This window comes from Lagenorhynchus albirostris, chromosome 8 (genome assembly GCF_949774975.1).
Source record: "Lagenorhynchus albirostris chromosome 8, mLagAlb1.1, whole genome shotgun sequence".
Taxonomy (NCBI): Eukaryota; Metazoa; Chordata; class Mammalia; order Artiodactyla; family Delphinidae; genus Lagenorhynchus; species Lagenorhynchus albirostris.
The window spans coordinates 48,694,210-48,943,961 of record NC_083102.1 but is presented as its reverse complement, the minus strand read 5'-3'; the positions used below and the strand labels follow the sequence as shown (position 1 = coordinate 48,943,961).

The window sequence follows — 249,752 nt, the reverse complement described above, 5'->3', positions numbered from 1 at the left end:
CCCCAAATAGCTTAAAAATAAATCTTCTATTGAATCTCTTACTATACTGCATTAGACCACCTTTAATGACTGTAACTAGCTTTTAATATCTAGTGTGTAAATGGCAATCTGTTTTTGACCAAGAATAAATTATAGCAGAATATTAGGGAGGCTCTTGCTTCACTCCAAAAAAGACTCTCAAAAAACAAAAAGACAAAATTAGAAAAACTAGTATTTGTTTTAGATGAGAGATTTCTCAATATGTTTTGAAAGAGCAAAACCTCGTTTAGAGAGAAATATTTCTCTTAAGCAGTCTCAAACCAGATTAATGGATTAAAATTGCACACTTGAATAATTTGACTAAATTTAAAAGCTCTACGTGGCTCTCTTCCACTTATTTTTTGTCCTTCCATACTAATCTTTAATGTGTTGCTCTGATACGGTTTTCATATTTCCAAACTGAGCTAAAATGGAAATGACAGATTTTCAGTTACATAAAAATAGCAATGGAGTGCCAGGAAAAATACATGGTGAACAAAATAATCTTTAGGAAAGACATGAAAGGAGAATATTTTTTATAGCTTGATATGAATCCAATAATAGAAGCACATTCGGGGCAATTATATCAATTTTTAAAATTTAAAAACTGTTTAAAAATTAAGGTACTAAATGCTAAGCTATAATGTGTTTCCAGCCTTAGTATACCTCCACTAGAATTAAGTAGTAATCAATATAGAGTATTTATTGCTATGAACCACAGCACCAGAGGAGGCAAAGGATGGTATGTTTAGAACTCAAAATTCTCTCCTATCCTTTAGGAAGAGGGGGAAAAGAGGATTTCCCCGTCTTGATCTTTAATCAGTTACCACAGTATACTGTATTCCCAACTACTGCTTTCCTTTACCAAACGAGTATAGCAATGAAAATACATTATGAAAGCAATAATTTTCTAGTAAAGTTTAAGATGGTAAGAGAAACTTTTATTTTAGAAAACAAATAATAACAGGTACACAATATGACTATGTTTTTAAGTTGATGGAATTGATCAATGGCTCAAAATAATCAAGGACTCACATCACAGAGCACTATTTTAAAGAGACGTGCTAAAAATTAATTCTATACCATCATACCATAATGACGTTATCAAATACGTTACTGAAATTATATACAGCATAACATTACATATGATAATTGCTAGGCTAAATAATGGAATCTTCCATGACACTGTATGATAACAAATATATTTAATAATCTTAAATAAACTCAAACTTACCCTGATATCCACACTTCTAAGTAATTCAAGACATGAGAAATGAATTTTTAAAAAATCAGATCATGAAAGCCATTATTATTTGAAGGAATATGCTCAATTTTTTTAGATAATTTAAATTATTTAAGAGTGCTTTGCATTTTTATTAGCTTTGCCTCAAGTTATAACATTAAAGCATTAAGGTTACACCTAATGAGGTTCTGTTTGCCCTTATTTCGAAGTCCCGTATTTTCACAAACTACAAACAGAGATTAGTGCTAAATCACAAGGCTAATTCGATCAAATAAAATTGTCTCATTCTTAGATATGCATCTGAAGAAAATGTTTAACTACCAAGTGTGTTTTCACATGCAAACAATCACAGATACCCATCTGAAAGAAACAGTTCATAGAGGGAGCAGATAGTGGTCTGAAGGGAGCCTGTACAAACATTTTCCTTAAGGTGTCTGTTAAGGAAAAATTCTCTGCTAAGTCCAACCAACTACAAACAACACTTACTTAAAGCCTATCATTCAGATGGATGGTTTTAAAATACCAAAGGTTTATTTTGAAAATTTACGGACAGAAGTAACATCTCTGCTATTGAAACCTCCATTAACAGAAAGTGACCACAGCTTGGAAACCAACGGCTTGATTCAAAAATGTACTCAGGATTATAGAGGAATTTAATCCCAAACTCCTCTAGGATGTCTGACATTAATTCTCATTAGAAAATAACAAAACCAACAGCTTACTAACATTACTCCAAGCAGCATTACAGCTAGTGCTGAACATTAAAAAAATTTTCCCTTGCTTGCTTCTGGTGTGAAGGAGAAATTTTTATTTTGACCCATGTTTCATTTCAGTTCTCATATCCTCCAATGCAGAAAAGCCATATTTACACTTATTGGGCTTTTAAGGCTCCTTCAAATATAATCTCACTCAAGCATAACTACACCCTGTGAGATAGAGAGAAAAAGCCTACTGGTATTTTGCAGGCGAGGAAACTTATTCTAGGGCACAATGCATTATAGAACCGAAACTAGAATTTTGATTGACTCCAATTCCAGTGGTCTTCCTACTGCCTACTCTCAGCTGAACACCACTGGTACAGCTCTGTTCACAGTTTCCTAAAGGGCTAGGGGTCCTCCAGCTTCCAGAATTATGTTTTACCATAATTGGCAGCAACTCTGTAAAAAGATGTTCACATTACACACACAGCTCTTTGGTTCCCCTCACAATTCAGTAGCTACAAGCATTTCAGAAATTTTCTAAAAATCAATCTCTTCATCTGAACCAACACTGAAACGCTTGCCCCTGCCTTCCCCTCTGCACATTAAAAGACCCATATATGAGAAAGGATCCCCAGTTTGTTTCCTAGGTTCAGATGTAACAAAATCAGAGAACATTTTATGTCTCGGGACACTGCTAGTGATTGAACTTGCTAAGAATCGCACAAAGGGGAGGCTACCTGGGGCTGTTCCTTTCCTGAGTTGATGTCTTGTCTATTTCACTTAGACCATGAGTCGGCTTGGGAAAGACTGTGTTGAATTCTGTGTTTGAAATGCCCCTAGCACACTGTTGGCACTTAAATATAATTATTCAAAATGGAATCATTTAATTAGATAGGAAGAGAAATAGCAAGCCCCGAGATAATAAAGAATAAAGCAAATATGCTGACCGACTGAAGCAAAGCAACAGATAGATACCGATGCACACTCACAAGATAGCTCTTCCAGTTTTCCAATTCAGGGTGTGTGTAACGGGATAAACACATTGTTATATAGCTTGCTTCTGCTGGGTTCACAGAAAACACAGACCACGACTGATATCCATAACTTCGTAGAGGGATAAGAATTACCTGTCTCATGCCTCATATGACTTAACTCCTTGGGAGAGCTGGAGAAGGGGGAAAGTGGTGGAAGGTGATGGAAGAGGGAGTGACTAAGACTCCACAGACCACAAGTGCTTGACCAGGGAATTAGGAGTGAGTTGTGTATCCACCTGGATGGCACAGGTTATTTACACCAATGAAATCTACTTGGTGGGCAGCTGAAGACCGGGACAATGTGAAGTCATTCACTCCCTGTCCTCTAGAAGCATGATATTCTGAGTGCCAGGCATGGAATCCTACTCTACAGAATGAAATGCTCCTTGGAAATTGACCCTCAGTGTACCTTCTACTTTTGGGCTATAAAATGGCCAATACTTTCAGGGTGTACTTTAGACCATGAGAGGGCCCAATCTTACCCCTCCTCTGGCTAAATTCCAGAGCTCCCTAATGAATGTTAGTTCTTACTTATCTTCTGTTCCCAACACCCCCGACCCCTACCAGCCTCCAATCACTGAGGTACAAAACTTGAAAAAATTTTTTTGTTCAAGAAACACAACAGAAGACTTTCGTGTTAAGGAGACGTGTACAAGGCACCATTGTAGATGCCCAAGGAATAAGACCTCATACTCAGGGGCCAGATATTACAATAAAGTTTCTCCTTAAACAAATTCTTATCTCAACAAGCAAAAAAAGTCTTAGGTCAGACATTGCCATCACTCAGTTACAAAATTACATAAGTTTTATATTGAAGTTTGCTCACTGATTGTAAAGGGCTGACAATTTAAGAATACTCTTTTAAACTGGTTTTAAAAAAAACCTATCCATTAGATACCACCCCAAAAGGGGCTCCCCTGGTGGCGCAGTGGTTGAGAGTCCACCTGCCGATGCAGGGGACACGGGTTCGTGCCCCGGTCCGGGAGGATCCCACACGCCGCGGAGCGGCTGGGCCCGTGAGCCGTGGCCGCTGAGCCTGCGCGTCCGGAGCCTGTGCTCCGCAACGGGAGAGGCCACAACAGTGAGAGGTCCGCGTACCGCAAAAAAAATAAAATAAAATAAATAGATACCATCCCCAAAAAACAACGAATTGAAAACTCTTTGAAAAAAAGAAAACTCTTTGAGACAGAAGCAGCCAGCTTGGAAGTCCTCTCCAAGACTTCCTTGCCTGGTCAGTGTCCTTGGGCTTGACTTGAGGAGATCGCAAGAATAGAAAACGTTGTTCAGAAAGCGTCCCTTTGGCACCGTGTCCTCTCTCGACTCTCTGCTGCCTTGACTGAGTTTCTATTTTCAGCCAGAGTGGAAGTCCACAGAGAGAAATGTTTCAGCATCAAAGTTCCTTCTCCGTTGTGTATTAGCTGCTTTGGATTTGACAGTCACCGTGGTCTGCCTTACGACTACAGGAGGCAAATTCCAGCTGTCCTGGTGCCAATTCTTGAGCTATACTTTTCACAGGCTCCAGACTATTTTATAAGAATGGTGTCATCATCAGTGGTCGATAAGCTTTTATTGAGTGCCTACTATATGCAAAGATTAGAATTAAGTACTCGGTCTGAATTCGTTACAGTACTGGAAAGCAAAATGGTACTGAATTCAAGGAAGGGAGGCTAGGTAACATTACTCCTAGACCTTGGGACAAATTATTTAACCTCAGTTTCCTAATCAGGAAAATGGGAATAAACAAGAGAACTTACCTTATTATAGGGTTGTAGAAGGACTGAATGAAAAGTACACAGCATAACAAGTAGTAAACACTCGGTTAATATTAGTTATTGCTATTACTATCTTAAATTGTTATCATCATTTTGACATGATAGTGAAAGAACACAAGATTTTCTAAATGGTCTCCCATGGGAGCTGGGAAGGGGAGACAGCCTATGGGAATCTGCTTATTTGTGGAATTTTCTCCTCCTCTAAAGCAGTCACTTTTAATTGGCATTACATCGGTGGCATTAATTTTCTCCTTTGAGAGCACCTGTGTGACACTTTCCTCGAAAGAGCTGAGCTGCTGCTCAAGCCACGAAATGGCACCTGGTTTTACTCCAGCAGGAGTGATATTTTTATATTACAAAGTTGAGGTCAATAAACAGAAAACAGACAAGTGCTGTTCTATATTACCTCTTTGAGTAACGGATAATAAAAACGAAAACGGTTAAAACAGAAAGAGAGAAACCTGAGGAAACACTCTCCAAGGTTCCAACATTAAGAAAGACACTTACGAGATGGGCTTTTGGGGCAATTTGTATTTTCACACCTTTGCACATATTCACAAGACTGCTCAACCCCCAGCCCCTTTCCCAACCTTACAGACCTAAGCTGAGCACTGGTATGACTACTGCTACTTTCTGCACTTATGGTTCCTTTCATCTTGGGACTCAAAGCACTCAAGTTAACATAACCATACAACTTTAAAGAAATAGGAAATGAAAGTTTTAAAAAAGACAAAAATTGAATTATGGTTGGATTTAGCAACAACTGTGAAACTTTCCACTTTCAGATATTTCTTTTTGATCCATCCAAGGTGACAGCTAGAATGCTTCCAAGATCAGAAGGCGTCTCTGTTATTGCCCAGGTGGAACGCAGCACAACAGTGATTTGGGATGTACGGGGAGTATAACTAGATCACTGGCCACAAGCTGCCTGAGTCACCTTTGCCTTCTCTGAAAGAGTGACAACACTGCACTCAGGAAAGGAAGGGAGGAAACATCTAAAGAATGGCGGCCACATTCAACTTTCCTGTTATTCACAATCTCACTCAATTCTGTTACCAACAATCCAATCCACTTGTTGATGGTATTATGAGGACGATGAAACTGCTTTTAAAGACTCGGTAAAGTGGACTGATTTTTTTTTTTTTTTTGACTAAGAGAACACTGTCAGTCAGAAAGCTGATGAACTAAATGATAAAGGGATTTTCTCTACCAGGTATAGAGAAGTCAAACTCTTTTCTTCTTGAATCTCAGATACTGTAGGATGCCACATCAGTTAATTAATAAATATTTACTGGATACACACCATATACTCTGAAGTACCATGCTGGCAATAAATCATGTTTCTGATCAAGCAGCGATAGAGCAGATTCTACTAAGGAAAACAAGAAAAAGCCCCTGGAAAATAACATTAAGGAAATGTCATTCCATGTTACAAAATTACAAATAAAATAATTCTGTAAGTATTTATCTCATCACAAGCAAGATGTTACACTATTAGAGGTTCTAACAAATATTCCAGAAGAATTCAACTACAAGGCAGTGGATGGTAATATGGCGGAAGCTGAGGATGTCCAGAAATTTCTTGTTCCCAATCCAGAGGATCAATGGTTTAAGTTATGCATTTGAGTGTAGGTTAGGTTTGTAGAAAGATACTTTAATAATATACTACTTATTTGTTTCTCTGAATTTCAGAATACTCAGGATTTTACTAACAAACTATGCCATTTTAACAAATATTTTTATGTTACATATTAATTATATTCCTTCAAGCTCTGAGTGAATCAGTGTTCTCTATGGTATGATCATGTTTTAATCTCCACCATCTCTTTCTTTACCATATGGACTGCTTTTCAATATACTTGAGTTTATTGAACTCAAAAGAAGTAAAAGTGACCTCTATACAGTTTACAATTCCATTCAACAGTTGAAATATAAACATTGATTTATCTGAAATGTAGAAGTACTTTGCTTGATTTAAAAATTCTCACAATGCTTTACTCAGTCTCACTGATGAAGTTCAAGATTTTCAACTACATGTATGTTAGGGTAAGTTTTCTTATAGTGGCTGAAGTACAAATCTGGATCTCTAATATATAGCTCAGCTCTGGGTTCTGTTTTTAATTATGACCCTGGGGGGTACCAGACTCTATGAAGTGAGTAGCAATAGGTTAGACTGGAGAAATTATAGGAAAAGTGGAATCATAAGAACTAAGAGAGAGTCTTGAGTAGAAACATTTTAGAAACAACTGAATGGAATCTCTACTCTTTGTGAAAGGCTATATTCAACAGTAATAGCAAAAAACCTCCACATACAGAGATTGCACCTACAGATGGTTGAACAGTGATTTTCTAGGATCCCATAATACTTTACATAATCATCTGTAATTAAATTAGCACAAGATAAAAATAATCTACTTAAAATAATATAAAGTATTCAAAATAATCGCTAGGCTAAACAACATTCTTTTTCATGAAAGAAACTGTCATAGACAACCAAGTGGCAAAAACAGAATGGAGTGAGCTGTGGTTGAGTGTAAATCCTATAGCAATGAAAGTAATTTGTATTATCCTTACTTCTTTGAATAAATTCAGATGACAGCCCTATTTCATTTCTTCATTCGGTTTGGAGGCCAGATGGCGTTAGAATCATTTACTTCACCTTGTTGTGCTTAATTACTACAATAAACACACTATTTTCCAAATTAATCATAACAAAGTAATTTCATTAGTAACACAGCAGGCTGTTGAATTATTAGCATCATAACAGTTTGCAAACAATTAAACTTTATTTGAACCTTAAAAATTTGCAGAGTGGAACATTATTGTAACATCTAATGGCAATAGAGTACAAATTCAGTACAGAGCAAATAATCAAGCAAAACGCTCTGTAAAATATGACTTACAATCACCTTTGAAAAAAATTAGCTCTCTGTTCATAGAAAAACAAATAAAAGCTAAGCAAACATAATGAGAACATAGCAATTAGCATATTTTCTAACAAGCCATGTTGTTTAAATTCACATTAATGATTATTATTATGATCTCGAAGAGTGCGTGATATATTGTCAAGGGTGTAAAGAAAACTTTCCGCCTCCTAGTATACAGATGATTTCACCAAATGAATACAAAGTAGTCATGAGTTGAAAGTAATGATTGTTTTTTCCTGTCAGTCCAATTAAAAATGTTTTGTTTCCTTTCTCATCTCCCACCTATATTCAAGTGAAAAAGAACAAAGGCCAGAGGAGCTCTGGACAAAAGTTAACACTTTTTTTCTCTACTGTCACCATTCCAGAGACTATCTGGCATCAGTTGGCAAAGGACTCCCTCTCCTGGATTAACTGTAAAAACAGGCAATAATCTTCTAAATACTTTACGTTTGGAGTGAGTCTGTGCCTGAGTGGAGGAGGGGTTTCCAAGTGCGTTCCTATGCAATGAAAAGCTGCTGCCATCTACTGGCCCAAGCCTAAAATCTTCATTTAGGCCAGAAGCACAAAATCTGTGCCCACAAGGAAGTCTACATTTTCAGTGGAACCCACAGCTGCTTTCACTTTTCAATCTCTCAGGCTTTGAAAACCAATCCACTAAATTCATCACCAGTTGTCTCACTTCTGCCAAGATGATTTCAATCTATCCCAATGGCTCTATATTAGGAGAAGATTAACAAGTGCATAAATTAATTTCTGAAAGCTTTAACTTGACATGGTCTAATCTATATAAACTAGAATTCACCCACAATCCCCCAAATTAATATATATTTTTTACATGTGAAATCTGATAATCACAGTACAGAGGGGATAATAGTAAAACATAAACTCTGAAATATTGCTTGTAGATAGTTTTTATAAATAATGGAGGGTTTTAAACATCGGCTCGTTTGCATGGTTAGAATCTTTATCTTTAAAGCAAAGATCTGAAAACTCAACAAAAGTAGTACCTTCTAATCAAGGATTCAATATTAGCAGATTATATTTACTTCAAATAATTATCCAATCAGCAGTATATTTTGATATATATACCATAGTGGTACCTTGTAGACATTTAAAATACCTTTGATTTCAAACATACATGAAAAAGTAATAATATAACTCCACAAACCTTGCTCTGGATTACAACGCACACCTCCAATGTCCGACTAACACTACCCTTCCATTCACCTGTACCTGGGTACATGTTCCCACCGGATTTCTACACCCTCCTCTCTGAGCCTCCCTTCTCTTCTCATCGCTTTCAGAGGTGCAGAGCAGGCCCAAATCTGGACTTTCACTGTTTTGTGGTGGTACTTTAATATCACAGTAACAATCAGGCAGGGTAACAGTACTCAGTTATGCCTTCTGACTTTTGAGAATACATTGAGATTCTTTATGCCATTACGTTAGTGGCAGAATGGGACCTCTCACAAAATTTTTGTTTCATTAAATTTAAAGAAAACTACAGTAGAAAATGTTGGCAAGCCCATTATATAACCGGGGTATTTATTATTGGTAAAGGGCTTTGCACAAACCATGGTTCTGGTCTTCACGTGTGTTGCAGAGGGTGACAGCATACTCCCCATTTGCAATTCTATCGTTTTTCTTTCTTGTGGCTATATTTAACATAAAGTAAATTCCCCAATCAGTAAAAATTCTTTCATGAAAACATGTTACTATTGCTTGAAAAATAAATACTAAGATAACTCATCTACAAAGTTTTAACAAAGCTACATTCTTTAGATAGCATCTACCAAAAACTTTCATGATACATTCAATTGAAATTTTTATGAAATTCTATATTACATTCTAAAAAATAATTGATATCCAGTATTAAGAGAAATTACAACTCTTACTAGAAGTAGCAATGATTATGTGATACATATAAAATAGTGCTGAATTTTTCACACAAATCAGATGAGTAAATAAACCCATGATTATTTCTTTGAAAAACAGCAACAGGTATAACTTTACTGCTTGCATCTAATTTACATTAATATCCTTCATTTAATTTCACATCAGAGGAATATTATAATGAATGCATAAAACAACAAAGACAAACGATGCTCAACAAAACAAAGAAAGGTTATGAGCTGTCACTCATGCTTTCACGATGATTCTCAATCCAAAGCATTTGCACACTAGCAGAGGAATCTTCCTTTTCTGCAGGCAGAAAGGGAAAGTTGCATTTTAATTTTTTTCTTCAGGCAGAATGTTGATTTTCCCTGCTTAGAAAAATGTTACATTTTTAGCCAAGGAAAAAAATGAATGTTTACTCAATATTTTGTCAATTCAGCTCCTCAGAAAGGCCATAAAAGTGGTATTTTACTAAAGAGGAGGAGGTTTGGGAAAACAGCTGGTTATTATCAAAGGGATTTTTCTCTAAATAATCTATTTATTTCCAAAGTAAATTCTATGAAGTTATTTTTAAAACTAAACTAGATTTTTTTTTTTAAAGAAGAAGATGATTTGGGAGCATAATCTTTGTGCTATCAGAAAACTACAAAGACTTTTAAAAAGGCAAAGACTCATAACGCAGAGACCAAGAGAACATATGAGCTATTACAGAATATTGGATTAAAATGTACTTACCCAGGACTCTCAAATATCATACATCTCCATTATGTAGGCTTTCGGCACCAAGCCAATGGCTCCCTTCATTTCTCCTACCCACCAGCCATATCTATTGTATTCCTAATTGAAAACAATATGCAGTATTAACCTTCAGACTGGGTGTAAGTACAATGTTGTTTGTACGCAACTTCTTAGAAATGTTACTTCTTTTTATAAAGTTATAGGAGCTTGAGTTGCAAATTGAAACATTTTAATCTTTTTTTGTTTCTGAACACTTTAAAAATGCTGTTAGGCAAAGATCTAAATTAATGTGTAAGACAAAGCCTGTTTATTTCACAGTGTAGAACACAGAAACAGTCACTTAGGATAGAAACCTAGCAAATGAAACTACATAAGGAAGTCCGTTCTCTGGGCCCCTTTCCCTTCTCTCTCCCCCATCTCTCTCTCTTACACACACACACACACACACACACACACACACACACACACACACACACAGAGCCTGGGGGACACCTTTTAATATGCAAATACCAGTGTTAGAGGCTCCGAGGTCATAGCCAGGATCCTTAGGATACTATCTTTGCCTTCAAGGAGCTTTTCATCTAGCAAGGATAGACTTTTTTTTTTTCACAATAAACTACTTAATTCCTAGTTAAACTCATATGACCGAAAATGAATTAGGATGTAGAGGTATGCCCCTTCTTAGGAAAATCTAAAAATGAGTATAGACGTTTTAAACAGATAAATTAGAGAACAAGGAAACACTACTAATGCTTCCCCCAACTGGTTTTCCAAAATAATTCACAAAAGGGCTCCTTTTCAAAAGCTTCCCAAAGGCATTTATTGTTCCCCTGGATTGATCACAAACTACATTAGGTAAAGGATGAATGGAAGGAATTTAAAGGTGGTATTCGATTCACCCTTACGGGGGAAGATCAATAGAAAATAAAAGTATCTCAAATTATAAAGGCAAAATATTAATCTAGCTGTAAAAAAAGACTGATTGATGAGTCACTTTTGAGTTTATTTTGCAGTGTGAGCTAATCCTGTTCCTCCTTTTCTTCCCTTTGCTCCACTGACAGACACACCACTGCTCTAGGCATAGTGAACACTGTACCCGCTCTCATTTGTCTGCCAGATTGACTAATGTATTTTTATCTCAAATTTATTTATGTTTAGTGAGATACAAACAAAGTAAAATGAATTACAAGTTTCAAGAATAATATCTCCCAAAAGCAATACTCTGAAAAAGCACTGTAGGACCCAAATTTAATTTTTCATATAAGATAAATTTTTAAAATCAATCCCCAAAGTAATTCAATAGGCTATGATTTCCAACATCTGAGTCACAGATAAATGCGCATATGCATATCGAGTTACATGTGGGGAGGGAACGTTAATACCAGTACAGATTTAACATTTGTATTGATGACTAACCATGCTATTGACCATCAGAAAGGAAAATAATACAATTTTTCCATACAATGTAGCAACATTCCCAGGTGTGTATTGATATGTAGTCTATCAATAGAGAGATTACAAGATTAAAATCTATAAGTACTTTTTTAAACAATGGGATGTATCAGAATTAAGTTTTTCGTAAGAATAAGATGGAAGGAAAACGGGGGTGGTGGAGAAAGGCCTGATTCTAATGAGGGCACAGCTCTGGCTTATGAGGCAGTAGACTCAAGATTTTAAAAGTTTCCTGATAGTGTGAACTTAGTGGACAAAATTCTCTAAGCAATGAAAATAGTCTGATGCCCAGAACTCAGTGAAGATGACTATAATCTATGTAGAATATATTTGTCAGAAGAAAATACCAACTTACTGAAAGCTATGATTAGTAACCATTATATCCTAATAGGTACCTAATAAAACTGCCCTTTTCAATTTTTTAAGGCAATGCATACAATTAGAGCCTAATGCTTAACAAAACAAATGTATTTCACCTTGCAGAGGCCAAAGGCCCACAGTGTAAGATTTCAAAATGGATACTTAACAAAGTAAGTCTAAGTGTGAAAGCTCTTATCCAATGCCCATCTAAGATTTTATTCAGCTGATTATTTGGAAAGAGTAAAGGAACTAGGCCCCCAAAGGCTAGAAAAACAGAATACATTTAGTGAGAGGGCATATTATGACCCAAACCTGCTTTCAGAGAACAGCCTGCAATCTGGGTTTCAATGTTTAGATTCAAGTTACAAACCAGAAAGTTCACATTACTTTATAATATTCTGTTTTGAAATTATAATCTACACTCCAAATTAAGGGCATATTATTGTTCTCAAAAAGCTCATTCACATCCAAATTTAAGAAACTGATTTCCAACAAATCACTTCAACGAAGGACCAATGACACACTTCACACAAGAGAAATTTGCACGACGGCAACTGAGAAGATTCATTAAACAGAAAGTACAGTAATAAACAGCAGAGGAGTTTATTCAGCTGTACACAAATCCCTTAAAAGTAACATTCTAGGAAAAAATTAAGTTTTAGGCTAAAATAATCTTAAATGGTTCACTAAATTAATTTAAAAGAATTGAAAGGCATATGAAATACACAGCTCATAAAAGTACTCTAAGATATAACAGGTTTAAATCAGAAAAGAGTAAAAATAAAAAACCAGAATGTTTATTACTTTACATTTGTAAAGAATTCCATACAGCACTCCTGTGTGGAATTAAGAGGTAAGATAAAACATAGGGAGGTAAAAATCTAGTAGGCAAATTTACGGATTTACACTGCAGCCATTAGAGGATGTCAGCAAGGCTGCAAACACAGAAGCTTTTACTTTTATCATTACTATCCTCTGTATGAGCCTCCTGAGCAACATGAATCCCAATTAAACCATTTGCAGCCTATAAATTGGAATGAAGATGCATCTTGGAGTACGGTATTCTAAACGCCAGCCTGAAGATTCAATAGCATACACACTTTCCTTTGGAGGAAGAAAATCTGCCTTCCATTGCCTTTCCCTGTTTGCTGCCCCCAAGCAAATGTGATTATGAATGATGTATTACTTACAGTGGAAAATAATGCGATCCATACAATGTTGTCTCGCTGTCCACATACTAATTGTAGTATTGGTCTAAAAGTCACGGGTGGGTCATTAAAAAAAAAAAACAACCCTCACACCTTATCTTGTTAATAAACAAAAAATAAAGAGACAAAAGTCATATGAGGCTGCTATCTAAATCTCTGAAAGGTTAGGAAGCCTCGTGTCATCTTGATGACACACGAGATCTCAGGTACAAGAAGGTCTGCCATCTGGTATTCTTCACCCTACTCGGCTCTTAACATCAACTGAAATGCTAACATAGGCAAGTGACTGTACTTCAGGAGGACTGATAAAATAATGAAGAGTCCTTTAATCTACAGGAAACCATTCTAGTCAATTTATAAGAAATATTGCATCCCTTTGTAGGACGTGTAATTATTTTCTATTAATCATGTGCTATAAAGCTACATTATGCAGTTATTCTGTTATCACTAGAAAGAGGCCTGCAGTCAGCTTCTGACAATGTTAGGTAATTACTAACACAAAGCTTCTTTCTCCTCCCATAGTAATGCTATCAAGATCTAGAGGTGTAGTGATGCCTAGTGCATAAAAATAGTACTCAAAAGAAATTTAATATCTGCAAAATGGATGGCTTCAAGGCAAAATGTAATGTGGCAGTTAAAGAAGCAGGAAAGCTCAACTTGCCCAATAATTTGAGAAAATAATCATAAGGCAGCACTGACCGTTGTGGTCTAACTCCTCTGTTTTCAATTTTTACATCATTAAAATAGTTTTTGTTTTATTTTATAGTTAAAATTTTAGGCCTCAATTAATCATTATTAAGCAATAAATTAAAGTGATTATGTAAAAAGGCAGGAAAAAAAGGACTAGTTTTGATAAAGTGAAACAGAGACTTTATCCAACACAATAGCAAACGTATGTCTATGTTTACTTACTAAATCTTCTCTCTCTGCCAGTGTATTATTTTACACTTAAATAAGATGCCAACATTTACTTAAATCCTTTTCAGCACCACGATTCTCATTTCTCAAGTATGTTAATCCACTTTCTACAAACCATATGGTAAAAGAATGCTGCCTTAACAGAAACTTGAAACATTAGTAAGATTTTGTGATGTACCACCCCTTTCAGAAAGTAGTTACCAATCTGTTTGAAAGCAACAGGTGTTAGAAAGGTTAAAAGACTATATTACTTTCTCCAAACGTATATCTGTACTTCAAAACATACCAGCCTTGTGCAGAAATAAAGGTAATTTTATTCACAAAATATAAACTACATTGAGTTTCAGAACCAGTGGACTTTACCATTGTTTTCCAACTATTCACTGTTCAATTTTTCAAATTGTTCATAAACATTGTAGTAGCATGAAAACTAGATAACTATTTAAAATATGGAAATACTTTCTTCAAGGCTACCTCTTCAATCTCTTCCTTTTTACTATCTCCAATTAGAAACTTCGTAAGAATCGTTTCTTATACATCCATCATTTCAAAAGTTGTCTTAAAATGCACAACAGGTACTTGACAACTTCGTTTTTTACTATTATTATCTACACTTTAACTGCTTGAATCTTAGTCTCCTAACTCATTCCTTAAATGAGGAAATGGACACTAACAATTTCTAAGATCCTCCCTGATGTTTGAATACCACCATCACGAACCTGCTTTACCACACTAAGTCTCTTAGCATCTCATGGAAATCAACCTCACTACTTTATAATTTACTATGCAAGTGTGACTTTGAGTTACTCTAATTCAAAGAATTCCTATTTTTTTCCTCCGTGCACTGCGCACTCCATTTTTAAAGCGAGAGAGACAAAAGACGAGCAAGGAAGGTGATAGTAGGAACTTAATTCCTGTAACAAATTTTAGTTTATATTCCAAAGTCAAGATACATTTAATTCAAATCTCTACACAGTCAACATTTACAATGGCATAAAGTAAAAACTGACATGCAGACTGATGATTCTTAGGTATTGTTAGGCAAAGAAAGATCAAATCATGCTCAGTAGTGGGTGGCCTTGGTACTCAGTGTATTTCATGAACCAGTACATGATTGTTAACTGTTCTAGTTCAGACCTTCATCACCTCACCCTGGATCATTGCATCATCCACTCTGCCTCTCTGTACTTCCCGGAAACGGCCTTTGTCAGTTTACTCGGCTGCTCAGGAATGTACACTAGCCCCCCAACGCTTTAACTACAAACTCCTCTCACTGCTCTGGTCCCACAGCCCAACCTTCTGTGCTGCACTCATTGCTGCCTCTGTACGTGGCACTCCTTCCCCAAGGGGCATCTCCCCTCCCTCATCCAAAGCCTATCTAGTAACTAAGACTCGACTCAGGTTACCCAGCTTTCACGAATTTCTCTCTGAGTTATCTAATCCATACTTACATCTCCCATTTCAAGCTGAGTATTTATTCCCCAGCGGAGTTTATGTACTTCAGTTTTGTCCGTTCAACTAAAATAAAGTAGAAACTCACTGAGATCGCGGCAATGTCTTACACTCAAAACTGTATGCCCCACACTCCAGGATGTGTAAAAGATGTTCAATAAATATGTACTTCATGATGAAACAGACATACTTCTTCTTCATTTTGGATGACGCACCAGATGACCCTCCTAAATGTTTTCTTAAGAAGGGTAATTTCCAATAGGAATATATTTTCCATGTGTATATTGGACATACTTGAAGAATTTTAGTAATGACTAAACAAACATTTGTTCTGAAGTATGTCTAGCTTCACAATGTGAAGTGTGCTGTTCCTCGTCATGGCTGGCTGCGGCCCATCGCGTTTTCCCATGTGCTGTAGAGCATACCTTGTCTAAAGAGCCCAAATTCCACTTGCAGAAAGAAAGATACCTGTCCCCTGAAGAACTGGGACCAAATAATTCTAGTTCTTCGAAGAAATGGCTTCAGTTGAATTTACTGTAAGTATGGAAGAGGTTAAGACAGAACCCTGCAACAGCAGAAACAAGTGTGGCAGGTCTAGGGAAAAATCTGCTAGTTTTTCAGCTGCTGCTTCTTACTCTTGTGATTATTTTCTCAGAAGATTGAGGGTCTCCAGCTTGTTACTAACTAGGTATGTGACCTCGGGCAATCCCCAAGTTCTTTAGGGGTGATTTTCTTTTTTTACATTTATATCACTCTTTGAGACTCCATAATAATCCAGTTACGTACTTAACATAAATCAGTAAGTCTAATTATTATACATTTGGACCCTCACAGAATTACCTATATGAAATCTCTTGTTATATGTACTATAAATTTTTTGTTGTTGAGGGTAATATCTGCCACTGTTCTTATTATATAAAGTTGTTGAGGTCAGATAATCCGCGAAGATTCTAGAAATTCACGTGAGATTTTTTTTTCTTAAGTAGCCAGTGCTGGGAAAAGCCAAGCTTCCTCCTTCATGATTAAAAAGAATTATTAGCTCCTTGTCTCTCCCTTTTTCAGTGTGGCTGCCAAGAAGCTCAGGAAGTTCAAGCGTAGAAACTCCATTGTCTTTTAAGGTCTCCAGAGGCAGTCCTTTTTTCCATTAGCCTTTTATTTATTTTTCCCCAATTATGTGGAGCCTCAAGATCTTCTCACCATAAAGTGAAGAGCTAGCACTAAGGCTCCCCTACCTCTACGATTCTACCATTCTAAATTCCTTTAAGAAGTTCAGGATTATTTCCTTTTTTTTTTTAATGTAAATTTATTTATTTATTTTTGGCTGCTTTGGGTCTTCCTTACTGCGCACAGGCTTTCTCTGGTTGTTGCAGAACATGGGCTCTAGGCTCGCGGGCTTTAGTAGTTGCAGCACGCGGGCTCAGTACTTGTGGCTTGCAGGCTCTAGAGCGCAGGCTCAGTAGCTGTGGCGCCGGGATTAATTGCTCCACGGCATGTGGGATCTTCCCGGATCGGGGCTCAAACCCATGTCCCCTGCATTGGCAGGCGGATTCTAACCACTGCGCCACCAGGGAAGTCCTAATTATTTCTTATTTTTAACTATATTTTCATAAACATATATTAAACATCTATCTGCCATAATGTTAGATATTGGGGATTCAAAAATACTTAAGACACAGTGTCTACCTCAAGGAATTGAGACAGGGAAACGAATAATCCTGGTCATGGCCCACTTAGGTATAGCAAAATGGAAAGAGAAAACCCTTTAGGGTCAGATCTGCGTTGATTCCAGGAGAAGGTACTTCCTAGCTGGTATCCTCAGGTGATTTACATAATAAGCTTACTAAGCATCAGTTTTCTTACTTGCAAAATTATATTGATAGTACCATATCCTTTGTAGGGTTACCTTAAGAATCAGAGGAATGAAAGCACAATGAGTACCTAGAACAAGATACTGTAGGTATGCAATAAATACTTTTTCATCCCCTCCCTCTGCCTTCCCACTAACTGGTGTAGCAAAATACCAGGGCAACAAAAAAACAGAGCATTTTGGAGTGTACTATAAGGCAACCTGATTATTACGGGCTGTTCCAAAGGGAATCTGATCTTTAAAGAGATAAGAAAGGAGACATCTCAAAAGAGTGAGAATATGCCATATATACACTGAGGGAGCTCTTGATTTTTGGGGGGGTGGGGTGGGGGGAGAGCAGAAGGGCGTAAAAAAATCATGGATTTTTCAATTTAAGATTTTTTTTTTTTACTTACCAACATGGTGCTTTTCTTTAAGGTTGTTTTGGTTTGCTCCTGGAAAACCTCTGCTTACTCCATGCAGAATTAAACCATGTAGGTTCTGCAGCCATAGCAGCCCCTCCACTGCCACCTCTGTGTAACTTGCCTCTCTGACACTGCCTTCTGGTCTCTCCTTTACTTCTCAAGCCACTGCAGGGCCTCAGCCTGACAGCCTGTCTCCTGCAGGCACCTTCCCCTTTCATCTGTCAACATTTTCCTGGAATGCTCCCTCCAATTTATGTAAGAGAAAATCGGGAAGTACTAGAGCATGGTTTTTGCAACCAGGTAACAAGAGGAGTCCCATGAGTGGAATGAGAACATCTTCTGACGTAATGCTGTTTCCATACACTGCTTATCACCACCAGGGAGAGGTTATAAGCATAGCATAGGTCTGCCCACTATGCTTCACCGTGGGCATTTAGCATAGAAACTAAATGCCGTCAGACCCAAACAACCGCAGTGACAAGTACAAACACTCCTCCTCCTTCCCAAAAGACTACAAGATGTGATAACATTTAGGGAACTAGCGTAGTATCATCAAGGTATGTCCTATATTGAGGTGTCCTGGTTACTCTTCAGCAGGTGGTTTTGCTATATGTAGCACATGGGGTCAGATGGTCACAAAGGAAAAACTAAGAGCTGAAAAGGAACTCTGTATTTCCCTCTGCCAGTAGAGCTCAGCAAGACTTTCATTTTATTTGTTTTTCTGGTAAGTCTGAAGCCAAAAAAAGCCTTAGTAACAGAATCTTTACATTTTCACAATGAGAAGCAAATGATCAGTGACAGTTACATTTCACCAATCACTGGAAAAAGTCACAGCTACAAAGGGAAGCAATGCTTGAAACTCCAAATAACACCCACTAAAAAAATGCCCTTTTACTGTATATTAGTGAACACTGTCAACCCACATTTCCTGTTTTTGACTTAATAAAAAATGTCTCAAAAAGCTGCAAAGCCCAAGTCACATGTGTCCTAGACGAGATGAAATATTCCAGCGTTCTTAACTCTCTTATTTTTCTGTTAATAGCAGACAAGCAGCATGCCTCTTTCCTGCTGAAGCATAGCTCTTCTGTCATTAAGTCTCTAAAAATAATTTATTGCCTTAAAAGTAAGAATAGGAATGTGGTTAGCGATTTACTGGTGAGTACAGATTGAAAGATAAACTAATAGACAATGTAAATCCAGAGCAGCAAACAGAGTAAAATAGCCAAAGAGCTATGTGGGACTATAATATGCCTATAGCTATATAACCTGGATCCTGCCATGAAAATTATAAAACTCCATAAACACGGTTCTAGGACAATACTATTAACTATGATATTGTGTCCATGTTTAAGATGGTAATAAAATTGAAATGCAAACCAGTAAAAGAATTTAGCATGATTTTAAACAACCTGTTTCCTAAAAAATAAATAAATAAATAAAAACAAAAGATTTGCGATCTCAAATACGAATTTCCCCCATCAAATAAATCTGAAAGTAGGCCTTGTGTTTCATAATAACTTCACTAACAAGGCAGCGGTCATAAAAATCACATATTCCTGGAGACCTTCCTGGTGGCGCAGTGGTTAAGAATCCGCCTGCCAATGCAGGGGAACTCAGTTTCGAGCCCTTATCCGGGAAGATCCCACATGCCATGGAGCAACTAAGCCCATGCACTACAACTACTGAGCCTGCGCTCTAGAGCCCACGTGCCACAACTACTGAGCCTGCATGCCACAACTACTGAAGCCCGCACGCCTAGAGCCCATGCTCCGCCACAAGAGAAGCCCCTGCAATGAGAAGCCCGTGCACCACAATGAAGAGTAGCTCCTGCTGTCCACAACTAGAGAAAGTCCCTGTGCGGCAATGAAGACCCAACGCAGCCAAAAATAAATTAAAAAAAAAAAAAGGTAATTGTACCTTGCTTAAAAAAAGAAAAATCACATATTTCCCTTTCATCCATTCCTATCAATACCTTCCATCTTTGGGTGGGGGGCAGAATTTCTAAATCTCCACTGAACTATTGAAGTATATAAAATGTCTTAACACATAAAAAAACAGCAGCAATGTTATATGAAAAGACCTGTAAGCAAAAAGTTACAGGCTTGCATTTTTAGGCAAGTAGTATTTAGATTTATTAGTAGTAAGGTTCAAAGGTTAAAACTAAGAAAATGCCAGACACTTTGAAGGAGGGGCTAGCTCAGCCAGGGGTCACGTGGCAGCTGCTAATTGGAAAATGTTAACAAGCGAAGGGGAAGGGCAGGGTAGCTGCCTTCTCTTCCTTCTTTATTGTAACATTTGATTTTCACTAAAAAAGAAAAGAAAAGAAAAGAAAAGAAAAAAGTAAAGAAAGAAAGAAAAGCTAAGATCTGTATAACTCAAAAGAGGCTTAAATTAAATAAATCACCCCCAGGCAGACTGAGCACAGCTGACACCCTATCAAGGCTTCCTTGCAAAAATAGAAAAAAAAGACTGAATTTTAAAATCAAACTATATTTCTATAGTGAATTCTAATACAGAGAGCCTAATCATCAAACTAGCTAAATCTTTTTGTCATTATATTTACAAAATTAAAATATTCTTTATTATAGCACATGCCATTTTATTTCTTGATTTGTCTAAAGGTTTATTTATATTGAAAAGAATGTATCTCTTCTTAAACTATCTTGTGTTGCCTTTTTTTAAAAGGTTATTTTCAGAACTAACAAGCTTCTAGAAGGTAAGTCAAATCAACAATAAATACTGCAAACTATAGATCAGTTAATTATAAAAAGCAAGTTGTGTTTCTTTGAAACCTTTTAAATGGCATTTTTTATTAGAAAAGTTGTGGCACTAATTTTTTTTTTACTAAGTACACATTTTTTATGTCTCTATAAATACTGTTAGACTCCTTAAAATGCATTTTTCCTTAAGTATACAATTTTTACATTTAATTCAGAATGATGAAAAGAATTTTCATGATTAATGCTTATACTTCATTGACATGAGATAGGAAAGTAATAACCCATAGCTAAATTTAAAGTTGGATTTATGACATCATTTTGATTGTGCACATTAGCTGCAATTACCTGCACCACTCATTCTGAGCCACTAGATGGTGTAAAAAATAAATTTAAACGGTAAATTTTCATTCCAACACCATGGAATCTAAATATAACTCTGAGAAAGATTAAACAAATTTCTAGGCATATAACAAAGCTAGTGATTTCTATATCTATTGCACTTAAAAAAAAACAATCAATACATAGCATCAGCTCTACCTTGATCTAGAAACAAGTCCTTTTGAGCAATTCTTTGCTCTCTTCTTCTAAGGGCCTTGAGTTCTGAATTTATAATGATACTCATCATTCAAACTGCTGTCATCATTCACATATTAAATAAATTTATGATATTAACTTATGATCTATGTTTGCCGAAATTTTTATAAAAACTGTAAGACCAAGCAAATATAAAATTAAAGAATCACCAGAGGTTCCTATCTGAACTCACCCAAAGCCAAGGGGGGAAGTAAGAGTCTTCATAAATATATCCTGACCCCCAAAGCAACCTGACAACAAAGAGCCAAGATGCTCATCAACGGCCCAGAATTTGTCCAAATTCCGTCAAGAGAAAACTAACTGTCTTTCTTTCACCCTCACTAAGATCAACCTGGTTGATTGTACTAGGTCCGCAGCTGGGTAAATATGGGTATTTACTCATCCAGCAAATGGTGATAATGTGCTAACAAAGCCTTGTCTCTTCTTTTAAAAACCAAAATGAGCTCCAGATAAAATGCCCATCTCTAGAAGGCCTCTCATGAAATGCTGCCGGTGGAAATTTAAACCTTGTGAAAGGTTGATAAAGGAAGTATTTTCAGGCAGTCCATACCCAAATAACAGCATTTAGAAATTTTAGATAGGAGTATATTCTTTCTATGAGGTGGATTACCACCCTTAGCTCTATGACAGGCTTCACATAGAAAATTACAGTCATCAACAAAACAGGTTTGGGAGAAAAGGAATGACTTCCCCCAGAATCCTAGAAATATGATACACACCTATGATTGTACTTTCAATTTCATATTCACAGAAAATGATTTTCTGAGGCAATGGCAGAAATAAGACAAGCCTATGGGAACGCTGCTTGCACCACAGCCTGTCCCAGAGGCTGGTACTCTGAGGCTTTCAGCAACAAAGACAACTTGAGAAAAACAAAAAAACAAAGACAACTTGATTCATAAAGAAGGCTTCAAGAACAAACCCACATGGGCTTCGTAAGTGTCATATTTTACCATACAAACATACTGGCTACGTGCCATTTATCCCTATAGTCTGAAGTTCCAAGTGGAAGCTAATCAACCTTTTAATTTTATATGCAATTTTACACACAATTTAATTTTATGCAGCTAAATTGGTGAAAGAAACTGTGAGCTAAGTAAATTTGAGGAATGATTCCAAGAAAGTTTCTTTTCAAGAACTGAAACTAATCAGTTTGTTTTCTATATTAAGTAACTGACTCAAAAAGCTGTCATTTTAACACAGGACTATTGAATGCTCTGTAACAGGCTTAATCCAAGAGTTGTGATATGGCTATCTATAGCTTCCAAGAACTGAAAGTATCTTTCTAAAAAAAAAATACACTAGCGAGCAGAGGACTGAGAAATAAGGGACAAGTCTTATTTGGGCACTTCAACCAGCAATGATCACAGTTGGCTGTATTTACTTACTATTTTCCTCCAATCTACAAGGGCTTACATCTCTCTTTTTTTTTTTTTTTTTTTTGGATTCCTGGTGCCTAGAATGGGCCCCTGCACATTTTAGGCACTTTACGACAGTTACAAATTAAATACAAGTAAGGAAAGAAGGGGGAGGGGGGAAGAAGAGAGGGAAAAAGGAAGGAAGATAGATACAGGCATAAGAAAAAAATAGAGCAGAAAGCTCTGATCTGGGAGTCAAAACACCTTGTTAAGTACTGGCTCTGGCACTTTCTTGACCCAAATTCCCTTATCTGTAAAACCAAGGATAGACAGATGAGCCCTAAGATCTCTCACTCCAATGTTCTATGATTTTCTGTATATGATTTTATGCACCAGTCAACTAGTGTTTAAATTCAATTAAGTGACCTTATTTCCAAATTCTCTTCTGTATCTAATAAGTCATATTATCTTTCTGAATAAGTCATAATCTTTCCAAAATATCTCTCTAATCAACAAAGCACATTAAACTCCTAGACTTATGATTTATGTAACATTTCTTTACTTATATTTAAATAGTCTCCATACATCATTTGTTTCTAATGTGGCCTCATGAAGTAGACTGAGGGAGATATTTTTTAACCCCCATATTACAGTAGGCAAAGTTAAAATATGAAAGTTAAAGGAGCTCATGCATGTCATTAGAAGTAAAATCAATTAAGAATCTTGACTTTTAGATTTAAGGTCAGAAGCATTTTGAATAATCCAGTATCTTAAGAGGCAGAAACAATGATTTTGTATATCTAAGGATGAGTTCATAGCAATATACTTTGCTATTATGTTTACAAATACAATTATGTTAAACTTAAAAAAAATTACCTAAACCTGTCTGAATAGAAAAGTATTGCTTTTAAATTGCCGGAACACCCGATGTATTTACATAAAGATGAAAAACTTGTTCTATAAACACAGTGTTACCAGTAGTGAATGGCAGACAAAATCAGAATAAGCACACAGAAGAATAAAAAGGAAGAGGAAAGAAAAACATAATAAATAACCTAATACCTTACAATGTTAACTTTCACATAAGTATATTGTTTCTGGAGAAGGCAGTGTGTGGATGTGAGCCAAAGGCTGAAGTGATAGGTAAACACACTGTTAAGTTGAATCCTGTTATCTGATTGTGTTTAAAATTTGATTATATTTCACTTGACAAAATAATTATTGTGAACTCCCAATTGTTAACGAGGACCTAGAAGAATTCCAATTGGCATTTTTTCCCTAGTGTTGTAGATCCAAATGCATAAAAATGCAGCTTCGTATTCATGCTTTACAGCTGTCATTTTGGGGTATCTGCTTACCTTGCTAAGAATGTAAATCACATCACCACGTTTAAATGACAATTCATCAGAAAGAGCTCCTGTGCAGTCCCACAAACCCTGGTAAAAATTAGCATAATCGGTGCTTTTATCTCCTAGGAAGAAGAAAGAGAAAATAGTTAGAGCTTTCATGTAATGGGCCCTCACTTAAAAATGAACAAATAGCAATTAAAGGGCCACTCCAAACCACCAAAAAACAGTCGAAAAAAATTCTGTCCTCATTCAAAGAACACTTTATAACATCCACACAAGAATCCTACTTCTTACTCTCATCTAATTAAGGACCATTTCCAAAAAGATCTAATTTTGAATGTCTTTTCTTTCCTCTCTCCTTTTCTTGTTTTTACCTAAAACTTGTAATTGCAACATGTTTCTTCAAACCAGCACCTAAGTTACTTCCCACTTATTTTTCTATAACAAACCTAAGCCCACTTGCAACATGTTCTGAAGATGAGTCAGCCTCCCTGTATAACGAGCAATATCCATGAGATGTGATAAACACGTTGTGAAATAAGCACCGTACAGAATTTAGGACACATCATAAAAATAATAATAATAAAGGAGCTAAGGTACAAATACAACCAAACGAGGTAACAAAAAAACTTTTTGAAATTTAAACTTCAAAAAAAAAAAAAGCATCAATGGCATATATATATATATATTTTTTTTTTGATATGGACCATTTTATAGTCTTTATTGAATTTGTTACAATATTGCTTCTGCTTTTTTTATGTTTTGTTTTTCTGGTCACGAGGCATATGGGATCTTAGCTCCCCGGACCAGGGATCAAACCTGCACCCCCTGCATTGGAAGGCGAAGTCTTAACCCCTGGACCGCCAGGGAAGTCCCTAAATTTAAACTTTTTCAAAGCATAAAGCTGGTTAAAGGAAGAGAATAAAATGAAAGTAATCTAAAGGATAATTCCAGCTCTTATCATTAGGAACTTTTGTACCCAAAGCCTCTCAAAGTTATTTCTGAAATATTTTAGCAACTTTGAAACTGCCAGTGCTAAAGCTGCATTTTCCAAGATTTCTGTCAGCCCTAGTTTAGGACATTAGGCTCTGAATAAACATGCAACATACACTGCAGTTATCAGCTCATCCTTCTAACAGCATAAGCACAATGGATGTGATGTGTTCAAACTGCCATACAGACCATTAACTGATTGATTATTTAGCGCTCTCCGCTCTATAATACCACAATAAACCGGGTAATAAATGCTTTGTCACTTATACAATGTGGGTCGCCTGAAACACAGCACAGAGTTAAATACACTGGCTCTTTTGTTACACTGAGAACTGTTTCCTGTTTTTAATTTCATGATAATTGAGTTTTGATGAGTTAATGCAAAAAGAATGCAAGCAATATCAATAAGATGTCCCTGTATTCACTAACCAGGCAGAACATACACGTGCTGACAACTTCCATCATTGGAATGTCATCTTTGAATTCTGAGGGGATAACTGTGGAGACACATGCTGGATCAGGGTTGTCATCTTAGTTTTGTTATATGGCTCTCAAACAGCAGGCTCCTTGGCAGTTCTAACACAACCGGTCACATTAGCGTGTCAGGAGGGCGTTCATCTTATTACACATAGCTTGTGATTTACTCAAAGTGTTAGGTTTATTCGAAATTTTAAAAATTCTCTTTAGTATCTGAAACATTTTTTTAAAGCCAAAAAGAAAATCTGAATAATATGGAGTCTGACTATTTAAGAAGTAAGACGCAACTTTTCCATTATACTTTTAAGAAAATAAACAAGGACAATCCTCCTATTAAAGTTTTTCTGCTTGTTTTCTAAGAACTCAAAAAAAGAGGGGGGACGGGGGAAAGGAGGGATAGAAGGAGGGAGGGAGACAGAGAGACAGACACCTTATTGACTTTTCCGCTCTAGCATTTGAACACTCATCACAGAAGCTAGCAGGGATGTACACAAGCCTGGGAATCCAACCAAGAACTAACAATGCTTGTGGCCACCCTTCATTACATTTTCCCCTCAAAGCATATATTATGGAAATTCTATGAATGGACACTAGAGGGCACTCTGGCTGGACAGATTTCTCCAAACATTGTCAAATTTTTCTAAGAAAAAAATTACTTAATAATGAAGTGAATGATTTCCTTTAAAAACCACTTATTTAGACAAATAGGGATTTAGAAGTTGAAACATTCTAGTCAGATTAAATCAACTGCTAACTGGGTCAAATGTTGTGCCCCATGCAGTCCATCAGTGTCAGTTTAAAAGTCAAGGAATTAGAGCAAAGAGAGGATGACATCATTTCACACGCAAGGCCCTCCCCCATAGTCACTGGCCAGGAGGTAAAAGGATCTAAATAGCTGGTTTCCCCAGTCGAGGCTCCTGTGTGTTCCCCATGCTGCTCAGCCTTAGGCTTGATCCTAAAAGGCTGAAGAAAGAAAAGCTGGGTTAAAAACTAGAGAAGTTTTGGCTTAGCTGAAGCATCCCAGTGGGTTCTGCAGCTGTTCAGCCTCTGCCTGCTCTTTCCTTTTTCAGATTCTCTCACAATAGTTTTTCACTCAGTAGATTTTCAAACGCAGGGGAGAGGGAAGAAGGAAGAGGAAAGTATATGGTGATTTCTAACACATAATCCTTATCACTTTGGGGGTCTCTCCTCTCCTCGATGCGCTTAGTGAAACTCCCATTAACACTAATGGGAGTTACAGGAGCACAGGAGGGGAAGAGAGACCCCAACCGTGTGCAAGATGCATCTCTCCCTAGATGTGCATCATGGGCATTTCATTAAATCTCACTGCTGTAAAAAGTCAACAGAGCTAGTGATCTGGCAGTCCTGGGAACAAGATGCATTTTCTACTGTGCTTTCTGCAATCTTGATGATGATGTTACCCAAAGACCAACCTCATTCCTGTGTCCCATATGTGAGCCCTGTTAAAGAATAGTAAGTTGTTTATGTCACATGGCTACCTACCTGTACACACAAATTGACTATTCTATTTCAGCATGCAATATTAGTTATGATGTAGAACAGCGGTCCCCAAACTTTTTGGCACCAGGGACCGGTTTCATGGAGGACAATTTTTCCACGGACGGGGGGTGGTGGAGCGCGGGGTGGGGGGGATCGTGGGAATGGTTCAGGCGGTAACACGAGCGATGGGGAGGGGCACATGAAGCTTCGCTTGCTCGCCCACCGCTCACCTCCTGCTGTGCGGCCCGGTTCCTAACAAGCTGCGGACCGGTACCGGTCCGCGGCCCCCAGGGGTTAGAGACCCCTGATGTAGAAGAATCTCAATGGGGGAGAAAACCTGGCAGTCTATGCTCATTAGCCTTAGTCTCCTTCGGAAAGTAATGTCAAAATTCTTAAAATGAATTCCAGACATAAAAATTAAGAATTATCTTGTTCCTCAGAGAGCAGCAAGCTCCTCTGGTTTACTTTTCTAAATTTTAAGTGTGTCTAAACATACACAAAAAAATATGCATCGATATCCTTGGAAGCACTGTGGGTTCACAGAAGTTAACACTGTTCATTTATACACTGAAAAAATAATCCCTGTGAGATGTGTTTTTTAAAAACAACAACAACAAAAAAAATGGGATGGAGCATAATGTCATAAACCACCAATAAGCTTACATTCTGAATACAAATTAAATCGGTTTAGTTGTCTTTATTATATGAATTAATTTTCCTATTCTATCCACACCGTGATCCATGTTTTCAAAATTATCAAAAAAAAATCATCTCATTATGTTTCTTGTCCTAAGAAGCATATATGGTTAAAAAAGAAGGTAAAGAAACAAAGAAAATAACATTCTAAATTAGCTGGCTTGTGAAAGATTTAAACAATGTATTTGCTCTTGTAAGTTAAACATGCAAAAACAGATCACTGAGCAAGAAAAACAGAATTATTATGAAAGTACAAGCTAAACATTGGAGATATTGACTTTTGCAAAAATGAAAAGATTTTTAAAACATGATGACAATGGGTAAAATACAATAATAAGATAATGGAGAATCTCTCCTTGAGTAATGTTATAGGTGTAAAAACTATTTTAGAAAGGTAAGTATATTGTATAATGTTCAAAAAAATCAAATGGAATCTTTATTTTTTATATGCAAGCTACGTAAGCTTAAACATGAAATAACTTGTAAGAAATACATGCTTAATTTTGTTTCTGCTTATATATTTTACATTAGAGTAGTCTGAAAAAAGAATTTTTCCTTTAGTAAAATCAGTCAACGTGAAAAATATAACATTCTTGAGTAAGGTTAGAAGTTCACATCATGTGAAGCTCAGCAAGATAGTAATACCCTTGTCAACTCACTGCCCTGCACAGCAAACAAACTTCTAATGTTACATCTTTGACAGCCTGGGGAGAGCAAAGGTCACTGGTATGCAAAAGCATTAAAACTGTTGCTTGAAAAGAATTTCATGTCACTAAAGATAAGAATTATTGCAGTGCTTTATAGCAATTGCATGAAAAGGTAGATCTCCTTATTGCATTCCTTTGAGGAAAACCTGATTTGTCCTTCCTTCCCTCAAAGGCAAAAATTTGGGAGACACTTACTTTAAAAGGGTTTTGGAAAAACATAATTGTTTTAAGCCAAAACACTAATATTTGTGGAAAGAAGATTTGTATGTGTCCACCTTCTATACCTGCACAGAAATTACAAAAAAAAGAAAACGACATGCTTTTGGCAGAAGCTTTATGATAATAACAAAACGTTATGTACTTAAAACTGCCAGTGAACATTGTCCTCAAGGCTTTGCTCAGCCTTGGTGTTTATAGCTGCATCTAATGACTTGTTCCTCACTTCCCTTCTGAAAAAAGCAAACCCAAACCTTTTGCAGCAACCTGCTCCTGCTTTCCTGTCCAGGTCCGGAAATCAGGCCTCTGTTTCCTTTCTACATGCCACAGTAGGAAGGATTCGGGAAGCCTACTTCCTGAACACACACTGCTTGACCACCCTGCCCCTGACAGCTTGAAAGAGTGATGTATGGACATATCAGAGAGGGGAGGTGACCCCCAACTATAGCTCTTTGCAGAACATGGGATGATATGGCAGACCTTGCCCCAGCTGACATGTGGCTATGAAGAGGTGTAAAGTCCTGATAAGAAGGCAGTCCTTCTCTTCTTTCTGTGTAAAATAATTGCTGGTTTATCAAAACTAACCTCATGCTTGCACTACAGATAGGGTTTATCTCCTGCTATTTGGAAATAACAAGAAGCAAGAGAAGTTGCCTTTATCATGTGATTCCGTACACAGCACGTGCAATTATTTTTCCAGTCTTAGTCATAATTAGTACCTGGGGCCACGTGCCAAGTGGAAAGGGATAAGGGGAATATCCTTCCTAGCCTTCCAGGCCACCACTGTCCTTTTCCCATTTTTAAGCTGCTGTCACTGGACTCTGGCATTTCTTACCCAATTCATTTGCTTTCTGTGTTAATCATATGCAATGAAGATATGCATGGCCAACATTTAAACAGGCTGCAGATCAATTAGCGGTCTTAAGTTTATCTGATTTTTATCAAAGAAGACAGAGCTGTGGGTCGATTGTCAGAGCCTGTGTCAAGTTGACCTTTTCAGAGATGTCTACATTGCCAGTCCCCTGGGCAACTTGTTGTCCCCTGTTAGTCTCTGAATGGCAGAAGTCTGTTCTGCTCAAGCACAAAGTATACACAGATGTCTATATTACATTCTTATAGGTTTGACAGCAACTGCATGTTGTATCTATAAACTGTCCTTTAGCAGTGACACTTCCTCAATGATGATAAGCTAATTTATGCAACTAAATCTCCTTTGCGCAGAAATGAAAGCTAATTGAGTCGTTACAAAGTAATTCAGAAAGGAATACCTTGTATAAATTGGCTTACTTTATAAATCCTTCTCAAGTGGTTTTCATGCATCCTAAATGGGTCTAAGAAGCTTATCAGCCATAAGAGGTCCAGACCCAAGGAGACAACCTCGGGGAGATGAGGACACATCTTTAGAGCAGTAAGAAAGTGACGAAAAGGAAAGTGAACAAAACCAACATAAGCTTTCCCAGAAAGCTGCACAACTCATTACCTGTGGTGTGGTGAACACTGTCCTGACTCATCTTCCTTTGCCCCTCCACTTTCACCGGAGCTCCATTCTCTTCCTCTTCTGTAAATAAACAACATAAATGGGACACTGAAGGCTTTCCTCAGGGAGAAAGACACAGTACTCACCCCATCTTAAGAGCAAAACTAAAAGTGTATAACACATAAATATTCCTTTTCAAAGAATGAAAGCACTCAACATTCACATCCCCTTTTCAATAATCTAAAGCTGAACAAAGAAACCTCTACCTATTTCTAAATAGCAACCTGACCAGTTGGCTTGATAAAATTTAAGGTATGTACTAATGTTTCACATATTTTGTTTTAAATATTCACAGAAACTCATCTGGAATAATCTTAAATCCAGAAAAGCCCTAAAAATGCAGTAAGATGACACCCGGCATTATACGGATTGACCACATTATACTTGGCATGAGTACCACAGATAAAATCATGGTCCCTGAAACAACAGCAGAGCAAAGAGAAAATGTGTGATATAAAATACAGTTAACCTAGAAGTCATTTACTGAGCATCAGATACTTCATGTTTTCTCAATTGATCATCACAGGAAGATACTAGAAGCATCCTCACCCTTCAAGGTAAGACCCCCCCAAATTACACTGAGGAACTACTATGTGTCATACACTACAGCAGATGTTAAGACTTCATAGGTAAACCATTTTAAATCCTCCTTTTACAGAGAAATAAACTGAGACTCAAAAAGATAAAGAAACTTCCAATGTTTGCTATTCAAACTTAGGTTTATGATGACAAAATCCATGTTCTTTATCCTGCATATGTTCATATATATCTTCATGTTATTTCTACACTCTCCCATCACACTCCTTTCCCAAGTTATAGGAAGAAAAATGATGAGATTAAACAAGAAGGGTTTTTAAACAGAGTCAATAGGCTAGTTAATCCTTTTACATCAAAGAAATACTTACTACATGACCACTTGCCCCACCTAAGGATTAATATACAATTTAGAAATATTTAAGGCAGGACATACGAACAAAATGGCACGTCAAGGAAAAACTGGGATCAAAAAGAATCGTAATTCCAAGAAAATCAAAAACTTTAAAGAAAAATATGCAAATAAAACAAATACAGTCATTATGACTATTAAATAATTCAACTCATGAATCTTCATTGAGCATTAACTACCTGTAAGAGAGAGAGGTTCTACCAGAAAGGCAAGGGTAGTAGGAAGCTTCTGCCTTCAGGAAGTTACAGCCTAGAGGGGACAGAAGACAGAACCTAAAGGAAAGTGGGATAAGGGGCATAAAACCTGACCTGTGAGGTACAAGGTACTGAAGGAGTGCAGAGGAGAAACCACCCAACTGGGGCAATACCATAAAGGCTCTGAGGGATGGAGAGAATCTGAATAAGGAGAGATGGGAAGGAGGAAATTTCCAGACAAGGGAAGGCATGAACAAAAGAGCAAGGCATGAGCATATTCATTTTGGCTAAAGAATGTGGTTCTCTTGGGACTTCCCTGGCGGTCCAGTGGTTAAAACTTCACCTTCCAATGCAGGGGGTGCTGGTTCAATCCCTGGTCGGAGAGCTAAGATCCCACATGCCTCACAGCCAAAAAACCAAAACATAGAAAAATACCAGAAGCAATATTGTAATGAATTCAATAAAGACTTTAAAAATGGTCCATTTTTATCAAAAAAAATAATAATAATAAAGGCAGAGGCTGTTCTTGTAGAATAAGAGCAGGATGGGAGATAATGCTAGTCATTTGGGCAAACTGTTGAAGAGCCGTGAACATCCTGCTGTGGACTTCAGACTTTTACATGTTTGGTGAGGAATAAGAGTCCCCCCAAATTTCTGAGGCGAGGAAGGGCAGGACTGAAACTGCTTGAGGAATGGCTGTCACATCCCATTGTCCCAGACAGCCTAGATGAGGGGTGTGGGGAGAGAGACCATTCCTAGTCTAGCTAAAGGGAAGTCAGTCCTGAACTGAAGGGGCAGAGGAAATGGAACGGAGATGGTTATGAGAGGGAAAGGAACTAGAATAGACAAACTTTGCCTGACTGGATGTGGAGGGCTACGGGAAAAGAATGAGCAACCAAGGATGACTCAGGTTTTGATCTTAGTTAACTGAGAAATGGGAACATCATTACTAAAAAGAGAATAGCAAGATAAGCTACTCAAGGGGTTGTGTTTCTGACATGGGACATTTAATATACTGGTGGGGCAACCCAGAGGAAATGTCCAGGGGCAACTGCAAAGCTTGGTAGACAGGTCAAGAATGCAGGTGTAAATTTAGAAGTCCCATGCAAATTTTAAAGTGGTGATTAATAAAAACTAGCATTTAAATCAAGCTTGAGAGTTACTGTACTTACAAGATAATTATAACTGTTTCAAATTTTTGTAACTCAATTCAAACAAAAGAATGAAAGCTCCAATATAAGGAACAGCTGGAAATCATTGGCACTTTATACACATTAAGCTAAACATAATATTGGCGATTTAATATAGTTCAGTCAAATAGTAAAGAATACATAGAAGACCTAATAAAAAGTCTAATACTAAATGCTGTCTCTTTTCTCCTCAACAATTATCTCACTTATGTTAAACCTCAAGGACTAGTTATCATAAATGGGTCAATAGGGTGTTTTCATACAGATTTTAAAGGTATTAGGGACATTTACCATCATTTAGTCCAAGCTACTCATTTTACAAATCATTAATTTCTTTTGAGGTGAAGGAGAGAGCTTTCTTTACTTTTCATACTTTCTCTTTCCCCAGCACTCCCTCTCTTCCAATTTGGTCACAAATTCAATAGTAAGAAGTAAATTCAAAACTAGTTAAGGGCGCTTGTCCTGAAGTCAAAAGCTTTAACCACATTAATACAGAAAGCACTATTCCTGGCTCTTAAGAAGACACTATGGGATTTACTCTCACCACCCAAAGTCAGTGTCAAGATATCATAAAAACTATTAATAATTACAAGAGGGGCTTCCCTGGTGGCGCAGTGGTTGAGAGTCCGCCTGCCGATGCAGGGGACACGGGTTCGTGCCCCGGTCCGGGAAGATCCCACACGCCGCGGAGCGGCTGGGCCCGTGAGCCATGGCCGCTGGGCCTGCGCGTCTGGAGCCTGTGCTCCGCAACGGGAGAGGCCACAACAGTGAGAGGCCCACGTACCGCAAAAAAAAAAATAATAATAATTACAAGAATTAAGTGGGAAAAACTCCATTCTTGGCAAAGTTGTCAATGAATTTAGAATTTATTACTAAGAATTTATTATTTTATTAAAATTTAAGTACCTATTATATGCACAATGTATTCTTAAACTATCAGAATGATATTAAAAATATTTACTGTGAAGTATCCAAATTGAAATCCATGTGAGATGCTTAATAAGAAGTATTTTAGAGGATAAGATGCTCATTAAAAACACTTCCTTTCTCCTTTGCAAACCTAGAACTTCTATCTTTAGGTCAAAGCCTTCTGTGTTTCAAATATCAATTTTTTCTTAACAGTAAAACAACCCATTTTATCTTGGGCTAACGGTACAAACAGCTTCCATATAAAAGACAACAAAATCAAATCTGGTGTGTGCTTTTTTAATCTTAGGAAGAAAAGAACTCAGCCTGAATCTTGAATAGACTCTGGTACAAGGGAGATGTTCAATAAATACTAAGTGAACAAACGGATTCCAAAATCATGAAAATAAATCCTACTACTACATTCATTTACTAACAGAGCAAACCTCTCCACATCATTCAAAAAATATATAAGGACAAGTGACCAAAATTCTAGGCAATAATCACCTTCACAATATATTAGAAACATACAGATGTTGTTTTATTTAGGTTTATTATTAAACATATTTTATTTGGGGGTTGAGGCATGATGTCATTATACGATACTAATTAATACCTCAAATAGTCAGTATGTGTGGGTTAATATATTCCATTCAACATTTTAATAACAGTAAACAAAAACAGCTCAGCTATGCAATAAAATCCATCAAACCATACAGATGGTTATAAGGTTTTCATTATGTGGTTTCCATAGCAATCATATTGCAAATCTGGAAGCTTCTTGCAAACAAGCAGCTTGTATTTACATGCCTCTCAGCTGCAGCACAAAACTCTTCAACATGTGAAGTTATTATTCCATTCACACATTGTTAGGAGAATCACCGGGAGATTTTTTTTTTTTTGATCATAACAAGATGAAAATAACAATAAAGTGAACTAATTGCAGAAGATAACTCAAGCATAGTTATACATTTACTAAACTAACCAATGAGTATTAAAAATGTTCTTATAGTCATTGAAAGGTTTTTAACATTAAACCCTGTCAAAAATATGAGACCTCCAGGAATAACCAGACCCTAGAGAATCTAAAAGCTTGAATTCTACTTTCACTCTTTTTTGGATACATATTAAGCCTTTTTGCTGAGTTGAGCAAAGAGAAAAAGAATAGCAGAAAATTGAGTCTTCCCAGATTTTTTTAGAATGACTACCATTTGAGGAAATGCTTCCTGTAGGAAAAGTCAAGACCTTTCTTTTTCGCTGCTAGATTAATCAATTTAATTTACAAATTGATCCAGTTCCATAACAGATGGATTATTACCCTAATAAGGATCAAAGATCTGTCTAGCTATGCAGTTTTTACAAAATGGCTATTTCTGACTTACTAACATTCTTTTTTAAGGATAAATAACCGAAAAAACAAAAGTGATAAGCAACTGACATGTGCAGCTGACATTGCTTGGAAAAGGCTAAAGACAATTTGTTAGCACCAAAACAGGATGTGTGATGTTCACATCATGGCTGAGGACTGATATTATCATGTCTTCCAGGGAGAAGAGGACGACAACACAAGAAAATCCTTGACTCACACGATGATTACCTTTCTCACTAAACATCTTCAGAAAACAGCTCTCCTGAATTACAATGTAATTTTAAAAAGAATAAAACACAGAATCAAAAGTTATGCTCTGAAATAAATCTTGGGTTTAGATCTCTACCTGCCCAGGCTTCATCTGATTATGAGACTATATATTTATCTCAAGAAACATTAATATGTGTTGCTTCAATGTTCACACTATATGCATTTATATCCATTATGTAACTAAATCCTCATTAACAATTCTAAGAGGTAATAATAGGAACTCTTTTTTCCTCTTTATGGATGCAAAAGTGACATTTACAGAGCTTGAATAATTTGTCCAGGTTCACACAGCCAGTTAGAACAAGAGCTGGGATTTAAACTTTCACATCTTTCACTGAAGCCCCAGCTCTAAGCCATGGTGCCATTTCCTTGATTTTCGGTTTATAGATACAGTTTTTGCTAAAATTTCTCGTGAATATTGGCTGTTTGTGGACTTGGAAAACATTTTCACATAAGTGGGTAGGTTCTATCCTACCATAGCACTGTATTTGAGGTACATCTTAGGTTAAGCAATCCTTTCAGCGACGATTTAGAAACAGAATTTCACGTCTGGCTGTCCCAAATGTGCATCTTCTCCTTTCTCTTCTCCATCCTCCTTCCCCACCTTTAATGTTCTACACATTCAACTGCCCCTAAAGCCAGCACACAGTATTTGATAGTTTGTAAAGGTCTCTAATGCAACTCATAATTGAAAACAGATTTATTTCTGAGGCCAGTCAGCTTTACCTTCTCACTTTATTTCAATAAGGAAAACACAGCTAAATGGAGATGGTAAAGAGGAGCCTTTCTACACACAAAGATCTGAAAGAGGTTCACCTACATTTCAGAACAACAGGCTCTCCTGCACATTTCATCAAGGGTTCAGGCTTTCCTGCACATTTCATCAAGGGTTCAGGCTCCAGGGAGTTGCAAGCAAGATGCCCCTGAGTAGGAGGAGATGGAACAGATGGGATGGGGAACTGAAGACACCTCCAGCTAGTCCTAGCAGTAAGATGAAAAAGAGGCAGAAACACAGGGAGGATTTATACAAATGGAACCTCACCTCCTCTTCTCTCTCAACACCTGGGGCAAGCTCTGAAGCTGGTGGAAGGGTTAGAGAAGTGGAAGAGTAAAGTCGAAGGGATATGGGTGAGGGAATTCAAAATTATGACAATGAAGACAAGTGAGCTCCTTAAGGGCCTATAAATCCTGGACTACTGGGAACTTAAAATACGGCACTTCTAAAGGTTTCTTCTATCTATTTAATAGCCTGACATATAGTTTATAGCAATAAAAGATATATTTTTATAAAGATATAAGCATGTGCCTTTTAGTATTATGCTAACTTCAAAATGAAAAGAAAGATAAAGATGCCTGAAATGGCAGTCATGTTTACTCTCCTGGAAATTAGGCAAACTGAGTCCTACTGTTAAAGGTCTAGTTACTCATGCAACCTCGACACTGTTTCTAATTCTGTGTCTTCTCTGTAAAGCAGAAAGAATAACGTCTATCCCATAGCACTTTGAACAGGATTTGGAGAGGACAATGAGATAATCAGATTTCTCAAGGGGGAAAAAAAAAGCACAATTAGCATGCAGTATCAAGTTCACTACCTGAGGAGCTGGGTGTTTTGCAACAACTTATTAATTAAGCAACCGAGAAGGTTAATGTGATATAAAAGGCAATAAAATAAGCAATAGTTGTACAATCATAGAAGCTAATTTTCAACCTGGACATTCTATTCTTATAGGGTTTAATACGAAAAGGTTATCACTGCTAAAATAAATGCCTTTAGAGCACAGTGAATTTCTGTACTATAATATTAAAATTCATAATTTATACACAAACATGAAAATGCAAAAATAATGATTGTTCACAGACATTAAACTTGTTAACATCATGGTTGGGATGTTGGGAAAAAACTCAAATTCAAGCAAGGATCTCATTTGACAGAATTGGGAGAAATCTTAGAAGGGAAAGACACCTTAGCTATCATCCAGTTCAACTTCCTTCTTTCATTAAAGGGGAACTGAACTGGGGTGTTGGATGACTGGACCAAGGTCATGGCACTTCCACCCTGCTCTTCTCTCCCTGCACTGCCTTCTATGCAACACGCACTGCAGACATTCCTGCTGCTCTAGATGTACTTCTCTATTAAGTAGCAGGAGCAGTCTTACATACACTTGTTCATCTACAGGCAACGATGGCAGGCAAAGAAAGCACATAGGTTAAAAATAAGGTTTTACTAGGCCAGATTCCATCAGTCAGAAGTAACTGTGAGTCTGCAAATGATCCCACTCCTATAGAATACTAGACATGGGGAAATTATGAAATGCGACTCCACCTTGTCCCAGTGTATTCTAGTCGGTGTATGCTATAATATGACATTCTTCTAACTATTTCACAAAGCTCAAATTCTCAGCTTTTTAATTAAAGTGTATAATAAATTCTGTAATATTAAAATTTACATCCAAATTAAATTATTTCTCAGTTATAGTAACCTCTACCTGGCTCTGGATTTCTGGTACAATTATACTTTGCTACATGTAAGTCTTTTTTTAATTTAAATTGAACTTTTTTCTTATTATTCTTGTTACAAAAGCAGTATCTGTTCATTGCTAGAAGCCAGAAAATAGAGATAAGCAAAAAAAGAAAAAACATTTTCAGTCACAGAAGACCTATCCATAAACACTATTAACATCTCCTTCTAGACAACCCTTATTCAGTTTCTGGTTTTTCTTTATTCTCATTTTTAATAATAATATCTCAAATGTATATGTATTTCATTATAAACTGTTTTGAATCCATCCCATTTTTAGAAAGTAAAATATTTCATCTTAACTTAGATTTTAGTTTAAGTTTCATTCTGTAAAAAATACTATCTAATATACATAAGTTGGTGATAAGATCATTTAATTGTAACATGGCTGTTTTATAAGGAACTGTCTACCATAGCCTTAGGAAAAAGGCAGATCTACGAATGCAGAGCTCATTTGTTACAGGCTTTGACTCTGTTTCTGATGCCTGCTTATGCAAATACACTCAACCTCTTCATGTGCAGTGCACCTTAACCTCATTTTCAAGAGTCCAAGAAAGAAAAATCACAGGTCCCTCTAAGAGGAACCATCACCCATTTGACTTATTGGTTCTATAATCCCTTATACCAGCAGTGGTTTCCAAGACTCTTTTGGGGCATAGAGGGTCTATGAAGTCAAAACTATTTTCATAATAAAATTAAGATATTTGCCTTTTTCATTGTGTTAACATTTGCACTGATGCTGCAGAGCAATGACGGGTAAACTGCTGACACTTCAACGTAAACTAACACAGTGGCACCAAACTGTCACTGTATTCTTCACTGCCCTGCAGTAGCATTAACAACAAACAAGCCAGTTTTACCTAAGAGTGTCCTTGACGACAAATTATTATTTTCATTTAATCAATCTTGAATACCTGTCTCTTTAATATGCTGTGAGACAAAATCAGAAGAATGTATAAAACATAGCCACCGCAGCTCCAGGTGTGTGGGAGATTGAGTGGTAAACTGAACTAGCTGCTTTTTTCATGGAACACCATTTTTACTTGAAAGAATGACTGACAGGCTATGGTTACTCAGACTTAAGAATCTGGCAGACATTTTCTCAAAAATGAATTAAGTGAACTTGTTATTTTAACAAAAACAACTGACATTTATTGCCCATGATAAAATTTGAGCTTTCAAGCAAAAATTAGAATTTTAGAAACTTACATCTTAGGATATAAGCTTGATAACTCTTCAGCATTTAAGGACTTTTCTAATGAGATCAGTGGTGATATTAATGAATGTGATGTTTTAATTGTACCATAACTGTGTCAATATTTAGAAGTTCTGCATAATGTAATGAACCAATATTTTCCAACTGACCAATGCATGATGTTACAAAAGCACGCATGGGTAAAACATCCATTCAAAGTACAAGACGGTCTCCTGAATTTTGCTGTAATACTGTGTGGAAAGTTCACTGATATGGTTTTGGACTCCACATTGCAACTAGCCTTTAACGAACACTTGTCAAGTTTGGGTACAGTATCAAAGAAGAATACCCACCATTACCTGCAAGGCTTATTAAAATACTTCCTTTTCCTATTAGTACATATCTGTATGAGGCTGGATTTTCTTCACATGCTGACTATACTTAAATTAAACAACATATAACAACAGAGTAAAGGCAGAAGCAGATATGAGAGTCTAAATGTCTCCTATTAAGATACACATTCAAGAGATCTGCCACTCCTCACTCATATTTTGGGAAAATATATCTATTTTTCCAAAAACAATGTTATTTATGTTCACATGTAGTGGGCTTATCATATGACTTTTAAATTAATTAATATTTTTAATATTTCTCAGTTTTAATTTCTAACACACTAAGTATTAAGAGGCATAACCCACATAAACAAAAGAGTCCTCAATAACTCGGAGTCCTCAATAATTCTTAAGACTGAAAAGGCCTCCTGATTGCAGAGGGCCTGGGTTCGATCTCTGGTCAGGGAACTAAGATGCCACAGGCCGTGCGGGAGAGCCAAGAAACAAAAAAAACCACCACCACAACAAACAAACAAAAAACCCAGACAAACAGAAAAGACCTCCTGGGATTAAAAAGTGTAAGAATTGCTGCCCTGCACTTTCTAGGGTAGTTTTTTGTTTTTTCTGTGTGTGTGGTACGCAGGCGGGCCTCTCACTGCTGTTGCCTCTCCTGTTGCAGAGCACAGGCCCCGCAGCCATGGCTCACGGGCCTAGCCGCTCCGCTGCATGTGGGATCTTCCTGAACTGGGGCACGAACCCGTGTCCCCTGCATTGGCAGGCGGACTCTCAACCACTGCGCCACCAGGGAAGCCCTCTAGGGTAGTTTTAATTAAAAATCTAAATATTGTTGATCCACAACATGAAAAACCTGTTATCCTGCTAACCCAGAGCACTGCTTGATAATTCTTTTATACTCCCAAAACACACAGTCTGAGGATTGACTCAAATTACTGTTGACTCATATTAAGCTGTTGACCAAAATCCCGTGTCCTTCCCATTTTCTGTGGGGCAAAGTCTTTCCTTTCTCATACTTGGGCAACTAGATTTTTGGGGCAAGTGTGATATTCTATCATACTTCATCCTGTTAGATTTGACCCACGATTTTGGTCTATTGAGAGCATAGCCTGTATATATCTACCCAAGGCATTCATGAACATGGCAGTATGACAATTCTGAGAATTAAGCCCTAAGGTGGTCACAAAATCAATTGGTCAACACCCTTTGGGCACTGTTGTAGAGTCAGTTATCTAATGGTCTTTATATCCATAAATATTTCATAAGAATTCTGGCCAAATGCCTCACTGAAGGTATTGTCTTTGTTATATGTCTGTCATTTCCTTGAAGCCATGTTGGGTTCTACTCTAGAATCATTATTTCATCTTCTTTGTGGCATAAAAGGCTCTCTTGGACACCTTATTTTAGCAGTTTCTCTGGAGTCCACTTCAGAGTCTTATCTGGGTCAGAAGACAAATTAAATTCTACTCATCCTGAAGACAGGGCTCAAATGTCCCCCAACTTAGGATGCTTTTCCCAAATCCCTCCAGGCAGCTGGCCACTCCCCCCTTTCTGTTCTCACAGCCTTAGTTAGTACAGAGTATTATAAATATTTGTCTACTAGTCTACTTGCCTCCAAGTGTGAACTCCCCAAGGGTATATTTACATTACAGCAGCCTAACATGGGGGGGCTAGAACAAAAAACTGTTTTCCATGAACATGTGTTGAATAAAAACTAAACAGATTTCGGTTAGCTGGGTATTCTATTAGAATCTCTTTGCCCATGCTGGGCTTCTGTTACCTCTGACCAATCTTAGCAGTTGGAGGATAATTCTTGACAGAAGGGAGCAAATAAAATAAAAACTAAATTGTTTTCTTTGAATTACTGCCCCTAATAATTTCAAAAACAAACAAAACCAGAGAGCAATTATATACCTTTTATTGTCTTTAGCATAATTTATAAATTTCAGCTATTTTCATATTTTCTTTGGTTATTTGGCCATTTCAATGGCTAATATATGTCTCTTAAAAAGTTACATTCATTGGATAGATTCTACCACAATGATATATTTTAGTTTCTCTCCCTTTTTCTTCCCATTGACATCCTGTGATATTAAATGGCATTTTAAAACACTTGTCTGTAACACCATACATTGTGCCTATTCTTTCTCTGAGTTTTCTGAAATCTGCCTTCCTAAAGTCTAGGCAAACATCTCTGGCAGAGGCCGGTTTTTTCCTCACTGGCTATGATGGATTCTAAGATGACAACTGCTTTTGTCTAATTTTTTCCACAATTAAATCTGGGTATAGCAGCAGTTTCCCTATTTATTTCCTATGTCCTTCAGTCTCACTCATTTTTTAATATGCTACTTCCACACTTAAACTATATCAAATAGTAGAAAGAAAAAGAGGCAATGGTAATGACTGTTTATTGCTTTTCTGCCCTCTCCACATTCTCAGGGTCAGTTACTCTTAGTTGAATATTCCTTGTTGCTAAATACTAAAAAAACCCCTAACTATCCTGATCCCTGGCTCTGTGTGTCCCAGACATAAGGAGCTGAGAGGGTGGGAAGAGAGTCACTCTCAATCCCCCCGTCCTTTGTCTTCAAATATCACTTGCCTTTTAAACTTCTAAATATAGGCATACTTCCCTAAATAATACTAAATAATAATATAATTAATAAAATCAATCATAATGGAATCAGAAATTAATCCCATATTAATCCCAAAAGATACAATGGAACTATAGAAATGCAAATAAAATTCATATTCCTGAAGTTCACATTATCCTCCTTCACCAGCTGTATAAACTTAGACAAGCTAATTAAACTCTCTGAGCCTCAATTTTCAATCTGGAAAACAGAAATACAAAATTTACTTTAGATAATTATTGTGAGAATGAAAAAGTTGAATGTCCAGTGCACACAAGATTTTTAACAACAGTGATTATCATGATAATCTAAGAATGTACTGTGTGCCAAGCACCATGCTAGCCATGACACTATACAGTGAAATCTTACTCAATCCTCAAAACCCTATGAGGAAGGTATTGCTGTTATTCCCATTTTCAGATGCAAAAACACAGGCATAGAAACATTTAAGTAACTTGCTCAGCATAACACAGCTATAAGAAGTAGTGTCAGCATTTGAATCCAGGCAGTCTTCCTCCAGAGCCCAAGTTCAGAAGCACTACACTTTTTTTTTTTTTTTTTTTTTTTGGCTGTACGCGGGCCTCTCACTGTTGTGGCCTGTCCCGCTGCGGAGCACAGGCTCCGGACGCGCAGGCTCAGCGGCCATGGCTCACGGGCCCAGCTGCTCCACGGCACGTGGGATCTTCCCGGACCGGGGCACGAACCTGTGTCCCCCGCATTGGCAGGCGGACTCTCAACCACTGCGCCACCAGGGAAGCCCGCACTACACTTTTTCTTCTCATTCTATGTAAGACTTTGCATAGATCACTTATTTGTTAATTAAACAGCACTTTAACATATTACCATAACATTCAACTTATGAGAAAGTTAATATTCACGATGTCATATAGACATATATTCTTACTTTTAACACTCTTCAATGACAAAATAACTTGGCTAACTCTGACAGTCTAAAAAAAAAAAAAATAGTTCCCTTGAAAAATAGTGTACACTGCTGAAAAAGAGGAGAAGAGTCATGTTTGTAATGGCCACAGAAAGTGAAAAGCTTGGCTTTTGCCCCCTCCATCTTTCTTTCAGTTGGAAGGCAGCTTGCAAATGGAAAAATCATCTCCCATCACCTCCCTCTCAGAGACTGAATATGATGAGAAAACAGAATAAGGCCAAGCCCTGAAGCAAGCAGAGCTGAGAGCAGCTTCTGTCCTAGCCAGGAGCCCAAGAAGATTGATTAATCCTGAATAAAACAGCTATAGCTCCTCACTAGATCTGACTACGATAAGACATGAAAAATGCAGCAAATTAAAAACACTTTACATAGTATAAAAGAATGGCATTCTCAAAATACAAATGTCCACCTACCTATGAGGGACTATACATAGACTTTCAGAATTATGTTTCTAAAGCATTTTCAATTCTAAGGTGGGAGGTATTTTTTTGACACACAAATTTATGATAAAATATGTTACAGGGCCTAGAAAATGAGAGATCTTCTAAAACTAGAATATTTCTATAGAGAGGAGTTGCCAAAAGAAGCAAGGTAGAACCTGTAGGGGAAAGAAGGGGAGGTTAGGCACACAAAGTTCATCTGATGGAGCTCTCGATGTTCATTCCTGCCAAACACTACTTGATGTTCTTCAAAGTACATAAGAATAAAAATTTGAGCTTAAAAAAACAACACACTTGCTCTGTTTTGGGCCCCTAACAGTATGGATGAACTCTCATTTGCAAAGTGTCTCTTATTGAGATTGCAAACATAAGGCCAACATAAACGAAATGTCTGCTCTTGTGTATAAGAGCCAGGGTATTTTCAATGTACATGGTGGACAAACCAGATCTTACTTTTTTAAGGTCTCACGCAACAGCGTCCCAGGGTAGCAGATGGAATAACCTTATCCATTCTGGAAAGACAAATCCCTGTCACCTTAGGAGCCTAGAGTCCAGGCAGTGTCTGAACTCCAAGACTAATAACCCCTAGCCTATTTTCCAGTGTGACAAAGTATTCTTGTTTTCTCATCCCCAATCCACAACTATTCAGGTATTTCTTTAAAGTTAAATGACACTTTACAAACTTTTCCTGACAATTTTTAGTTAAGACTGATGTTATGCTATAATTGTATATATTAAGAATGCAATCTAGGGTTTATTTCTATCTAATTAAAAAACACAATCAAACATATAAATTTAATGGCATGCCCATCTATAGTACCTAAAGGGGCATTCAATGTCTATTTGTCCTTCCTTAGAGTAAATCACTGATTTAAAGAGAATACATGAAATGACAGGTGAACCTTCCAGAATGGTCTAATGAGGAGAATAATGTTAACTATCTGTAGTTTAACTGAATGACTTATTTATACCTACTCTAACTAAATAAAAGTAATTCTTGACCAGATATTATAGAATTCAGGTAGTTATAAACAGTTTTATCAGATGATCTGCCCCTAGCTTGGAAAATAATTTCTGAACTTAAAAAACTCAAGAAGAAAAATTATCTCAATACAGTTCACTTCAGTGAAGAAATACAATACACTACTTGGCATGTGTCCACAGGAAAAGTCTGGCTCCCAGATGCTTCTTGCCAGGCCACAGTGGATTCAACAATGTTTAAACAACTGACAATGTGCACTCATAGCACTGATGACACAGTGACCAAAAATTCAGCAAGAGCCTGTCTCATGGGTATATTTATATATTGAAAAGTAATATCAAAACGAAACAAACCGTAGACACACATCACAAACAAGAAAGATTCAACTCAATTCAGTTAGGCTTTTTAAAACTATATGTCACTAAAATTACATAAAAATTTACTAATAAGACTTTTTATGCCACTGCAAGAAACATAAATAAACATACCGATTTTTTTCATTGTATTAGTGTTCTTGAAAATGAGAAATATAAACTCTAATTTGCTTCCTATATCAAAAGTCCGACAACTCTTTCCAGCAATCAATTAGTTGTTTCCAAAGCTTATTCATTATAATCACACAATTTATATTAATATCCATGATTTCCTAAAGCCACGCCTGTTGATAACAACTGTTTCTATTAGTTTGTACCAAATGAAATTCCCAATAATTTACCACTTCTGATCTCCAAAAACAATAACTTGCTAGGATTCAAGGGTAAAATAAAACTTCAAAATTTTGACACCGAAGTGGTAGCCCAATTTTCTTAGATACATAACATCTATGGTCTTTATAACTGGCCTACAAGTGTATAATTTACTGGAATGAAACACTTTGTAAACAGGAAGGTTCTGAGTAAAATCTACATCCTACTGTAGCACATTCAAGCATAAACAAAATTCTGTTAGTATTTAATATGAAATCAGCTGTCACAAATGTAGCCAACAGTGAAAAAGCCATGATACAAACAAAATTACTTTGTGTGATTTTCCCTACTTCCAGATGACAAGTTTCTGTGAGGTGATATCCTCTCTCTCAGTAACAAACAACTTCTGTCACATAATGTTTATGTCATGTAAGTTTTGCAAATCAATAGTGCAAAAACTGCTTTGACTTTCTGGGAGAGAAAATGATTGATCGGCATAGGGAATAAAATACATTATTTAAATTAGAAGGACTTCATTTGGTTGAAATGCCAACTCCATTTTTAAGACATATTCTCATATAACCAAGTTAACCTCATCTGACATGACCTCAAATGCAAATACGTATCATTGTTAGCTTGTAAAACCGAAGTATACATTGGGATCTGGATAGATCTCTACTTTGAGTAATTCTCTACATATACAAATGTCATTTTTTCCCTAAATAGGAATAGAATCATTTACTTCATAAATTCAGCAGCCATTTAAGATCTCTTCTGTCATAAGTCAACAAAATTTCTTGTCAAGGAGTAATTAATATTGAGTATAAAGCCCATTAGTACTCAGAAGACAGGATATTAGACGCCCAGCATGGAATCTTGCCTATAGTATATACTCAAATTTTTGTTTATTTGACTTGAATTAGTTTATAAATCAAACACTTAAAATTAAGCTAAGTCTCTACTGCAGTGGTTTTGTAGTAACTGATTACTTATAACTAGGAATTCAACCTTTAACAATATGGGCAACCAGGCTGAAAACAGACCTGTCTCTCCCCACTTACTCAAAGGGGAATACCGACCATTTACAGGGTGAGGTTGAGGCTGGAGGATTACCATCTTCACAGATACAGGAGACATGGCCTTGGGCCCATCAGAAGCAAGGAGCTGGAAGCAAGAGCCCCACCAGCCTAGGGAAGCCACAAGGAAGCTTTCTGTCTTCCCAGCGCTCTGGATGGTGGTGGTCAGAGGGGGGAGGGGAAGGGTTTCCTGTGAGAAATCAAAACCCCATGCCTGTACAATGTGAGATCCAAATATATACTATCCTCAAGTGGTATTTTTCAAGCCAAGAAATTTAACATAAAAACTGTAAAACTCCTGGGGCTCTGGCAGAAGCAAATGCAAAACCATTGTGCAGGAGCATTTCCAGAACCCAGGGCACACAGCACTCCTGCAGGGGCAGGAAGAAAACCTGATAAACTCGCAATACTTGGAGCTAGCAGAAGAGACGCCCAAGTAAACAGGCAATCCCGGTGTTGCCAGCTCTAATACAAGTCAACACAGAGTGCTGTGAGAGCACAGAGGAGAGCTAAGAAATTAAGGAAAAGTTCAAGGAAAAGTAAATCTTTATTTTCCTAGCACTGCTAAGCTAGAGGTTCAAAACACAAATTGCACTGGTCTGGTTCCTTTGCTTTCACCCAGTGAAGGATTGATCCCACGTGAATATTTTCTGGGGCTTTGGACCATCTGGTTTTTAATGTCTCAAGCAATGGGGTTTCTTCCACCATTTCCTTTAGAAAGTCTTTTTTTGTTGTTGTTGGGGAAAAAAAAAAGAAGAAATAGGTTTAAATGCTGAGGGGACTTGGCAGTTGTTGTTAAAAGTCTTTCTTGTTAACTCTTTCTTAAATCCTTTCATGCATATAAATTCCCCTCTTTCCCCATGACATGAATATGTTATAATCTGGCCTCTTCCAAATATACCAAGTTACCTCATCTAAACATTTTTTAAGGGTCTTCGTTCAAGGTCTCCCTGACCTTAATCATTTTACTTTCATCTTCAGAATGCTCTTTAGGTGGTGTTCAGAACCACATTTTGCTCATTGAGTATGGGTAGCACTGAATGAAGGGGTCTTTTCAGATAACTCATCTACTGCCATAGACTTGGCTTTGATCTTTGTTTCTCATCAGTCTCTTTTTAGTCTCCAATTACTTTTCAAAACTATTCCTTATTGAGTATTTGTTATATTTTATACTTCTATTTAACAAACTCTGAGTTATATTGGTTAACCCTGCATTCCCCAGTGCCTAGCACAGTGCCTGACATATAATAGCCGCCTAATAAATATCTGTCTCATGAATAATTAATACTAACTGTTGCATGAATAATGAATTACTTACATAAAAGTTGGGGTTTTTTCTTTTTTCTCATTTCATGTTGCATTTGCTTCACCCTTTTCAGTTCATTTATTAAACGTTTAAATGACTGCTTCAGAATACCTTCAAATTAATGCTGGGCTCTCAGGAAATATTAAATAAACAACTAGGCTCAAAATGCACATATTTTAAAGTGCCTACACATGTATATCTACATGTTTGGGGGTTACTGTCTCTTACAGTTATGTCTTAAGCAATATAGGGAGAGATTATATTTTATTATGAGTATAGCTGACCTTCACCTTGACCCACTTAATCAAGCTAGGTTTCCAGGAAGAACTGAGATGTAAGGTAATTTGTGAAAGAAAACATAGGCTGCCCAGGGAGGTGAAATGAGGTTATCTGGTGTATGACAGAGCGTAATAGGCAATGTGAAATCGGGAGCAGGACATGTAAACAGTGGGCTGAGCAAAGGAGCTCGCTTAATTGAAGGAAAGGGTGTGGAGTGGAGAAGGAAACAAAGGGATAATGTAAGTCACAGCTGGGACTGGGAGTGAGCGGGCTGAATCTTGACCACAGCCTTCCTCTGTCCTAGACCCTGCAGTGACTCCTCCAATGCTCACTGAATCCAAGGAGTGGCTTGAAAGAGCATTTTTAAACACTTTCCCCAAGCATCTATGTAATCATTAATTCTTAACCTTTGTTTCACCGTCCTTTAAGCTGCTTGTGCAACTTTCCAGATCTGAGTTAAACATGAAGCTCATCATTTTCTTACCAGTTACTTTAAGTCCTCTGGTTTTTGTCCTTGCAGATGTCAGCTTTTAAAAAATCATAGTTATGATACTGTGCTCTTTAGACCTACTTTACCTGTGGTCTTTAATGAATGAGTGGAAGCAAAGGAGAATGTCATTTCCTGGGAAATGTCTTGCTTAAGATGACTAACCTACTATAGGGAATTGGTAGCTCAAGTTGGTCCTGTTGTTCACAGCAGATGATCTGTCTTTAATGGCACAGAAGACTGATGATATTAGAGCTTTTCATCACTCAATGTATTACATTTCACAAGTTTATTTACTTGAGATTATGCTCACTGGAAAAGTAATGTTAGATTTTAATGAGGTTTTGGAAGATCAGTCATACTTCAATATACCACTGATAGTATTCTGTTTAGTACAATCATTCTTTTAGGATTCTGTAGTAATTGGTATTATTAGGAAAAGAATCATCATAGAGAAAGGATTTCTCTGCCTTTAACTAACAGGCCCCTCTAACTAAAGATTACATTATTCAGGTATTATTTATTGACTTCGTATGAGGAAGGCACTTGTCTAAGTATTCTGGGAGTGCCAAGAAACACGAGGTTTGATCCCTGCCCTTGAGGAGCTTGTAAATATAATGAAGATAAGTTATAAAGATCCATCCGTTGGCTTGTTTGCTGAATAACTAATCCCATGAAAAGTAAAATATGAATATAAGATTTACAGAACAGTAGATAACAACATAAAAAATGTCACCAAGCTGTGTGTCATTAATTTTCAAATATATGGTGCTACAGAAGTTCAGAGAAGCAGAGGTCACTTCAGGCTGAGATGGGCAGAAGAGGCTTTCTGGGGAGATGGGATCTGATGTGGGCCTGGAAAGTGGGAAGGAACTGGTTAGGAACTGAACTGAGAGTACTCCATAGAGATGGAGTATATGAACAAAAATGTGAGGCTGGAAAAGTAGTGGGGAGAATGAAGAGTAAAAGTCAGTCTGTTGAAATTGGAGAGTTGGTGCAGTGTAATAGGGACTGAACTAGAATGTTTCAGTCAGCATGTAGAAGACCTTTGATGCCAAAGTATGGTGTTTGGTCTTTATCCTATAGGCAGTAGAGAGCTATTCAACTTCTGAATTCTGTTTTTCTTGAAAATATGTTCCCCGTTAAATGAAAAAGTATTAATCAGCTATACAGGAGGTTTTGAATTCTTTTATATATATATATATAGTCTCAACATCAGATGAGATATTCCTGATAAAAGTGATAACACTCAGAATGGTAGAGGACATGTTAATACTACACTGTGTTTAGTAATATACCATTCTATACCTATAAAAATACTGTACTGTGCCCAATAGATACACATAACCTTCAAGGGTATTTTAATTGTTTATAATGGAATAACCATAAATGATTCACCTAAACAGTTTTAGAGAAAACACTATTTAAACCAATACAATACAATGGTGTAAGGAATATACAGAATCAACAAAGGTATTTTCATTGTTCCTGATGGGTGACTATAAAGGTTCTACATAAGTGTGGATAGGGAAAATATGGACGAGGTATACAGTAATATTACTGGACTTTGGGATTGGTACGAGTGTGGGATAGATAGATGGATAGATAGATAGACAGATAGATAGATAATGTTGATAGATCTTTCTATCTATATATGTTTAGTTTGGGGTTTTTCTATAGTTAGATATTCATATACCCATTTCTCTGATTAAATTATAGCATATTTGAGGACAAGGGCTATTCATCATCTCAGTATCCACTCTGTATCTTGCAGATAATGCAATATATTAGAAAATATGTTAGAGCTGATTGTGAAATTTATGGATAGAAAAATGAAAAACTTAATCAACCAAAAGTTTTATCTATATGCTATTTGACCGAATTTTTGTCCTTTAATTACTCATTAGCTCAACATATTGATTTAGGCACCTAGTGCAATGTAAGTGAGGAAGGCACTGAGGCGAAGCACAGAGAAGGAATAAAGAGTGGTTAAGAGTTCAGTCTGTCTGGAGCATAAGCGGCACAAATGTGCCTGGAAAGGTAAATGTGAGTCAGATCATGGAAGGGGTTTGGCACTGACCAAACTCGGCAGTGGAGACCCATAAAGGTTATTGAGCAAGGGATGAATTTGACTATGCTGTGTTTTAGGAAGATCAATCTGCTGGCAGTGTGTAGAAGAGATTATTGGGTTGTTAGATGAGGGAGAGACACACACACAGGAAGTAGGCAGAGCACTTAGGAGCTCTCGTAACGTTGCAGGTAAGAAATCATCAAAGCCTGAGTGAGTAGAGAGCTGGCGATGGATGAGGTTTTAGAGGCAGAATCACTAGCGACTGAGTGAAGATGTTTTACTTTGCTCCAATCATATGCCTGTACATGTAATCATACTTGAAGGTACAAAGTTGCCCAGGGAGAAAGTGTAAAGAGAGAAAGAGCTTTCAAATCCAAATTTTTCATCACATAGGACCATTGAATAGCTTTTGATGTACATGGGCAACCTCACATAATTAAACACGTCAGCCTCACTTTAGTAACTCAGCACACATTTTTCAGGTGTCATTTATGCACACAAGACTGCATTAAACATCACTTCTGGCCTGCAGAGGTCCTGCTTGACCTGGCTTTTGCCTAGGTCCAATTTCATTCTAACCTCTCTCTGCATGGCTACCTTTGGCCCTCCTTTCTGGTTCCTGAACACCTCAGCATTCTCCAGCCTCAGGGCCTTGGCACTCGGTGTCCCCTGTGCCTAGAAGGTGCTTCATTTGGCTTTTTGCATTTATGTACCAGTTTTAGTCAAGAGGTTTCAGTTTAAATGTCACCTCTTCCTTGACCACAGAGTATAAAATAGTCGCTCTTTTCCCATCATCTACTTATCTTTGTAGCACTTACTATGATCTGTCCTTTTTACGCCTAAACTCCCAACAGCTAGAACAGAATCTATCATGTAATAGGTTTTCAAAAAATATTTTTTCAATCAATTAATTAGATGCATAATAATAAGAACATACAATGAGAAAATAAGAAAATATAACGTAGAAACCAAAAGCTCTACCATTAAAGAAATAAAGGGTAAATAGGAAAACAATCTGAAACAATCAGCAAGCATCAGGAAATGAAGAAATCTAAAACAGGGCCAAGATGCTTATTTATAAACATTACAACTATGTAACAACTAAAAATGGGAAAGGCCAAAGGAGACAGTTTCCAAAAGAAAGGGGTGTCCAGTAAAACAAAATTTCCAGTAATGAATTTGAGAATAGAGACTGACGACTGGGAGAGACTGGTGATTCTGAGGGAGCTGTTTTAGGTAAGGCATCAGGAGAGAAAATCAAATTGCCAGGGCTTAGGAGCGAGCTGGTGAAGAGAAAACAGAGACAGAGACCAAAGAGAGCTCTCCCAAGAATTTTTATGCAAAAGAGAAAGAAGCAAAGTTAAGCTGTGGCTCCTTGAACTGTGATCAGGAATGTGGAAAGAGGCCCAGACGAGGAGGCAGGAGATTTGGGATCTGGTTCCAATGAGAGCTCCAAAATACCACTCTGCAAATGAATTTTCTTATCCGTCTATGAGAAAAATTTTCCACCCCATCTCAACTCCTGTAATAGGGAACAAAGGGACTAACGGATAAGTAGGTATAAGGAGTTGTCATTTCTTCGTCAGGATTCTAAAGAAGTTCTAATAAAGAGCGACAAATCTATAGAAGAATGTTTTATTGGAAACAAAATCAAGGTCAAATTTCACTTGAGCTTAATTAAGTTGGACTGGATTTTTCCCCTCACTTTGGCTTTTCATTGCTCAGCTGCAGCACTTGCTGAGGCCAGATATGAAGAGTGCTTATATTTATCACTGACATTTTGTTGAACCTGTCCATTCTTATTAATCACTGCTTTAAACTAAGCAGCTTGAAGACTCTTAGGAAGCTAATATTCCCAGCTGACCTATCTGCAAAAATAGTGAAGCTTGATGCTCTCCTGCTGCAGACTGTCTCTATAGATGTATGTTCATGTAGGTAGACGCATGTGCGTGTGTGCGTGTGTGTGTGTGTGTGTGTGTGTGTGTGTGAGAGAGAGAGAGAGAGAGAGAGAGAGAGAGAGAGAGAGAGAGAGATTTGCAGGGGGGACCTAAAGAAGTAAATGACTTTCTGTGAAGCTACAACAAACTTTATCATATTCTATCTGATGAAAGCATAGAAGAATTAAAAACAAAAGCGGGCTCTGATCTGTTTATACTCTACATGGGAGGCAAATCATATCGGCAGAATGAAGACTCCAGTTAAAAAGTCTGATACAAAGGTGATGAGAAGCTATGCCTTGAAAATAATTATTGAGATTTCTCGATGTTAAAAGGTAAAGTACTCACTTATGTACAGACACAAAACCTATAGTGTGGACACCTGACCTTCTGGCACACTTTTAGGATTCTTCACCCAAGGTTCACAGAAAAATCTTAATAGCCCAGCTCCATTAGTGTGATTTTTCTCCTTGCTTTATAAATGCGAGCATTTTTTCTTGCTTTTTTTTTTTTTTTGGTACGCGGGCCTCTCACTGCTGTGGCCTCTCCCGTTGCGGAGCACAGGCTCCGGACGCGCAGACTCAGCGGCCACGGCTCACGGACCCAGTTGCTCTGCGGCATGTGGGATCTTCCCAGACCGGGGCACGAACCCGCATCCCCTGCATCGGCAGGCGGACTCTCAACCACTGCGCCACCAGGGAAGCCCTAAATGTTAGCATTTTAATATGACTAGAGTGGTTGACATTTGCTTACCTTCTGGTTCATAATTTTTAATACGTATTCTAATGGTTCCACAGGCAATGTAAACATAAATATGTGAGTCTGAAAATTTAGAATTTGGTGGTTAAATACTCCAAATCATCAATAATTTCTAGTGATTCTATTTGGTTCATTAAAAAAGAAATCTGGTCCTTTTTCCATAGGATCTTTTTCTCTTGTTAAAGCTTCTGTTCTTTCCTTTATCTTTTTAATCATTTAAACGTATTTATTTTATAGTCTTTTTTCAAATTGTTCTCTCATCTCAAGTTCATTAGGGATTAATTTTCTCATTTATCTTATTCCTCACCATATCTCTCTAGATATGGTTCAAAGTACCATGCCACAAGTTTTTATCTGTACTATTTTCATTGTCTTTCAGAACTACATATTTTGTAATTTCCTTTGTGATTTCTTCTTTTAACTCATGAGCTATTCAGAAATTTATTTTTTAGCTCCAAACAGGAGCTTGGGTATTTTAAACTATCTTTTTAGTGCTGGGTTCTAACTAAATTTCATTGTAGTTAAGGAACATAGTCTGTATGATATAGATTCATTGAAATTTGTTGATATTTCAATTATGAACTTATATACTATAGTCAATTTCCATGAATATTCTATGTGCACTGAAAAGAACATATATGTTTTTAGATAGATTAAATCAATTTTTAAAAATTTTTTGGTTCAAATCTTCCATATAGTTACTAATTTTTTGCCTCCTTGGTTTATCAGTTTCTAAAAGTGGTGTGTGAAAATCTCCCACAGTGATTGAGGATTTGTCAAACTTGTCTTATAAGTTTTTTCTTTATAGGCTTCAAAGTTATATAGTTAGATGCACTTAAACGTTATCTTCTTTTACTATTATTATATACTGACATTCTGTAGTCCTATTATGGCTTTATGCCTTACATTCTACATTATCTGATGTTAACACTGCTATAGTAGCTTTCTTTGAATAGGGTTGTCTGGTATATCTATTTTCATTCCCTTACTCTGAAAATTTCTATGTGGTTTAGTTTCAGGACTATCTCCTCTAAGAATGCTGCTAGATTTTTTTTAAAAACTCCAATGTGATAATTTCTATCTTTTAATAGATTATTTTAATCAAGTTACATTTACTGTAATTATTTTTATATTTGGGCTCTTTTAAAACTATATTTTCCCTTTGCTCCATTTCCTTTCTTCCTGTCTCCTTTTGGATTTAAAATTTTTTCTGTGATCATCTTTTATTTCCCTTCTGCTGCTTTGGGAACCCTAAGATTGCATTCCTACTTATTTAGTACTTACTCTGAAATTTTAACATGCATTTCCTAACAAAGACTACAATTACTCAGTATTTCTCTCCTCCTTCCTCCTGAATAAGACAACACTTGGCACACTGGCACTACCCCACATCTCCATCTTGCCCCAGCTAATTTTTAAAATTATAAGCTAAATTTAGTGTTAACTCTTTTTAAAATTAAAAAAAAAAGCTTGGGCTTCCCTGGTGGCGCGGTGATTGAGAGTCTGCCTGCCGATGCAGGGGACACGGGTTCGTGCCCTAGTCCGGGAAGATCCCACATGCCGCGGAGCGGCTGGGCCCATGAGCCATGGCCGCTGAGCCTGCGCGTCCGGAGCCTGTGCTCCGCAACGGGAGAGGCCACAACAGTGAGAGGCCGTGTACCGAAAAAAAAAAAAAGCTCATTGAAAAATAATCAATAATTAACATTACTGACATATTTTACCTATTTCTATGTTCACTATTGTTTCTTGGACTTTCCACCTTACCTCTGTGTTCACTTTTCTTTTGGCTAAAGTACATAGTGAGGAGCAGAACTGGGAGTCAAAGCAATGTGTGTTTGCCTCCAAAGTCCTTGCTCAACCACAACAATTTACTGGTTATGGATACAGAGAAAGGTATTCTGTGTGTATGGGTCAGGGCGAGGAGCCAGTAGATAAGAGACAGATGGAGAGGAAGAGGGGAAGTGGAGGATGCCTTGAGAGAAGGTGTCACGACAGTTTTGACACCGTCTGCCAGAAGACAGGATTCATGTATCAGAAAAGCAAAAACAACTAACTCATGTCATGAGACACGAATAATATATATATGTATATATACACATATATATGTATACGACATAAATAAACATGGGGAATTAAGGATGTAGTCATAAGTCAAGGGGCTTGGGCCAGAAAGGGAAGGTGTAGCTGCACCCATTTAAGGCCTGTGTAAGAATGCAGAGGGATTTCTAGCACCTAGGTACAATGCCTGCCACATAACAGGTGCTCAAGAATATTTGTGGAATGAAAGAAGTAAAAGCAAGGAAGAAAAGAAAGAATGGAAACGGAAAAGGGAAGGGAGGAAAATAACAGAATGAGAAAAGGAAGAAGGTAATAAGGAAGCAGGAAGAAAATGAAAGGAAAGAAATTAAAAGAAAAGGTAGAAGAAAGTAAATGAAAAGAAGGATCTCTTTTTTTATTAAGTATAAACATTGCATATTTGTAAATGGGCTAAAAAAAGACAAAAGATTTATATCAAACTGTTAACAATGCTTACTTAGAGTAGAAGGTGAATGACTTTCACTTATTAACTTTATGTCCATCAGCAATATTTAAGATTCTTCCAGTGAGCATCTATTGTTTGTTAGTAAAGATTTAAAAGTTAAGACTCAGAAACAGCAAAAGGGAAATGTGCAGAGAATAATACAGAACCACCTGATGTGGCATGGTGTGACGTACCCTCAGGTGAGTGCATCTTCACTGATCCCCCCAGTAGGGCCCCTCAGGGACTCCCTGTTGACCTTCAGGAGCAGAGACCATTTTTCCTGCCATCTCAGGCCCATTAATCTCCTCAAAATCCAGGCCCCAAAAGGAAGAGAAACCCCATTATTGGATTTCCTCTCCTCTTAAAGCCACCTGTCAAATTCCAGGTGGCCTTGGAATTGGTTGGCCCTGCATTCTCCCAGGTGGTCTGACTCCCTTTAAGAAGATCCAATCCTTCGTCCATAGGTCTTTCACTTCAGCCTGAAATGAACAACCCTATCAGAATAGGATAAGCCAAGTGTCTATACAAGAAAGACACATATTTACAATATTAAAAAAAGACTCTCCCTTCACAGATCGCACCTCATTAAAATAGAGAAAATGCTTCCCTCCTTTTTTTTTCTTTTTAATCTTTTTTTTTAAATCTTTCATGGGTTTCTCATTTCTCTAAGACTCCTCAGTCCCTTGAAGTAAACACTGACAGACAAGTCTAGCTGGTCCCTTATGACATAGAGCCATTCTATATTTTCCTAGCTTTACTTATATAAGAAAACCTATGTTTTGTCCATAAAAATAAACTCATACAAAGCATGGGTTATGGGTTTTTACAACTCAAGAGACACAGATAAAAAGGTGAGAAACCCTGGGCAATGTCTAAAGGCTTTTTTGGTTGTCACCTTATAGGGGTGCGACAAGCATCTAGTGGTGTAGACCAGGGATGCTGCTAAACATTTTACAATGCACAAGTCAGCCCCTACACAAAGAATTTTCTGGCCCAGAATGTCAACAGTGCTCAGGTTGAGAAACCCTGTGCTAAACCATCCTAATCACTCTCTAAAGGAAGAATTTTATCAGCCTCGTTATAGAGGAGGAAACTGAGAGCTGTAATGTCCCACAACCCAAGTCATATCGCCAGCATCTGGATCGGATCTGTTTCACTCCCTTAAACCCATGTATCTGCTATATTATCTTGAAGATGGAAATGACCTCCTCATTTCATAAATAAGGTAATTGAGGCTCAGATGCCAAGTGTCTTGCTCTGTATCTCACTGCTACTGGTGATTCTTTGTCCCTTCACAGTTCAAGGTCTGTGATAATGACTAATCACAAATGACTTCACCTCAAACCATGAAGCTGCCAACAAACGTCTCTTTCTCTTGTCCGTTAACCATTACACCCCTAGTAATTAACTTCTTGTTTCTGCTCCTTTAACACTGTAATCTAGTGGTTTTATTGCTCACATCTAATTCACTAGCTTAATCAATCATTATTCAGCTCCTTCTGTATGCTAAGCACTGTAAAGGTGCGGGATATAAATGGGTCAGAAGGCAAATGGAAGAGAACTGCAAGTTCAGGGGTTGGCAAACTATAGCTCAAAGAGTGCCTGTCTTTGTAAATAAAGTTTTATTGGAACACTCACACAAAAAAGGTGATAAACCAAAAGCCATCTATTATACCTCTATAACAGAGTTTCTCAATCTCGGCACTGCTGACATTTTGGGTCAGATAATTTTTTGTAGTGGTGGCCGTCCTGTGCTTTGTAGGATGTTTAGCAGCGTCCCTGGCACCTACCCACTAGATGCCTGCAACACACACACACACACACACACACACACACACACAACCAGCTGGGGCAACCAAAAATGCCTCCAGGAATTCAGTCATTAAATGTACCCTGGGGGCCAAAATCTCCCGTGGTTGAGAACCACAGAGGTAGCGCCAAGTTGCAAAAATAGGTTAGTTTATTTCTCTACAGTTAGAAATATATGTTTTGCACGCACACAGGTATTTCGGGTTTTAATATCTATTAAACCATCTCTTGTAATGAAGAGAATTTGTTTGCAATGCCAATGGCAAAGTAGAGAAAAGCAACATGACAAGCAAAATTATATCTCAAAGCTTCATGCTGTATTATGAAAGAGGCAACATTGAAGAACCCTAAAAAGATCACATTTATATTCAGCAAAGATAAAACTACAATTAGATGTGTGCGGTGACTCTAATTTATGGATGTTTTCCTTATATTGTATAACTTCAGATAACCTTCTGAGCAGAGTTCAGAGCTGAAACCATCCAAAAAATGATAATCTAGTTATCTATCGTACCATATAACAGGATACCATATCACCACACTTTTTAATTCAGTACCATAGTTTAAGGAAAAGGAATGCCAGCAGGCTGCCTAGACTAACAATATTAAAAGGCTGAATATGGGTGATTCTGTGAAAGTCAACTGGCATCTTTCCATTGCATTCCAAAGAAGGAATGTGAAAAAAAATTATTTGGTGAAATCAGGAATGATGTTAATACCAGAGACTCCAGGGTCTTCTATAATCTTGTTTAACTTGGTAATATGAGTGATAATTACTCAGCAAGAAAATAAAGCTAAAATGTATTTTGGGGGGGTTGTAACTATTTATTGATTAAGTTGGCTCTCATGTCATTTGCCGGAGATTGCTTCAAATTTAAGTACTCAAACACTGTTCTTTTTTATGGGTGTATATGTATATATATATATAATAGTTTCATGGAAAAAATTTATAGCTGCAATTTGCTTTATATGCCATTTTAGATGCAGATAGTTGGACTGAATAAATTTAAAATGTAATTGAATGACCAAAGAATAAAAACGTCCTTTTCTGGCTTGGAATAGTTCAATCTATCATTACAATATTAAAAAAAAAAAAAAGAATGAATTAACACTTAAAAAAATAGGTTAATGGGATTAGAAATTTATTGTACTATTTTATGCTACCCTCTCTCCTCCTGTCCACTTGCCAGAAGAATTTCAAATGCAATTCCCCTGAAATCTACAGATTTAATAGGCTGAACAGGCAGTTACCACTCTTGATACTAGGCCGATTTTATTGAGCCTACATCTTTAAAAATCTTTTTGTTGTGTTATTTCTGCAGAATTTCCTGACATTATAGAAAAAAATTACAGGTGACATGGTAACTAGAAGAGAAGAGCAAGCTAGGTTGGTTTCTGCAGCAATTTCCCAAGTATTGCTTTCCCCTTTCGAGATTCAAATTCAAACAAAAACCTTCTTCTGTATTTCTAATGAAAAAATGAGCAATAACTTCTGAAATTTGTGCTAAGCCAAATGAACTCATTACTGTGTTATGAAACAGTTTAACACACTTTGATCAAAATATTAGCTTTGCAAACATAAGTATGCAATAGTAATATCACCGCGTAATCAAACATGACTGGCCTATGCTAATAGGTACTAAGACATAAAAGGTGTCAAAGCATTAGGATATTTGAAGAAAAGTCAAATGTCTTTAATATTCCCCAGAAATGGCATTGTCTCAATTCTTCTCTACATATGTATAAATACCCTAAATGCAAAGAACCTTACAAATTTATTCCTATTCTTTTGTGAAGTTAGTTAAAATTTAATGAACAAGAAATTAAAGAGAAGCTGCTGTAATAGTTAGAATATTCTAACTGAAAAACAATGAAACTATTTACACTCTCATAAAATTATAAACATTTTTCAAGGGATATTTTATAATACAATTTTTAAACAATGTTTCCTTCTTATTATTCTTGAGACTTAAAACACTGCATGTTTATTTCGCATTTTAAAAATACATTTATTTGGACTTCCCTGGTGGCACAGTGGTTGGGAGTCCGCCTGCCGATGCAGGGGACACGAGTTAGTGCCCCGGTCCGGGAAGATCCCACATGCCGCGGAGTGGCTGGGCCCGTGAGCCATGGCCACTGAGCCTGCACGTCCGGAGCCTGTGCTCCGCAACGGGAGAGGCCACAGCAGTGAGAGGCCCGTGTACCGCAAAAACAAACAAACAAACAAAAAAACACATTTATTTAAGAGCTCTGCTTTCTCAGAAAAAGAACTTTGTGCTTTAAAGTAACATGTTGAATGCTTAGATTTTTCTTCAAACACATTTTATGCTTCATCTTTCAACTAAGAGGATTAATTTTCAACTACATGTAATGGACAGAAAATCGTGTTGAAATGATAGTATTAATTAATTCTGGGAGTTTAACCAGTAAGATTTCTGATATACACAGTTATTTGTACAGAACTGGAAAAATAACAACAGTTTATAAGTATGTTCACTGCTTTTCCACTGTTTTCACCTCCTCTCAAAATTATATTCATATTTCACAGAAGTGAAAGAAATTAGCTAAACTCTTCTCCTGAGAGACCATTTCTGAAAGAAAAAAAGTTGCTGTTCTAGTTTTAGATATTTAATCAAACAAAACCTCTAACTCTAAGAGCCAACTTCAGGGTTTTCACTAAAAAAAAAATCCCCTCTCTAATGGGTGGCTCAAACTCGACCACCCTGAACTGTGCAGACACTGAAGTGGCTCTCGGTTACACTGGGAAAGAAAGAAGAACTAGACATTCCACAGCTGCCTACACCAGCTTCCTTCCCAGGGGCACAGTTGCAGGCTCTATCAAACTCAATCACTTTGTACAGCAACTGGGATCCCAGGCAGGGGCAAGGAATACCAGAGCAGCTTAGATTTCTTCCAGTACCACAGAAAGAAGTAAGACTACTTCAAGAGTAACCAGTTATTTACAATGATTATGTGGCCCTAGGCCAAAAAAAGTGATGAAGAAGAACATCTGTAGTGAGAGAAAATAAAAGATGTTTCACATTTTTAAGATTTCAAGCTACTTACAGGCACTCTTCCTTAGATCTTTAGTATGAAAGTGCTATAAATATGTGCTCTTTATTTCTGACCAATTTTTTATTTGGGGGGACGGGGAGAGGATAAGCAAGTTGAAGAAACACAGAACTTAATTAACAGTCAATTCAGCAATTGTAATGTAACCCATTCACTGCAGTGTTTTAAAGGAATGAAGTGTATATTGCAGTAATATCATATTTAAAGGTACTACACTCTTCCATTTTACATCAGTATACTTTCTCACAAGCTCTTCTGAACATAAAGACTAAAATAACTGTATTAGTGGTATGGTGTGACTAAAGACAAGCAGTCAGAGAATATTCTTCCCTACTTGAGGATAACCAAGGCTATGGCAGGTGTCATTTCCTTGAGATAAATCAGAAAGGAAGGAGCTACAACCATATAGTTCTATTAAAATATAGAAATATACAGATTACCATTCCCCACAAAATCATGCTTTTATAGTAATCATCTTCTGGTAGGGCAGTAAAAGACAATATATAGATGCATATTTTGAGTAATTTTTATAATATCTTAGATTTATAATCCCATTACAATCATTAATTCTTACTTGGTCAGAAAACCATTATTATAACTCCATATAATCACTTGCAGAATTTACCAGATATAATAATGAAAATTATAATGATGATGTGACAATTTATTGTGGGTGTGCTATGATTCAATGGTGAAAAACTGAAACCATTTCCTCTAAAATCAGGAACAAGACAAGGATGCCCACTCTCACCACTATTATTCAACATAGTTTTGGAAGTTTTGGCCACAACAATCAAACAAGAAAAAGAAATAAAAGGAATCCAAATCGGAAAAGAAGAAGTAAAGCTGTCACTGTTTGCAGATGACATGATACTATACATAGAGAATCCTAAAGATGCGACCAGAAAACTACTAGAGCTAATCAATGAATGTGGTAAAGTAACAGGATACAAAATTAATGCACACAAATCTCTTGCATTCCTATACACTAATGATGAAAAATCTGAAAGAGAAATTAAGGAAACACTCCCATTTACCACTGCAACAAAAAGAATAAAATACCTAGGAATAAATCTACCTAAGGAGACAAAAGACCTGTATGCAGAAAACTATAAGACACTGATGAAAGAAATTAAAGATGATACAAACAGATGGAGAGATATACCATGTTCTTGGATTGGAAGAATCAACACTGTGAAAATGACTATACTATCCAAAGCAATCTACAGATGCAGTGCAATCCCTATCAAACTACCAATGGCATTTTTCACAGAACTAGAACAAAAAAATTTCACAATTTGTATGGAAACACAAAAGACCCCGAATAGCCAAAGCAATCTTGAGAAAGAAAAATGAAGCTGGAGGAGTGAGGCTCCCTGACTTCAGACTATACTACAAAGCTACAGTAATCAAGACAGTATGGTACTGGTACAAAAACAGAAATATAGGTCAATGGAACAGGATAGAAAGTCCAGAGATAAACCCATGCACATACAGTCAACTTATCTTTGATAAAGGAGGCAAGAATATACAGTGGAGAAAAGACAGCCTCTTCAATAAGTGGTGCTGGGAAAACTGGACAGCTACATGTAAAAGAATGAAATTAGAACACTCCCTAACACCATACACAAAAATAAACTCAAAATGGATTAAAGACCTAAATGTAAGGCCAGACACTCTTAAAACTCTTAGAGGAAAACACAGGAAGAACACTCTTTGACATAAATCACAGCAAGATCCTTTTTGACCCACCCCCTAGAGAAATGGAAATAAAAACAAAAATAAACAAATGGGACCTAATGAAACATCAAAGCTTTTGCACAGCAAAGGAAACCATAAACGACACAAAAAGACAACCCTCAGAATGGGAGAAAATATTTGCAAACAAAGCAACTGACAAAGGATTAATCTCCAAAATATACAAGCAGCTCATGAAGCTCAATATCAAAAAAACAAACAACCCAATCCAAAAATACGCAGAAGATTTAAATAGACATTTCTCCAAAGAAGATATACAGATTGCCAACAAACACATGAAAGGATGCTCAACATCACTAATCGTTAGAGAAATGCAAATCAAAAGTACAATAAGGTATCACCTCACACTAGTCAGAATGGCCATCATCAAAAAACCTACAAACAATAAATGCTGGAGGGGGTATGGAGAAAAGGGAACCCTCTTGCACTGTTGGTGGGAATGTAAATTGATACAGCCACTATGGAGAACAGTATGGAGGTTCCTTAAAAAACTACAAATAGGACTACCATACGACCCAGCAATCCCACTACTGGGCAGATACCCTGAGAAAACCATCATTCAAAAAGAGTCATGTACCACAATGTTCATTGAAGCACTATTTACAATAGCCAGGACATGGAAGCAACCTAAGTGCCCAAAGACAGATGAATGGATAAAGAAGATGTGGCACACATATACAATAGAACACTACTCAGCCATAAAAAGAAATGAAATTAAGTTATTTGTAGTGTGGTGGATGGACCTAGAGTCTGCCATACAGAGTGAAGTAAGTCAGAAGGAGAAAAACAAAATACCATATGCTAACACATATATATGGAATCTAAAAAAAAAAAAAAAGGTTCTGATGAACCTAGGGACAGGACAGGAATAAAGACGCAGACGTACAGAATGGACTTGAGGACACGGGGAGGGGGAAGGGTAAGCTGGGACGAAGTGAGAGAGTGGCATGGACATATATATACACTACCAAATGTAAAATAGATAGCTAGTGGGAAGCAGCCGCATAGCACAGGGAGATCAGCTTGGTGCTTTGTGACCACCTAGAGGGGTGGGATTAGGAGGGTTGGAGGGAGATGCAAAAGGGAGGAGATATGGGGATATATGTATATGTATAGCTGATTCACTTTGTTATATAGCAGAAACTAACACAACATTGTAAAACAATTATACTCCAATAAAGACGTTAAAAAAAAGAATATGTACATGCATATTTTGAGTAATTTTTTTAATATCTTGGATTTACAATCCCATTACAATCATTAATTCTTACTTGGTCAGAAAGCCATTATTATAACTCCATATAAGCATGTGTAGAATTTACCAGATATAATAATGAAAATAATAATGATGTGACAATTTAGTGTGGGTGTGCTATGACTCAAGCACTGTGCTGAGGGCTGTAGATCCATGATGTCATTTACTACCACCCCCCTTATGAAATTATCATTATTTTATAGATGACAAAATTGACTTTTAAGGTCACTGAGCTAGTAAATGGTATAGTCAGAATTTAAACTTTTTGACTCTAAAGTCCATGTGCTAGTTACTATGCTCTGCTTACTACACTGAACATCACATTTGTATGTTAATTTTGAACACTTTAGGTATTGTTAAATCATTTGTAAAGGTTTATACTGTTGTTAAATTGTTCTATTCAGAGAAAAATAGCCTTTCTATATGAGATGTCAGTTAAATATCACACATATTACTTATAATCCCTTTTCTTTCTCTAATGGCTGATTTTTTTAATAACCAGAAAAAGGTTCATTACAACCTAGAGTAGTAGTAACGTAATAATTCCCTAAATGTTCCTTCTGTTTTAGGTTGACCCTCAAAATTACAAGCCAAAGAGCTAATAGACAATTAAATTTATGTTACATAACAGATACTGAGGCATACAAACACTAAACCATGCCTGAAAATGTAGAATGATAAAATATCAAGTACGAAAACTTCAAGCCTCAAAAGACCTTTGTTTATAGTTCAACGATATTCCTCCAAGACAATGCAATACACTACAGAAGGAGGAATATATGAGGCAGAAGTTGTTGACATATGGGGTGTGCACAGAACTTCTGGTTAATGGAAGTTCCAAGATGTATAAATAAAAAATGATGTGTGAGTTGTTGGAAAAAACTGTAAGGCAAGTCAATTTTTTAATTAAAAAATTATGTAGCATAAACAATGTTAATGAGCCCAAAGTCCCATGAGATTAGGACTGTATCTGCTTCATTTTAACATTCCCTTCACTTTTCATGAAAGTATATCCACTCACTTGAAATACCTCAAGCAGAGTCCTTTTCGTAAAACAGTTTTGAAGATTTTCTTTGTCCTTGTTTTTAATAGCTCACCATTTTCTTCTCTTGATGATCTATGACATTAAAAAAAATCCCTAAAATCCTTAAGTGAATCACCATAAATAAATACCTGGAAGTTCTTCATAAATTTCATCGTCAATTGGCTGGCTGCTTGCTGGTGAACCGCTGATTGGTAGAGGATGATCAACATCATCATATAAGTCTCCTCTTTCATCCTCATCCTCAGGAATAACATCAGACCCCATATCTACAAAACATGTTTCAGGAGGCAGACTTTTCAAGAGTGCAAAAGAGGTTTTCAAAACCCTATTACCTAAATTAATGCAGCCCTACAAAGTCGCAATATTGTTATATGCTATATCCTTAACTTAAACATTTAAAAAAATTGATTGTGGTGTAAATATGTGAATTTCAAAGTTGCCATATGGTACTTGCAGAAAAGATGCTTTTATTAATCTGAAGTAGATGGTATGTATTAATACCAGTCATGTTCTTTTAGTCATTTCTCACAGAAGTCAATAAGTTTCTTTGTATGAAACTCCAACTTATTCAGTTATTCAGTACTTAAAGACTGTAATAACTTGTTCAATTGATTGCTGTTACCTTGTAAAACAAATTTCAGCTGCTGTACCCATTCTTCGGCATCTTTGGGAGAAGCTGCTGTGAACTAAAAGAAACAAACGATAGCAATAAAAATCACCACCGTAATGAAAGGTATATGTTGCATTCTTTCCATTTCTTTAAGACCATTAGTAATTCTCTTCATGTCTAGTACTACTTTCCTTGCAAGGATGCTTCTTATAATGTATAGCTAATTTTGACAAATTTACGTAATTGAAGCAGAGGATGATGGATTTGAAACTGTGATCAGCAGCTGGCAGCTGTGCAGGAAAAAAAGCTGCTTCTCTTCATCAATGTCAAAGACAGAACTGATGAACAAAATTTGCCCTTGACAATTAGAAGACACCCATGAATTTCTTTAGACTGCTGGGTACAGCTTTCTTAAAAATGTTCTTGTCCGATTCCAACACACTACCTGACAACTTAATTAACTGGCTTTCAACTGCAACCTCAGATATTTGAAACTTATTAAACATGCATTCCATATTGATGCTGGCTGATAGCTCTTGAATTGCAGAGCTGATGTGTGCCTTTGCCTTCCTTTTCTCCCACAAGCCTAAGCAATACAATATGCATGAACATTCTGATATTTTTCTTTTGATAATTTTATTCTTTCTGCCATGTAATCCTTTTAAGAAGTCACACAGTTCCATTAAAATAGACATAAAAAACGCAACATGTGAAGTAATTGATAAATTACATATCTCCTGTTCTCTCAAGAAGATATCACTTGAACTAATCTGGAATTTTTTAAAAACTTGATTTCCCCTTATACAAATGTTTAATGTATAAAACCCAGTATTTTTTATTATTATTAACATGTCAGAAAGAGTTGTTTGAACAAAATGTTAATGTCTTTAAAAATGAAATCAGGAAGTTTTATCAACTTAATTTCAAGGCATCATAAAAACTCCAACCTGATAGATACGTTTATCAGGAGCAGAGATTTCAAAACAGCAATCTTTCTTTCCATCCTTCCTAAGAGTGTTATTCATTCTGACATTGTAGCCTTCTATTGCAAATTCACCTTTCTGTTGTTTGTCTGTTGAAGATAAAACGCAAGTTAGAATTTCATTTACTATAGTGAATATAAATATCCAGTTGATTAGCTTTTATTTAGATTTTTTGGATAAATTTTTGGATAGAATATTTTTTGGTCATATAGCTTTCACAGTATAATATTTAAGTAACATTTCTAGGTATTACTTTTAATTCTAAAATTACAGAGTTACTTGGAATGGTTGGTTTTAAAAAGGACATCTAAGGGAACCAAAAGAAGAGGTCTGCAGATAAGGGTCTTATTCAGAAGGAAGTATGGAAATATGACAATTTCATGTAGGGAAAATCCAAGAATTGGAACTTAGAACTTGCTAGACAAACCCACTACAAATCCGTGGCTCTTTCAGGTTTGGTAAGCCAGTGGGAAAACCCATCTAGTTGAAAGCTTGCTGGGCTTTTATTTACCACTATCTCCTCTCATCACCACCCTCCAACCTCCCCACCCCGCAAAAGCCCCTAAAAGACAACTTTTTTTTTCTTTAAATCTCCTAAATTGGTACAAATCAAACTCTAAATTTAAAAAGCAAAGCAAAACAAAACTGCTAATTATAAAAAGATGTGAGGGGAAAACAAAGTATTTGAATGGAGAGGAGTGGTAAAGCAAGTACAGAAGCATTTCTTACCAAAACAAAACTGTTCACTAACCAGTCAGTGAACAGTTAAACTAGTAAAGCACATTTGAATCCCATATGATGAAAAGTCAAAAGAAAAGAAGACTTCAGTTTTAGTCAGATACTACTTTAAAAACAATAAAGTAGGAATAAAACAAAGGATTTAATACTGAAACTAAAAGTAAAATTAGTCGCCTTTCCTACTTTATCCAGTTATACAATTTTGAGAGAAAAGAGGCACTGCTATAGGTTTACTTCCTAGATTAACATACGATATTAAAATCATGAGTGAGGACAACTGTCTCTTTTACTGAGCTCAGGGGAAATATAGAAATGCTTCCACATCATGGGGTGCAGTGCTCTCTCAGCTTAGTGTGCCCGTAAAACATGTATCTCCTTTTCTTAAATGTACTAATTTAATGCCTGAAGTTACAGGCATTTTTAAAAGGTCATCAAGATCATATCTGGTTCAAAACATCAAAGGCAAACAATCTGAGTTAGTAATTTCTGACTTAAATCTGGACATTCTAATCATATTTAGTCATAATTTACAACTCTTTGGATGATTGAAAAAACAATTCAAATTCAAAATTTGAAGTTTGCTTTGTGGAAAACGTCTGCAATAAACTCTATGAGATGAAAACTATAAAAATCAGAGCAGCGTTTCCCAAAGTGTGTTTATGGGATATTAACAGGTTTCTATGATCAAATAAGTTTGGGAAATGTTGAATTAAACAAAGTTAAGCAGGTTTTGTTAGTCCAGCCTTCTTAAGGCCCTTAATATATTTGATCAAATTTCTATGAGAAAGATCTGGTGTGCAGCATTTCCCCAAATTATTTGTCGGTGGAACCCTTTTTTAACAGAATATTTTATGGAACTGGTACTCACATAACATATTTTGCAAAATACCTAACTAAAAAAATAATACTGGGGAAAAGGTATTAAAATAATAATGGTTAAGCACTGTTGGTTCTTCTAAAATTCTCAAAGAAAACTAATTCATTCATTCACTCATTCAACAAATTTATGCTGAGCACTTAAACAAAGGAGCATTATAGGTATGGTGAGACAAAAGCTAGTAACACTGTACCAGACCTTTCCCCCTTTGCCACTGAAACAGACACCCCACACACCTTCCCACACACCCAGTACAGATATAAGTGCTCCAGGAATATTAGTCAGTGATTCACTACACTGCAAAAGGATTTAATTTTCACAATAAAAAATGGAAGTAGTTGGAAGCAAATATCAAAGCCATACAGGATACTTTTGAGAGATTTCCTTAAACTTCTCAGGAAAAAAACAGGATATTCAAGGACCAGTTGGAGGAAAGAAAAATTCATAACTCTCAGTAGCTTTTGCAAATCCATAACCATAAAGTAGCCATATTTCCAATTAGCCAACGTGAGATAGGAAGTTCACGACACAAAATGGGCAGACATGGGTATGCTAAGACTCTGCTCTTCTCCACTTACATTAGCTTCTCTTCAAGGCCCAGAGGAAAGAGAAAACCTTAGCATCACATGGCAATCTATAGCAATTTACATATAGGCTAGTTTGACAGTGCTTTCTGGGGTAGTTTCAAAGACACTTGTTGACTTAAAAATAGGTACATGCCATGGGCTTCCCTGGTGGCGCAGTGGTTGAGAGTCCACCTGCTGATGCAGGGGACACGGGTTCGTGCCCCGGTCCGGGAAGATCCCACATGCCGCAGAGCGGCTGGGCCCGTGAGCCATGGCCGCTGAGCCTGCGCAGCCGAAGCCTATGCTCCGCAACGGGAGAGGCCACAACAGTGAGAGGCCCGCGTACCGCAAAAAAAAAAAAAAAAATAGTTACATGCCAATCAAATGGGAAGTAAGGTCATATAAGTTCATTTCTCCAGAACTATAGTAGACTAATAAAATAATTTATCTAAGTGAACTTCTCAAATCACAGAAGTTTATTTCTTTTAAGTGCCAAAACGCTCTAAAATGTTGGTTTTTATAACTGCAATCATTCTGAAATATATACTTCCCTGACTTTTCAAACAATTCTGTTAAACGTAATTTAACTTTTCCTTGATCGAGTAGTATTAATCTGAGTATTAGTTTTTATAGTATATTACAACACGTTGATACCCTCAGGATTTTTGAGGTATTTGTCCCTCTATTACATTTTCCTCAGCTTCTATTTCACACTTTAACCTTGCCTATATCAATGCTGTTAGATTTTAATGTCTACAGCACTGAAGGCTGCCAGGAGAAACTAGATAATGAAATCTATTTAAATCAGTAACTTAATTTTACACAATTCTAATTCAGTAGGTTTGAGGTAAAAAGCAGTTGGCTCTGATCTCTTACAAAACAAAATGTATGAGGTTAATGATGCTATTTCCTCCTACTTTTTCACTGGCTTTAGGTTTACAGCTGTGTTCTGGGGGTTTTAAGAGCCAAAAAGACAGATCTTTTTTTTTCTTTTTTAAAAAATGCAGAGCACCGGCTCTAGGTGCGTGGGCTTCAGTAGTTATGGCGCACCGACTTAGTTGCTCTGCAGCATGTGGGGTCTTCCTGGACCAGGGCTCGAACCCATGTGCCCTGCATTGGCAGGTGGATTCTTAACCACTGCACCACCAGGCAAGCCCAAAAAGACAGATCTTATTTGCTGAACTCCTTCTATATGCCAGAAATTTAATACAGCAATCTCATATATACCTTGTAATAATTCTAAGACAAAGAAGGTATTTATTATATCCCCAGCACTGATGGGGAAAAAGAAAACTTAAACAACTTGCTTACAGCCACACAACCAAAGTAGTAAAAGCCAGGACCCTAACGTAAGTCTGATTCTAAAACCTTGCTTTTTCAACCACTTCACATTGTCTCCTAGAAAGGTGTTTCTCAAAGTGGATTTCAAGAATCACCTGTTAGAATCATCTTGGATGCCTGTTAAAAACATAGAAAGGGCTGCCACTCTGAACTTGCTGTATAGGATTCCCCGGGGGTGAGTCCACAAAACTAAGCTTTTAGCAAACACCCCAGGTGATTTTGACACACACGAATGTTTGAAAAACCACTGTTTTAGAACATGTAATTTATGAAGTCTCAGTAGAGATGATAAGCGTTAGAGCTTGCATTTCCTCCTGCAACTTGGGCCCAACTTTCTCAGCTTGCTTTATGGGCTCCGGTACCTTTGCCTATCTCTTAAACAGCCATGATGGGTTATGTTCTAAATCCTGTTCTTTTCCTGCTGTACAGTTTTCACTGGGCAACGACATCCAATCCCAGGGATTAAATTCCTATCAATATGCTTGTGACTCATAGTTCCCTATTTTCAGTCCAGCTTCAGAACTTAATATCCATATCTGTTTTTTTTTGCAGTACGCGGCCCTCTCTCTCACTGTCATGGCCTCTCCCGCTGCGGAGCACAGGCTCCAGACGCGCAGGCTCAGTGGCCATGGCTCACAGGCCTAGCCGCTCCGCGGCATGTGGGATCTTCCCAGACCGGGACACGAACCCGTGTCCCCTGCATCGGCAGGCGGACTCTCAACCACTGTGCCACCAGGGAAGCCCAATATCCAAATCTTCACCTGCTCACTATACATGTTTCATCTCTTGAATGTCCTATAGGCACAATGAATATAACTTGCCCACAATGGAGATCATCTTATCCCCACTCCCACTCTACTTGTGATCTTTCTTGTCGTGTCCTCCTTCTCAATAAGCAGTACTTCCATTAATTGAAGCCCCCAAACCAGAAAATTGAGCATCATTCTTAATTTCTCCCTTTTCTTCATCAACTGACACCTCATTCTCTCCCTCCACCCTACTACCATCTTCCAAAACCCAGTCAGTCCTAGTTTCATTGCAAATATGCTGGCTTTTTCTCTTTTTTGCTGGCTCTCAGAAAATATGCTTAAAACACCAACCACTCTCTTATCATTTAAAATATAGTATAAATATAGCAACTAAATAATTCTAAATCATTTAGCATCCCTATGAGTTGTGAGCATTTGTCATTTGAGGATCCCCAGCATCTAAGTATCTTTCCTATTTTAGTCCTGAGATCATCAGGAGGCAGAGCCAACTTCCCGCCACAGAAGCTGGAGGGAGGTTTAGATTTTCCCTGTTCCAGATCAGTCAAGTGGATGCTCCAGCCTGGGACCTAAATCTGAACTGAATAACAAAAGAATCAGGGGGGAGCTCAGAATCCACTTCTGTTAGCAGTGGCATTCACTGATTGGTGGCAGTGCACAAAGGCAACATCACGAGTCCTGGCTTGGCAGGGCCGCCAGTGTGTCCCAGTCAGACTGTCCCTGGAGGTGTGGATTGGGCTGAAGTTCCAGCCACCTCACCTCCCTTAGTCCTTGACTGCTCTTCCAAGCCTGGTTGTTTAGCCTTCCCATCAACTCTGTCTGAGAGTTGATATTCTCCCAATAATTGCCTTTCCTGCATAAACAAAGTTGGTTTCTGTTGTTTATACCAATAATGCTAATTTGGTACACATGACTAGCAAACAGAAAGATATGAAATGTGTTCAGAAATTTTTGATAATATCTGCTTCTTATATTTAAAAAGGCCTTTCCCTCTTAGTGAATAACTCATGCTATTTCCATAAGTATTAATGCTCACTAGTAAGAAAGAGGGAAACATGCCCGTTAATACTAAACCTCCCACTAAACTTTATCCAGCTGATTAGTAAGTTGTTCTAAGCCCTCAGTTAAAGACATATGAATGTTTTCCTTGTTTATATAGCTCACAGAAATACAGCTGCCAATGCTAATTCTGTCACTTGAAATATACTTCCAGTGTTCCAAGTTATACCATGAGGAAATATCAAATTATTACTATTTTAAGTGAAAAATACTGTATGCCATATATATTTATTACTTAAGGGCCCCAAAGGGCTCTGAATAACAAACATAGGCAATATGTATGGGTCCAAAGGGAAGCACTTTAGTTAGAATTAAAAGTTTCGCTCATACAGTCTGGTGGCAGGAAATTTTAGGTATTTATAAAACTTTTTTTTTTTTTCCTTTAAAATAAAAGTACACTGCAAGTGGGAATTCCCTGGTGGTCCAGTGGTTAAGACTCCACACTTTCACTGTCAAAAGCCTGGGTTCAATCCCTGGTCAGGGAACTAAGATCCTGCAAAACACAGCAGCCAAAAAAAAAAAAAAAAAGTACACTGCAAGCATAAGAACCAAGTGGTTTTTGTATACCGCCACACACTTTCAACCATAGGAATAAACTTGATTTAAAAAACAGTGTAGAATGAGGTAGCTGTGAATGGAGAATAAATAAATTACAAGAAATTAAATTTCTCATAGACTGGAATTTAAAACCATGTTTCTCGTTTTTTTGGCTATACCTACTGTTTTCCTCCACAACTGAAATTCAGATAATAATTATGATATGGTCTATTAGACTATACATACAGCTATTGTTAAGATAAACATTATACGGGGCTTCCCTAGTGGCACAATGGTTAAGAATCTGCCTGCCAATGCAGGGGACACGGGTTCGAGCCCTGGTCCAGGAAGATCCCACATGCCGCGGAGCAACTAAGCCCGTGCACCACAACTACTAAGCCTGTGCTCTAGAGCCCGCGAGCCACAACTACTGAGCCCTGCGTGCCTAGAGCCTGTGCTGCACAACAAGAGAAGCCACCGCAATGAGATGCCCGCGCACCGCAACTAAGAGCAGCCCCCGCTCATCGCAACTAGAGAAGCCCGCATGCAGCAACAAAGACCCAATGCAGCCAAAAAATACATAAATAAAGTAAATAAATTTTTTTAAAAAGATAAACATTATACAGAGAATATCTTAATATCCTACACATGTTATCCTCTTAGGGCCTCCTACAATAATTACAGAATTAATGACACTGCTGCTACCCATGCAACGTCATGCAACGTGAGAATGGCTAAAAACATAACCTGCGGCTCCTTCATGCACTTAAGGTGCTAAACAACTCTCTGGATTCCCAGCCACTCTCAGTTTCAAAACACATCTTGCCTCCAGTCTGACAGCTGTCAACGTGATCTTTCCAACATCCAAAGTTTGTCATGCCATCTACTTACCTGCAATGCTTAGAAACATTAACTGCCCCTTAGACAAAAAAGGCCAAACTCCTGACCAGGGAATTCACCAGCTTGGCTCCTCCTCTTCCAGTCTCACCAGTCCTCACTCACCTACTGCCCCAGTGAGCCGGCTCCTGCATATCATACTGTTTCATGGGTCCTCTGTGCCCATTCCTCTGAGCCAGTGTGTGATACCACTTAGCACTAATAATACCTGGCACATAGATTTTCAAAGAATATTTACTGCTACAGATGTTGCTGTATCTATTACACACAGATAGGTACAGTATCATCTATATATCTGTGTACTTACAGCAGTGCAGATCTATTAAAAAGATATTACTTTCAATCTATCTATGTATACACACACACATCTCTTCAATCTATATACAGATGTATAGATATATTTTAAATCAAACTGTGTCCTGGTTTATTGCAAACCAACAGGACTCATCATCATGAGACCTTTAAACAGGACTTAGTTTGTACATGAATATTTCCCCATGTTGATGAAGTCCTTCTAAGTATCAGATGTACATTTTAACTTCTCTGTACTGCTACAGGGTAATAAAGGTCTTTTATTTAACATTCATTTTGATAGAGTTTAAAGTCAGTATTTGCATATCAGAATTATTTCATTTCTATCATGTCAAAATTATTTCTATTTCTTAAGGAATAACAAAGATATTATCCTTCTTTACACAAACAAAATTATAGTATGAATTTTTTTAATATCAGATTTAATTTACATATTTTGTATATATTCATGATATAATTATAAAATGCTGATGCCCTGACCCAGGAATTTGCCTCTATCAAATGAACCAGGAAAAAAGGTAAGCTTTTATGGCTGTAAGTAAAGTTGTTGTTATAAAACAACAGAACTTCTAATTATACAAACACTGTCACTTTAACAATAATTTTAAATATTAAAAGAGAACTATGATGCTATTTCAACATCAAAATACTTTATCATTGTCATCCACACTGAACAGCTATGTCCTATTTTTCCTATCAGTGGTGAAATAATGAGGGAAGTGAGAGAGCAGAGAGCTCAATTTCAATAAAAAATTTTACTTCCCCGCCAATGTAAAAGTTTTGTTAGTTTAAATTATCTGTATTAAGCCCAATTTTCTACTGACTTTTATTATACATTGAAAAGGTACTATACTACAACGAAAAAGTTACAACCACATGATATAATAAATAACTTTTGATATACATTTAGAATGACTCTTGGTAGGACCAAGGCTACTTGCAGCCGCCACATACTAGATGGCACTAGAATTTTCTTTAATTGGGGACTTGGGGTGGGGGCAGCAAAACTCCTTAAGTGGAAGAGATACTACAAACTACGCCCCCCTTAAAAGTGGGAGGAGATAAGTTTCATAATGCTGATTCAAGATCATATGGAGGTTAAACAGAAAAACAAAACCCTGAGGGCTTCCCTGGTGGCGCAGTGGTTGAGAGTCCGCCCGCCAATGCAGGGAACATGGGTTCGTGCCCCGGTCCGGGAACATCCCACATGCCGCGGAGTGGCTAGGCCCGTGAGCCATGGCCGCTGAGCCTGCGCATCCGGAGCCTGTGCTCCGCAACGGGAGAGGCCACAACAGTGAGAGGCCCGCGTACCGCAAAAAAAACAAAACAAAACAAAAAAAACGCTGAAAACATGAGTTTGGAACAGGTTCCTAAATGGGCCATCATTTACAGGTGTGTTGGAAGGGCTGCTAACTTCCAAGTTGTGGAAAGAACATGGCTTTGGAGCCGGAGGGGCCTGACTAAATCCTCCATGTGCCTCTCAGCTTCCTGTGATAACCTCTCTTGTGTAGACTAGTTCAGTGTCCCCCTAAATGATCCTGCTGACCCAGTTTCTAACCATTCCAATCCATGCCCCACAATATTATCACAATTACTTCCTAAAAACCAATTCTGGTCCTAGAGCCCTATGCTTAAAAGCCATATTCAAGATAAAATAGTTAGCAAGGACCTTATTCTCATAAGGCTCTTGTCAATCTGATCCTAACCCACTGTTTTAGCCTTTTATACACCCTCCCCTCATTCACTGTATGCTCTGCCTTGATTCCAATTCTGATCTCATCCAAGGCCTTTCAAAACTCAGAATCTTTGCCATTGTGCTGCCTGGAATGCCCATTTTACCCTTTTTCATCCAACAAACTCCTCATTTTTTAAGGCCCAATGAAGGGTCCTCTCCACTAGGAAGTATTCTTTAACTCCCTCAGGAAATTACCCACCCCCCCTTTGTGATCCAAAGATATTTTATTTAAATCACTTATTGTACCGCATTGAATTTACCTGCCCAGCCCCGAGTGATCCCATGACTTCCTCTCTTCTCTTACTGATACCCACACAACTCCACCTGAGAGTACCTGTAAGGCAGGATTATCTTTGGATCCCCCATGCCCAGGATCTATCAAGTGCCCAATAAATGTTTACCAAATTAAAAAATGAATAAATCAGTGAGTGAAGGACTACCTTAATGGCAGTCTGAGCATCTAGGACCCAAGAAGTTTGATAAATGAGATTCATGACAATGAGATTCAAATGAAGAGGAAACAGATGAAAGGAAGGATGTGATTTCAGAAAGTGATAAAGTATGTTTTGTTAAGATATATGGGTGTGTGTGTGTGTGTGTGTGTGTGTATAAAACTTAAAGTCCCCAAATGGCCATGAATAATAAATACAGATAATATTTAGGGGTACAAAGGTAAGAGTATTATTTACCCTACAGGCTGGAACTACTCTTTCTAAGCCATTATTATCTTGATGGGTCAAAATGTTTTTTGGCACATACTGTAAGTTAGAAAATGTGAACTATGTATCTGTCAAACAGTGACAAAGTACAATTTAACCTAGTAAGTGGTATCAACTCCTCTGTGCCTCTACAATCCATTTATCTAAATCCTAATTAGTTGGAGGATTATAGTTCTCATATATCTAAATAGCTCTTTCCAAAGTTTAGGTAAAGTGGTTCACATATACAGTATACAATGTACAAATCAGCTATCTGATTTCACAAAGAAAAAAATTTCATGTGACATGTACATTTTCTTGGAAAGAAAAGGACACAAAGGAAGGAAATTAAAATCATGCCAAACAAGCAGTTAAAAACTGTCTAAATATAGATTTTTCCCCCCCCAAGTCCCTAAAAGCAGAACTGGCCAAGAATTCCAAAGAACCACTAAAAACAGATCTGAAATCTCAATGGAAACAGGAGGCTTCATAGTGACAGATAGGGAAGAGTTTAAGGAAATATAAACCAGCTCCTCAAAGATCCACGTAAAAAGGGAATGCGAGAATAGTAACTTTTTAAAAGCTGTGGTGGTAGAGTGGCTAAATGGATCACAAAGTACTTAAAATACAAATTACAAAGAATGTTATTACCACAAGGCCTCATCAAGTAAGAATAGAAATGGGAATTTAACTAGTACCTCCCCCAAATAACTAGAATTTATTTATTAGCCTTTGAAATAAATATAAACATTCCCTAGATTTTGGGAAAACTCTTGCTAATCTTTGACCTAACTGTTGGTATATACCAGTTAGGACTAGGAGTGAAGGAAACAGACATACGTATTCATTGATTTTTAAAGACATTAGAAATGAGAAGACTAACTGAACCAAAGTCACAAGGATTTTAAACCTCCCTCCCCTGGTCTTATGAAATAGAAGACATTTCTTTATGAAAAAGCAAAATCTTGATCTCAATTCACAATACGGTACAAAATTTTATTTCTATAATAGTAACACATGTTTATGACCTATGATAATCATAATTGAACTTGGACTCTAAATTTTCTGATAAAATCACCTACTTAAGCCTTAGCAGAAGAAAGAAGGCTACCTGTTGATAGCTGTTTATAGTTTACACTTCACTGACTCCATTTCTACTTACGAACATATTGTAAATTAGTGACAGAATGCAAACTCGCCACTAAGTTAATTCTCAACTTGATAATCCCATTAACCAAAAGGTGAGACCAACTTCTAGCATCATGCATGTATTTAAAATTTATCTGAAATACAATAATCATATCTGCCTGATTTTATAATAAGGAAGAAAACCCTAAAAACTGCAAATAATGTCAAATGAAATATAAACTTCCAAACAACACTGATAAGAAACAACTTCATGGGAAAGCTTATATTCAGTGATATTGGACTTTTACATCTTTTTTTCTCCTTAAGTGTCCTTTCTGGAAATGAATGTCAGCTATTTATATACAACCCTTACTTTATAAAATTCAACTTCTGACCCACTTTTCCTAGATAAAAGCAAAACTAAGAAAGCTTATATTCTTTAAATTTCAGTATTTTATGGCTTTATTTGTTCAAACAATGAACTTAAAATTATGTGAACTATGAGTAAGTTATTAATTAGCAAGTGAAGTTACAAAATGTAACTGTTTCTAAATTAACATAGTGATAATAGTGGTTAAGAGCATGGACTCTAACCATTATGCCTCAGTTTAAACACCCAAACTGCCATTACCAGCTCTGTGACCTTGAACAAGTGACTTAACCTCCCTGTCCTCAGTTTTCCAAACAGTAAAATAAGTGGGACTAATGATGGTACCTACCTCACAAAGCTGTAGCTAACCAAGTTAATATAGCTAAACTGCTTAGACAGCTAAGGTGCTTAGAACAGTAACCTTGATAGATGTTTGCTGTTACTTAAATCCATAAAGGAAGCTGAGAAAGGTGTTGCACACGTTTCATTTTATCTAAATTTTTCTTTTAAAATATTTGAAGGAAAAAACATCCTTTCCTCCCTTCAAAACTCCCACAACCCTAAAGAAACTCTACAACTACCGCCTGGATGATAAATATCAATAATTGCTGAGGTAAAAGGCCACACTGATGAAAGTTATTTTTCTCTTTCCTAATTCAATAAAACACAATTGTGTTAACTTTTAGGGCATTCTGGAATTTGGAGCATTTGTCAAATAACAGAATTATTAATTACCCTTAGGCTATAATATTAAAATTTTTAGTTATTCTTTCTCCATTTGTCTTCAGCTTATTCTGCACCCTAAAGGTATGGGGGTGGAGTAAAATGCCCCCCCAAAAACCCTCATGCTGATATAACTGAAGGCCAATACTACCTTTATCACTTCCATAATAATAGAACACTGTTTTACTGAGAGCACACCACCGTTTCTGCCATTCAAATCCCAGAAAGCTGTGATCTACAATAAAGAGGGAAAAAGAACAGTTTAGATAATATGTATTACCTTTATAAATATAATGCAATTCCCTTATTGAAAGAGAAAAAGTTAGTTAATATGATTTCTAAGGCTCCTTTTAGCTGTAAAATTCTATGACTAAATAATTTGTATCTTCTTTTCCAAGAGACAAACAAAAAACAAAACAAAGCTAAAAGGAATACACTAGGAATGTAAATTGATACAGCCACTATGGAGAACAATATGGAGGTTCCGTAAAAAACTAAATTTAGAACTACTATACAACCCAGCAATCCCAATACTGGGCAGATACCCTGAGAAAACCATCATTCAAAAAGAGTCATGTACCACAATGTTCATTGCAGCTCTATTTACAATAGCCAGGACATGGAAGCAACCTAAGTGTCCATTGACAGATGAATGGATAAAGATGTGGCACATATATACAATGGAATATTACTCAGCCATAAAAAGAAACGAAATTGAGTTATTTGTAGTGAGGTGGATGGACCTAGAGTCTGTCATACAGAGTGAAGTAAGTCTGAAAGAGAAAAACAAATACCGTGTGCTAACACATATATATGGAATCTAAAAAAAATGGTCATGAAGAACCTAGGGGCAAGACGGAAATAAAGACGCAGACCTACTAGAGAATGGACTTGAGGATACGGGGAGGGGGAAGGGTAAGCTGGGACAAAGTGAGAGAGTGGCATGGACATATATACAATACCAAATGTAAAACAGATAGCTAGTGGGAAGCAGCCGCATAGCACAGGGAGATCAGCTCAGTGCTTTGTGACCACCTAGAGGGGTGGGATATGGAGGGTGGGAGGGAGGGAGACGCAAGAGGGAAGAGATATGGGGATATATGTATATGTATAACTGATTCACTTTGTTACAAAGCAGAAACTAACACACCATTGTAAAGCAATTATACTCCAATAAAGATGTTAAAAAAAAAAAAAAAAGGAATACACTGCAGCAGAGATGGGACGGCTACATTTATGGGATCAACTACATGGCTAACAAACTTTCCTGACAGGAAACAGTCAGAAAGGTATTTGACTATAAAGCCTTAAGATAATTGATTCATCAGGGTCTCATTTTCTCATCTGTCATAAAAAAGAGGGAGGAGGGGTTGACCTAGATTTCTATTATCTGTTTCAGCTTTAAAATTCAGCTAAGAAAGCTAAGAAAAGCAAATGGAATATAAATAGGAAGGCCCAAAGGGACTACCTGAGAGATAAGCAGAATGGTAATGAAGAGACTTTCCGCTTTTCATTTCCCGTATCATAACACCACCTCCATATTTCATTTTCATTATATATTGGGGTTGAAAGAGTGAGACCATATGGTCAACTCCCAATTATCTTAGCCAATGGAAAGGAACACTGAATGATTAACAGAAAATGGCAGACAGTATGCTAAGCTTGATCTGAACCGTAGCAAACATGGCGTATGCCAGGTCAGGTACAGATAACCCACTGCTCAGCTGGGTGGGATAAGTGTGAGAAATCCCATCCTTGAGAATACAGTCATGGCCAACAGCTCTCCTCCAAGAGGCAGGAAACAGCTTTAAAATCATCTACAAATAACCAAGGTTGACAACAAAAAACCTGACCAAATGTTTTATTTTGTTATTAAAAATTATTTAGAGCTAAAAGCTGTATTTTGTGGTTTGGATAATATCATCAGGTTTTCTTAGAGTCTTAGATTTTTAGGTTTTTCATTAGAATCATATGATTTACCTTTTCTGCGTTTTTCAAGGTAGCCAGCCTTTAACACAAAAGGAAGGTCCTGTGCTGCAACTGGAGGGAACTGGTTCCCTACGGAAAGTAAAGGGGAAAAAGCAGTGAGCAATCCATTTTAGAAAAATCAAGTATCAGATCTCATAGATTCAGTATACTTTTAATTACCCAAATTAATTAAATCCAAGTCTATTAGCTTTGTTTCAGATCCATTCCATAGATTAGTCCCTCTTCTCCTGTGAATCTCAAGAGCAAAATAATGTTCTGTATCGTTATATCTTAATATATTATGTTCCCAAATACACAGTAATATTATGTAACAGAATGAACTCTAAAGGGCAATATTTTTTGACCTACATTCTATAATGAATGGACTAGGAAACTGTTATAAATAAGTGCAATAAACCCCTGAAAGAGAAGTTAGGAATATCAAATAAATCATATAAGCTCTTTACATTGGATTAACTCTTCAAGAATTTTGATGCATATTAATTCTTGCCTACATAAGAATGCCTATCCCTATTTGTACCTAGTAAAACATAAAATGATTTTTCCCCCAAATCAAATGCTATAATTTGAGTACATAGCAAATATTCTCTCTTCCTGGTTATACTCACAGAGAAATCTTGTGAATGAGTATGCTTTAGGGTTTTCTAGGGCATTTGAGAGTCTAAAACTAGGTAGACAGATCTGATAGAACTATCATAAACAAATATTAGATACTTACAAAAATTTATAGATTAAGCCGAAAGCTAAGTCAATTAGAAATCATATATTCTGATCATGGATGGTAGGTTGCTCAATAATTTCAGAGTTCAATATTTTTACAGACTTCATTAGAAATATACTACAGTTGCCTCAGCATTTTACTAGAACTCCAACAAGTGAAAATAACCAATCTAATGAAAGTTTCTATGGAATACACCAACAGAAATAGTTTTCATATAGTTTATGATAAAAAGTATTTTGATAGGAAGTTTATTATATACAAATTCATCACAGAATTACCAACTGGGTTTTTTTTAAATATCCAGTAGTTATAAAATCATAGTTATTTTTCCTTAAGAAATAAAGCTTCAAATTAAAGCACTAATTTCAGTTCCGTGGTGGATCAATTTTGCTCAGTAAACACAAAACAATATCATTAAAATATATTTAAAATGGGGACTAATTTTGAAATACATATAAAATTTTAGGGAAAGCCAGTGTAAATGTTTGAATAGTTGTTCAATCAATGTATCCATTTGATCCATTGAAGGTAGAAGTTATATAGTATAAATTTTTTGTACATAAAATAAAAATTACATAAAGAAATCCATCTATGTGAACAAGTCCTAGTTAACCACTAAATTAAAGAGGGTGACTGTAGTTTGATTTGTTTTTTTAAAAGAAAAGAAAAACAATGATTAACAGGACTTTTTAAATTAAACTAGGTTACACTGACAAAAAATAAACATAGAAATAGTGTATCACATAGAAATATGAAATTTTAGCTAAAATAAAACCATTTGGGAAAGTTTTCTTTCTAAATAAGATTCCTGAAAACAAAGTATTTACTTCTTCAACTAAGCAATACCATAGTTTAGTTTCTGTGGAAGTATGCTTGTGCTCAGTCTTTTATATAACTGGCACGTAGAGTTCTTAAGTGAACTACACAAAATTTCTTTGTGAAAAGCATCATTTGCATGACATTTCAGAATGAGAAAGCAAACATATTAATTAAATACTATAACATGATTGTTGTATGTCATGAAAAAATTTCCAAGTGGTTTGTCCACAGTGGTAAAAATAAGAAGATTCACTGCAAACATCCTATAAATAATTTTGTATCTTTCAGATGATGGAAACAAACTCTTAAGCACTGTCCATTCTGGATGAAATTAAACTACACAAGGAAGAGGCAATTTTTCAGTCTTCAGGTCTGATGTAATTGGGCATGGGGAGGCATTAATTACCTTTATTTGACTAGATAAGACTCCTTGAGAAGAAGTCCCATGACCCTCTCATATCCATTGATGCATAATGAATGTTCTTACATATAAAATAAATGCTCTAAATCTTAAGAAGAAACTTTATATTCTGAAGAGAAATGGGTACCTTTAGCATAGTTTTCAACTTTAAAAAGTTACTGGTCAAAAGAAAAAAAAAAGGAGGGGGAGAAGTGGAAGAGGAGGAGCAGGAAAGGAATTAGAATTTACAAAGGTGAATATATACATAACCTGAAGCTTTTGCTTTAAGAAAAATGTTGATTAAATTTCTACCTGATAAATCAATAAAATCTGATGTCACAAGCAACACTTATTCTGAATTCTAAATTCATGTTTCTAATATAAAATCTTTTATTTGATTCCTAGAGGGAAAAAAGGCAAATTTTCAGACTGAAATTTCGTTTTTCTAAACCTCTTTTGCTATTTGTCCAACATCTAGGATTTGTTTAATATACATGTGAATTTTTTTTAAAAAGTGTATTAATAGTAATTCCTTTAGATACTTCAGATTTTAAGTTCTTAGAAGAACCATTTGACTTGTATAACACCATAAACATATAAACAATTAATACTTCTTGATAGAAGTTGAAAATTTGTAACAAGATATAAAAAGTAGTAAATTATCTTTAAAAAACATGAACTCTCACATCATTTAGACCTCATACCACTATGATGCCTACAATGATCAACAGTATGTCACCATTTAAGAATATTCACACTGATTCAAAGAATTAAGACTACAAATGCAGGTATAATAATACATGAAGAAAAGAAAGGTAAGGCTAATATAAACCTATCTGGAAGGCATCAACAAAGAGCTGCTGAACATTTGCCAAACACAATTGTATTATCTCACTATTTAGAACATTCCAACAAATTCACAATTATATTATCAGCTCTGTTTCACTATCAAAATTCACACCCTTGTCCCAAAAATAAGTTTAGCACTGAGCCTTAATCCTCTGCCACATAGTAGGCATTCAGTAAATGTTGGCTTTTATTAATTATAATTAAATATTATTATATTTAGTATAACTAAATATTAATTCAAATGAATGGATGCAAATGTAAGACTAATGTTGCTTAGGGAATTTTAATCAGAAAAATGGAAAAATGTATGATTTGGTAACTGCATGAGTTAAGCATTGTAGTTATTTTAAAAGCAGCTCAAAGATTTCCTTTTGGTTACATGAAAGTGGTTGATGAAGAAATTATATCCTAACTCAGAGGAGAAAAATTAACCTATAATCCAGGACAGCTTATTTATACTGCAGACAGTTACTGATACATGGCTTCCTTAAGTGGCCACAAATGTTCACTACCCTGAGGAAATAAACACATACTGAATAGACTAGTCTTCTTTTTATAAAATGAGCATGTATTTCTTATATAATAGTCCTACTTTTCTAAAGAAGATCAATATTAGACATTAAAACTAACATTCTACAAGAGCAGACAAGGAATGGGTCTTCTTCCAATTGGACATTTGGGAATCCGAAGTATACAAAATGGTAACAAGGTCACAAAAAATTCAAATAAACAAGTGTCACATACCTACTATATTCCTATTAACTCAGTAGGAGAAAGGAAGTAGTGGAGTCCAAATTTCTTATAGTTAGGTAGGTATTTTATTCACAAGACAACTGTTTTTAAAAGATAACTCAAGAATTCTAAACTGTGTCTGGAAACTTTTGCCTTAAAATCAAATTGTGTATATAATGGACATAGTCCACCAGCAAGCTAAAAGAATGGAGTCTAGAATCTGAAAAATGGAGAAGAGTTCCAAAGTATGAAAATAAAAAACAAATTACCTAAAACCTAAGTAAGGTATTACCCAATTTTAGCAATTTTATTAATCTATTGTTTTAACTTTTTCCCTTGAATCTAGGGTAAAAAATACTAGAATGTTTAAATATATCCAACGTATTTAAGAAATAAGTTTTATCTTTAAAAATGTTTTAAATATTAAAAATAATTATTTCAAAATGAAAAATAATTATTTCAACTTCAGAGAAAAATATAAACTGTCTTAGGCAAGAAGTATCTATCACTTAGGCTTATTTCAGATGTTAAGTCGGTTGGGTATAAAACCAATCTTGGCATTAACAAGGTATGCAGTTTCATTCCTATATGCAAGACAGGGAAAGGTGGAAAAATAGGTCCAGATCACAGAATGCTTTAGTTAGAAGAAAAGGCCTAGAACAGCATGGAAACCCCTTGAGTAAAAGAGGAAGTTAGGGTAGGGAAGAGAGAGAGTTAAGAGTTGGGGGAAGAAAGAATTAGAATTGAGGGGAGAAAGAGGTCCTATCATCCTTTCTTTTTTGTACCTCTTTTCTTAAAATAATCTAAAGAAATAAACTTTGTTTAATTCACAATTTTATCCAGCATTGGGTGTCTCAATGCCATATTCCTGAGCCTTCTCCAACATTGACATGTCTTCTAATCCACTTCTCCCCTGCCACACACACAAACCCATATTAACTGTATCCCACCCAGTCTGACACCTCTTTAAACACATTTATTTTTCTAAGACTTAGAGTGAGGCATCACTTCCAAAGTGCAACTTAAAAGTGAAGATTTTTTAAAAATCTGTACAAGTTTTAACTACCGAGTTCTGGAATTAACTTTTTATTCAGTTTCCTTTCTACCTACTTGGCTTTTAATGTGGGACTCTCAACAGGTGTCAAGGGAAGTGAGTGATTCAGAGACCTTTTCAAAATAGACATCTGTTTTTCATTATCCTTATTTTTTGATGTGCAACTTGGTGGTGACCAATTTAAATGCTCAATTTCTATGAAATCTAAAGCATCATTTTTACTATTTTAGCATTAAAATTATTATAATACTATGAGCTTCACTATATTAATATGGTCACGGTTTTATGGTTGTTCAATCTAGAATTTGTACAAAATCCTACTAGGTTTCTGAGTCTCATCTTTTACTGGCTTTTTCCTTCATTACTTGGCATTTGCATAGTTTTCAACATGAACATTAAATTTGCGATAAGTTTCCCTCCACCTTCACACAGCTGATGATTCCTTTTCCCTACTATTGGAAAAGAAAGGAGATACATATAAAAAAGATTGCTTTTGCTCATAAGAATTTTCACCCTGAATCAGGATCTTGGTCTAGTCAGTCAAATATTCTGCCTGTTACCACATGATATGACTGTTTTCCTTGAACTGCAAAAAGTTAAGGACAAGTCCCTCAACCATCTTTTCTCCCTCTCAATTCACATGAATAAAACATCCATGAGTTTATCTTTTTAAATTCTTCGTTTTCATCTGATAGCTGGGATACTGAGTTCCATAAATTGCCCAACTCTTGTGGGGAGGCAGTGCTTTCTTTTATCGTTTCTAAACTTATATGTGATCAATGTTTTAAAATGCCTTGTCTGGCATTCCTGAATTTGATAAATACACACTTTTTTTTTTTTTACAGTATTTACCCACTTAACGATTGCTTTATATTCAAAACACATATTAGCCTTCAATTTTCCAAGAAGAGTAATCATTTTAGTTTCTCATTTCATGCTGGCAATACTCTCTCCTACCCTGATCAACTCAATGGTTACTTTATTGGCTAGGGGGGACGAGGGGAAATGGCGGAAGAGTAAGACGCGGAGATCACCTTCCTCCCCACAGATACACCAGAAATACATCTACACGTGGAACAACTCCTACAGAACACCTACTTTATTGGCTAGGTTAACTGCTCCAGTTCAAACTCATTTTTCCTAAGAAAAATTCATTAGAATTTTATACTTCATTAGAATTGAAGTATATTTTCAAGTGTCAATATTTCATGCATTATAGTTTTGTATAAAGGTAGAAAAATGCTTTCTGTTTTGTTTCCTGTAACTTTCCAGATGATGTGTATCTTACACACATTTCCAGCTGAAGAGTACATTGGGTATTTAACTTCAGGAAACTGTCTATAAATGAGCTTTGTTTCCAGAGGTATTACTGACTCGGAACTCATTATTCTACAGGTGCAATTTAATTACACTTTACTTCACATTTGCACACACAAACTTAGATGACATGTTCCCTATTTCTATAAAATATATAATAGATACAAAGACACAGAGTTGCTGACAGTTTTTTAAATTAATCTAAAAGGTTTTAGAGTGCAAAAATTCACTAGTATACCTGCAAAACAAAACATAAAGACTATTCCCTAAAAGAGAGAGAAACCTAAACTCAACTTGGATACAAATATTAAATAAAATGGTTTTGTGGTATAGCAGATAACTAAAAGCTTAGTTAACCTATTCCATGTATAGGAATAGGTTAAGAGGTCTGTAACATGGAATAGGTTAAGAGGTCTGTAATGAAATCCCAGTTCTGCAAATTTGTGACCTTCAGCAGGTCCCCAAGCCTTTCTGTGTATCAGTTTCTTCACACCTAAAATATGGAAAAATGAAATTAGATTATCTCTAAGCCCTCCACCCCCATTCTAAGATTCCATGAGATATATCCACACTGACATTTTTCTTGCACTTTCAGTAACAAATGACCAAGGTTCAAGATGGATTCAACTTTTAAAAGTATCAAATGTGGAAACTGTTCACAACATAATTTTCATAGAGCAATGGATAACTTCCTTTAAATGTAGCATAGGATTGTTTTATGTCATTTCAAAGGTTTAATTTCTAGCTAGAATCTTGGCCTGGAATATCTTTGAAATATATATATATATATAAATTATTTTTTATAGTCTAATAACTCTCCCAATTCACATGGAAAATTTGGAATCTCAAATCTTTTTACCAGTTTTTTTAGTGGCAAAAAAAAAAATTTGTATGCAAAGGACACATCAAACAATAATAACCTTTAAGAAAATAAAAACTACAGTAACTAAAAGATTACTACTTATGTTTCTTTAGCATAGTCCTTCTACAGAGCCTATTTTCTCACTTACCACTATTACTCTCTTCAGAAAGGATTAACCAATGAACATACTAGTACTGGTAATCTCTAAGGCTATCATGATACTTTCTTTTTTTAAAAAAAAGGCTCATATTATGCTTAGACACAAAGATGGACAACTTCCAATTAGTAGGACCATAGAATCCCCAGGGGTGGTTAAGCCTTGGGTACAGGCTTTAAAGACTGATAAGGTCCATGTGATGACACCAGGGACAAAAATAGAGGTTGCAACTCACAGGTTTGCTACCTTCTAGTCTCTCTACCCACTCTGTAAAGTGGCAAGTCATTCTGAAAGCTACCCAGCAAAAACTGAATAACTATTAGGGTAATTCACATTTGCCTTTATTAACTCTGCTTCTTGATATGGAAATTCCAATAGCCTCATGAGAGTCTTCATTAGGTCTATCTGAAACCAAAGAAGACAATAACTCTTTTTTTTTTTTTGCGGTACGCCAGCCTCTCACCGTTGTGGCCTCTCCCATTGCGGAGCACAGGCTCCGGACGCGCAGACCCAGTGGCCATGGCTCACGGGCCCAGCCGCTCCGCGGCATGTGGGATCTTCCCAGACCGGGGCACGAACCCGCGTCCCCTACATCGGCAGGCGGACTCTCAACCACTGTGCCACCAGGGAAGCCCAGAAGACAATATCTCTTAATATTATAGCATATGCTTGCAGGAAATGCTTCATGAATATGATCCAAAAGATATATCAAGTGCCTGTTCAGAGTCCAATCAAAAGCTATTTTGTATCAAAAATATAAATACATATGTAATTGTGGCTGATACTAATTTTCATGCAAATCTATCAAAATATGTAAAATTCAAATGGCAATAATAGAATAATTAAGAATCAGAATTAAGAGAAATCTAAAATCACGTGGGTTCACCAATATCCACTAAAATAATAGTCAAAAAGCCATAGACTGAAAGTATGTGTGGATTATGTTATCCATAAAGTTATATTATCCTCATTCACTTAAAACTGCTTCTTTTACTTGAGAGTACTCTTAAGTGTATGACCAGGATTTGAACTATCTAATGACATATCTGAAGATTGTTTTTTTAGATATAGGACCACTGTCCTTAGCTCACAAATTAGATGTAAAAAATAATTCCTTTCAGATTTCTGATTTTGGTCCAGTGATAGACCACGAGGTAACACTTTTTTAATACCTTAAAATTATTCCTTATAGAATTAAAAAAATGCTCTTATCTAAAAATTCCAGATATACCAATTTGTGGAAACCCCTGTAAGACTCCTTCAATTATTTACAGGGATGAAAACATATCAATATACTGAATCAGTCATTTTAAAATAAGGTTTAATATGAGTAGTTTCACTCTACAAACAAGACTTCTATTTCATATATTTATAATATAGGGCATCTTTACACTTTTATATTTTGGTAAAAGCTACTTTTTAATAATTTATCATTAGATTTCACAGAAAGAATTTAAATCAAATTTCATCTCCGATATAGAGTTACGTCTCAGCTACTTTGTAGCTGACTAGATCTTTTTTCTCTTTTTTAGTGGCTTAAAACAACACAAATTTATTATCTTACGTTCTGGAGGTCAAAAGTTGAGAAAGTGTCTCACTGGGCTAAAAACAAGGTGTCAGCAGGACCGTGTTCCTTCTGGAGCCTGTAGGGGAGACTCTATATCCTTCCCTTTCCAGTCTCCAGAGGCTGACCTATTTCACTGTCTATTGGCACCCTTTCATCTTCAAAGCCAGGAATGGCCATTTGAGTCTTTGTCGCAATGCTTTCTCCCTGGTTCCGATTATTTTGCCTCCTTCTTCCCATCTAAAGATTCTTGTATTTACATCAGGCCCACCTAGATAATCTCCTTATTTTAAGGTCAGCTGATTAGCAACCTTACTCCACCTGTAAGCTTAATTCCCCTGTGCCATGTAACAACATATTCACAGGTTCCAAGGATTAGGATGTGGACTTCTTTTTTTTTTTTTTTTTTTGCGGCACGCGGGCCTCTCACTGTTGTGGCCTCTCCCGTTGCGGAACACAGGCTCCGGAAGCGCAGGCTCAGCGGTCATGGGTCACGGGCCCAGCCGCTCCGCAGCATGTGGGATCTTCCCGGACCGGGGCACGAACCCGTGTCGCCTGCATCGGCAGGCGGACTCTCAACCACTGCGCCCTCAGAAAGGCTTTTTTTGTATGCAGATTCCTCTAGCAAACTGCATTAAATAAGAAATGAATACAATTTAGACTGAATTCTTTAGCTCCCCTTCCATTCAACTATGTTTTACTTTCACATAGGCCAGAGAGCAATCTTTTATTTTATATTTTTGTAACTGATTTATGTTTTAAGGTTTAAGCTATAAATTTTTACAATTATTTTTAGAACATAAATAACATTTTTATAATTTATAATATTCTTTAAGTTCATTTTTGTTCAATTATTTTTCCTATTCTGTGTACAAAAAGTTTAGAGCCATTAATAACATAAGATCATATCTAAGTATCTGAAATAGGAATCCACAGTTAGAATGTCTTCTATATTGTATAATATAATAAAGTGTATATTTTTGGTTTTGCCTTGATGAAAGAACAGGTACATAAACAATTGTCACTCTATTCCCATCTCCCAAAAGAATCTTATTATTGAGGGGTAGTTAAAATAAATGAAAAATATTTAGTATGAAAACTATCAAATCTGAAATTATTTTATGATTAACTTCATACAAATAAACATTTCTGAATTAAGACTCTCTGCTTAGAGTCCTACTCTGATTACTTAATTACTAAATCAAATACATTCCCAAACAGTTCTTCATGCTTTAGTATTTATTATCTGTTTCTATTTAAGAAGACAATGCCCTAATTTTTATTTAAATCAAAAAGCCTTTGGCATTTCCCCTCTTCTGCCATTCAAAGTGTTACAAGGATCCTCTTAAAATGCATGCGTGCTGTCTGTCTCTCCTTTCTCTCTTTTTCTCCCTCTGTGTGTGTGTCTCTCTCTCACTCAGACACACAAACAGACACAGACACACACACACAATTTATCTTCCTTCCACCTGAAACAGGTTTTTCTATAGGTCTCTTTTTTCAACATAGGTATAGAATTAACACATCGTTACCTACTATTATTATTAATTTAGTAATACACTGCTTTATTCCTCCCAAAAAGCATTTCACAGGCATTTGTACAGATACGTTTGGTAAAGAAATTAAAAGCAAATAGGAGAAATTTGTGTGTATATATATAGAGAGAAAGCAGATACCTGTACAGGAAAATGTTAATATTAAGGGAATCTGAGTAAAGGGTATAATGGGAATTCTTTGTACGCTTCTTTCAACTTTTCTATAAATGACTATTTCAGATTAAAAAAATATATACGAAAGTAAAAAATTAAGACAAAACTAGGAGTGAGTGTAGAACACAAAACAAGTTGGAACGACAAAGCCACCACTTAACAGAAGTGGGCAAAAAATTCAGTTACAAGCTTTATAACAACCAACATGAAGCAAGAAATAATAAATCATGAGATTCACTGCCCATTAAGATAAATACAGATCATGGCTCAGGGAGGAACAAACGGCAACTATTCTTGGTTCCTTGCACTGAAATGAGAAAGAAATTTCTCCCATGGATTCTCGATATCCTGAATAACATTTTTACAGTAAGTACAATAAAAGTTTCACAGGGCTGCTTTGTATACCATCGCTCATATTGAGTCAACAGCATAATGCCAAAATGAGATTCAGTAAAAGCGGTTCTACGGAGTACAAAACCAGGTAGCCCAAGTATACAACTCCCAAACAGCTCTGTTAAACTTAAGGATAAAATCATAGCATGCCTATAGGAATAGACACCCTGCACATTTTTCAGACAATCCTTCCAAAATACTATTTGTTTTGATCAAACTTTTGGTAAACATTGAATCCCAGGCAGAAGATACGATCCCTGCAAGAAACTAACACAGCTCTTTTTTGTTATTGCTTAAGAGCCATATCCCTTAACAAGCAGCCAAACTGGGGGTAATGTTGATACATACTCTTATTTATAAATTTACAAAGTTTAATAGCTTTGCAGGGCCTAGATGAAGATCATCTTAACACAAAAACAAATCATCAGTTGCCCTTAAAGTTCTAACTCAGTGCCAGAATAATTCTAGCTTGCAAAAAGTTTAAGCACATGCCCACTACACATAAATAAAACATCCACAGAACATGTTACTGAGAATCATAATAAAAGCCCTGAGTCTACTCTTCAGTAGGAACTGGTAATTTTATATACACCTAGGTGACTAAAAGCATTAGACAGCATTGTTATTTATGTAACTGAGTAAATTACTACAGAATACAAATTAAAACTTCAATATTAGAACAGTTAATGTGTAGCAGTTTTTTCTCTAGTACCTGAAAATAAAAGCATACCACGTGCATAATTCTTTTTCTGGTCCTCAGCTTCAGAGTACTATTAACAGCCCTATGTGGGACTGGCTCAGGAGAGAGACATCCACCTGGTACCTACAGTATTAGGCTAAAATAATGTGTTCACAAGTTTGTCTTTTCTACTAGACTTTGAGTAAGGAATCATGACAGTGATTCTCAAACTTGAGTGTGCATCAAAATAACGAAGGATACTTATTTAAAATGTAGAAGTACAATATTGAAGTACACAATATTGTTCTTGGTGGTATATTTTAAAACCTCATTTAACACTTGTTTATAGGATTTGTAAAATATGCTCTAAAGATAATATTTAATAGAAAATCAAAAGAACATCAATAAGTAGATAAAATGCACTTCTGCAGTCACAACTGAAAACAGAAGGAAAATGCCAGACATATAAATGATCATGAGGATGATGATTTTTATTTATAGAGTACCTAACTTTTGAGTCATTAAAATAATTTTATAAAAATTTAATATATAGGGCTTCCCTGGTGGTGCAGTGGTTGCGAGTCCGCCTGTCGATGCAGGGGACACGGGTTCGTGCCCCGGTCCGGGAAGATCCCACATGCCGCGGAGCGGCTGGGCCCCTGAGCCATGGCCGCTGAGCCTGCGCGTCCGGAGCCTGTGCTCCGCAACGGGAGAGGCCACAACAGTGAGAGGCCCGCGTACCACCAAAAAAAAAAAAAACAAAAACAAAAAAATTTAATATATGTTAACCACTGCCCGTGCAGTCTCCCACTGATGAAGACCACGGGAAGAGGAAAGTGACAGGAAACACAGGAGTGTTTAAATAGCAAGGTAGCGGGAAAGGGCTATCACAACTGAAGAGCAAAGAGAACATCCTTCTGGTATTTCTTTCCATCTTAATACCCACTTTCACAGTTAATAACACTCTAATTCAGTTCCAAACTTTATAACAACCAACATAAAGTAAGAATTACAGTGCAAAGGAAAAAAAGTAAATTGGGACTGAACATATAGTATTAAAAGTGCCCATTTTTAACCATGTGATTCTAGCATGTTGTTCAAAAATTAGTATCCATGATATAAAAAACTCAACTGCCAAATATTAAAACTGATATTTACTATGAGTTACACATCATAAGGCAATCCAGGAATCTGTTCACTGTGTGGACTGTCTCAGCCCTGGGTTCACAGACCTGACACAGCCCAATTGTCCATGGCTTCCTTTTCTCCTTATTAAGAGTTGTCACTACCTGAACAATTTCACTACTAAAGTTTTTGATTCAAATTAAAACTCAAAATTAAAACTTCAAAAAACAAGCCCATCGAATATTTAATGGAATAAAATGTTTGTCAGCAACATGCAACAACGGATGCAACTTTATGTGACAAACAGTGCTTTTTAGCCACACATGAGCATCCCACCAAGGTAAGTTCGGCTGTGGTCGCTCATTGACATGTAAGGGGCTGGCAGTTACTTCAGGGGAGTTTAAGGCCGTAAAACAGTCTGAACTCTGAATCTGTAGTTGGCTCATGAATGTCTGAAATACACAGTGACCTCTTAAAAACGTGGTAAAGACTTAAAATCTAAAGGATATACATCCTACTCAAACTCCATATGAATAAATGATCAAACAACTTATTCAAAATAAATCCAGATATGGTAAGCTCTTATGGTAAGATATTCCATTACATGTTTTTCTACAAATTCAGTCTGTAATTAAATCATATCTGAATAGATCATGATGTATATTCTCACTGAAAAAAAATTTATATATATAATATCTATCTCCCTAAGAATAAAATTATAGTTAGTAACTAGATTAATTTGATTAAGTTCCCTTCATCTGGATAGCCTCAAGTCTCATGCAAGACTCAAAGTTCTAATTTACTCTTAAAAATTATCAAAATACATTAAATTAGAGAAAAGAAATAACTCTTAAAAGTCACTCAGAGGATGGAAAATTATGGAAATTTGACACTCGGTCCAATGATCTCTTATCAGCCGAAGAAGTCAGGTATGATATTACCTGACCTGAAATCCATACATGGATAAGAATTAGTACAATCATTAATTTATCAAAGGATGACTTTTTCAAGGGGTGAATGGGAAAAATATTTGCATGGATGTCACAACAGACAATGAAGTCCTGCAAATCAGTAAGAAAAAGATAACAGTTTAATAGAAAAACAGGTCAAAAATATGAACCAGGCAATTCACAAAATAAATACAAAGGCCAATAAACATGAGAAAAGATGAATGTTTACTGATTTATTGTCTTTCCCCAGCTGTCCTTACCTTCACTAGAATGTAAGTTCCATGACCTCAGAGACTTACATTGTCTTATCCACTGTGTATCTCCAGTGCCTAGATTAGTGCCTGGGACACAGTAAGTACTCATTAAATTTTGCTGAATAAATAAACAAACCTCACTAAAAACAAAAAATAACAAACTAAAACAGGATACTACTTTTTAACTTATAAAACTGGCAACAACTAAAAAGATTAATGACATCAAATAGCAGGGAAGGTGGGAAGAGACGGTTCTCTCATAAACTGCTTTGGGGAATGTAACTTCCTACGGCTCTATGGTAGAATCTGACAATACTCTAAGAATTCAGCTCTTAAGAATCCATCCTACAAAAAATAAAGCACAGGTTCACAATGGTGTGTGCCACAACAGTCACTGAAACACTACTTGCGACAGCAGAAAAACGGAAAATGTCCAGCAATGGGGATATTATAAAACCATTTTAAATAATGTATATTATTTAAATATGCATATGTAGATCTATGTATAGTAATGTGGAAAGAGATGTACTAATGTAGTACTAATGATGTTCATCATACTCAGGTGAAAAACGTAAGTTGTAAAATAATATGTATAGTGATATCCCATTTTTTAATTTAAAAAGTCTGATTCCATATTTATTCTAGCACAAATACATTTGTACAATTGAGGGGGGAAAAGTCCGTAAGGACACATTCAGTACTGTTAACCATTCTTACTGCTAGGGAGTTTTTTTAGGTGGGAAAAACAATGTTTTCTTTGTTATAAGCATGTATTATGTTTCAAATTTTACATAATAGAATTTTTAAATGAAAAACAAAAAAGACAGTCTACAGGTTTTTAAGTAATTTAAATTAAGTCAATTTATATTATTTAAATCATAGCCAGAAAAACTTCAACCACTGATCTAGAAGATTTAGTTTAATCAATACAAGTGTACAACTTGAAAACAATCCCCTCAACTAATATGAAGATATAACCTTAAGAATGTTCACATACCTGGCTATTTTCAAATAGGCCAAGTCTCATGTATCCACACAAGTGTTCACTCTGTCTGGAACGTGTTTCTCCTCACCTTTTCTCACTTTACCACCACTCTCCACCCTCACTGCCTAGAAAGCATCCAGCTTATCCTTCAGGATACAATTCAGCTCTTTGAAATGCCTTCCTACTGTGACATAATAAAAACATTTGTAAGAAAGAAAACCAATTTCTGAAAAAGATTAAAGGAAGCTATTTTCTCTGCTATAGATAATTCTAATTTTTTACTACTGATTTTTTAGTGTTCTAAAAAGTCACGTAAGGGAAACAAAATAGTCATTGATTCTTAATTATCCAGATATTTCTATAGTTTCTAAAATTCTCCACCTGATTATAGAAACAACGAAAGGCTTCAAGATAAACCATATTCTGGGAAAAATACTGATGAATTTTTAGAAGTCCACACAGATTAGACATGTTCTTGGTTGGAAAACAAGCATTTATGATAATTTTTTTCAAAATGAAATAAATCTAAAGTTTTTGACATTACAAACCTAACAATGCATTTTTTGTTCTATGTCAATTTAAATGCTTTCAAACTGATTCATGTAAAAATATGCGCAAAAGTAATTGTGCCAGGCTATCACTGGTATTCCAACTTCCACCTGGGAAATAAATTTTATGGCTATACTATAAACTTCCAAAATCCTGAAGTTTTAATAGATATGCTGACACAACCTTAACCATAACAGTTCTAGCAACTGCTATAATAAATCTGTCAGTTTCTATAATGCCTATGACAAATCCATTAATATGAATGATGTTCACTTCACATAGCACACCACACAGCAACTGCACAAGTACGTCATCTCCATTCTGAGTAGCAAATCAGTAATCAATATTTGTAAAAGCAGCAGCTAATCCTTTGTAAAATCACTGGTTCAGTGATTGAAGAGTTTGCTCAATCCACACAGTTAATCCCTCTTCATCTGCTTGAGCCCTCTATTTATCCCGGCCTCTTACAGTGCTAGCTGTGGCCGATTAATATGTCTCCACACGTTAAACATGACCTGACAATTGACACAGGATATTGCTGACAGGATAAGCTCTACAAACACTGGCCTTTTAAAAAAGGAAGCTTAAAATTAACATTCAGAAACCCAGAGTTTACAAATAGGTTCAGCACTATCCCTTCCCAACTCCAGTCACCTGATTTATTGAGCTCACACTCCTTAGGAAATAAGTCCTTATTTTTGGTTTGAAAAGTCTTCTGGCAGATTCTAGAATGCCTGTTCATAAAGCATGTCTTGTTATTAATTTAAGTCAAGGTAAATAGAAATTTTGTGGCCAAGAGAAGAGCCTCATAGGTACAAAACCATTTCGAGAATTCTTATATATGAAGTAGAAGTCCCTGTTCTTGGCTAATGGTACTTTAAAGTTCTACATCTGAAGAAAAACCTCAGAAAAGCATTTTAATACTTAAGGCTTTGAATGGGAAAAAAAAAAGATTCATTTTCACACTGAAAAGTGATTGACAATATTATAAGTGCTCTGTGCTAACAGAAACAGATACTGTACAGTTATAAAATAAAAAATAGTTTAATCATCCTTAACAATTAGGTGATATGACAGATTCCTCTTTAGGAATATATTAAATTTTATTTAAAGACCTAATATAAATTTCCTTAACAAAGTTATTGCAATTCAGATAGTCTATGCATCCTTAATTGAGACTACTTGAAGAAAAAGCAAATGCAAATTTTCATGTCAAATTAAGAGTAAAGAATAGGCATAGAAAAAAATTCTTTCCTAATCCAATATATTGAATAAAATTAATTTTTTAAAAGACAACATGAACTCCTGTACATGTACAACTTCTGGTTAGCTGTATCTAAAAAGGAATATCAACCAAACTATTAAATCTTTTTTTTTTTTTTTTTTTTGGCTGTGTTGGGTCTTTGTTGCTGCCCGCAGGCTTTCTCTAGTTGTGGCCAGTGGGCACTACTCATCCTTGCGGTGCACGGGCTTCTCATTGTGGTGTCTTTTCTTGTTGTGGAGCACAGGATCTAGGCATGCAGGCTTTAGTAGTTGTGGTACATGGGCTCAGTAGTTGTGGCTCACGGGCTGTAGAGTGCAGGCTCCATGGTTGTGGCGCACGGGCTTCGTTGCTCCGCCGCATGTGGGATCTTCCCGGACCAGGGCTCGAACCTGTGTCCCCTGCCTTGGCAGGCAGATTCTTAACCACTGCGCCACCAGGGAAGTCCCAAACTATTAAATCTTACACTTTTCATTCCTCCTGAGAGGAAGAGGAGGCCACAGAAATGCTGAGAAGAAACAATACGAGAAGACCAGGAAAGAATGGTCTGACCAGAAGCCAAAAGAGAACAGAATTTTAAGAGAGGAATGAATGAACGATCAGCAGTATCAACTGTTTCAGAAAAGCCGAGAAGGAGAAATGCTAAAACTTGTTCACTGAATATGGAAATCAGGAGGCTGCAATGGCCTTGCTGTCAGGGAGGAGGTATTGTGGGCAGAACCAGTAGTAATTAAGAAATAAAATGGGAGAAAGGGGAACAAGGAAAAGAGAATTGGCCTTTTAAAAACCTCAGTGGTGAAGCGGGAGACGAGAGGGAACAACAGCCAGGAAGAAACGGATTTCTGGTTTACTTTCTAATTCAATATTTGTAGAAATATTCCCTTTTCAATATCAAATTCCACTATAATGTAACATCTAGTCTTCAAAATAACTAAAAGCCAACACTGCAGTTTTAAAAGTCTGATCATTTTAACCTTATTTAGTAAATACCTTCATATGTAATATTTAAAAATGAATGATAATAGGTTAAAAATGATAACTAGCATTTGAAAATTTAGGGTGACATCTGTAATGCAGAGCTAAAATGTTTCATATGGTATGTTGCATATTTTAAGAATGCAATCTTAAAATCTAACAGCTTTTCAGATAGTAAGCAAAATAATTTGCTAGTTAGTTGCATTCGCTATAAAAAGAATTACACACATCATCAAATCTTACAAGATAACTGGTTCTAATTAGCCTTACTGAAAGAAGCTAACGCACAGAGTGAATAAAAAGAAAGCAATACTAGTTCAATATTATAGGTGATCTGTCCATGTCAAGAATATAGCACATTAGATAACTAGAGAAGTTTGCCAACAGCCAAGAAAAATAAATTTCAAAACTCTTTCGAACCATAAAAATTACTTATAGTCCAGAGTCACCAATGCCATTCCATACCATCTTGAAATAGTGGTATTTCTCTAGTACATTTAAATTATGATATTGCAAAGCTCAGTTTATACATAACTTTAAAAAAAAGCATCTACTGTGCAAACTATATATTTACTCATGTTGAAATCTTTTAGGTCTACTGTTAGTTGTCTTTAAACATCCTAATGAAATTCTTTAGGACTCTGCACATGTCATTATTTTAATGTTCTCTCTCATACAAACACATACACACATGTAAAATGTGTGTATATGTATGCATGTATGTAAAATACACACACACAATGCTGCCCAATATATCCCAGAGAAGCTAATATTTGACTTACTTTTCAAATCACAGTAATGTTCATAAACAGCTTATATTTTTAAATACAACTGAAATCGTCCTCTAAGAAACAGTATTTTTTAAGGTGAAGGTAACTGAATGTTTCAAAGGAAGGCAATTTATAACTTCTCTCAAAAACCTTTCACACTCTCACTTAAAACATCAAGTAACTAAAATCATAAACTTGCAAGCCAATTTGCCAATGTTACATGCATAGCCAGAGAACAAAATAACACCCACATAAGATCAAACCTGTAACACTGGCCTCTTAACAATGAATTTTAACTGAACTAACTTGCTAGTCCAGCATTAGCTGCTTCTTTAGGACATAATGAGGAGGCAACAGTGTGTGTCATTGACCAATTGAAGTCACATGTTCTGAAGAAAGTGTTATCTATCTTTAAGTCTGAGACTTTAGATTTCTTTCAATATTTTCATTTATATTTTAATAATAGCAAGTATTTACTTTCTGGAGTGTCCATAAAGCCATTTTTCTTGTACGTTTTTAGTCACATTAATAAAACCATATAAGAAAATCTCAAAAAAAGAAAATTAGTGGTCACACTGAAAGTGATCTAGTAATACCATACATTTCTTTGTAGATTCAGACATAAAAGATATAAAGTCTAAATTTTCTTATTCTAAGGAATTCAAAAACTACAAAGGCAAAAAAGATGATTTTTTCAAAACTCATCCCATTATTCTGGCTCAGCACACCATATCAAGAGGTGCATGATGTCGATTTGTCCCATTATAGATGATGTAACTTTTCATTGCCTATGTAAGGTGGTATCTGCTACATTTTTCCACTGCCACATTACTATTTTTCACTTTACAGTTAATAAGTATCTTATGGGGAGATTCTTTGTGATGATGGAAATGTCCTATTCTTCCTCAAACTTTCCACCCATGAGTTTTAACATTCATTTATGATTCTTGCCTGAATTAATTATTTCTATCATGACTGCAAATGGTGATGTTTCTAATTTTTTTTCAACTTTCTTTTTAATAAATGAAAATGTTGGTGGGATAGGGAGGGTGGAAGGGAGATGAAAGAGGGAGGGGATATGGGGATATATGTATACGTATAGCTGATTCATTTTGTTATAAAGCAGAAACTAACACAACACTGTAAAGCAATTATACTCCAATAAAGATGTTAAAAAAAAAAGAAAAGAAAATGTTGAGTACTCTTTATATGAGAAAGCTGAAAGCTAGACAAAAGAATACAATTTGGAGATTGAATACTTAGTAAAGAGAAATAGCTGATTCTTGCCTGCTAGACTCTGCAAACATGACGTGTGTGTGTGTGTGTGTGTGTGTGTGTGTAACATTTTTGTAACTGTACAGCAACCAGGTATAGTACCTCATAATGCACATAAACTGTGCAATAAAAAAAATAGCAATAGCATAGTCATCCTTAGTAGAAGAAGAAGAAAAAAATAAATTAGGAGTAAGAAGACTACTCCTGTCAGCCCTTAAACTTCACAGTGGGTACCTAGAAGATTCAATCTTTCTAGACCTCACTTGTGGAATGAGAAACATAGAGGAGATCATTTGTAAGCCTCCTTTCAACTCTAGTATTCTGCATTCTAATAATGCTCAGATATATTGATTTATGCAAAGGTATGTTTTAAAATCTTTACGACACACCTTGTACACCAAATCAAAAATAAATAAATAGGGGCTTCCCTGGCGGCGCAGTGGTTGAGAGTCCGCCTGCCAATGCAGGGGACACGGGTTCGTGTCCCGGTCCAGGAAGATCCCACATGCCGCGGAGCAGCTGGGCCCGTGAGCCGTGGTCGCTGAGCCTGCGCGTCCGGAGCCTGTGCTCCACAACTGGAGAGACCACAACAGTGAGAGGCCCGCGTAAAGCAAAAAAAAAAAAATTGCTTTATACAGCTATAAAATGGGAATTAACAGGCTGGTTATCAGTAAATGTACAAATCTGACAAAACTACCATAGATTTAGTAAATTCTGAAAACAATGCATAAGTACCGTGCGTAAAGCAAAAGTCAATACTTTTATTAAAATAATTTAAATGATCATAGTAAAAGCTGAATCACTTTTATGCAGGTCATTTTTTCAATATGTGGCTAAAAGATGACACAGAAAACCAGCGAAGAGAAAGTTATATTTGAAAACAAACAGGTTTGGGAAGATGCAGGTTTGGGCATAAGCTACTTGAGGGCTAGACCACAGAAGTTTTATTCATCTTCTTTTTCCCACTGCACAGTACTTGAAACATAATCATTTAATAAATGCAGGTTGCGTAAATAAAGTTATTAAGTGAAGATATACAGTATGGGATCATCTTTTATATCCAAAGATTAACTTTTACATTTTGTGTTGAAATTTAGTAACCATGGTGGGCCATAAAGCCAAATTATGCCCTCCAAAAGAAATAAAACTCTAATTTAAGTCAGTAAGCACTACATAAATATCAGAAAAACCAAGGCCTACTGAATTTTTTGTATGCAGTACTTTATAAAGAAGTTGGCAAACATTCAGCCAGCCAGAGGAAATTCCAAGTGAAACTAAATCCATGTGTGTGTTTGTTTTGTGGGAACCGATTATTTTCACGGCATGTAACTTTAATTGGTGGCAGATATAAAATGTCACTTTATAGTTACACTACATGTTCATTCAGTTATGCATAGAATCTAGAATAGCTGATTAATAAACTTTTAACACTAATAGGAAACTTCACTTCCTTATGCTAATGCTGGGTACAATGATAATGCTTAGCCTGTTGGACCCAGCCTGGATGTAGTTTTTGATGTAAGTCCACTGATGGTCTTGGTGACTGTTTGTCCCCTATCAAAAACACCCCTGTTGGATAAGAATGATATTCTCCAGAAATACACTTGGTGTGATTTGAAAATTAGACTCATTTTAAACGCCCCAAAACAAAGGAGCTAATTCAAGTATGTAATCATGTAGGTCCACAAAAACTAGCAGCCACAAACATCACCTCCTGCCCCCTAATATGGCTGTTCCTTACAGGTTGGCCCAGGGCACCAGCAAAATGGAATGAGGTACCATTTGACATTTCTCTCTTCCTGTCTCCCACTGAGGATATAAAAGCAAAAACCCTCCTTTTTTTTCTACTTCAGATTATATGAACTGAGATTTATTGAACTCCTGAGGATGCAGGCAAGATAATTTGTATTAAGTTAGCATTCTCCTTAGGTGTTTCTTGGCACGCTACCGGCTCTTCTCTGTTCCATTTACTCTGCCTCTTCAAGCTAATACATTTCCAAAGGAGCATAAACAAACATCAGTTTAAGACAGTCATTCTGCAATTGGACACCAGGATAAAGTGCTGGCGCCTCCCAACAATTTCTCCCTTTCATTCTCCCTCTAAACCTCACAACTTCAATTATGAAATTTATTTCAAAATAAAATATTTTTCACATAGTCTATATTCCATATTGATAGTGCATGATAGTCATTATTCAGTGAACAGTAAACATTTATTATAAATCTGGCATATGTCAAGAACCATACTATAACCTGGGGAGATATAAAAACAACACAGGTTCTGCTTTTAAAGGGCTCATATCTTGCACCTTAAAAACAACAACATGTGATGAAACAATAAGTTATTGTATAAGCTTAATACATAAACCAAATAAAATGCAACTGAAGCGGTAGTTCCTGGGGTAAGGCTACTGTAAGGTATGATGTGTGAAACCCAGTGCCACTGAAAAAGGCAGAGTTGGAGAATTATCACTGGTACACTTCTCCTCTTTCTCCTCACATCCCAATCTTTTTTATAGGTAAAAAAATTTTAAAGCCCATCAGGACCAACTCTGAAGAGAGAAAGTCTTCAAAAAGAGCAATACGCATCTTGAAAGGCAGAAAGGAGGGGAGAAATAACTGCAGCTTCTTTGTCTCGCTGAAGTGCATTTTGGTGGAGAAAAGGACAAGATCGAGTTGTAGGTGTGTATATAGATGCCTATGTATGCTACCCGTCAGGATGCTCTCTCCCAGTGAGTAGCCAACCAGTCCCTTAACTTCTCAAAGCCCCCTTAGTTCAGGGTGACCAAACTAATTCACTCTTTCTCCGAATGAATGTGCATTATTCCACTGCTTCTTTTGCCAAAGCCTAGTAAGCAAGCAATACCATTCTGAAACTTGGGATTTCAAGATACGCTATAAATAGTAAAACATACTGTGGCACCAATTCAAATCACAGCTCAAAAAGAATATGGATAGCACCAAGAATCTGTATAGAATTTTTAACACTGTTGAAAATATTTTGGGTTAGATTAGACTGCAGCTGCAATAGAAAAAAAGAAAAAAAGAGCAGGGTATTACTAACATAAGCTAACAAACACCTTATTTGTTATTGCCTCTAATGGATAAATGGCATCACAGCACACATGTTGATTTGAATAAGGAGTTACTAAATATTACTCTAAAGGGGCCTTTTGAAAGTTAGGGTGCCCGAGTCTCTCACAGTCATTGAGCAAAAAATTAATTTGCAATGATTAGAGTCTTTTTTTATAAATTACATAGAGAGAGGGGAAGAAAGAGAGAGACAGACAGACAGTATTGAGAGGGAACTCTCTCAGATTTCCACATATACACACATTTATATTCACACCCATCCTTATACCTTCCCTCCTGATTCACAGAAAGTTCTCTCTCCCTTGAATCTTGAATCTATCCGTCTCCACTGCTGCCTCCTCTGCTACATATAAACATGATCAAGTCCCCAAATTTACTTTGCATCTCTCTCTGGCTATTGTGCCCTTTCCTCCCCTTCACTACTTGAACATTTTAAAAATTTTTGTTGAGATAAATATAGATTCACATGCAGTTGTAAGAAATAATATAGAGTCCCTTGTACACTTTGCCCAGTTTCCCCCAATGGTAACATTTCACAAAACTAGTATAATATCACAACCTTATTGACATTGATACAACTCACCAATCTTGTTCAGATATTCCTAGTTTTACTTGTGTTCATTTGAGTGTGTGTGTATTTAGTTTTATACTATTTTATCACCTGTGTAGGTTAATATACATACTACAGTTAAGACACTGAACAGGTCCAATACCACAAGGGTCCCTCATGTCATCCTTTCATAACTACAGCCTCCCCCTTCCCTAAATTCTGGTAGCCACTACTCTGTCCACCATTTCTATAACTCTGTCATTTCAAAACTGTTATATAAATGGAATCATACAGTATGTAACCTTTAGGGCTTGGCTGTTTTCACTCAGTGGAATTGCCTGGAGATTCATCTAAGTTGCCATGTGTATCAACAGTTCATTCCTTTGTATTGCTGAGTCTTATTCCAAGGTATGTGTGTACCACAGTTGGTCACTACCTAGCTTTTTTAAAAAGCAGTTTGCTTCTCTGATTCTCACTTCTCATTCCTCAATCCACTACAATTTGACTTCTGCCCATATTGCTCCATAGCTATCTCATAAAATCACCACAACCTCCTAATTTCTATTCAAGAGACAATTTTTGGCCTTTATCTTTCTTGGTCTTTCTGAAGCAACTGATACTACTGACCACTCATCCCTCCTCTAAAAATCTCTTCTCCCTTGGCTTCAAGTCAAACAATTCTCTCTTGGTCCTCTTATACTGGCCATTTCCAATCTACTTTTGTGGACCCTTATCCTCCTCACCACAGTCCTTAATGTTAATATCCTCCCAGGATTCCATTTTTAGTGTTTTCGCTTCCAAAATTCTACACACCCTCCCAGTGTAATTTCACCCACACATATAACTTCCACTGCTCCCTATATGATGAAGACTCTAGCCAAGACCTTTCTCCTAAACTCCAAATCCATATTTTCAGATGACAATGTTTCACCTTCTAGATTTCACGTGTCCAAAACTGAACTAACACGTTACCCCCTTTCTGGTCACTATGACTAACCTAATTCCAATCATTTCCTCTCTTTCCTGTAGCCCAGCGGTCCCCAACCTTTTTGGCATCAGGGACCGGTTTCGTGGAAGACAATTTTTCAGCGTACTCGGTGGGTGGGGTAGGGGATGGTCCAGGCGGTAATGGGAGCGATGGGGAGTGACTGTAAATAAAGAGGAAGCTTCGCTCCCTCGCCTGCCACTCACCTCCTGCTGTGCGGCCTGGTTCCTAACAGACCGTGGACCGTTACCAGTCTGTGGCCTGGGGCTTGGGGGCCCCTGCTGTAACCCCTACCTCAATGAATGGTACCACATTTATTTAGTCACCGCAAAGCTTCAGACTCATTTCAACTTCTTTCCTTTCACTTTCACTAAACTTATCAACTCTATCCCTGAAATATTTCTTGAATTTATTCCCTCCTCTACTCCCCACACCATTTCTTTAGTCTAAGCTTTTATCATTTCTCACTTGCATCATCACAACAGCTTCTCCCTCCTTCTGGTCTCTCCAGACCATTCTCTAAACTTCTGCTAAGTGCTCTTAACCTAGATACAAATCTGATACGTCATTTCTGTACTAAGATCTTACAATGGCTCCATGATGTCCATAAGCCTAACTTCTTAGCATGATACACAAGCCCTTCAAAATCTATCCCTTGCCTACCTCTCCATCTTCTTCACATTTCATACATCTGCATCCTATGCTCTCACCATTCCAAACCACTTGCAATTCCCAAATGTGCTGTCTCACACACCAATGATTCAGGTCTCCAATGAATGTGGAGTGCTCTATGCAGGAACCAAAATGGTAGCTGGGACTTCTAGGAGGTCAAAGGGTTGAAATCATTAATTGATTTGATATTCAGAGGAAAAGAAATTTTAAATGTTTAGAAATGTTCTATATTTAAAGAAAAGAACAAATATTTCAAACATTTAACATAAAATATCTTTTCTGGAGATGGCAGCCATTCGGTTCCTTCAACCCCAGAAGATTAAATTCAAATGCCCTCCTAAACAGGCCAGAAAAAGAAGTAAAGTGGTTGATAAAATCTTTCTAGACACTGAATATAATATAAAATAAAGTCTAAATTATAGATTCTTCAGAGATATAATGAGATATTTTGCTCTCCAAAGAAACTAAATGATAGCAGAAAAAAAAGGAAATAAAATTTGCTTCTGGTGAAATTTGCTAAACATTAAATTGTACACATTAACAGTTCTTTGACTATTAGACATTTCCTCAGATGTGCATTTCCTCAGACTCCCAATGATTTAGTTTTAATCTTCTTTCATTATTCCTGCGACACCTTTAAGCACCGATAACAGACTGATCAATCCATACCCCCAGGTAGTGTATTCTTCTGCTTATTCACAGGGTAGCAGTGTGTTTCAAAATGAGGTCACCACTGGGAACATAAATGAGTACTCAAAATGTTTGCAGAAAGCAGTTGTTCTTTTTTTGTACACACACAAACATAAGAATACTAAATAATGAGGGTAACAGGCTGCCACAACAGTCCAGAGTGTGGTGTCGAGACTAGCAAACAACGATGATACGTAGCTGTAGGGAGGAGTAATAAAGATGTCAGAGAGACACATGAATGGTATTTTGAGGTAAAAAAAGGAAAATAGACTAAGTTCCTGGTAAGATATTACATACCCATTGCTTTACAACTCCACGTCTATAAATGAACTGAGGTGTATGTATCTAAACTAATAAAATTCTAGAAATATACAACTGTATGAGCTGTAAATTTTGACATGGCAATCCCATTAATTACATTTTACATAGGTTTTACAATAACAAAAGATAATACAGAATCCTTTTGATGACCCTGAATTGATCTCTAAACACTGAGACCTAAGTCAGAACACTGCCAAGCTATAAGAATTGTAGTGACAAGTATAAAGTTGTTTGTTATAGAAAAGTCACTACTGGTGAATAAGAAAGCCCTTATTTTTAAATGCTGGGGAAAAAAACATATCGGGGAAGCAGAATTCATAGTGCTTAGAAGAAAACTACAGGGCTGGGTTTAGTGTAGGCTCCCTGGGGAATAAGTTATTGAACCTCTATTTAGCCTCAGTTTCCTAAGCTGAAGAAGTAAATAATAAGAGCACAGATCTCATAGAATTGTTCTGAAGATTAAATGACACAATTTATGTAAAGCACTTAGAACAATATTTGATAGTTTTCCAGGCCCTTCTGGTTCCATATTCTATGATTCTGCTAACAATTAGTGCTATACACACACTCAGACTTTTAAGTTCATAAAAAGGACATTAAGAATGGCAAGTAACTTTGAGTCGATGGGCATGTTTCTGTCACTGCATTCACTATTTTGCACTGTGATCATCTGTATGTATGTGAAGAGCATAGCACACTGGTCAAAGTCATGGGCTCGGGAACCAGACAGGGCTGTGTTTCCCAGTTCATGTTCTTCTACTCAATAGCTGGATGACCTCAGGCAAGTTACTTTTCTGGGAAAGTAGGTAACACTTTATATCAAACACATATATTTCTTAATGGCTCTAAATGGAATATATTTTGTGCTTAAGTAATATAAATATAATTTAAGGATAGTATATATGCTACAGTATATAAAATAAATTTAAAGTAAAAATAAATTTATTTCCTCTCCTTCAAATATTTGATATGATAAGAAAAGCAAATAATGATTTGCCTTGTCAATGTCAAAAGCAGTTAAAAAGATAATTTTTTCAGACTGTAATATCTGCCTTAATAGCTGAGACATTCTAAACTTAAGCCTAGAATTTCAAAAAACTCAGAAAGTTAAATACACCAATTGAAATTAATTAGGAGACAATAAATTTGAATGGGTAACAAAATAGAATTTTTTTAAAAAATTTATAAAACACAGTGATGTTAAGTGTTCTTAATTTTATTGTGACTAGAAATGTGAATCTATCAATAATTCCAAATAAAGTTCTGATGGGGGCATCCTGCTTTTAAAACTTATTTGGGGTTACTTGTAATTGCTGTCACTGAATACTGTTTATAAAATACAAGAATGATTCTAATAATAATGAAATAGTAACTTTACACTATATTATAAATAAATATATAATAATTATATATATTATAATTTTTATAATAATAATTTTCTCTACAACTTCTTTAAAATATTAATTTATTTATTTGGCTGCACCAGGTCTTAGTTGCAGCATGAAGGTTCTTTAGTTGCAGCATGCAGGATCTAGTTCCCTGATTGGGGATCAAACCCAGGCCCCCTGCATTGGGAGCACAGACTCTTAACAACTGGACCACCAGGGAAGTCCCTACGACGTTTTTTGCACAGTGAAGAAACTCACTTTTTCTTACAGAGAGAATACAACCTCCTGCCCTTATTACCAAACAAATTCTGAACTAATGGAATGGAATGCCATTAATTTTATAAGCAGCTCTCTATATACCATAGATCAGAAAAATCTGAAGACTAACTATACTCAAATAAATTTAATAAAGATAAATGCAACTTTGTTCATTGACATCAAATATCCTAATTAATATCCAAGATAGAAATGGTATAATTTTAGTATTTCTCTAATCCCAAAATTGACAACCATACAAAAAAGCACCTCAATTCGTATCATTCTATAAAATACATTCTGCTGAAGTTCGAATTAGCTTCATTGGATATTGAGGCAAAACTTTCACAATGGATATCCAATATCACTGTACAACCAGGATTTACATTGGAGAATCCATTCAAGTACACGTTCAAGATGTTCTAAGTGTGGGTCAGGCAACAGTTACAATGGGACTTTAGGGATGAAGGACTGGGTTTATTGGAAAATGCACAGAAGCTGTAGGGCTTCTTCTATGACTATTGGAAGACAGCAGCATAAAGGACAAATGCTGGCTTGTAAAAGAAGCCAGCCTAATGAAAGCAAAGGGTTATGGGAAAGAAGTTGAAGATTATGATTATGAAGAGCCTTAGAACACAAGCAAAGGAATTTGGACTTGATTCAGTAGGCAATCTGCAACTGCTGTAGAATCTTGAGGAAGGGAATGATACTATCAGTGTAGCATTTTTATAAAAGCAATCTGGCAGGATGGAATTGGGAACATAAAAGGAACTTAAGAGATTTTTTAGTTTAGGAGGCAGCTACAGTAATTCTTTATGATGAGGTCTCAGACTAAACAGTAGCATTGATGGTAGATCTCCTTCATTCATTCCTTTCACAGAGAGAGACTGTTATATGTTGGGTACTGTGCTAAGCATTGAGATTACAAGGGTAAATAAGATTCATGGTCCCTTCTTTTGTGAAGCTTACAATATAGTGAGGGAGGTGAACAGAAAAACAAGCAACAAAAAATCACAAACATTACAAATTGTGATAAGTGCTATTAGGAAACAAACAGGGATGGAGAACAATTCAGAGGGCCAAAAGGGAGACTCATTTTAGAAAGGAGGCTCAAGGAAGCCTCTCTGAGGAGATGATTTTTAAGCTGAAACCTAAACAATGTGGAGGAACAAAGAACAGCATGTGTCAAAGCAGAAAGAAGTTTGGTTTGTTCAAGGCACTTAAATAAGGCCAGTGTAGCTCTAGCACATTGAGGGAAGGGAAGCCTGACATATTAAGATACTGGAGAGGAAGCAGAGACTGAGCATGCAAGACATTATGGTAGCCTTGTTAAGAAACTGCAACTTGACTTTAAGTGCAATGGGAAACCACCGGAGGATTTTGATCAGGAAAGTGACATAAAATGTTTTTTAAAAAAGAGAGAGAAAACTGGTCATAAATTAGATATAAACAAAGGAAAAAACACTTGAAGTTCATTTTTTAAAAAACAAGTAATTTGTGTTTTAAGACTGGAGAACCTGTTGTACAAGAATCCAATCTACTAAAGTTGTCACTACAAACAGGTTGAAATAATTTCAATTTGAAGTTAGATGAATTGCACTGATTAAGCTCTTACTAGTACAAATATGTTACAACCCAGGAGTCTCCTGAATGAGAACAAGCAATTGGCATCAACCTAAGGAAAATACCTCTTACTCAAGAAATTTAATACCAATTGAAAATACTTACAAGATACGTACTGGTAAGAAAACCACTGAGATAAATTTGAAAGCGCTCGGGTTTCCCTGATGGCACAGTGGTTGAGAGTCCGCCTGCCGATGCAGGGGACACGGGTTCGTGCCCCGGTCCGGGAAGATCCCACATGCTGCGGAGCGGCTGGGCCCGTGAGCCATGGCCGCGGAGCCTGCGCGTCCGGAGCCTGTGCTCCGCAATGGGAGAGGCCACAACAGGGAGAGGCCCGCGTACCGCAAAAAAAAAAAAAAAATTTGAAAGCGCTCAACTAGCCTGTTTTCAGCACTGACTGACTTTGGACAAGTTGCTTAATCTCCGTATGCTGTTTCCTATAAAATGAGACACACTAACAGCCTGTAGAAGAGTCAATGCATATAGAGAACTCAAGAGTATTGGGCACAAAGCAAATGCTCAATAAGTATTAGCTGCTGCAATTATTACTGTGGTAGAGATGTTTTATTCTGCTTGGTTCAATTCATACTTCTGTCGTCCCTCTTTCAAAACCACACAATTTGTTTTCAATGACCTAAATAATTTCCATTCTTGCTTAGAGGCTATCTATACCAGGATGGAGAGTAAATATTTTAGGCTTTTCGGGCCAAGGCTCTGTCACAGCTACTCAATCTACTGCTGCAACTCCAAAGTAGCCATAGGTAATAAATAAATTAATGAGCATGATTGTGTCCCACAAACTGGGCACCTAAATTTGAACTTCATATTATTTTCATGTCTCAAAATATTATTCTTTTGAGTTTTTTCATTCATTAAAAAATATAAAAACCAGTCTTAGCTTACAAACTATATAAAAACAGGTGGCAGGCCATACTTTGCCAATCTAGATACTTATAAATATATGACCCTTTCAGTCATAATTTCTCCATATATAAAACCAAAGTGAATACAATCAGCTTTCCTAACTTCTCAATGTTGAAATAACAATATTTATTTTCACATGAGGAATAATATCTAGCTGATGGGCTCAATTTTTCTCCAGTTTGCTCCAGGGCAACATAACACATCAAAAATCATGGCTAAAACAGTGCAAAAGGCTGTTATACTAAGTTTCTTTTGAGTTTGAAGCTGAACTGTATTAAGGATATGGTTACACATTGAAAGTTTATAGAGATCATTGTAACATAAAAATTTCTATTATGATGTTAACTTTATCAATGCTTATTTTACAAGATAACTAGAGCTGTTGCCAGTTTTAACACAACAAAACAAGGTATTTATCCAGTCTCACTAAATCCCTGCCAACAGACATACTTTTAATAAAAGAGGAAGACGGAAGCTTATCCCTCAGCAACATAGTCAATACAAATGTGATCCTCTTACAGTGTGTAAAACAGTATAGCTTACATATTAACATCAGCTCTGAACCGAGTAAGGTACACCAAAAACCCAACGGAAAAATAATGTTTTGTGGGGGTTTCTCCTTAACAAAAAAGATTAAGTTTTTCTGGAAAAAAAAGAAAAGCATATTTGCTCATTTTGCATATAATTAAAATTCACATCAGTAAAAATTCCACGTATCTGTCAAAAGAAGATGGAACTGCAAATGCCAACCTGGCTGCTAATGATCCTGGCAGAGATATTTACATATTTACCTGCTTCTAAAATAGTCAATGAATCAATTTTGCAACAAATCCTTAGTTCAAAAGGAGACTTATCAATGCGGACCTTTTAAAAGGAAGTTAGGGATCCCTAGGCTTTGTGTAGCTGCCATTTTTGTTTCATTTAAATACCGAATCAGTGACAACTCCTAAATAAAACACAGGACTTTCAATCAAAAGCTAAGACTCAACTTTTGACACCTCCCTGTCTGCTCACCCATCACCAAGCCCCATGATTTGACCTCCTAAGGATCTCCATCTCTTCTGCTGTGGTCGCTTCTCGACATCACTTCTCTACATCAAGCTACTGTCATCTTTCTCCCAAACCTCTGAAACAGCTCTTAGCACTATCTACTCTGACCACTCTCCTACACACTGTTCTTCATTCACAATACAGCCACTCTTCAAACCTCAGCCCAACTGTCTCTTTCTCAGGGAAGCCTCCCTGACCTTCCTGACTAAGTCAGATTCTCCTCTTAGCGTCATGTACCTCTTTGCTCATAAGGTGTGCAAATAGTTTTCACCTTCGTTAAAAACCTGTTAAGCCCTTTCAATAAACACAAGTTCTGGGAAAAGGACCAGGCCTTCAGGATCCTGAGGAAGCTAAGTTTTAGATACAACACTCAAACCTTCCCCACACATCTGTGGGTCTAGAACAAGAGTACAAATAGAGGCCCGCATAGCATATGTCTAAATATTAAGAAGTTATCTATCAAGTTAATAAAACTATTAACTAAGACATGGTCTATCCTTCTAACTTGACACATATACACCATCATGATAACGTGGAAGATCAGGGTTGAATTTAGAATCTTGATTCCTAAGAGCTCTATATCTTTTTTCTTCTCACTCCTGGCTCCATCCTACAACCTCAAGGAGCCTTGTGCACATACCCACCTTTCCATGCTCTGTCCACACTCCGTGCACAAATCCATGGCTACTTCCTATGCCTGTGGGTGCTCACACTGGTAATATGACCCATCTACCAGAGGACAAACCCAGGGAAGAGGCCCACACAGGTCCTGGAAACAAGCTTGGGGCCATCTGAGCAGGGATTTCAGGGACCCTGGGTACCCAGAGCATGGTTTAGAAGGTAAAGTGGGGTGAAATTAGATGTATACAAGAGTTGGGCAGCTCCCCTTGAGCCCAACGACTGGACCTGTGACAGGGGATGGGTACAACTAGAGAAGGGCCCAATTAGAGTCCTCTAGAGTACAGGATCCAAAGCAGAGTCCCCTCTTGCCTGGGTCTAAGGACTGTACTGACAATACCATACAAACTATTTAGTAATCATGACAGGAGAAACATTCTCCCCAAAGTGACAGTTCTAGAACATCTTGTTTCCATGAACATATAATTCTTTGACTTTATTCTTGCTATGGAGTTCTCTTTTTTTTAAGGTTAAGAAAATACTTCTTCTTTCTACAGATCATGCTTTTTTAGAGAGCCATTATCTAATATGTAATTAACTCAATACTTTGTATCTCTTTTCCCCATAATTAATTAATTTTTAATCATGTGAACACTTATTATATACCACATGGGACAGGAAATGAAGTAAAAGTAGAAATCCAAGGCCTTCAAGTAACCAATTGTGCTAATGTTTTGTGGTCATGTACCCAACGTCCAGCTATTCCAGATTAGCACACAGATTAGAATGAAGCCAACTTCTTTGGTTTGAGCTCAGAATTTTGCTCTAATTTACAACCATAAATAACTTTTAACCACCACTTTTCAAACTCCTACTAACTCAAAAATTTATATTAGTCAAAAAAGATTACTATGTGTAGACAGATAAAAACAGAATCATCATAGCTTCAAGGAACAAAAAAAGAAAATGGTCTATTTATACTATTAAAGATGTTGTATTAGATTTCATGAAAGCTGAACTGTGACTATTTTATATTGTTAAAAAGTCATAGTAACAGAAGAGTAGGTAGATAATTAGAGGCAAGTCCTGCTTTCTTACAACAGCTTTTCTTACAACAGCTGTATTCACTGGCTGTGCTCCTGAATAAGCCACAGAACCTTTGTATCCCTCAGCCTTCCCAGGGGTTAAGAGAAAAAAGGAAAAGAAAAGATGTTATAGGAGAAATCAGAAGCACTTAGAATTCTTAAGAAAAATAGTTGTTATATAAATCCAGGTAATAATTAGCATATCTTTCTTACATTACAAATTAAGAAAAGAAGTGTAGACGTGTCAAAAATTAAGTGATTAACTCAAAACTTTCAGCATTTAAATTGGCCCTATCTGTTTCTAACTGTCAATAAAGGGGCATAGAAATATAAAGCTGTATATTAGTCTTAGATCCCTTTTTAATGATTTAGAAGTAAGAAAAATCAGGTAAGAAAACTGACTTTTTATTACCATGAGTACAAAATGCAACTCCAGCCCTAATCAAGTGTGTAAGTTGGCGAAATAAAATTCTATTCATATACATTTCTTGGAGTTTCTTCCAAATCTTAAATTCTCACACTCCCAAAACATATGCTTAATGCCATGTACACATACATATATGCATACATATATATGCAGATATTTTGGAAACAATTATAAAGTTATATAGTATACTCAAAGACCTTGACAACAATGTAGCCTCTTTGGAGTAATTATGAACGGAATGTACAATGACTCAGCACAGCTAACACTGGTGTAGAAAGAGTAAAATATGTACACTGTGAACTAAATGCCAGTACTTCAAATGCAATATGAACCACTGTGAGTTAAGTAGTATTATGAAAACCAAAGACCGCAATATATACACATTCGTCTCTGAGTATATAGACTTTAATTTATGAAAAAGCTAGAAAGTTGGGAAATGATTTTTTTCCCATTATGCGGACATAATTAACATAAGGGAGACTAATCTACATATCTAAAGATTCCAAAGTAAAAGTTTTAGATTAAAATTTTCTTAACTCAATTTTTTCTATATAGTTAAATTCTTAATAATAGTTGATATCTGACAAACTTTTTATTCTAGCAGGATTTATAAGTGGCACTAAAAGTAAGGTGAGGCCCAATAAATATCATAAAGTAAAAACATATCATATTAAAGTAAACTTCATGTAACCGATTTTGCTTTAAACAGGATCTGCTTTAAATAAATGTATATTGTATTAATAATAAAGATCATTCACACAAAGATATTCAATTGTTTGTGTTACAGATATTTATAGAGTTGTCACACTGAATAGTCTAACAGATTGGTGTATTTTAAATGTGATTTTACATCATATTACTTAATCATTTTTTTTTTTTAAGTAGCCACTGTTCACTTTCAAGCTTTTTCATTTTCTCAGCAAAATAATAACTCTTGGTCATCATAGGCAGCTAAATATCAGGCCTTAACCATCTGTCAACTGGCTTGAATTCAGCAAGCATGCTCCTGTAGTTTTAGTTCTAATTGTGTTTAATGCTGCACTAATTATTTCAATGGGGAATAATTTTGTACAGTCAAAGTTGACTCATTTTATAAACTGGAAGCTCCACAGCTATAAATTGGCAGGTCTCATCCTTCATTCCTCCTAAGCGCTGTGCCAAAGGGGAATAAGTATATGGTTGCTCTGTGACCAAATGTCATGTGCTGGGCAGAAACATTGATCCTGGCTATTAATCACTCTGCAAGCCCTCCCAGTAATCAAAGGGCACAGCTGCAATGATATATGACCAGTGTCAGAGTAGAAAGCCCTTTACAAGACTGCATGCTTACCAGCTGATGGCCAGTATGTACTACTGCACGCACACTGGCGAGCCCAAAGTGCCCAGGCTAATGAATCATCACCTCTAACTGTTCATTCTATCATTAAACACCTTTATTGCCTGAATTATCAGAGGATTCTTACCCCCCTAATTACTTAGGTCTGGAAGTGAAGAACCTTCTCACCTGGATACAAAATGCTGCCTATCACCTGTTTCAGACCAGTTTGCCCTTTCATTCTCTTCTCCATAAGTTTGCTGACCTAGCAGTGAACTAGAGACCAGGAGAAAATTGGATGTTATTGAGACTGATTTTGGTGAGGTTCACATCAGATGACTGATAGAAGAGCTACATAACATGAAATCAACTAAATTTAATAAGGTGAACTTTTAGAAATCTCAAATGTGAATTTTACAACATGAGTTACAAAACATTTTGATACAGTGAACTATGAGGTACAGTTATTTAAGCGCAAACCAGTTTTCAGAAGAAAGACTAAGAAAAGGTTTTACCAGTTATAATCACTGATGTGATTTAATACACTGTTCTATTTGGTACTATCTTCTACCTCAATAAGAGCCTTCAGATATTAGTTAATAAAACACGTTGTATTTCATATTTGCCTTTGATACTTATATCTTAGCATTTCTCTGTTTTTTAAAGTATCCAGGATAAAACAATTAATGCTATGGTGATTGTAAAGAAATCTTAGAACACCACTCACGCACCCTTAATTTTTATGTAAATAATTATCTCCTTTTCAAAACAGTGCCAATCCAGGTAGACAAGCAGGAACCACTATCGGCAGGACCTTAAAATTATTACTAAATAGTGATGCTATATAAAAAACCTTGAGTATAGCAACGCTTTCCATTGTGCTAAGACACCAGAGGGCTTCAAAGTAGAGAACTATCAATATTTTAATAATCAAATATGGTAAAGTCTTCCTTAAAGAAATACATTTAAGCAGTAGAATGGTATAACTCTTGAACATTACCTTGAGACTTTAAAAATTATTGTCTTAATTTTTTTTAATTTCAGCATATATATACCTGCCAAGGAAATTCAATAAAATATTTCTTAACAGGGCAAACTTCAAGAGATGAAGAGTCATGTGTTGCTTCAACCAGCATTATCATGTCACATGTTTAGGAACATGACCAATATACTTGATAATAATGGCTTTATTCCTATAATAACTTAAATGATTACAATGCACTGAATTCAATACAAGATTTTTTTTTAACTGAGATTATTATAATTGGTTTTAGAATCATGAATCAAACCAATCTAGTATTTTTAAAACAGATTCAAATAATAAGCAGGTAGATGCTATGTTTTAGTTGTTTCTGACTTTAAATTCTTAGGGTTCAAGGATTAAAATAGAGATAAGTAGAATTAAAAGGTAGTACAATCATTAACATACCTACTTGAAGGACTAAAATGAAAAGACAGACAATACCAAGTGCTGGTGAGGATGCAAAGCAACTGCTACTCTCATTGCTAGTGGGAATGAAATGGTATGACAACTATGGAAAACAATCTGGGAATTTCTTGTAGTTAAACATACATGAATCACAGGACCCAACAATCCTACTCCTAAGAGAAATGAAAACATACCACAAAGACTTGTCACAAACATTTATAGTAGTTTTATTCATATTACTCAAAACCGAAAAGAACCAAAATATCCATCACTGGTGAATGGATAAACAAGTTGTAGTACATCCATATAATGGACTACTACTCAATAATAGAAAAGAATGAACCACAGATACATGTAACAAGATAGATAAATTATAAAAGCATTATGCTAAGTGCAAGAAGCTAAACTTCCCTGGCTTCATACTGCATTATTCCATTCATTTGACCTTCTGGAAAAGGCAAAACTACAGGAGCAGAAATTAGATCAGTGGTTGCCAGAAGCTGGAAATGTAGGCAAGGGACTGACTGCAAAGGGGGGTGAGGGAATGCTTTGCAGTGATGGAAATGTTCTGTATCTTATTTCGATTGTGACTGTGGTCGTGGTTACCCAGCTGCACACATCTGTCAAAACTCTTCAAACTACTACACTTAAAATAATGAAATTTATTATTTCATTATTTTACCTCAATAATGTATGTAAATTATCCCTCAATAAATTTGAATTATATCTCAATAAATTTGAATTAAAAATAAAACAAAAAAGAGTGAAAGTGGGGAAAGATCTCAAGAACAAATTAGGTGACTCATTTCTATAGAAGTCACAAACATTTACTTTGGAACCACTGACCTGTATAACCCAAATGCCTTAATAATTTAGTCTAGTAAACTGAAACCCTTTTTATCTGAAAATAAGACTTTAGTCTACATTTTGAGAACCATCAATTTTAACTCTGGTAAAAATGGAAAACTATGAAACACCAAAATACCTTGGATTACTTTTAACATTTTATCATTCACAGAGTTGAAAAAATTATCGGATATAAATTATATAATCTGAAGATAAGAGTGAGTGAGCTGCTCCAAGATCTACAGAAATAAGGCACTTCAGTTCAATTAAGTGATTTCCCTGCAGGCAATGTCTTTTCAATCTGAGCTAATGACATCTTTTAAGGAGGATGGTCCATTTAACTAAAAGGATCTTTTACAAGGCAGACAGACAGAAGGCAATCTAAGAATATTTGCAAGGACTTTCCATATTTCAAAATCATAATGGTGAAATGTCTACATAAAATTCTTAAAGTTACATATTAATCAATACGCTGCAGAAGTAAGTTCATGAAAAAGAATGTAATAAAGCTCTTAAGACGTTTTCCCCATTATTTTTCTCTTTAAAGAAACCAATTCTTCTCTAATGGCAATTAGACTACTCCAGACTAGCAGTGACACGGAGTTTCTAGAAATTAGGACCTTATTTCTGAAATGCTAAACTTCTTTACCTACCTGCTGTTTCTAGGATAACCCTCCCCAGGTCCTATAGGCTTACTTTTACCTGACTTTAAAGTTTTGCACGTGAAATAGGCAAAAGGCCAACTGCCAACTATCTATCCTTAACTAAACTAAACTAGGTTGACCAGAAATTAAACTGTTCTCTGAGATGAGAAAAAGTTTCGGGAATGCTCCAGAGGGCTCTTTCCTTAACCCTGTGCCCTAGAATCAGAAATTGAAAGTCTTAAGTGGAACACCCTTACATAAAAATTCCTCACAGCTCAGGATCCAGACAAGAGAAACCACTTTGCCACCATAGCCTGGGGAGAAGACAGATGACTTAAATCATACCTTAGATGAAATCAACCAAATTCTCTAGGAAAGGTTTCTTTTTCCTAATTCTGGGTTTTTAAATTATTCTTCACTTAACAATATAAAGTGATTACTATCGTGTATGACTTGACAAGTAAGTTAAAACAATAAGGGCAAGAGATAGAAAGTCTTAGCCCTAAATGAGGGACATATAATCTAAGTTATAGAAGCATTTCTGCCACTAACAGTTGTGTGACCTTGGATGAGTCAATAATACTCATTAGTTTCCTCATCTGTAAAATAATCTCTGAGGTTACGTTCAACTCTCACAGTTGATAATTCTCTCACATATCAGAATAAAAATGACTCATTTTTTAAAGTAGATGAGTGAAATATAGAGCTACTATTAAGTAAGTCGAGTTTTACACTTGCTAATTTTGACAGATTTTTAAAGCCGCAAAATCTAGGCTTTAAAAACAATTTATTTGCCTGGCTGTCAGGAAATGCGCCTGCCCTAGGAAATTAGAGCTCCAAAGAAACCAAGAACAGAGTAAGAGACTGGTTAAGTATCTAAGAAGAATTTGATATATTAGCTGAAGCTACTTCATCCAATCTTTCTATTTAGAAATGATCATAATAAGTTAAAAGAAAATTCCCTAAAGTCATCTGGTTCTCTAATCAACTGAGCTGCTATCCCCAGAAAAAGCCCAATTTTTAAAAATTGACCATTTTTTTCTTTTGGGGGGGAAATGGTATAATTAATATTCTTTTCTATTTTTTAATACAGGCATTAGTAAAATCTGTATTTTCATTTATAGAAACTACAAAGCCAACACATATCATCTATAATAATTTGCCTCATACAATCCTAGGTGTATGGAGAAGTAGGTAAAGGAGTAGACAAAACAAGTTGATCGTAAGTAGATAAATGTTTGTGTCCAAATTAAAGATATTTTACCATATAAACAGAAAAAGTCTTAAAGGCTTATAAGATAAGAGCCACAGAAAATTCAATGTTATTCTTCCTACATAGCATCTGCAATCAAATTCCCCCATCTTTGAAACCTGGGCCAAGTTCCTTATCACTCGTGATAGATACACTTCAGTAATTATATACAGCCAAAGAGGACAAACGTAAAAGATTCAGATGTTGGTCCCAGTAAATAGTTTATTCCTTTTGATGAATATTCTAATAGTAAGGCATACCACTTTTTCCCACCAGAAAGCTCTAAGCTTTTTAATAAGATTAAATTATCTAAGTATTAAATACTTCAACCTTATCTTAGATCACAAAATGGATAAACTCATAAGTAGATTTTTGAATTTTTCTTCCTATTATAAGTACTTCGTTTTGATAACTTTAGAAATAGTGTGATTAATCAACATTTATTAGCAAAATACAATTCTCAGCACTCTAAGTGAAATAACAAAATTCTAGTCACCTCAAATCCATTTTGGAAAGAGATGAAGTATAAACAGTGGTGTGTCATTTAAGCTCCCATGTTCTGTTTAGACTTACTGGGTAACAAACAGATAATCAAGATATGGTCCCATAAAAAGACAGAGGAAGCAGTCACCTAGAGTACCATTGGAAAAACCTAGGAAGTTACTTAAGTCATAAAACCAAAATCTCTCCCACTACCTGATGGCTCTTACCTTATATACATCATCAGTCCTTAATTGTTCAGGGTTATTAAGGAATGCTTCTTTGTTAAATATAAATAGCAACTAATCAACCTTATCCTTTATTCATTTACCATGAGCAGAACACAAAATATGTGGGCAAGTGAGATAATAGGCTAAGATTTAGTGGGAGGAGGTTAGAAAAAGGTCTGGAGGGATGGAGAGAAAATAAGGCATTTTCATCTATGTCAGAAGTGTTAGACTAGATTTCCTTTATTCCTTTCTAACTCTAAAATTTTACAATTTATTTTTCTTAAATCAATAATACAAATGATTAACAAGGAAGAAATATTTACAACACACATGATGTTTTAGAATCCTTAAACTATAATGGATGTTTAATAAAGAAAAGAACATGCCAATGTTAAAAACAAGCAAATACATGAAAAGGCAATTTACAAAACATACAAATAATTAAGAAATATATGGAAAAAAATTCACCATCACTAGAAGTAAATGAAATACGTTATATATGTCAATTATATCCAAAAAAAACTGGAAAAAAGAAATGCAAATTAAAACAACAATGAAATACTATTTTTGGCAAATATTTGAAAAACTAACAACCAGTGTATAAAAAAACCCACAATATCATGGAAAGATGTTCCCAGTACATAATATGGAAAAATCAGATTATAAAATGGCATATAGAATATGAGGTCAGATATGCACAGAAAATGTCTCTAGACTGATATATAGCAGAATTTTAGCAGGGATTATTTCTATTACTGATGATTATGTTCTTCTTTATGCTGATCTTAAAATATGTTCACAAATTCTTTGACACTGCTCCCTTCAAAGGGTAGAGACTAATTCCCTTCCCCTTGAATGCGAGTCAAATTCAATGATTTGTTTCTAATGAACAGAATGCAGCTGGAGTGATGTTATGTGACTTCTGAGGATAGGTCATAAAATAGCTTCCACTTGGCTCTTTCTTGAATCACTGGCTCTGGGGGAAGCAGTCCACTGTGTTATGAGGATACCCAAACAGCCAACGGAAAGGCCCATGTGAGAAGGAACTAAGGCCTCCTGACAACAGTCAGCACCAACTTGTAGCCAAGTGAGTGAGTCACCTTGAAAATGGATACTCTACCTCCAGCCAAACTTTCAGATGACTGTGCCCCCAGCTAACATTTTGACTACAATCTTATGAGAGACCCCAAGCCAAAAACACAGTGCTAAACTGTTCCCACATTCCTGACCCACAGAGAATATGAGAATAATAAAATGTTTATTGCTTAATAAGTAAATAATAATAAAATAATATATAGGTTTTAGGTAATTTGCTATGTAGCAATAAATAACTACACATCTCTATAGGGTTGTGATTAAAAGTGCAGACTTTGCCTTCTTCCTAAATAATCAAAAAGGTGGAAACAACTCAAGAGTCTATCAATAAATAGATAAGCACTTACTGGTATAGGTTACCAATTCCGAAACTACTTTCTTTGAATTATGGGCTTGAGCAAATGAGTAAATACATTGAGAATGATGGAAGCTTAGTTTCTCACTACTAGAGAAGAGAGTTACAAATATGCCAAGGAAGAAGACCAGAATGTAGCCTGTGGTGTTGGACTGGAATTGGGGTTACCAGAGTGCATTAATAGTTATTGGTAGGTAAAAAGGTAGGTAGATGGATAGGTGGATGGATAGGTAAATGACTGTTTAGATACCTACTGTGCACAGCAAGCTTAAAATTTAGTAGCTTAAAACAACAACCATTTCATTATCTCTCATAATTGTGTTACTCATGTCTTTTTATTTTCTGTATTTTTTGATGTTTTGACAACTGGGGCCTTGCTGATTCTACAGAGTGTGCCCCTCAGGGCTAGCCAATTCCTGGAGATAGTAAAGAACTCTCCAGCAGTGTGCCTTTTATATGCAATCCAACCAATCCAATCTCCTAATACCACCTCCTTTATCTAGCTCATATACTTCATCCAGGCCACTAATGATCCATCTTAATCACTTCAGGGCTATTGGACAAATAGGAATCAAGTTGATTCCTGTGTCCTTATATAATATATTCCTATTATTTTTTGAGCACTTCATATAACAGATGTTTTAAGCTCATTTGTACCCCAGTCCTGAATCAGCCTTTTCTCTAAGAAGCCTTGGTTCTTTTTAGTGGAAAATGGTACTTAGAAACCAAGATCTAGGTGCTCAGCATGCTCATGTTACTGGTGTATCATTGCTTCTAGACTTGTAGTGGACAGAACTGGGAAATACTGTATATAATATATCCCTATTGGACTCTGGTTAATAATAATGCATCAAAAAATAATTTGAATTGCTTTAAGATTAATAACATATAAAAAGTAAACTGTTTTAATGTCTTCCATGTTAAATCTAATAAATTTTTTTCAATTCTCATATTCAGTGAACTCTCTGTTGCTTCTGATGGTTATTCTCTTAACTGAATCTGTCTCCTTCTCTATGACACTATGCCATACTAATTCCCCCTCTAATCATCCTTACTCTTTTTTAGCTTTTTCTTTCCTTCTCTCATTTAACAAAGAGAGTTTCTTCTTCCATTTCCATTTCTTCAATGAGTTCACAATGTAACCTCAAATTTTATATAAATGTCTTCATATTTTATAACTCTACTTCTGTCTTCTCATCTTCTCTCTAATCTCATACCATAGTTCCAAGACTCTAAGGAACATCTTTACATGCATACACTACTAAGATTATACTACCTTTCCCATGATGTAATAATCCTTCCTAACATCCCTTCTAGTTTCAATAACTGTTTATCCTTTCCAAGTTGTGTCTCCAGCAGTTAAAATAGAAATTATTGAGCACAGTAGGTGCTCCCTTAGTATTTGCTGAATGACTAAATGCCAAAATTAATTTCCTTGTTATTGTACTTACAAATTGAATTCTCTATGATCCCTCCTTCTTCTGTGTCAGTTACCTAGTCCATTCATCTTCCTCTATCCCATTTCTAATACTTGACATTCTGCCCTCCAAAATCAAAATGCAAAACTCAGGTCTTTCTCATCTTTGTTCTTATTTCAAGAGCCTCCCAACTGATGACTGGACCACCTTTATGTCCTTCCTTCAAAGTCCACTTTTCCTTCTCCCCCCACCACCCCCGTTTTATTGAGATATAACTGACATACAGTACTAGGTAAATTTAAGATGTACATCATAATGACTTGACATAAATATAGTGTGAAATGATTACCACAATAAGTTTAGTTAACATCTACCATCTGTTACCAAAAAAAAAAAAAAAAAGGTTTTTTCCTTGTGATGAGAACTTTTGGGATCTACTCTCTTAGCAGCTTTCATATATACCATACAGCAGTGTTAACTATAGTCATCATGTTGTATATTACATTCCCAGGACTTAATTATCTTATAACTAGAAGTATGTAGCTTTTGACCATCTTCATCCAATTCCTCCAACTTCTGATAACCACAAATCTGATCTCTTTTGCAATGAGCTTTTGTTTTTGTTTTTTAGATTCTGCATGTAGGTGAAATCATAAAGTATTTATCTTTCTCTTTGTCTGGCTTATTTCACTTAGCATAATGTCCTCAAGGTCCATCCAAGGTTGCAAATGGCAGCATTTCCTTCTTTTTACAGTTGAATAGTATTATATATAATATATAATATATATATTTCATACATTTTTTATGCATTCATCTGTCAATGGACACTTAGGTTGTTTCCATGTCTTGGCTATTGTAAATAATGCTGCAATGAACACAGGGGTACAGATATCTCTTAGACATAGTGATTTCATTTCCTTCAGATATATACCCAGAAGTGGAATTGCTGGATCATATGGTAGTTCTATTTTTCAAATTTTTGAAGAACCTCCATACTGCTTTCCACAGTGTGGCTGCACTCATTCACATTCCCACCTACAGTGCACAAGGGTTCTCTTTGCTCCACATCCTTGCCAGTATTTGTTATTTCTTGTTTTGATGATAGCCATTCTAATAGGTGTGAGTTGTTATCTTATTGTGGCTTGATTTGCATTTCCCTAATGATTAGCAATGTTAAGTACCTCTTCATCTTCTTGTTGGCCATTAGAATATCTTTGGGAAAATATCTATTCAGGTCCTTTGCCCATTTTTAAATTGGATTATTTGGGTTTTTTGCTACTGAGTTGGTTGAGTTCTTTATATATTTCAGATATTAATCCCTTATCAGATATATGATTTGCAAATATTTTCTCCCATTCAGTAGGTTGCCTTTTAATTTTGTTGATGGTTTCCTTTGCTGTGCACAAGCTTTTCAGTTTGATGTAGTCCAAATTGTTTTTTTTTTTGTATTTTATTGCTTGTGAACGGTCCACGTTTCATAAAAATACCAGATCATCTTCCCACACCATGATTTTTATCCTCTCTTCTGCGTGAATCTAAACAGGGTCTAGGATTTGAAGTCATCCATTGATGACTGGCTAATTCACGTGGTAGTACCTTATATCTCAAGCTTTACTGAACCCCTTTTTTGCAGCCCCATCATACTCATGGATAACTCCAAACTTTTGCTCATGCTGTTGTAGCTCCATATAAAGTCTACCAGAACACTGTATTTTTATATTTCTAGATCTTACAGCGTCTCTGAGTCCTGATTATGAATGCAAATATTATACTAAACTATGCTTTCACAATAAACGGTCTTAGCTATTGAGCTGACTATACACAAATTCCAGGCTAGACCCAACAGAGAGTTTTAAAAAACGTACTTATATGAATTTGTCTTTTCACCTAAAAGTGGTATTGAAAAGAGAAACTGGTTAACTGACTTTTGGTTAAACAAAGGTTAACCATATATGTTATAGTTTATATTACATCACCATTAGCTTTTGTTCTATAGTTTCTAATGTATATGACCACAGGCAGGGACCTTGTCTTATTTTGTGTTTCCCTAACAGGATAAACATTAATACTTATTAGCAACCTTATGTATTCTGGACACATTTTTCTTGAAATATTCACATATTCTAGGTTTTATTTTTCTTAATTTATCTCAAAATTTTGTTACTTAGAAACTATACTATAAAATAATAAAATAAAATGTCTACTATAAATGTACAATTTTATATACAATTATATAATACTCTACCCTGATTAAAACACTATAAACTATAAAATAAAATTCATTCATTAAAAGGTAGATGATGTTAGATATCAGAAAAAGAGATTTAGTTACTGAAGTAACAAAAGAACATCCTTATAAAGGAATCTCACTGTAAGGTAGCCCCATTGTATAGGTCCCTAAACATGCATTATCACAGGATACCAGTTTACTATTTTTGAAGGAGAAATTATAATGCCATTTTAGAAAAACAAATCAACCCACAATTAGGTGTTTATTGTCTTACCCATTTTTTAAATATTTTATACTGACCAGTTTCTCCCAGTGCACTGAATATCATGAAGTTGCCATCACCGATTCCCCAGGCATTTTGTACTTTTGATCTACAAACTGATTTCACTATTAATCTAAGCAAAATTATGTTAAGAAGAGAAATTTTCCATGGAGAAAATAAAAGTTATCTACCTTATCCTACTAGTTTTAGAATAGTCCACTGTATAGATTGCCACTATTCCCTTCTTTAAGAAAAACAATAAATGGTGATTATAGCTTTAAAATGAAATTTATTTTACTAATATCTATGTCAACTAATATGTTTTCATACCTATCCTTCCAAAAGGATTCCATCAAAAAAAACCAACGTATGATTCCTATCACTTTAGAATTCTCTCACATAACTGAAAAAAATTCTTTTTTTTCTAAAGCAGATAAAGAAAAGACTCTTAAATGATTCAAATTTTACAGTTTTTAATACTAACAGACTCTTCACAGAAAATATAGATGTGGTGTGAGGAGATCACACTTCACTAACTGGAGTCAGGAGGCTAACGTTTGGGATCAGGTGTTAGAGAGGCAGATGACATTGTACTAGGAACACAGACACTGGAGTCTGAGAGATTCTGGTGTGAATTCTTGTATTCCCACTTCTTAGCAATGTGATCATCCTAAATTTCAGTTTCTTTATCAGCAAAATGGGTATAATATTTCCTACACCAGGATGTTATGAGGGTTCAAAATAAAACATGGGAAACACCCAGCACAGTGCCTGGTACCTAAAAGTCCAATAAACAGTGCTAGTAGTAGTGATGAGATAATGACCTTGAGAAGCCAACTAAGCATTCTAAGTCTTAAGTGTTCACCTGCAAGATGAGGAAGTAGCATACTCAATGACTTTCTAAGTCCCTTACAGAACTAAAAAGACTATATGATTCCCATGGTTAAAAATCAACAAACATGAATTCGACTTCTTCAAACCATCTAGACCGTAGTTGCGCCATTAAATTAGGAAAACAATAATTCTTTAAAGTATTTTCAGATTTATAAAGAAAATTCACATAGATTATCTCATTTGGGCCTCAAATAACTCCATGGGCCTCAAATAACCCCATGATATTATTATCCTCACGTCAATCTAACTATAAAATGAACTTTAAAGTGACTATTTCTTCAATCTAACTATAAAATGAACTTCAAAGAAGCCAAGTGGTTTGGTCAGGTCACAAAGCTAGTATCAGAGACTTCATCTCCTGTTTGTCAGCATCCAAAGCAAATGTTCTAAACACTACTAGCCTGCAGGACAGGTATTAGTGCCCCACGAGAGAAAGATCATAGGTTTTGGAGGAAAAAATACCTAAATTTCCTCCTCAGCTTCAACATTACTTGCTTTGTGGCATTGGACAAATCACCTAATCTCTCTGGACCATAGCTTCTTCAATAATAAAACAATAATTCACCATGCATGCCACTGAAATTTATTCTGATAAATTTCTCTAGAGATTTTACCTTAAAGATCTAAGGAAGCCACATGAGTACTAAAATTTCTGATGAACAGATAATAAAATCCCATCATTTTCCTCAACCCCACCAAATTGCTCCTTCCTTACTCCTATATCCTCCTTACCTAAAGAAAAGCATCAGAAACCTCTCGTTGTCCCTGTTTATCTTCTTCCCCAACAAATGAACCTATGTGTAAAAACTGAAGTCCAAAAAGATATAACTTTGTACTTCTTATATTTGCAAGGAGATGGAGGGAAGAACCTAGTTAATAATAAAATAGATGTCCCCATCAGCAGGTGACAATTGTTATAAAGTCCCACTAAGAAAACTAACTTTTACTATGTATCCCCAAATGAGAAATTGTTAATAGGGGAAAGGACACTTGGCAATAAATGCCACTTAATTATATAGACTAATAAATACAAGTGATTTTAATGTAGTAGATTAGAGTTTTAAAATCCCATTTTTGCAACTAGTATTTGCAAAAGAGTTTAGTAATTTAAAGAACATTTTCCTTATTACATCAAAGTCCTATAATTTACCTTATAAATAAAATGTTCATAAAAGCTATAATCTTAATTCATATAACTCACATCCTAACTTTGGCAATTCACTTGAAGGCATGTTAATTTTTAAACAATTTAAAACCATTCTTAAAAGTATTTTCCATTTCCTCCTAGAGCTCCAGTTTGTTTTTGAAGAAATTGTTCCAAAGATGTTAACTGAAATTGCAAAGGGACAGCTGCTTGATACGATGGGGCATATTACTGCTTTGCAATATCAAATCACTCAACCTCACTCCTTTTCCCTTTTTTGGGCTCTAGGTTGCCACTGAAGTGGTTATTCATTAGTTAGTAAATACAGTGATGGTCATATTATGCATACTGATATGCCCTAAGGTCCTTTTATTGGGAAATGAGAGTATTTGCCCATACACACTTAATGTCTATGTTAATGTCTGCACTTGCTTTAACTTTCCCTAAATCCCAAAACACGTTTCAAGATTTGTTAACTGGAAAATTTCACACCACTACACTTTTTCGTTGTTCATTTTAAATTATGGAAACTCTCATATCTGTCATGAACCTTAGGAGACAAAAATAGAAAAAACATTCCTTAAGTTGGAAAAAAGGGTAATATGGTCTAAATATAATATCACAGAATGTAATCTTATATTAATCTTAAAAATTTAACCTTATATTACTCATATGCATTACCATGAATTATGTCAACAATTTATACAAAACAATGGATTTAAATTATATATATATATATAAATATATAGGTTCAAATGGTTTTTGCATTTTTCCTTTAAAGTATAGCAGGTATTTTTTAATTATCAAAAAATAATGCAAGAGTAAAATTAACATTATCTATGGTCATATCATCCTTTACATCATCTTCCTTAAAATCTTGAAACTCAAATCCTAACCATATAGTTTGAGACAATCCGTAAAACCATGTTTTTTAAAAAAAGGATTTTCTGGTCCTGGTTTCCCAGGGTCATAAAACTCAGACTGGCCTCCCCAAATTTATCTGTTCTCACTTGTTTCTTAACTGCTGGGTTATAAATACCTTTGTTTATTATTAAAGACACATTTTCTTCTGCAGATTCATTCCTGTGAGAAATATGTTCCAAATTCTATATACCCACATTGTATTAGAATTTTAAATTTGACTTATTTAACTTTATATAAAGAATAGTTTTTAAATTTGACAAAGCCATTTAAAACTCTACTAACAATTTATCTTTCAACACTATTTGTTAAATTTTTCTCTAGCATTAATTCTACTTGGGAGATACAAACATTCAGAGTATGGATATATGTAATACATGCACTAGGGTCAGAATTGATTTCCTATCATTGAACCTGCTGGGCAAAAATGTAACAGTATGCAATTGTACTCATGCTGTGCAAACCTCCATGCTAATATGCATATTAAAATTCGAACACATTGGGGTTTTCCATGCCTATTTATACTATGCATACATTTATTCTATACTTTTTCAAAAAATGTTATGCGTAGGTGCAAAATTTTAAAGCCAACAACAACAACAAAAATGGTTATCAGCTTGCCTTGTATTAGAATCTCTTTTGTCCGTCAATCAACAATAAAGTATTATTCTACCATCACAAAAGGAAAACCTTTGGAGGCAGTAGAGGACTATGGGTTGTGCAAATGTGCAGTTGCTAAGAAGCAAATATGCCTCTCTTCTAATCAAATAGCCCAGCTCAGCGATGCCGCTGGCTTGGAGCAAGAAGCAAATTCCACCAGCCACAAACTTAGAAACAGTCTTGAATTATTTGTTGCTGACCGCTGGCTGAACCCTTCCTGATGAGCACCATCACCATTAGCCACTACTCAGTGTATTCCATCAACCAATGGCAATAGCAGCATGCTACAGCTCAGGCTACAAGAAATTGATCAAACAGGGTAATGAGACTATTTCTTCACAGAGGTTATTTTAAATGAATATAAATATTTTCTTTCTACATAATTTGCCACAGAAAGGTCACTGAACTCCCTGTGATTCCAAAGAAAAATGCTTTACTGTCCCCCTTTACATATTTAAGTTAAGATAAAGCCAACAAACAATTCAGGGCATTTTTTGATATTAGGGGCAAATTCTAATGAGCTGGCATTTGTGACAACAGATTAGCTGTAATATTTTAGCTTCATATGAACTTATAGCTAAAAACTGATCAAATAATGCTACTCTATAAAGATAAAACTGATCATGATTTACCAATTAAAAACATTTATAAGAGTACATTTCTGTTTGAAGAAAGCACAATTAATCTCTAATGTAGGTGATAGTGAGAACATGAATCATATATATGCCTTCTTAGCTGAAGTTATTAAAATTTGATATAATTGTTGTAAATTATTTAGTGAAGCATTCATTTTTCTATAGCCCACCTCCTCCTGCTAGACAGTAGAATAAGATGCATGTTAACTATCCCAGTTAACACATGAATCATTTCACTGACAACTGATTTAGTTCTTCTTACAGAGTGACATTTATTGCTCCTTTTCTCTATATATTTTAAACTAAAACAATTATAAACAACTGGATTTAACATCACCACATGACCAAATTACAGCAATTTAGCTGTATATTTTATCTAACATAAAATGAAAATGTTCTACAAAGTTCAGTTTTCAGTTAGTAGACTTCCCCTATAGTGGTATTAAAATAATCCCAGCTGAATCACTATTTAAGAACTTTAAACACCCGCATACCAGCAACAATAAGAATTTGAAGTAAATATTTCTAACATATAGCATTCTGTAATTATTATAACCAACATAGATTATGTAACATCTAATTAAAAGTTTCGACTCAGTAGAAACACTTTTATATGAATGGACACCTCTAAAAACATTCTGAAAGATGTATCTTGTGTCATTAAAAATGAATGTGATCTAATATGATATAGTAAATATTTGTCAAAATGAACTGCTTTACATGCAGATTCTTTGAGAGTTTCAGTAATAATTTATTTTTGTTTATGATCTTTACATCAGAAAACAAATAGGTCAGATAATTCTTTGCCTTCATCAAAAATGTCTAGTTTACTATGTAATATGAAAAAAAAATGTTTCAGTGTATATAACTCTGTGCTTAGGCAATTTTTTTAAATTACTGAAACTCAGATGTGCTTTTATTAACTATTTTTTAAAACCGTTTATGGATGTTATTACGGATGACAGTAAAACCACCTCACCTACCAATAAAAACCCACAAGATATACACAAATGGCCACTTTTTTTAACAAGGGGATAAAGTATTGCTGGAGGTTAGAAGGTTATTTGTGCCACTGATAGGGATTTCTAAATATTCATTATTGGAAAACGCTGGCAGTCATAACAGGATTTTAAATATACATTCAAGTAACTTTTACCCAGAGATACAAGGCTTTGAATGAAACAGAAAACCTCTACAATTAACTTTAAATTAATCTCTCTTGAAAGGGAGGGCCACTGAAGAACTAGACAGAACACAATACAGAGAGGAGAAGCTCAAGGCTTACACACAGTATTTGTTTAGGTGCATTCTATTCTTTTCACAATAAAATTCTTGCATGCTTTAAGAAATGGCTAAAGGAGAGTCTCTAAATAAAAATCAATAATTAGTTAAAAGAAAATTAGGATCAAATAGCAAGAAGCATCCCATCAGCTGTCTAACAATATGACAAATTCAGCAGCAACCACAAAGAACCAATATAACTTCTGGTGCCAAGGAGCCAGATGGTACTGCTGGAAGAAATTAAGTCTACAGATTGGCAGTTCGACACTGTGATTATTGCCCAAGGGAGGACAAAGTGGAAGAAGAGCGGGAGGTTCAGTACGATGGGGATAAATCAATTACCACCAACTCACCACATCCTTCCTATCATAGCCTAATAACGGATTCTAAATACCCCATACCAGTGAACTGCCAAAGGTTTAAACAGTCCCAATCTTAGTTGGGAATGATAAACTTATATATAGTAAAAAGTAAAAGATAATCTCAGCTTTTCATCATAGGCCCTAGCAAAGTACACCGATAACTTTATCCACAGACAACAAATACTAAAGTATTTTAGTTATAGGTTTGTTGTGAAAAATAAAGCTATTTTTTCCTATTTTTTATTTTGTGTTACATTCAACAATGACATTTGTTAAAATTCTTTATGTTTTCCAAAAAGAGAATTATGTATAGATAATGGTTACATATAATGGTCTCATGACTAAACAATTGACGTACATGTTTTATAAAAAATTATTTCACTTATATTTTTGGACACACACAAAGAAAGTACTTCCCACTTGTGATATCTAAAGAATGCTAAAGAAACAGTAACATCTCAAGACATGTTCAAAGTCAAATCATGATAGGGAAAAGATAATACACATTGTCAATTTATGCAATTATGAGAAATTCAATATCAGTTAAGTCATACTTTTGAAATGTAAGACAGTTATACACTTAGTAACGTCTGGCAAAGCTTATGCTGAGGGAGCTTTTTTGTTTTTTTATTACCATCTTTCCTTGGCCTATCATCACCTATGAATATATACAGCTGCTTTGTGTTACTCTAGCTTGAGTAGGTCAGAAAATTAGTAAGAAAATAAGAATATTAAAATAGTAAAGGTAAAAAATTAAGAGTATTGATATTTTTAAATCCTAAGAATATACAATTTTACAATATAAATATGTGTTGATTCATTTAATATATTAGCAGTTACACTGATAGATAGATGGCCTTTGGATTTAGTCTCATAACCCAATCAGCAACAGATCAATTACATTTCATTAGTAAATAAATCTGATAAAGCAAAGATGTTTTTTGGTTAATCAGTTTGTTAGTATAAAAGCAAGGACTGAATTTACAAGGCTTCTAGAAAAGGACTGGTCAAATCGCAGGTACACACTAATTTGATCGATGTTCACCGAAACCTTTTCTAATACATTTTCTAGCATATTGCAGAAGGCTAGGAAATGAACTGCTAACATGAGCTGCTCAGTGCACTATCTGAATCCCTGTTGTGGGCACTGACAGCCACAGTGATAGAAAAATTAATCACAGAGGATATGCCCTATCTAAACTATACCTAACTCACTTTTCCTCATCTAACTAAACTTGTGTTTGTATACTTCCAATAGCTTGTTTGAAATACTGTTATAAAACTTAAAATGTACATCAGCATTTCAACTTCTTAGGACACATTCCCTCACTGTAATTTTGGGATAAATAGCTGTTAAACCTTCATAGTTCTGAACGAAATAACAGACCAGCAATGTTTTTAAAGCCTCAGAGGAGAACAGCTAGTTCACAGAAGTGTCTGTATTCACACAGGTCAATAGGTTCCAGTATCCATAAAGATTCATAAAAATACATTAAAATGTATTTCTATGTTAGTCAAAAAAATGTCAACAGAAAAAAAATGATGAGAGATACCTTATAAAAGCTCAGTGGATAGTAAAACAGAGCAGGACAAAATTTATTGGGGAAATTTTTTAAACTAAAGAAGCTACTAGTAAATAAAATCCAAATATTTTACATATAATAAAAACACTAACTTTTATTTCATATATTTTTATCACCCAAAAGATAACTTTGCAAATACCAGTATCAGAATTCCAGTTGACATAGTTCAAGACAGCAATATTAAGACTTTAATTGTACTCAATTATGAAACATGTAGATATATGATACAGGTTTATTTCTTTGGAAAAAATCAAATATTTAACAACCTGATTTTAAAAACAGGGAATGACTGTCACAAAAAAGAATTCATCCATTTACAAAATAGGATCCACTAGCAAGTATTCTTAAAAGTTTGGGACTTGAAGATACAAACTACTATACATAAAATAGATAAACAACAAGGCCCTACTGTATAGCACAGGGAACTATATCAGTATCTTATAATAAACTATAATGGAAAAGAAAAACAAGAAAAAATTCCAGAGAAAATATATACTAAAACAAAGTTATTCATCTAATCACTTGGTCATCTTGTGACATTACAATAGCCAAGAGCTAACAATGGGCAAGTCCTATGTGCCAGGCACTAATCCTTACAATAATCCTATGAGATACTACAATTATCCCTATTTTTATAAACCCAGAAACTAAGGCTTAGAGAGAAAATAATTTTTCTAAAGTCAAAATGTCAAACGAGGATTGAACCCAGGTACATGTAATACCATAGTCTGTGCACTTAACCACAATACAATTTGATCCTTGATATGATGAAGTACAAATTTTATCCTCTTTAAAGCCCTTCAAAATTTAGTTTTCGGATACCAGAAGTATATCCCGTCTGCCTTGACTAATGCTTAATATTGGTTAGACTGCCAGGGCAAAACACAGTTAATAAATATGATTCCTTAATTACAAGGAGAAATATGATTAGACAGTAAAAACAAAGAGAAAAGAAAAGCCTAAGAACATACCAGGATTCAAATGAATGCTGAAGAAAACTCAAGATAAAATGTATCCCCGTATGTATATAATCACATTAAGGAATGAAAGTAATTAATGGCTTCTAAAATTCTGTAAATTAAGATCATATGTTTAGAAGCAAAAGCAACAATTTTCCTGGTTTACGTGTGAGGAAACTTGGGGCAGATGTCTCTATTCTGAACCTCCTAATCTATCTCTTTCTACAATCTCTGGCAAGTCTTATCATTCTCATGACATTCAACATGTTTAGGCAAATAAATCAATGATTCTCCATATCTCTATCCCATATCTCACACTCCCTCTTAAATTTCTTTGACTAAACTTCTCAATACTCCTTCAAGCTCAACAGACTTAATGTTTCTTGTCCTCTTTATAGATGGCCTCACATCCTTGAGAAAAGAATCTAAATGTCAGGGTTCACCTTAGGTCTCATGGTGAAATCTACTGTTGGTCCTTCCCCATATCCCCTCTGGGTACTTACTCTCCCTTGTCCCTTGCCTCCACTGTCAAGGTGACCAACAAGCCTCTAGTCAGGTCCTTCTTATGCATGTGCTCCCCAGAAGGGTGCCCATCCCTGTCTCTCTTCCCCACTTCAGCTCCCCTCCCACAGCAAACCAAATTTTTATTTGTCTTCTGAGACATTCCTCACAGCTCTTATCTCTACTTGCTTAATCCATTACCTACTTGCTTTACCCATTATTACCTCTGTTAAATATGACAATTGATGACCCAAAGTAGCAGTAAGTTGGTCAACTCTCTTTCCTCTGCTCATCTTAAAAGCAGTGACTTGTCTTATTAATACCCCAGTCTAACAAAATAAACTGTAAAATTTGTTGAATTAAACTTTTATTCCATGTAGCACTCTGCCTAAAGCATACAACATTGTTACCCTCTCTCACTACTTATATTTAAAAAAATCAATTCTTCACCTCCTAAAAGACACATTTTCTTTTATAAAGAAATCCTATTGTAAACATATTAGAAGTTTATGGCATACATTTATCCCAGAACATAGGGCCCAGGACACCAATACCAAAACAAGTCCTATTCAATGAAAGAAATATATGCGTATTTTTTCCCCATGGTAAGACATTTTACTATTTTTTGATATTAAAATATTATTTTTTATTTAACTTCCTTTTAAAAAAAAAGTGATGGGCATGTTCAAAATAGCATGGCTTACAGGTGGTATTAGAAAGTGAGGAGGAGCTTTTGAAGACATTTAAACAAATTGACACCAAAGCACATCTCTGAGATGAAATTACTTTTCTGAGAGTCTTTAAATATTACACTATCTTTTTCTGCTTTTTACGCATGGAAAATAACTAGACGGTATCCAAATTACATTAACATTTTCTCTAGATATTCCAAATGAAAAGCTTCGAGGCAGCATCTTTGCTTCAATGACAGCCAAACTTGGAGACTGCTCTCAGAACTTTCATATAAAATATATTTAAATATCTCATTATGACATTGGAACTTGAAAGTATTTCAAGAAAAATGAAATTAGAATCCCTAAAATTTCCTCAATAGTGAAAATAGACCTAATATATAAACTAAAACATGACTGTGACTATGGATGAAGATATACAGAAAGATATATGATATAAGAAAGATATAAGATTTCCAAAAAATAACCAAAAATCAGAAGGATGGGAGATGAAGATACTGAGACTACTGTAATTAATTCTCTCTCTGACCCTAGATCAATTCTTCTAACTGTGATAAAGGACCAGTTTCCCCCACAAGACATCACAACATCACAAATTAATACTTTGGTTAAAAATATGTATATACATATAGGTATATATGTATGTATTTTATATATAATATGAATTACTAGAAAAAATAATGATCACGTATTTGGATAATGCAGGAATGTCAAAATGCTATAAACATTTCTAAGTGCTTAATCTCATTTTCTGTACTTATATTGTTGCAGACCAGTAGCAAACAGATCACAGACTCAGATCAGTCTGCAGACTACACAATGAGTAGCACTGCTTAGATAATTCACGTTGCTCCCTTATGTCTCAGTTCCCTGATCTGGCAAGACTACTAGGTTTAGTGACTGACATATAGGAAGAAAAACAACACAAAACACACACACACACACACACACACACACACGTCCTCACAAAGGAGAAGAAACAAATTCAAAGAAACAAACCAACTTCTTTTTTGAAAGCTAAAAATAGTGACCATTTTTCTGAGATGATCACCCCAGCACCCCTTAGATCCCACCACCATAACTATACACTGACAAAATCCAGCCCGAAAAAGTCAGAATATCAACAAAATAATTTACGTGGACTGTATGTTCTCTGAAATAATTTGTTAAAGTAAAACTGATGTGAAAGAAGAGCCATATGATTATTCATTTATATGTGTAATGCAGCAAACCTTACTGCATTTACATTTCAAAAGGCATAGATGATATTGCTAAATGAGGGGACTGATATCTTCTGCAACAACACAAAGCAAGAATTCTTTTTTAAATCATGTTAAAGGCTATAGAATTCGAGAGTTCACTGAGCTGAATAAAGCACAGCAAGAAAATTACTTTTTGCCATCTGCACAGTTTCTAAAGTATCCACTAAGCAACAATAACATTAAAGGTAGGCTAGGATATGTCCCTGTTTTAATTAGTATATTAATCTCACAATTCTTTAAAGAACTCAGTATTTTGAGAAATGACTTAGCCTCAAGTTAAGAACACCTTAAGAACTTACACCTTAAGGTGTAAGAACTTAAGTTCTTACAGAACTGGAGAAAATATTTACAAATCATATATCTCATAAGAGACTGGTAGCTAGAGTTCTCTTAGAACTTAACAATAAAAAGACAGCCCAATTGAAATATGGAAAAATGATTTGACTAGGCCTACTCCAAAGAAGACATACAAAAGAAAAGATGATCAACATCATTAGTCATTAGAGAAATGCAAATCAAAACCACAATGAGATACCACTGAACACCCCTTAGGATGGCTAAAATAAAGACAGACAATAACAAGTGTTGAAGAGGATGTGGATAAGTGGAAACCTTCACACATTGCTGGTGAGGACATAAAATGGTATATGGCACTTTGGAAAATAGTTTGACAATTTCTCAAAAAGGTAAACTTAGAGTTAACGTAGGAGCCAGCAGTTCTACTCCAAGGTACAGTATATAGTTAGAAGAAATGAAGACATACACAAAAACTTGTACATACATGTTCACTGTGGCATTATTAATAATAGCTAAGAAGAAGAAACAACTCAAAAAATCATCAACTAGGGACTTCCCTCGTGGCGCAATGGTTAAGCCTCTGTGCTCCCAATGCAGGGGGCGTGGGTTCGATCCTTGGTCAATGAACTAGATCCCACATGCATGCCACAACTAAGGAGCCCTCCTGCCGCAACTAAGACCTGGCACAACCAAATAAATAAATAAATATATATAGTTTTAAATCATCAACTGATGAATGGACAAACAAAATGTGGCATACCCATACAAGTGAAGCATTATTGGGAATGCAGTACTGCTGTGTGCTGCAACACGAATGAACCTTGAAAACGCTATGCTAAGTAAAAGAAGCCAGACACAAAAGGCCACATATTGTGTGATTCCATTTACATGAAATGTCCAGACTAGGCAAATCTATACAGAAAGAAAGTAGATTTGTGGCTGCCTAGGCCCATGAGGTGGGGAGGGGGGCCTAGATTTGGGGAAAATGGGGAGTGACTGTTCATAGTACAGGGTTTCTTTTTTGTGGCAATGAAAATATTCTAAAATTAATCGGGGTGATGCTTGTACAACTCTGTGAATATATTAAAAACTACTGAATTGTATATTTTAAATGGGTAAATTCTATGGTTATATTATTTACATCTCAATAAAGCTCATTTTTAAAAATAGAATAAGAATCCTAGACTCTACCCCCAAACTGCTGATGGACTCTATAAAATCAAAGTCATCCTCTTTAACTCATAAGTGCATGTGTTCTCAAGAGCCATAATTTTAGAAGGTTTAATAAAGGAATTGCTTTAATCTTACCCCCAATTCTGTACCAAAAAAAGGAGGAAAGGGGTTAAAAACCTGTAACTAGAAATGAAATAAAAGCATTCAACTTCTGCCTCAGTAATGTCCTACTTCTTTTGACAACTGAGGGTCCCAGTCTGCCTCTGTGCTCCTCACTAACACGTAGGCAGGCTGCCTCCAAGCAAGCCTTGCCCACTTTACTCACAACACCCAATCAGACCTCCCATTCAAAGGAAATGGCTTTCAGGATATAGACACGCAAAAGCAAAGGAACCCCTCACAAATTACCTACACTATGCTCATGAACAGGAATCAATAGCCAAGGCTGTCCAGACCTTTGAGGGAAACCAATAACATGAAGGAAAAGGACCAATGATTAAAACGCAACTTGTACACAAAGGACAGTCAGCTTAGAGTTAGAGAATCAAACGTAAATATTATAGATCTTAACAATGCAAAAATAATTTAATGAACAAATTTGGAATTTAAGAGTGGAAAGAGAGATGGAAGGAAAGCTGGGTGCACTACTTTCCGCATACTTAATAACAAAGAGTCAATAGCCACCTTCTGAGGTTGGTGCATTACAAGATAAGAAGAACATTATTTAAGTCAAAAGCAAACACAAAAAGAAGTAAAAATAAAATAATAAAAAATCGGGAGGCAGAAGTGGGAAAGGAGGTGGGCAGAATCATCCATCATAGAGGGAGTCAACAGATTCTGTTCAAGGTTGATCAGACAAGAACTAGAAGTAGTGTGCCCAAAGTTACTATAGTAGCTAGAGAAGAAACTGTAACAAGTGGCTGCCTCTGGGGTTAGGGCGGGGTGGAAAAGGAGGCTTTTACGTTTTATTGTATACCCTTCCGATCATTTTTATTTTTAACCAGATGCATGTCTCTTGTAAGTAGGAAAAAAACTAGTCTAATTTTTTAAGTAGCATGGCATAGAAGGATCAAAGGAGTTGAAGTTTGCTACTTCTAAGTTGGATATGATAGTCAACTTTTTGAGTCTCAGTTTCCACATCAGCAAAATAGGGAAAATGTCTCCCTGGTAGTTCTGAGTCAATTAAAGGAAATAATGTAGATGAAAGAATCTGGTTCAGTGTCAGACATATTTCTCAATAAATATTACTTAAAGATGGTTCAATCCCCTTTCCTTCCTAAGATGCTACCTCAAGCACCAGCACAGTCACTTCTAAGGAATTTGTCTCAGAGGAAGGGAGCTCTCTGCAGAACCATGTGCCAGGCTAGCAAGCCTTCCTCGAAAATCAAGTGGGTCAGTCTATGGTCTTAACCTTTGCTTTTCAACGTTTAAACTCTTAATTCACACTTTGGTGCAGTTGCAAACAGGACACACAACTGAAAACAGGAAGCTATACATTGTGACTTCTCCAAACAAAGACCAGAGGCCAAATCCAAATATATATAGCAAGAAAGATAAGTCTGTTACGTGCCTAAATTTTATAAGATACAGTGTTCTGCAACAGCCAAAAATATCTTTACCATTGGCCCAGTGCTGATACCTAAAGATCTGTGAGTGGGACTTGACCTCCCTTGGGTTAAGGTATTCCTCTATTAACATGCAAACTTTCCTAGGGGTAATTTATCAAAGCCTTTCCAATGTACTTAACTGAGAATTTGATTTGAGGGGGGAAACAGATTCAAAAATGGGACAACTACCGACAGACAGTAGTGTCGGGAAGGGGCCCTGTGCAGTGTGCTGAGGGACCACAGAAGAGTGCAGGAAGTAAAGAATCTTTTTACCTACTTCAAAGGACTGCTTAGCGCTATGCCTAGTCCACATCTGCGTATTCAGCCCAAGTGCAATGGCTCACCCTTCTTTTCAGCCACAAAGCCCAAGGTAATAAACACAATTAGAACAGAGCTTCTCAAACTTTAATGTGTACATAGGGATCTTGTTTAAATGCTAATTCAGATTCAGTAGGTACGGGTGGGGACAGAGATTTAGCATTTTGAACAAGCTCCCAGGTGACACTGTTGCAGTTGGTCTGCAGTCCATACTTTGGGTAGGAAGGGGCTAAAAGAATCCCTTCCTTTTCAGTGCAGTGTCTACTACTCTAACCCTGGCTCTTCTCAACACCCTCTGAACCAAAAGCAACAGTATCTTAGCTGGGGAAGAGGCAAAATACAGTGGTTTTGAGAGCAGAGCCGGGTCCTTGGAGTCAGACAGACATGAATTCAAATTTCAGTTCTGCCACTTATATGACCTTCATTTGACCTCTCTATCCCTGAATTTCCTCTGTTGTCAAATAGTGATGATATCTACCGCACAGAGAGGCTGTCAAGATTCAGAATAATGTAGCCAGACACTTAGCTTGCTGCCTCCACTAGATGGTCTCTTTGCCTTGACTCATCCAACAATTAACTGCCAGGACCATCTCCCTCAAATATGCACTCATCACATCAGTCTATTGCTTCAGGGATCTCTTAATGACTACCAGATCAAAGGTAAACTCCTTAACTTGGTATTCAGCTCTCACTGTCCCTCATTTGCTTACCTCTAAGACCCACTGCGCTCCTTCCTATTCAACATCACCTCTGGTTATTACCTTCTCCAGGCAAATCACCTCTGTGCCACCATTAAATTTACTAATTCTGAAATGTGGACACAAGCATTTGGAGATCTAGGGAACTTCTAATCAATCACCTGGTCCAAACTCTTCATTTCACAAATCAGAAAGTGAAAATCCAGAGAGGCTAAGTGACTTGACCTTGACAACAAAATGATTACCAATCAGTATGAAAACCTGGTTTTTGGACTTCTACTCTAAATGTTCTTTTCAGCAGATTTTCCCACTTTCTCTCTAGCAAACTTCAGGAACCATGCAAAACTCACTTTTAAAAAAAAAGGCCCTCCATTTACAATTTACTCTACAACCTCTCAGAACGTAGGCATAAAGTTTATGTTTTGGTTTATTCAACATGATGCCAAAACATATGACTGACTGAGTCAACAAATAAGGGAAGAAAATCAATGATACCAATTATTTGCCTTGGTACAGGCCAAATCAATTCAATATTTTAACACATACTAGTTACTATTTTCGGAATCTGCCTTGTTAGAACTTAGATTGCTGATAGGTGGCTATCTTCTCTTTCCAACTGGATTACAAGTCTCTTGAAAACAGGAATTTTTTTTCTTCATCTTTGAATTCCCCATTACCTTGCCAAGGTACCTTGTTCCTTTCTTCATGAATTGTGTAAATAACTGCTAATTTACTGTATTAAAAATGCATTATTTTTCATAATTTGAGTTTTATTACCTTTGCAATATTTCTTATCTAGCCCATTTTGTTATAGTCTTATTTGCCCACTTTGTTTTATAGTGATGCATTTTCCCACTCAATGGCATAAAAATCAAAAAGATGATTCTCAATGACTATGTGTTTTTATTTTATTCATATATGCCTTTGTAATCATAAAAATATTTTACATCTGTGTATACTTTATATCTCCAATCACACAATATATATCTTGAGTGTAAAAACATGTTTTCTACTTTTTTATCATTTCTCCAAACTATAACCTCTCACGTCTACCAAAGTACCTGAAGCTAGGCTATACACATTACAGAAGGACTAAAATAATCATTGTTCTGATACTGCTATAACACAAGCTAGCTTAAAGGAACCCAAAAAAAAGTTAAAAAAAAAAAACCCACACAAGTGCAACAATATATTATGTATACAAAGATATGTGTAAGTTGCAAACTAATCTAAATTCTCAGAATAAAATGCAAAAATATGATTTTTATTATCAAAAACCACATGATACTATAGTTGGTTACCCTAAATGGGAAGTAATTGAAAGAACCTTGTTTTTCCTGGTTTTAAATATTATTTCACATTTTACTGGAGCCCAGAGAAAAGTAAAACATCTATTGCTTGGCTTTTACTAGAACTGATTAGTGCTACACCTAACTTTATGCACAAAAAAATCTTCCTCAAAAGTCGGTGTCTATCATAAAGCAGAAACTAACACACCATTGTAAAGCAATTATACCCAATAAAGTTGTTAAAAAAATGTGTAATGTGTAAAAATTTATCCATTAAATTTATATTTATGCACATGGATGGATTTATATCTAAGCTTGTTGTAGATGCATTATAAGAGTTCATTATTTATAGGCATCATGGAGATAATCCTTAAAGTAATCCTTTGGAATAAGTGATTTACATGTTTTATAAGTTCAAGTTTTCATAAATTGTATTCCTTAAAGAAAACGAATACCAAAAAAGAAGAAAACATCATCTACTATTATAAATTATGATCAAAAGAGCATAGCTTTTTTTCTTAATCTCAAACTTTAAAAATAGTTCCATACATAAACCAGTATTTTTTCATACAAACCTATGTTCTGTAATGCTCACAGTTTTTAGTAACCTATATTACTTGGGAATTTTTAGTTAAGAAGATACCAGGACAATAAATGACTGTTTTGTATCTTTAGCTTCATTTTAGTCTTCCTATATTCACGCCCTAGAGGTTCCAGATTCTTATCCACAAAGTGATTATGGTCTAGGACTGAATCAGATTTGTAACAAATGTCTACTGTGATCCTTCAACCTATCATCGATGGGCAGAGCCAATATACGTCTTCTAGCTCACTGAATCCTTTCACCTTACCTTAGGGACTTTCCACAATGCTACACGGTTAGATGCTTGCTTTTACAAATAATGAAAATGAATGAAAAATGATTTCAAAATAGAAAAATGGAAACCCAAATCGTTATATTGTATCTAAAAGCTACCCTGCATCTACCATCTTAGTGCCTAAACAAACATTCTAACATGTATGACAAGGGATATTCTTTAAGGTTTTGAGTTTCATTATCTCTAATTTTATCTGATTACTGACATGCACCATTTCTACTAACACTTCAATATATCCAGCCATACAATAGCATAAAACTTCTAACAGTGATCTACAATAGTCTAGAAACCATTATGATTTGTTTTAAGTTTTTCAGAAAAAAATAAAAGCACAAAGCTAATAAAATGAAATTTCTATTAAATCTAATTTTTATAAATATTACCAAATCACAATGAAACTAACAGCAGTCATACAATCATTTATAAAATGTATTTTCCCTCAAAAAATAAAAACAAAAAAGTGTTTCCAAAGAGAGACGAGAAAAAATTACAAAGTACAATATTTTTAAGCTACAAGCATTACAAAAATCTGTCACCATCTACGTTACAATTCTAGTCATCAATAAGGTACTTTGTTTTCAATGCATTATTCAAAAATCAATTATATCAACTCTTTTGTATAGAAAAGCAGCACACCTTTCAGGCAACTAGTATTAATGAGTAGACATGACTATAGAATATCCATCTGTTTCTCTGACAAAGCTGTGGCTACTCTAGTCACTCATTGAAATTCCATTAATCTGGTGTACCAAGGTCCAATGCGAAAATCAAAACTCCATCTAACCCTTTATCAGTTCACAATAACCTACAAGTGAACTCTGCCTGTTAGCATGCAGCAAGTTATGATTTTGCTATCAATCAGGCAGTTGGCCAATAAAAAAAAAAAAAGGCAGGCTGGAAACAGCGTGTCTGGCAGGGTTTGAAGACTTTGTTTTTGTTTTCTGTTTTCATTTCCTTTCAATTTCTATAGGGTGTCTGGACCTTGTGAGATTATGCATTATTCTCCTTGGCTGTGATTTAATTGCTATCAGCAATCAAGTCGAAGCATCACTGAAGTGTGCTTGAATTTCATTAGAAGATATAACTTATGCTACTTTCCTACAGTACCTAATAAACCATAAAGAAACCAAAACACATATGGCTTGAGGGAATAACTGGAAAATTAGGTAGCCATTTGGGAACTGAATGAACTTTTGAACCAGAGGAACAGAGAAAAAGAAATATTAAAGGAAAAGACAAACTTAGAATGCACACAGAGATGTGCAGGTTTGACCTTTATAGTACCTTGAAAATTACATTAGCATTATGAAAAATACATATCATGTTTGTAGTTTATAATCCATCAAAGTTCAGATATTTTGTTAGTGCCTACCATAAGGTAAAAGTCAAAAGGACAAAACAACAATCTGGTTTGACAAAAGGCCTTTTGGTGACCTGTGCTAATTTAGTTATACTTGTTGTTAAATGCATTATCATTTTATAATTAATATATCATTAGACTAAGGTCACACAATGAAGGAAAATTTATTCAGCAAAGGAAAGAGAACACATATAACGATTAAGCTGCAGGAAGAAAAACTAATATGACTAGATGATATTTTAGAGTGGAAATTAAAAGTTCAAGTGGTAGTTTTAAAATTAATTTAGAGTATTCTTAGAAGAAAATGTAAAATTATCAAAAACAGCATTATTTATATACCAAAAATGAATAATACTAAAAGTTAAATTTTCAATCTAAGAATTGCTTACATAAACACTGATGAAAATGCAATATTTAACAAAAATTTAAATGTTACACATAAATATAATTTATTAAATAATATTCAAATATTGATAATGTTTTAGCAATAAATCTTTTTCATGCTATTAATGTATTTTCTTTATATTTGGTTATGAAAACAAACATAATAAATTATTTACTCATAAGAAAAAGACAATAATCCTGTAAATGATTATTTACAGGATTATTTACATGAAATACAATAGCAATTCACTTTTCCTAACAAATCACTGGCTCTCACATATATTTAATTGTTGGATTTCTTAGGTTGTAATTTTTTCGAGATGGCACATAATGCTTCCTGGTACATCAAAATATCTATGCTACTTTGAGAAATCCTGAGCATATATATTCTATGAATATGTAGCCATATCTATATATTATCCTGAGTATAAGTACTCTCTATATATGTATACATACAAACATACTCATTTCTATCTACCAATGTTTTCCAGAGAAGCAAAACAAACCATTGTAATGTGTCTGAAAAATAGTTCAACTCAAATAATAATTCATTGTTTTGCCTGAAAATATTACTTCATCGATTATAAAACATTTTCTAGTAGAAATGCTTTTGAAGATCAGGTTAGAAGGGGTAATGCTCTGTTTCAGATAATAAGTGTGACTGAAGAAAAATGTGCATCTTTTTAAAAACTAGACAATCTAAGAGAAAGAAATTCTTTCCTTTTAAAAATAGATATTAAATGTTAGCCAAAATGTAAAATTCAACATAAAATGGATATGATTATTGTTGCTACACACTGTACAAAGTTCTGAATATAAAAAAAAGCTTGTGTTGTTCTGAATCAGTGGTTAGAATGTTTATCACTTATGCATGTACTTGACTTATCCCTGTTCTGCAGTAGACATAATTTTATACCTCATAAAAGCAATTTATGTTTCCAAAGGGAATAATCTGGATAACATAAAATGTGGAGTGCTCTGTTGCAGGAAGCATATTTTCATTCAGCAATTGTATTTAGAGATGGAACTGCACAGTTTGATCATCATATAGTGGTAGAAGGCATTATTCATTTCTATGTCTATGTGAAGCTTTGAGTGCCACAAATTAATATGCATGGCTAATTTATCAATACACATTCTTAATTTGTACCTATATATCACCCTTATAGGTCTCTATAATTCAGATGCACTCAACTGGGTGGCATAACAGAGAAAGCACATGCTACACTAAAAACAAGTTTCATAACTTTGGCAAGTTTTTAAAAATTAATAAGAAATAAATAATCAATTTTATTACCATTTCAATTAATACAAAAAACTATAATATTACTGTGTAATATAGGATATTTTTAAATGACAATCAGAAAAATGAAAATGTATTATTAAAAGAAGCATTTGATGGAAACCTGTCTCAATGAGAGAAGGCAATGTAGGAATAATTAATTTAATATTTTATGAACTCATTTTGTATGAAGTTTTCAGGGAAAAAGAGATCAAAAACCTTCTTCATTATTTATAAAATAATGAAATACAACAAGTCATTAAGCAGCACAATAAAATTAAGCAAGAATCTTATAATATCAAATTAACCAACAAACTTACTGATAATGTTCATACGATGATGCAAGCACTCTCCTAAAAATTCAAGTAAAGAAAATTTCCTAGGAAAAGAAAGAACTACATACTTAGGAAAACCACTAGAGAGAGCTCTTCTGTTCCTTAAAAGGTTCTGGTAAAGGTAAGTTAACTGAAGCCTCTGTGTTTATCTGCTTTCTGACAAGACCACCACCTTTACACATTGCACTGTTTTGTGTTAGAGTGTCAAGAGGTATATTCTATGGGAAAATGTCGCATACCATCAGAGGGGGCCTCATCATCTTTATCATATCTTTCTGAGGCTAATGAAATAGTGTCTGGAGGCCCAGCAAAAGGGTCATCGTATTCTTCTCCATCTTCTATATCACCTATAAAAGAATCAGAGAAAAAAAGAATGGATATATGTATACATGTATGTATACCTGAACCACTTTGCTGTACACCTGAAACTAACACAACATTGTAAATCAACTATGCCCCAATATAAAGTAAAAATTAAACTTAAAAATATTATTAAAAAACAAAAACTAATCAGAGAAAAGTCTTTTATAATTTAGCCATCTTTAAAAGTGTTACTTTGTCAAAGAGGTAAATTTTACTATTAAATTCGGTCACTTTCATGGAAAACCAAAGAAAAATTTTTGAACTAGATAAAAACAGATCCTATTTTAATGTATATTCGCTGTAACTTAGCTAAAGTAATTTTTGAAAGTCAGTACACAACTGCTTCTTTCTGTTACAAAAGGATACAACTTCCAAAATTATGATGGTCTCTACAAAGAGGAATTCAAAAAAGTGGAAGCAGGTTAAAACATAGTGTGTAACCAAAACAAACAAAACCAAAATAACAATAACAGCAACCAAAAAAAGCATGGAAAGCACAACAGAGAAAATAATTCAAGTTAATTCCATTTACCTACTCAATAATTGGAAAAATGATGATGAGAAATTGATAATTCAAAGCCATATGAACGTTTTATGTTTTCATTAAAAAAATCACAGATTATATTAGAATAGATTAAAAATACTCAGTTGTGTTTTCAAGAGCAGGAATCTTTTACGGAAAAACTGCTTTAAAACTCATATAAACCTTTTAAATTCAAACAAGGTGATTTACAAACTAGACACTTTTGATTTTGCATTCAGTGATATGTTACTTTATTTTTTCTTGTGTTTTGGCTAGTTTTCTAGATGATTTCCAAATCTTAGGCTGATTGGTTGGCTTGAAGTCATTTAATCCCCACAATAAAATCTTGTGGTTTGGGTTTTTTCCATATACTCATTTAGAATAATTTTTTAAAAGAGTGAATCAAACATTTGCTATATCCCAGTTACATCTAAGCACTCATTCTTCATCCATATTGAACAACAAGGGAAAAGGTATGCTTAATACCATATAAATGATCTGTTAACAATTCAAGTTACTTGTTAAAAATTCAAGAGAAAACCAGCCACCTCACCTAAAAGTCATAGTGAAAAATCTCCCTAGGAATCCTAGAGTGCCTATAGTATTACTTTTAGATCATAGTTGCTAGGCAGATCCAGATTAAAGCTACCTGGCTCTCCAAAAGGATATCTGTATCCTCTGACATGCATCTGATGGGTAGCACCCTACTTTCACCATATTTTTGGTAGAGGAAAGAGCCTCTTTCAAGACAACACTTTCAAAATAATAAAAGCCAATATTCATATCTACTTTTTTAAATTTTGATATTTTATCAGCATTCATCATCCCTGCCCTACCCTGAAAGTAAAGATATCTCCCATCAAGACAATAAGAGCAGAATATAGAGATGACTATCTTATTGTCCTTAGTGATTATACCATTATGTGTACCATACATGGTGATGTTTCTTCCCCAATTAAAATTCCAAGAAACATGTACAAATACTACTCATTCTTCGGATCTTAATTTCTCTTTCTTTCAAGATGTTCAAAGTACTTCTCAGAACATTCAGTGATCCCTTATAATATTTCTCTTATGGAAAGAAGAGTGGTCTGATTTAAAATATGAGGTAAGAGAGAACCTCATAAAAAGTGCTAGTAAAAATATGTTTGAACATAAAATGACAGCTCATGAAATACACAGTAGTAAAGATCACAAAATTCTCAACTGCTCAAAATTGCTAGAATATCCTTATATTCTTAATAAAGTAAGAATTTTTATGTTATGAATTTTCTAAGGATATTTCAAATCATGAACTATAAATATTGCTATGAAAAAAAAGTATTAGCACACTTCAACTACATTACCATAACTTAGCACTTAGCATATTACACTATTAAGAATACAGAAATACAACAATAAAGCTAATGATTCTATGGAAAGGATTTTGAAAAAATTCAGATGCTCATGCTTAAATCTATTAAACTCTGTGTGGAAATAAACAAAAAAATTTCTTTAAGTTTTGAAAATCAGAATTAGTTTATTATCCTTTGATAATATCCATTATATATTTTTGTGTATATATCCATGTATGTACACATACACACACACAGCAAAAACATCATTATTAAAGCTATAAATTCAATAATATTTAATATAAGTTAAGACCGTTCTACGCAAATTAGTCACTGACATGTTAAAGACCTCTGTGGTTTTTGGTTTTGTTCAAAAAAAAAGAACACTTTTTGGATTATAAAGTGAAATTGTCTTCAATTTACCCATTCTAAGAACTGCAGTTCATTTCAAATGTTGGGTTTTTTTTAAAAAATACTGTGATATTTATATTTATCTAAGACAAAATAAATTAAGTACTGCTACTGGCCTCATTTCTCCCCTCCCCGCCCCCCCTTTTTCAAAGCTTTCCTTGAATTTAACTCAGAAAGTAAAGAATAAGCATCCCTGTGGCATCTGTATAGGGTTATTCCCTTTTTAACTTGCATTAAGTTGAAAAAACACATCGTTTTTCAAAACAGTCTTCTTCATTTTACTGTTGTTCCAGTGATGATCCACCCCTTTTCCCCCCTCCCTAATTATATTTTTCAACTCAACAAAGAGCTGCTATATTATAAGGAGCTTTAATTGAACACAGGGGTCGCTGTTGAGCAGTGCAAAGCATTTTTTCTCCCCAGGGGCTGAGTACTTGCAACTTATACCTGCAAAGACTTCGATAAATTAAAAGGAAAATGTTCAACTTGTGTTTATGTAACAGAAAACTGAACTCCAAAGCAACAATGGGCATCAGGTAAACGTATCCAATACAATTTACAGACATAATTGAAAGCATTACATCCTAATCAGACATCTAAAAGAAAAGCATGCTCAAATGAAATGTCTACAGAATCATTAGTTGGCAGCCATTCTATTACCATCACACATAATGTCAGTGGTGCCTTGAGCCTGTGCCAATGACAACAGCATAAATTTTGCATCTCATTTCTATGGTCATAAAATTAATGATCAGTTTAAAAATACTTCTTTGTAAAAGTTATTGCGCAAAGAAAAGACATGAATGTGTCCCTGTTATGTACTCAGAAGGATAATTATAGGGTTGTTGCTCATTAATACTGTTTCTTGTTTCCCTAGAAAAGCATTTGATTTATCCCACAACTTTCAAAAGTTTAATTAATGATACAAAGTTAACAGTCTAAAAGACAATGATCCAAGACTTCTTGTCCTGTAATTTCACTGGCAAGTTAAATAACACATCAAAATCAAGGTTTCGGCGTATCACAGCAGCATATTTCTTTGAAAAATATTTTTAAATTTTTAATAGTTGGGTTCAAATTACTATTATCCCTTCTTTTTTATATGGCTCATGGTCAATTAACATTTCCTAAATGCCTGGAGATAAAGCCCAACAGCAATTCAACAGTCATGATCCCACCATTGAAAGTGATTTAACCAATCTACTGCTTGTTTTGGCAAATACAGTTCTATTTTGAACGCAATCAGGTAAACAGTAAACTAAATAATATACCTAAAATTCAGACGATAACCATTCCCTTTTACAGAGAATGAAATGTAAACTTGGTGGGGAAAGTTACTTGAGGCAAAAATATTAATTTCTAATTTTCTACTCAGTTCACTTGTCCAAAATAATTTCTCAAGTGATAATATACAGCTATGAATGGACATAAACATTTAACTTGTCATTTCTCAAGGGAACCTGTAGTTTAATTCTTAAAAATTTGAAAGATTTGAGTCACCACAAATAAGATTCTCTTCATAACTCTTCTACCATAGAAGGGCTAATTTACGGCATGCAAACGTGAGGCAGAATTTTAAAGGAAGGACACCATTCCTCAAGTACTACCTTTGAAACAGACTTCTACTACTATAGGCCCCGTAATCTCAAACATGCTTAACACATTTGTATAAGGCCAGAGATGGGGGGTGGGGGTAAGGGAAGCTGCAAGTTATTTGCTCAGATTTCACTGGGGAGCTAACTTTCAACAGAACATATACTATGTTAGGAAGAGTAAAGGAAACGAAGTTAAACGTCATCCCAACTTCTGACTTTTCTGCTGTTCTCAAGGATTCCATCAGAACAAACTAAAATGGGTCCCTTCTTATCTAACAGCCCTGTTACTCAAAAAACTAGTTTAGTCCATAAATAAACTTAATAATACCAATGAGGTCAAAGGAAATTGCTTTCTAAGTAAACCTATTCATATTTAACAATATCAATGGAGTTTTAGGATAAAATCTGCTAAATAAATGTTTTAATTTAGAGGGAAAATATTTTAAAGGAGAAAATGAGAGCTTTTTAGTTATGACATCTACAGAGAATTGAAAACAATATATTCACATTTTTTAAAGCTGTAGACACCCATATTTGAAAAATATTCTCTTGAAATATTTGTCTCATGTTAATATGCATACCCTTCCTTTAGTAATTTATGGTTTCCTCAAAATTTATTTGAAAACTGAATTATAAATCAAGATTTACTAAATCCTCTTGATCAATGAACTTGAATCTGAGAATACACATTAATATAACACTTATTGAACACTGACTATGTGTCATGCATAGGTATCTTCACATTATCTTATTCTATAAAGAAAATAATAATACCAAAATCATCACTGGAGTAAAACAAGCCTAATATAAGGGCAAGATACAACTACAAGTAAAACTTGTTTATCATGTACCTAATATATATTAGAAAATTCTATTTTATACTCAGTAACACCTTTACTCAAGTAGTAATATATTTTCATCCCCAAAATAATTATTTCAAGTCACATTTAAGAGCACTATGACCTTATGATGTGACAGAGAACAAATTCTGAAATAATCATAATTGTAAAATAATTCTAAAATGAGCATAATTCTAGTGCATGAAGCCTGTATTTAGGAGTATACTTTATATTACTAGGCTACATTGTAACTAAGAATAAAAAACTAGGGTTAGATAGTTATTCTGTCATGTACAATATCTAAAGACTATAAGAAGAGATGTGAGAGGAAAGGAAGGAAGGATAACAGACATCTGTGAACATTAAAGTAACTAATAACTCACTTATTTGAAACAAATAAATGTGAATTAATTCATTTTATTTAAGAACTCTCTTCCAGGTCCTTGTTTCTCCCAACAATGATATTAAAATGGTACTTAACCATCATGTAAAAAAAAAATTATGTGAAACAAATAGGAGTATAAAGGTAAAAAGCAGGAAAATAGCCTCTGGTCACCTCATTGTGACCCTATATTGACCTGAGAGAGAGACAGAGAGAGAGGGGAAACAGCCAAAAGGATTTCTGCCCAGGTCTCCTTGGATGAAGACAATCCAAAAGCCCGAAGAAGAAAATGTAAGAAAAAAAAGAAAAGCAGCATTATCAAAATATACTTAGATGAATTCAATTTATTCAATGTAGAGATCTGGTTATTAATAAATTCCTGTTTTTAAAAAATATGTCTTTTGAGCAATTGCTTATTCAACTATTAAGCCTGTACTAACTTCCCTTTACTATTTCTAACAAACTACAGAAATAGTCTTTTTAGAACAGTCGAATTATACTTTGAGGGTAGAATGGCATAAAATTACTCAGCTTCTCATATTCCTCCAAGGTATGCATCTAATTTATCCACAGGTTTACTTTTGAGCAGGCACTCTTGGTGATTAGTTAACTCAATACAGCAGTATTGAAATACAAATGACTTATTCAGAGGAAAATGATTATGGGGAATCTCTGAATTCTGTGTTATTTGCAATCTTATTCTAGGCTCATTTTTCAATTTCTATCAAATACTATATAAACTTCCATTCTCCTTAGAGACAAAGAATGTATCTCAGTAATGTAATTTTAATATCCACACACCTGAACAAGTCCTAAACCAGAATACCAAAGGGAAAGTTCCTACCCTATTATTGAATCATATGCAATTCTACATATATGACTTTATACTATCACATTTTCTTAGCTTAAAAATGTTTAACGTACAAATAATTAAGTCACAGTGAGAGTCCAATAAGTAACCACTAGAACAAAATGTGCCTTTTAAGAAAAACGGCAGAATCTGATACGCAATATTTCCCCTATAAACAGTGCACTGTATAAAAGTTATCATAATTCAAATGCATAAATTCATTATTTCTATACTCAACTAAGCAAAATACAACATGATTAAACCCACAGTTTAGGATTCATTATAGAGAACAAAGAAGTAGGTACTTGTGGAGAGGAGGAGTTTCCTGCTCTTCCCTCTATTTAACAGTGTTAAAAAATTTAATACGGAAAAAAATCTCTTCTTATTTCCTCTAATCACAACAATTGTGATGACTTAATGTGAAAAGAAACTGTGGTTTCCTTTTAACTGATTTTAGGTTTGTCTGGTTAAGTAGCTGGTTTATTGAAACCATCATTACTCTCTCACTTATCAGTTGGCAGAGATATGAGTTACTCTGTGGTATCTGCTAACCCCAGTTAGAAGATGCCACACTGCTTCCCCCAAACGCAGAGCCTAGCTTCACATAGTTAACTGACCTCATGTTGTGACCCTCATACCAGCATCCACAGGCTTCAGGTCATGACCTATGAATTAGCATCATGGAAGTAAGGGCCATACCAAGTTTCCCTTGCAGAACTGAAGACATGAAATAGTAGAAACTTCCTACGCCTTTCTGGATTTGGTTTTCAGTACGCTAAGCAGCTGTCTCTCAAATCTAAAGGAAGACAATCAGCTTACCAGCATTCTCACATATTTCGAAAAATGAAACCGAACCCCCTTCTTTGAAAATGCCTGTGGCATATATTTATTCATATCAAAAGAATCACAAGAATAATAAAAACCAGCATTTGGAAAAGATTTTACTCATGCTCTCAAACAAAAGTTGATACTGTTTTTAAACCAATTACCTTTTCGAAACATTACCTATGAGCACCCAGCCACAGGCCCTCCTGCTCCCATGACCACTATAAAGTAATCTCTACAGGGTTAAATGGTGTTAGGTTAGTATCTCGCCTCTGCCTCACAAAATTCTTCCGTGTGTAACTGCACGTATATACCTTTCTTAACAAACTTCTGCCACAATGAACTCTAAGAACCATAAAACCTAAGAATGTTAAACACAGATTTCTGCATGAAAGATTGTGCAAAAGAAGATTGTGCAGAGTAGATTCTAGATATGTTTTTTAATTTTATTCTCAGCAGGGGGAGCTAGCACTCTCATCTTTAAAGTCTAAGTATACAACACAGAAATTTAAATTTTGACTCCAACTATCAAATTTCAGTATGTGTTAGATTTTCCTACTGAAAATCTCTGCAAGGAAAAAAAAATGTCAAGTTTGACAAAACTTGAAAATTTACCTTTGCCTTGAAATTCCTGAAGGTAGCTGCAAAATAAAGCAAGAACATTATATTTTAAAATAAAGGTTGACAAATCAAAACAAGATCTAATCAATGGCAATAAGTCTATTTTAAAATCTATATTGTAAATATAGATTTAGAGAAAAAACTACTTCCTATCCTGAAATGATAATTCCAAAAGGCTTATGGATTTATAATAAAGGTATTTTTAAAGACTTAAGTTACAGTAGTAAAACCAGAATATGTCTTTAATACATACAACTTAAATTACATTTATTCATTTGAGTGTCTGGAGGTATCTTCCGTATTTATGTCAAAATTCTCAACCTACCTATGTCTTATCAGTTAGACCAAATATATCCTCAAATAATCAAAATAAACAGTTGGATTTTGCTAGAATGCTTAGAAAAATACATAATCAATAGGCTTCACAAAAAATGGTATTATGATAAGCCTGCCTGTTTTTAAAAACTATTATAGTAGAAATATAGTTTGTCCTTTAAAACTACTTCAAACCAATTAAATTAGAACATAAAAAATTTAATCCCACAATAATCAGTCCTTCATTAAAATGTTAATTACAGCGTTTCTTATAAGTAAGAAATAAGTAATAAAAGGCAAGTAAGTGACTTACATAGACTTTACATCTTTTATCTTCTTAATAAGGGAGTCTCTCTTTTCCTTTGCTTTCTTGGATAAATTTTCCCCTCTCAGTACGTCTGCTACAAATGTTTCAACATCTAAACCATTAAATATAAGAAAAAGGATACAAATTATAGGAAAGAATCATTTTTTTGTGAAGACAAATAGGACAATGATTGTTTCTACCCATAAGTGTTAGTATCTGTACAATTTGTTACAGTTTTTTATCAATCCAAAGCATAACAGTTGAAGTATGTTTCAAATACTAAATTGGACAAATCTGTTCACCTCTTAGCTAATAAAATGTGTATGCTCTACTTATGCTTAACACAGCAAATGCTATTTGAATGTTTAGCATCATTAAACCAGGAAGAAGCACGCAAGTTTTAATAAACTATGGTGCCCCATAAACAAATTCTCTGTATAAAAGCAAGTGCAGAGCTTTCATGCATGTTACTATCATTTTTTAGTATTTTGTAAGTTCCTGTATGAACAGGTCATTCACAATATTATACCAATATAAGCTAATGCCTCTGGCGAAGGCATCCTTTTCCCAGTATAATCAATTTTCAGGTATATGCAGCGCTTAATGCTTTAGAGGAAAAACAAATCCCTTTTGCTAGCCAGGATTCCCAAATCAAACCCTCCTCTTTCCTACCTGCCCCACCTACTTTGGCCAGCTATTCTCAAATAAAAAAGATAATCAGTTGTGTGGTTTTGTGTGCTCTTGCTTCCTGCCTTGGCATTACTACCTGGAAATATTTCTTTAAATAAAGGAAAAAGTGGCAAAATAGATTTAGCCACTATTTTAAAATATAGTAACCAAGAGATAAGACTTCTATGGCCTCATATAACATTTTCACAAAGCCTCTTTTTTTTTTTTAATTCAGTAAACTTCTAAATTATTCTGCTTTCTAATTCTCTCTGGTATACAATTCCACCAAATCCTTATTGGTTTGATTTTAAGATAGCCCCACTCTTATTGTTCATGAAATACTGTAAAAGTTTAAATTAACTTTATATTCAGAATTTCAAATGTCACTCTGAGGTATCTAATGTAGAAGATACCATTAAAAAATTTTCAGTAGGTATGACTATAAACCACCCATATTTCATATTGAAGAGATGTGTATATGTTTTACTTTCTTTTTATTTAACTAATTTGTCTCCTATTTCACACGATAAAAAGATGGTATCAAAACATACAATAATATTATACTTAATTCAAAGCAGTATAGCAAATAGTCTTTCAACTGTACTTACAATTAGCAACTTAAAACCTAGTATTTGAAATAGAATGTTATAACTGATTTTAAATTCTTGATTACAAAAGTATGTTGACCCAAGGAGTGAAGCTGATTAAACTGTTATTCATTCATAATAAATTGTGTAAAAGTGATTCTTCACTAAATCAATATAAGTGAAATCATTAAAATTTAGTCTTGGAATAATTCTAAGTAGCTTTCTGGTTTGAAGTCCATCACTGACTAATGTTAAAAGTAACTATCAAAATGAAACAAAAGCAAAATGTCACAGCTTCTCTTTCCTTGAGCTGTCCCTATTTTGAAGAGGGGGACACAGAGACATAATCCAGTACCAGTGCAAATTGGACCCACACTTCTAAAGTGAGTTCAAAATAATGAGACATAAAAAAGCACTCTTCTCTTTTGTATGTAACCAGAGGAGCAAGGCAACCTCTGGACATTCAGATATTAGCTGAAATGGAAAAGATCATTGGCTTCTCTGAGATGGCTCCAATAAATCTACTAAGAAACTGGAGTAAGAGAAGGAGTAGCACCTCTACTGCTGATTCTTTCTTCCAGCCAGACTCAATACTTGGAAGAATCACTGGCATAACGATTGGTAGTTTGCTTAATGTTACTTTCACTCAGTGTTTGTCTTTAATTCCCTCATCCACACCAGTATTTAATTGCCTATTTTACATTTTCATTATACAATACAAGTTTAAGCAAACAGGATCTCTTTTCTATCTCCGGAAGCAATAACAGAACGAATTACAGCCCGAGTTATTTCTTTAAAAGGTCTTTTCAGTTGTATAAAAACTCAGAAAACAAAAAGCTGTAATGTTCTATATAGAGTTTCCTAACAGTGCCAAAAACATTTTTAAATTATTGAGCTATGCTATTTTGTGAGGAAATACTTGTTGAAGGAGTGAGACTGCAGGAAGAATCTGTGTTGTTTGTTTTCTGAGTGGGAGGAGGTTCAGAGATTGTGCAAGGGAAAAATTCTGTATTTTTAGAGTAGTCAATGTATTTATTCCTAAACTTCTGCCACAAAAGGGGTTTAAGGCAACTGAAAAGATTTAATAAACACTGATTTTTAAAAATTATTTCACAAACGAGATGTGGAAAGCGTACAACCTGCTTTCTGGTTTGTTTTTGTTTTTGTTTTTAACAAATAAGAACTTCATAGTGGAAGCGATTCCTGCAATAGTCTTCGTTTGCTGGTGCCCACAGACTCAATTGGTTTTCAAGTTTTTGAAATCCGGGTTTTTTCTTAAAATCCATACTGTGCCCATTTATTTTGAAATCGAACGAAACCAGTCTCTCCTAGGCACAGGAGACCCTCTGGACGTGCCCGCGGCCTTCGCAGAGCCCCTGCGCAGAGCCCCGACCCCGTTCCCCCGGCGCAAAGACGTAGCGGGTGCTGGAAAGTTACTCGGCCTTCACCGGGAGATGCTCGGGCTCCGCCGTCCGAGACACTGGGAGTGTTAAACCCCAGGGTTCCCGTCATTGGAGCTGTGAGCAGGGAGCACTGGTTTGGGGCAGCGCCCTCGCCAGACAAATGGGACTGGATCTGCGGCTTTGTAGCTCAGAGCCAGGGTAATATTTCAAAAGCGAGCAATAAAAGTCCTGGGCGACTCAAGCACTCCCCTGGCTGGTTGGAAAAGAGATCTGAAGCTTTTTATTGTGCTCTGAATAGCCCTGCAAACGGTAAACTAGCGAGCGCTTTAGCCCTCTTCTACCTTCCTTTAGGGGTCATGTCCCTCTGTTAATATGTAGATTTCACTGACTCCAGACTGCCTGTAATTCGGGGAACAGCCGTAATTCGATTACAAGAAAAGGTCAGCCTGCCTCCTCGCTGGCCTCTTGGCCTGGCGAGTAAGACAGAATTCCTCTTTCTCACAGGAGGGATCTCGGCTCACCCGCGTCCTCCACTGCAGAGGAGAAGCTTAAGGACCCACCCGGCCACGTGGAGAAAGCGCAGTTCCGGCGCCCTCTAAGCCCCAGGTCTAATCCCTACCGCCGCTCCGCGCTTCGTCACGTAGACCGCAGGTCAGCGCCGGCCGCATTTAACCCCAGAATTGGCCCCATCTCCATCCGCCTCTGCCCCCCAAGTCATCACCAAGGAAAAAGTTACTCAGCGAATACAAACGTGGTGGTGATTTTTGCTCCTGTTACACCTTAGCATTGTCAGAGCAAACCTGATCTCCCGGTACAACTGTAAAGATCTGGGGGAGAAGGCCGCTGGAAAGATCTGATTTACAACCGCTCTGTAGATAAACGTTAAGGTCTGAAAACAAAATTAAAAGATGACATCATGTCTTGGCTCAGCAATCCTCAAGCAGTTTAAGTTAGAAACTTCTCAATAGCCATCGCAACCCCTAAGAGGCAAATACTTAGCACACACCAAGTCACCTAGTGGTACTCAAATTTTCCTTTTTTTTCTTTTCCTGTACATATGGACCCCCTAGAAAAACTGCCACTCATCTCCCCCTAGAGCCCGAGAGGCTAGGACAGGTATCTAACACACATAAGCTAACAGCTTTCTACCAATTTCCATACTAATTACAGTTTCAAGGTGAAACCACACAAGGTTACGACAGTTTTAAAATTCTTGCAAACTATAAACTGTCGGCTTCTCCAATCTGAGTACATAGCACAGGTTCCAACTCTTTAAGAAAGCCGGGGTTTGACCACTTGCCCTCACCATCCTCCACCGTGGAATATGACTTCCAGGCTGGAGGTTGTAAACAAGTCACAGAGGTAACACCTGGTCTCTTCTGCCTAGTCCTGCAACCAACCGATACCTCACCTCCCTGGGCAGGCATGCAAGTGTGCAGGCACAGGCGCACAGGCGCACGCGCGCGCGCACACACACACACACACACAGCCTCTCTATTGGCCTGAATTGTATAGCAGAGGGGGCAAGAATTAGAGTGAATCCACTACCACATGCTCAGCCCCAGATCAATGAATAAGTGTGAAACCAGTCAAACCATACCCCAAATGGCTTTACGACTTAATTCCACATCTTTCTCTACTTTATGAATTGGACCAAGTTGTACTTTGTATTCACTGAGGTGCTATCACTAAACTTAACAAGAATCTCAGCCTAGAATTTAAGTTGGCATCAGAACAAAAAGAGAAGCTTTTCTTCTCTGTTAAAGGAGGGTATGGTCTGACCAAACACCTACTGGTGAAAACATAAAAATCAGTTAAACTGGGCACATGTAGACCAATTAAGCTAAATGCCCAAATTTGGAAAATAGCTAATCAAAAAGTTATTGATAGCTCTAATAAATGTATTTCTCTTGTTTTCCCAGCACCTTTACAGGTTATGGTTGAACTGTGGACTTTTCAAACATGGAAAAAGAGACAGGAACAAGCACAAGGAGTTCTCAAAGTATGATAGGAAAAACGTACCTGAGTCTTAAAATCCAATCATCTGATTATATTTTCAAAATAGGCTTTGGAGGCTAAATGACTTATTTTGGTGGAAAGCTGGACTGTTGAAGGATAGAGATGAATATTTTTCACCTCTAAAAGATAACTCGATGAATAGCACCTTATAATCATCAAAATCTCTTTACCACACATTTTCAAAGAAGCCACAGTGAATAAAACATTAGTCTGAGATTTACACTATATTCACTGTTAGGTATCATGTATTGTAATGTGTTCACTATGTGATTGAAAAAGAAATGTAAACTCAGCGGAATGAAAAAGATAGACTTGGCTTTAATTGAAAAAGACAAACTAAGTGAATAATGAGTATATAAAAACTAGCCTATGCCACTTTTATCACCCATATATGACACTTAATCTTAAATTTATGAGAGACAACTGAACTGTGTTTCAAATCACCAGAGGCTTTTCCCACTCTGATGTTTCTGTCTTCTTTCTAGTAATACTTTAATGCTGATAAAGTACAGCTAAGCTCATTAGGAAATTTTTATATACTTCTCTCTTTTAGAATATTTAGATTTCTTTTCTAAAAGGAAACCAGTGATAATTTGGATTGGGTAACTATAAAATTGTGCATACTAGCATATTATCAAGAGCTTTATTTAGTAATCTGAGATGAAAATACTTTAAAAGGAATGTCATGAAAAAAAAACAAGACAGCCAAAGATCCTCTCCCAAGAAAAAACAGAATATTGTATGCTTAAAATAGGCAAATCATTCTCCTAACATCACATCTTAAGTCATCTATGTTATTTGACCCATACAAGAAACTATAACTTTCTAGTCCCTTGATTTACAAACATATATTCCTATTGCTAGAAGAGAAAAATCTTAGAGGTGTCATGGACTGATTTCACGGCAAGATCAAAGGTTCTCATATCAACTTTAAACTCATTAGTTATTACTGCCAAAATGGGGCAGGCTTGTTCTTGCTCTATAGGAAAATCCAGGTGCTAAAGAAGTAGGTGACTATTGCTGACTCAGTAGGTGGCACTCTTCCCTTTACATACTCAGCCAATGCCCCAGAAGGAAGTTATGGGACACTAGATACACCATAAATGATTCTCATAAGAAAAATAAAACCGAAATGTTGACCAAACTATAAATGGAACTTTGGAAGGGTCGAAATCAAACCACACTATTCTCAGCATTGAAAAAAATTCGACCTCTATCTCAACTGAATTCCGTTCTTTACCTAGTGTCCCTAAAGGGATTATCAATTATGTGTGAAGGTTTTTAAAAATGTCCTGGAAATCCTCAATAGAGGAAAATGCAATATTTCTAATCAAGACTGCCAAGTGAACAAAATCTCAGGGGCACTTTGCACACACCACTGTGTTTATTGTTTGTTTGGTTTGGGTTTGATTTTTCAGAGTATACAAACAACCATCATTTTCTTCAACATTGGTTTCATTTTCTAACTCAATAAAAAGAAACTAACATTTTCTTACAGCTTTCCTTTTTAAATATTGTTGTCCTAAAACAAATGAATGAGAATATCTAACTGCAAACCACCAAGAGTCCAGTATTCAAAGGGCGATTAAACAAATCAAGGGGATTGGGGGTGGGGGGTGGCGAGCAGTGGTTCTAATTCCTCTCACTTTCTTGCCTGCCTGGAGGAAAAACTCACATAAATCAAGATTATTCTTGCTGTTCATCCTAGTCAAAATATTTGGATGTGGGAGAAGATTAAATGGACAAGATTTGGGATAATCCTTTGATTCTAATTATCCCAGCTAAACCTGTTCTTCCATTGTGGTGAAAAAAAATTAAAGGTTGCCTGGAGTGCATACGGCAGTTCCCAATTTACTTTTAACAACAAAAATCTGTAAACCTTTTTCTATTCACGGGACAAGAAAATAATTCAACACTTTTATAAAAAGTATAGCCTATCAATATTTAATATACTGATTCCACAGAAATAAAAATAACTAATGGTCAAACTATATAGCCACGTTTTCAAGAGCATCATTAAATGTGAGGTAAGAATGATAACCTCTATGGATTTTTGCATTTCTAAAGAATTTTTTTTAAAGGGAAGGAATCAGAAGGAGGGGGGAACAAATATTGAAAAGGAAGCCTAAAACAGATATAATCAGAGGAAAAAATAAAGAGAATAATAAATTGATAAGAATACATTTGAGCACCTGAAACGTCAAGCAGCTGAAACGTCAAACGTCAAACATTTAACACATATGGCATAATGATTTGGATAAAGGGAACATGGAACGCAATGGGAAATGTCCAAAACATCTTTTTTAATAGGCATTATCTTTTGACTTTATATTCTTTTCTTCTGAAGGGATTTTAATGCCTGAGAAGTTTAGTTCCTTATCTTCTGTACCCTGGAATTCTAGCATAGCGCCATGCATTCTAAGAGAGCTCAACTGTTAGCTACAACCACCACTGCCAATATCTCCTTCTTACTGTCAAAGAAAGAACTAGGTAAGCCAGCAATATCTTTAAAATTCAAACCAATGTCAACTCTTCCTCTATAGTTTTAATAATTTTAAATCTAACCATGTCCTATCACCCAAACACTTGAATAATGCAAATGGTCATGCACAATCCAACAGAATTTTTTGGATAAAAAAATGTGAAAAATAATTGCTCAGAGCACTTATTCTTGAAACCTTTCCTACCTCAAAAAAAGATTTTAATTAAAGTCAACCATAAAATGTTAACCATTTTCTTTGAATGATTAGTTTAAAAAGAAAACTGAAAAACACTGGTTCACTTGTTTCATTTCTTTACAATTTATATCATATATATTTCCTCATAGCCATACCTCTTGAAAATATCCTCTGGAAATAAAGTATAAGTCAAATTTGTAATCAACAAAATTTTAGTGTTTTATTATTTGTTTTTAATACTTCATGTGTTTTAATATGTGATTTGCTTTAAAAGTGTGAAATACTGAAAATGTCAATAAAATGATTTTTAAAACGCTGATTTCAGACATTATGTAGGTATTATTATCTGATTATCTGATTAAAGAGAGAGAGATGGCTAAAGTATATAGGAAGTTAGCAATGGCAGATAATTTAAATATTATTTAATTCTGAGCTTTCAATTAAATTACGTAAATAAGGGCTACATGAAATATTTGTAATCTATGGGGATCAGAGAATAAAGAGTCCCACAACCCATATATCTTACTATCTGCAAATGTATGACTATGGATCCCGATAGCAAACTGTCTACTGTGGAGCTGTCAAGCTTCAAAAGCATGTACCCAGAGGTTACCAAGTTTACTTCCTAAACTCAAAAATTCACACCTAGAATATCCTGAAAATGGTGACATCTATTTTTAGAGTTATGATAAACAGTTCCCTGACCTGGTGACTAAAATAATATTCTAAGCAAGGAATTCCAGCATAGTAACAACAAAAATGTTAACTGCAGTAAAACAAAATCAGCATTCACTTGAAACTCGCATAGAATGGACTAAAAGCTGCCTTAACTCAGCCCCTACAGTTCTTTCAATATTTCCCTTAGTGGTACCCATTAATGACAACAAGCATTTCTTAGAGTAAAACATTGTCCCACCACAAATGCATTCACCACACTGCAATCATGTTCACATAAACATGTCTGCATTCATACACTATTGGTTTTATTTTCTCTATCATATTCAAGATGCTAACCACCAAAATAGTGTAACAGCATATTAGATTTGGTCTCACAGTGCTCTAACAGTAACTTACTACTTATAATGTCACATTTTAAACACTGCTTTAAGAGTTAAAATAAGCAAATTGTAACACAGGCATCTAAGAGAAACTCTTTTAATCCAGTTATTCATGACCAATATTGAAGGATACTAAAGAAACAACTAAAGAAAAGTAAAAATTTTTAATCAAAATTCAGAATTCTGATGTACACATGACAAAGTGAATAATGGGAAGAATTCCAGAGCATCAGGATAGGTAAGATTTGTGCTACCCTAAAACAGATGTATTGTCTTTTCTACCTTGTGCAGAAATACAAATTTTTTAACAGCCCTTAGTGAAAATACACATCTCCATATCAAGTATATTAATGAACTAGCAGTGGATTCATAACAGCCTTGAAGAATGCACCTTTAATTCCTAAGTTCCTATAAATGGTAATTTTAAACTGAAAAGGGGAAGATGAGGGTGCAAAGATGAAGTACTGTACTTTAATCGTGTGACACAGGAAGTTGGACTTTTAACACATCCTTCCTTTTTTGTTTTAATATGTTACTCAGGCTGAAGACAAGTGGCTATTTGAGAGTCAGGTTCTCTTCGAAGGTCTCAAATATGGGTGGACTGAATGTAGAAGAAAAATGGGAGTTTTAGAAATGACAAACCCTTTGGTCTCTTTGATCTCTCTCTCTCTCTCTCTCTCTCTCTCTCTCTCTCTCTCACACACACACACACACACACACACACAGCGTCTTCACGACGTATACAGAATTGTCCTGATCGCGTTAGTGTAGCCGACAAGAAGGTCCCCACCATCCTCGCACCAAATTTCAACACACACGCCCATTCCCACTCTCAGACCCCACTTCCCCACTCCCAGTCCCGCTCCCACTGGGCAGGAGGCGTGGGGAGAGCGGAGAAGGGAGAGACTCCGAACGCTTCTGTCCCCACCGGCTCGCCGTCCCCGCGCCCCCGCCCCCGCCGCGTTACCCGCCCCCTTCCCGCTTTTTACCTGCCAACAGGTTCCTAATCTCCTCGGGGAGGGGGTAGGGAGAGGAGGTGCTGCTGGGGTTGGGCATGTTAGGGAGCGCGGGGCGTGCGGGGAAAGGACCTGCGCTGAAAGGGGACTCGACCGGCTGGGGTTGCGGCTGCGACCTAGACTTGGGCTAGGGGTCCCGGTAAGGACAGCGGGGCTACGAGTCCGGACACTGCCGGGCCGACGCTCATAACAAGGAAGTCACTGAAGCCCCAGCCACGGCTGCTGGACTCTCGGCCCAGCCCCGCCCGGCAATTCGGGGCGGGGCAGTGGGCGGGGAGGAGGCCCGAAGGGCCAGAGGGGCCTTAACTGCGCATGTGTAACCCTCGGTTTTCCTCGCCTCCGAAAAAGAGCCCCTGGGCAGGCCACACCCACCGCTACGTAAGGGCGCGGGAGGTGGAGCGGCTGGTGGGAAGGGAGCGGAGTGCAGCTGCATCACCTGATCCAGCGCCTGAGGTGCCTTGCGGCCATTTTTGTCACTGGTACCCCCGCAACTGCTGACCATTTCTCCACGGTCCCGGAAAATAAAGTATCCGTAGTGCCTCCAGGTTTTCCGATCGAGAGACTTCCTGGACCTTAATCAGCCCCGCCAAGGTGTAACACCTCGCCCAGTACCCCACATGGAATTTTCGACCGCCCTAAACTATTATGGCCTTCTTTGTCCGATTGCATGATGGCAACAAAGTCCCATCTTCAGCCAGTCCTCCTTCAGAAGCCAGTCTAGAGCTGCTCCAGAGAGCGCTCTGATTGGCTCTTACACTACTTTTCTACCTAATTTAGATTTTTGGGGTGACTGATTTCCCCCACTACGAAGAGCAGGGAGGTCTAGTTACAAACACAAAGCTAAATAGACACAGATACCACTGTCTACCTATAAGCATCAAAAAGAAAATTGCTGGTGATTAGTAGAATGGAATTATAAAATCTGTTCACTCCAACCTGATCGTTTAATCAATACATACTTATTGTCTCCTATCTCCAAATCTTCTTACAGGTTTTCTCTAGATACGTTCTGGTGCTTTTAAAGGTGTGTGTGTGTGTGAAAGAAAATAAGTAAATAAATAAACACTTTTTTTTCTTCAGATAGGAACCGCCATGGCAAAGGTCTTTCCTAGATGCCACTATTGTATTTTGAAGATTGTATTGCAGCTCCAATAACAATGGAAATTGTTTATTCCTCTACCCTCCAACTCTCACTAGATCAATGCTCCTTAAACTTTAGTTTGCTAGAATCACATTGAGAACCTATTAACAATGCAGATTCTAAAGTCCCACTCCCAGAAATTCTGATTCTGTCTGTTTAGGATGGGACTTTACTGATTGCATTTTAAACAAGCCCCATAGGTGATTCCTTCTTGCTCCTGTAGGGCACAAAATTTGTCGTAAGTTTCATCCCCACCTGGAACCCAAAACATGACACAGAGCAATGGCTCCATTAATATTTCACACCAAAAAATCTTAGACAGTAATAGTAAAAAATTAAGTAGTCAAATACAAGTCATTTTTGTATAATTCTCTGAGAAATACACCAAATACTAATTGTAAAAGGAAAAATTAGAACATTTTGGAGTTCTCTCAAAACAAAACAAAAAAGACAAAAACTTTACAATTGAAGTAAAATGTGCAAAATAACAACAAAAAAGACACCCCAAAACAAACCTATTCCCTAAAATGGAATCTGAAATTCCTACTCAGATTTAGAACTGTGATGAATTATAGAAAAATTGCTGAAAATCAGAATTCTTTTTGGTGGAGGTACAAGTGAATAAAGAGTCATTTTACAAGGTAAGTCCTCCAACTTCAAAGAATTGAGAATTATTATTCTTAAACTACAAAATTATCTTCTTAAAGAAGGAAGAAACTATTTTATGGACATACTATATTAGTGAGGATTCTTCCTCCCTTTACAGCTATCACATACAATTCTTCATCTTGTCACACTTTTTATTAAGCCAGGCCTCCAAATGTTCCTATCCTTTGTTTCTTTCTGATAGAACTGACCATATTTTTAAAAATTCTTACGTCTCATTTATTTATTTACACTCCACTCATTCCACAAAGGAACTGAGGTGATTTACTCTTGTATGAAATAGACAGCTTTCTGCAGTGGATCAAATGGACACTGTCTCCACTGTTCATCATGACAAGTCATTCCTTGTTAGTGAGAGACAGGAAACTATTAGGATTGCCTTAAAATATATAGCATCTAGTAGTCCAAATAAAAAAGGCAATAACAGGGCTTCCCTGGTGGTGCAGTGGTTGAGAGTCCACCTGCCGATGCAGGGGACACGGGTTCGTGCCCCGGTCCGGGAGGATCCCACGTGCCGCGGAGCGGCTGGGCCCGTGAGCCATGGCCGCTGAGCCTGCGCATCCGGAGCCTGTGCTCTGCAACGGGAGAGGACACAACAGTGACAGGCCCGCGTACCGCAAAAAAAAAAAAAGGCAATAACAGAAAATGGACTCTTTGTAGGAAACACATTTCCCCTATTTAAGAAACCATTCTCAGACACAGGTTCATGATGGATTTACTTGGGCAATGCTTTGTATACTCTATCATTTTTACTGTTTATTGTTAAAGTTACTGAAATTGATTATAAGACACAAAGAGAAATAGAGGCTAGAAGAAATATATTCTTATTTCTCATTTCCAGATGTTTCCATAACAAAAAGTAGGAAGGAAATCAAATCATACCTTACATTTTAAACTAGTCATATTAGGTAAAAAGGAATAATCAATGACACTTTAAATCTCAACCTGAGAGAGAGAGCAGCTTCCCTACCATTATGCACAGACTGGATTCTGGAAAAATCTCATGATTTGACTTCTCAAAAGTAAATCCTTTAGTTCAAAGCAGATGTGTGTGTGTGAACATGTATATTTCCTTATTACTAAAGCTAACCTCCTTTCCTTACATCTTTCAAATTTAGCTTAGCTGAATAAGTATTTGTCCACAGGCTTAGTTTTAAAAGAATCTGAACACTGAAGAAAAAACAAGACAGTGAGCTAAAACAATTTACTTTTCTCTACCTCTCTTATCTTTATTTGGCTTTCATAGGCATGTGGAAGAAAGATTATATTTATACTTAGGCACTGTATTAGTTATCTGTTGCTACATAACAAAACTTAGCTTAAAACAAACATTTAGTATCTCACACAGTTTCTGATGGTCAGGAATCCATGATCAGTTAAGCTGGATGGCTCTGGCTCAGAGTCTCTCAGGTTACAGTCAAGCTATAGGCTGGGTTGCAGTCATCTAAAGACTCAACCATAGCTAGAGGATCAGCTTTGAAGAACGTTCACCCACAGTACTGTTGGCTGGAGCTCTCCATCCCCTTTGCTGTTGGCAAAAGGCATCAGTTCCTCACTACATGGACTTCGCAGGGCTGCTTGAGTGTCTTCTTAACATGGCAAGAGCAAGTGATCTAAAAGGTATCCAAAACCAAGACAGAAGCTGCAATGTCTTTATGACTTAATATCAGAAGAGGCATAATTTACTAATGTCATATTCTATTGGTCACACAAACCAGGCCTGGTATATAGAGGGAAGGGACTGCATAAGGCTGTGAACACCAGGAGGTAAGAATCACTGGAGCCATACTGGAAGCTGGCTATCATAGTCAGCCCTTTGGTTCCCAATGATTCACATCTATCCCAGTGCAAAATACACCCATCCCCTCCCAAAGCTATGTGCAAGGTCTCATCCCATTATGGCATCAGCTCAAAGTCCAGAGTCTCATCATCTAAATCAAGTCCAAGTGTGGATGATGCTTCTTAAATAAAGCTCCTCGAGTACAGTTCTCTCAATCTAAAGACATATCAAGTAAAAAGACAAGTTATCTGCTCCCCATATAACATTACAACAGTGGGACAGGCATAGGATAACCACTATAGACATTCCTGTTCAGAGAGGACAGGAACAATAAGAAGTATACAGAGATTACTGATTCATAGCAATTCTGAAATCCAGCTGGGAAAATGTCGCAGGTTCTTTGATTAGGACAAAATTATACTCCCACCTGGAATAACTTCTCCACAGATCTCAATTCTGCACTCTGAGTCATCCTTCCTTTTCTGTGAAAGGTAGTCTATGTTTTCATTTGAATTGTTTTTTGGGTTTTTTTGTGGTACACGGGCCTCTCACTGCTGTGGCCTCTCCCGTTGCAGAGCACAGTCTCCGGATGCGCAGGCTCAGCGGCCACGGCTCACGGGCCCAGCCGCTCAGCTGCGTGTGGGATCCTCCCAGACCAGGGCACGAACCCGCGTCCCCTGCATCGGCAGGTGGACTCCCAACCACTGCGCCACCAGGGAAGGCCATCATTTGAATAGTTTTCTTGACCTGCTTCCTGCCAATGGCCTTAGGGGATCAGAAGACCTCTTTTCATTTTGTACTGTCACTATCCCAGTTTCTATCAGGGTTCAATCAGAGAAGCAAAACCACTAGAATGGAAATAGAGATAGATAGATAATATAAAGGAATTTGTTACAGCGATTTGACCCTACACAATTGTGGAAGGTGGTTCAACTGTCTCTGTAAGGCTGTTATCTTTGCATCTGATGTTGGAGCTTGAAGTCCAACAGAGCAGAGTCAGGAAGGGAAGATGAAGGAGATTTATGACAAGCTGGAATGCAGAAGCATAGCTCATGAGGACAACATAAAACCCAAATTAGCTCTTGCTGCCTCTGACCTTGGTAGTACTTACGCCCTGCAGAAGCTGGGGTCCTTCATTGCAGGGTTAAACACACACTGGACTCATGATTCAGAGACCTGAAAGGAGGATCTAGCAAAAGATGGAGCAGTTGCAGGTCTGGCTGCTGCCTCAAGCCAATGAAGTGAGCCAGAAGATAAGCAACAATATATGTGAGCTACAAAATGACTGCTGCTTCACTTCTGCAAATCTCACACAAGGATCTCTTTTGTGCCCACCCTAACCGGAAATAGAAAAAGGAATTCCAGGAAATATAGGTTGACAGATTGCAAAGCCACCAAGCATACACTTGTATTATAAGAGTGGATTAGATAAAGGAAGCAGTTGAAATTTTGTATTTATTTTGCAGCCTAATACATTTTTAAAACTTTTAAAACCTATTATGTCCTAAATTTAAGTCATCTAGTAAGAGCTCTTTTCAAAGTTTTTAGAAATGAAGACGTGTTTTTACTTTCTAAATTTTTATCCCTTTCTTCATTTGAATATTCTAGGACTGGTAGGTATGAGTTTATCATTGTGTGGCAGTCAGCAGGAAAAAAATCATATTCTCACTGGAATTCTGGAATGTGAAGTCATTTACCCTTAAAAGATGTGGGGACTTCCCTGGCAGTCCAGTGGTTGAAGCTCTGCGCTTCCACTGCAGGGGGCACGGGTTCTATCCCTGGTCAGGGAACTAAGATCCTGCAAGCCGCGCAGCTCGGCCAAAAATAAAATAAAATATTTTTTAAAAAAAAGATGTGATACAGAACCCAACCTGTATCAACAGGTTCTTGTAGATATGGCTCACTAACCTGTCTTTTGAGTTTTTAGGTCATAGTTACTAATCCTATTAGTATAATTTATGAATTTAGTGAGATAAGGAAACTCATTCTCTTTTGCTTTCCATCTCATTTGCATACACACAAACATATACTCAGGCATTTTGCTGCTCCAGTCAATCATTTTAAAATAAGAATAATAAGAATTCAATGTAGACTGGATTTGAGCTCTTAACAAAATGCTGTATATCTTTAGGGTTCTACAAATTAGGAATAAGGTAAGAGATCTGTCCATCACATTTTGGGCTTGTCAGAAGCTACTGGATTCTTTGCCCAGGTAACAGCTCTCTTCTCGATTTAACTGAAATTGGTTCCCCTATCCAGATTCTCAATACTCAGAGACTTTACCATTGTAAGGTCAGCCCTGATAATCTGACTCTGATCTTATATCCCAGTTCTAGTAACTGAGTTTCTCCTGCCTGGGTTCTGAGACCAAGCCTTTTACCTTGCCTACTTTTAGTAAAGGGACATGTTTGTTTTGATTCCTTCTAGCCTTCTTGGACTATGGCTTCTGCCTTACTCTTGTAGTGTTGATTTATAGGCTGGTATTATATTCTAGGTGGATCTCCAGAGAAGAGATGGACCCAAATCCGTCTTGCCTTCTACTTATCAGGCTTGATCCTCAGAGTATGGGCACTAGGAACATGCCAAGAAAATGCTCATTTTTTTTACTATATAAAATTGAAAACAGACCCTCTTCTCTCCTCTTTTACTCCTCTGTGGTTTGGTACAGTTACTCTGTGAGCAGGTACATAAAAAAGACAAGAACTTTTGATTCTCCCCCTTAATTCTCGTCATCAAAATCTCTACTTTCTACTCAGAGGCCCGAGTGAGTGACCTTGAAAATTCTATTTTATTCTTGGCTCATAATAGACTTAGGGAGAGTTATCCTCATGCTTAACCTGAGAGATAATAATGCAAAGTCACTGGTGTAATTTAAGCATCCCCAGTTCACCCTATTCCCCCAGATGATCCTGACCTACACTTCCTGAAATTGTACTCATTAGAGACTTGGGAGAGTGGACAGATGACTCTTTCCCTTTGCACCTCAGTCTAGATTAGTTTGAGGAGTCAGGTCTTGTATAATACCTGGATTAAGCACAATGTGGTTTTGGATGAATGATAACTGAGACAGTATTTTGGAATTTAAAATATCCTGAGAGAGGGCAGGCTGCATGGACCTACCAAGGAATGGTTTTGGGACTAGCCATGTAAAGCAAGCAAGGTGTTCACGGGCACATTTCACACTGTGTTCCCTCCAGTTTCTTTAGGGTACCTCTGGTCCCCACAACAGCCTTACCAACATTTACTGAGAAGATAGTCTTCTAGAAGGCTGAAACTGAAGAGCATAACTGCCTTATTATTTAAACTTTGATGGACTCACATTTGAGCTCTGATTGAACTAATCCGAGTTAATCATTGACTCCACATGAACTATTTACTCAATTTTCCCTACCCTTACCTATAATAATTATTTTTGTTACAGGAATTTATTTTATTTTTGTTATGTTATTGTACTTATTAAAAACATGACTTTAGATGAAGCATAATTTTCTAATACATTTCTAGACATCATTTTATAGCTAAGTTGGCAGAGATTTTAGAACATTAAACAATTAGAAATTGGTGTAGGTTTCTTTCTATATGTAAAGACTCGGAGTGTCTCGAGCCTTTATTGTGCTCGGAGTCCTTCCGCTTATTATAGTACATCTATTCTCACTAGGCAATTTTAAAATACCAAGCTGTCTTCAGCAACAGAATTCAGTGGGTTTGTGCCTGATACATTCATGAGGGGCTTTGATGGATTTGGTAACCATAACAGCTGTTAACATTAAGCTGCCATTTAATTTTTTTCAGTGACTTTCAAAGTTGTCAATATTAAACAGGAGTGTTTTGCAAATGATTACTTTAAGACCGATAAGAATAAAATTAAATAAAATTTAAAAGGCTCAAACAAATTCTCCCTTTTTTCTATGGTGTCCCTCTACTAGCAAACAAATAAAAAAATTTTTACAGAATTTTAAGCACTACCTTATATAGTTTCCAAGAATTTGCTTGTATATTACTATACTCAGATATTCTTCCATTCCTTTCCCACCTTCCCCCCCCCCCATTTAATTTTTGTCCTTTTTTCATATATCTCAGCTTTGGTTGAAAAAAAAAACTGACCTGGAAAACTACTGGGTAGATCCACATAAGTATAAATGACCTTCACTATAGTGACAAAAAATTAAGTATATTTGTCCTTATTCTCCTACAATCAGGTAAAGCTTGTGGAGTTTTGCTGTTGTTGTTGTTCTAATTTTTCCAACTTTAATGAGATATAATTGACATATAACATTGGATAGGTTTAAAATGTATATATGTATACATACATGTACATATGTATATAATGTAAAATAGTTACCACAATAAGATTAGTTAACATCAAGGCATGTGCTTCTTAATAATCTCGGCACACCAAAAAAGCAATTATTTATCTATCAGTAAAATAACCATAGGTGGAGAATAAGAACAGGAAAGAGGAAAATCCAAGATCTCTACTGTATCAGTTAGCTATTGCCACAAAAATGAAGCATAAACTCTCTCAAAATTCACTGACTTAACAATAATTCTCAGAGATCTGTGGGGTGACCAATGATCAGATGAAGGTTAACTAATCCAGGATGGGCTCAGCTAGGACTATTCAGCTCTACTCCACTTGACTCTGACTTGGGCATGTTCTTGTCACGGCAATGACAGAGGTGCAAGAGAGCATGCCCAGTCTCATTAGCACTTTTCAAGCCTTTGATTGCATCAAAACTGCTAAGATCTCGTTGGCCAAAGCAAGTAACATGGTCAATCCCAGAGCCAAGGGGTGGGGAAATACTCCTTAAGCAAAAGAGGACAATGCAAAATTACTGCAAAGGATATGGATGTATAGTCCTATTTCTGGGGAAGAATGAAGAGTTGGAAGAGTAATTCAGTCTACCACAATGCAGTAGGCCAAATAATGGCTGTCCCCCAAAGATGTCCACATCCTAATCCTCAGAACCTGTAAATATGTTACCTTACATGGCAAAAGGTATTTTGTATAGGTGAATAAATTAAAGATCTTGAAATAGGGAGATTATCCTGGACTATCCAGGTGGACCCAATATAATCTCAAGAGTCCTAATAAAAGGGAGGTAGCGTAAGAGAAAGAAATGTGATGACAGAAGCATAGAGATTTTAAGATGCTTTAAAGATAGAGGGAGAGGCCACAAACAAGGAATGCAGGTGGCCTCTAGAAGCTAGAATAGGCAAGGAAAAGGATTCTCCCCTGGAGCCTCTAGCCTTCATTTTAGCCTAGTGAAAGTCATTTCGGACTTCTGACTTCCAGAACTGTAAGATAATACATTTGTGTTATTTCAAGCCCCTAAGTTTGTGGTAATTTGTTACAGCAGCAATTGGAAACTAATATACACCTACAAAATCTATTATCTGAATAAGAGATTTCTAAATAATCAATAGAAGCAGCATACGTAATCTTACTACCAACTAAATATCATTTTAGTAAATAAAGCTATTTGTAGAAAATACATGAATGCCTATGACTTTAGTCTCCTTATTGTTGTATATAACTGTTAAACAGTTCTTCATACATCAAAACACATATTCCTTCAACAAAAACGACTGAGACCATCATTCCTAAACTCCAGGCTTGAATAACGAATGCAGTTTGAAAACATCATATTTACAAAGGCAATAACTATGCCAGTCCAGCCTTGATGAACCTCCCTGAGTTTCTTTCCAACTTCAAATTCATGCCAGTCTGCCTTCCAACCTGCTTTTTATATCTCACCATCCACTCACTAAACTTTTTCCAATGCAGTACTCATATTCATTCTCTTACTGAGACTCTGAGGTCAGAGGGCACTATTTCATTTATTATTGGTCTAGAAATCTCTAAAGTTCTCCCTGATTGCCAAAATGGTTTCATTTTTTCCTTATTTATACTTAGAATAAAATTTCTGTAGGTGAGGTTTCAACTTCATTGTCCAAGATGGCATCATCTATGTCCCCGGCAGGAAGATGGAGGAGTGTCAAAGGAGAGTGACAAAAGGCACGTACTAGCCTTTTCTTTAGGAAGGTTCTCAAGCTGCCACAGGACAGTTCCATCTACATCTCACTGGCCAGAACTTAGTTACATGGCGACACTAGCTCAAAGGGGTCTGGAAAGTATTTATTCAGGGTGACCTCATGCTCAGCTCAGAATTCTGTTAGTCTGGAAGAAGCTATTAGGAAATAACTAGCAGTCTGCCACAGATGTTGCCTATGTTTCTTTTCGCTGAATAACAGCAGAACAAAGTCTACATCAGCACTAAGCTTTGAAATCCTAGAAAATACGTTTTTCAAAAAAAAACTTTTAGGGAATAGCTCTACTTTCTGTTTGACACATGCTGCTAGCACCTTTGCTCATCTCCCCTGATTGAATGTTCTTGTGTGTTAAAGTCTAGTACCTTGTTTCTCCATTTTGGTTTGATAAAACCTTTCTTCACAGATTTAGTTGTGGCATTTTCTGAACTTGAAAGATTAGCAATCTGTTTCAAGCTCCAGATAATGGGAAAGTTAATCTACACCTGTTTGGTTTTTTTTTTCCATATTTGCCAGGAGGCTCAGAAATGGGTTGCCAATATTTTTAAAAACTAAATAGTAATTGTTACTATTGCATTTTCTTAGAGGGGCTTAGGTGTAGAATCCACTCTCTGTTAGCTAAAAGCAGAGCATTAGCTGATCAACTGACTAACCAAAGCAAATGTATTAATCATAAATTTAACTGCAATTGAATGGAACCTTCACATTTACTTTGCATTTTGAATGTATTATGCAAAATGATTGGATGAAAGTGCTTGTTTATAAAAAAATACTCTAAAGCTGGTCCTTTCTTGGGTTGGTTTTAATTTTTTCTTTTTTTTCCCTCTCCCCCTCAAGATTTTCCAAAAATTCCTGTAATAGTAGATACTTTCGGAAGGTTATTTATCACTGCACTAATGAATATTTGGAAGTAGTTTTTGCTCTGATTCTCCTTGTTGCTCTCCCTGAGATTAGCAGTTAGAGTGCAACTTGAAGAAATCTGAGAAGGAAAGACACAGACATTTGAGAATTTCTTAAAAGTGTTTTAGGCTGACCAGAAGCATTTTTATTTGAACTTTCATATCCTATGCTCAGAATACAGAATATGATAGTCTATGTTGAAGCTGTTATCATGGGACACTGAGCCATTAATATGTTACCATTCTAAAATAAAAATTAATACTGAAATATGTAACTGGTTGGTCTCCAACTGCTCTAAGGAATAAAGACAAACTTTAATGGTTCACTTCCCTTTAAGAATTCCTTCTTTAAAAATAGCACAATATTCTTTATTTTAAATTATTTAGTTAAAAATGATAATGTAGTACATTCTCATGCAAAAAAAAGTATCAAACTGGTATAAAGTGAAAAGTAAAAGTGCCTTTCCCTTTCCCTAATATTATTACTCTGAATTTTAATAGGGATTTCCAAAATGCGTTCTAAAAGGTTTGTACTAATTTACATTCCAGTATTCCTTAAACATAGTTATAACCAAATATACTTAATAACTCTTTGTTCATTTGCTCAGAGCCTTTCCATATTTACTGGTTATTAATCTAATTTACTTTCACAGCCTTCCTCTGAGATCAAGATATTAATCTTCCAATTTTATAAATCAAAAAACAAAAATAGGGGCTTCCCTGGTGGCGCAGTGGTTGAGAGTCCGCCTGCCGATGCAGGGGACACGGGTTCATGCCCGGGTCCGGGAGGATCCCACATGCCGCGGAGCGGCTGGGCTGGTGAGCCATGGCCACTGGGCCTGCGCGTCCGGAGCCTGTGCTCCGCAAGGGGAGAGGCCACAGCAGTGAGGGGTCCACGTACCGCAAAGATAAAAATAAAAAAATAAAAAAACAAAAACAAAAATAAAGAGACTTTAAGTTGCTCAATAGTAACTCCGTGTTGTGCTATGAACTGAACTTAAACTTCCTACCTTGTGGTAACATTTTCTAGCCACTGACTCTCAAGCTAATGGGGGAAGAAAATAAGTAAAGCCTATAGAAAATTATTTTTAAGTGTTTGAATATTGAGAACCTGGTAAGCATCAAATATCAGCCAACTATTCTAGTCACCTAATTTTTTCTCTGACTTAGAGTAAAAGTCATATTTATGACCAATTTGGTATCCTTTCTATATATGTGTCAATTGGGACTCATTAGCCTACAGTTATGAAGACTAATAAAGGTATTCACTAATAAAAGGCATATCACACTGGAAAAAATGCAGTTCCTATATCTTAGAGATTCTAGGAAATGCTTTATCTTTAGTTTCACATCTCATGACAAAATCTCTGTGGTACCTGGGTAGCCACTTTGTCTAGTTGTGCGTTATTACTTGAGAGACAAAAAAGCAACTGAGGTGCAGAGCAGTTCTGACTCTGGAAATCTCAGTCCTGAACTTAAGTGTGACAGTCACTCTATAGAGTATCCAAAAACTAGTTGAAGCTTATATGAGAATTAAAGTTACATCTCTGCTCTACCATAAAAATCTGATGGCCAGAACTGTCTCTCCTAATGTCCCTTAGGCTGTCAAATCAAATTGGACCCATAGTTCTCACTGAAGGGTTTTAAAAGAGGCTTCTTCCTGGCTGCTGTTACCACTTATTTTCACAGTTGGCCTTCACAAGAGTGACTTAGGACAGGAATTTATAGTACAGGGACACATTTGAGTAAGAAAAATGGATGTCCTCTTTGTTGAACTAAATAATAACCCTGTTCTAGTAACAGCTTTAGAGCTAGGTTGTCAGATTCCCATTAAATTTAATTTTCTAGGTCTAAACCTACAGGACTGGAATTGTCTTTATTCAACTGATGTTCATAGTTTTCTGCAAGGCTGTCTCTGGATGAGAAGTGAAAATGTTAGGTAAACATATCGAAGGCTAAAAATAAATCTGGTTATTTGGGGAATATTCAGGTAACAAAGTCAAATTCACTTTGAAACTGGAAGTTTGAGGTCATGTAGGCAAAACCTCTATATCCTATGAATATGTAAGTAACAAGAAAAAGACTGAATTTAGAGGCTGAGCTCTCATACCAATTTTGTTTACCCTGTGAAATTTTTCTCATTAACAGCTCTGTATTCTCCCATTTTGATGCCTCTCAATCCCTGTTATTAAATCCTAATGGTTTCTGATGGTTTCTGCAGAATTGGATTGGGCTGGATTCAAGGTATCTAATGCAGATTTGGCTTTTTTGTTTGTTTGTTTAATTGTACATTTGGATGAGAAGTAGCTTTCCTGGTAGAACTTGGAATAAAGTCATAATAGACTGATGTGTGGATGAGCAGATGGGAATCTGACCTTGTCCAGATGAGCTAAAAAAACAAAACAAAAAAAACCAAAACAGTACCCTGATTTCTAGCCTCCATCTCTATTTGCAGCTTTAACCCTGTCCTGCATGGCTTTGGATAGAAACAGAGCAAGTCTGGAATTTCAGCTCTGTCAATTTATGGAGGAGCTTGGGCAAGCTATTTACCCTGAGTACCAGTTTACTTGTCTGAAAGATAAGAATGAGATGATTATTGTAGGAATTACAGATTATATTTGTATGTCTGACAGACAACAGGTATTCAGTACAGGTATACCTCACTTTATTGCACTTTGCTATATTGCACTTCACAGATAGTGGGTTTTTTACAAATTGAAGGTTTGTAGCAATCCTACGATGAGCGAGTCTGTCAGCACCATTTTTCCAACTGCATTTGCTCACTTTGTGTCTCTGTATCACATTGTGGTAATTCTCACAATATTTCAAACCTTTTCTTTACTCTTATATTTGTTATGGTGATCTGTGATCAGAGATCTTTGATGTTACTATTGCAAAAAGATTTCAACTTGCTGAAGGCTCAGATGATGGTTAACATTTTTTAGCAATAAAGTATTTTAAAATTAATGTATATACATTGGTTTTTAAGACATAATGATATTGCACACTTAATAGACTAGAGTATAATGTAAACATAACTTTTGTATGCCCTGGGGAACAAAAAAATTCATGTCACTCACTTTATCATGGTGGTCTGGAACCGAACCCGCAATATCTCCAAGGTATGCCTGTAAATAGTAACTGTGGAACTAGTCAGAAAACAATTAAACATTATCACGCTGCCAGCTGAGACGGGAGACATTTTTATCACCAGTCCCTCCTATTAAACTTTTACAAGTGGTCTGGAACCACAGAAACATGCAGAACTAAAGTTCATAAGAAGAAGAAACTGGGAAGTTCATTCATCCATTCAACAAATATAAGCAAAGAAGAGGATGCAAAGATGTCAGTCTATAAGGCAAGTGGCACACAGACATCACCATATTGCACAGTACAACAAGATATATGCCACATGATAAACTGAGTTAAAGTGCTATGGCTCTTTGATCAACATAATACTTCTTCCAGCTCAATTATGAGAAAATATTACAGGATTCCCTTGCTATGCAAGAGTAGGGTGTTCCTATGAAACCTTTCCTAAGCCACAGTTGTGTAAAGCAAAGAAGCAATTACCTTAGGACACATCTTGCTAATGGAGGCACAAAATAAATTGAGATAAAGCACAGATGTTCACAGACACAAGTGAAAGCTATGGTGGCCTGATGCTGAAATGCTGAGTGTAGGTCCTGGGGAACTCTCACTGCCTGGGGTATGCACTGCCTCTATAACAGCTGACTACGAAACACATGCTTTAACACTATTTTTGCTTTTTGCTTATTTTTTGGTAAAAAGCAAAAATCCTCTTTGGATTTCTTTCAGTTAGCTAAAACAGGTACTAATGTAAGTCTTTCATAAAAACAATGTGCCGTAAAGTGAACTTTCAAAATGTAGGGGATACCTGTATATGTAAAAGGTAAGCTTAAGCAGAGCGTTAATGGGTAAATGTGCAAAGTGTGTTTATGATATCATGACTAATTCAATTTGACTAAAGCATGGAGTGAATAAAAGAGGAAAGTGTGAGATAAGACAAAAAAAAGTAGATTTGGACCATATACTGTACAGGCATTAGAAGACCAGGCAAAGGAATTTGAGATTTTTTTAGTAAAGGGATAATATTACTGATATGATAATAGCTTTACTAAGAGGCAGTTCATTTGGAAGCTTTGTGAAAGAGAGTGCAGGGAAGAAATACCAAACCCAGCTAGGAGACGCCACAATGACACAGGTGAAAGATTGTAATGTGCTGATTTAAGGTAAGAAGAGTGGAATAGAGGGAAAGGAGTGGATTCAAGAGTTGGGGCAACTAGAATGTACAAAGATTAGCAAACATGCTGTTAATTAGTAAAGAAAGGAGTGCAATATGGTACAGGTATTTCTCGTTCCTTATTTTTGTTATCACTGTAAAAATGTACGTTGTCTGATTCTGCCTTTATTTTCATTAAAATAATGACTATTTTTAGCTTTATGTTAAGTGCTTAATAAATGTGAGATGTTTATTATGATGACAATGATGATGATTATCTCATTAGGAATTAAAATAAAACTTACTCTTGTGTTTGACTGCTCTGGTTTATTCTTCCTAAGAGTACTGGACTTCTTTCATTCCTAGAAGATGGTTCTCAGTCCTGGCTACTCATCAGAATCCCCTGAAGAACATTTTTGAAATTCTAATATCTGGACTCCAGCCCTGGACAAATGAATCAGAATCTCTGGGAACTGGACTCGGGCATCAGTATTTTCAATTTTAATCTCCCCAATGATTCCAATGTGCAGCTAAAGTTGACCTTGCACTCCTGATCTTAAACAAGATACACTGCAGTCTCGAAAAAAACCCACTTGCTCACATTGCTCTCTGTCCAGTCATTGTAAAGTTCATCGGGTGCACACATGGTGGTTCATTCCCAAGTCTCAACTAAGGGGCAGTTCCCCAGACTTCCTTGATGTTCAGTATTCCTTGCTGGCCTCTCCCCGCTCCACACCACTCCATCTCAGAAAAGTGAATAATCCCAGTTCCTATGGGAAGTACAGATATGAGAAAAATCAACCTGAAGTTAATGTAGACATCGCTGGTAGCAGAGAGCAAAGACAGAAAGAACATGGATCCTTGGTGAATTGAATTATTATATCAATCAATCCAGAAGCTTAATCTACCACTGGACTTCGGGTTATATGAACCAAGAAATTTTACATATCATTTAAGCCACTTTGAGTTGGGGTTTCTGTTACAGGCAAGAGTATCATATTATACTATCAGCCCTTTATGCTCTTAAAATAAATGATTTTAGATCTTAACTGTTGATATCAGACTTCAGAAATGACAAAGTGCCAACCTGAAATATGACATCTTTTATAGGGTAGCCAGCAACAATATTCATGCCTTAGTGACGTACACACTTGGGCTGTAAGTACTGCACAGCTGTGAAAACCTGGACATTGAAATCTGACACATTTTCCAGCTGTATCCTGACCATTTGTGTTCTTTTGTTTTAGCAGCATAAAGTACATCATGTGAAATTTCCTTATAGTGTTATTTCAATGAACTTTCAAAGAAGAAAATAATTCCAAATTCTAGGCTCTGAATATGCCCTTGAAATATTATCACACCTATAATATTACCAGAAACTACTTTTATCTACTAAACTTTATGTGTTGATAATACACTGAAAATCTATTTCTTCAAAAGATGCTTCTTATGATACAGAAGAATGTGAAAAAAAGAGGGAAAATATATTTATATTTGCTTATATATACATCAGGAAACTCTGTAGGGAAGAAAAGTATGAACAATGATTCATTACAAGGGGAGTAGAGGGACTGGACAGATGAGAATGTTTGGGGGAGACATCGCTATATGCGTTTTTATACTCTTTGGTCTTTGAAATAATGTGATTATATTACCTATATAAAATGTTAATTAAAATATTACTCTAACAAAAATAAATTTAATTTTAAAATTCTAAAATATATTTTTACCAGAAATACTCCCAAATTAATTGATTATTCTACCATCAAGAACTCATCAACATGAGAAACCCTATCATCTCCACTCAATGCCATATTAGACTGTTAGCTAAAACAATACTAAATGAGAAATTTAAAAGCTTTTTTGTGAAATGCTCTTCTTAGTGTTCCATTTCTATTAGGACACCCAAAACTCTAAGCAAGTTCACATATGTCCTGAAACCACACAGAGGAAACACTGAATGTCCAAGACGGGGTAAAGCAATTCGAGTAAAGGGAGAGGAGACATGGTTAAAGTAACGGAGGCTTGGCACTGGGTTGGCACTGCAGCCCAGAACATCTGAAGAATGAGCACAACGTATAAATTTTACAACTAACAACTAGATGTCTTACAAATGGCAAACGAGTATTGATTGGTTACAGCTCATTAAAGTTTGTTTGCATCATCGTCCTCCAACTCACCCCACCTGCCATCGCAAACCAGATCTTGTTCTTGACTTTTCCATCTCTAGGGATAGACAATGGAGTCCAATCCTAATAACAATAATAATAATGCCAGCTAACATTTATTGTTTATTCTACTTACCTCCTACCAGGTATACATTTCAGGCTCAAGCTAAGCATTTAAGAGACTCTCAAAGACCAAACCAGATTCATCAAAAAATCAACAACTAGATTACTAATAAAAGTAATTTTTAAAAATTTACCCTTGAATGAATTTGTAAATTATAGTACAGCAACACTTTATAATGGTATAAAGCTGCTAAAAATAACTATGACAACTACGTTAAAACAGAGAAGAATATGTAACATATAGGATTAAATCTGAAAAAGCAGAATGTCAAATGGTATGTAAATTCATTACAATTATGTTAAAATGTGCACGTGGATGAGTCTCGGAAGATAATATACAAGTTTTAAGATAGTTGTATTTAGGGCTTCCCTGGTGGTGCAGTGGTTGAGAGTCCCCCTGCCAATGCAGGGGATGCAGGTTCGTGCCCCGGTCCGGGAAGATCCCATATGCCGCGGAGCGGCGGCGCCCGTGAGCCATGGCCGCTGAGCCTGCGCGTCCGGAGCCTGTGCTCCGCAACGGGAGAGGCCACTACAGTGAGAGACCCGCGTACCGCAAAAAAGAAAAAGAAAAAGATAGTCGTATTTAAAAAGTTGGTTGACACGTGGGATTTCTTTTCCTTTTCTCAAAATTTCTTTCAATCTTATCGCTACCCCATGCATTATTTTAACCTACTGTATATTAGTCAGTATACAGATCACATGCATAACAATCCAACATACTGGCAAATTAAAAAAGATTGCAGTTTATTTCTCTCTCATATTACAGTCCAAATATAAGCCATGCAGAGCTGATACAGTGGTTCTAAACTATATGTCTACCTAGAAATTCTGTGACCAAGAATAGGAGAAGGGGTGTTGATTTTTGCTTCACTACTCCCTATTTTCCCTAAGGGAATGGAAACAGTTGTTTGAATGTAGTTTATGCTTTAAACCCATACTAACTGCAAGCTCTCCATCCATCCTTATCTAGTAACTAGTTCCTTACATCAGTGATGTGCTGCCTCTTAACCAAGTACATACTACTGCTCTTGTCACCAAATTAAGTTTTTATATTTCCCCAGATGCTCATATGACTGGCTCCTTCTTCAGGTCTCTGCTCAAACGTTGCCTCCTCAGATAATGCCATTCCTGAACTTCCCTATCTAAAGCAGCCTCTTATCCAATCACTATCTCTTACTTTGTTTTATTTTTTTTCGTAGTATTTAAAAGTATTTATTTGATTTTATGATTTGCCTTCCCCCAATAGAATTTAAGTTCCATGAGAGCAGAGATCTTTTTAAACTCTGTATCCTCAGCACCTGCTTTATAGCACCTAGCACAGTGCCTCACACACAGGAAGAGGACAAAAAATGTTGAATGAATGAATGAATGACCAATCCTGCAGTAACTCTAGCGTTGAAAGGGCCCAGCAGGGAAACAAAACATAATTGACAATTACCAGATACAGGCCTCTGACGTTTTCTTACTGACCTTAGAAATACCGGGGTGGAGCAGGGGAAGTAAGCTGTTTTGCAAGCTGGTGGGAAAATATCTGATTGTTACCTAAACTCATTTAGTCTTGGAGGATTGATTCAAGGCGCAGGCAAATGCTTCTCAAAAGGAATGTTGTACCACTCAGCTCCATTAAATCCCTTCATCCAAATTCCTGGTCAGCTCATCTTCTTTTAGCGTTCTAGGTCACAGTTGATGGTATTAACAGAAATCACCAAACTGGGTCTCTGTAAAAATAAATATCAAAAAGAATTGTAAGTGAATTGGTATTTCCCTTTCTTCCAGCCTAAGGCATGTACAATACCCACTGAATTCAAGGGTACATCCCAGGGTGAATCTATGTGTGAGAATAAAAGTGCAGCCATCCAAAAGGGAGATCTTGTTCTATATTCAATTTGCTGACTTTCAACCAAATTTAGCATTATGTGAATGTTTAATAACAGTTCTTGATGTATGCCTTATACATAAGCCAATAACAAGTTCTTTAAACATGCATAGGAGGTAACTCTAGCAAATGGAAAGCTAAATAAACACAAGTGTGAAGAGATATTCTTCCTGCTAAATTATCAGCAATCATATCTTAGATGCTACACTTCCTGCTAAGGTATGAGGGGATGCTGAAGGGGTTGTAGAGAGTGTCTGACATGTTAATATTGCTAATGGATTCTTGTGTTGAAAGTATATAACATAATTCATTACATATTATATGACTTCCTGGCATGGCACATAGGCTACTTGAAAGTCAGATTATTCATATGTTATTGCCTCTGAGGCTACACAAAACTTTAGCTTTCATATAATCATATAATCATTGATTTAAGAAATCTTTTCTTGAGAAAATAATTTTTTAATGAGCTTGAGAACTAAAACAATCATCAATTTCTAAAACAGAAGTCATTATTTTCCTTGTAAACCAGATGTTCCTCTAGGGTTCCACCTTAGCTAATGGCAAGACAATCCTCCCAGGCACTTGGTGGTATCCAGTTTTTCCCACATTCCCAATGTCCACAGAAAAGCACACAAGTGCCCTCCTCATCTCCTCTCAACTGGGTAACAACTAATAGCTTCTTAACTTTTATCTCTACCAGCCACATAACATTTGAATGTCTTTCTTATGGCATTCCAGGTACAGCCCAATTTGGATTCATTTCACTTTCTAACATTACCCCTCACTACAAATCCCCCAAGCAAAACCTGATTCCTAAATAAGTTAAAAACGTTCATATCTCTGTGTCATTGTTCATACTGTTCCCTGATTCTGAAATGCTGAAATACTATCCCCTTCCATCTGTTCTTTCTTCCTGTTCATCCTCTAGTTGTCAGCTCAGTTGCCACTTCCTTAGTAAACTATCCCAATAGCAACTCCTTCAGTAGGAGGAGAAACTCCTTCCACCTTGCTCCCATGACATTTTGCTTGTTTATAATAAAATTATTATTATATTATTATTATTAAAGGCCTTACTATGAGCCAGACACTTTGCTAAGCAAGCATTAACTCATTTAATCATCACCATTATTATTCCATCTTATAGAGGCCTCTACAAGATTAACTTGTTTAAAGCCAGGCAGTTAGTAAGTGGGGAATTGAAATCCAGATCCTGTAACCCCACAGACATGCTCTTCTTGAGCATTCTGCCTGATACTATAATTAGCATTCATAACTCTGTCTCTCCACCGAAACTGTACACTCCTTGAGGTGTGGGGTTGTGTCTTTGTAGCTCTGCATCCCCAGTCTAGCACTGTGTTTTGTGCATAACAGCTGCTCGAATTCTTTAATGAATTAACAGAAAAGAGGATGCAGAAGTCTGACAACTCTTTTTTCTTACACTACTCCTTTCTCTCCTACCATCCACCTCCCCAGCTTATTAGTACAGATTACAAAAACTGCATACAATCCGTAAAGCAGAAGCTGCAGCCATCTCAGAGCTCTGAGATCCACGTTAGCTGAACTGCCCTGAGAAGTAAAGCCGTAGAAGAACCATATGATGAGCAGCCTAACACAGGCGCAACACTTGAGAGTCAGCTAGAAATATGACCGCAGTCTGAGCTCATTTCCACACAACTGGCAACGGTTTTGTCCAAGATGCAAGCATCCCAGCCCTCCAAGCATTACTACTATAATATTTATTGAGCAATAACAATTGCTAGATGCAATTCAGAATGTTGAACTGGACATCATCTTTACTCAGGAGACTGTGAATTTAAATTCTACAGACCTACAGAAATATCTCCCACCCATACATGTATTCAATAAGCAATGCAGCAATATTCCTCCAGTGGGTCAAAGTACCCCTGGATACTGAATGAGACACTCACCGAAGATGCAATAACTTAGCCAGGCTGAGACAATAGCATTTAGTGTGCTAGAGCAGTAGCGTGTTATACAGACCTTAGTGTCCCATACAAGTTAGTACAGCTTCTAAATGTACTAAATATTCAACTAACATAGTTTATGATGTGAGATCAAAGATGTGGCCAAGACTGGCCCTGGAAAAAAAAAATGTACAAGAGCTAGAAATATAAATCTCACCTCTCCTAATAGCATCACCTTCTGCTTTCTGGTATGCGCCTTTATTACACTAGGTCCATCCCATTTCTAATTTAACTGATCTCTGCTAAACATTTAACTGGCGATGGGCCAATAAATGCATTACATTTTAAAGTTAAATTTAATTTTGATCAAAGTAATTCATGCACATCCTTTTAAAAGTAAAACATGACAAAAAGTCCTCTAGCCCACCCTTTCCCAGTTCCTACTTCTGTTTCCTTGTGGTAACCACTTTCAGTTCTTTTAGCCATTTCTTTTGGTGTTTACATCAACTTTATAAATAATGTGCTAATACAGTTATTTCTTGATTTTTACATTTTAAACATTATTTGCTTCCTTCTGGAAAAGAAATCACCTGTCAACACATCCTCCACACCCCCCCCAAAAAGCATACACATATTTCCCCTCCGCTATCTTCCCAACATAACTACAGCATACTTTTAGGTTAAATCTATAATTGAAGTTTCCATAATTATGAATCTATTAATATTGTTAACAAGCTCAGTCACGTAATATAATTAGAGTTCTTGAACAGCATTTTATTTCCTAAAAGTTTATACTTCCTCTGTTTTATGGGTTGCTTGATTTTCTATATACCTATCGTCAATTTATTCTCAAACTCTCCATTAGAACTGAAAACTCCTCTCAGTGTAGTCAAACACCTCAGGCAATCTGTCAGTTTAATTTGTTTCTTGGAGACCTCCCTATGGACTCCTCTGTCCTTCCACTATAATCTGGACTAATTGTTTTTGAGGCTGCTGGATACCTACCACTGTGGGGCTCCCCTCTGCCATCATCCTGAGAATTCCCTTTGCCTCCCTCCTGTGTTAAGACTCATCTTTTTTATTTCATGCCTTCCTCTTTCTTATTTTACTTATTCGCTTTCATGGAGTATATCCTTCCATGTTTTTTTTTTTTAAAAAGGTGCAGGGACACTTATGCTGTTGAGACCTCACATATCTGTTAACACACCCTCATGTTTAGATAGGTATAAAACTTTAGTTTGGTATGCATTTTCTCTCAGAATTTTTATAGCATTTCTCCACTGTTTTCTAGTTTTTGGATAGAGAAACTGAGGGTCAGTGGTAAAATCAGGCCTCAAGATCACATCTCTCTAATTCTAAGCCCAGGAATATTCATCCCCTATAATACTCAGTTTCTATTTACTAAAGTATGGAGGGATAAAATGGAACTACTTCCAGGTATTTGTAATCAGATAAAGGGCTCATTTGTAGACCTAAAGCTTGAGTCAAAGGAGTGAAGTTATAATGGTAAAACAATCAATGATACATAGTTAATTTGAGAGACAGGATCCCTCAAATCACAGGGCATAACTTCTAATTCTACCCAATGTGTCAAGCTGGTAGCATGCCCTGAAGTTTCTTGGGACTCCAGAGATTAAGTTTTGGAAGACAATACTCCATGGGCCGCTCACATTTCTACACATCTTTTAAGTAGAAGCACTGACTGCCTTTGTTCCCAACTATCTTTTCCAGGATGTATGTGTAGTGAACAGCCATGGGAGATATAGATAATGTATTGCTCTGGAGCAAAGGGCAGATTTGCTTTCAGCCCTGGAAGTTAGAAATAATGTCTCCTGGAGGAAAAGGCAGACATGCCTACTACCCATTATAAACAATTTGGGTTCCCTAAACTCAGGGTTCCTCACCTATGATACTCCTCATTGCATATGTGAATATCACCTGATCCTCTTCACATTGCCCAGCAAGAGTCGAGGCTCAAAGAATCGACACAAATGCTCATACTCTGGCTACTGCTAGTGCTATGAGTCATATAAACTGTCCTTGGTTTCTGATCCAGGAATATCATGTCTTCTGCCAGCACCAATGAAACTGGCAGACTAAATTGTTGGCTTCCAAGTAGGATAAAATTCAGACCCTTTTCACTTCCTGAGAGAGAGATATCCAAAAATATACAGGAGAAACATTGGGGGGAATATATGGATTTAAAAGAGTTTCCTATTAAAAAAAGTTCTGGCTTGGGAATATAGAATTCAAACCCAACTATAGTGTAGGAGTCTGGAAATTAAATATACCTGAAATTTGTCTTCAACAAGCTAAATATTTTTGCAGTGCACCTGAAGTGCCTATGTGTTTCTTATTAGTATTCAATATTTCTGTGATCAAGCATTCTCTATTTTTGCAGAGCTCGTCACAAAATATTTATTCTCTAAGATATGACCATTTGGGAGGTAGCAGGAAAAAGGGTCCCTTACAATTCACGAAAATCTTTAAGGGCTATTTCAATTATTTCTGTATACCCAAAACACAGTAAAATCTCTGAAATGTCTTAGAAACCCTTAACTTAAGCTAAGCTGTAATACCAGGAAATATCTTCTTGAATACATGGCCTGATCTGCTTTTGATATCATTGGCAACACCACTGAATGCATTAAAGAATGTGAACTCTGACCTTATAAAGTGCTTTATGTTCAGCATTACTGCAAGTTAATCTTCATCAGGTGACGAATACCCAGAATAAAAAATAGTGTCAATAAGAAAATACCTGTTTGCCATGATGCAATATGCAGTTCTGATCCAATGAGAAAGAACAGTTCAGAGCCTAGCGTGTATGAAAGTAAGTCCCTGAAACACTGTAATTCGAAAAAGTTCATTTATTGTGCTGTCACCTCCCAAAGTCATCCTAGTGTAGAGATCACCTAAGAGAACCATAGGAAGGTTCTGTGGTGCATCAAAACAGCATTATGATGAACTTCTGCTAGAGCTGTGGTAAAGGGGAAAGAACACAGATCACAGATTCAGGAGAATGCTATTCAAATTCTGGCTCCACTCTGACCCATCATGAAGCTTTGGGTATATATTTTTTCCTGAGCTCGACTTCCTTATCTGAAAACTGTCTGTGGTTATACCCAACACAACTGTTTTGAGTATCACAAGACAATGTTATGTGTGAACGTCTGGCACATAAAAGCCTCCTAATAAATGAGACCTGGAGCAATGCTAGGCTTTCCAGATTAAAATGATACAGAATCCTCAGACTCTGTCTACTTAAGAGATAATTTTTCCTTATGTTATATAAAGTGGTTTTTTTGTTTGGTTTTTTTTTTTTTTTTTTTTTTTTGCGGTACGCAGGCCTCTCACTGTTGTGGCCTCTCCCGTTGCGGAGCACAGGTTCCGGACGCGCAGGCTCAGCAGCCATGGCTCACGGGCCCAGCCGCTCCGCGGCATGTGGGATCTTCCCGGACCGGGGCACGAACCCGTGTCCCCCGCATCGGCAGGCGAACTCTCAACCACTGCACCACCAGGGAAGCCCTATAAAGTGTTTTTTCTTAAGAAAAGTTAACCTCTTTTCTGAGATTACTGTGTCAAGACGAAAGTGGACATAGACGTGATACCTGCTAATGGAGAGCCTTGAGTATCAAGTAGGGAACTTGGGCTTTATTCTGTAGGCTATGAGGAAATAGTTAATGTTTCTAAACTAGGGAATGACAGCTTAAGGAAAATTACTCTGATAGCAACGAATAAAATGATTCGGTGGCAGTACAGCAAGAAAGACCAGTTAGGAGGCAATTTAAATATTCCAGAGCAGAGGCATCAGACGTTCAAGTAATGGTGATAGTATTGACAGACCTGATATGAAGTCCAAAGAAACTCTTCCCAGTGATAAACTGCTCATGTAAAGAGAGTTTACCCTTCAGATGATAGTGTGTTTATCATACACTTCACAAAATGATTCTTTCAGGTAGATAAGTTGATATTTTTACATACTGTTCTTAATAACATGTATCTAAAAGTGCATCTTGGTTTAAAACAGACACTTTTAAGTAAGGTATACATATTTATTATAACACAAACTCCTCAGTTTTGAGGGAGGGGGATAGAAAAATTATCTTGAAATGACAAGATATGAATTTGAGAGTTTAGTAAACAAAGTTAAGGTTCTGGCCTCAGCTTTTAGTTTATAAACATGTTAATAAGTTTTTTATGCAGCTAGAATAGGAAATAGACTAAGGATAGGAAAACACTGAGTATTCTGTTACAGTTTTGTGTGACTGCAGAAGGCCCCCCAGTTGCAGGGAATTGTGGTTAACATTTCAGGTTATGCAGGACAGAAGAAATCATCTCATTAGTTGTGTTCCATTTATGACTGGAAACTCATCCTCTCAAATATTGCCATGATTTTCAGCAAGCAAGATCATTTAGGTTTGCCATCTCAGGGGCTATTAAGAAATATTGGGTGGATATTACTAGGTTCATGTGCTTGTTTACTTCTTTCATTTCCCTCTTTGCTGACCAAAGGAGATCACAAACCATTATGTGCAACTGTGCCATCATTACAGATTTATGAGAGAAATAAATGACTTCTTTGATGGATTTAAAAATGCAGAAGCCTTAAGTAGATGCTTTCCTCAAAACATAATTCTATTCCCATCCCCAAATCTGATCTCTCTCAAACTCCCTCTTCCTTTGGAACCACTAATCATGATGCAGAGAAAACAGAATTTTTTAAAAAATTTCATATAACCTACCACTGTAGTATTCAATTCTTCAAACAAATCATAATTGTATTTGACATTCATTTTCTTAAGGGCAAGGTAAGTTTCATAGAAAATGTCAGTTCCCTAACGATTAAGTAAGGAGTATAAAAGCTCATGAGTGGTAAACCATGCCCCCCAAAGTTTGACAGTTTTAGTCAACTACATCTCAAATAGTGAGGAATAACTGAACATTTTAGAATATGGAATTCTCAAACAGAAACTGGGAAGAGTTAAACTTGACAAGAAGATCTAAAGAAACAGTTCAATTAGGTATTGAACAACTATTATGCCAAATACATGGTTGGAGTAAATTTCCACACAGACTTTATCAGGTAGCATAAGAAAGCCAGTGAGTGGTAAGGCAACCAATCAAGCTTGCTAACAAAGCCAAGTCCTCTCAGTACTAGAATAAAGAAGACGAGAGAAATTGAAGTGAAAAGAGAAGGAGTGTGGTAGACTGCAAAAGGTGGCACACAAACTCCTCCCATTCCTGTATGTGTGCACTCTATGTGCACTATTCCTGTATGTGTGCAAACTCCTCCCCCTGTGCACTCTGACTTTGTGTCCTGTGGATGAGCCTGGGCGAGCCTACTGATGATGACAGAAGTGTAGCTTCGCTCCCAACAGACACAGAGCCACCAGGCATGTATAGAGTCATCCTAGACCTTCTAGCCCAAGCTGAGCAAGTCTTGATGATAAAAAAACACACAGCCAACCCACAAAACTGTGAGAAATATAGATATTATTGTTTTAATCCAAAGCTATGGACAGTCTGTTATATAGCAAAGGCTAACTGATATAGAAAGTGGTACTAGGACAGGAGCACTGCTGTAACAGCAACTTAAAATATGTAGCATTCACTTTAGGACAAGGTGGTAGATAGAGACTGGAAAAGTGGCAAAAAAAATAAAATGTTAGCCAAAATTGGGAAAATGGTAAATAAATTGTTAGCAGAGTCTAGAAAATGGGTAAATAAACTGCTACAGCACCCTGGAAAAATGGTAATCTCTGTTATATAGCAGTGAAACAATGGCCAAACTGTTGTCTATGATAAATTATAAGACAGAACATTTTCCTAAAGAATTTGTTAATTTGCTACAGCAGAGCCCCAGGGAAAATGTTGAAGGAGTATTTATTGCATAAGATAAGGGACAAAAAAGGAGAGGTAAGTTAAAGAAAGAACTGTGCAGTTTTCTTGCAGAATTCATAGGCAACATAAAGGCGCCAGGACTTGAGAACTTAGAAAATAAAACTATTTCATATCGCTGGTCTCTCCTGCCATTAAAGATTCTCAAAGTAAGAACTGACTTCAAGGTAAAGATCCAGATGAAGGGTGTGGCTGAAAGACCCCCTGTTAAACCACTGAACAGTGTAAGGTACTGCCTAGAACCTTAAGAATGTCTGATCACAGCAGCCTAACATGCCACCCAAAGTTGAAAGTGGCCTTCTCAAAAAGAGTTGGTGATGTGGCCTTTAGGGCATTGAGTAGGCCCAAATTAGATTCACAGGAAGCCCACAAGTTTTTAAGAGAGTTGGACTAAAACAAAGAATTCAAACTGAAAAGATTTATCTGGGCCCCCAATTTTCTACATGCAAGAAGCAGACTAAGAAAGCAACCCAACTACAAACATGAGCTCTAAAGGAGGGAGGAAAGGGCTCAGAGGGCCATAAACTCCCCTCCTCTGAGAAGAATCTCAAAGGACAATAAGCCAGGGAGTCAATTCTAGGAAGAAGAACTGGGCCCTCAGCAAGAAAGTTTACCTGCTTCTTGAGTAAAGGGAATCTTGCAACATGTGCCAGGCTACACTTCAGAACTGCTATGGACAATTATTTCTCAGGTGTTAGAAAAAGTTTATTATTCTGATTATTACTTCCTTAAGAACTTTGGTATATAAAGTGTTCCAGGGGTGACGGCTTTGTTCCCTAGTGATGGAAGCTAGAACCACAACAAAACGGTACACCCAACACAGCAGTTATATTCTTTCTTGGACCTTAGAAAGGTGCCAGTTTTCCACATTAGAAACTATGTTAGTTACCCATTTAAATCAGTAACCTTTGAATCATAGATGATCAGAATTATAAGCTTAGATGAAAATCTTGCTAGTTTCACTAATTTGAATTTCAGTTTTTTCTTCCCTGATCAAATCTATATATTCTAGTGTTTATGCCCCAAATCCTCATCTGGGTTTACCACTTTATCTTTTCTTATATATGTATATAAATTTTACTAAGGTTTACGGATGAAGTTTATAATAAACTGCACGTTTAAAGGGTACAATTTTTACACGTGTACACACCCATGATATCATCACTACAATCAAAATAGTGAAAATATCTATTATCTCCCAGAGCTTTCACCTGCGCTTTTGTAATCCCTCCATCCCAAGCAGTCATCAATCTCTATCACTATATATATATATCACTTTCTATCACTATATATACATATATATCACTTTCTATCACTATAGATGAGTTTCGAATTTTCTAGTTCAGTCATATATACTCTTTTTTGGCTGGCTTCTTTCACTCCACATGATAATTTTAAGATTCATCTGTGTTGTTATAGGTTCATGTTTTAAAACTGCTGAGTAGTATTTCATTTTGTGGATATGCCAAAGCTACTTCATCTTTTATATTGAATAGAAAGGGATTTGTGCAAATAGTTCCTGGGGCGCGGGCAGTCGGGGGAATAGGCTCTCTAAAATTAGTGTTTACTAACTATAAACAGAAATATCTCAGTTCTTCCTGGAATTGTACCTCCCTAATTTTTTTTAAGTCACTTCCATTGTACACTTCAAAGGGCCATTGAGAAAGAAGCAGCAAATCATGTTAATCTGGCCAGGTATGAGAGCACACGTTCAGGCCCAGTGTCCTTAACAATACAGTTAAGGATACAAGTAGTGAGGAAGGTGGGACTTCAAATGGGAATGTTTACTGCAATGACCCTCTCCCAGTATCTCTATTTTATGTAGGGTGTGAGGCCAGATAACTTCAAGAGGAACTGCACCTGAGAAGTTGTATTCAGGGAACCTCATTGACATCTGGACCAGTTACATATCAAAGATCCTGTGATTCAATCCTGACACCTTAGGATAAAATTTTGGGAGAGGGAAGGTCCTGTGATACGAGTGAGCATATTTTACAAGAAGGAAAAATGGGAATGATTTGTGGCCAGAAGGCAGATTGGTAAACTAAAAAATGGCCACGTATTCCTCCCATCCCTAAATGCAAGCCCTTTTGCTCTTTGACTTTACAGCTCAGCCCATCAAAAGGTGGAATCTATTTTTCTACCCAACAGATCTGAGCTTGACCACGTGACTTGCTTTAGCAAATAGCACACTGACAAGCAAGATACAAATACAGGCTTAAAAGTGCTTGTACATGGGGGCTTGCCCTCTGTTGTTGCTTGAAATCTCTCTGCCACCATGTGAAGGAGCCCGGGCTAGCCTGCTGGATGATGACAGACAGGTGGCTGTCATCCCAGCTGACACAGAGCAACCCCCGAGTCATGGGATGGAGGCTATCCTAGACCACATCAAGCTTGGCCAAGCCAGTCCAGACCAGAAGAACCTCCCAGTCCCCAGCAGAACCATGAAAAATAATAGATGTTGTTTAATCCACTAAATTTATGTATGGTTTTTTCTCCCCAACATTAAATGGATAAAAGGAGTTCTTCCTAAAGAAACCTCTTTAGAAAGACTGCAGCAAGAGCAGAAAAGATAAAGGAACCTATAAACCAGAACAAGATTTCACAGAAAAGTTTCTAAAAGAAATGGAAAGAGTAAAGCAGAGGGGAAATGAAGGAGAAGTAAAGAAGACAATATAATCGACACGTGCCAAATTTGATTTTTAAATTCCCAGAATCCATCTGGGAATCTATACAGATTCAGTTCATGCATCGCTAGTTTTAATGCTACAGTAATGGACAACTTGGAATCTTCAACCCCAAGGTAAGGTGAGTAGATCTGTGCATTGTTAGTATCTGTGTGCATTGTTCTACAATACCAAGGCAGAAAAATTATCTCATAAATTTAGAAAATTTTCCTTCAGCAAGAAGGAAAGAAATAAAAAGGGTTGTAGCATTTTAAACAACAATAAAAAAATTAGATTATGTCATTTCCCTGAGTCTTTCAATTAATCAAGAATATATTTTAATTAATAGATTACTTTCAGCAGGCCTCAGGACCTTTCTACTTGCTTTCCTGTCTGTCTGGAACACTCTTCTCCCACATATTTCCATGCTTTAAATGTCGCCTTTTGATAATGCCCTTCCTGACCACTCTTTTTAAATTATAAAACTGTTTTCTTTTCCTTTCTCTGCTCCATACTTAAAACCTTCGAATGTACTATATAACTTACTTATTGTTTGGCTTATTACCTCCCTTGCCCTACTAGAATGTAAGTTTCATAAAAGCAGGGATTTTTCTGTTTTTCTCATTGTTGTATCCAAACACCCAAAAGCGTGACAGGCACTTGGTAGGCCCTCAATAAACTTTCGTTAAATGGAAGAATAAATTATTCTGTTGTTTCATTGTTTTTTGGTATTGTATTAGCAGACACTTGTGGTTTTCATTGCCAAAAAATAAACAAAAAATGTGACCTTGGGCTTCCCTGGTGGCGCAGTGGTTGAGAGTCCACCTGCCGATGCAGGGGACACAGGCTCGTGCCCCGGTCCGGGAGGATCCCACATGCCGCGGAGTGGCTGGGCCCATGAGCCATGGCCGCTGAGCTTGCACGTCCGGAGCCTGTGCTCCTCAACGGAAGAGGCCACAACAGTGAGAGGCCTGCATACTGCCAAAAAAAAAAAAAAGTGACCTTAATGTGGTATCCTGTTCACAGCAGTATTCAATACTGCCAGAGAGAGGTGAAACTTCAATATGAGTCAAGCCACTTGCTCAGAGCATCTTAAGGAAATACAAGAACTCCTGCAAAGTTCCTAAGATGATCAGCTTATTCCCTGAAACATGAGATTCCATGACCTTTATCTTAGTATGCATAACTACAGTATTATGACTGGCCATAAAATTATCTACCTATCTTTCTAATTTATCCCTGGACTAAATCTATGACCTCGCAAGGTACAAGGTAGTAAATTCCACAGGTTGGCCATACAGTGGGTGAAGAAGTCTTTTCTTTATACTAAATTTATATCAGCCATTAATTCTGCAGAATGAGTGACCCTTGTCATAATAGTTGGAAGACACAAAATTAAGTAAATTGAGCCTGCAATAAGGATATGTCATTTTAGTCTCTTTGTATGGTCACGCTCCATTTGTCATGTGAACATGTGGCTCTGTTAGAAAGTATGAATAGCTACTTATTTTCATTTTAGGTTTTTACCTTCATGGGAGGATAGAAAGGAAAGGTCAGGATAGAGATAAAGGGAAAAGGAAAAAAACATAAACAAACAAGGGACATATGAGACTGTCCAGATCACGGAGTGCTATCATTCTACTTGGGTTTTTTTTTTAAATTGCTATGGCCTAAGATAATAAGATAAAGGAAATTGATTCAATCAATTTTAAGGCCAAATTTTTCCTGGGTAATGGTAACAAGCATTTGACTACCTCTATCCCTTAGGTTAGAAGCCAATGAAAGAAGAAGGATTTGCTCTTGACAGAATCTTATTCTTAAGGCTAAGGTTATCTTTAAAATCTGTTAACAGAGTACTTTCTAATATAATTACTGCATGGGATTTGGGCATGTGTGTCATTTTTCACAGGCTGCAGTTCATTTCATTGAAGTGTCTAAGGTCAGCTAATAAGGGCAGTTTACTGCCTGCTGCATGATTAATCAGGTTGGAGGGCTCGGTAGGATTAGGCCTTGGAATAAATTGGAATTGTTTGTTTGTTTGTTTAGCTTTAGTAATTCAGGAGAGCGTTACTCATTGTACTAATTACAAATTTTGGTAAGAGCACAAGATGCTCCATTATTTAAGGTTAGACTTCCAATTAACTCTTTTAAGGATAATACACAGTTTTAATACAGAGCAAGAAATGGTGGACATAAGATGTGAAACAGAAAAGCCTTTTTTCCACCTGCGGTTTTTAAGGAATGAAAAGTGTGCACGCTGATAAGCAATTAATATTGCAAATTATAATATATTTATCAATATCTACATATGTTGGCATACATGCATTAGGAAAAAAATCATCATGGCTGTGAAGGGATTTTGCAATCATATAGTAAAACATGAACATTTTACAGAAGAAGAAATGCGACCCTGAGAAGTGATATGTTCAAGGTAATAGAGCCACTCAGTGGAAGACAGGTCAGGCAATCGTGCTGGCTCTCATCAATGGCCAACGATTCTGCCTAGGTTATAACATCTTGAAAGAGGAGGACCCTCTGACATGTGACCAAAGGCTGGTCACTTTAAGATTTCATTCCAGGTCTTATTTGCTCAAGCCCAGAGAAATCTCTTCCTCTTTCTCCAGATCTGGAAAACTAGAAAGACTATTTCACCTTAGGCATGATCAAGGGAAAGCAACTTACAAATTTACAAGGAAAGAGTTGCAGTGGTTCTCCTTCCTCCGCGATTCCCCGGCTGAAAGATTAGTAGAATAACTAAAGTCTTTTCAGTAGTGTACCCTTTGAAGCATATGACAACACTGATGAGGATGTTGATCTAATATATACTAAAATATTATTTCCCCAAACATATGATTCCAGTTTTTTTTCTATTATGATACATAATTATAACTTTAGGTCACATATTATGGGTCTGGCCTGAGGCATGGAATCATGCCACTATTGCTTCTACAATTACTAATTCTCTGTTCTTTAGAGATATTTTTATGCTTTGTGTGTCATTCTGTTAAATGGAGTATGTTGTAATGAGTATATTTATGAGTCCAGCCATTGGCAGTGGGAACTGATATACTATGTAGCCTTGCACCTCATGTGTAACTGAATTATAACATAGACCTTAACAGCCAAGAGGTCTGTGTTCAGAGAAAAAAAGAATTTCAAAACATAAACCATGTTCTTGGCACTAGTCTCGAATACTGGACATTCATAACCCACAAATGCCCAGACTATAAATTTGCAAGTTGCATTAATATGGCAGTAAAAGTCACTCTTCTGAAAGCTGCACTTGTAAAATATTTATAATTTCACATGGTTGTTCCTGGCAAATAACTACATCTGTCAGCTCTGTCTTTTTGTTCCTAAAGCAGCAGGGTTGGTGTCCTGTGTAATTCACAATATGTTCATAAAAAATTACTTTGGAAAAAGCAAGATAGAAGATATTTTGTTCTAGGGGGAAATATATCTGCTCCTACAATGGTTTGGTGTTACTATCTGATGTCCTGAGATTTTTTTTCCCAGCCAGGCTTTTTCTCTCAACAAGCTTTCCTTTTATTGGATTTATCTAGTTTCCAAATTAGCAAGTTAACTCCTATGGGGTTGTCTTAAAAATTCCACATTGGTATGTACAACATAGTGGACTTTTCCAGTCTCAAGGTCAATATATATCAATGACACACCATGAAGGAATTTTCTATGTATATTGCTATCTCCCTATAATATTTAGGAGACCCTTTCCATAGGGGGCTCTCTAGATAGACCTATCTAGACAGTTTATTTTTTAAATGGGAGAAAAATTTAAAAAGATAAGACACCAGATTACATTTTCCTATAGATGTATGTCATCTAGGGTTATTCTTTTAGCCTACTGTTTCTGAAAAACACAGACAAACAAAAAAATTGCCCCCCAAAATCATACCTACTAACAAACAGGCTGAGTACTTGACAACAAAATGTGCTGTTTTATTCAGGTTTATATAATTTTTACTGCCATCTAGCTTTTCCTTCCCTTCCCCCCTACAAAAAAGGACTCAGGTTGTTTATAATTGAAACGTATTTGTTATACAGACAGAAGAGTTAAAGGTGAGACCGAAGATATAAAACACCACATAGTACTATGGTCCTTAACTTTTTCTGACTAATGCATCCCTTTGAGAATCTGATGAAAACTTTGGGTTCTTTCCCAAGAAAAATGAAAGTGAGTATACATACACACACGATACATACTTTTGCATACAAATCCGTGTTCAGAAACTACCAATACCATTCCACAGACCTCCACACAGGAAGGGGAAAGAAAAAGTATATCAGGAAACTAGAATAAAATTATTGATACAGTTAAGCAGGGAATTTAGCTCTAATTTTTGTAGCCAAAGGAAAAGAGAGAATTCCATGGGTTGTATAGATATCAATGTTTAATAGAAGAACACACACCAGCTTTTCAGGAAACATATTTTAAGAGGAATTTGTCAGGTGAATGGATCTCTGATTAATTATTAAATATTCAATGAGCAATATCTTTAACAGCAGTTTTGTAAAGGTGCAAAACTATTTTTCACATGGCCATTTTTACATTGGTCCCTTAATAAATCCTGAGGATGTCCTTATTAAATAGTAATTTTTATGAGCGGTTACACCAACTGAGAACCTAAGTATCTGGCTTCTGTATCTGACCTGACGTAGTAGCAAATGATTTTCCTCTAGAGAAAGCTACACTATTCATAAGGCACAATGTGCCCGCAGTGGCCTTGTCTGAACTACAGCTAAGAAGCTGCAACCTCAGCGGGGCCTCCTGGGAAATTGTGCAGACTCACTCACCCACACACCTGGTGGGCTTCACGTGGAAAGAAGGGGACTCTAAGCAAGGCACCAAGAAATACATGACTTTAAGAGGCAGAACTAAAAACTACAAATAGATTAGATTGGGACTGAAGTCTTGCCTGATTTGATTTCCACAAACTGTGGAGAATCCTTTGGTTTATGTGTTGATCTTTTTTCAACCATAAACTTGTTCTGGTCAGGCATATCACCTGGGAATGGAAAGAAACTGATTCCATACCAACTAGTCCATAACAGAGGAAAAGAAGAACTGATCAGGGAAACCCAAAGCTAAGGAAAGAAGAGTATTATTAGATCACTAGATAGAAATGGATTGCCTAATTATTTTGATCCACAAAATGCTATGCTGGTGATTAGCAGCCCAAATCATATAATATACCTTTTTTTCCCAAAGAAACTGTCATATAAGCCTCTTTAAAACATTATGGAATGATTTCTTACCAAGCCAGAAGAACTAAATTTCTTGTTAAGTTGCTCAGGACAGAAAGACCTGGAATCATGTGTATAAATAATGTGAAAATAGCCATTGTTTACCTCCACAAATGGAGGAGGGAGACTGAGGATTTACTTCTGGGATTCAGTTAATTTTGCACTTGGCATACATAGTATATGAAAAGAGTTTCCAACATTTGGGCTTGTAAGACCTGGATTGTATATTTATACCATTGTCTGGGACATATTCGGTGGCTAGAAAATTCTAAGCATGGCAGTCTTTCTCCAGAACTTTCTTTTGAGTGACATCTGGGATGAATTAAGTTTCTGTTCAGTCCCAGCTTTAGCTACAGATGTGGAGGTGTAAATGTGCTTTCCAGGAACTGTAGATTATATGGTCATGATGTAGACCACTTTTATTAGGAGCTCAAGTACCACATTTCCAGAAACATGAAGAATGGCAGCAAGGAAAAAAGCCTTTAGAGTTTAAATTACAACCACATCTAACGAACTCAGAGGTGTTTTTCACTTACTAGGGTATTGCTTTTCAACTCCTATAGCTTAAATGAACCTAGTGATCATAACAGTAAATACGGGTTCCAAAGGTATCCCAAGAGGTATCATTAGTCACATATTACATCCTTTTCTAATTTGTACACTTTCCATGTTTCACAGGACTGCTGAAACCTCCAGAATTCCATGTTTCCCTCAGCAGTCTACAATAACCCTTAGTCTGAATGACATGTATTATTTCCTCAGCAAACACGTGATGTGGGAAGCTTAGTAAAAGATTTATTATAAGAAACGGCTCAATGTTTTATTTCCTCCCTTAATTGAATACATTATTGCTCTGTGTTTAGAAATGCTGTGTTGATGTATTACACCTCAGAACAACCATGCACATGCCTTCTGCAGCAGGAAGGTTTATTAGACTACAAATCAGGATACAGATGTTGGAGGGAAAGCTATGGACGCTAAGTCACAATACATTACAGCACATTTTAAATCTATAAATCACGGTGGTCCAGCAGGTTTTTACTTTCAAAAATTAGATATTGGTACTCATGAAAATGAAGGAACTAGAAGCCCTCTCTTGCATCACATGTCTATGATAGGTAAAGTGATAAGCTGCTAAGGTGGTAGTTATGTCCCTGCAGATGGGAAAAAGGACAACGTAACCTGAAAAGAGAAATCTCACCTTATTCTTTAGTACTAGTGTACAAGACCCATATTTAAAGTCAGCACTCTGAAGCAAACAAGCAGATAAATCTTCTGGGAGTGTAAATGGTCACATCTTTATTGATCTATTTCACAAATGTAGATTTCCATCCATTTATTCAAAGAGCATTTATTGAGTACCTGTTACTTACTAGACGATACTGTGTTCTGGGGTTTTATTAAAATGAGACCCACTTGTATTCTTTTGATGCAAGATGAGCTGTTGAATTTTCCTTTCCTTCTCCAACTATTTCAAGTTCAGGCCTAATAATAGACAAACTTTCTCCAGAAAGTTTACAAGAATATACCAACTACTTCATTGGTCAAAAAGGATTAACAGATGAAGCTTGGCTGGTGCTACTGAGAGGACTGCTTTCCTGAAAGATGATGTGATTTTCTTCCATTAGATTCTCAAATATATAACTCAATTGTATCAATCTTAAACAAATAAAATCCAGGATGTTCACACCTTCAAGAGGGATTAGTGTTCTGCAGATCTATTGATCTTCTGTACTCATCTTAATGCATCTGGGGGAATCATTAACAACACGTTGTTCTGATCTACTTGCCTGTCATCCAAGGCTCTGCCAGCTGTCTACAAATACATTTGCGCTTTATTCATCATGCTTATTCTACAGATAAAGACCTAAAATTACTGGCATTTACAACTGGGAGGCTTAAGATTTTTAAAAATTAGATTAGCTATGCCTTTTTTTTTTTTTTTTTTTTTTGCGGTACGCGGGCCTCTCACTGCTGTGGCCTTTCCCGTTGTGGAGCACAGGCTCCGGACGCGCAGGCTCCGGACGCGCAGGCTCCGGACGCGCAGGCTCAGCCGCCATGGCTCACGGGCTCAGCCGCCATGGCTCACGGGCTCAGCCGCCATGGCTCACGGGCTCAGCCGCTCCGCAGCATCTGGGATCTTCCCAGACCGGGGCACGAACCCGTGTCCCCTGCATCGACAGGCGGACTCTCAACCACTAGCGCCACCAGGGAAGCCCTAGATTAGCTATGCCTTTTAAAGAGGGTGTAGATTTTCAAGACAAAGTGGTCTCTTTTCCTGAAAATATTCAGAAAACAGTCTGCCTTTGATTGGGTAGCTCCAGCAAGGGCAATGATTCAAGAAACCACTGTAAAACTACATGTCACCAGGAAAAGGAAAACATCTTTCTTCCTATTAAGCAGAGTCAAACAGGTAATTTTTATTAACTATAGATCATATCTGTATGACAATTAAGTTACATGGCACCATCACATACCCTGCCTCATTTGCCATAGGAAGGAGGAGTATGTACTCACTCATTCCTCAAATATTTCATGAATGCCTCCTAGGTGCCAGGCAGCTCACTCTGTACTAAGGACACGAAGGTAAATAAGACTTACTCTCAGTAAGCTAACTTTCTAGTTGAAGAGTAAGATGTAAGCCATTAGACCATTCTAACATGTTGTAATGCAGACATGAGGAAGTACTGAGGCAACATGGGGTTGCTCAGATGACTGGTATCGAAGCCTCATTTTGCAGAAAAGGAAACTGTTCAGTAGTATTAATATTAATAGCATAGGGTAGTTTTAACAGTTAAGTAAGAAACTGTATTAAAATTCTTAGCACAATGTCAGCCCACAGTAAGAACTCCATAAATGTTATTACTGAATAGATAGCAGAGAGTACAGTTAGGAGCATGGACTCTGTCAAACTGTTTGGCTTGGATCCTAGCTCTAATACTTCTTAGCTGTGTGGCTTTGGGAGAGTAATACGATCAAGCTAAGTCTCAGATTCCCCAGGACTAAGATGGTAATACCAATTGCAACCATTTCCTAGAGCTGCTATTGTGAGAATTAATTTGACATACATATTCAAAAAACATTATCCATGGTAAAGAACAAAGCTGGGAGGAAGTCTGAAAACTTTTTTTTTCTTGGCCATGCCACGCAGGTTGTGGGATCTTCGTTCCCCGACCAGGGATTGAAGCCAGGCCCTCGGCAGTGAAAACTCAAGAGTCTTAACCACTGGATCGCCAGGGAATTCCCTGAAAACTTTAAATAACACCAAACTTTAGTTGACTTCTCATAAAATAGAGATACTGTAGCCTGAAGAGTGAGATGCCCTTAATTTTCACTATGGGGAAGAGAGCCCGCTGCGATGAGTTCACGGTAGGAGAAGGCCAACAAGGTTTTCTGGCATCTTGGAGAATAGGGGGAAACTGGCCCAAAAGGAGTGGGCCCGAAAGCGAAGAATATCATGGAAACTGGCGGGGGTGAGGGAGTGGGGCTCGGACAGGGCTGGAGTGAACAATGGCTTTGAGAAGAGAGGAGGGATATGTCATCCACACATGTTGTACTTTTTCTAGCACTAGGTGAGAGATAATCTTTCCAATACATCTGACCCACATTTTGCTAAATGGAGGGGTTATTTTTATTAAATAATTCCTAAAATGTTATGAATAGAACTTAACTAAGTAAGAGTATCCAAAATAGCCCAATAATGACATCTGAAAATGTTTGGTAGAAACATATGCTCTTCTCCGTCACAGTGAAATTGTTGGACCTGAAATGAGGCCGCTATTGCTCCATATCATATCTTATGATACTGAGAGAGTTTTCATATTTACTATTTTTCATTCATTTTTTTGAATGAGTGATTTAAATGTTCTTCCTGTACATAATGGGATAGGAAGTGGCTGAAAACAGAGTCCATATATGGTCCTAAAAGTGAACATGACCTAAGAACATTACTAATAAGAGCAGTAGTAATATAACTAAGAGAGAATTCCATTGTCTCCTCAGCAGTGGCTACTATGATAAACCCCCCAAACACCTGACTATGTTATTATTATTTTTTTTTATTGTTTTGCTGTACACGGACCTCTCACTGTTGTGGCCTCTCCCGTTGCAGAGCACAGGCTCCGGACATGCAAGCCCAGTGGCCATGGCTCACGGGCCCAGCCACTCCGCGGCATTCGGGATCCTCCCAGACCAGGGCACGAACCTGCCTCCCCCGCATCGGCAGGAGGACTCTCAACCACTGCGCCACCAGGGAAGCCCCTGACTATGTTATTTTTTTACATATGTCTTCTTTTGGTCACTGAGCAATAAAGAAACATAGATTTGGGGTTGAAAGAGGAGTTCAAATAATTTAATCCAACCCCCTTATTTTAGAGTTGACAAAACTAAACACTTATTGACTTGAAAGTATTTAACAGCCAGATATAGTAAGGTCATTTCTGTCTTAATTCAGAAACAAGAGAACAATGATACCTGCAAACTGTTATTGAACATTCACAACAGGTCAAGCACTAGTTGTTTCACAGGATTATTTCTTTCCTCCCTCACAACAACCCTGTAAGAAAAGTTCTACTGTAAGAAATTCCTATTGTAAGAAAAGTCCCCGTTTTGCCAAGAAGGAAACATGAGCCTTAGAGATGTTATTTAACTCACCCTAGATCACACAGATAAAAGAGACAGAAATTAATAAAAATTCTAGGTCTGCATGAAATCAAATCCCAAGCCCCTAATTACGACCATTGCCTGTGGTGACACAGTGGAAAGGATGCTTGGGCTCTAGTGCCAACTTTATTAATAACTTGAAACACAGTCTTAGAAAGTCACCATCTTTCTGGTTCTCAATTTCCTAATACTAGAAAGAGGCATCATTGCTATCCTGTTCGTCGCACAAGATAATTGTGTGAGTAAGATGAGATAATAGAGTTATTTTTTAAGTATTTTACAAATGTAAGGAGGTATCTAAAACTGGAGAATAAAACAGTGGTGTACAGGGCTTCCCTGGTGGCGCAGTGGTTGAGAGTCCACCTGCCGATGCAGGGGACACGGGTTCGTGCCCCGGTCCGGGAAGATCCCACATGCTGCGGAGCGGCTGGGCCCGTGAGCCATGGCCGCTGAGCCTGCGCGTCCGGAGCCTGTGCTCCGCAACGGGAGAGGCCACAACAGTGAGAGGCCCGCGTACCACTAAAAAAAAAAAGAAAGAAACCAGTGGTGTACAAAGAGACATTTCTCTTTCTACAAGCAAAAACTATAGGTTAAAAATATACAAACAGCTCATACAACTCAACAACAAAAAACCAAACAACCCAATCAAAAAAATGGGCAGAAGACCCAAAGAGACATTTCTCCAAAGAACAACTACGGAGGGCCAATAGGCACATGAAAAGATGCTCAACATCACTAATTATTAGAGAAATGGAAATCAAAACCACAATGAGGTATCACCTCACACCAGTCAGAATGGCCATCATTAAAAAGTCTACAAATAACAAATGCTGGAGAGGGCGTGAAGAAAGGGAAACCCTCTTGCACTGTTGGTGGGAATGTAAATGGATACAGCCACTATGGAGAACAGTATGGAAGTTCCTTAAAAAACTAAAAATAGAATTACCATATGACCCAGCAGTCCCACTCCTGGGCATATAGCCAGACAAAACTATAATTCAAAAAGATACATGCACACCTATATTCATAGCAACAGTATTCACAATTGCCAAGACATGGAAACAACGATTCACAATGCAACTAGAGATTATCATGCTAAGTGAAATAAGTCAGAGAGAGAAAGACAAGTACCATATGATACCATTTATATGTGGAATCTAAAATATAACACAAATGAACCTATCTATGAAACAGAGACAGACTCACGGACATAGAGAACAGACTTGTGGTTGCCAAGGGGGTGGAGGGTGGGAGAGGGATGGATTGGGAGTTTGGGATTAGCAGATGCAAACTGGTATATATAGAATGGATAAACAACAAGGTCTTAACTATATAACACAGGGAACTATATTCAATGTCTTGTGATAAACCATAATAGAAAAGAATATGTAAAGGAATGTGTATATATATATATATATAACTGAGTCACTTTGCTGCACAGCAGTAATTAACACAGCACTGTAAATCACCTATACTTCAATTTAAAAAAAGGGAAAGAAAGAAGTATAGGTTAGTAAGAGAAAGTCAATCCATTTGCTTAGTAACGTTTTCACTCATGAGTGGGCATGGAAATATCAGCTGTGACCCCAGAATAAAAGCTGCCGTCAAGTGCAGACAGATTCTCTGGATAACTAAGCTACTTCATGACAGAGTTCAGAATTAGGCCTCAGTTTATCCACAACACAAATAGCTCAAGCTAGCTTCCCTACCGTTGGGTTCCTCAATCTCAGCACTACTGACATTTTGGACTAGCTAATCCTTTGTTGTGGGAAGCTGTCCCGTGCAACACGGGACGTTGAGCAGTATCCCTGACCTCTACCCACTCCATGCCAGCAGCACCCCACGCACAAATTTCAACAATCAAAAATGTCTTCAGATAACGACACTACCCCCCCGCAGTTGAGAACCACTGCGCTAGAACATTATTTTAAAGTAACTCCACATTAATGTATGTGAACTGAGGAAATAAAAGAAATAAGCACATTGTTTTAAATACAAAGAAATGATGAAGAAAATATGCCCCAAATAGCCAGTTAGCACATCATCAACTTCCAAGGTGAAACCGGTCAGTACAAAATTACAGTGTTGCACAGCAGCAATATTAATAAACAGAGATCCAAGGAGAAAAAAGAGAATAGGAGACACCAACATAAAATAGTGACTTCCATTTTGTGAAAAGGAAGGGGGGTTTTAAAACAAATTTATTAAGGTACAATTAACATACCATACAACTCACTCATTTGAAATGTACAAGTCAATGGTTTTTAGTGTATTCATAGAGTTGTACAACCAGCACCATAATCCAACTTTAAAACAGTTTCAGAGAATGAAGGAGTTTTAACCTGTGATTTAAATGCTACCAGTTTAATGGGACTCAGCCTCTCCCCAGAAGTAAACATCCTAACCAGCAGTCACCAAGTGGCTGATTAAAATGTGAGCCTGGTTTACTCTTCGGGTAGATTCCTGTGAAAGAATGTATACATTGCCTCTCCTCTTTTATTACCCTTCTAATAATATTGGTTATGTTGTAGGCCAATTTATTATATTTGAGAATATTTGGAGGAAAACGTTCTTTAAATTAAAGCTCTTTGTGTATAATTTCTTCTGTACATCATTATCACTAAAATGACTCATAACTATAGTAGCGTGTCTAAGCCAGTTCAGATCCTTGGCAGTAATAACACAATTCTTTTAATACCCAAGCTCCAAAACGTAACCCTTAGACAAAGGCATTTATTGTTTGTTCTGTTAGCAGCTGAACCAGTCTTGGCATACTTGGAGGCATAACCATGCAAAATGGAAATTTTTATTCTAAATTATGTGCTATACTTTGCATACGGAACAAAAGTTGTTTAAATATATGTGGGGAATTCAAATGTATTTCCTCCCTAAAGAAAGTTAATCTGTAAACAAAGGTCCAATTTGAGATTGTATAGAAAAGGTAATGACATTCCTCTGATACGCTGCTCTGTCCTGTCCCCCACTGCACCCCATCCCAATCCCCTCATTAACAAAACGTTGTCACAGTACTTAAACATGATGGAATAAGAATGGTATTTCAACAAAAGATGAAATACTAAGAAATTCCCTCCAAAAGAACAGGTTATTCATTTATTCCTAAGTCAATAAGCCAGCAAAAACAAGATAATATTTGATCTAGCAAAACCTCCTGTGCTTTTAGATTCTATGAAAAAGGAAAAGGAAAAAAGAATTCTTCTATATTCTTTATGTATAACAAGAGCACTCATTAAATGATGTTTATATGTGATGATGACACAGTGTTTAGATTGGTTCGTTGCTTGGCATTGGAAGGGCAGTGCCCTCGAGTCTTCCCCCAGTTCAATCTTAAATAAACAACAGTCCTTTTAGTTTTCAATGTACTAACTTGGCTCAAACCATGCCATGAATTACTTTCGTATGAAGGCTGCCACAAAAAAAAATTATTACAGAACACTCCACTGGCAGCTAGAGCCAGTACAAGCTAATGCAAGCGTGTTACACATTTTAAAATAAACAGCAGAAAATTGGGTGTGAAAAAATAGTAATCAGGTATGTCGATCTGACCGCTGTAACTTTAAAACATCTGCAGAGTAAAGCCAGTTTTTGTCACGGTCACTTACTATTCAGAAAAAGCTTTTCAGCTTCAACAAAAATATCCAAGAAACAAAATGAGGGCAAAAGTAACATTCAAATAGGCGTGTTTCACTCTATGCCACTTGTAAGAGGCAGGGTTTTCAATCTAACGTGATTCCTAGGTCTTTAGCCTTCTTTAGAGGCACTACACTGATAAGTTCGAGGACTTTACACAAAGAAGATACAGGGCTCCCCCACTACCCAGAAGTAGAGCGTTCCTATGAAACCCTTCCTAAGCTGAAATGGTGTAAACTGAAGAAACAATTACTTTAGGACACATCTTGCTAACAGAGGCACAAAATAAATCAAGATCAAGCACAAACGCGCACAGACACGGTTCGAAGCTATGGCAGCTTGATGATGAGTGTAGTTCCTGGGGAAGGAGCTTGGCGGTGCTGCTCTCACTGATCAGGATGTGTGCTGCCTCTGTAACGGTTCACTGCAAAACAAATGCTGAACGCTAGTTTTGCTTTTTGCCTTTCTTGTAAAAGCAAAAATCCTCTTGGATTTCTTTTGATTAGCAAAAATGTGTGCTCATGTAGGTCCTTCATAAGAGTGAAGTGGTGTAAAGCAAACTCTCGACAGTGGCGGATACCTGTATTTAGAAAATGAATGATCGCCCATATCATCAACGTTTCTTTGAGAGCTAATACACCGTTATTGCAAGACATCGCTGCCCCACAAGAATGCCTCAGAATATGGAAACTCTTCTATTTATATTAAATTGGGGCACTATGTAAATCAAAACTACAATGACGTACCACCTCACGCTGGTCAGAATGGTCATAATTAAAATGTCTACAAATAACAAATGCTGGAGAGGGTGTGGAAAAAAGAGAACCCCCCTACACTGTTGGTGTGAATGTAAGTTGGTGCAGCCACTATGGAAAACAGTATGGAGGTTCCTCCAAAAACTAAAAATAGAATTCAAAAAGATACATGAACCCCTATGTTCATGGCAGCACTATTCACAATAGCCAAAACATGGAAACAACCTAAATGTCCATCGACAGATGAATGGATAAAGGAGATGTGGTACATTTATACAATGTAATACTACTCAGCCATAAAAAAGAATGAAATAATGCCATTTGAAGCAACATGGATGGACTTAGAGATTATCATACTAAGTGAAATCAGACAGGGAAAGACAAATACCATATGGTGTCACTTATATGTGGAACCTAAAATATGACACAAATGAACTTATCTACAAAACAGAAACATATAGACATAGAAAACATACCTATGGTTACCACAGGGTGTGGTGGGGGGAGGCACGGAGTGGGAGTTTGAGGTTAGCAGATGCAAACTAGAATATAGAGAGTGGATAAACAACAAGGTCCTACTGTATAGCACAGGGAACTATATTCAATTTCCTGTGATAAATCATAATGGAAAAGAATATAAAAAACAATGTATAGGGACTTCCCTGGCAGTCCAGCAGTTAAGACTCTATGCTTCCACTGCAGGGGGCATGGGTTCGATCCCTGGTCAGGGAACTAAGTTCCCGAATGCCGCACGATGTGGCCCACCCCAGAAAAAAGAAAAGAACCTATATAGATGTATAGCTGAATCACTTTACTGTACAGCAGAAATTAACACAACATTGTAAACCAATTATACTTCAATAAAAACCCAAAATAAACCAGGGCATTATGTCTTCAGAAAGCCCTTGTTAAATATACACATGCTGTTCTATAAGGATTAACAGCACATGCTAGATATTTAGTTGAGCCCTCTCAGTCTCCATTTTACTCACCTTCTATCTGGGGAGATTAGAGAGCTAATCACACTGCTTCAGAGCACAGACTCTGGAGTCAAAACTTGGCCTGGCCACTTACTAGTTGTGTGACTTTGGTCAGTTTACACTTACATAGTAGCATTTTCCAGGACACTGTGAGAAATACCATAAAAAGGACAGACACGGAAATCGAGATTACTGGAAGTGGAAGAACAAAACGATGGGCTGGTGGACTCTAACCAGGGAATTCCCGTGGTCCACAGTTTCTGGGTATTTGTGGCCCTAGGCTAAGAGGGTCAATTTACAGTTTCTCAACCACAAAATAAGGATGATACAGTACCTACTTCAAAGGGCTTTTAGGAGGATTCAATTAGATAAAGAATATAAAGTGCTCAGCACATGCCTGGCACACAAGAAGAGCCTGACAGCTATTTTTTTCCCCTAGGTCCCTGTGAGGCTCTGACAGCAGAGAGAGAGAATGAAAAAGGGGTAGGAGGCCACCCAAGGCAGTGGGGTGTGTACTGGCTGAAGAATCCTTTATCCCTAACTTATAGTGAGAAGGAAAAGAACCACATAGGACTCTACAGTGAAGGCACCAGAGCACAAGATTGTCCAGGGACACCCCTCTAGTCTAATGTGGCAAAGTTCTGTGGATCTTTTTGCATTAAGTTCCCAGGAATACCCCCCTAGCCCTGTCACCAGTCTGGGTGTGCAGTCACTTTTGGATCCACTGGCACATGGGCAGGTACTGAGCCTGTTTATGCTACAGCTGTATCTTCTCTGCTAGTAAAACTATTACTTGTATTCAGGTTGTTGGCAGAGATCCTTTGACTTCAGGAAGGTTAGGACCCTACCTCAGTCACAAGGAATGAGCTGAACTCATCTAAATCACTCATAACAATCTCCTTCCCCTTCTTCAGGGATTGGCCAAAAAGTGAGCACATGATCCAATCCTGGCCAATGAGACATTGTGTAAGTTCGCTAAGGAAGGCTCTTCTCCTAAATAAAAAGACCATACTTCCCAAGGAGAAAGTCTCTGCCTGACTACCTTTTTCTGTCCTAAACATTGATGTGGTGGCTAGAGCCACAGCAGCTATATTCTGGTCAGAAAAATGACAAAGAAGTTGGCCCAGAAATCATTAGATCAACAGTCAACTGCCTACCTCCAGACTTCTTGTTAGGTAAGAAATATGAAATCCCATTTGTTTAGGCCTCCACAGATGAGTTTTCTATTTCTTACAGTCAGATGCATTCTGATACAGTGCATCCTCTGCTTATTATTTCTTAACTCTGCCTGAACCATCTGAGAGATGAGACCCACTCCAGTTTTCTTGGCTTTATTTGAACAAAGATTTTAATAATCAATCAGAGGAAACTAGTTTCTGCTACTCCAGAAAGGAAAAATCATGTTCTGTAATAAGAATTTTGCATCCAACTGGTTTAAAAGTTGAAAACACAGATTAAGCAAAAAGATAAAAACTAAATAGTCTCTTATCTACTTGCTTCTCATGTCTCCTTCTGCAACATTTAGCATTGAAGAGACAGAAAGGGATGCCACTCCATCATTTTTTTAAAATAGATCTTTATTTGAGTATAATTGCTTCACAATACTGTGTTAGTTTCTGTTGCACAACAAAGTGAATCAGCCATATGCTTACACATGTCCCCATATCCCCTGCCTCTTGAGCCTCCCAGCCATCCTCCCTCTCCCACCACTCTTGGTCATGGCAAAGTATCGAGCCAATCTCCCTGTGCTATGCTGCTGCTTCCCACCAGCCAACTATTTTACATTCAGTAGTGTGTATATGTCGATGCTACTCTCACTTTCCCCTGGCTTCGCCCTCCCACCCCATGTCCTCAAGTCCATTTTCTATGTCTACCTCTTTATTCCTGCCCTGCAACTAGGTTCATCAGTACCTTTTTTTTTTTTTAGATTCCATATATACGTATTAGCATACAGTATTTGTTTTTCTCTTTCTGACTTACTTCACTCCGTATGACAGACTCTAGGTCCATCCACCTCACTACAGATAACTCAATTTCGTTTCTTTTTATGGCTGAGTAATATTCCATTGTATATATGTGCCACATCTTCTTTATACTTTCGTCTGTCGATGGACATTTAGGTTGATTCCATGTTCTGGCTATTGTAAATAGAGCTGCAATGAACATTGTGGTACATGTCTCTTTTTGAATTATGGTTTTCTCAGGGTATATGCCCAGTAGTGGGATTGCTGGGTCATGTGGTAGTTCTATTTTTAGTTTTATAAGGAACCTCCATACTGTTCTCCATAGTGGTTGTATCAATTTACGTTCCCACCAACAGTGCAGGAGGGTTCCATGGTACAAGATAGAATGTCCAAAGATAAACCCACGCACATATGGGCACCAAATTTACCACAAAGGAGGCTTCCCCCTGGCTGAAGTGACTTCCTGGGGGGTGGGCGGTTAAAGCCAGTGCCATTTTCCCCCCTTCATTTTTCTCTTTTTCCCTTTTTGGGAGCCAAACATTGAAGAGTAGGTCATTCAAAAGCAACTGCATATACAGGTGAAATTAGGAAGTCACCATGTATGCCCAGGGGAAGGCATAGACTCAAAAGAGACCTGAGAAGGGGCACCTTCAAGATGGCAGAGGAGTAAGACATGGAGATCACCTTCCTCCCCCAAAATACATCAAAACTACATCTACACGTGGAATAACTCCTACAGAATACCTACTGAACGCTGGCAGAAGACCTCAGACTTCCCAAAAGACGCCCTCAGGTGACCTACACGCAGAGGCGGGGCCAAATTCAAAGCTGAACCCCAGGAGCTGTGCGAACAAAGAAGAGAAAGGGAAATCTCTCCCAGCAGCCTCAGGAGCAGCAGATTAAATCTCCACAATCAACTTGATGTACCCTGCAACTGTGGAATACCAGAACAGACAACGAATCATCCCAAATTGAGGAGGTGGACTTTGGGAGCAACTGTAGACTTGGGGTTTACTTTCTGCATCTAATTTGTTTCTGGTTGTATGTTTATCTTAGTTTAGTATTTAGAGGTTATTATCATTGGTAGATTTGTTTATTGATTGCTCTCTTCCTTTTTTTATTTATATATATATTTTTTATTTTCTTTTTTCCCTTTTTGTGAGTGTGTGTGTGTATACTTCTTTGTGTGATTTTGTCTGTATAGCTCTGCTTTTGCCATTTGTCCTAGGGTTCTCACTGTCCATTTTTTGTTTTTTTTGTTTTGTTTTAGTATAGTTTTTAGTGCTTGTTATCATTGGTGGATTTGTTTTCTGGTTTAGTTGTTCTTTCTTTCTCTCTTTCTTTTTTTTATTATTCTTAAATTTTTAAATAATTTTTTTCTATTTTAATAACTTTATTTAATTTAATTATTTATTTATTTGTTTTCTTTTTTTTTTCTCCATTTTCTTCTGAGCTGTGTGGCTGACAGGGTCTTTGTGCTCTGGCCAGGTGTCAGGCCTAAGCCTCTGAGGTGGGAGAGCCAAGTTCAGGACATTGGTCCACCAGAGACCTCCCAGCCCCATGTAATATCAAACAGCAAAAGCTCTCCCAAAGATCTCCATCTCAATGCTAAGACGCAGCTCCACTCAACGACCAGAGGGCTACAGTGCTGGACACCCTCTGCCAAACGACTAGCAAGACAGGAACACAACCCCATGCATTAGCAGAGAGGCAGCCTAAAATAGTAATAAGTTCACAGACACCCCAAAACACACCACTGGACGTGATCCTGCCCACCAGAAAGACAAGATCCACCCTCATCCACGAGAACACAGGCACCAGTCCCCTCCTCCAGGAAGCCTACACAACCTACTGAACCAACATGACCCACTAGGAGCAGACACCAAAAACAATGGGAACTATGAATCTGCAGGCTGCGAAACAGAGACCCCAAACACAGTAAGTTAAGCAAAATGAGAAGACAGAGAAATACACAGCAGCTGAAGGAGCAAGGTAAAAACCCACCAGACCAAACAAATGAAGAGGAAAAAGACAGTCTACCTGAAAAAGAATTCAGAGTAATGATAGTAAAGATGATACAAATTCTTGGAAATAGAATGGAGAAAATACAAGAAATGTTTAACAGGGACCTAGAAGAACTAAAGAGCAAACAAACAATGACGAACAACACAATAAATGAAATTAAAAATTCTCTAGAAGGAATCAATAGCAGAACAACTGAGGCAGAAGAACGGATAAGTGACCTGGAAGATAAAATAGTGGAAATAACTACTGCAGAGCAGAATAAAGAAAAAAGAATGAAAAGAATTGAGGACAATCTCAGAGACTTCTGGGACAACATAAACGCACCAACATTCGAATTATAGGGGTCCCAGAAGAAGAAGAGAAAAAAAAAGGACTGAGAAAATATTTGAAGAGATTATAGTTTAAAACTTCCCTAATATGGGTAAGGAAATAGTCAATCAATTCCAGGACACACAGAAAGTCCCAAACAGGATAAATCCAATAAGAAACATGTCAAGACACATATTAATCAAACTATCAAAAATTAAATACAAAGAAAAAATATTAAAAGCACCAAGGGAAAAGCAACAATTAACATACGAGGGAATCCCCATAAGGTTAACAGGTTTCAGCAGAAACCCTGCAAGTGGAAGAGAGGGGCAGGACATATTTAAAGTTATGAAAGGGAAAAACCTACAACCAAAGTTACTCTACCCAGCAAGGATCTCATTCAGATTCAGTGGAGAAATTAAAACCTTTACAGACAAGCAAAAGCTAAGAGAATTCAGCACCACCAAACCAGCTCTACAACAAATGCTAAAGGAACTTCTCTAGGCAGGAAACACAAGAGAAGGAAAAGACTTACAATAACAAACCCAAAACAATTAAGAAAATGGTAATGGGAACATACATATCAATAACCACCTTAAATGTAAATGGATTAAATTTTCCAACCAAAAGACACAGACTGGCTGAATGGATACAAAAACAAGACCCGTACATGTGGTGTCTGCAAGAGACCCACTTCAGACCTAGGGACACATACAGACTGAAACTGAGGGGATGGAAAAAGATATTCCATGCAAATGGAAAACAAAAGAAAGCTGGAGTAGCAATTCTCATATCAGACAAAACAGACTTTAAAATAAAGACTATTACAAGAGACAAAGAAGGACACTACATAATGATCAAGGGATCAATCCAAGAAGAAGACATAACAATTGTAAATATTAATGCACCCAGCATACGAGCACCTCAATACATGAGGCAAATGCTAACAGCCATAAAAGGGAAAATCGACAGTAACACAATAATAGTGGGGGACTTTAACAGCCTACTTTCACCAATGGACATACCAACCAAAATGAAAATAAATAAGGAAACACAAGCTTTAAATGATACATTAAAAAAGATGGACTTAATTGATATTTATAGGACATTCCATTCAAAAACAACAGAATACACTTTTCTCACAAGTGCTCATGGAACATTCTCCAGGATAGATCATATCTTGGGTCACAAATCAAGCCCTGGTAAATTTAAGAAACTTGAAATCATATCAAGTATCTTTTCTGACCACAACGCTATGAGAGTAGATATCAATTACAGGAAAAAATCTGTAAAAAATACAAACACATGAAGGCTAAACAATACACTACTAAATAACCATGAGATCACTGAAGAAATCAAAGAGGAAATCAAAACATACCTAGAAACAAATGACAATGAAAACACGATGACCCAAAACCTATGGGATGCAGCAAAAGCAGTTCTAAGAGGGAAGTTTATAGCAATACAATCCTACCTCAAGAAACAAGAAACATCTCAAATAAACAACCTAACCCTAGACTTAAAGCAATTAGAGAAAGAAGAACAAAAAAACCCCAAAGTTAGCAGAAGGAAAGAAATCATAAAGATCAGATCAGAAATAAATGAAAAAGAAATGAAGAAAATAATAGCAAAGATCAATAAAATATCATCTCATTTTTTTAAATTTTGGCTGTGTTGGGTCTTCATTGCTGCATGCGGGCTTTCTCTAGTTGCGGCGAGCGGGGGCTACTCTTCTTATAGTGATGACTTCTCGTTGCAGATCACCGGCTCTAGGCGCACGGGTTTCAGTAGTTGTGGCATGCGGGCTCCAGAGCTCAGGCTCCATAGTTGTGGCACACAGGCTTAGTTGCTCCATGGCATGTGAGATGTTCCCAGACCAGAAAGATCCTGCAAGAGGTTGCCTGCATTGGCAGGTGGGTTCTTAACCACTGGGCCACCAGGGAAGTCCAAGAGAGAATTTTAAAAGCCACAAGAGAAGCAACTCATCACATACAAGGGATCCTCATTAAGATTATCAGCAGATTTCTCATCAGAAACTTTGGAGGCCAGAAGGCAGTGGACTAAATATTCAAAGTGCTAAAAGAAGAAAAAAAAAAACCTGGTAACCAAGAATCCTATATCTTTTTTTTTTTTTTTTTAAGAATCCTATGTCTTGGGCTTCCCTGGTGGCGCAGTGGTTAAGAATCTGCCTGCCAATGCAGGGGACACTGGTTCGAGCCCTGGTCCGGGAAGATCCCACATGCCACGGAGCAACGAAGCCTGTGCACCACAACTACTGAGCCTACCATCTAGAGCCCACAAGACACAATTACTGAGCCCGCACACCACAACTGTTGAAGCCTGCACACCTAGAGCCCATGCTCTGCAACAAGAGAAGCCACCACAATGAGAAGCCCATGCACCACAACGAAGAGTAGCCCCTGCTCGCCGCAACTAGAGAAAGCCCATGCGTAGCAACAAAGACCCAACGCAGCCAAAAATAAAAATAAATAACTTAAAAAAACAAAAGAGAATCCTATGTCTTGCAAAACTATCCTTTAAAAGTGAGGGAGAAATTGGGACATTCTCAGATAAACAGAGGCTGAGGAAGTTTGTTACCACTAGCCCTACCCTGCAAGAAATGCCAAAGAGAGTCCTGCAGGGCTAAATGAAAGGACACTAGACAGTAACTCAAAGCTGTATGAAGAAATAAAGATCTCAGTAAAGGTAAACACATAGGCAATTATGAAAGCTAGTATTGTAGCAGTGGTGTGTAATTCCACTTTTTGTTTTCTACATGATTTAAGAAACTAATACTTTAAAAAAAACATTTATTAGTCTAAAAGCTAGTATTACTGTAACTTTGATTCGTAACTTCACATTTTGTTTTCTACATAATTTAGGAGACTAATGCATTAGAAAAATATTAGTTTATGTTTTTTTGTCACGCAATGTATAAAGATGTATTTTGTGACATCAACAATCGAAAGGGGTAGGGGTGAACATATTAAAGAAGCAGGGTTTTTGTATGTTATTGAAGTTAAGCTGGTATAAATTCAAATTAGAATGTTATAAATTTAGGATGTTAAATTGCTCCCTATGGTAACCACAAAGAAAATTGCTAAAGAATATACACAAATGGAAATGAGAAAGTAATTTAAGCATCTCACTACAAAAAAAAGAAAAAGAAAATCAACTAAACACAAAAGAAGATAGTAATATGGAAAATGAAGGCCAAAAACGTTATAAGGCATATAGAGAATAGCAAAACGACAGAAATCCCTCCATATTAGTAGTTACTTTAAATGTAAATAGATTCAACTCTTTACTCAAAAGACAGAGATTGGCAGAATAGATTAAAAAACAAAACAAAAACATGATTCAACTCTATGCTGTGTACAAGAGACAAAGGAGTTACAGTTTAATGTGTATAGAGTTCCAGTTTTGAAGATAAAGAGTTTGGAGATGTATGGTGGCAATGGTTGCACCCCAATAAGAATGTACTTAATACCACTGAAATGTATACTTAAAAATGGTTAAGACAGTAAATTTTATGTTATGTGTATTTTACCACAAAAAAAAAAAACTGGGGAAAAAAAGAAATAAAGTACTGATACATAATACTGCAACATGGATGAACCCTGAAAACATTGTGCTAAGTGAAAAAAGTCAAACACAATCAACCACAGCTTGTATGATTCTGTTCATATGAAATGTCTAGCATAGGCAAACCCATAGAGGCAAAAAATAAATTAGTGGTTGTCAGGCTCTGGAGGGAGGAGAAATGAAGAATGACTACTAATGGGTACAAGATTTATTTTCAGGGTGACAGAAATGTTCTAAAACTAGACAGTGATGATTGCTGCACAACTCTGTAAATATACTGAACACCACTAACTGTACTCTTTAAAAGGGTTAATTTTATGGCATGTGAACTATATCTCAACAAATCTGTTACATTAATACAAAAAAACAAACAAAAAAATTCTCCCTTTACAACGTTTTTAGGACTGGAAGACTATTGTAAGATGAGGCTGAGACGAAAACCTGGGTCTTCTGCTTCCTCCCCCAGTGGTTTTCCTACTATTCAACTACTCTGTCACTGCTGCTCCCAGGAACTCACCTGCTCCATCAACCCACAGAAAGAGTAACAGATACAAAGGCGGCAGAAAATCAAGTAATCACTAGAGACAAAGTCTGTCTGCTCCCAGAACTGCTGCCTCTGATTTGACTAGGACAGCATTCTCCTCATAAATTACAGTAATGCAAATAGGAAATACAAATTTTTTTCATCTTGTCCATGAACTAAAACAAAAGTTTTTTTTTTCATTTGACCTTTTAATACATTCTTAAAGACAAGGGCAATCTGAATTATGAATTTTTACTTTTTACCATTTAAACCATATAGCTTCCATTTTCTTTCTCTTATTGCTGAACAGTGAAAATTCCTTTCTTACAAAATATAAATAAGTGTCATTGCAATGTTCCTTGGATATCCTGCGTTTCTGAGCCATTATATACCCCATCTTTTCTTTTCAACCACTAATCCCCAGTCTAAAGGGGGAAAACAAGATAATCCCTTATTTAAATGATCAATGGGAAGGAATCAGTACAGAATAGCAGAAAACTCTCACAACTCTATCATACAGAACTTGCACAATTTTTTAAATAATACTTCAGAAACAGAAATATCTTAATTTTTTATAAGATATTTTACACACATATTTTTTAAAATTTTTTCTTTTATTTAAATTTATTTTTGGCTGCATTGGGTCTTCGTTTCTGCACGTGGGCTTCCTCTAGTTGCGGCAAGCGGGAGCTACTCTTCGTTGTGGCGCGAGGGCTTCTCACTGAGGTGGCTTCTCTTGCTGTGGAGCACAGGCTCTAGGCGCGTGGGCTTCAGTAGTTGTGGCACACGGGCTTAGTTGCTCCACGGCATGTGGGATCTTCCCAGACCAGGGCTCGAACCCGTGTCCCCTGCATTGGCAGGCGGATTCTTAACCACTATGCCACCAGGGAAGCCCTGCGCTACCAGGGAAGCCCTTAATTTTAAAAAATATTTATTTATTTATTTATTTAGGCTGCGCCGGGTCTTAGTTGCGGCACATGGGATCTTCGTTGCGGCATATTTAGTTGCAGCATGCAGGATCTTTAGTTGCAGCATGCAGACTTCTTAGTTGTGGCAGGCACTTAGGACCTAGTTCTCCAACCAGGGATCAAACCAGGCCCCCTGCGTTGGGAGCACAGAGCCTTACCCACTGGACCACCAGGGAAGTCCCAGAAATACGTTAATTTTTTAAAAGCCAGTTTTCCTGCCTCTCCTAGGCTTCTGGCACATATATATCTGTTGTTGAGCCTCACTGCATGCCCGGCACTATGCAGACACTTCACAGTATATTTTCTCATTTCATTCTCATTAGAATTCTCTCCGCACCTTAGGAGACTTCTAGACTGGGACAAGAGCCAACAGTAGAAACAGGGGGTGGTTAACTGAGGAATTGAGTTAAGGGTGCCTGCCCCAAAATACCTGTCTTTTGGTTTGTTACACTGCCTGAAATTCCACCATTAGGTTTTGAAAGCTCTTCTGTCCGGTTTCAGGAAGTAGATCCTCCTTAAGCCACAATCAGACATGACCTCAGTCTTTACTAGGGTAAAAGTGGCTAAATTGCTGGCTTTCCCAGAATATCTTCAGTTTAATAGAAACCAGTATTTTAAACTAAAACAATGAAAATCTAATCTTAGAATTTCAAGTATTATTGAGGATGGAGGCTAGTCCCAAGAATGACTAAGTGGATTTAGAAGAAATATCTTAATCTTGGAAAATATGAAAGACCCTTCAGCAAACTGAAACATGTTTTCAGCATTATATTCCTATAAATAGAACTGTGGCTCCAAGACGATCCTAATGTAAATCAACAAATGAACAGTTTCAAGTCCCCATAACACAGACCATTTGATGGGATATTTTATCAAAAATGTGAAAAACAACATTGCTATGATGCTTCAAAAGGGGACACAAAAAGAATGGTTGCTAGCTGAAGGCTTTATTCTCGATTTAAAGAAAAGAGAGGGGAAAAAAAGCCCTGCTTTTTAAATTCTTCTCAGTCTACTTCCCTGACAAACCTGTTTGATGGGCATCAGGGACCTGCAGCAGAGCTTGCAGGGAAAAAGTAGCCATCATTCATGCTTCATTGGATTTCTATGACAGAATGATCACATTCTGTAGAAACGGGCATAAGCACATCATTATTAAGCCTTGCTTTAGCATTTCTTAACTGATCATGGATGCTGTCGTCCTTGGTGGCTCCTCTCTGCTGGCACTGTTTGTAGTTATTTGACCTTTTCTCAGTGGATAATCCACACAAAAAGCCCTAATTACTTCCCCAGCTTTGACCAGCCAGCAGTGTGAATAATCAATGACACTCATTTAGGTATTGCACAATCAGATGCTTATGGTGTTTAAAGAACATTTTTCCATTGACCTGCCACAGCTGTAGGACAATTACAAGCGGTAAAGCTGCTGTTGTAATCACAAGATGACCAAGTGACCTTGTGGGTTTAAAGTTGATGACTGGGGCCTTGACTGGGGCATAGTCATGATACAGAACATACTTTGGGAGAGAAAGGAGGCTTCATTGTATGCTAATGTGACATGCTGAGCCCCAAGAGCAATGTTCTGAAATATTGACAAATCAGAAGCTCATATTGGCAGGTAAAATTCAGTATTTGTACCCATGGCTTCAGTTACTTCTTCCTATTGTACATAAAATAGTAAATATATAATACTAGGGAAAAAAACTGAACTCTAGCCACACTGCTCTCCACACTTTTTCTTAAGGTAAACATGAAAATAAAACTGAAGCAAGAAGGTTTCCTATCTAAATAGATATATAAAGATTCCTAGGATATTAAAAATTTTTAACATATTAAAGTTACAATAAATCCTTATCTACTCTCAGGCCAAATTTCCCACAGAAAAATCACTACTAATAAAAAGGTCCCAAAGATCACTATTAAAAAGTCTGTGGTTCTTTGAAATTATGATTAGTTACTAAATTACATATAAAGCTGAATTATAAAATAAGTTGAAGGAAAAGGGAATATGACAGCATTTCCAAGAGAGTGTGTTCTTGGAAACGCTCCACTGAAAATCCTTTGCAAATAAGGATTCATCATCTAATAAGTTCAGGAAATGCAGTTTACAATCTTCTCTTGGAGATTTAAAATGCGTGTTAGCATATCAAAGTTTCTGGAATATATTTCTCAAAACAACTTTGGGGGGCTTCCCTGGTGGCGCAGTGGTTGACAGTCCGCCTGCCGATGCAGGGGACACGGGTTCGTGCCTCGGTCTGGGAAGATCCCACATGCCACGGAGCGGCTGGGCCCCTGAGCCATGGCCCCTGAGCCATGGCTGCTGAGCCTGCGCGTCCGGAGCCTGTGCTCCGCAACGGGAGAGGCCACAACAGTGAGAGGCCCGCGTACCGCAAAAAAACAAAAAACAACTTAGGGTAATTAATAACATATAGGGTTTTTTTATTCCCTTATCACCATCTTATATGAAAATTGAATTTGTAAATATTGGTTCTTCAGAATGTCAATGAATAGACTTTTTTTAGCTATTTTATTTTATTTATTTATTTTAAAAAATTTATTTATTTTTGGCTGCACTGGGTCTTTGTTGCTGCATGCAGGCTTTCTCTAGTTGCGTCGAGCGGGGGCTACTCTTCATTTTGGTGCGCAGGCTTCTCATTGTGGTGGCTTCTCTTGTTGCGGAGCACGGGCTCCAGGAGTGCAGGCTTAGTTGTTGTGGCTCGTGGGCTCTAGAGAACAGTCTCAGTAGTTGTGGCACACGGGCTTAGTTGCTCCACAGCATGTGGGATCTTCCCGGACCAGGGATTGAACCCATGACCGCTGCATTGGCAAGCAGATTCTTAACCACTGCGCCACCAGGGAAGTCCCTGAATAGACTTTTTACTTTTGAACTCCCTTAAAACTTTCATAAGATTGCATACTTATTTATTAAAAGGAACACAAAGTAAAATCAGTAAAAACAGCAAGAAAACAAATTGGCAGGGCAATGAAACAGTTATGTTCCTGGCAGAAAAGATGAAGGAAAGGAAGTATCCTAAATTGAGGACATAACAGAAGAGAGTTTGGTTGTGGAAAAAGTCCCAGATAAAAAGAGAAGAAAGGAAAGGTCAGAAGTAATGGCACAGACCATCCTCTCCTTTTCCAAACTTGAAGGCTGTCCTGATTTAATCTGGCAAAAGGAGGGAAACCAGCTCATCAGCATGCAATTGATGATTTACTCAGCCTGCTGTCAGTGACAGCACTGTCTAAAGACACAGTGGAGAATGAGGAAAAACAGGCAAAACCCAGTGGGTAAGCCAAGAAGGCAAATCACTGAAAAAACATATACAGCAAAAAGACTGCACATTTGATGGTGTGATCTTGATTAATCCTAAGATCGCTAAAGCTTTCATGTGTGGGGCTCCTGGGATGTATGATCCAAGTTTCTACTGCTATTGGAAGAATCCAATTCATAATATTTGTAGAGAATGAGCTGTTTTTTAAACATTACTTTTAGTTTCAGCAGGCATCTCTGCGTCTTCCTTTAATGGAAGGCATGCTGGGGTGATATTTATAACTCTTTCCTTATGCATGTTTATTGCTTCGTTAGAAGCTGAGACCTACATTTTTCTGGGCTCTGCAGTATCCCAGGATTAGGGCAGATTTTGCCCCTTAGTCTGCAGTACTCTCTTTCAAGTACCCAGTAACTCTGTGCAACTGGTTCCAGCTTGTAATACGTCTGGAAATTTTTCAGGCTTTCAGGATCCACTAATTTTCTCCCAAATCATTAATTTTTACATGTTTCTAAATTGTCAAGGACATGAGGTTATTACTAAGGTCAGTAGTGATAGGCAGTTAGAAATATAAGGGGGAGGGGGTTGGGAGACAGGGGTAGGGCAGTATCAAGAACATTCACCCATGTAAATTGCTGAGTAAGAAATTTTTTCTGCAATTCTAAAAACACAGTCTTTTAATTAAAGGCATACCAGTGAGTGTGGCAAACAGTATGGGGGATGTATTCAGACAGATTGCTATCCCTAATCATAAATTTCACCTTCTTCAACCTCATCATGCATGTATAGGGCCTTTATATAACTTGAAGCACTTTAGATTCCATTCTAAATTTAAGCTATAAATTTCTAGAATAAACTAAGAAGAAAAGGGTTGAGAAAGAACGCACCCAGGAAGTAAAATACATGAATATCTGGCTTCATATTGAATCCCTGAGTACTAAAAACGTGAAACTTTGAGACTTGGTAAATGGGATATGTACTATATGCAGCCAATTTTTAATGCTTTGTGGATGAGGAAACTAAGGCACAGAGAAGGTAAATGACTTGACAAAGACCATAGCTAGTATATAGCAAAGTAGACCATAAAGAAGTGGTCTTCGTTTTTTTGCCTTACCATGCAGCTTGCAGGACCTCAGTTCCCCAACCAAGGATTGAACCCAGGACCTCAGAGGTAAAAGCGCAGAGTCCTAACCACTAGACCGCCAGGGAATTCCCTAGAAGTGATCTTCTATACTGAGTGCTTTGTATTTTCACTGTAACATATTTGTCCTTAAAAAATTGTGTATTCAATGTAGGGTATATAAACATGTCACACATGTAACAAGGTAACTGCAGATATATCAGTTAAACTTTCATGTCATTCTCTCTAGTATAAGAAAATATCAGGTTTACTATAAGCATCAAAAAACATAGATATCTCAGGAAAAACTAGAATTATAATTAAAGTTATAAGTGAGAAACATCATCTGAACCCGATTAATGTATAATAAAAATTCATCTTAGCCACACTGATTCAACTGAGAAAAGAATTCCAACCCAGAATCAAAGTAGCAGGATAGTTGATGTTGATGTTGAAGGCATTTGCCCAATATGCCCTGAGAAAACCATAATTCAAAAAGAGTCATGTATCACAATGTTCATTGCAGCTCTATTTACAATGGCCAGGACATGGAAGCAACCTAAGTGTCCTTTGACAGATGAATGGATAAAGAAGATGTGGCACATATATACAATGGAATATTACTCAGCCATAAAAAGAAATGAAATTGAGTTATCTGTAGTGAGGTGGATGGACCTAGAGTCTGTCATACAGAGTGAAGTAAGTCAGAAAGAGAAAAACAAGTACCATATGCTAACACATATATATGGGATCAAAAAAAAAAAACGTTCCGAAGAACCTAGGGGCAGGACAGGAATAAAGACGCAGACGTAGAGAATGGACTTGAGGACACGGGGAGGGGGAAGGGTAAGCTGGGACGAAGTGAGAGAGTGGCATGGACATATATACACTACCAAATGTAAAACAGATAGCTAGTGGGAAGCAGCCACATAGCACAGGGAGATCAGCTCAGTGCTTTGTGACCACCTAGAAGGGTGGGATAGGGAGGGTGGGAGGGAGATGGAAGAGGGAGGGAATATGGGGATATATGTATACATATAGCTGATTCACTTTGTTATACAGCAGAAACGAACACACCATTGTAAAGCAATTATACTCCAATAAAGATGTTAAAAACAGGCAATTTTCATACTTTTTTAATAGTTCATTTGTTTGTATTACTAAGCAATATTCCATTGTACGTATACCAAAATTTTTTTATCCATTCACTTGTTGATGAATATCTGAGTTGTTTACAGGTTTGTGCTATTACAAACAAAGCTACCGTGAACACTTGTGTATGAGACAATGTGGCAAATGTTAGTTAACATTTGGTGAATATAGGTGTTGGGTATGTGGGTTCACTACACTATTCTTGCAACTTTTTTTATGTTTGAAATTGTTTCAAAATAAAAACATACAAAATGGGAAAAAAAAAGAAAGTATTTGCCCTGCATTTGTGTCTTCATAGTGTTGCACCATCCAAATCTGCTGGACGTTATTTGGATAATCTGGAAAAGGACACCTAATTTCATTTTTTCTTCTTTGATTAAACTGCTGTATACAAGAGAACAGCTTCTACATTCCGGAGGAGTTCCCGCATGATTGAGAAACCAATTCAAAGGAATGCTTCTTAAACTTACAGCAACTTAGCAACTCATTACTGTTAATATTCTCATTAAGCCATTCAAAACTTTCTTGACATAAACAAAATTTCCTTTTTCTAATCAGTCAGCATATCTGAACATTAAAGCTTGTTTGATTTTCCCAGAGTTTTGATTGGTTGTTTGCTCTGGGGATTTGGCTACTTTTATAAAGTTAATAGAGTTTGGGAAAGGTGCTGTAAGAAAGCTTCTGATGATGCAATGAGTTTGTTTACCAAGTATTTCCAGGAAAAGATTTTGGTCAGTCGTTTGGGTGTTTTATCTAAGGATGCCCAAAATCTGAATGTCACAAATACATTCTTGTACATTTGATAAATGCTAAAAATTGGACTGGTTAAACTATATAAAATATTCATAACATTGTTCCTTATAAAACTGAATTCCAAGTTCCAGTTTAGCTTGCCAGAAACAAACCTCTGCTCAGCCTTTTGGCTGAGAATCTATCTCATGACCCAGTAAGGCAGCTCCCTCAGCAAAAGGTAGATATACTTAAGAGCCAGTAACCTAACTCTAAATTTGAAAATGAGAAAGAAAATCTTTAGGGCATGTACTCTCCTAAGATAATACAAAAAAGAATAAATAATAGCCCCATTTATTAAGTAGCTAGGCCCAAACACTTAATAACTATTTATTTCCTTAAAAAGTAGTAGCTGTTTTGTTAAATATACAAATTAAAAGAAAATCCTATTTTTATTTAATTCTTAAACAACCACAATTACTTCCAAATGAGATGTGTGTACCTGTTCGGCACTGTACATCTCAAACCTTGGAATCAAACTGGACACCATCACCCTCCTTTCCTGTTCTACACTGATTTTCACATAGTACTTGCTTTTTATTACAATAATATACAAAAACCCAGCTTTACAAAGATATGAAATCAAAACAAATGTAGCATGAGCTAACGTGTGAATTATCTCAAGCTAGCATATTTTGCCTGGTATCTGAAAGATGTCAAGTAGCACTGTACTTCCCTTAAAAATTTAAGATATCCTACAACTCTCCTGTGAGTTTACTGCAGCATCCCAAGGCACCTTAGCGCATGGGTTGGGAACTGTGAGACTATACTAATAACCCATTTCATGAATTATCAAAGTGAGATCAAAAATAGTTGAAGAAGGGCTTCCCTGGTGGCGCAGTGGTTGAGAGTCCGCCTGCCGATGCAGGGGACAGGGGTTCGTGCCCCGGTCCGGGAAGATCCCATGTGCCGCGGAGCGGCTGGGCCCGTGAGCCATGGCCACTGAGCCTGCGCGTCCGGAGCCTGTGCTCCGCAACGGGAGAAGCCACAACAGTGAGAGGCCCGCATACCACAAAAAAAAAAAAAAAAAAAAATAGTTAAAGAACTTTTCCAAGGTTATAAATCTAATTATAAACTAAGCCAAAACAAGAAGTTGTGTTTAAAATGCTGAGAATTTAGCCCATTTCTTAAATTTAACTAAATGCCACAGATCTTGAATCTACAGAGTAAGCCTATGTGTATGGAACTGCCTCCCAGGACATTCCTATCTTTGCACTTACTACTAGATGATCTTCAACATATTGATAAAGAAACAAGGTCTGAAGAGGTAAGGGACTTGCCTAAGAGAACAGAAATAATTAAAGGACCAAAAGCAGCAACTTGTCTCCAGACCTATTGTCCGGGGCTTTTTTATTGTGCTATCTAAAATAAGGGTTACATTTTCCAGACTCCTCTGCAACTAGATATAGCCATATGACTAATTTCTGGCCAATGGGATATAATTAGAAGTAATGTATGTAATTTCTGGCAAGTGTCCTTAAAGATAGGATATGTGCCCTTCTACCTGCTGGCTTAAATGAGAACATGAAGACTGGTGTTCAAGTTGCCATCTTGGACCATGAGGAGAAACACATATTGAGGGTGATGAAACAACAATATAGAAGGATCTCGTGGATTCCTGCTGCTCTTGGGCCTCCTTATAAACTCTGGACTTCATTTATATAAGAAGGAAATACCTTCATATATTATTCAAGCCATTGTTATTTGAGGGTTTTTGTCAATATACCAACTAAACCTAGTACTAATAAATACAGACTATCTTTACAACAATATAATAACACATAATATGCTTTAGAACAACTCATAGATTTCCACATTATGCATTTTAAATATGTAAAAAACTTAGGACACATAACTCTAGGCAGCTGTCAGAAATACATGCAACCACTCACTACCTCCTTGAGAATTAACATATTTCTTCACACCCTATGCCTCACATGGAGATATATTTTATAAATCCAAATGATATTTGACTAAAATATATAAATAAGTTAATATGTTTTCAAAAGGGGAGACCTTCTCACATAAAATTGGTCCAGTTTAAAATGACAAATTGAACACTTTCATTTATCTCCACTCCCTCCCCAAACCCACTAATGAAGGTAGAGAGTTTTAAAGACAAACCCACAAGGAGAACAACAATAAGGAGAAGGGTGAAGTTGCAAAATTTTGGAATCTAGAAAGCAGATAAACACGCTGAAACTCCAAAAAGCTGAATCCTTAACTGTCAGGGGGGACTAGCTAAGAAGCAGCCTAATTGCTTCTAAGAACCCCCAAAAGGCCCAGGAATTGACGTCAAAAGCTGCTATGGAAGTGAAGAGGTGAATGTAGAGCTATTCCTTCCTCCATTCCATGCAACTGGACAATTTCCCCTTCCCAATCTCAGCAGAAGACAGGAGATTTATTCTCTGGAGAGGGTAAAATAGAGGGACACTGGACTGGAGGAATCCAGGCACAGTGAGAGAGAAGTATCATACTAAAAACAGGGAGATTAATTAAAAGTTTGTATATTGAACTTTAAAACTCTTAGCCTTCTTGCCCTATTCTAATCCCAGAATTCAACAGCCAGATTTATATCTTCTAAGAAGGAAATGCATGTTTCTTTTGGGGGAACTATGACCAGCCCAGGATGACAGACATAAAGATTCTGATACTGGGTGTTCTCCTACAAACAGCCTACAGTCAAGAGATCAACTTACAGAAAAGCTCAAAGTCAACAAGCTCTACTCATATGCTCAGAGCTTCCAACCATAATCTCACCATTCTTAATCACCAAAAGATGGCCAAGACATGAAAAAAAATCTCTAACGTGAAAGCCAAGTACCAAAACAAAGAGAAAAAAGCAAGTTGGAAGAAACAGAGACTATGCTTAGAGAAGAAAACTTCCAAAACAGAAACAAGATATCTTCTCTTATCAGACCTCAGAAAGATATGAGAATTTATTACATACATAAAAGAAAACTAGAATGCTTTTTTTATTAAAAAATCAGAAAAAAAAGAGATCTTGGAAATTAAAAATTGAAAAAAATCCATGGAGGGGTTGAGATCATATCCAAGAAAGGAGAGAAAAAAGACAAATAGATTTTTTTTAAGTGAGGAAAGATGAAAAGTGGAAGAGCACCAATTCAGGAAGTTCAAAATCTGCTAACAGAAGTTCCAAAAAGAGACTGGAGGAAATCGTTAAAGAAATAATACAAGAAACTTCTCAGCACTAGAGGACGTGAGTTTCCAGAATGAAAAGATCCATGGAGTATCTAGCACAATGGATAAAAATAGACCCACACCTTTATTTAAAAATATCATTATGAAATTTCAGAACCCTAGCACAAAGAAAGAGAATTTTTAAGATTTCAGATTTAAAAAAAAAACATATACATAAGATTAAGAATCAGAATGGTATCAGACTTCTCAATAACAATAATGCAAGCTAGCAAACAATGAATAAATGCCTTCAAATTTTTAAATTTCAGACATTTAAATATGAAGGTGGAATAATGGATTTCAGTAATTCAAGTTCTCAAAAATTTTTAGGAAGCTGTTAGAAGACATGATCTATCAAAATAAGAATGTGAAACAGAAAAAGACATGAAATCCAGGAAACCAGAGGATCCAACGCAGATGATAAGCAAAGAGAATTTCCTGAAACAGGGGTCAGCAAACCATAGCCCACAGCCGAATCCATCATGACACCTGTTTTTGTATGGCCCATGAGCTAAAAATGGTTTTTACATTTTCAAGCACTTTTAAAAATCAAAAGAATATTTTATGACACATAAGAATTATATGAAATTCAAATTTTAGTGTCCATAAAGTTTCATTAGAACACAGTCACGCTCATTTGTGTATTGTCTATGACTGCTTTTGTGCTCTAATGACAAAGTTGAGTAAATGTGCACAAGGCCATCTGGCTTAAAAAGCCCAAAATGTTTATTACCTGGCTCTTTATAGAAAAAGTTGACTTGCACTGGAGGATGGTTAAGAAAGATACTGAGGGCCTCCCTGGTGGCGCAGTGGTTGAGAGTCTGCCTGCCGATGCAGGGCACACGGGTTCGTGCCCCGGTCTGGGAAGATCCCACATGCCGCAGAGCGGCTGGGCCCGTGAGTCATGACTGCTGAGCCTGCACGTCCGGAGCCTGTGCTCCACAACGGGAGAGGCCACAACAGTGAGAGGCCCACGTACCGCCAAAAAAAAAAAAAAAGAAAGAAAGATACGGGAATAATAGCTAAACAGCAAGTGTAGACAGCAAATGGCCCAAGCTAGAACGAAGCAGAAGGCCATAAAAGAGAGGTCTTCAAAAAAATAAAATTAATAAAATTGCTGAAGTGCTTCAATGTGCTAAAAGGAGATTTGTACAACTTGGGAAGGATTAGGGGATAAATTGATTATATGTGCACAGAAAATTAAATGAAAAAAGAGCATTATTTAAAAAATTATTTTTTTAATACTGGTACAGGAAGAAAAATTATAATAGTTTACTACATGGTTCAGCTGAACTACATGGTTCAGCATTTATGTAGTCATAATAATGTAAGTACTGCATTAAACAAAATTACAATATAATTATATGAGGAAAATGGGGAAAGTAGAAAGGTACCAGGCAGGAATGGAGAATACTGATGGCAAGAAGAGTGAAAGATAAATTCTTATTTTCCACAAGGGGATGTCAATACATAGTGCCTAAAAATTAAAAGTCAAGAAGTATCAGTATGAGAATAAGTGACATAGGGGTAAATACCAAGAGAAACAGCCAATAGAGTTAAAAGTGGTTGCTTCTAGTAATTGGGTAGTTATGGTAGTAGAAAGGGAGGGACAGACCTGCCATCAAAGTAAGGCTTGCAGAACTATTTAATTTTTTAAACTACGTGCATGTATAACCTTGATTCAAATTAAAACTAAGTTTGATATATAACCCCCCAAAAGAAAATTTCTCACATAGATTTCTGATTGTTTGGCTTGCTTTACCAGTTAAGCTTTTCAAATAATGTTATGGACACACCTGATTTGAAAATTTTCAACTGTTTAAGAAATAAAGATCATATTTTACTTACTAACGTAGGGTAGTAAGTAAAAGTGAAGAGATTTTTTAAAAATTATTATTTTTAAAGTGCTCAAACTTCCTTCATGCTGTTCTACTCTGTTTAGATCATTACTACTAAGAACTTATCTAAATATTAACCACTTCACTTGATCACATAAAACTACTTAAAAGATCTAATGGAAGGATGTTTATATTGTAAAAGATAATATGGTCAGATACTTTATGTATGTAAGAATAAGCTATCTTATTAAATAGATATTCCAAAGAAGGGCATGTACTAAGTACTTCTGGGTACTAGCTAAAAAATTTAAACAAATGTAAAATGAACACATTAATGTTACAATTATAAATAAATTAAGCAACGAAAATATTGCTAGTAATTAGACACTCAGTATATCCCAAATTTGTTTCTCAATATTATCTTTCAAAGTCACTCAAATTTGGCACATATTTTTTAAATGTCCTAGATTTTGTATGAATTGTACACAGGGCTTTTATTTGAGGATTTATACTGATACTTGACAACCAATTTAAAGCTGGCTTAATTCATAATTTTATTCCCTAATACACTTACCTTGGTATTCTCTGTTTTTCAGTTTTAACATTCTTCATCCAAACCATGATCAGTTTGGAGCAACTAGCATTTTAGCCAGGGAAATGGCTTACAAACTACTCCCTTTTACATCCACTTTCTAAAGAGACAAAAATGCTATTTAGTTTAATACTAACTGTATTTTAAAATTGTGCCTTGGGCTTCCCTGGTGGCGCAGTGGTTGAGAGTCTGCCTGCTGATGGAGGGGACACGGGTTCGTGGGTTCGGGAAGATCCCACATGCCGCGGGGTGGCCGGGCCCGTGAGCCATGGCCGCTGGGCCTGCGCGTCCGGAACCTGTGCTCCGCAGCGGGAGAGGTCACAGCGGTGAGAGGCCCGCGTACCGCAAAAAAAATAAAAAATAAAAAAAATAAAATTGTGCCTTGAATTCAGTTAGAAAATAACTTTGAAAAATGAGAATGGCTAGGGGTGTGTACCTGCATCCCTAATTAGACTAGAATGGCTTTCTCTAAGGAGACAGCAGACACTCGCCCTGTGCTAAATGAAATGTAGCAATTGCTTCTCAAATCACCATCAAGAGAGCTTACACAATTTTATCGGACTATATTCTATTTCTGCTTTATGTTGTTGTTATATGGGAGCTATACAGGAGTGTATATTCTATCACTGCGAAGGCTAGATAAAATAGTTTAACTACTACATCAAATTGGGGCATTATACATATAAATTGTCTGCTGCTGTCTGTAGATTATGTCTGTAAAAGATAAAAGCATTTTTCTCCTTTTAGAGAGAACACCCCCAGTGACTTCTTTGCCCCACATATAAATTATCTTTTAAGGGACCAGGTGCAATAGGCAAGGAATTGGCTGTCTTCCCAACCCAGCTTTGAGTTTTGATTTCTAAATGTACTTGTCGAGTTAGGAATCACAGAAATGCAGAATTTAAAGACCAAGTCAAGATTTGTTTCCCTGCACCTTTTGCCTTAGGGGACAGAAAAGGGTGGGGGATAGCGCTTTGGGAGAAGTCATCTGAATTTAAATGAACTTAATTGCTTTTAGCGTGATCTCTCTGACTGAACAGGTGGCTCTGAGAATCCTCAGTGTCCCCAACGATCCATGTCAGTGTGAACATAAGAGAAACCTATAATTTGGAAATCAGGTTAGACATGCAGGCAACTCTCCAGCTTTGGTCCAGATGCAGGATGAACATGATTCCACTGGAAGCATTTGTGTGGCGTGATTAAATTATTAATATCCAGTAGAACACCAGTGCAACAGTGGCCCATACCTCTCAAATCATCTAGGTAGCAACCCCTGAAAGTGTAGGTCCACAGTGGCATGGGATCTTTGGGTAGAATTGACAATCCAGAAGTATTTTTTCGTTGACACAATTTTGAACTCTGAGAGGCCTGCTCCAGAGTATTCTTGAGAGGACAAGAAATTTCTAACTACCTAGGAAATGCTTAGCCGGGGAGCTGGTTGGGATATTGCTCAGAGAAAGTAAAACTACCCTTTACTCTGGTTTGTGAACTTGCCACCATTATCCCTTCTTCATTCCTATGCTTAGCATGCTATAACCCGATGAGAAGATGCTTTTTAGATTCTGCTCTATTTAAGGAAGGCAGTGCAATCCCATGCCTTACTGATGGGTTAAACTCGGGTCTATCTCCTGAAGTGACTTATAGCACAATCTCTCCGAATACTATTATCTTTTAGATACTGGTCAAGCTGGAAGTTGAAGAATGAGACAGAGCCTTTGCATTTGTTGTTCACTGACCTAGAATGCTCTTCCTATAGCTAGCTTCTCATTCTTCAGGTCTTTGTTTAAATGTCACCTTCTTAAAGATATCTATCATTACCATGCTTTATAAAGTAGATTCCTTCAACCTCCATCTCTAGTTATTATTTCATAGCACTCTGTTTATCTCCTTTATGAAATTATTACAGCCATAGTTATTTTAATTGTGTGCTTTTATCTCTGTCTCTCTCCTGCACTGAAACCTTACCTACCAGAAGCGTCATGAAGTACTGTATCTCCAGCACCTAGCAAGTACCTGGAACACGAAAGGTACTGAATAAAATTTATGAATGAATGACTCCTGAAGATTACAAAGTAACTTTACTTAAAGTTTAAAATTTAAAATATTTTTTGGTCAGTGTTATCAGTTAGCTTTTACCATATTATTCAGCAATAACATCTCCAAAAAATTTCAGGACTTAAAAGAAGAAAGAGTATTTCTTGCTCAGTTTTTATGTGAGCTGCAGATTGGTTGTGGCTTTGCCCCAACCTCATGCCAAGGCCTCGGTTGAGGCAGTGGCTCCTATCTGATAATGCCCTGGGTCATCTCATTTTCATGGCAAAGGGAAAAGAGCAAGAGCTACTGGAAATATATTATAGTGTCTTTTTTCTTTTACTTTATTTATTTACTTTTATTGAAGTACAGTTGATTTACCATATTGTGTTAGTTTCAGGTGTACAGCAAAGTGATTCTGTTATTTTTTTTTTCAGATTATTTTCCACTATAGGTTATTACAAGATATTGAATATAGTTCCCTGTGCTATACAGTAAATCCTTGTTGTTTATCTATATACAGGGTGTCTTAAACTAGGATCTAGCATATAGCACTTCTGCTTATAGGAAGATGTTCTCTTATAATAGAAGCTACCATGAAAAATAATACAATCCACCACAATACTATATTACTCAGAAATGTACTTACTAATAATTTGTAAACTAACTTTGTTTATATCGCTGTCCTTTCTCTCTTTATTCACTGGTTTTCTCGATTTACAAACAGTCTCATCAGAGATCACCTATATGCTAAAAAATAAGACTTGTAGATGAGTAATACTTTTATTCTCTTCTCTTGCCGGATTATCCCTTTGCAATTCCTAGGTCATGGCCTGAATATTTCCTAGGTATTTACATCTGTATAATAGAAAGTCAAAGGTCTCAAACTCCTGAGTGACTTCAGTCTGCCAGCATCAAAGGAAGCTGGCATGAGACGCTCCTTCCCCAGAAAAATGTTCTTCCCCAGTCACAGTAAATGACTGGGATGGATGAAGAGAGGCCAAATCCTTAAGGGTACATTTAAGTAATAAGCCTCATCCTATACACAATGCAGTAATGTGAGGCTCCTTACTTCGTCATAAACTAGTATGTGTTCAATTTGGACTGCTAACTTAGGTATCTGTTTACCTCTACTCTCTAATTTCAATATTTATAATAGACTCTGCTAAAACTTTTCAGCATTACATTGGTATCAATAAAATTATTGGGAATACCTGTTTAAGATGAAAATTTTGAACTGTGGTATTAACCAAGTTTAAAAAGAAAATTATACCAAAAATAATTCTCAACTGAGAACTTCTATGTTGAAAGGGTTTTTTTGTTTTGTTTTGTCCTTTTTCCAAAGTGGTATCATGTGGAATTGTACCGTGTAAAATACTGTAGATGTTTTTTTTTTTACAATTTACAAGAAATTTTCTTTTAGAAATTATTTACAATGTAAATCAACATTGCAAGATTGTATGTGTGTATTTTTTAAAATTGAAGATACTTGTATGGATGGATGGGAAAGATTTTTCAAAATATGTGAATTCTATCTATTTTGCATTGTGAATGTTATCAATCGTGTCATCCAGAAGAATGGGTACAGAACTTAAGATCAAAACCTCTCCAGTTCCACAGATGTCTCCTATAGGCCCAAGCCAAAGACAGTGATTACCATCTCACTGAGAATTTCCCTCTGTTTATGCCTCTTCCCAGATTATCAGTTGCCTTATTTCCTTATAAATCTCACTTTCCACATTTTTAGTTACTTTTATTACCCACCACTGAGCCTGGGAAAGTCTTCCCTTCAGTTTAGACATTAAGGCTTATAAAAGGAACAAAAGTATGCATCCAGCATATAAACAAAATATGCTCCTTTTCACAAGGCTTTCATATTGAAATTAAAGAAAACTCTCAAGTTTCATACATTTGGATTTGCGTAAATTCCTTGGGGAACTCCAAAGAGGAACTATCTCTTCACTAAGTTTCATTTTCCTCAGTATTTAAAACATTCAAGGAAAGAAAGCAACAATAACCCCTAGTATAAAAGAAACAGGATCAGTTTCATTTTCTGTTCTTTTTTAGAGACAACTGCATCCATTTCTGATCATTTTAGTACCTGCCATGGTTCAATCAACTTCTCTAATAGTTGTGGAATGTGAAATGTCTACATAAGATTGTAGGAGACCTTTTTTTCTTCCTAGAGTCTCTACCAGATGCAAACAAGGTGATATGTCCTTGCATGCTACTGTTGCTAAACTGTGAGCAAAGTAAAAGAAAAAGACCGATTTAGATAATACATCTAAGATGCTTGTTGAGTGAAATGTCAAGTAGATTCATGTCTTGCCTTGTCCATCATCAGCCAATCAATGACACTTGAACCTGGGATGACCAGGTCAACTTGCTACCACTGCTACTAAGTGGGAGAGAGAATGCATAGATCACCTCTCAAAATGACAATTACTATGTGAAGCTATGGTAATTCCACAAGCCCTAGTCATTGTCCTGCTTAGCAAGAGGCTTCCTATGCTCCCACAGCTAAATACCAGCTCACTCAGATCTTGACAAAAGGGAAACAAAAAGACCTTTGGGATATCAACTCCCTGGTGACCCAGGTCTGATCAGAATTGAATTTCACTCTGCTTAGAACAAGTTTGAAAAAGAAAGGAAGAAAGAAAAAAAGAAAGGAAGGAAGGAAGGAAGGAAGGGAGAAAGGGAGAAAGGGAGAGAGAAAGAGAAAAAGAAAGAAAAAGAAAGGAAGAAAGGGATTAAAGTAAATGAAGCCTTTGAGTGAGCTGTGTTCTTTCTTTTGCATATAAATGAATATGAATACAGTCAATAGACAGACTTGCCATCTTCCTCCCACTCCCACCCATCCTGGTGACATTTATTTTTTTAGTCACTCAGACTAGAATGCCTTCATAATAAATAAATCCATCATATTCCTGTTTGGGATCAATACTAGATATTTACCGTTAATTTGTCATGCTTTCATATGTGTACTTGTTATAGCCTGTAATCCTTAAATTTGCTCTGGAGATTTGGAGATTTCATCAAATCCCCAAGATCAAAAGCCTAAAAATTTTTGTTTGCATTTACATGTAAAGCTTACAAAGTTCTCCAGGGGAAATGGTGGTAAGAGCATTCTTCAAACTCTTGTTAACTGTTAACTGTCAAAGCCTGAGGGTGAAATCTCAGAGGTTTGTTTTAACAGGAGGAAAAAACATGACGTCAATTTTAAGTTTTCTTAAAAACTCATGAACATGAACAACATTTTTTCTCATCAGCTCATTTAAAATATAAGTGTGATTGTTAGTCAAAGCTAAAAGGGTATATAAAAACATCAACTTGTTTTCTCTCTCTGCAAGATGGATGTAGAGCCTGCCTGCAGGATCATAAGTGAGGCAAACTAAGTGGGAAAGTTGGTATTTTAGGTACATTATTTTAAATCAATCAAGACCCCAGAGAGACAGCTGTTACTTTGATCATCCCAATAGCGCTGAAAAATAATATGTAAAATTATGCTACTTCATATTTATCCCTAAAATTAGCAATGAGCTGAAAGACAGAGATATAAATCACATTTTAAAATCTGCCTGTCTCACCAGGGAATGACTTAATTACCAATGATACCATCTGAAAAGACAATGCTAAACCAACTCGATAAAGAGATCTGCTATTTCAGCATTTGAGATCACATGTTCAAGTATATTATATAGTGTATGTGTGTATTAATATGTTATTTTATATATTATTATTGTTTTTCTATAAAAATAAAATTGAACTAGTCATTTACAAAAAGAATCAAAATTTGTTTTAACTGACTGATTTTCTAAGTAACTATTCTTTTAAAAGCCTCATCATATGATAAAAGATGAGAATTATTATAGAGGACTGTTACATGAACACCTCTCAAGAATATTTCAGTCTTTTTATGAGTCTAATGGTAGAGTTCATGTACAATCTATACCCCCAATAGTGATCCTAGATAAGGATGACATTCTCTGTACACACAGGCTTCAGAATTGGCAGGATTTTCACAGAAACTGACCATATTCTGCCTTAAAATATTCAATGATAATGACGGCTCTACCATTTTTTACCTCCAGATCAAGTTAATTAAGAAATTAATACTACCGAAGAAGAAAAACATAAAGACAGTGTTTTAAAATGCAAGTCTTGTTTTGTTTCATTTAGAATAGTATACCCAGAAATATTTACTTTCATTTAGGAGGTAATAAAAAGTGACAGAAAGAGAATTTTGCCTAGATAGTTTACTTTCTAATATTTCCTGTATATAACATGTATGGTTTATTCTAACATTTCCCACTTTATATTTCCTGAAGACACTGAATCAGTGCAATTTCATGCCTACAGATTTCAGTTTCCAACACTCAAAGACTAAATGGTGACTGAATGATGCTAAATTGTGCTTTTAGGAGAAATAACTATCCAAAAGGAACTCATTTAGCAACTCACTTTCTGTGTGTACATTTGTCACTTGCTTTCCTTATATTTTCTTCAACTGTTTATTGAAATTAGGAGAAATACTTTTACCATTTCCGTTGTTTTTTCTCTGATTGGCCAGAGCTGTAACATTATTCCTGGAAATGCCTGTCAGGGGAATGAGAACACTTCCAGAAATATAACCACAACGAAGTGATTTGGCCTACATACAGGCATTTTAATTGAGTATGTATAGGCACAGAACATTTCTTAAAAGCAGTGTGAATATTAGTCTTCTCAAACTGCAATTTCAAATTAAGATGCTACTGAAAATTTACAAGCGTACTTCCTTAGCTCAACTTCACTATTTTAACCCTCGGTGGGGGATGGAGAGGAAGGGAGAAGTCGCACAGACTCTGAAAAGGCTAATAATTTTACTTCAATTGCTCTTGTCTTTTGGAATTTACTATAACCCACATATACTCTTCTCTGAGGAAAGACACTTACATTGATTTAAATTTGTAACAGTCATGATAAGGAAATATTTTTCACCATTTGGTTTCTTCAGTGCCAATAAGGCACTAATTTTGCTACTGGTGGTGGTGAGGGGCAGAAATGTAAAAAAAAGACCTTTTCTCTGTACCTCTACAGTTCAGTGATATTTTACGTTCATAACATAAGCCTATATAAGATCTGAATCATAGGAATTTGAATAAATTATGTGAAATTTAGCTTCAGCATTAACAGAATTTTAATCTATCATATTCTTTGAAAATCAATTGTTGACATAGAGCTAGTCTCAATCACATAAATACTTTAATAACCAGAACATTCTATTTCTTAATTGCCTATTAGAGTTTATATTAGTAATTAAATGCTCCCTGAAAGTTTGGTAGTTGATACTTCAGTAAAATTCCTCTTTTACTCTATCATTTTAATGTATTTCTTGAGATGCTGCTTCTGAGATTATCACTCTTCTTGTACCACAATGCTTGGGATTCTTCTCTGATGAACCACAGAATTTATCAAAGCCTTTTATGCACCTCCTGATTGCTAAGATTCCAAATAGTATTAAACATCAAGCACTATGAAGTTTCACTGATAAAAATGCACCAAAAGGTAAGCAAATTAATTATTTTTACTATCCTAAGATAACAAAAGGACAAAACAATCAGATCTTCCTTTCTACTTACCCTTGGTATCCAAGCTTTCTATTTTGAATGACTCTCTCAGCACACCCACAAGTGAAGACAAAGTTGTCTCTAAGAGCTGTTGAGAGTAAATCAAAGATATCTTTTCTTCCTAAGACCTCTCTTGAAAAAAATGTAAAATGGTTCTTGTTCTGAGAATGAAGACTAACTAATCACCCAGAGAGAAGCAGTTTTGTTCCCGTGTGTCTGTGAGGATTGGGAGGTGCCAGCAGTGGTCAGGGAGGATGGGACAAGGGGTCTCATGGAGGGGTGCTACTCAGCAACATCCAATCGTGAGAACTCAGAATTGTAATGTCCTGCACTTCGCACTGTGTGCACATTAATTTCTACAGTTACTCCATATAATTGTTGTCTCACAAGACTTAAATTGTAAACTAAATATATTAGTTTCCTACTGCTGCTGTAACAAATTACCACAAATTTAGTGTCTTAAAGCAACACAAATTCATTCTCTTATAGGTCTGGAGGTCATAAACTGTAAGTCAGTTTCCCTAGGCTAAAGTCAAGGTGTCAGCAGGACTGGTTCCTTCCGTAGGCTCTGAGGGAGAATTTGTTTCCTTGATTTATCAGCTTCTGGTGGCCAACTATATTCCTTGGCTTGTGGCCCCTTCCTTCATCTTTAAAGCACATCACTTCAACTTCTGCTTCTCTCTCTGTCTCTCTCCTGTATCCATTTTATAGACCTTTGTGATCACCCTGGGCCCACAATGATAATCCAGGATAAACTCCCCATCTCAAAATCCTTAATTTAATCACATTTACAAAGTCCCTTTTGTCATATAAAGACACAGTCACAGGTTCCCGGACCAAAGGCACTGGACATACGTGGGGACGATTATTCAGCCTACCACACTAGGCTAGCAGTGTCTGAACTGATGACGAGGTTATGGCGGTGAGCTGGATTCTCCCATATGTGTAGCTCTAAAGCCTTATCAACCGTACATGCATGGTTCTGAGTGTGCCAGGGGCAGACACTGAAACAGGCGTTTTCTATCCTCGTAATTCATCGTAAATAAACAATGGGATAAGAGGAGCTATGCAGCAAAATACGGCATATTTGAGCTTAAATGAAACTCGGGTCATAGACAATATTTTATAATGTAGTACAATTATTGGAGAGTATAGGCCAGAGACAGGATGAAGTTTTAAATAAGTGGTGTTTTAATCACAATGTCTCCTAAAGGAAGAAACTAATCTAAGGAGAAAGAGGAGGTGTAGCTCTGATTATTTTAAGGATTAAATAAGATAATTTATGTAACACCCTAAACATAGTGTCTAACTTAATAAATGCTCAAAAATGTTAATTATGATGATTTCTTCCAATACTCTGAGATTAAAACTGTTTTCTTTCCCTTAGCTTGCAATGATGAATCCGCATATAATTCTTTCCTTGTCAGATAACCACTTGCATTACTACCCCCAAAGAGGGTGCTGACAGTGAGCTGAAGGAAATCTCAGAAGACAAGAATCCCCAGCAGATTACCAGCACAATCTCTGACATGCTTTTCTTTCCTAAGTTGACCTTGTTTTCCCGGGTTAAAGTTGAGTATCCAGGCATTAGCTACTACTTGGAAAAGTGCTGAGTGGCTGATGTGTTTTGTCAGCGTTGTCCAAGGCCAGCCGGAGAATGTCGGCGGCTCCTTCCTTTCCACTTGCATTTGGCAAAGACTTACATTGTGATGCTCAGAATGGTGGAAAGTGATGCAAATGCATAGTTCTTTCTATGCATGTCATATCACACACCCACTTAAAATGCCGTCTTCCCAATAGTTTGTTCAGCTAGTAGAAACAGCAATGAAAATCACAAAAGGAAACCATCATCTATCTGAAGGGAAGTCTAGTTGTGGCAGGCAAATTTAAGAAACAGTCTATCTGTTCCCTATTCTCCCCCTAACTGACCTGTAAAAGGTTAAATGGTATGTATTCCCCATCTGTAAAAAGGGGGTAGTCATAATTATCAAATAAAAACTGCATAAAAGATACAGCTTTATTAACAAACAGTAAATAATGGGTGATTTCCCTTTGGGAGTCCTACTTTTGTCCTGACCTGACACAGTTTAAGTTCATCACTGGAAGTGATCGACTTGACTTTCTCCTTCTCCCCTCACCATTTAGAACCCCAAAATGTCTTTGACCTTAACTATCCACTTTCATTTTTTTAAACCTTGTGACACTTTCCAGCAAAGGCAGGAAGAAGCAACAATCTCTCACTCTTGTTCTTCCAAAATCCTTTCTTCGTCTCTCAGAAGACACCTCTGCTTCCCTATAATCCTATAGCCTAGTCCTTTGGTGCTCTAGTTTGCCTCCAGGGCATTGCTTCTCACCCTTGGTTTTAATCTGATGTGTTTTGGGGGGTTTATTTATTTATGGCTGCATTGGGTCTTCGTTGTTGTGCGTGGGCTTTCTCTAGTTGCAGCGAGCGGTGGCTACTCTTGGTTGCGTTGCACAGGCTTCTCAATGCAGTGGCTTCTCTTGTTGCAGATCATGGGCTATAGAGCGCAGGCTCAGTAGTTGTGGAGCACAGGCTTAGTTGTTCCGTGGCATGTGGGTTCTTCCCGGACCAGGGCTCGAACCCGTGTCTCCTGCATCGGCAGATGGATTCTTAACCACTGCACCACCAGGGAAGCCCAATCTGACATGTTTTTATGTCAGATAGAATACAGGCAGAATGAGGGGTTTTGTTTTGTTAAACCCCATTGTGAAATGCTATTAAAATATTTTATAAATAAGACTAAATGTTTTATCCTCTAAATGGTGTTGAGTGAAACATCTAAATATCCACATCTGAATAAGCAAGAATTATAGAGTAGGTCAAAAAAACTAAGATTTGGTCTTCTGACTGAAAATAACGACTCCCTGTTATCTGAACAACTACCACTTGCAGATGGTCAATACAAAATATTCAGACTAAGGCTTAGATGAAAACTGTTAACTACAGAGCTAAGAAAAGGAAGGGGAGAGCAGGTCATAAAATAGTAAAGAATTTAAAAAGTGAGGATAAGAACTACCTCTTCGAGGTTATCGATTCAGTGGAGATTTAGGACAAGGTAAACTGCCTCTCTATGAATTATTAGCCTTTCAGAGAGTGATTACCATATTAAATAGGTTAACCACCTAACCCAAACTCAGATACAGAAGGATGAGTCACAAAGGGGAAAAAATAAATATGTGTAAAAATGAAAAAAAAAAATATATATATATATATGAAAATGTCAAAGTTCAGGGTACAAGGGGGTGGGAGAATTAATGAACACAAACACAAAAGGAAAAGGTAAGGGGGACAATATTTATCATGTCAGTTTAAAGACAAAGACCTATTAATATTTCCTGCCCAAGGCTTTAAAATTATTCTCACTCTCCTATAATCTTCTAGCCTCAGACAATAAGATTATATGCATGCCACAACTAAGAAGTCCGAATGCCGCAACTAAAGATCCTGTATGCCACAACTAAAACCCGGCACAGCCTAAATAAATAAATAAATATTTTTTAAAAAGATCACATGTACACATACGATCATCCAGTGAGACAACTGGGTTCCATATACCATTTTCTTGTTTCCTCTAGGGCTTCCTAGCACTGCTTAAAGTCTAATAGGAGCAGAATGTTAGGAAGGGGAATGAGTCTGTACAGTCCACTTCAGACTTAATTTCATACAGTATATTTAAAATGCTTGTATAATTTACTTGAATATCTATGTCCTCTAGGTAATAAAGAGAATGCTTAATATGTAGAGACTAAAGAACAGAAAGGGAACGAGCACCCCCAGCCGTGACCCCGATGGAGTCAACAACCTGCAAGGCAAATCATTAATATTTCCCTGCCCCTGCATGGACAACTTCACATTGAATAATTTTTCTTCTATGTATATTACAAAACAATGCACATATAAACGTGGTTTCTTAAATAAAATGGCTACCATAGCTGTATGAATGTAGCCTAGTATTCAAAGTCAGGCCCCCCTACACAGTCCCAATCTTTTTTTTCCAACCATATCTCTCAGCATTTGCTTATAAAAATTCTCTACTCCAATCAGACTAGCATACTCCCTGTCCCCGTGCACATTCCCATCTCATTTGCCTCAGGTAACCTGGAAAATAGATGGAATGTCATCCTGTCTCAAGCTGTTAGAATCAGATATCATAAAACCGTGGCACTGGATGTGGTTTTTTAGGCCATTTGGTCTTATTTTCTAATCTATGGTGTTCCCAAAAGTGAACCAACCTAAACCCGAACACCTATTTTTTCTGCTTTTTCACCCTGAGCTTTATTGTCTTGCAAATTATCTTCAGGAGTAAAGAAATCAAAAGGAACTTGGAGCTTTGTGTTGAAGAATTACTGGTTAAATATGCTAGTAGATGGAATTAAGGGGAGTGGGTACATCTGCGTTGCAATGAGCACACCTAGTGCCCAGATCTTGGTTTCTGATGCTATTCTCCAATAAAAGGAACCAGGGCTCCTTGGAGAAATGGCTGATTCTAAGACTGGGTCAGGCACTACACAAGATGAGCCTAGAGTGTCTTACAGAAAGTAAGGAAGTGCTAAAAAAAAAAAAAAAGTCATAATGATTGGGTATGTCAGAGGGCCACAGGAGCCAATATCCAAAGCTAGAACAATTTGAGCAACAAAATAAAGTATCATTGGATTTTAACACCCAAAATAAAATAAATATCCATGAGTCCATATTAATACAGATAAATAATTAAATGAGAATAGACAGATCTCATGATTAAAAGAACTGCCAATAATTTATGTAAATACTGCACCCTCAAAGAAGCATAATTCCCCACTCCTTAAGTGTGGGCTGCACATAGTGACTTCCTTCCAGGGAATACACTATGGAAAGGAGGATAAAGAGTGTAACTTCGTAGTACAGAAACCTGACAAGTACTACCTCGGCCAGGTGATGAGGGCTGTAATTAGATGAGGCTGTAATTAGCAGAGAATGTAATTAGATGAGGCTGTAATTAGCAGAGAAAGTGGTAAGTCATGTTGATAGTTTATACCCTTCATATGATGTGATGAAAACGGCACCTTACCTCTGTGGTCTTCCTCCCCAAAACACATAACCCCAGTCTAATCAGGAGAATAACATCAAGGACTAATCCCAATTGAGGTACTTTCTACAAAATACCTCACCACTACTCCTCAAAACTGTCAAGATCATCAGAAACGAAGAAAAAGGAAGTCTGAGAAGCTGTCACAGCCAAGAGGTGTCTAAGGAGGAGACATGACTAAATGTAATACGCTATCCTGGATGGGATCCTGGAATGGCAAAAGGATATTATGAAAATTCTAAGGAAATCTGAATAAAGCATGGACCTTTGTTAATAATAATCTATCAATATGAATTCATTAATTGTGACAAATGTACCAAATTAATGTAAGATGCTAATAACGGGATACTACGTGCCGGGTACATGGCAATTCTGTACTATCTTTGCAATTTTTCTATAAATCTAAATCATTCTCAAAACTTTATTTTAAAAATATAGCAGAGGGGCTTCCCTGGTGGCGCAGTGGTTGAGAGACCGCCTGCTGATGCAGGGGACACAGGTTTGTGCCCCGGTCTGGGAAGATCCCACATGCCACGGAGCGGCTGGGCCTGTGAGCCATGGCCACTGAGCCTGCGTGTCCGGAGCCTGTGCTCCGCGACAGGAGAGGCCACAACAATGAGAGGCCCGTGTACTGCAAAAAAAAAATATATATATATATATATATATATATATATATATATATATATAGCAGAGGTAGTGAGGAGTTTGGAGGGTTGAGTGAGCAGTGGGATGGAAAAGAAAAAGAGGATGGAAGTATGGGGCCATCAGGGAGGGGCCTGAATCTAGTTGGAAAACATAGAGGTCCCACTTGCAGAGTAACGTGGGTTCATCTGGGATCCTTCTATAAGTGATTCTTGCACTCCTCCCCATTCCACTCCCAGCCTACTTACATCTTGGTCCTGGTCTCACTCCCAAGAGGACACTACTCATAAACAGGCTACCCTGTGGTTTTAAGGAAAGACAGAGCAAGGAGAAAGTGTTAAGAAGCAGCAGAAATATACTGAAAGCTCTCCCTTCCTTCCTTCCTTCCTTCCTCCCTCCCTGCCTTCCTTCCTCCCTCCCTCCCTCCCTCCCTTCCTTCCTTCCTTCATCTTGTCTCCTTCCTGTCTTCTCTTGGGGCAGGATAAGGTAAAATTATCACTCTGAATATTGCAGACGTGAATTAGTCAGAGTTTAATCAGGTAAATAAGCCAACAGGGGTATTTGAAGCAGAGGAAATGGGTAACATAAGTGACAGAAGAGCTGAAATGCGAACTGGAGACAGTGAGACCACCCAGGATAAGCAAAAGCAGGAAGCCCTGCATGACTAACCCTAGAAGGCCAAGGGAGGAGGCAGTTACTGGAGCCTGGGGACTGGGGCCACCTCGCAGAAGCTAGAGCCATAGCTGACAAGACTTGCTGCCTGAGGCAGAGGGAAGAGAGAAATAGGGTGACTTCTTCCTTCCTCTTGCCCTTCAGTCTCCCACTACCACTCAGAAGCCAGAGGAGCACAGCCTGCATAAGTCTGCCAAGCAGAGAAAGGATGGAGACCGATCTGAAGCCATCAGCTCTACACAATAAGCTACCTCTTTAGAGAGGTTATTTCTACTTTCTAAAACAGTTTCTACTATTTCTAGTTTGATGCACAATCAGGTCTGGGCAAAACCAGCAGATTGTTGAGGTTTTTTTACTTGGAATTTAAAAAACCTTTGTTATAAGCACCTATTGTGGTAAACATGGATGATCATTCCCATTTCGTAACTAGAAGGTTGAAATAGAGCTGTTTTATAAGATCTGAAGGAAGGTCAGTCACAGGGCTGGGGGAAAGACAGGATCTGTTTCATTTGCAACACCATTTTCTGTTGCTTCACCTTTTCTCCCTTTTAATTATGCACAGGATCACTGGCAGAGTTGAAACTAAAACTGGGAGCCTAGTGCCTTGTCCAATAAAATTATTCTTCTGCCAAACTTAGCTTTAGAAAAGAGTGGTTTGATTGTTTCCTTTAAAGCCAGGATTTGCTCTAAATGAAGGTTCACACATCATAAAACAAACAAAGAAACAGAAATTACAAACAGAGGAGCCAATACTTTGTAGTTTCTGCTAATGTTCAGTCACTTTGGAGGCAGGCAGCCAAGACTCAGATGGGAAGATGCCACCAATAAGCAGGTGGAAAGGAAGGAAAGAAAGGAAGAAAGGAAGGGAGGAAGGAAGGAAGGAAGGAAAGAAGGAAAGAAGGAAGGAAGGAAGGAAGGAAGAAAGAAAGAAAGAAAGAAAGATAGAAAGAAAGAAAAAGAAAGAAAGAAAAGAAAGAAAGAGAAAGAAAGAAAAGAAAAAAACAGGAAAGAGAAAGAAAGAAAAACATTTAGCAACTTTTGAGAATATGTCTTGTCTTTCTAGGAGTCTTGTAGCAACTTAAAGGGTACTTCTATTACCAAGAAAACCCTAGAAATTGAGCAGACACCAGGGATTGCCACAGCCTTTCGTTCTACGTCTTGTGTTACTGGATCAGCTGGGTTCTGGCTGTCTCAGTGATACTCTGCGAATCCAGGAGGTTTGGAAACTCTTTAATTTGGGGTTGCAACTGCTCTTGTCTGCACCCACACTGAAAGTTTCACACAGGAGCCTTCTATACTCTCCTTGGGATCATGGGGAGCTGGACAAAGGGGAATTTGATTGTCCCAAGCACACAGGGACACTGTAAATCACAGTGCAGATTTGAAAGGCTATTAGATTCCTGGGGTGCTAAACCAGGGGGTGAGGAGTAACAGTGGTGGTGGTGGTAGAAACATAACCCCTGGGAAGACAGCATGTCTTACACTTCTAAGGGTTTCTTCCTGTGGTGGTAAATATCTATGTCTGAAAGAACTTAAAATGAAATTAACAGCAGTATTGCAACCCAAACCATAATACTGATCTAGTATAACTCGAACTCTACTACCTCAGATTTAGTCTTCTCAAAACACTGTACTCAGAGCATAAGGTTTAGGGAGAAAATTATGATGAATACTTAATAAGGAGATATTAATAAGCTTTATGCCTCTCAAGATAGTTTTCAGTTTAATTTCAGAATCATTAAACACCAATGCAAGTTCTGTAAGACTTGAGCTCCACAGATGCAAACAGCAATCCTGCTGAGTACAAGCATTCATTCAAATTAAATTGGAGTAAAGCATGCAGATTTTCCATCTTATTATGTACAGATGTGGATTCATTTTATTTCATCTAGGCACAGATAATTGATTACGTTTATCAATGTTACCATTATTGTTTTTTGTGAAATTTATCCAACTGCATATCAATCACTTTAACAAGCAGTTTATTTTGTAAATTAAACTTAAACCAAAAGTAAAGTTGCCTTTGAACTTAAAAGCTTTACTAATAAAAGTCTTTTGAAGTGATATTAAAATCACTGCTTCATTATCTTTTTTTCCTGGGGTACTTCCTAAAATGAATAACAGCCTCATTTGCATTTGCAAACAGGAAACTCTGCAAGCTTCACCAAGAGTAAAGCTTAGTTAGGTCAGTTGCTTACAAATATTTTAGAACAAGCATTACTTCAGCATTTCAATATTGGCTAAAACAGCTTTAATATTCAAGACAGGATGTAAGATGCTTAGCTGATCCAAATGCCAGTCTATGGATTTGAAAGACTAAAGATCACATCACTAGAAGGTTGACAGAAGTGACACTTTGCAAAGTGCCAATGATTTATGCCAATGTCTTGCTTGATGATACTGTTATAGACAGCACTGTCATTAAAAAGTCCCTGCTGACTTCCTTCTACATTTATGGTGCACAAATTATAGGTGAGCCCAAAGATCGAACCCTCCCTGCCTTTTAGATTTCAATGACCATGTATTTCTCATTTAGGTTAGTTATTGCATATAACCTCTGTTCTGTCTGCTTCTTTATTTCATCTATAAACACTCAATGAGAAGGAAAGGATTTTTATTTATCCTGCTAAGAAATGTGAAAGTTATACACACATTCCCTTCATCTCTCACAACCATAAACCGGAAGGAATATTTTTCAAGTATCAAAAGTCTTTCACAATTTTCTCTTATTATGGAAAAAGACACCAAACACAGTTTTTAAAAATCATATTTGGAAGCAAAGATCTGGAGTAAACTGTCAGGATTACTATGGCTTGACCTTCAGCAATGTGTATGATATTCCATCACTGCATGGTGACTTGGGCATTTCGAAAACAACTCTTAAAACAGCAAAGAGCAGATGAGATTATTTTCTTAAGTACTTAATTTTAAATATTTTCTGCTAAACTTCTGCTTCAAATATATAAATATTTATTGGGTAAATAGGAGTGAGTTTTTAGAAATACTCTGAAGGCAATTTTTAAGTGGCATTGTTCTAAAATCCTGTTTATAGAGACCAGGCATTTTATCTAGTACTTGGAAAAAAATACTCCAAATTTTATTAACTAATCTCAATTTACTAAAGTGAAGTCAAGATTAAAGGATTTCTTTTTGAGAAGGATTATAATAGATCTACAGCTTTTTCTCTGAAAAATCTCAGACAAGCCCAGAAACATTTATATGTGGTTAATTTGCTTGAAATGACTGCTTTAAGTTTCTTTATATCTTTACCTCAAAAGAAAATACATGACTTTGAAAATACAGTGTGAAAAGAGACTGGCTCAAAAGATTTAACTGCAACTCTATTAGTTAGAGTTTATAGTGTTGGCAGTGTTCTTTCCTTAGTACGCTATTAAATATAGACTTATACTAAATAGAGTTCATAAAATACTTTAAAGACCAAATTTTTCTAAATGAAAACCATCAAAGATGAAATTTATTTGAAAATTAAAATTTATAAAACAAGAACTACCTTTTGATTTTTTGGAAAAAGGTGATGGATAGAAAGCTCAATCTAAAGTAACCACATCACAGTATTAAATCAAGATGTGCTTTTCAGAAAACCAACCACACTGAGAATTCAAATACACATTGCTTTCTGTTTTGCTGGAGGCCTCAGAGGCTGACAGCAAGGGAACAAAGGAAACAAAGCTTCAGCCAAAGGGACTGGAAATTTAAGGACAGCTCCAACCCCAATAGTTACCAGTGCCCAGTGGAAAGCTGAGACACCTGTCTAAGCTGGGTCATTGGCTATAAATATCAGAGGTAGGGCAGGTAGACCAGCATATTGTAGGGACTATGCAAGTGGGGACAAATGTCAAGTGGCTGCTCCAAAATAAGTGTTATAAAAATGTTTAACTTTTAATTACTGCAGACATGTGAATTACAAATATAATGTACAAATAGTACATTCATATATCCTCCTTATTAAAAAATTAAACATAACAGATAAAGCTAAAACTTACTTCAACCCTCTGGATTCTCCAGACCTCTTTTTAAGTCTATTTACGTATTAGAAGTGACCTAAATGCCAAACACCATAGGAGGATGGCTAAACAGATTATGGTATATACATACCAGGAAGTACTATGCAACTTTAGAATGACATAGCTCTCTTTTGTTTGTTTTTTTGGGAAAACATGCCGCATGGCTTGCAGGATCTTAGTTCCCTCCACCAGGGATTGAACCCAGGCCACTGCAGTGAAAGCACCGAGTCCTAACCACTAGACCACCAGGGAATTCCCAACATAGATTTTTTCCTGTACTAACATGGAAAGATCTCTAAGACATACTGCTGAGTCAAAAAACAAATTACAGAATGACGTATACTTTATGATATCATTTGTGTAAAATAAGTCATTATGTAAAACAATAATAACACTCATCGTTGGGAAATCTTCTTGTGGATCCCAACACCTACGATTGCCCCCATCTTTGGCACATAATCATGGACCAACTTGTGACTTGTTTTCTAGTGTCTTACACTATTAGTTAATTTTTCATTTGCGTATACTTGGAAAAACCCTCCACAGCATCAAGTATGCCCAAGAATAAGCACTCAGTGAATACTATTTAGACATATACCTTTATGCCTAATAAAACTGGAGATAAAGGGTGACAGCTATAATTCTTCTAAGTTTATTTTAAGAGGCTTAGAATAATGTGAGATTCAGTGTTAACTGTTAATTCACCTTTTTAAATTATTATTTTTTCATCTTCTTTTAATAAGAGAAAATCAATTTTTTTATTTGTTTGTTTTACAACCTTCAGAGTTTTCATGAATAAGAAAGGCTGCTGGTCCATTTCCCACTTACTGATAATTAGTGACAATTTACAGTACTTAGTAAAAACTATTTTAGTGTCTTTTACTCATTTTATTCTCTGTGTTGCATATTCACTATGTGTCCTGGGAGAAAAGAGGGCCAGTTTAAAAAATTCTCAGACTGGTAATTTGTACCTCCTTATAAGTATTTGTCTATGGTTTAAAAGAAAACACACCTTTTACTTTGTCTTAAAGTATAATTTCACTGTATCCATTAGGAAATGGCACCTGATCAAAGACAGAATCTGAATTAAATCATGGAGTGAGGTTTTTGCCTCACTCCATGATTTAAAAAAAACTTAAAAAAAACTTACTACTTCTTCAAAACACCTCAGCTTTTTCCCTGTTACTGTAACAATCCAAACTTGTAATTATTCTTCTAACCTAAAGGAAAATAAGAGAATGATGTGCTTTGCATCTAAGTCTATAAAGCTTACAATCAATATGTTTCACACTGTAATAACTGCAGATAATCTGAAAACATGCAATGAAATGATTCACTTTAATCCAAAAGCATCATGGAAGGTTACCTTGTGTAAATTACCAAATTTTAGTTCTGTTGGATCAGAACTTAATGGATCATCTGCAAACAAATCTCCTCACGCTTATATTTTCTCTGCCTTTCACACTGTATTACTTCACACGGAATAAAATCAAACCTTCTTAGTCTTAATCGGCCTCTATCTAACTTCGCTGCTGTAACTCCAGCCATTCTCTCAAACATACCACATGCTCCTGCATACTACATTTCTCACTCTCTGGGGCACTTTTCCCAAAAAAAAAGTGTCTTAGCACGTGTTATTCCTTCTACCCAGAGTGCCTTACCTATTGTTTTTTGCAAATTCCTGTGGATCCTTTCAGATCTAGCTTTGATGATACCACCACACGGAAGCCTTCCCTATCACCACCAGGCAAGGAATGTTATTACATGCTTTGCACTTTTCTCCTCAGTAGGATTTATCTTACCATATTGTGTTTATCTGATTATTAGATTGATGGCAGGGACTGTGTCTTCATATTTGTATTTCCAGAAACTAATCACAACACCTACCTCAAATAGGTGCTCACTAAATGTTTATGGAATTATTAAGCTTCTTTTCATTTCTTTTCAGTGTAACCCTCCCAGATCCCTCAGCATATATCATCTGATGGCTACAGACAGAAGGGTGAAGAATGACCCTGCAAGCCATCGGGGCCTAAATGGACACTAATGGGAAGTCTGTCTTGGCCAGGGAGCAGGAAGTTCACAAAAATAATTTGTTTCTTTCAAAATGCAACATTTCTCCACAACACAAAGGGTCTCAGTTAGTTGATAGCCTTAAAGACAAAAGTTCTTTATTCCACATTACATAATTGGCATTGAAAGAAGAATGACCTTAGACTCTTAACCTAAAAAATGTAAGTTTTGCTTTGTTTGAAAAGAAAATAATGGAGAAAACTAAGCTGAGGAAGGGAACCGAGAAAAAGAATCTCAAGTTAACTGGGAATTAAACAATTTCAACTTTTCAGACTGCCTGATAACAAACAAAATGCAATAGAACTAGCAGAAAGAGCTCCCCCCTTTTTTCTCTTATGTAGTCCACTCTTAATAAGAATATAAATAAGTTGTCTTCTACACTGGTTCAAATGGAACCTTTCAGTAGCTTGAGTACAGAGAGCTAAGAGTTCACTGCCTGCTTTATTCCCACATATCACCTACAGGCTCAGATGCTTTTGTTTACAAGGACAGTAACTCCCCAACATACGAACGAGTTCTGTTCCATGAGCACGTTCATAAGTCCAATTTGTTCATAAGTCCAACAAAGTTAGCCTAGGTACCCAACTAACACAATCGGCCATATAGTACTGTACTGTAATAGGTTTATAATACTTCTCACACAAATAATACATAAAAAACAAACCAACACAAAAAATAAAGGAAACACTTTTTTTTTTTTTTTTTTTTTGCAGTACGCGGGCCTCTCACTGCTGGGGCCCCTCCCGCCGCAGAGCACAGGCTCTGGACGCGCAGGCCCAGCGGCCACGGCCCACGGGCCGAGCCGCTGCGCGGCACGTCGGATTCTCCGGGACCGGGGCACGAACCCGTGTCCCCTTCATTGGCAGGCGGACTCCCAACCACTGCGCCACCAGGGAAGCCCAAGGAAACACTTTTAATCTTACAGTACAGTACCTTGAAAAGTACAGTAGTACAGTACAACAGCTGGCATACAGGGGCTGGCATAGAGTGAACAAGCAAAAAGGGTTAGTTACTGACTGGAGGAGGGAGAGGAGGTGGGAGATGGTAGAGCTGAAGGATCATCAGCAACAGGAGACGGAGGGCAAGATGCAATTTCACTCACACCTGACGTTAATGGCACAGGTTCT

General features: G+C 36.6%; 1 protein-coding gene across 2 annotated transcripts; it reads right to left on the bottom strand.

Annotated features, from left to right (window-relative positions):
• Window positions 1–7,569: 7,569 nt before the first annotated feature.
• On the bottom strand, window positions 7,570–162,574 carry SKAP2 (src kinase associated phosphoprotein 2). Of its 2 annotated transcripts, none has more exons than XM_060156968.1 (13): window positions 162,379–162,574; window positions 152,982–153,087; window positions 152,348–152,373; window positions 144,850–144,957; window positions 79,450–79,527; window positions 77,621–77,704; window positions 65,686–65,810; window positions 64,751–64,814; window positions 64,257–64,394; window positions 30,081–30,158; window positions 24,021–24,133; window positions 10,327–10,428; window positions 7,570–9,897 (listed from the first exon to the last, which is right to left on the bottom strand). In XM_060156968.1, the coding sequence occupies exons 1-12, from the start codon at window positions 162,443–162,445 to the stop codon at window positions 10,336–10,338; spliced, it is 1,080 nt and encodes a 359-aa protein (XP_060012951.1). In that variant the 5' UTR covers window positions 162,446–162,574; the 3' UTR covers window positions 7,570–9,897; window positions 10,327–10,335. The 2 variants fall into 2 exon arrangements, with proteins under 2 accessions (XP_060012951.1, XP_060012952.1); XM_060156969.1 differs by having other exon boundaries at window positions 7,570–9,350.
• Between the last annotated feature and the right edge of the window lie 87,178 nt (window positions 162,575–249,752).

Coding starts and splice junctions, on each gene's coding strand:
- SKAP2 (XM_060156968.1), bottom strand. CDS start 162,445: ATGCCCAACCCCAGCAGCACCTCCTCTCCCTACCCCCTCCCCGAGGAG. Junction 153,088..162,378: donor GATTAGGAACCTGTTGGCAG/GTAAAAAGCGGG, acceptor TTAATGGTTTAG/ATGTTGAAACATTTGTAGCA. Junction 65,811..77,620: donor TTATTATGGAAGTGATAAAG/GTAGTATTGGCC, acceptor TATCTTCAACAG/ACAAACAACAGAAAGGTGAA.